The sequence below is a fragment of the Gavia stellata genome, chromosome 3 (assembly GCF_030936135.1).
Source record: "Gavia stellata isolate bGavSte3 chromosome 3, bGavSte3.hap2, whole genome shotgun sequence".
Classification (NCBI taxonomy): Eukaryota; Metazoa; Chordata; class Aves; order Gaviiformes; family Gaviidae; genus Gavia; species Gavia stellata.
Window position 1 is genome coordinate 47,169,801 of NC_082596.1, and position 288,358 is coordinate 47,458,158.

The window sequence follows — 288,358 nt, forward strand, 5'->3', positions numbered from 1 at the left end:
TGTCAGGGGTCAGCTTTCCTACTGCTTTTAGATGACAAATAGATGTTGAAGTTTAATTTTCAGAATATGAAAATGATAGAGATAATATATTTTGACACACAAGATGTGTAAAGAATAATACAACTGAAGCTGTCTCAACTTTAACCAAACGATACAGTGTTAGACTGGGAAGTGCACTATTTTTAATCCCAGAAACACTCCTGCTTTCCTTAGTCAGTAGAGATGCTTGCAACCTTTTCTTGTTCGAAGTGCTGTGTTCTTTTCCCTACTATTCCACACAGGAAAACAGGACGTGCAAGCCAGTGTAACAGTTTTCTGACACTAAGAACTCAAATTCAGGAACACAAGTGGCTGCTTCCTTTACAGTCGGTTTATTAATTTGGAGTAAAGCCACATGTTTTGGAAGTCCACATCCCAGAAGAGGTGGGCCTGCCTCTGCTTGATACCAATGGAAAGGCATCTGGTAGCACGGCGAGAGGATCCAACTCAAAGAGTTTTTATGTTTATACACACACAGAGCTATTTATGTGACTGTTTTGGGGCTTAGCTGTGGGTGCATGCCATGGGGTGAGCTGGGAGTGAAACCCCTCCATGGACAACGGGAGATGCCCGAGCAAAATCCTGGGCTCATGCCAGGGACCTGAACCAAAAGGCAAGCTGAGCAAGAAGTGAAGATAAACTTTTCTGGGGACAGCACAGAATTTCTTCAACTTCAGAAGCCAAAAAATTAGAGAACTAGAAAAGATAGGAGGGAAGGACCCTACTGCACAGGATATATCAGGCATGGAGGGTATATATTAAAGAGCCTTAATCTCACCTACCAGATCTCTCTCCTGTTGGTAAGTGCTTTTTCTTCTAGCATGTATTTTTATGTTCTAATAAAATCAGCTTTGTGCGCTGGAAGCCTCTAACACCTCACTTATGCTCACATAATAGAAAAGAGTGGGTGGTTCCCCCATAAAACTCAGGCCAGCTCCAGGCCCCACTGCAGCACTCTGCAAGCACACGGGCTGATACCCAGCTCCCATCGATTACTCCTGAGCGGGCATATAAAGGACATATAAAGGAAGTAACTCAGAGGTCCTAGACCCTGTTCCACCAATCTTAGTGGATTTAAATGGATGCATTTAAGCTACTGCATAACATACACTTTTTATTTATGTCTTATTGTGTATCACTGAATTCAGTAAAACCTGGAATAAGATCTTCATGGTCAAAGAGCGGAAGGCAGAACTTCAAATTTCTTGCAGCAGCGCACAGTGAAGGCTGTAACAAAGCAGCATCAACTCCTCTGTGCCACATTGTTTTAATGGACAGAAACTGTACCAGTAGCTACGCGTTCCTTTCAGATGAAAACAAGAGATATCACTGCCATCGGTCAGACAAATGTTTCTTGTTGATCCATTCCACAGCTACATAATAAGTTCCCTGTCATTTGACAAGACCATCGCAGGATTTCACTATCTGATTTTCTAACATGATCCCACATCATCTGTAGTCCCTGCATCCCAATGAATTATTATTGCTGCAGAAGAGATGATACATCATCCTAAAATCATACACGGGATGCTAATCACATCCTTTACCTGATGCGGCCTTTGAGCATCTTACAAACACACCTCAAAAATGTCGTCTTAGGCCAAGTGACATCTGACTGGCAGTTATATTTCTTTCTCAGTTTGTTATTTAGATCTCAGTTATCTAAGGAGAGTTCTCATTGTATACTGTATCCTTTGCAACTCCCCTTCCAGCTTGCACAAAGGAGCTGAACTTCAGGCTTCTTCCTTGTGATTGAAATTGTTGTTATTTGCATGACTGTCAGGTGGACAACTGCAAAAATTCAAGTCGACAAGACTTACTGTTTAAACTCAGCAGCTTGGTTTGACTTGGACTAAAACAGGGCAGCAGAGGCCAGCTGACTCTTTCCTCTGACAGCACTGCTCTGGAAAAAAAAGTATTATTTAAGGAAATCCAGTCATGATAAGGAAACTGCAGTGATTTTTAGGATCTGTAAAACACCTGATGTCAGGATCCCACAGCCTAAACAAATCACAGCTGTGCGGGAGAATCCATAGAGGTATGCTGATTCATAAAGCAGTAAGGCACCCAGCTAAGCAGGGTCAGCTCAGGTCTTCTCAGGGGTACAGGTACAACTGAGTCTGGCTGACTCAGGAATGTAGAGAAAATGCATTTCTGTCCTCATCCAGGAGTCAGAAAACTTTTTTTTGGTGGCAGCAGAAGAGATAATGGGAAACAAGGAGATACACTGCAGACTGTGCAGGGCCAGCAAGGTTTGAAGGATGGGCATATAGACTCAGAAGCTGCTGTTGTGACAGGACTTCTCTCCATCCACTCTGCCCTCCTCATACTCCTGGGAACCTCCCTCCTCCACTTGGACCCTCGTAGGCCACCCACACCAGCCCCTTCCCCGCGACCACCCCTGCACCCACCCCAGCTGAACCTGCACGCCACCCCACATCCCTTCCCCAGCTCGGCTCTGAACACACTGGTGTTGCCATACATGAATTAAGGAGGGAGAACCCAGAGCAAGACTTAATTTTAGCATCCACCGACATATGCTGAAGTTTTGTGCTTGAATCCTCTGATAGCAGAAGTATTTAGATGTGAAGGGACTAACAGAATACCATGTCAGAGTAATCCAGCTGTCAGTGTCAGTCTTCATACATCACCTCTTCTTCATACATCACCTCAAAGATGAGTGACTCATTCCTTGACTCATTTGTGTTGAATAGCAGATTAGTGTCCGAATTACACTAGATAAGTATTTTATTCCATGAATATTGCTTTTCACATCACAAAATGACAGAAGTCCCTTTAATCCCTGCTTAGAGGAGTGGCCAAAATTACAAACACACATTAAGATATGCAGTCATGTCAAAAAGTAAGTAATTCTACATTACCCACTTGAAAAAGCTCAAGTTTTCTCCCCGATTCAGAAAACCCATCTAGATGTATCCAAGAGTAGAAACATCTAAGATTGTCTGCCAGTATTGAAAGTATTTTCTTCTTCCTTTCTCACATTTACTGTACTAATACAACAAAAGATAACAGCAAATATTTTTTAACAGTTCGTTCTACATCAGGCACTTAAAATAAATGCAATGCACTTAAAAATACCTATGAACCATCTGACTGCAGTATGCCAAGCTCCCGGAAGAATGGCAGCAGATAAAGTCAAGGGGACTCCCTTGCAGAAAACAGCCGCGCTGTCAAACAAGACTCCTCTCACCACAACCCAGCAGAGCCACAATTTGTTACATATCAGTAAAAACACATGGTTAAAAACCAGAAATGACCACACTGCTCAAGTTAAGCATCCTACAAGTTTAATACTGACAGCAAAAGCGCCCAAGAAAAACCACAGCATTATCAAGGTGGAAAATGTGTCCATTCAAACACAAGATACATTTATTTTCTCGTGTCTACTAATGACACAAAGTCAAAATGCTCTGACAGCCTCCCCAACTTATGTCGTACCATTTTGCCCAAGAGGCCATCAGTCAGCTTTTTGCCAGCTACATTAATTCACAGTTTTGCTTACAGCTTGAAAAAGAGACCCCATCAACACCACCAGTTTTGTGGAAACCATTGCTTTGGTTATTTTTGTAGCACATGGTAGTTATACTAGTATACTCTGGAGAACAACTAGTAGACTAGTGACCCTCAAATACCTCCCATGTTTTGGGTGCCATGAATAAAAAAAAAAATATAGTGACTTCTACTCCTTCTAAATTGAAGGCTCACAAGAGAGAACTTATTATTCTTCTCCAATGTACAGATAAAGTAATTGGAGGAAAAAGTTAACTTTTAAGATACTTGTCTCTGGTTGCTTATTAAGTTTTCAAAGAAGTCCAGACTTTCTTCCATTTTCCCAGAGGCCTGAAAGGAGCTCCTAAGAAGTATTTTCAAGGTTCATTGCCCTCTTTCCAATTCCTTACAATTCTGCTTTACCATCACACCAGCAACAAGCCCAGAGGTAGGTAACCAGTGTAATGAGATAGGTATTTTTTATGCTGACCAGCATTCTTGACACATCCATGCTACACACCCTACATTGTTGTGATCACTTTTTGATACAATGCATTTGATTTCAGTTGATGATTATGAAAGATTTCACCCAGTCATCTCGTAAAGTGATACAGACCTGTCTACAGAATTATTGTGCCAACATGAACACCTGTGTTCAATAGCAAACAAACTTTCATAGCACCTAATCTCATTGAGGGACATCCACAGTATCTCACGAGACCTCTGCTGAACAGAGTAAGTTATAAGCAATCGTGTGCATGTATTCGTAAGGAAACTGTGATACAGTACAAACCAAAAATTATGGCAGGATTCCTGGGTGTATCAAAAAGTCATGACTAAGTCACAGCAATTGTGCAATAAAGCATAGCATATCTTTTATTTGTATGCTTGAGAAAGTAATACTGGTGTGACTTACAAACAGCAGCACAATTACAACAGCACCATTAACCTTAGTGTTGTGGACAGGTGGTGCAAATTAGCCCTCAAAGTCATCAATCTTGAAAGCCTGACCACCCTATGACAAATAGCAACCTCTCCAAGCTCTAGTAAGTTTGGAGATGTTTTTTTAAGGTTGTTTTAAGGTAGTGTTACAGGTCTACAAAACTACAGAGAACAAAACTCCAATTATACAAGGCAGAGAAAACACAGACCTTTGAAATGACAGTAATACCCAGCTCTCTGCCACAGAAGTATTATGTATAAAAATGAACTAAAGTAGTAAAGCAAACTCCATGACTTACCGCACCTCGCTGCTTCGAAGATGTATTTAGATGAGCATCCCCACTATGGAAACCTGTATGAGGCCTTGACATAGTAGCAATTTTTTTTTTTTTTAAAGATAAAACCCTGTAAAATAAAACTACCAGTTGTCATAGACTGGTAGAAAAGCACTTCCCCTAGAAAACTTCCTTTAATAAACCTCACCATGGGTGTGGCTAAACGACTAGCTCCACCCTTCATTCCACTCAGAAACTCAGAGAGCCTATAAAAAACTTCTCTGGAGCAAGATAATAATTTGGTCAACTTGTCATGTGCTCTGTTTAAAAAAAATAGATAACTAGTTGACAGTTTCACAAGCTAATGGGAAAAATGTAGATAAACAAAATTAAAGTTGTCTCTAATATTTGCAGTTCCTGCAACATAGTTTACAAACATTTAGTGGGTGAGCTTGCTTGGTTGTTTTTTTAAAAGCACCACTGTAACAACCTGATGGAGGTCTAAAAGCCTTTAGTGTTTATTTGTATTAGAGATGCATTATATTGAAAACCAACGCATCTATGGACTTGCAGCAATTGCCACTTACATCACTGCAATCTCTCAAGAATGTCCACCACCAGTGAAGGCTCCTGTTTTCATCACTTACATCATGAAGATGATGCAAGATCAAAGCCCTTTGCATGCCTCATTAAATCACACGCATGCCTGTGCTGTGGAGAGACCACCATCACCAAAAACTGGACTCTGTTCTTTTGTCCTCTAACTACTCTACATCTCAAAAAAAAAAAAAAAAGAGGCAACTTGCTTTTTTCTTGAGAGCTAATTCAAGAGGATGGGGAGGTGGACTAGGATGTTGCCACTAAGGCAGTATTGCCTGCAGAGTTATATATTGCTTTGGTGTGTAATACAAACACATCTAGATGTCTGCACTCTTGTTTCTTACTCAAGTTTTTGTACTATCCCAACTGATAGTTTTTGTATTTAAAAATATAAGGAACTATAAACATACTGCTTAAGGTTTTTTTTTCACTGAATAGTTGAGGTTCTCCTGGCACTCCTGCAGGAGCTTGGGTGTGAAATTGGAGTTCCTGAGGTGTTTGGCAGGACCTCAACTATGCTTCTATCATCTGGGTTTGCTTTCAAGGGAGTGATTAGGAAATTATGTTCTTGTTAACAAGATCTGTGCAAGTAATGGTTATTATGCCCAACATTTCCTGTATTTAAGCTGAAGTGATCGTTCCATCTTGATATGAAGAGTTGAGGTATTTTCTTGAGAATTAGTGATTTGGGCCAAATCTTAACTTTAAAAAGTATTACAAGAAGAACATTCATCCTTTTGCACAGTACAAGGCCATTTCTGTCTGAAAATGCTAACTGGTTTTTAAAATATATGTATCCATGTGGAACTTTTACTACAAAATTAGAATATAAGCTTAATACTGCCTGTGCTCCTCTTCCCCCACCTCCCAGAGTGTTAGAAGGAGGAAAAGAGGTACCTGCGTTGCAACAAGATATTTTGCTTAATAGACTACAGCATTCACTTTTCATTGCTCCTGTACCTCTGCAGGCAAGATAAAGCATCTTTTACTTTAAAATCCATATTTAAAGGACAGATACCCCTGTCCCTTTCTGCGGCTGAAAGTCTGTAATCTCATGTTCTATTGCACGTGAACGCAAAAATTCTGCAGTGTTCTCCAAGGGCAATAAAACTATTTCACCTTTTACAGAAAGTCTGATGAGTCTGGGAAAAAGATAACATCTTGGCGAGTTCACAAATTAAACATAGCATGCAAGAGTAAAGAAAGCAGTTCTATTAAATGCAGAGTTGGGAGAAATACAGACGAGATCATTTTCTTTCCTACCACTGTGAGGTCCTCTGGCAGAGGTGCGCACAGCATCCACTTCAGCAATGACTGACAAAACAGATCAGCTCTGACATCCTTGGTTGAGTTCTCACTTACTTTGAAATGATGTTCCCCATAGTGGGGGAATCCAGAGGTCTGGGAGAGGGAAGGAGGAATATCACAGGAGACTGGCAAAACCAGAAATCAAGATATGAGTACTAGCATGTTGTGCTCAGTGCAGCCAACTCTGTATGGACGCACTTCCTAGGCTGGAGCTTTAAAACACGCTCTGTTTAGAAATACAGGACTAGGAAGATACCAGAAATAATGCTTTAACTTTCCAGGCACAAAAACAACAACCCCAAAGACGCTGAAAGCCCAGACCTTTTGTTTTCTTAACAGAGTTTTTTGTCATCATCTGGAATTATTTAATCTGCATTTCAGAAGTCTTCCAAGAGACAGCCAACCTAGAGCTGCTGTTCAGAACCTCAGCAAACGCAGTTTTCCTCTGACATTCTCCTGTTTTCAGCTGCACTTTGCAACCCTACTTCCCCTACAGAAATGTCTATTCCTAGCAGATTTCCTGTGGCTTGCTAAAGAGGCGTAAAGATGTTCACAACCAATTGCCAATGTCTACTCTCTCGTATCTCTAAATCTCCTGCTTTTTTTGTAAATATTTCTCACGATTATGATTGACACCAAAGCTCATGAGGGAGTTAAAGTGTTAATGGGGTTGAAAGAAGTAGAATAGAACTGACTATAAGCAGTTACTGCAACTAGTAATGGCTGGGAACTCGAGCTTCAGGAAAAAGATGTAGAAGTTTGCAGAAAAAACCCAAATGAACAGTTGTAAGGCTTAGTCTGTGTATGCTGCACACTTTATTTATGTCAGGGTTTTTAAATATCCGATTGTTTGGTAATAACTGAATTATTTAGCTTTACAGCAGACCTGCAGACTAATCTGTTGAAGTGGAAGAGAGCTGCATGAGTGGGACATCCTTCCCTGGCTACTAACCATGCCAGGGAAACCCCAAAGCACATGATGCTGTATGAGCATCAAATGCCAGGGCAAGTATTTCTCTGTTGGTGCAGTCTAGTAGTTGAGTTTAAGCAGGCAGTTCTTGCAGGTGTTTGGTAATGTATTTGTTTGGCCATCAAAGCCACAAGACCAAAACATTGCCAAACAATATTTGCATTTGCAGGTACTCCTGCAAGACAATGTCTTCTGAACTAGTATCAGACATTAAGAACTCAATACTCTGATGGAAATCAAGAGAGGTACTCATCTATTGCTTTAGTTTTGCCTCTTAGTCTGGGTCTTTGGCTCTCACTTGCAAATTCCTTTGGATTCAGAACTGTAAGCTCATCAAAGGATGCCGCATTCCCAGCAGAGATGAGTCATGATATCCAACGTTCGTTTCAAGTGCCATATTGCAATGAAGCTTCAAGAATGAGTTTACTCACAGCGTTTCTACTTAGCCTGAATATTGTAAAGCCAAACAAAACATATTGTTTTCCTTTGATAAAATTTGACATGCTTCACTTGAAGCGTGACTCAAACTGTCTGAAGAGATTGTTACTACTATATATTCAACCCAGTATTAATTGGGTCATAAAATGGTTACCAGACCAAAGCCTATTTTAATAAAATTCCTCTGGAAGGAGTAGCCTGAGAAGATATTCGGCCATTTCACGTTAGATGTTGCACAACCAAACCATGCAGTGGAATGAGAGACAGATTTTTCCTTGCTGGCTTCAACAATTCTATCAAGATTTACTAGACTAGAGCAACTTATGCGTCTGAAGCTTATAGCTGATAGACCTGCATGTTACATCCTTCTTCCCTTCTCACTTGTCAAGTCTATGCAGGATTTGTATTTTCTGGCAACTTGTTATTTTTATGTGGTTTGGCATTGGTAATTAGATCAACCTGAAAGCTTGTCATTTATGTGTATGGTAGATTACCCAGTGTTAGGACCCTAATAATTTTATCCCTTCAAGAAAAAAGAGTAAATTTGAGTAAATGATACACTCAATATCTGAAGTTGCCTTGCTGAAGGCTTCTTCATAGAAGGTGGAAAAGTAACATAGTGAGCCATTATCAGAGGAGGCCGGGTTAAAGATTAGGTTCCTGTAAAGCATTAGAACTGTTCCTAAACTTTAAATAGGATAAATCTGGGGTCATTCAAAGATTCAGCGTAATGAAGCTGGATGAATGCAAAACTCTTCAGCACAAGACGCAGGAGCTTCTGGGACTGAGGAGGCATTCAACCAGGATCACCAGTGCTCTCCCCACAAACTTTGCCATGTTTTCATCTTCTCTACCACCACCCCTCCTCCTCCTTTTCACCACCATCAGGCATCTTTACCAGACCACTGTGGAGCATTGTCCCCTGGTTAGGACAACAGACCTGATCTGCTGATCAGATTTGAGTATACTTTCCCTACCTGAAGCCCTGCTCTTGCTACAGGGGCTCTGTTAGACAGCAGGGTTGCTTTTCTTCAGCCTTTTTAAAACACTTTTTGGACACGGCCATAATAAAAATAGCGCGGGGCAGCCCTGCTGCTGGCTGCCGATGCTGGGCACTGCTCCCAGAACGGGCCCGCACCTTAATCCTGTCTGTCCTGCGACTGCGCGCCGGGGCTACGGTTCAGCTCATCAGGGACACATGCCACGTGAAACCATTCTGAGATCCAGCTGCATCTTTAGATAACAGTATGATAAATGCTTGTCCAGACAGCTTTCCTGGAGCATTCTTGTTTTCTGGATCCTTTCCCTGCAGTTCAGGTTTTGCATTCTCCTCTCCCCTCTCTTTAGCCCTGCTGCCAGTCCCTTTTCCCCCTCACTTGACTTTCCCAAATGCAAGTCACTGCTTCTTCCTTACAGTCCATGAAGTGTCTTTTCAAACCCTTTGAAAAAAACACCTTGCTTGAGGCTCTTTCCCCACCCACCTTTCCTGCAGACAGACTAAACCCCATAGTTTGTCTTGCTGCCCTCGGAGCACCCGTCGCTCTGTCAGAGTTCAGTCTTTAAGTTCACTGCTCCTAGAGACGGGCATCGTAGAGACCATCAGCGGGGAAGGTCTGCAGCCGCCCCATGAGAAAAAGGACGCAAAAGCCGTACATGGATTTTCCCAAATCACCTCACCTTTTCATCAGTGAGAAATCAAGCCCTGCTGAAGCTGCAAGGATGTCACATTGGCAGTTGCAGCCATCCTCAAAGGAGCTAAGTCAGAACACTGACTTTCATATACATACACACTTACATATATATGCATAAAAATAAATAAATAATATATATAAAGGTGCTGAAAGGCTCAGGATCTCATTTAAACCTCACCCAACAACAACACATGTGCCATCATGCAACGGTTGGTCTTAGGGCCCCCAGTGACTCAGAGCGAAGCTGACACGCGCCCCACCGGGGCTTTCTGCACCAGCGGCACTTCTCCCCCCCCGTGTCTCATGCAAACACCGGCCCAGCCCAACTCTGCCCAAGACACCAGCTTATGGTTTTTAACATGATATAGTATCACTCTCCAGAGGTGCCTGAGGGAAAAACACATTCCACCCACCTAATTGTGTTAGTCTAATGTTTCTCCCTCTTCTGTAATTCAGCTATTTTTTAAAAACTTGACTGTATTAAGGTTTCAGTGTTGCAAGGTTTAAGAGAAGAAGGGCCAGGACAAAAGCTATTTTAAGGTGAATTGAATGACATGTTTTGGCAAAAGTTTTACTAGTTTTGAAGGCCCCCAAATGTTTTTTCAAAGATTAACTGATGATGAATTCTTGTGATTATCCACTTAGGAGTGGGGTGGAGTGGAGCGGGGTGGAGTGGGTGTCATTTGTTTTTTAACTCCTCCAAATATTTCACTGGCATTTGGAGGAATGGTCAAAAAATAACACAGAAAAATGCCAAATTAGCCAGAAGAGACAAAGATAAGTAGTTGAGAACACTTGGACTTGTAAGAGCTGAAAGAAACCTGATTCTAGGGTTTTATTGTCAGAGAGAGGACTTAGATTTAGAATATCAGACAACTAAAGCTAAATCAGGCCATTACAAATGAAATCACAGGGCTGAAATAACTATTCCAGCCCCAGACTACCAGTCAGCATCGTCAATGCCTAGGTTATTTCCAACACACTTTAGAAAGACTCCGTATCATTCCCAGTAAGCTGTCCCCACGGCCCTTGTGGACAGGAAGCTTCTCCTGCCTGAGGAGCAAAAACGATGGCACAAGGCTCCTTCTCAGGGGAGGAGACACGCTACAGGAAGACTGAACCTTGAAGAACAGGTACCTGGTAAGCGGCCTATTGCCAAAAGTTTTAAATAAGCAGAAGACACCCCAAATGACCAAACCATATTCAGTACCAGATGTTCTGATACAGGCTGATGGGGCAACTGGCCAACTTATACCAACCTACCATGACACACCCCACGAAGTGAGATCATAGAAAAATATCTGTATTTTCCTGTCTCTGAAACTTCTCCAAAAGGCGCAGATATCTCATAGACACCAAGCCCACAAGATATGAACTGCCCTGTGTGCTGCTGTCCCCAACTCCCTGCCTCTCTTACTAAGCTAATCCTTTTCTCCTTATGAAACTGAGGCAGCTCATGGATTTTGTAGGCTGAATTTGAGGCAAACTGAAAGAAACCACACTTGCCCTCAGGAAAAGTCAAATTTATCAACTGCTAGTAATTTCGGAAGTCCTTGGTTGTATTTAAATAGATTATATAGCATTTCAGTCAGCTTTCTCTACTAGGGACAGTATGAAACTTCACTCAGCCAACAGCAGTACCATAAATCTTGAGTGTTTTAGGAAGATACAAAGATACTCAAACACTGCACACAGAGGATATGGCAGTAGGTGAGTTAAGGGGTCATAACCCTCCCGTCCTCCGCTTTGGGGATGATTTTCACTACAAGGGCTTTACTAACAAGCAGCCATTGAATCTCAGCAGTGGTTGCGGACAACCCCTGTGTGAGACAAAGACATTCTGTGCTCTTTCTATCTCCTCAGTGGTTGGGTGAAGGCCCGCCCCACACAACCAGTTATGTGAGTAAAGACATAAACAAGGATTGAAGCAGGAGTCCCTGTATCTCAGGGAAAAGAGACAGAGCGAGTAGGCGTACACCAAGGATTTGGCGAGCATTCAGCCTGTGACCTGGGCGTCTTGACATGACAGTGCGTACAGTTGCTCATAGAGCCGTTAAATAATAAATAGCTCAAGATGCCCTTGAGATGGTTCTTCTAAATACTTAGCACTTTGTTGAAGCGATCAGAACCCTGACTACAAGATTTACCCTGTGACACTGTTCCTGTAGAAGTTTTTACACAGTTCGCTTGACTTCAAAAGACAGTATCTTTTAAAAGAGCAAGTGCATCTTGCAAAATAACCTTTAAGCTGTACGATGCCTTGTTTGAAATACTGTCTCAGTGTTTATCTTCTCTTAAAACACAGCAAAATTGCTACAGTATTTCTTGTAAAAAGTTTTCAGCTTCTTTACTGCTTTAGATTTCTTGCTATGTTATAAGCTTATACTGTTAGCCTCATTTCATTTGCTCCACGGTTTGGGGCAACAGATAAAAAGCAAATATCCCTTTGGTAAGGAAGTAAAGTACAAAAAGGACTATAACTCACTCACCATAGAAAGCACCAGAGGGTTGTTTGAATTATGAGAAGCAGGTGTTTAAATTGTAAAACTAGTGGCAATTTTTTTCTTTTTCTTTTTTTTCACAACCTCACATGTGCCACTACGGCATAGGAAGCCTTCAGCTTCAGGTAGCGTTAATATCTGCCCGTAGTGCTGCATACTTCCTCGCAGAAGCTGCCACGCTCGGTCAGTGAATGCAGCATGCTGATTCATCAGGCTTTTAGGTGCATTCTCTGGAATGGGATGTATTCATCACGGAGCTTCCCTACCACACAGCACGCCCAGCAAAAGCTCCTTTCAAGCCTCTGTTAGCAGAAGCCGTTTTGGACGCTCGCAACTCAGCGGCGACGTGCAAACTGGATATATATCGAAGGATTTTAAATTCATGCGGTAGTAAGTGCCTTCCTGCTTTTGACACAACGCATTGCAGAGCCAGCCAACAACTCTTCTGTTTCTCAACTGTTCACGTCGACGAAACAAACACATAAACATGCTTCTCAGTCCTTAAGCCCCCTGATTACTAATTACTCTCTGGTGATGCTACTCATTGTAATACTCCTGAGATTTTCCTGGCTTAAGCGCCACAGGATAGCGGACTCAGTTCGAGTCAAGAGATTGTTTTAGCACCGTCACAGTGCTCAATTCCAGTTCCTTTTTCACAAAGAGTAGTAACCGCTTCGCTCCCTTCCCCAACTACTTTCAGACCCACAGGCAGAGGCGATGGCTGCATCAGGCAGCGCCGTCCGTCCCCCGCTGGCTGCGGCCCCCGAGCTGCCCACGGGCGACCGGATCGCCCCCCGGGGGACGGGTCGGGGGCTGCGTGGGGCGCCCCGCCCCGTCCCCCGCGGGACCATCCGTTCGCCCGCGGCGCACAAAGCCGCCCCCGCCCCGCAAGGCCGCCCACGCGTGGCACGGCACGACCTCCGCCCGCGGTGCCGCCCGCCGGGCACCGGAGCCCCGCGGCCGCTGCCGGTGCCAGCCTGGCACGACCCCCGCTGCTGGCCTCACCTGCTCCGCTCCCCGCGGCCGCCGCTTTTCCTTTCTCCCGCCCGCCCGCTGACAGCCCGGCTTTGTCCGCCCGCCCCGCTCCGCTCCGCTCCGCTCCGCCCCACGCGGGAGGCGCCACGTGAACCGCTCCGGGCACGGCACGGCACGGCACGGCACGGCACTGGCGCCCCGAGACAGTGTCCCTCCCTGCCCCGGTGAGAGCATCCCGCCCGGCGGCGTTTCCACGCGCGGGGCAGCGAGTGCACCAACCCACGCCTGGCTGCATTTTTATTATTATTATTATTATTATTATTATTATTATTATTATTATTATTATTATTATTATTATTACTACTACTACTACTACTATTATTTTATTTTTTATTTATTTATTTCTGTATTTTCCTTTTTTTTTTTTTGTATTATTCCTCTCCCTCTCCTCTCCTGCCTCTCCCTTCGTCGTTGGCGTAAAGTTAAGCACCGCGCCCGCCTTCCCCCCGCTGCGCCGGGCAAGGGAGCGCAGGCGGCCCCGGTCGCGGCGAGGCCGGGCGTCCGAGAGCTGCCGTGCCGGCGGGCGCGGCCGGGAAGCGGCTCCCGCATCGCCCCCCTGGGCCGGCTGCCTCCCCGAACCCCCGCGCCTCGGCTCCGCAGCCCTGTCGGACCCGCCGGAGGGGCCCAGCGCAAGAGCCCGCTCTGCAGAAGGAGGTGCTGATTTCCACAGGCTCCCAGAAATCGCCCCCTGCGTCAGAATCTCCCCACCTGCTCTCGGAAACGGAGCTACCGAGGAAGCTGTCAGGGCCCTATCTTTAGTTCTTCGCTCCGCAGGTGGACTGGTAGTCAAGTCCTGCCCACGTGGAGTCTAGTGTTTTATGTTTTTAAGCTCTGTGTCACGCAGATCTCTGCGTAGGATGGTTTTTCCTATTTTTGTAATGGTAACTATCAACTAGGGCTTGGAGGAAAAGAGAAACGGTGCAGAGCCTTCCCTCCCTTTTAATGCAACCTGATATTTCCCCCCGGGCATTATGTTAGGACACGTTTAAACAAAGACAACATTAAAAAGGGGGGGGGGGGGGAAGCCCCACAGCTATGAAATAAGTAACTTGAATTTTCTGTAACGCTGTTATTTTAGACATGGGAAAGCATTATGCATGTTAGAGGTGCCATTCCTTTCTGAGCAGCTCTGTGTGAAGGAGCAGGGCTGAGACCCAGCTTCTTTTCCAATGTGGGACCTGCTGCATAGATTATGGGATCCCATGTCCCTAGGGATGCACAGACCCCCTACAGACCTGGCACAGCAGCCCTGCTGTCCCAATTAACTGATGGAAAGGGCAGCCTGGAAGTGGCGATGGGGGATACCCGTGGGGTCTCCAACCCTTCTCATAGCTAGGAAGAGAGACCACCCCCTGCCTTGGGAGCGGGTTAGGGCTGAAGCTGAGGCGCAGAGGGGTTCACCACCACTGAGTGCTGTCGGGGCCGTCTGCTCTGAAGGGTGCAGAGAAGGGCTCATGGCAGTTGGACGTTTTCATGGTAGAAGAGGGATGACAGTGCCATGCCGCTGGCACCGCTCTGCACCGCTGATGCGAAGCTGGGCTTGGAGGTCAAGTACGCTCATGAGCCCTGCTGCTTTCCACAGGTCACAGACACCTCTCGATGGGGGGAAAAAAATCCCAACTATAAGCGTTCTCAGGTAGTGCAGAATGGTCAACCCCCCAAAAACCTGCCACTCAAAGCCAAAGAAAATTTCTGGCTTTTTTGGTACTGTCTGAAAACTTGTGAATTTCGTCCTAATCCTGTCTCTTCGTGTCATAGTGACAAGAAACTTATTTTTGTGCCCACAGAACAACTCGAGGATTTTACTGCATCTGCAGGCTGCATTTAACTGAGTTGGAAGATCAAAAGATATGCTATTTTTGTATGGTCTTCTCTGGAACTCTGCACAGCAGTGTTTGAGGTGCTGGTGGATGATTTTGTCATCAGTGTGTGCCTGAGCGGTGCAGGAATTGTTATCTTCATTGTGCAGCAGGGAGGCTGCAGAGCAGAGAGACGGAGTCAAGCTAAAAAACATCCCCTCATTTTTGAGCACATCCAGTCTAAATGCCCACGAGGAGACCAGCTGACTCAGCAGCAAGACCTGTGGTCTGGAGATGCAGCTGCAGGTCACCACTGGCTGGTCCCTCTCTCCTGCTTGAGGCTCCCAGCATCACAGGTGAGCGGTGTGTTGGGTCTCAGCTATGGCCAGGTGCTTCCATGTCCATCACCACCGGTCACGGTGGGCAGAGTGGCTCGCCCTGCGTACCTGGGATTTCCTAAGCTGAAACGGCCCAATCTGATGGATATCACCTTCCAGAGCCTTCAGGTACTGAATGCCCAGAAACGAGGACTTTAAAAACTACAGACACTCATCCTGAGGTCCATGGAAGGTCTGGGCTGGGGATTTACTGATCATCTACAGTAACACGGAGGCTGTCCTCTCTATAGACAGCCTGATACGCATTTCCTTCCCTCAGACACTTCCTGTGTTTCCATTCTGCACCACCACCAGCACCAGTGTAAGGTCCATTGCTGCAAGAACAGCCGCTTCTTGCTATAGTCCCTCTGCAGTGGATTTTGTTTCTCCTGGCGAAGAGGAGTTTGGGTCACACACGTTCCCTAGCGTCACGGGGTGCCTGGATCAGGCTAGCAATATATTTGTGGCCAGTTTGGTTTTGTGTAACTCATTTGCCATGTTCCACCAACAGTGCTGGAGGTAGCAGCTGGCGGTGGGGTGGGCTGGCAAACTGGCTTTACTTACCCAAACTGTTTCAAAACCAACATTTGTCTCATCTCTAAACCTGGATGCTTGCTGGTTATTTCTTAACAAAACTCACTCTGCAGCTCAAGTGTGGAGTGCTGTTTAGCAAGTGAAAAAACAGAAGATGACTCCAAGTTGACAAAGGGAAGGGCAAAGCAGCACACTTGGATCCTAAGTTTCCCTCAAGCACAGTAAAAGAAGCACCTACAGATGCAGCTGTGACCCGGTCACGGCTGCCCTGGTACTGAAAAGGCTGCCGAAAAATCTGCCCTGCAGAGCCTTAGGAAAGCGCATCCATCTTCAGCCACACTTTCCTTGCAGGGAGAAATGATGACTTTTTTAAGAGCTCTTTACGCTTGATCTTTAATCGCTGATGGAAGGTTACAGGACATAATCTCAGTATAATTTATTACCAAAGGCTTTTTCCTGAACTCCTTCGACCCTGCAACCTCCTTGATGTTAATCCAGTGCAGGGGCATGGTTGAGGAGGGAATATGTCCCTTTCACTTTCATTCTTCATAGCCGTAATTAATTATCTGCATGATCTTCATCAGTGAGTGCTGTTAAAGAGAAGAGGAACAAAAGGGACATCAATCTCTCTAATGCATAACTGATTTAGATGCTCTTCTGTCAGAATTTGGATCTTACCCATGACACAAACCCATAGCAGAAGCAAAATGTGTGGCTGCCTCTTCTAGCAGAGGCATACACTAAAGCATCCATATAAATACATCTATCTGAAGAGAAAACTTGGCATTCCTGCTTGCAGGTGCTTCTCTGCTTCTTCATTTACTACTACATTGGCTATGGGAAGGGATTCCTGAGTAGCGACTTCTTTTTACAGTAGCCAAAAATGTGCAATATATTTCCCATTAAAACAAATGGAAAGAGTTCAAATTAACAGACCCTTTTATAATATATAGCAGCAGCCTTTGTTTATGGAACATATAAAAAACAAATTTGTCTCAGGATAAGTAATAGCAATTCCTAAATGTCACAATTAGACTGGTTAAATTGTTGATTTGTAGAACCAGTTGGAAGAAAGTGGGTTTTTTCCCTTGTGCAAAATTTCCGTCTTAGCTGAAATAAAGCTTTTCAGTCTTTTTTTTTTTTTTTTTCTTCCCTGACCAACTGTCCTCCCAAACCACAAGTTTCCCACAAAATATTGCATTTGGTCAAACCTTAACAATTTGTTATCCAGAAACATTTGAGGAAATCCTCAGAAAACCGTCATCTCTTACTATTATTAATGTCTCTACTCGCTTTGTTGGTATATTTATTTATTTTTTACCTTTTAACCCAAGTGCCCCCAAAGTGCCTGGAGCTCCGACCTCAGACCTCTTCCCACCGAGGAGGCACTACGCAGTCAACAGGAGGTGACTATGCCCGGCACCCACAAAAGTTACTCTGGAACCCAATAATGAGGTAAATTACCAACTCCAGCTTAACATACAGTCCACCATCACGCTATGAGTGTGCAGCCTTACACACAGCTGTGTCCCACAGGGCATAGTAGGTTGAAGACCATGGGGTCTCATTTTTGTACGCAGTGCCTCTGCTACCTCTCTCTTACAGCAGCTGCGGTGAGCAGAGCAGAGCATGGGGATGGAAGGCGGCTTGAGAAAGCTGTACTTTGTGTTGTGTTGACACACGGTAATCTGATAGATATGTTGTATGGTATTTTTACGGAAGGTCTTTTCCCCGCTGAAGCCTTGAGAAAACAAACCCCAAATTCATTAGTGGGTTATTAAATTGTTTGGTTGGATACACGCAGCCTATTTTACATGGTTTGTGTGGAACGGAATTGATATAATGTATCAGCTGTCATTCTTAATATTTTATGATGAAGTATATAAATCGTCAGGAGGGTAAGTCTGAAAAGTCTTACTCAAAGGCATCACCTTGTGTGTTCTGTTGCTCAAAGGCAGGCTTGAATAGAGCAATTCCTGGCTCATACAAGATACGATCATTTGCTTCTGTTGCTCTCCTAATACATTATTTCTAGCTGGACAAAAAGCAAGACTTTTTGGCACAGTCCTCCCCTCGCTCATTTTACCTAACTTGCTTGCCTCAGGGAAGGGCAGTGTTAAGTGGTTGCCTCAGCCCAGTCCCAGCATTAAAAATTAAGTTCTTAGCTGTATTTACATATTTGCCCACTCTACCGGCATCCCTGGAGAGCAATCCCTCTTATCTAACCTCGCTGTGGCCCTGATACACCCCATTACTGGAATGAATGAATGAGTTTTAAGAGTGCATTTAATTTAAGGGGTACTATCATGAGGTTAGACCCAAGTATGGCCTTTTAAAATGGTTCTCTCCAGGGGGGAGTTTTTCTAACTCTGAAGTAGTCAGATAGTGGTGAGAAATATATTCATTTAAAGGGAATCAGCAGCATTTTTAAAAAATAGATGCTACACCCAAGTGTACCTCAAGTTCTTTGCCAGGGGTTATGCAATGGTACCTGTTAACGGAGGTCCTTTACAGGAAAGCTCTTAAGTATGCACCTTGTAACAGGCCCACATCTAAGTGTTTTCCTGACTAGGATGCTTTCTTGAATGTATGCCAAATCCCTAATTTCCAAAGGGATGCCCAAGTCCATCTTGGACAATCTCTTCTGATTCGCCTCTGACCTTCAAGTTTCAGGATCTGGGAGTATTTTCTTGCATTAAATGGAAGAAATTTTCATCAGTGAGAGGCTGGCTAATTAAGTCGCTCTTCTGCTGAAACTGTGATGTTAAATCTTTCAGGGTCTGTGAAATGTGAAAGCTCCTTGCGAGGCCAGTGGCTGCTTTCCCGATGCCAGAGGGATTTCTGGATGGGACAAGTAGGGAAAGAAGCAAACCCCTCAAGATTAATTTAACCTTTGCCATCAACAGCAGAGAAATATTAGCTAGCAGTCCAAACGAGCTGGCAGCAGCCTGCTGTTCGGAAGGTAGTTATAGGAAGTAGATCTCCTTTTTGAGTGAAAGGAGACTGTAGCCCCACTGAGGATGGGGACAGTCCCCCGCTGCTGGGACCTGCCAGATGATTATCAGGGGGAATACACTGAGAAAGTGAAGAGCAGTGAGGCTGAAGATTTCCTTTCCTTGGAAACTTCGCCCACGTGCAGGTGGGAACTTAGTGATGTCTGTGGGACAGAAGCAGATGGCTGAGCAGACACCGTCTGTGACACCTAGCAGAGCAGACGGATAGTACCTAACCAAGTGTGAAGCTTGTCCCCGTACCCCTACGCACCATGGGAAGCGCCACTCCTGAATAGCCTCAGGGAAAGCAGCAAAGGTCTGACAAAACAGTTGCTAATGGCAATGTGCCATTGAACAAGGTCTCCTCACCCTCTACAGGTGGCCCCCAAACCATGTAAAATTCAGGAAATCTTCTGCTTTGAAGGGCCAGCATTATCCTGATTACGGCTGGAAGAAATTCTGCTCCCTGAGGGAATAATTAGGAAGCTGAGCTGAAACCCACGTTGAACACACTTTCCCTTTACAGTGGTTTTCCTTTGCAACTTGGAGGGTAATCCTTCTTTGAAAACATTGTGCACATCTCACTGGAACAGATGCTGGAGACAGCCATGCCTTTCTTCCCATGACTGTCAGGAATGGAAGCAATGAAATAAGGGGTAAAGCGAGGAACTCTCTCATCTGAAAAAAACATTTTTTTTTCTTCCTGTAAAGCTGAGGTCACTGGGTAATCATAGCAGCAAGAAGCATTGCCGTACCCAGACGCAAAGTAATGCACTTACCTAGTATCATGGGTTAAAATGGTTCAGTTCATGGCATCTGACATTGTTTTTTCTAAATAAGGAAGCATGAGTAATTAGAAATCTCCTGTTTTAGTATTACCATAGAAACAAGCCATGTAAGAAGTAAATGAACTGTGTGTACAGAACTGTGTGTACAGATCAGGTCTTATTGAATCTATGGGAATAAAATGAAAAATGGTGGAAGAGTCCAGGGGACTGAATATCCCAGTCAGCAGAGCATTGAAAACCCCTAACATTGTTCACCCTGCCACCATGTGTTTCTTTGTTCTCGATGAAATTAATTCTGCGCTCTATCCATGTACGCACATTTGGCTTTGTCTCATAGTAGTGACTAACAGTAAGAGAGTAAAAATTAACACATTTTTCCTGTCAGGCTGTAGATTTTCTATGAGTGGTTCACAAATGATTTTGCTGTATAAAAGGTGAGTTTTTATTAAATATTACATGTGGAAATGTATATTCAAACAAGTAACTGTTCATCCATTGCAGAGGGTAATAAGGAAACTAATGACAAGTGACTAAACCTTTTCCCAGAGGACCGAACAATTTGCATAAGCAGTGCCTACCTCCACAAGCCACTTTCTCTCCCACAAAAGACAGTAAATTTTTAAGTTAAAAGTCATATGTGGGGAACACTCGTAAAAGAAAATAAGGAAGAAATACCAGACTCCTGAGCAAATACAGTCGTTGTTGAACTTAAAAAGCTCTCCAGTTCTCATTTACATAAAAGTATAAATATTCATACCACCCTAATAGCACAAGAAAGACATGAAATAGCTGTCTATATAGTGACACTGATAGGAGTTATAGCTTCAGAGTTTGATTGAAAATCCAGGCATGCAGTTGATATAGGATGGAAACTCATGTAGAAGTACTGACAACACACATACCAGTGCAGTTAAGGTGATTTCAGTGAGGAAGTGATCCTATTTAAACAGGTAGTAGAGCTCTCTGAAGAAAGACGGATTAGTACGAAATGGTAAATGCACTTTGGTTCATATGGGATGTAAAGGAGTTCTTTTGAAATGCTGTCACAAATGCAGAAAGGCACAAGTCTTACAAAGGGCAGATTCTAGCGGTTCTGGCCTTGCAGTGCCCCGCTGATGCTGAAAGAGCAGCTTTCGCTATCAGTCATGATAAGAAAATATATTCTGTATCCTTGCCCTGCCCTGTCGTCTCCTTTCTCTTCTGCACACCATGTGCACTTCCCTAGAAGTGCTGTGGGTAGCACAGGACTTCAGTAACTCTGGCAACAACACATTTAAATTGTCAGGCACTGTATTTTGCAATGGGCTGAATATTTTGGCAGCAGTTTAGCAAAGGGCATTATCCTTGGCACGGGTTTGGCTCTGCTTGCAGGAGCAGGCAGTGGCTTTGCAGAGAGAAGTGCTATGAATCTGAAGGCCACACGACGTATGTGCTGGGGAGGGTTACGCTGGGTGAGCTCTGGGCTGGTCCTGTGGACTGAAGGGCTTTAGCACCTGACATTCACTAAATGCATTTGTATTTGTAAACGCGTTGCATCATCTGGTTTGGTTTCTTCCAAAATGAATCCATTTGGTGGCTTCTGCACCTGCTGCACAGTGTGAAACAAAGCCCAGTGGGGACAATCAGGTGAGTCCCTGTGAAAAAACACCTCTGCTGTGAACTAAAATCTTCATGTCAAACATACTTGGGGCTGGAGTTCCCAACTTCTATCGACAGCAAAAGATGAGCAGAGCTTTTCAAATGAGCCGAGGAGAATCACTATGCCCCACACCTCTGGAGTTTCAATAAGAACTAAGTTCCCACAACTAAGAACTTAATTCCCAAAGACTTGTTTAAGCTTACTTCAAAAATAATCAGTTGTCTAACATCCTGGAATCAAAGGAGACACCTAAATAATTCCAGAATTTTGTTAGTATTTGGCAGACATAAATATATTGGCCTGTATTCTCAAACAGCCTTCTATTTCTGATGATGGTAATGAGAAAAGTCAGATTATTCTTGTCTCTTAGAACCATCATTCTGGTTTTAATTATTTATTTGCAGGCAAAGAAATACGACTTTTTTTGTGGTACTGCTTGTTGGGCTGGAAGTTTGAAAGCTAGCATTGCTGTAGTGGACACAGAATACACAATGTAGACTCAAACTAGGCAGGAACAAAAAAAAAAATTACCATAGCGAACGTTTTTAAATTAGAGGAGAATTTTCTGGGAGCAAACCCAGGAGTGGCAGTGGTAGGAGGAAGAAAGAAGAGAACCACACAGATATTTTTGTTACAAATTGTCCAGAAAGTGGCTGCTTGTAATGATTTAGTTAAACAAATAGTACTCACAATTCTTTGCACTGCAGATGCCCTGATACTAATGAGGCTCCACGGAAAGACACACAATAATGATAGCTATTGCTTTTTACTGCGCCATGTGCTTTGGGGGAAGTACACAGAAAAACAAAATAAAAACCTCTCAAATACTCCTCCCCCTCCAACAGTATTACGTTTTAAAAATTAGCTGTCCACAAAAGTAAGCTTCTTTCAGACTCATGAATTGCAGAGTAAATATTGTAAGGAAGATAAGATTTGTCCTGGCCCAAGTTGCTGTGTTTGGCTGGAGCAGGCTATCTGACCATTGCACACACACAATCATGCTCCCTTTGCCCTCCAGCTCTCTACGTGTTTCAAACAGACAACAACCCAAGAGAGAAGTATAGGTCACGTACATGTCTGTCATCATCAGGCTGCTCAATGCACCCATGATTAAGAAGTGTTGCTGATGCAGCAGCAAGACCCTGAAGGCAAAAGAGGGCTGGGATTGCATTGTGGGGCTGGGGTCCTACCCTCTGCAGTCCTGATGGCCCCATGTCCCAAGGACAGTCGCTTGCCAGCCCTGCCAGCTTGCTGCCTCTGCGGTCCAGCAAGGACACAGGGGAGCAATGTGAGCTTGCAGCACATCACACTCTGCAACGTCGAGCTCTGGGTGCCTCTCTTTTGGTGCATGCAACGCCGTTCTCCACCCATCCCACAAACACCCACCCAGAACTGGAAACCAGCTGAAGGGAAGTTGGCACCTATGCCAACAGGAATTGGTGAGGAAGAAGGAAACATTGTGTGCAGTTTCAGGGGTTTGTGGCTTGCTTTCCATGGGGAGCACCTCAGGCATAGTGATCTGAGGATTGATTGGCTACTCCTGGATATGTGGAGCATAACTCACGGAGTGTATGTCCCACATCAGCCGTGAGTTACAAAGCAGGTAGCAGTTCTGGATAATGCCCGCACGCATTTGACCTGGACATCCAAACAAAAATTTCTGCAAGGCCCTCTTCTTTGTAACTTCAACGCACTCCTCTCTGTGGTGCTAAATTAACCCCAACTTTGCTACTGCCTGTACAGAATGAACACTCCTGTGCAGTGATAAGTCTCTAAGTTGATTTAAATCAGTCACACAATCAGTTCTACCGAAACACTCAAAGCCCTTTTCCCTAACTGGAGCTATTCCATGATAAATTTCAGCTTATGGCATGGAAGAACTTCAGCCGTACAGAGATGCTGAAAAGTTATTGAAAACAGTCTGAAAAAGAATCTCTATTTTTCATTTTTCCTAGTTCATAGAATCACAGAATCATAGAATGGTTTGGGTTGGAAGGCACCTTAAACATCATCTAGTTCCAACCCCCCTGCCATGTGCAGGGACACATTCCACTAGACCAGGCTGCTCAAAGCCCTGTCCAACCTGGTCTTGAACACTTCCAGGGTTGGGGCATTCACAACTTCTCAGTTCTAGTGCCTCACCACCCTCATAGTGAAAAATTTGTTCCTAATAGCTAATCTAAAGCTACGCTCTTTCAGTTTAAAGCCATTACCCTTTGTCCTATCACTACATGCCCTTGTAAAAAGCCCCTCTCCAGCTTTCTTATAGGACTCCTTCAGGTACTGGAAGGCTGCTAGAAGGTCTCTCCGGAGCCTTCTCTCCTCCAGGCTAAACAACCCCAACTCCCTCAGCCTGTCCTCATAGGAGAGGTGCTCCAGCCCTCTGATCATCTTTCTGGCCCTCTGGACTCGCTCCAACAGGTCTATGTCCTTCTTATGTTGGGGCCCCCAAAGCTGGACACAGTACTCCAGGTGGGGTCTCACGAGAGCGGAGTAGAGGGGGAGAATCACCTCCCTCGACCTGCTGGTCATACTTCTTTTCATGCAGCCCGTGGTACAGTTGGCTCTTTGGCTGCAAGCGCGCACTGCTGGCTCATGCTGAGCTTCTTGTCAACCAACACCCCCAAGTCCTTCTCCTCAGGGCTGGTCTCAATCCATTCTCTGCTCAGCTTGTATTTGTCCTTGGGATTGCCCTGACCCAGGTGCAGAACCTTGCACTTGGCCTTGTTGAACCTCATGAGGTTTGCATGGGCCCACCTCTCAAGCCTGTCCAGGTCCCTCTGGATGTCATCCCTTCCTTCCAGTGTGTCGACCACACCACACAGCTTGGTGTCCTTGGCAAACTTGCTGAGGGTGCACTCAATCCCACTGTCCATGTCACCGACAAAGATGTTAAACAGTGCCAGTCCCAATATTGATCCCTGAGGAACGCCACTCGTCACTCATCGCCACTTGGATATCGAGCCGCTGACGACAACTCTTTGAGTGTGACCATCCAGCCAATTCCTTACCCACCCAGTGGTCCATCCATCAAATCCACATCTCTCCAATTTAGAGACAAGGATGTTGTGCCAGACAGTTCCAAATGCTTTGCACAAGTCCAGGTAGATGATGTCAGTTGCTCTTCCCATATCCACCAATGCTGTAACCCCATCATAGAAGGCCACCAAACTTGTCAGGCATGATTTGCCCTTAGTAAAGCCATGTTGGCTGTCACCAATCACCTCCTTGTTTTCCATGTGCTCTAGCATAGTTTCCAGGAGGATCTGCTCCATGATCTTGCTGGGCAGAGGTGAGACTGACTGGCCTGTAGTTCCCCAGGTCTTCCTTTGTTCCCTTTTTAAGAATGGGGGTTATGTTTCCCCTTTCCCTGTCAGTGGGAACTTCACCAGACTGCCACGACTTCTCAAATATGATGGATAGTGGCTTAGTAACAGTTCTTACATTTGCATGGAAATGATCTAGGCCAAGGTTGAACCAGAAATATTTCATTTAGAAGCTTGAAAATATTACCAAAGTTTGAGGACTTGAAAGCAAAACTTGAGCCTGAAACCCTAGCTGGGCAATGAGTACAGGTTGACCTAAAATTGACGTGTCAGATTGGATTTTATAATATTTTTTGTCATTTCCAGACCTGAAATTTCTAAAACAGGTGTAATTATCCAATAACAAGGGCATCTTCTTTAATTCATGGAAGTGAAGTTGCAAACGTGATTAAAATGCTCGTACAGCACCATGTGCTTCTTCCTCATTATTATGTTATTTATCATTATGCCATAATATTTATAAATCCATGGTGCATCTGGATCTGGTTTCTCCCCTCACTTGCTGCTAAAAAAATATAATAGCAGAGGAAGAGCTACACAGAAAGGCAACCAGGCAGACCAAAGACGTGCGTGGCACCACTTCTGTTCAAGGAGTGACAAATAGACGAGTGCTCTACAGCCAGGAGAAAGGGCAATGAGGGGATATGACAGTGTCCTCTATTAAGTCCTGAGCAGCACTGAAACGTTCATTTGGGAGTGATTGTTTTCTCTTTTCCAGAACAAAGGAATTTGGGGTAAAACAGCCAGGTTCTAGGTGGCAGATTGAGAAGAGATGGAAGAACAAATGTGTTCTTTGCTCAACAGGTATCTAAGTTGGGGATCTCATTGCCACAGGATGTTATGGACCTAAAGGGCATAAAAGGGTTAAAATTAATTCAATACATTAATGGAAGAAAAATCCTCAGGGGCTGTTGAACACCAAGATGCCATCTCCGGTGCAGGCATTTTCTGAGCTGCAGTCACAGAAGGCTGGTAACTATATTAAGAGAATGTCACTACATTACTGCCTATTTTTATATTCTTCCCAAAGTAGGTAATATTTGTTACTGCCAGAGACAGGATCCTGGGCTGGCTGGACCTTGAATCTGATCCAATGTATCTGTTCTTGTGATCTTATGTTAACTTTCAGTAAGAGGAAAAAAAGGGGGGACATTTTAGTACTCAGGGCTTTTGAACTTTGAAGCCTCTATGTTCAGTTCCCAGAGTTGAGTAAAGAGAACTTAAATCTTATGGCTATCAAATCAAGATAATGATTTTTGAGTGATTTGAGATTCATGAATACCTGGGCTATATTGCATAGTAAACCATAACTTTGAAATGCCAAAAGAGTCCAAAATAGAGCATAGATAATAAACATATTCACAGCTGTTTTCTGATAATCTTGAAGTACAATGGTTGCACCATTGTTTTGGTGCAATCTCTGATTTTCAGATAAGACTCTGGCAGCTTTATAATACAGTAGTTTTTTCTCCACATGTATTTTTCTTCAAAAATACCAATAATCAACTGAAGCGCCTTGGCAGTTTTTTGCAAATTGTTCAGGACCTCCCTCTGATAAGTGTCACATTTGTGTTTATATATTATGAAGTGCAACTTCACGTGACTCAAATTAAAAAATTCTAATTAAAAGATTAAAAATGTGATTAGTTCTACTGAGTTCTGAATCCAAGATTGAATCACTGAATGAAGTTGTTAATTTCAGCCACAGTATGGTACTGTATGTAGTTTTATTTTTTCCCTCCTCTTTCATTTGAAGTTCTGATTAATAAGTCATATTCACAGGGGTTAGAAGGGAGAGGGAGAAAAAAAAAGAGATTATTGCTCAAAATTATCAGACTGTGTAGGAAGCAGATTTAACCATCTCTTTGATTATCTCCCCTGGCCAGGATGAGATATGGTCTACAGTTCATGGCTCATTCCTCACGACCAGTGAGGCAGAAATGGAATGTAATGAAAATTGATCTATAGAACATATTCGATTAGCAAAATATGAGCAAAGAAATTACTTCTGAAGAAAGTGAAAATTTAAAGCTTATACCAGCACAAGCAGACAGATAGACAGACAGGCAGGCATCATCTTTTCCTCAAGAAAAGCAGATAGTGTAAGTACTGGATGGTTTCACAAAGCAAAGAGATCATTGCTTCACCTACCTCTAAATCTCGCTATAGATATGCAACTGTAGCAACAGAAAAACAAAAATGAAAATCCCTAATTTATGATTGTGTTCTTTCACTAGTTATCAGATGATGGCATTTGGGAAAAATGAAGAGTGGCTTCACTGCTAAAAGAGACCTTGTTGCAGGAAAAACGTCTTCAGTTCTTTGTTTTTCTGTCTGTGTAAGCCAAGACACATCACTGATGTCCTCTTTCTTCCGTGGTTTTCATTTGTAAAATGTGAGTAGTAGCACACCAGAGTTCTGTGAGAATTGATTTAACACAGGCAGTGCTTTGATTTCCTTGGGCAACAGGTTTATAACAGCGTAAAAATATGTTGGGGGAATAAATGCATTCCCTTTTATCTGAAACTTGGATCTCTTACGTGGTCACTTGTACGTTCTCAGCAAAGTAATAACAAATGATCTTCCCATCTGTGCAGGCTCACTCTTATAGTACGGAAGAAAAATAACTTCTGTTGTTTAGATGAGCAATGAGAGAACATGGAGCAAATCAGGATAAGCAAACACTCAAGGCTAAAGCCATATAACATTCAAGAGCATGCATAGACTGAAATGTGTTCATATAAAACATTTATGGACAAATTTAAGAGGGAAATCATAAACAATTGAGTGTAGTTGTAGAGAAATCATGGAGAGAAAAGGGATAAATGTTTAGAATAAATTTTTCATTCCAAGTAGCTCAAGGTATTCCTATGCATTATTTTGCAAGGAAAATACTCATTGTTCCCTTTGGGTCTGCTAAGCCATCTCCGGGATTTCCATTTTCCATGCTACCCCCTATTTCAGCACCTACATATGCTTACAGATTTTTGCTATGAGTGGTTTCTATGACTGTATTTTTCTGACAGACTTCTAATTGAAAGCAGCATGATAAACTGTAGGAAGCCCTATCTCCACAGATCCACTATCGCTGCTGCAGAAAGTCAGTCTGTCTGCACAACCTATTTTTGTGCTGTCCCTGAGCCACAACTGTGCTCTGCACAGTCGTAAATCAGAAACGAAGGCTGCCGAGAAGCATCCGGTGGTGTCTCTGCCAGGGCCGCGGCTGGCTCAGCAGCGTGGCCGCACTCCTGCACCGCTGTGCCCCAGGGCTGTGCAGCATTGGCACTGTGGCTGCTCCTCCATGGCACTGCCCGTGGCACAGACCCACCAGCCTCGGCGCTGGAGGCTGCTGAGCATGAGACACGGGCCAGAGGGCACGTGGCAATGCGGGGCGCGGTACCATCTTCACCCCTTTCTGTGACCTGCAGGCGTACGTTTGGTCATTTTGCTCCTTTATTCTGAAGATCAGAAGATTTCTTGTTCCCCAGTCCCAGAAGTGATGCCAAAAGAGCAGACAAGCAGCACACAGCAGAATGTGTGAACAAATCCTCCAGGATGGGAAGGCTTCAGACAACGAGTAGGCAGGTACAGCTTTTGAAGGGAGCTGCTCCTGCTTTGTGTCAGGGTGAATTTGATCCAAAGATCTCAGCCTTGGGCAGATCCTTCCCTTTGTTTCCGTGTTCCTGTCCAACGAAAATCAGCTAGCAGCCAAAGGACTAAAAGGCAGGCTTAGCCTCTTCATTTTCATGTTGTGTGTCCCCCCCCCCTGCCAAAAAAAGAGGAGAGCCTGCCAACAACACACAGCAAGCGGGTTTGTCTGTAGCCGTGCTTGTGCTGGACGGCCCCGTGCGTGATCTCGCAGCCGCTCTGCAGCTAGAAGACCAGACACCATGTGATTTACGTTTTTTGGCAGTGAGATGGCAATGCCTCTTGATACGCAGTTTGGTGGGAGGGAGTGAAGAGCTACTGAGAAACAGAAATCCACTGAAAAACAGGTGTAAAATTGTGCATATTTTCAGTCCCAGGATGCTGAAGGAGCATCCAAGGGCATATTTTTTAAACCAAAGCACAGACTTGCGTTAATGCAACACCTGCCTGTACACAGCTAATGAAGTCTGTTTGACACTTCTGCCACCTCCCTGCTTTTGAGGTGACAGATGTTTGTTGTTTTCTGTTTCATGTGCCCATAGGTCTTGAGCTAACATTGGTGGAAGCCAGTGGAGGACCCTCCTCTGTCTTCAGTCATCCGTGAACCAGGCCTGGAGAGACACCGGGGCTCAGATTACCTCACGGCATCTCGCCTTTGGAAACACATGGATGACTGACAGGTTGTAATTGCTTCTTGCTGAAACAGCGATGGCTGAAAGTATGCCAGTGTATTAATATACTGTATTATTTACAGACTTGCTCGCTGGGCCAAGGTAAACTCTGAGCAACTGGGTAACCTTGATCTGAACTTTTCTCTCTTGCTTTGAAATTTCACTTTACATTTTCACAACATCTACCACCACTGTCATATTTATTCAGTTTGCTGTGTGCCTCAGATTAACCTGTGTGCCTCAGATTAACCTACACTTCTGATTTTTCGCAGTCAGTGCAGCCTCACTGACAAATGGGAGTTTCCATGCCCAGCGTTACTCATTCTCAGAAGAATGACTAGAAGCGCTCTCCGAGGCCAAAGGAAGAAATGCCAGGCCTATTTTCTGATTTGCTTTTATTCAAGGCACTTCCATTGGGTCTATTCTACTTACATAACTATTGTTGTCTGGAAATTTTGCATGAACTAAAAATAAAAGGAGCAGAACCACCCCCAGTTTCTGAAGGAAAGATGCTCTAGGTTGGATCCCAGCACAAGGCCATATTCAAAGTGCAGTGATGTGCTCTCCTTTGCCACCAACGGGTTGTGGAGGGCAACTGGGGACAGTGTGGCTTTCTCATCAAAATCCCCCAAATTCACGCTGTGACTTAACCCCAATTTTCATTCGGGCTTGGATTCCCGCAAAGTACCTTGCAGGTACTTTGCAAGTACGCATGTGGGAATCTTCTGGTTTACCCACCATTTTTGATCTGAGAGTCTTCCCTGATAAGACCTGCTGGATTTGTTTAGCTGTATTTCTGTTGCAGAACCCAGAACTTCTAAAAGTGTGCGAATGGACACCACATTTGTAATGTGCAAAAATCATGTAGGTTTTGAGTTTGTTTCTAAAACCTAGTTTGAGCACGATGGCATGAAGACTAAAGTGTAGGACGGTTGACAAAAGGACAAGGAACAAGATTAAAAGAGGAAAGGAGGAAAAGAAAGATGACAGAGGCCCTTTAGATAATACATTGCATTAATTATACTTGAATTACATTGTAAAAAGAGAAAACAAAGCAAAATGTTCCATCCCAGCAGTGGGCAGTTGATGCACATGGAGATTTGGTGACATACCCATAACCACCCAGGAAACCTGCAGCAAATGTAGGAATAACCCTTGCCTGTGAGTACCTTGACTGTTCAAATGCTTTTAACTTGCTTAATACATCTTTTCAACGGGGATATGACTGTGGGTGAGGATCAGCCCCTCCAGGGCTGTAGAGTCCATCAGTATGGCTGAGATTCTAAAAACTATTAAAAAGTCTAAATGTCTTTGAGGATCTTGGCTAAGTTAGTAGTGGAAAGAAGAGTAAGCAAAGAGGACTAGCTATGGTAATATTTGTGTTAAGTGTTTGAGCCTAGATGTGCTTGCAGATGTTTGACAAGGTAGAGATAAATACTTATGTAGCCCCTATGTCCTGGGCCACCGCTCCTGACCAGTTAGGTCCCAGGGTACCCTGTAACCAGCCGCAGGACCAGTAGTGCAGCTTGGGGCAAGCTGGCAAACGTCTCATCTTGTACAAGTCAATAGCAAAACTCATTCGGCAGAGCTAAGATTTTTCCCAGGATGTTTCTGAAGGTTTTTCTTGAGTGCTTTGCTTTCACATGTATATGTTTCTTCTGCTTTCAGTCTGGTACACAACTGGGGTAGGAAAGTAAAGTTTTAGCTTCAAAAACTTTTATCTCCTTGCGTATTTCCATCACTATTGGCAGTCTCTCACCAAATAGAAGGAATACTCCTTTGTACTGTATAACCTGGATAGACTTTTCCTTACTGCTTATATTCTAATATAGTACTTGAAAAAAAAGAAGCATTCCAAAAACAGCGCACTATTTTTTTTAAAAATACAGAAAACTGACATTAACACCATCTTTCAAAAGAAGATATGTATTTGTCTGTCAACTTCATGGGCCAAAAATTCCATCTTTTTTACCAAAAACTTTACACCTTCTACAAGCTCAGAATGTTACCAGACCTAGAAATGCACAATGAAGCCATCCTCCCCACCACAGATGACATTGTTCTGTGCATCGTATGCAGCAGTTAGGACTGTATATTAAAGACGGGTATAGTAAGCTGAACAAAAAGTAATTTAAGCTGAAATGGGTAAAACTGAGAAGTTGAGGTTCAGTGAGATAATATCTTCTCTGAAAATCAGGGCCATAATTTCCTTGAATCGAGTATCTAGAATTAGTGAAAGTTTTGCACTCCTCCTTCTTTACCTGTCAAACAGAGCTAATGCTGCTGGTTCACCACTGTAGAGCACACTATGCAATAATAAGCGCCAAGGATTAGCTCAGATATAACAATTCCTAAAGACTAATCCATGCATTCATTTAAAGACATACTAGCCTTTCCAGAGGCAGCCTCTGGTATGAGAAGTGCTTTTACTAGGAATCGACATTAGTAATGAAAACAGTAACAACAAAAAACACCCCAAAAAAGGGGACACCCTTCTTAATTTATGAATTAATAGTGTTTTGTTGTATCATTTGAACGCAAAGCTGTCAGCACTCAGGGAACATGACCTCAAAACCAAAAGGAAGAAATAACTCCCAGGTCTTGACAAACCCACTTCTCACAAAAGGCAGGCTAGGGGGGCCAGGAGGAGGTCTCTTAAAAAAGAATAAATCACTATTCCCAAACTGATCTGCCTTTTGTTTCTCAAGGAATAGATCTGGAAAGTCCAGCAGCAAGGAAAAGCTCTGCTCTGTTTCCATCTCCTGCTCGTTGAAAGTCCCATTTACACACAGTTCAGACTAACGCTGGGGGAGGGGGTGGATGGTTTTCTTTGCTAATTTTCCTCCCTAGGGTGGGTAATGATTTCTCAGAGCTAATACGTCCTGACAGATGCAGTCATACTAGCGCTTGCACCCTGCATCTTTGTTGGCCAATTGGGGTCATGGTTTGGAAAGCTGATCTCTTAATCATTTTATCTGATGGATGTCACCTACTGTAAATTGACAGTTGTTTGAGGTACCGGTATTGACCTCTGTTGTTCTCGCTGATGCAGGAGACAGACTTTCTGTGGGGCTGAGTCAGCCAGACACAAGGGTGTATGAAGCAGCGTAGCTGTTTGACAATTGTCTTGCAGATATAAAACTGCATTTGAATTTTTTTGGCACATCCGTAATTGGCAGACACCAAAGCTCTGCATGGCACGGGTCCCATGTAGTACTTTATGTCACACCTTCTGTATGACTTTGAACTTAATGAACTGCAAATCATAGGTAAGGGTTTACCATTCAATACTCTCAGCAGACATTGAATTCTGATAGACCGGAGCAGCTAAAAAGCAGTAAAAAGCCAACATTTTCCCAGAATCCAAGTGTTCCCTTTAAGTGAAATTATTCCCTATAGTTATGAACTACATTAGTCTCTAAATTTATGTACTAATGTTATTAAAAACAACCTAGAGCATGTACTAGGTACAAGTCAGTAGCTAGAAAACTTCTCTCTTGGCTCTTTCCCTTTTCCATACCATGTTTAGTTTTCCAATTGACTGTTCAAAACTGAGTATATATTTGCTGACCAAAAGACAGAAAGCAGAAGAAGGGGAATGACCGGAATGTAAAAGCACATGTCAGAAACTGGCAGATGTCGAAACGCCAGCTGTACTCTGCAGAAATCATACCTCCCCTTTTTCCCTCCTTGCCAGTTCAGTTCTACTACAAGAGTCTCGTCCTGAAGCAAGTTTGCACAAGGTGAGATAGCTGTGGCCTTCCACTTAGCTGGCCTGGTAGGTAGCGGAGCCGCGGCAATGTGCTGTCGCAGGGAGCTGTGCCGGTCGGTCCCTCCTCTGAGACGCGCTGGGCAGGGGCTTGCTGCGGCAGGGTGCCAGGGCAGCTGCCGAGTGTCTGGGTGGTCCCTCCAAAAGTGCCTTCACCCACAGCCTCTGCAAAGCTCCCCACTGGTGCTCCCTCCATCTGGGAGGTCCTTCCCGCTGCTTGGGGCACGGCAGAGCTCCCTTGCGGTCTGGGACGCTGGCGTGGGGCAGGGCCAGGAGCTATGCAACAGCTCTGAAGGCAGAAGAAGTGTCCTGGGGGAGGACGTGCAGCAGGGCTGCAGTTGCTGCCTTGGTTATCCCGCTGCAGCACAAGTAGCCGTAGAAAGAAGATCCACAGAGAAGGAGGATCTCAAAAGACGTGTGGGTACGGCAGCATTTTTATGATGTATTAGCCTGAATGGCTCCACAATGTGAAATTTTACCTGGCATTGGTGGACTTCTATATAAAACTTAAAGTAGTACTTAGTGCAGATAGGAAAGGATCAGAGTGTAGATCTGAGCTGTAGCAGCGAGGTCAATGATGCAGCAGGAGCTCCTAGGCTAAACCCGGTCTGTTTGCTGCACTGTATGCTCCCTTTTTAGGAGTGTGAAAATAGTGGCAACAGTGCCTGAGAAGAGGAGCCAGAAATACATCATTTACATTACTGAAGCAAATTAATACCGGGAGGTATTTTTCCCTTACAAATAGGCCTCAAGAGATTGATCTAATTAATTAGCCTTTGGTTGTACAAAACCGACCCTTCTGCCTCCAAGTCACCACAGCAGAGAGATGACTGAGTGCAAAGGGCGAAATAAATGGAGCTGCGTCAAGAGAGCAAAGCTGGAGTACACACCGAGCCTGGGATCCAGGCTGAGGGCATCTCTTAGGACCCGTAATGATGGGGCGCAGGTGGTAACTAGGCTCCCTTGTGAGCACTTGGAGGAATGAAACCTTAAAACAGTCGTAAAGGCAGCAGATACAGCAAGGTGTGGCACGGTGCTCTCATTTGATAAAAATCACTGTTCAAAGCATACAAGTGGCTAAAGCATTTCTACTGTAATGCTACAAGAAATACAGAAACTATTGCTTTGAACAGTTAAAATTGTAGGCTGGCTGAGAAAATTGCTAATCCTTAAAATAGTCAAAAGCGAGCGGCTGGCCTTTGCTGCAATGGTTGTGCCTGTTACTCCTTATTCTGGGGAAACAGGATCTGAGGTGGTGACAAATTATTAGTAGGTGCAGGGCAACCACATTACCCTTGCTAAAAATACACTGGGAGCATGTCTCAAGAGACTGTAGAGAGGAAAAAAACATCAGGTTTTGGGGCTGTTTGGCTAAATTCAACCTGATGTGAGACCTGAAGGCTTTTCTGCTTGACTTATCCACTGAGAGCCCCAGGTCTGTGGGGGATAGGGAGAGGTCTCGCAGCAGGGCTGGTGCATGCCTGGCTACAGGTACCTTAAGGCAGCAACGCTCAACCCCACGGTTGAATTAAAAATCTCTTACTCTTTGTGATGGAGAGTAAGGATGAACTTACTTTATTTTGTGTATTATGAAAGACTATCATGACACCACCAGGAAAGGGCCACTCAAAGTGGGGCACAAGTCTGTTTTCGTGGTATGGTGGTAACACATATTGATTTTGGTATCACCGGCTACCCCATGCATTTATACCTATTACTAAGCAGTTTTAATATTTTCCATCATTGGTACAAAGCATGATCTAGCTACTACTGAAATCAATCTTTTGCAGTAGAGATGTCACCATCTTTGTCTCATTCTTTGGCTGAGCCTCAGTGAGACCAGAATGATCTATGGTTCCTGGAGCTCTTAATCAACTAATGAACAAGAAATTCCCTTAATAATGCCTTCCCATCCCATTAATCAAGTTTTGCTTGTTGTTGTTAATTGTTGTTATTAAAAAGATGCTTTATTGCCTCCTGGAGGTATCAGGGCCATAGTCCTTAATTCATCAACATGTTTTATGGCTATTTCTGCTAGGAAGCATTGTGCAAGGACGTTGCACAGGGGAAGGGATGAGGAATATCTGTGGCAAAGGACTAAGTGAAGAGTGCAATGGGATTTAGCTGTTGGGGCTATGAAGTACCCTGGCTTCTGACTGTACAGGCAGAGCCAGGAGGCACATGGATAATTCGGGCATGTTCTGCTCAGCATGGTACAGACGTTGCTGACTGAACCAATTTCTGGAAACTGAATTTGGATTAAAGGGAGATTTATTGGGGTTTCTTTATGAGCTAAGCAAGGAGAAATGTGACCAGAGCAGATGTATAAAAGCAATTTTGCTGAGAAAGTAAGAGGATGGCATAGCTGCCCAGGGAGTTGCACTGTGATCTTTGGCTGAGCTTTGCAAAGTGTGACGGCAGCACATTACCTCCTGCGCAGAGGAGCCGTGGCAGAAATGAAACCATTTACTTATGCATAACTTAAAGTTTTACTCGCTTATTCACAGATTGGTATGTTATTCCAAAACAGTGGATAAAGTAACTTTGAAAGTCCTGATGGATGCCCAAACAAAATAAGCAGGTTTAGCAAGTGTGCTGCAACAGCTTCACCAGGGCTAATACAGCTATTAGCAGACTGGAATAATGCTATCAGCATGTTACCTTGCGTCTGTTAACATCCTCCAGCACTGCCCAGTCTCCTGAAATCCTCCTATCCAGCAGCAATGTATTCTTAGAACAACATTCAACAGATTGGCATTTGCTCAACTTGGACAGTCCCCCAGGAATTAGAAAATCTTTGCAATAACATTGCTCCAGGTCATGGTGCATAGCATATGTACAGCTCCACACCCTGCTTTCCAAGCAACCGAAAGCCAGGAGAAGGATGGATGTAAGAGCAGAGGGAGGAGGCATCCACCCTGCCTCCTCACACAGGTTCTTCAGTGGAGCAGCCAGAGCTGCTAGAATTAATATATTCCGACTGTTACAGTCTTCAGTTTGTGTTTCGGCTTAATTTCTGTCCTGTGGTAATTATAAATATAAACTGACAGAAGAGAACACATTTGACAGCAACTCAATTTTGCTAATTAAAGTTTTCTCTTTAAAGCTGAAATAGATCTGGAACGTAGCAGGCACGTGAGTGTCCCCCCGTCGTACCCCCAGCCATGTGCGAATGTGCACATGCACCCTCTCCCCCTTCCCTGCCTGTGTCTGATGTCTGTGGAGTTTTGGACTGATTGCATGTATTCGAATTCAGTTTATTAAAAAAAAGTAATATATAATGTAATTGTAAAGCTCACGCTTTAGAACTAGTTAATGCTACTTCCTTCAACATTGTGTGTGTGTTCTTTTTTCCCTTTTAGCAATGCCAACGTCTCTCTGAAAAGGAAATTTTCTCTTACAACTGTTTTCCATCTGAATCCATTTTTAATCTATAAAGTAATTAAATTAAATAAATAATGAAAAATAATTTTTAAAAAGCCATGATTTTTTCATACTGAAACTGTGTACAAAATTGGACAGAGTTAGTATATGTGACATTCAAATAGATTTTAATGGTGACCATCCATGACAAATATTTTAAAGAGGTGTTGTGGCTCTTTGTAATCATTCCTTCTGGTGCATTTTAAAAGCTCAAATGCATCTTTTCTGAAAAAGAGAAAACTCCCTTCAAATCTTTTTCTCTGTGAAGCCAGATCTGTTCTCCTTTGCTTTTGAAGGTGCTGATCAGCTGGGAACCTCAGCTGTCGCAGGTGCTAGTAGGTGCTGTGGTCTATAAACTTACACAGAGGCACCATAAAACATTAATTTATCACTGCATTAAAGCAGGTATTTGAGAAAATAAACAAATGACCAAAGGGCTTTTTCACATTTGCACCTATGTTCTCTTTCACCAGTTTTGTGCTGGAAGGGACTGTAGCTTGGACAAGTTTACGTTCTCAGCCCCAAGAATTTACAGGCTGCCAGGAAGCTCCTCTCCTTCTTCACTGCTTAGTCTCGAGGCTCCTCTGAAGTTGTAATTTCTCCAACTTTCCAGACCCCCAAATTTTTGAGGCGAGACAAGAGGTAAATGTCTCATGCAGAAAACAAAGACTCTTGAGGAAGAAAAGCTTTGAAGCCATGGAAGTCAAGGCCTTCACTGCACCACAGAAAGAGCAAAAGGCATGGGGAAAACCAATCCGTCCTTTCTCTTTCAGAGGTCCCAGTCCATGTCTTGCAAGTCTCGCTGAACTTCAAAGTTAAGTTAAACTGTGGGACGGAGAAGGCAGTAGACCCTGCTGCGGGGAGGAAAGTCATGACTCAGGACCAGGTTTCTTAGAGCCAGGGAGGAGAATGTCCTCCCGGAGAGCTCATCGGGGTGCGCTGCAGGCAGATGTTTAGCCTCTAGCCAAAGACAGCACACTGGCACGAGCACACCATGCCTCCTGGTAGCTGGGAGGAAGCGGGACCCAACACACGGGATGGGGTTGCTGTCCCTGGGGGGTGAGGAGGCGGCTCCAACCCCACCGATGTCCCACTGGTGGGATGAGCCAGGCTGGAGTGCAGGTCATGTGGATTGACCGGGGCCGGCAGCAGGGATGGGCCTGTGCTTGGAGATGTTGGAAAAGGAAGAGCTCGTTAGGTTAGGAGAATAAAGGAGGAGAGGAAATGCAGCAATGGCAGCAAGAATGTTGACTTTGGGCCATAAATTGAAAATACAAGCCAACAGTGGAGTCTTAGGCATGACTTTATGCTTAAGGACAATATTTTAAATATCCTTTATGTCTCGATTTATTGTTTGCCCATGAAAACTCAGGGAAATGCTTAAAATTAGTTCCAAAGTGATATTTATTCTTTCCTGGTCTCATTCACCACCGCTCTTATTTCCCCTGTTTCCGCTGAAGACCTGAAGGGACACAGAGCAACTCACAGGACCGAGATTGCACAGCAAGCCGTACGGTATCTGGGGCTGCGGGGTGGAAGGAGAGGATGGCTGAAAATGGTGCTGCATGCTAGCAGCTTGGCTCACATCATGCCAGGATTATTGTATCTGCATGCAGAGAAAAGGGCTGTTCAAAATCGCAAGCCTAATGTTATGCCAAAAATCTGTGCTGCTTGGGTTTTTTGTTTGTCATGAAAAACGTGACATGACTCTTCCATTCCTACAATTACTTTCTGTGGGAAAGTCCTTATCTGCAATAAATAAACCCCAGCCTTTTGAGTTGACTTTACTGCATATTTATTTTTCTTGAATTCTTCTAGTTTTACAACTTCGTTACTTAATTTCTGCTTTGCTACAAGAAAAAGCCAGGTTACAGCTGTTATTGGAAATGCAGCAGACTTTTTTAGAAGACAGATGTGCCAATGACTACCGTAAAGAAATACATACGCATTCCTATCTTTCTGCATTTTCTATAGTTATTTGAATGGGTTTTGCATTTGCTTTCTCTAACTTCCATGGCTGCGGGTTTGCACTTTTTAAAAATCAACTGTTTTTTTTCCTGTTTCACATCTGTTGGATGTTACTCTTTAGATTCTTTAGAAATGTAAGGAAAAGCTGAAAATTTCTCCATATTCTATGACCCAACAGACTGTCATATTGGCCTTGATCCCATGCTTCCAAAAATAAGAGCTTTACCTTTTAGATCAGTGGATAATGGATCAGGCCAATATTCTATGAGGACTGGACTTGTATAGATTTATTTTTCCAAGCCTTACTATGTCACATGTAAACAAGTATAAATAATGTCAGTAGAGTATAAACAGTGTTAATTTCAACTAAGATAGAAACTTTAACCCCTATTGGTAGATACAACAACTAATGCAAAGAAGACTTACATCCCCAGTAGGTCCCTGCCCTGGTTTCCAAGACACTTAGCTATGCTTCTGTAGTTTGAAGGTATATCGATTGTTGTAACTGTGAAAGACAGGCATAAGGCATACAAATGAAGTCTCAACTTTGACAGAGATTACTTCTTGCATGATTATGTTGTATCACCCCTATTGAGCAACAGATCTTCATGGATTGTAGGTTTTATGAGATTCCAGACCTTGCCTGACTTTATAGTAGAAAAGGCATTGGAGGGAGCAAGGTAGGGACTAGGACTGGCTGGGGTGGGTATCTTTAATTTTCACAATGTGACTTCATTTATGAACACTGCCAACTTTCTGCTGAAAATAAGTGCTTCCAGAACAACTATTTTGCAGCTTTACAGGGGAAAGAAATCCCACTTTCAGTCAATGCTGGATTTTTAAGAATACTTAAGACCTCTTTTAGGACTGCATTGCATGAGAAAGACTTCATTTTCAAAAACCTGTCTACTCTACCAAAAATACTTCATATATCTGCAATTAGCTCTTGCTAATAATTTCCAAATTAAATTCACATAACAATCTTTCTTTTAAGACTGCTGGTCCAACAAATGAAGCTGAAACACTTCTGGTTAAGCTTTGTTCTGCAAGTATTCTGGAACAGTAATTTAGTTGTCAGTTTTGGGGCTTTGGGAGCATAATTAGATTGATGCAGCTAAAGACATGTCCACATGCCTCTGTGGGAAATTAGACGAGAGGAAGTGCTGGGTTGGGCTAAACTTGCCAGAATTCACCCCAGAAATTCCGGAGCAAGCTTGAATATCTCTGTAGATATACAGTATATTGAAAATAGGTTTTCCTGGAGTTACAGCTATGATATCGCTAAATGGTAATGAAATGCATTCATAGGCCATAAAGAATAAATATTTTCATTACTACTGTGCCTTTCAAGAAAATTTCTTTCTTGATCAGGGGAGCTGCACTAGTGCTGCTTCAATCGGATGAGGCTATGGGCAAGCACATCAGCACATCTTCTGATACTCCAAATAGCTACTGCTGATTCAGATTTTAAAAGTAAATTGGCCTGAAGCCCACCAGTTACATCTACTGATACTTCATGTTAGTAGGTGAAAATCCCTGTCACCTCGTCTTTTTGTACTTTCTTCATGTGTTTTTCCTCTTAGTCTAGAGCATCCCTCCTCTGGGGGAGGAGAGACGCCCGCCCGTGTTTGGTGTGGTGGGTCCCTGACTTCCACCGCAGCAGCTGTATGCTCCAGAAATACAAAACCGAGGCCAGAGGGCTTGGTGGCTGCTGTGCAGTAAAATCAGGGCGCTCACACCAATGGGATCTCACAAGAGCAGAGCTGGTGCCTGAGCCGTGAGCCAAGGAAAGGCAATTCCTGGGGCACAGAGGGGTACCACCTCTGTCAGGGTATGGCCAGCATTGCCTTGTGGGGCTGGCATGAGGACACATGCAACACAGTTCTTGCCTTTGCCTGGTGGGGACTGTTCATCCTATTGTACAGTGAAAATGCAAAAAACCTGACCCGCACAAACTGGATAGGATAACCTCTTACCGCACTTGACTCACTCTGTGCAGTCTGGAATGTCGCTTCTTATTTAATGTAACAAGAACAGACTTACTGACATACATGTGCATATGACTGTCATGTCTGTGCTGGGGATTATACAGAGCGAGACATATAAAGCTGGCTGAAGCAAGTGAGGGAAATGCTTCTGCAGGGTATCTACGTTTCTAGGCCACCGTTAGACAATGAATGTCCAAATGAGCACAACAAAGTAAATATAGCAAACTAAATTTGAGTCGTCTTCTCTTCCGCATCGTTAAAAGAGCTTGTTCATTTCTCTAGCTCATAACTCCTAGAAACAAGCCCCTGAATTTTAAACATAGATACCTAGGCAACAGGGCATGATGCAGATAGCCAACAAAATTCAAGCCTTGCCTTTCCCAGTTTTTTTAATGTGTCGGCTTAAGTTGTGTTGGCCAAGTTCTATATTCAGAAGTGAGAGAATAAATATTATTACTGTACATACAGTCTATAGCGTAGGATAGGGGAAGGGCCTCATACAAGCGTTCTTGCTCTTTGAATTATCACACAGCCCAGTGTGAAACCTCACCCCAGAATTAGGCTGGCTCGTGCTTTCTGGACAAGGCCGCTAGGTTTTCTGTCTCCTCTGTTAGGTGGCTGAAGACATGGACATTATCTCCATTCTGGAAAAGGTTTCAACTGCCAGGGAAAACACTCCATGGTTATTCATCAAGCTTTATTAAAGGGTTGACCAGATGCAGTCCTGCTATCCACTCGAGAGAGCTATTAGGGCAAACTTCTGCCTGCTGAACCTCAGCTGTACCTAATGGCCCAGCCACGGCAGGAGCGAGCCCGCTGCATCCTCGTGGCAGGAAAACCACTTGCAGCTCCCCAGCATTAGCCGAGCAGATGAGATGTATCGCTATATCGCTACCGGCAGCGCAACACGTAAGGGGAATAACGAATTGCTTCCCAAGGAAAGCAATAGCTGGCCACTGAATAGCTACTAAAACAGTGATCTGGTTTTCATTTGTTTTTAGTCCTCTGGTTTTGCTCCCTTTAGGTTAAGTGATGGATCCCCAGCTAAACATAAGACAGTTTAATTTTTCTGCTTCCAGACACCATCAGCCTCGGTAATCCCCACTTGCAGCCAAACCCAGTTAGTTTTCTGTTGATTATCACTTTGCCAGACAAAAAAACAATGCTAGAGCTGTGCAGACTTTGTATAACCTCTATAAAAAACCAGTTTTTAATTGGTGAACAGGTGTCTTTCTGCATACATTTCTCACAATTGCGACCTTAGAAGAGTGTTCTGCATTCTTTCTTCTTGCATTTATACATGAACTCGATCAATTTGTGAGAGCTTAGATCCAAAACATAGCAGAAACTGTGTTTCTGCTGAAGTGTCCTCCAACAAGCGCCTGACTCAGAGTGAGTGATGAGAGGATTCCCTGGAAGCAGCGCTCCCTCGAGTACTAATTACCATCTGCAATAGCTCCAAAGCAGCCTTTCAGCTGAAACAAACAGGGCTCGAACCCTTCGGTCTGCCAAGGGACTGGGGACTGCGAGGGGCTCTGGGTAAATGAGCTGAGAGTGAGCACGCATTTATCGGTAACAAATGTAAAACCAGCTCTGGAGAGCACGCAATGCCATTGAAAAATACTAAAGTACTACTTTGCGACTTTGTAGTGAGGGCAATAGGGTGTCTTTTCAGAGCTGAGGTCTGTCGGGGGGGTTCTGAGTTCCATTGCACCCACTTAATAAATATGGGGATGAAAGCTGCTTCTTACAGCGCCTGTAAGCTCTTGTTTTTTCACATGAAGACAGCCCTAAAAGAAGTGTGGAGACAAAATTGTAGATCCTCAAGGCTTGCTAAGCACCTGATTCCTAGTGACAGCAGCAGTGTTATGTGCATAACATTGCTGGGGGTTTATGGCTGCTGTCAGTGGCCTTAAAAAACAACAAAGCAAAAAGGAAAAAAAATTGAGTGTAATTGGACTAGGCAACAACGAGGGGTGCAGGGGGAGAGGTAAGCCTGCCTGGTGGGGGGGTACAAATGTCTTCTGTGAAACCAGGGAAGAGTTTTGGGTGTCCAAAAGAAACTTTTTGACCTGACTGAGGGACTGCACGCAGGAGAAACTGCAGTCTGGGCCCCACGGTGGGGTGGAAAGTGGGACAGGAGGGCAGAGAGCGATGCGTGCTCACCGAGAGTGAGAAAGGTGCTTCCCGGGAGCTGCTCCGCGAGGTGGTGCCGCACGGCTCCCCACTTTTGGAGAGGTTTCGGGCAAATCCTGTTTCACCGTGGTGTGAGACTGGAACAACAGCAGAAGTATAAGGACAAGCGTTTGTGCAGGTGAGGTCCTGCAGTCATGCCGAGGTGCACGTGGCGGAGGCAGGAGGAGCAGGGAGGCTTTGGTCCCAGGGCTGGGGTTAGGGGAGGCTTTCTGAGATCCGGGGGGTGCTCAGAGCAAAGGCTGAGAAACGTAGGTGCACACTCACATCCCCGGGTTAGAAACCACTTTGCCCCATATTTTTTTTAGTCAGGAATGTACTGAGAGGGCCTAAACCCAAACCCAACAGTAGTAAGGAAACCACTCAAAACACGTACTCGCAGGGTGCCTCTTTTCTCAGAGAACGTGCAGGCTGCACGCAATGCTGGGCTATAACAACAGGGCGGAAGAAACGTTAACTGGAGGCCTTTACAGCTGACAATTAGCATAACAAGCGGCGGGCCTGACACATCTGGCATCTGGCCACTGCTGAGTGTTATGTAAAAAGCATAAGTCTTGAGGAAATTAACTTGCTAGTGGTAAATTATGTTGTATTGAATAGCAAACTACATGCTACAACGACGCGTACCAATGACAAAATGCATCGTGGCCTCCTCCATTTCCTTCCAAGACATGGAAGAACAACTACTCTTTCACATTGCCTATCTTTTTAGTCTTTATTATCGTCAAGCTGCATTAACCATCTCATCTCGGAGTTTTCATGACATGGCTGCACCATTCCCCTGCTCCCCTGTGCATGTCCCCCAGTCTTGTCCTGGGAGGTCGCTTCGCCAAAACAGCCTTTTTACAAAGCTCCAGACTTGTGGGCCATCAGAAAGGCTTATTCCAGTCTGGGACCTGTTCATCATTGGCTCGAACCTCTCTCAGGGGAACGGGAAGCCCGTGAGAGGCTCAGCCTGATTCTGCTGCTTTGCCTTTTGCAGCCAAAGGTGTGTTGGTGCTGCGCTGGCAGTGTGGGATAGCTGTCCTGATCCACAGACAGCTCAACTGGTGGCAATCACTCAGGAGAAAGCAAGGGGGAATCCTTAATGTGTGGATTATCTGGAGTATTAGACAGGACGATCCTGAAGCACATGAAATTCTTCAATGCATTTTTCCATTGTGGAACAGTAGAGGAGATTTCTCTTCCCACACTACCTAACCTATTTCTGCAATAGACTCAGCTTCGTATTCCTGCGACACTCTCCTAAAAGGTTTCACCCGGAACTAAGGGCTGCTTGCAAGGGAATATGCAACTGCTGAGCAACAGGCCTCCCAAGGAAACTTTGGAAGAGCGGCCATAGGTCCGTGTGCTGCTGAATTAAACTCCCAGGTGCTTTTAGAAAGTTCCAGATGCTTTCAGTCACCTAGTTCAGCACTGATGCAGCCAAGGTGCCAGCTTCGCAGATCTAAAGACCACTTATTTATTACGTTATATTTTATTTTTTTAATCTTATTACTTTTATTTTGATATTTTTATTTCCTTTTGCAAATGAAGCTAATTTATTTCTTCCCATATGAGTCTATTTTCTTTGTGGGGAGCAGAAAGTAGCTAGAGTAACCAAGAAGCAAAGAGGAAAACAGCCTTTGCCTATAAATTAGTTTTCACTGGCTCCATTGTTCCCCAAAGGCCATAGGCTGACTGTGGTTTAGGAAGAAATACAGCAATTTGGGATTATGCATGGATAAAACCGAGTTATCCTCATCAGCTGATGATATGTCATCATATATTACAACCCTGCGGATATGAATTTGGACTGGGATTGTGGAGGCAAAGTTCAGCGGATCTGACAAATAATTTACAGTGTAACATGATCGTCTTTATTGAAGAACGTCACCATGTAGATAGGGGAATTAGGGCAAATAAACCCTGCTGATTTATAGGTTACCACAGCAGTCAATGCTGAAGGAGGAGGCAGTAGACTGGGTTTTGTCTGCTTCCCGAGATACTGGGACATGTGGTATGTAGATAGGGGATATTTTTGGTGTGCTGCTACTGCTTTCCTTCTAACAGACCCCACCTCCAGTGTAATTAATTGGCCAGTTAGCAACGTCCTGTGAGCAGCCGGGGACGTTTCGGCTGCGCTGAGCTGCCAGGGACGTGCTCTGCGATGGCCGGCTGGAAAGGGCTGCCACCCCGGGGCAGCAGCACACCCTCAGCAAGCTGCCCTGCGGAGGGCCACCAGCACCACCCGCACAAAAAGCGCAGCTGGGCATTGCCTCCCGGCTGTCTTTGCCATGCCTGGAGGTACTTCACCAGAACACAAACCTGTTGCTTTAAGTAAGAGCTCTTGCTTTGCAGCTCCCTGCTCTTTTAGGTCAGCAACCAGTCGTAATTACAAACACCTGATAATGGAAAGACATCTTAAAAGTGTAATTGGAAAAACAAAGCCTTCATGTGCTTCTGCAATAAAAGGTAACGTGTGACTGTGTATGGCAAAGCCATTAAAATGCACCTCCACCTTTTGCTCCTTCTAAGGACACAGAGAGAGAGAGAGGAAGACAGTAGATAAGCGAAATTATAGTATTGCAGATAGGGCTTTAGCTAAGGTTCCTGAGCACCAGGGTCCCCTCATAGGTCTGTACCAGGCACCCTGTCAGGCCCCTGATGTCTCTGCTCATGGTGATTTTCATTGCTGCCAAGTGGAAGCAGGGAGAGATGTTTTACAGAGCGGGGAACTGCATTTTCAGGTTGTGAAGCTGCTAAGGATACAGAGACTTGAGAAAAGAAGAAAGAAGAAACTGCTTGGGCCACCGACAGCAGGCGCTGCTGGGTGCCATGCTCAAAGCGCTGGGGAAAGCGGTGGAAGGAGCTCTCTCGTACAGGGGTGGAGGAGACCGTGGGGTGAAGCAAAGACTGCTTGCTGCACCACAGGGACACATTTTCCTTTCCTACTGAAAAGACCCTGTGTTTGGGCTCCATGGAACAGGACTTCCAAAACCAAAATAAGCCACAAAACATGATGCTCCATAAATTACTTTTAAAAATCTTTTTAATGAAGAAATAATTCCATTCCAAAATATAGACACACAATTAAATAGTTTAATCACTTCAAAATATAACATGTCCCCAGTAGGTTCCAACACACACACACAAAACAATACTTAACAGCAATACAAAAAACCCATACAATAGCAGTTCTGTTACAATAGCAATGAATATTGTGACATCTTTAGTGTCTCTGTATCTGTCTCAAGTGGTGTCAAGTACAGTAGTTTTAAAAATGTCTTACAGTTAGTAGCCTCAAGATGTAACTCTTCATACATTTTTTTTTTTGGTTCAAAGGTAAAAATGCCCTTTTGTCTTCAGGACACAGTGGAGTGCTTGTTGTCCACAGCTCCGTCTGCTGAATTGAACCAATGTGATCACAGCAACCCGAAGTTGCAATATTTACACGGTCTATCTACATTAATTGCCAAGAACCAATAAGGATGGGAGAAGATGACTGAAAGTAAAGGCAGACACACTCATGATAAATTATGATGCAACAATTTGGCTCATGCATATAAGAAAATACGTATTATATCACAACAAAGGCCACACACCTTTTTATGCAGTTTAGTTACCATTACTACTTACAGACAACCCATTCTCCACCTTCGCTTTGGACATTCAAGGACCCTATACATCTTCACATCCCTGTCTCCTGATTCCAAACCACTGGTTTCCCTCCCGTGACAGTAAAACCACCCGGAGTTTTGACTGCTGTGGTGGGCCATTGGCAGTTAAGAAAAGGCCCATGCCGGGGACCTCTTCTGTAACTCTGTTTGTTTTAATGACCACAAACCACAACCAAAATAATATTCAACAAGCAGACAAAGACCAGCTGGGCGAAAACGCAGCCAGCTTAACAGTTGGAAAATGCTTAAAATAGGTATTTGGAGAGCCAAGTAAGAGGTGCTTCATCTCAGAGCTCCAGGGTGTAAGGGACCCAGAGCTCTGCTGGGGATGACCTTGTTGACACCAACCTGAGAGAAAGGTGCTTGATCTGTCAATTTTTTTCCTTACTCCTAGTCCGGAAGCCCTTGCAATGGATTTATTCTGTTGCATCTATTTTAAGCATAGCAATAATGAGCACGCAGACATTAAGATGATGGGAGGGATCTATTACTCTGGGTACAGTTAAACGTGACATGGGTTGAATTAGTCAGCCATTGCACGTAGCTGTGTTCTAGCTTGTTTTATCTCTGTTCAGGAAATGCTTGTCTGGAATCCTGCGCTGACAACAACATCTACAGCTTCACTGGAGTAGCTTTAAATGTGGAGTGCGAGGCACTAGTGGAGGCTCACCCATTCCTGAGAGGAGGTTGGAGGAGGGGGCATTGGAGGATATTGTGCCTGCCTTGCCAGGACGGCACATACCCCAGGAGCAAAGACCAGTGACTGCAAAAATGAAAAGCATATATGAAGATATCTGGATGCCTTGGTATGCATTTGGATGTCTGAGACCAAGCCCAGGTATGCAAGAGGATGCGGACAAGACATCTGCATATGCAATAATACAATATGAAAGTGAAAAATGGCAGCAGCTCTTTCATACAGATACTCATTCCCTAACACATAGTGCCCAGGGAAACAGCCACGAGCCTAGAGAACGCATGCAAACAAGTGGACTTACTGGGTCGAGCTACGTAGCAATCTCACGTAAATACGGCAGTGCACATCCACGTCACCATGAAAGCGAGGACAGACAAACCATGTTAACCTGCTTTAGATGGGTATCTCATCACTTGCTGTAGGCAAACCGTGCTGGTGTGAAATATCTGTATGAAACGCCGCTGTTTTCAGGGCTGTTGGACAGTGTGACTTCAGGTCAGCCAGACGCTGGAAGCCGTAATGTTGTATTAGGGCAGTAAAATTACGTTAGTGCAGAGGTCACCCTGAGCTAACACACCGCGCTTCTCAGGAGGGCTGTGCGGCCAGCATGTAACATTGCACTGTGTTACTGCCCGGCTTCTGCTCTAGCTGTTCCTGGCCTGGCTCTGATTTCCCTGCACGGCAGTGCTATCTGCCACACAGGTGTCACCTTTATTTCCAAGCAATATGCTGTGGGGAGGACATTCCAGCTAGTTTGTGTCAATCCCTGTTCAGGAGTATCTGTAGGTTTGCAGTCACAGCAGAGCAAACACTTTTTAGCTAGCAGTCTCACTGCCTAATCCAAAATGGCCAGGGAAGTCCCCTTTCTCCTGAAATAACTTTATACTCGAAAAATACTAAATCGGACAAAACTCCAATTCTGTAACTGTATGCCTGTCCTTTCGAAAAAATCCACCGCTTCTCTTGTGCTTTTCACTGACAGCTACTTCTCCATCCAGCTCCGAAAGAGTCTCACTACACATTTCCAAGAGTGCATGCAGAACATCTGGTGGCTGGCTAAGGCAATACACATTCGGAAGTAAAAAGAAAACAGTTGCAAGCGCACTTTAAGCCTGTACATTTAAAGCTGAAGGCCTCGAAAATAACATAATGGAGGGGGGGGAGGAGGAGGGGCAGAGAGATGGAAAGAGCTGGTTTGTTGAACACATGCTTACTAAAGCTAAAACATCAATGAAACAATACCATGGAGGATTATACATAACATCAGTCAGTTCAGGGATCTTATGGCACCTGTGGTTTATAAACAGCTTTAGCAACGAGTATTTCAAAACATAGTTCACAGTTTTAAGAAGATCTGTGCTGATTTAAAAACTAGATTCTATATCATTTGAATGTCACCTTTTGTATATGATATCTATTTGGAAAAAAAATATTTACACTAACTTCTATGGCTGATTTGTTAGATTATTTTGAAAGAAACATTCCTAAGTTACACATTAGCCCTAAATTAGAGAGGTTTTTTATTACTATTATTATTAATTATATTATTATTTTAGTACATTTTGTATAAGTCTTAATTTAAAGACTTGCAAACAAATTGCAAATATAGTCTGGTACTTTGTTTTCTGGGCTACTAGATATATACACTCAGGAGTATAATCATTCAGTGTTAAATGCGTAATTGTAGCTTTTTATTTCTTCTGTGGAAAAAATGTACAGTGTATAGTAAACCGATCTACTAAAATCTCAAAGTATTCAGAAATCAAATTTCTATCTATAAACAGTATTGTCATTGTAAACTGAACAGGTTCAATATCATGTGCAAAGGGTTTACGTGAGTTATTAATACCGCCATCCTTTGTAACAGCAGTACGTACGTCAGTCTGTTTTCTTCACCGGTAATGAGCCATGTTACAGAAGATGTAGCTAATATAAGTTAGCTTTAAACAAAAGTCTTGTTGTCAAAAACACACATCTACAAACTACAACTCTTAGAACAAAAGTACTGTGCTACAGTCCTCAGAACTTAGTTATGTGATTTTTTTGTCAAGAGACGCTGCACCTCTTGGTTCCACTCTTCTGTGAAGTTCGCAGCCGAGTTTTCTTCATCGTCTGTCCGAAAGCAGCTCTCCTCATCATCAGTTCTTACGTAGCTTTCGTTGTCTGTCTGACTGCAGCTTGCCTGTTGAGAAATGTTTAGGGAAGGTTTTTAAAAGGAGTGCTGCTTTAAGATGCTGCACCCACACAGGCGGAGCAAGTAAAGCCTCTTCTCCTTTGTTTGAGAGAGAAAAGGAGGAGCTGGCCAGTTCCTGTGGCTATCCCTGAAAAAGTTAAAAAAGTGAAAAAGCCATTCTACCCAGGTGAGCCATAGGTATTTGAGCTGTAAACGGAAACTTACAGGGCACTTGGGAAGTTGGAAACTTCTTAACCACAGGTTAGAAGACCGTTGCCTGCTCTGCTGTGGGACCCTGGGGTAACTGGGTCCGCACTGACACAGGTTTGCAGATGTTCCCATCTTCCCTTCCATTTTACCCTTCCAGGTTGCTCTATAAATAGATTATTGGTAGCGAAACCACAGATTATTCCCCTTGTGCACAGTGTTCAGTCAGCCAGTTAAGAGTCACTCACCATCAGGAGCCTCTCCTCATGCGTAAACGTCTCACCCTTAATTTACACACTCAAGTATATTTCCCCATGTCTAAAAAGAAATTAAGTTACTTCAGAGGATGGTTCTGGGTGCTATAGCTTGTGAACAGCCTAATCTGCTGGTGCACCAATTTCTCCTTGGTGCTCCTCTATATCCTGAAGCATCAATAAGTATCTTAAATTCCTATACTAGAGGCATCAAAGTTTTAGTTGTTGGTAATAGAAAATGCTTGATAGACGACTGCTGCTCTTCCTCAGAACTATGTCAGGATCTACAGCCAGGTAATACTGCAAACAACTTCTTTGGCATATTTATCGTAAAGGCACTGTTTACACGCTTGGCTCTTTCAAAGTTAAGGAGCTTGTCCTTTTTCTCTTGAACTACGTCAGACAGAAAAATAATTTGCATTACATGAGATCTGATAATAACAGCATAAAAGACCAAACCCTACTGACATGAAATCTTTGCTGCTCATTTCAGTCATGAGGCTGGTCTACAACATGAGAGATGAAACAAATCACTTCAGTAAAAAAGAGTTAAATTAAAGCTGATAAATGAAGAAAGGTCAGGTAGTTTAGCTTGCTTCTTCGCCTTCCTGACACCATTTGATTGTATTAATTATTCAAGCACAAATGCTTCCATCCGATTCCTTAATATCTAAACATGCCGAATGGTATGATGATCTTAATTTAGTATCTCCTTGTGTCAGGCAGTTACAAAAGACCTAGCATTAACATTTTATTGATAAATGGAAAGGAAACCTGCACTGCAAGTCTAATGAGAGGTTCACAAAAAATCTCTGAGGTACATTTTAAACGAGTATTTTTAAAAAATCAGACATGCATCTGCACTGCTTAAGTCTGCAAACTAATTTGGAAATAGTAGTAAAGTGACATTTTGCTCTTCACAATTCAGCCAAAAAATGCAAACGAAAGGCATAGAAGAGGTCAGTTCTCAGCTGCCTGAGACTAATTCTTATTGAACCAATTTCAGGGTCATGTAATTATAGGTACACCTCAGATTTCTTGATTATAAATAAAATCACGAGAGCAAAACAAGAGTGGTTTGTGAAACACTGGATGCATTAAGATGCATTGATAGTACTGCTAAGTATTTGGGTTTGCTTTGAATTTTCTGGGTAAATTACTTCTCTTTGGTGGAGTGTGGAGAGGTTATTCTAAATTCTCTCAAGACTTCTTTCTGTTCCACAGCCAGCATTGGGGTAGAGAGATTTTCACACAAGAAATAATAAGTATTAATAAACCTCAGAGCTCTAAATTCATTGCAGCATTTTGGAAATGCCAGGATTAATTCCAAGTTAAGACTCATATGACTTGTCATGTTATAAAACTGTTTCTCAACCTTTTTTGTAACTTTATCCACGGGTTCTTTTCCGTTGTTTATCATTCAGCGATTTTCAAAACCCATCCCTATCACTTGTGTAATTTTAGAATTAAATTCACAAAACTAAAGCTGCTTCTTCCCAGTTAACTTGGTCACAGTTCTTTTACAGCTTTTTTACGCCTACATGCTAAGAAGAGGAGGACTTAAGGAGAAAAATAAAGAAGAAAGCCAAAATATAGCTGTGTGAATGTAGCAGACATTTTTGAAAATTACTGTGCTGTCAGCCTGCTGTTATTTTCAAATGGAATGGTGCACATAATGCTGTTTTTTATGTATTTGTTCAGAAAAAAACAAAAAGAGACGCTGAATCATTTAGTTGTGCTAGTAGAGTATGACTTATGGATGTGTGCAGTTTACCTACTGCCTGTATCCTGCTTCTTCACCACTGCATCGCTGACTGAGGAGGAAGAGGCTGAAGAAACTGGGCTTGCTGAGGCTGGGGCTGAGGTGGCAAGGGAGGATCAGTTAGCAGCTAGTTGAGGAGTAGTTACAAGGATAACAAAGCCAAAATCCTCTTGGCAGTGCTGAAGCACACAAAAAAAAACCAAACTGCATTTTGGGAGGTTCAGGCTGGACATTAGGAAAAAATAACACCATGAGGAGGGTGGCACTGCACTGGAGGGAGATGCCCAGAGAGGTGGTGAAATTTCCATCCGTGGAGGTTTTAAAGTCTTTGCTAGACAAAGCCAAGGCTGACACGGTCTCCTTGTTGGAGCTAGACCTGCGTCTGATGGGAGACTGGACCAGATGACCTCCTGAGGGTCCAACCAACCAATGCACCTACACCTCTGTGATCTCCTGAGCTCCTGGCATGAAGCCCACGCGTGGAATGAACCACAGTGCGTGAGCTTTAAATGCAGCTAGTCACCTCTGACTAGCAGTGTTTGGGGCCCTACAGCCGAAGAGAGGCCAGGCCGGGGCACCGCTAGGAAACTTGACCTCGGGCAGTGGGCACAGCAAATCTGAAACCCACATATCCATTAACTGTGGGCTAGTAACCTGACTTGGGCCCCAGGCTAAGGATCCTGCGTCTCATCTGTCCCAAACAGTAAATGGCCAGGTCTGCGTCGCAAAGGGCTGAAAATGTCAATGGCCAGCGAAATGCACCCTAGCTCTAAAAACTTATTTCCTTCCCAGAAAAAAAACAGAGATGCAGGGCAGCTGTGTCTTCACAGCACTTAAACGAATCGCCTGTGCCCTTCAGCTTAACCAACCGCCCTTCTCACAGCGGCACACCAGGCGGGCTGGACTGACCACACCATCTCTCTTGGCCCATGGGTTTTATCACCTGACATTTGGCAATATTCCTAATCTCTGCTGGTAACCATGAAAACAGAGTTTGGAGAAAAAGAGAAAAGGCGAGAAAAACATGAAAGTGTTGACTCAGTAAGACTTCTGTCCTGGAAACCGGTCAAGTTGAATAAATAATAATTTTTTAACAATGCATTCATATAAAAAAGTTGAAGCGATTTGGGGTTTTTGTGTTTGAAAAATTTCCACCTGTTTCAATACAAACCATTCAGTCACTTTTGCAATGGAAAACATCGCCCCTGGCCACCCAAAGCCCCAGACCCCACAATTTGTGTGATAAGGTTTAGAGCAAGTGAAAGGGTTTGGAGGGGGAATGGAACTGAGTCTTCACCTTAAATTATTACATGTTTTTGTCAACAGAGAGAAAATGTGATCATAGTTAAAAATTGAGAACAAAACCTCTAATAAAGACTCCTCCCTGTACTCCCTCTCAAGTGGATGCTTTAGGTCTGGTTTTTATCAGCTTTTCACACCTCCTTTTCTGTTATAATAATGCATATAAATGAATTGGACATGACCAACTAAAATGTTGCCATGCCAGCACTAAGAAAGCATTGCTTTAGAAAATCTAGGAAATTGTAGGTCTCATGGGAACATGTCCACTGCACAAGTCGACAGCTCTTAATTGAAAATGACAACTTTTTAACCACTTTCAGAGATGGAGGCTTTCTGCTCCCATTGGCCATCCTTGGCAAAAAAGCAACTGCTGTCAGGGGGGTAAAGGCAAAATAACGTCAAAGTTGCACGTTCACCTAATTTCAAGATCTGCCTAGAGTGTGCTGAAAACAAGTTCAAATTCACTCTGTTACTCTACTAAAAATAAAACAAGTAGTATTAAATACATTTAACATAAAAAGTAAACTGAAAACATGATTAAATTATGTTTTATACGTTACTGGAACCACTTGCTCTCTTGGGAATTTGCTATACTAGATGTTATTTCAAAATCAATTCTAGAGAATTGTACATAGCACTTTTAAAAATGCAAATGCAAATAGAATGCAAAAAGCCTTAATCAAAGGATATCAATACAAGTGTCAGCAAGTGTGTCCAGAGAAGGGCAATGAAGCTGGTGAGAGGTCTGGAGCACAAGTCTTATGAGGTGCGGCTGAGGGAACTGGGGTTGTTCAGTCCGGAGAAGAGGAGGCTGAGGGGAGACCTTATCGCTCTCTACAATTACCTGAAAGGGGGTTGCAGAGAGGTGGGTGTTGGTCTCTTCTCCCAAGTGACTAGCAATAGAACGAGAGGAAATGGCCTCAAGTTGCGCCACGGAAGGTTTAGACTGGATATTAGGAAATATTTCTTTACTGAGAGAGTGGTGAAGCACTGGAACAGGCTGCCCAGGGAGGTGGTGGAGTCACCATCCCTGGAGGTGTTCAAAAAACATGTAGACGTGGCACTGCGGGACAGGGTTTAGTGGCCATGGTGGTGTTGGGTTGATGGTTGGACTTGATGATCTTGCAGGTCTTTTCCAACTTTAATGATTCTGTGATTCCGTGAACACCACTCGTCCATGATTGATGAATGAGGAAATGAACAAAACTCAGTGGCTGGCCATCAGTGGCAATATCACTCATAAGAAGCTATAATAAACTGATCCTTTGTTTCCCACCATTTTTTAAATAATCACAGATGTAGTACTGTTGTGAGATAAGAAAGTATGTTGGCTTTCTACCTCATATGGCCATCTAGGCAATACAATACTGACTGTATTTGTATCATCATTGATTGAGTAATATTATCTTAGAAGTAAAAGTCTTGATGCAGTTAGTAAGCTTCAAGCAAGAACCCAACGTAAACAGCAAAAGCACTTTAGACGTTGCAACTGCTATGAACAATTTTGGATTTAATTTTCCAAGGCTATGAAATATTAGTACCAAATGAAATGCACAAGATACTTTAGCCATCCATATTCACAAAAGAGTGAATCTTGAGAAGACTAAGCCAGGTGTATCATGTGCAGATAAATCACAATGTAGCATAATACAGAATTTGTTCTTGCAGATATAGGTGGAGTGCCAAGTTCACCAATTTTTGTTGCTAATTTCTATAGGGCCAGGCTTTTACAACTGGTGGGAATGTTTCAGTCTTGGGTACTGGCTGAAGTGCTCTCCTGGGAGACAGAAAGAGTTTCATTATGGAATTAACCAGAGCACAATGCTTTAAAAAATTTTTTTGGACAGGATTTCAAAAGGTTTCAAAAGCATCCAGGAGATGAGATAGTAGCTCAGTCTCAGATCTCTGCTAATTTGAGACAGGATACATATTTTCAAGAAAGCTAGGCTGTATGGCAGTATGTGTTTCCCCACATCACCATGTTAACACTGGTTCCTAACAAAAAAGGAAACCTTAAATGGGATTGCCTGAGCTTTATAGTTCTAATGAAAAGGATTTTCTTCCACTTAATATTGCAAATGGTTTGTCTGAATGCTACTACCCTTTAAAGTCATAGTGATTCATAATTGTAATTAAACTCAGTTATACGTAACATTTCCACTATATACATAGTTATACACACATACATTGTTGTTGGAAGATCTATTTTCCTTTTCATGTGACCTGATCTATAACTGATAACTGCAACAAAATAGAAGAAGAAAACTTATTTTTCTGGCTGTCAATGTTTAGGAAACTCTACACAGCTCATCTTTTTAACAGGGCTACTAAGAAAATGAATGTAACCTGAGGGGCCACGTTAGGAGAATTTTTATGAGCGGTTATTTGGTGTTTATAGTACTCTGGGTATTGCCATTTATTTGCTTTTCACATCCATTTATTCTGCTTTAGCTGCCAGAGACACTGAGACAGATGCTTCAGAAATACCTAACAGCTTTTAACACTGAAGACTGGCAGCTGCTTTCACAAGGTCCACACTTTAACAGCCAAATTCTACTGTCATCGGAAGTTGCAAACACCTTGAACCAGGGTCAAATTTTGCCATCAAAATTGCCACATAAATAAGGAGGTCTAGCATAAAACATGGCATAAAAGAATCTAGCAACATGAATCCCTGCTAAAGTTGGCATAGGCTGGTTTACTGGTTTTGGTTATCTGAACATGACCCTGCTCTGCACTTGGAGTGCCCATTTGATAGTTGACCTTTGGTTGCCTTTAGTTCTGGCTCTGAGGAAGAGACTCAGTTTGCAGACCAGAGTCAGACCCCTATTTTGATTGCTCCTCTCTTTCTGGCCCTGTTACCCATGGTTCAGTGTCGCAGTAGGATGGACAGCATCGTCTCACTGCCATCTTCACCGCAGGGCAGTGCACTCTCCTAGGAAGTCAGAAATGCAGAGTCTGTAGCTTCAGATGAGGCAAGAAGGAAATGTGTGGTCTCCCATTTCCTGGGCAAATGTTCAGAATAACAGGCTACAACATAAAAATAGCCATTGTCTGTGTTCCTGAAGAAAAACACAACTGCTGAACTTGGCATTATATTCAGTGCTGCAACTGTGAGGTTGGCACGTAAGGAACATAACCTGAATATGGGCCAGCACGGAATTTATAGACCTTCTTGCCTTATCTCTGAATTGCCAGACTTTAGCTAGTAGCTGAGTAACTTGCACTTTGGATTGGGGCTTTTTAAACTTCCACAACACATCTGAGGACACGTCTATGGTTAAGCAGCTGGTGGATTGCTTTCTTTAATGTTTGCCTAACTCTTGTTTCACACACTGGAGTAGACGTTCCAGAAATGGTCTCACCAGAAATGATTTATTTCAGTTATCCTAGGAAGATTAAAGCATTGTAAGGAATTGAAGTCAGGTCTCCTGAAGTGTAATCTGATTCCTTATCTTCTGGATAAGGTTTCTCTGTACTGGCTAATGTATTTGTCATCATCCCCAGGGATGAAAAGCTTACGTTCTCACTCTTACGGTCAACAAAGGAAGAAGATAAAAAGGGTGGTAGCTTAACAGGAATCTTCAGGACTAGGACCACATTTCAAAAAATTAGAAATGATTTAAAGAGATTCCTAGGCATCCTAACACAGGTTAAAAGAAGAAAGAAACAGCATCGTCACATACACTCAGGCAGCACAAGGTGCATTGCAACTGAAATACACATTATGGGGATTAACTACAAACATTTTTCTAAATTATAATGATACTTACTTGAGAGGAGAGAGAGAAGGATATTGCACTCAACTTTGCAAACTGACCTGTAGATAAGAAAGGATAGAAAACAAGAAGATGACCAATTAAGCCAGTGAGCAGCCAGGCAGTGTATTATTCTGAAGAAAGCCATGCACAAGCCTAGAAACAAAGGGAGCAATTATGGATCCAGAAAATAAACCCAATCGAAAGTGTCTTACGCAACATATCCAGCAAAAGACTGTAACAAGAATACAACTGGTAGCAGATGTGGGAGGATAAGAACTGTTAGCATTTACTTGTGCACTAAATCCGTTTTTTTCTGGTAGAGATACTTGTTATTTACAACATGCTTCAAAAAAAGAGAGAGAAAGAAGCCTCCTTTGAGGTTCCCTGTCCCAGATTTCCTTGTGTATCTTGGGTTTTCTCTCATATTTTAATACTAATTTAGAGTTTAGCTTGAAAATCTTGCTTGGAGACAAGGTGACACAAAATTACAAGAGTGGATTTTGACCAGCCATCTTCTATGCTACACTACATCTACATGTTTTTCTAAATGTGCTGCTTTTACACAAGGTGAGACATTTAGTAACATAAAAATGGTTACCATATTGTTACTGAGGTTACCATTCTGTAACCTTAGTAGGAGTTCCTCCTCGCAGATTTTTTTCAGCTGACAATTGCATCACGATAGCTACAGCCACCAGCTTTTTTTGGCTATCCAGATGAATGCAGTGTACATGTGAGTACGAATAGTAAAATAGCCTGTAATAAATTCCAATGGTTTGATGCAAAATGAGAATAGTTGACCTGGCCACATCATTTTTTGCAAGTAGAAAGTTGTGTCTTTATCTTTAGAGACTACTCAGTGATGCTAGTAGAAAAAGGAACAGAACAGCAAAATACCACGAATTAACTGCAAAGTGCAGAGAAAAAGCCAAAGCACATATCTCAGGATCAATACATGACACTATCCAACCAACTCCTAACTACCTTAGTGGTCCCTACTAACTTAATACCTTTTCTTGCTTCCTTTAAACCTGTTCCCTAATTGAAAGGGCATCAGCCATACTGGGAAGGACTTCTCACACATTGCATGCTTTGGGTCTGTGGTTATCAACTAAAAATAAATTTCTACTTACAAGTCACTACTGTCAAATCATTGCCTGACAGGAGCTGACAATCTCAAAGACGGTAAAGTACATCATGAAATTTCATTTGGAAAAATGCTATTAAACAGACCTTGTCTAGAATGAGGACTTTGTGTTCCCACAGTGAATACATTTTTGAAAGAAAAAAGCCTTTCTCTTTTTCTGGTTTGCCCCCCGCCCAGTGGAAACAAATTGTGTAAAACAATGGGGAACAAAGTTCACCTGGGCGTAGTCTTGGCTGACCTAAATTCAAAAGGAGTTTTATTCTGACATCGATAGGGAGAAGATTTCCTCCCCTTCTTCTAGGAATGTTGTTTGACAGTAAAAAAGCTCTATTTTGACTGAAGCAAGAGTAACACCCAGTCCTATTGAGCAACATATAGTATAACTTCTACTGCACAATGAATGCCCTTATTTTGCAGTGCACATGCATACTCAATTTTGTGCATGTACAAAATCCCGTTGTAACTTGTGAAGCTCATGTAACAGTGTTGCCATATATTGCACTTCCATACTGTAATCAAAGTACAGTCAAATTAGTCTATCGTTCTTTCTGGAGAAAATGGAATTTTTACCAGGAATAATAACATTTATTATTTGATGCTTGACAGCTGTCACTATTGAGGTACTCCTCCCTTATAACTAACAATTACTTTCCATTATATCAGCAGTAGCTGCTCATCCTGTTCAGAAGTTTAAAGGCTGTCATTTTTGCCATTTCCTATCTTGGATAAAAAATTGTAACCAAAAAACCCATGTCACCCACTGTTGTCTTAGTAGATAGTCTACAACAATTCTGCTCCTGTTGTCCTGTCTTTAAAGACCTTTGCAATGAAATGACTTTTGGCAGGCTACCATGGGCATGTAGCGGACCTAAGTAAACGACAAAAAAAAAGATGCTCACATTAACCTCAAAACTACCTGAAATTTTGATATGAGTCAATGAACTTTTGCAAGACTAACTTATCCTAGCAGCTTTACAGAAAAGAAGACCAAAAGAGCAGCCATTCTTCATTAGATCACGAGCCTGTCAGTCCCAGATTCTTGTCTCCAAAGTGACTGGCAGTGGACATCAGAGAAAAACTATCAGAAAAAAAGTCTAGATTTTGTTAGCTCCCAGCAGTCAGTAGTCTGAAGAATTCCTGCCCAGAAGGTACTTTTGAACCTCAGTTCCATACACCTGATCTCTCAGTACCTGCTTAATCCTTTTTTTTAGCCCATTTATACTTTTGGTCTCTGTTATATTCTGTAGTGGTGAGTTCCAAATCTTAATCAATCACCATGTGGGAAAATAGTTATTTTTGCTTGCTTCAGCTCTGCTCCCAAATAACTGAACTGGGTGTGCCCTCCTACTGACATTACTACCAATATTATGAGAAGTAATGAATTTTATATTAGGATGGTCCAAGTCAGAATAACTTAAAAACTGGTGATAGTCCAGGTAGAAGTGGAGACCATTATGCAGACAGGACAGGATATCTACAGAATTCCAGCTCCCCCTAGCAAATTTGCTTTACTCGGACTCTTAATGCCCTTTGGAAACTTCCTCAGGGGGTGTTTAATGACAAATCCCCAGGCTTCTCTATACGAGGTGCTTGTTGAATACTTGGTCCTCTGGGATACAATTAATTTCAGACCCTGTCCTCTCCTTCCAGATTCTGACAATGACAATAACACACAGATGCACTTGAGCTTCAGTTCACACTGGAGAACCATCATAAATGTTTTTCACTACTGGAGAAAAAAAATAAATCTAAATATAGCAAGAATTCAGCTTGACACCACCAACCAGCCTCTATGGTACAGGGGAATGAGGTCTAAGTGACTTGGTAGGCACCAGCAGAGAACAAGCTCAGAGGCAATTCTGTCCCACCTGATGCCCTTGCAAGCTTAAGGACTACTGTTGTGTGCCTCAGGCTGTGTGGTCTTCCTGGGTATGCACAGAGGCTTGATGCATGCGTGTCGCTGGAAGAGAACAACAGCAGTTTTTTGAATGCGGCTGCTCTAGTAACTGAGAGGAGATCACGCCCCAGGGCCCAGGACGGGTTAAGAAGGGCACTGGGCAGCTATGGCGCTTTATTGTTTCTCACTTATGGAGACCTATGGGCAGCTGGTGTCCTTCTCCCACCTGGTACGCCTCATCCTGCAGCTTCTGCTTCAGGTACTCCTCCATTTTCAGTTCATTCTCCAGCTGGCGGACAGAGTCATTCTCATAATTTTCATCATCTGCTCTGACATAGGGGTCTCCATCTTCTGTAACCCTAAAGACAATTATTAATAAATAGCCTCCTGAGATGAATGACATTCAGAGTCAATAAAACTTCCCTTTATTTTAAGCTATAATGAGAGCAGGATACTTTAAGTCCAACCACATGCTCCACCAGTTAGTATTTTCTTGGCAGTGGGAAACGCTCCTGTTATTTCCCCTCTCCAGTGGTCTGGTATTGATGAAGTAGACCAAAGGACATATTCTGCTGAAGGCATTTTGGGGGTACAGCCCTATGCAAGTGAGTAACAAAAGTTCTCAATAACTTGATACAAAGAGGTTGAAGAAAAATAACTGGAAAGATACCTATTGTCTTTGATAGGAAGATTCAGGTTCTAAAAATAAATCAGTTTGTTGATCAATTGAGTTGGTCAATAAAAAGCATTCTGTCCTCTCCATCTAAAAACTTCCCTTTTTCCAGTGGGCTCCAACAGGCCCCTCAGTCTGGATAAGCAGGGAATAGGACTGCAGGGCACATTAGGGAGCACATCTGTCCCACAGCCTCCATGCTGCCCGAGTGTACCAGACTGGATGTGAGATGGCTCACTCCTGAGGGCATCCTAAGTTATGGCCTTTATTGTTTACAGAGCTCACTACTATCTAACCATGAAGCTGTTCTCACCCGGATTTAGGCATTTTTTTTGGTAATCAAATAGTTGAGAGGGAGAGAAAATATCACATGCTGCATATTGTTTTCAACAGAAAAAGAATGAGATTAAGAAGGTGAATCAAGCAGGTACTCACATGTCACTGCGGATGGAGCCGGTGGCAGCGGCGCTGTGGAGGTACCCTGGCTTCCGGGCATGGATCTGTGCGAGGAAAGCCTTCTCAGATGTTGGGGATGGAACAAGGTCATCAAAGTGAGTCCGTCCAAATTCAGAATCCACATTGCTTTCTGTCTCGCTGCCCACTTCTGTGAAGCAAAAGGTGACACATGGTTCCATTTAACTTTCACAAGAGTGAGTACACTTGCCTGTTTCTCTAAGCCTTTCTCTGCCTTTCCAACTTTGAATGCCACCTCCTCAGAGCAAATAACAGTATATTGTTCTACATATATCTGCAGAGCTAATAATTTTCTTCTTGTGGTGGGACAGAATACTGAAGCTTTTGCTTATCTGGGTTATCAGGTAGGATATTTTTATGAGAATACTACAGACTGCATTTTACAAGAGGTCCTACGTGTTCTACACTGAATGAAATTTCTAAAGAGTGAAATCCCACTCCATGTGGAATCACAAACAAACTTCTCAAAGCTTTCACTGTATCCAGCTGCACCTCTACGTCCATGGCTTTCAGAACTGCTGTATTCCTGAAGCTGTTATTTAGGGATTTTTTCTTCTAAAAGCATAAAAAGCTTTGAAGACACACTACACTGCTTTTTTGTTGGCTTTTATTTTCCTATCTCCCATTTTTTCAAATATATGTGAAATGCCAATGTGGTGATTATCCACCCTCTTTAGCCTCACTCACCAGAATTTAGTTCTTTTACCAAAGAAGACATGGTGTTGGTGATTGAATCTGCTGCCACCAGCAAATCATTTCTTAAGTTTCGTCTTGCACCTGAAGCGAGAGACAGACAAAACACAGTGTTAATATTCTTCACAAGACGTATGCTTTCCTGTTGAAAGCAGTTTTAACCCTGCTGAAAGCTGCCAGTGTGATAATTCAGGGTATCAAAGTCCTTACGAGGGACACGTGCAGAAGAGTTCTCTGCAGAATGGCCTCATTTACTTATGCTGTGTGCAAGAGCAGAAGCCTACCCTCATGCTTCATTTAATCACAATGCCAGATATGTGGAGATTATTCATTGCCATCAAGCTTGCATTTCTGCGGTGACACCAGCAGACCAGGCCTGGAAGATTAAATCCAGCATGAACTCATTTACAGTGTCTGTGGGGGAGGACGGAAGAAATGAAGTGTTTTCTCTAAGTTCCCACAGCTCTGTTTAATGACACCATTATTGCCAGGTATTTGCCAGATAATTATGGCAAATGTTGAAGAAACATACTTGACCTTATCAAGACTGATATGGATTTTTCTTCTCTGCTCCCTCTCAGCCTCTCCTGTAGCTCAAGGACTTTCTTGTATATTCCATAATTTACTTTCTTGCCATTTTTTTTTTTTTAATAAAGGAAGCACTATTGCCTCTCTAAACAGCCCCAGGCTGCTTTTAAACTCTTTGTAATAATGGATCTAGAAGTGCTTCCCTGCTGAACCTGGCAATATTCCCTTAACCATCAATCATGAAAGATTCTTGTGAGCTGCATGAAATACTCCTTCCCTGGGAGCAGGCTGTGGGTAATGTGTGCTTAACTCCCCGAAATTCCGAACATAGGTCCTATTGTAGCTGAATAATCAATATATCCCACAGAATCTCTAATCTTCCAGACTGGATTATTCACAGGAATTGGCAGAGTTTGACAGCTGTAGATTCTTTAAAACTGGCTGATTGTAAAACAATACATTTAAAAAAGTTCCGCAAGTCCTGAAGAGGTTTTTTTAATATATGCATTAGTAAATGGTTACTGGAATGTAAATTGAAGTAGTTAATCTATACAAACACAAACACTCAGACAGCCATTCCCTCTCTAAAGTCTTCTCAATTTTGTATCTCTGAACTATTGCAAACACGATGGAAAAAAAAACCAAACCAAGAGAAACCATGCTTTAACTATGGCTTGTCTGCATTATGTAGATATAGTCAGATCTCTGTTGGTGCAGCAGAGAATGGAGCCGCAAAATCTCAGCCCACCCGCCCCCCATCACAAAGTTGTATGTCAAGATGTGACAGAGTGGCTGGCTTCAAGTTCTTTGGGTTTGACCTTCCCATCTAGACAATATGGTAGATAATGACATAAAGCTAGATATTTATCAAATGCAGCAGTTTTTAAATGTGATCGCTTACCTTTTTATATTGCTTTTTCTCTTGAACAGAACACATTTATATACTTAAAAAGCACTTGCCTGAGGCAGCCTTAGTATTATTTATGGATATTTTATTGTGGCCACTACATTATTTCTCTTACTCTCAGCTCTGGAAGAAACTGTCCTATAACAGCACAGGGGTTAGTGGTCTGCCTGTCTTGATTTTTTTCACAGCAGAAAGAAGAAAAATATATCTTCCCTGTTTCTATTGCCACAGAAAATGAGATATCCAGCAACCTGTTACGTTGGGACTAGGAACTATGCATATGTTCAATACATGAATTGATTAGCACTTTAGTAGAAAGTTCTTGATTGCATTATAGCTTCAATCTTAAGATACACACACAGACACAATTCCCATGAAAATCAAGGGGAAGGGTGCATGAGAGGGCTGAACACGCTTCCACGGTAGCACAGGAACTCCAGAGCTCCACTTACATTTGATTTGTACTAGGGAAACAGGGAAAAAAAATATTCAAATAAAAGAACTGCACTGATGTAAATATTTTAGGAGAGAGCAGATTAGAAAAAGAAGGAATATTTCTTCATTTAAATTGCAGAGACTATTTACTTTCTTTAGTATTCAACATAGTAATTTAATCTGTGGCCTTAGAAATTCAAAACAGTTTAAAATTTATTGTTACTTGACAAAAGAGTGGAAAGAGGAGTGAGAAACACAGTGCAGCCTACGGCAGTTTTCTGGAAATGTAAAGGAAGTGTTCACCTAGACTTCCAGACTCGATTCCTGTCTAGTCTGGCTGGACCCTTCTCAGAGGCCCAAAGCAAAAGGACAAGGGACAACAGTCACAAGTTGCATCAAGGGATGTTCCAATCAGATAAAAGGACAAAAAATCTACACAGTAAGCACGGTCAAACACTGGAACAGAGGTTGTGGAAAATGCGTACCAGGAGCCATCCAGAACTCAACTGGTTTAGGTCCTGAACCGTCTGATGTCACTTTGAAGCCTTCTTTCTTGGAGCAGGAGGACATGGTGACTTACAAGAGCCCTTTCCACCTGAACTAATTCTATGATTGTATCATCTATTCCTAGCAAAGTCTTTATTTAAAACCAAACACACTGACAATGCTTTGCTGAGGTCAACAGCAATTCTTCTTCTGGTTAACAGAGCACTGATAACTGGTCTGACCATCTTGCATCAAAATCCCCTCTTACCACAAAATCCATTAATTGGCATCATTGTCCAGTTTCTGCTTACCTGCTCGCTTTGACAGCAAAGTCTGATGGCTGACAAAGTTGATTTTCAACGGCAAAACACAGTTGTTGCAGATTTTTTTTTGTTTTGTTTCATTGTATGTAACTCAGAAGCTCAAGTTCATTTAGTCATTAGCCACAAGAAATAATGATTCTTCAAATAGTCTCCGAGTACCTCACACAAGCTACTAATAAGACTTACTTTGTGCGAAGGCTTCCTGCACATCTCCTCCCACGCCGGTCAGGGAGTCCTGAGGTGCATGGGTTGGAGTGGAGCAGGCAGAGGCAGACCTGATGGGCATTGGAATCGGTCGACTGATAGTGTGGCTGGGTGAGGAACGCGGGGAGCCTGCCCCTTGGGTCTGCAAAACAATCACGAGGGATTAAACAGGTCTTTGAAAGAGCCCTCGCCTCCTGTCCTTGCCACCCATCCCTCAGCTTAAGGGCATCATGCTGTTTGTGTATCAGTTGGGTAATGTTAATTTTGCTAAAAGAAATACACTGAAGTCAGTTGTTAGCGGACAGCAAGGCTTCTGTGTAGAAAAACAGTAAGTAGGAAAATATGAGTCAAGACCTGACTTCCTTTAAGCATGGGAAAATGTCAGGCAGCTAAATTAAAAAAAATCCAAGTTAATAAGCACCAAAGTATAGGCCTTCTCTCTGCCCTCTTCCCTCTCCCACTCCCCCAGTTCGCATGCGTGTTTGATAAAACATAACCCATTCAGGCTGTGAGAAGGGGAGAGATGCTGGCACTGACGTGGCTTCCAGCCTGGGCAAGGGACTGAAACAGCCCCTTTCATCAGAGCGCTGCCATGAGAGCTGATCGCAGCCCTGCCCTCCGCCTCCCTGCAGGAGAAGTTCATGGTACATGCAACCTCTCAGTCACATAAAGTCTGACACTCACAATAAATAATAGAGCTTTATGCTTTTTATTCGGAGCTAGAGAGCTATTTTAAGCCGCTATTAAATCATACACTATTAAATTGTTTGCTCTGCAGGATATACTCAGGCACTCCCAAAACACTGTGGGGATAGGGCAATATAAATTTCTGCTATGGTTCAGCTGCTGGAAGTGAAAATGTTTTAACACCAGTCATATAAAATCTCATGCTGTTAGCACCTCACAGTTAGTATCACTTAGCTGAAATTCAAACAGACTTTACAAAATAGTAATTTTTACAAATGCAGCTGGGTGAGTGATACCAAGAGACATAGTGCACTTTTCCATGACTGTTTCAAACCCCCTGGGAACGTGTATTCACCTAAGGGAAAACAAATGCTGGAGCCCACACCAAACCGCACATGGCTTTTGACTGAAAACCTGTGTTTGGTAGATGCCAAGGATGGAGATGGCTTGAGTGCTGTTAAAGGGGAACTGCAGCACATGCACCTGGTTGTTTACAGTGAAAAGTAACCTGAGGGCTGGCTTTATTTTGAGAATTCAGGAGGATTTCTTAACTCTTCCCATGGCATTTATTTTGACTCCTGTAGTGGCCGCCACTGCAGCCTGATACGGTTTGGCAAATATGTTCTAACAAAGACAATAGCAGCCTATTGCAGGAGGAGTGCAGCATTGCCCTTGAGATTTTTTTTATAAATTCCTGCCCTGGACCATAAATAATGTATCAGAATACTAAGCTATTTGTTCTTTTCTCCTATTACCCCTTTCTATGAGACATTATCACCAGAGAGACATCAAGGGCAAATTAAGTTTATGAGGAATAAGCACATTACTGATGGGAGAACGGAGGATTTAATACTTATAATTTCTTTAATGATCGGTTTTAGAACATTTAAATGATGGATGAAAGGGAAGTCGAATATATAAAGGCCAGATGCTCTCCTGTTTCTGGAATCGTCTGTACCCACTCCAGCAGGAATGCAGATCTCTAGTCCTGCAGAGGCAGGGCACAGAGCAACCTGCAGATGCTCCAAGGTCCTTGGAGGTCGCACCCCCTGCACATCAGGTGGGGGATCTGGGATCTACAGCCATCTCCTTTCATGCCTCGACAGGGCATGTTTCATCCTCTGTGAAATAAATTTGTGAAAGAATTTCTGGTTCCCAGCTCCCTCTTTCACTTGCCCTCTTTCCTCAGCTCCCCTTTGCCTTTGATCTCGGTTCTGGGGAACACCAAATACAGTGGGAACTTTCAGAGAAGATGAGAAAAAAATAGACAAAATTTGCTTCCTATAGTCAAGTCACATTCAAAGACTGAACTTCAGAGTAGGCATTTGATTTACTAAAAATAACAGATGCCTGCCAGTACTACTTCGCTGGAATTTTCCCACAAGAGAAATGTAAAAGCTGCTGCACACCAGTGCTTACCCTTGTGGCTGCTTTGCAGCTATGACTGAGATCTCGCGTTTATGATAAACAGCGCTCTCTTATCTGTAGCTTTCAGTGTTGGAACAAACTGTTTGGGAAGCACAGGGAGATGAAGCATTTGGAGTCCCCTGTCCAGTAAAAAACTTCTCTCTTTTTATACTCTTTGGGCAGTATCAGACACAGTTGATGAACAGCAAGTTGAAATAGGAGGATATTAGGGAATGCCTGATTTCAGGGGGGGTGAACACTTTAATTATATTTTACTGATCTAGATCCACCTCAGCCCAAGTTTGTGGGAATGGGGTGCTATTAGGATGGGATTACTGCTTAGTGGTTGTCAGGAGAAACGTGGCTTTCACAGGCTGGAGCTAACAGCCTGAAACCTGCTAAGATAGTCAGTAGCGACTTCTTGGTAATCTCAGCAGAGAAATCAACCGCCGAATTGCTCCCAAACCTTGGTGGCCCCACCAGCTGAGGACTGAGGACTAAGGCGTGCTGAAAGGGGAGCTACCACAGCCACCACAGATATCTGGACGGCTTCAGCTTTTATGTTGTACTGGGTTGCAGCTATCAACGTATTTTATTTAATTCACCATCCCTAGTCAACCTGCTGTGGATTTTAAGTTAACCCTTGCTAGACAGGAAAAGATTTCCCACTATCAACTGTCATGCATGCTTACGATAAAATGCTTGAAATGAAAACTGGCTTTACAGGAGCTTTAGCCCATTGCTCCCTCTGCCGGAACCGAACTGGGATGACATATGGGGAAAGCCTGTCTCACAGCCTCATCGAATGACACGGATGTGAAGAACTCATTATCCTTTATCAAGGAAGGGCAGGAGAGAAATAGAAAGTTCATACGCATTAGACGAACTGCCAGGCTGCTCATTCCAGTTGAATTCCTCCAGAAATAAATTTAATCCTGTTTCTCTCAACAGATCATGAAATGGCATAGTGTAATGGGGATCATTTCATGGAAACTGTGAGAATAATTCCTTACCGTCATCACCTGGCATTCAGCAAGGCTATTACTTTCAGAAGAAAAAAATCCTATCTCATAATAGCCTGAAAATGTGCTTTCACTTACACTGTCCAGTGAACATTTTATATGGTAGGGAAACTCTTGTCATGTTGGAAACCTCTCTTTTGCGAATGGAAGATCTTTTAATACTGTTATGCAGAATCAGAAAGATGGCCCTTACACAGAGGTGATGTTTGGTCAGGTATTTTTTTTTTGGTGCAACAGATTCATGGTCTACAAAAATTAGCCAAAATGTTACTTTTATGAAGCATGACTCTGCATGCTCTACCATAGACAGAACACATGAGACTTGTGAGTATTTCTGCTGATGAAAGCAAGAGGAAGTGTGCTTTGTGAAAATGAAACATTTTTATTGGACTCATAAATCAGACTGCTGTCTGAAAAGTGCCTTTTTTTAGCCTAATATCTTTCCAAGATCCATTTCAATACTAAAAAGCTCCAAAACAAGTAAATCTTCTAAAATTTACCATTAGTAATAGAAATACTTGCCCTTTTTGATCTAGGTTGCAGAATCCTTTTAGAAACTACATTATTTTCCTGAAGACTCATGGGACTGTTAGTATCAGTGCCCACTTTAAAAGATGCCTTGACTTTTTCTGGATAAAGCAGGATTTCAAAATCACTGTCCTGGTCTAATTTAAACTCAGTTATATTTTTCTTAAAGTTCCAAAATTCTCATTATGTTTTCAAAATGTTGTCTATGGTAGAAGTGTTCTTTAATTTCTATTCTAGGTTGGTTTCACTACATTTGGGTGGTGGTTTCCATATCTTATGTGTTCTTATTTAGAGGAGTGAGAAAAAGATCAAGACTCCTTGTAGCCATGACTCACTTCCTAGAGGGCTAAGATGTTTAATTGTGAAAATTGTTCCAAGATACTTGAAAATAATGTGTGAAAGAACTGCAAAATATTAATTTTGGTCAAAGGAACACGCACACATTTCAAGCAAAGGAAGTAAAATAAATCACAGGAACACAATCACATTTAGGAGTTAGTGAGGCCTCCAATAAGGAGGTAACTTACTACCTGTTTCAATTCTTCTTCCTAAAGAAAAAGAGGATCAGCACATGAGATTAGCCCGGATGTAAGTGAAGAACAGAAAACAAAGCCAAATTTGGAGTACAGGGTTAAAGCCACAGTCAAGATAGTTGAAGGTATGTGACCAGGTTATGGTCTCACCTCTGCACACTTTGAAACACCAGAACAGTGCAAAGCGTGCAGAAAGCTACTATCATTTCCTACCCCAAATTCTCTTTGTCCAGGCAGTACAACGACAGCAGGCAGCCCTGACTGCTAGTTGTAGCACTGCAACATTTCATAGGTAGAGCAAAAAGTATCCTGTCTACTTCCAGCTCCCAAAAATCTGCTGGCTACTCGGTAGGCTCTGCTGCTCAGGTGCCACCAATTCCTGCATTGTGGCTGCAGAAGCCTGTGCCTGAGGAGATGCAAATGACATAAGGGGTCAAACTCATCCTCTGATGCAAATTCACGTTACTAAATAGATTTCTGCTTTTATCAGAGCCATATTTGACCCAAGTTGCACTGAATTTCCATGCACTCATTTTATCTGGCATGGCCAACAACAAAACAGACTCTTATGCTATTCAAAACACTTTCTTCCAGTGTGAATTTCTGGCATCATCTGTCCTGAGGCACATCAGGTAAAATAGGGCTGGACTCTGCAAATAAAGACACGTTTTCCATCTTACCCTAGTCTGTCTTAAAAATGCACATGCTTTTTGGTATCTCCATTTTTAACTGAGATCCTTTGTTGAGGCATGTTTCATCTGTTTAACAAGGGCTTGTTTCTGTGTTTATGAAAATGACCAAGTGTTGTTGGGAAAGCACCTCTAAGATCAGAGAGTTAGATGTGGTTGTCAAATGGCACGTCTGACAGAACTAGCAACTGAACAGGCAAGGTTAAAGGAACTAGTAAAAACGATTCTGTATGCTGTCAGCTGGAGTAGATAATAGTATACAGTGCTGAGTTGTTTTTCTCACAGTTATTAGTTATCTCGTTTTACTTGTCATTTTGTTTCTTTTCTCATTCTTCTGTTTTGTATTTGATACCCTCAACAGAGAAAACTCTAAAACCACCTGAAACTGGACCACAAAATATTTTGTGTTTGGACATTGTCGAATGGCTGATCCAAAGATTGCTAGCCTGAAATCCAGAGATGCGGCCAAAGCCTTCTGCAAAAGAGCAAAACACGACTGTATTGCATCATGCTGCAATATTATTTAAAGGATTGTATTAATTCTTCAATAGTTAGAATCATAGAATAGTTTGGGTTGGAAGGGACCTTTAAAGGTCATCTAGTCCAACCCACCTGCAATGAGCAGGGACATCTTCAACTAGATCAGGTTGCTCAGAGCCCCATCCAACCTGACCTTGAATGTTTCCAGGGATGGGGCATCTACCACCTCTCCGGGCAACCTGTTTCAAGTCTGTCTCTAATGTTCCATCCACTTAGCAGTAGATGACAACGATGATGCAGTGTTACTGCAGGAACAACATCATCTGAGCATCATTTGAAACCTCTGAATTGAAAGACCAAGGCAAAAAACAGAAAGGGAAGGAAACAAAGCCAAATTTTATGTGTGGGAATAGCCAAGTTCAGCAGAATTCTGCGGTCATATCTCCTCCCTCTCCCCTCTTGCTTCACTCTGCCTGTTGTCCTTGGTAGTATCAGGTGGAGCTCCTTACCTTCAGCAGTTTCATGAGGCCTTCTAACTGAACCATAAGCTCTCTCCGGCTTTCCTGGAGAGCAGACATCCTCTGTTCCAGCTCATCCTTCCGCTGTCTGAGAAACAAGCAGATCCGATCAGAGCTTACCCCTCACAGCATCAGCAGCTTTTAACTGCATCGTTTCCCCAGCCCGACTATGAGGTATATGGCTATAGACCGCAGGAAAGCAAACACGCTGTATGAATTCAGCATAGTGCTTAGAAACGGGGCTACGTGAAAGCTAGGCTGTTCACTCACACTGAGAATATTCATCGGACTGAATATAGTGATTAGGAAAAAGACACACTGACACAGACCCTACTCCAAAGAACAAATGAGGTTCAAACAAATTTGTGATATATTCCCTTGTGGGAATGCCTGGCAGTTTTTGTCTTTGGATCTCTCTGGTCAATAACCTCACTAGCTGTCAGGAGAAAGTAAAGCCATGCCCTGAAGGACAGAAAGTTACAGCAGGGGCACTGAACAGAGCAAGATATGAGAGAAGCAAAGAGAGTTCAGAAATTCAGCCAGAAAACCACAGCGATCTGCTTTTGTTTTGATTTTTTTCTGAAAGCAAGAGTAAGATTATCACATAGTGGAGCTATAACTGCTTGAAAATAGCTCTTTGGACTTGGAGTCCAATGCTGATCCTACAACAGTGTGAAGACTGAGCCACTCCAAGTGTGACAACCAGTTTTTACCCACATAAATGGCAACAGCTTTGATTCTGCACAGCTCCACTGCACAGGACGGGCGTTCAGCACTCGCACATGTTCCATCACTAAATTGTGTGAGAGGTCCCCACATAAATACAAAATAAAATTGTTGCCTCCTGGAAGCTATGACATAATTAACAACATTACTGTTGAAAAATATACATATTAGGTATATTTTATACACTAGTGTGTTACAGATAACATAAAACCACTATGCCGTTAGCCTTGTACTACCTGTAAAATACGACAATTTAATCCTAAATGGAAAAGCACCAAAGCCAACAAGACTAAGTATATAACAAGACTATATTTAGGGAAATATGAAACCCTGACTTTGAGCCTTCTCTGTAAGTGAGCAGTTACTGATATAAACAACACTGGTTTCTACAGGATTGCTCATGTGCGCTCTCTCTCACCTATATAATAGGATCATATAGTAATGCTGCCAGGTTGTATTTACTCTTCTGGAGGATTAATCTATTTTCTGCTACAAATTGCCTGTGCTGGCTTTTCTTTCCCAGGCATGTAATAGTTGGGAATGCTATGAACTGTACAAAGTCAACTGAGTTTAAGAAAACTGCTAACAAAAATAAGATACCCTATCCATGTAATTCAACGTAGCAGGTTCTAGCACAGACCTCTGCTGGGTTTTAGATTAATTTTATGGAGAGGGAACACCTAAGCAGCGTGCAATGTGCAGACCGCTCCTCTGACTTGTTTCTCCAGCTACACTCCAGAGCAAGTTCTTGGAATTAATGGGCTTTCCAACCTGTCTCCAAGACAGCACTGGTAATGTGAAGGAACGTTGTGTTCAGAACCTCATTTCAGTGAGTCTGCAACACTACAGCAGCTAGTGAAAGATTCTGGGACAGGCACCCACAACATAATTTACAGATTCCAGCATTTCTTAATATAATAAGAACTAAATTGCCCCACTGCCTTAATTGCTTCAAGCCCCAAGAATCTGTGGGGTAACAGATGTAAATCAGTGCTGCTCTTCTGAGTCCTGCTGTTTTACATATGGTAAGAACAGCCTCGTGACATCTTAAGTGTATAGGAATTTGAGGTGGTGTTGAAATTCCACAGTAAATCAAAAGCCAATCTTTTGGCTTTCAAATGGTGAACATTTTAGAAGGTATGCAAAGCAGTACAGACCCACAGATTAAAAGTTATTTGCTGACTCTGACACTGCATATTAAATCAGAAAAGATATCGTAATTGAGGAACTCAGCGTCACTGCCCTAGGGACATCCCGTGTCAGGAAATTCAAATAAGGTTATTATGCTTTTAATATGGGTAGCAAAATTGAAAAGAGGGAAAAATTAAGTAGTCAGTCTGCTAACACTGCACGATCTTTTTTTTTTTTTTTTAAGGATAATGAATTTTATTTGTCATCTACATAGAAAGCTAATCTCCTAAACCTGCTTAAAACAGACTGAGGCTTGATGCACAGGAGCTACATTATTGGTATATTTTATGCAGTGTACACATTTTCATCACAGTCAGTTTTATATGTCTTACAGAATGTCACTTGCCTGTAGATATCTAGAAGTAATTACATACTAAAATCACTCACAGAAATGAAGAAACTAATTTGTCTTCAGATTGGAAAGCAAATGTAATTGTTTGTGACATAGAAAAATACTCTAGTGTGGAAAACTCAATAATAAAACTACACAGCATTTGTAAAGAAAAAATTTAGCACAATTTCTTACAGTAATTTCCTTTGGTTATGCATTAGACCACGGAAATACTACTTGGGTGAGGGGCGGCTAAGTGGCCAAAAATGTTCTTTAGTCTTCTCATGAGAGAACTGCTCTATGCAGGGGGATAAACTTTAATCTAGCATTGTTTCACTGGAAAGAAAGTCTTTACACTCTATTCTCTATTCACATGAAGTGTTTTGAATAGTTCTTATTGGAGTCTCCATCTGGCTCTCACAACATGAACTTCAGGACTTGCAGGGAGCCTACAGATCTGGGCCAATGAATGACAATCGTTCTTCAACATTATATACATGGCAATTAGTAAATCCATGTAGAGTACCCTAATTAACATGCAGACACATCCATATCAATGTTTTTAGCTTGGTGGGATAATTGGAGAAATGATCCTCTAAATCTTCAGCTGCTGCCGATGACATTACTCCTCACTTCCCCTGTGACAAGGAGGATCATTCTGCTGCCTCATTTCGCACCGTGAAGACAACTGACCTCCCCCTAGAATTCAACACATGGGGGAATTTTCCAAAAATTAAAGTCTAATTCTGGCTGTTTTTTCATGTAGTTCTGTATTTACTTTAGAATAAATGAGAAGTCTTTGTAGAAGCATTTGCTCTGACAGAACGACATTTTTTTCCCATAAAATTAATGGCATTTGGACAAGGCTGTGGGGACCTATTCCAAATGACCTAAGGGCTTAGCTCTGCAAACACTAATGCACTTGCTTAATTTAATGTAGATGACTAATATGTAAGATTCCTCATGCATGCTGTTTAAAACATAAGCTTAATTACTTTTAGACTACAACCTGCACCGAAAATGGAGAAAAAATACACACTGTGCTATTTACTTAAAAAAGCCCCCAAAACTGTACGCCAGGCTTATCTCTTATTCCTTCTTGTATTGAGAATGCCTGGCTGACCCCAGGCATGGCCGAAGGTTTTACCGCTGCAGACTTACCTCAGGAGCCGGAGCTCTGCAAGGAGAGTGGGATTTTGTTGTGCCTTCTCTGGTGTGGGCTGAGACGCTTGCTCATGTTCAAGTCGCAGCCTCTGGATCTCCTGCAGGATTTCTCTTGGGAAGGAAAATAAGCAGAAGACTACAAGTCAGTAATTTTCCACAAAACCAGCTCACTGGACATTGCAAAAGGAGAAAAAGTGTGACTGTATGTAGCTCTTCATCAACACGGATATAATGACTGGGCTCCAACCAACGAAAGAAGCCCTCAGCATTGTGACAGGTGTCTGGAGATTTTTTAAATAAACTTTTAGGATTTCACTATAAAGGGAAATCCTTCTTCAAGACCCCCCAAAATCAGGGGTAGACGTGAAATAGCAATATGCTTAATTAAATTTCTCCCTTCTACTTCCCCATGAACATGTCAAGCATCACATGAACTTCACAAAAACTAAAATAATATCTGGCCCCTCTCAAGTGTCAGAGAAAATATTTTGCACTTAAAAAAATACTTTTAGTGTAAGTAGAGATCTGAGAGCGGTCAACAATCAGTGAAGAAGCCCTTTAATAGGACTTGTTACGACTGGCTTGCCAGCCCTGGAGCACTGTTAAAAGGCTAATACAAAGCTTTGCAGCAGAAGGTTGAAACCTTTGAGGATTTTTTCTCTTCTTCACAACGTGCTGGATAGCAGACGGTCAGGAGGCAGCCTCGAACTATGAAAGACAAATAGAGACTGGACCTGGTGGCTCATTACACGGTGACAGAAGGCAATGCAGTTTGGAATAGGAAACCATCTGGTCTGGGCTGGCCTCTATTTTACAGTCCAGCAGTAAAAGCAGGGCTCTGCTGCCATACATTTCATGGCATCAGGCAGTCTGATACCCAGGGCCAGATCCTCTGCTGCTAACAAATGGGCGTCTCTCCCTTTTGGGGCCGGCTGGCCTACTTCTCCTGGACACTCTCTCTCAGTCTCAGTCACATTCATACCCAGTGTCTCATTTGATCAGCAGCCTAACTTGCTGCTAACCTTTCTGCAAACCTTTCCCAGGCAGACTGTGTTCTAGAGAGCTTTAATTGTCTTTTTCACAAATAGAAGCAGAGGAGCATAACATAACCAGTGTGACTGATTCTTTTATCATTTCATGTTACAGTGCTACAGAGGATCCAACTCAATCTAGTTTTGAAACAGGACAGGCTTTTTGTTTACCTCTTAATAAACAGCAGCTGCAAACAGTAAAGTATCAATGATTATATCATGCCATTGAACAGTACACTCATTGAAACACAGGGTGGCTATGGATTTCAGAGCCTTTGTCATATTCTGCAGACCTTTTTGTGCCCTATGCTTTTTGTAGGGAGAGGTGTATGTGCATGTATAAGGACATTGCACGGAAGTAGGTGGTAAAAAATGTTAGGAACCAACCAACCAAACACAATATATGGGACTGAACAAAACCAGGTACTTTGTAGATGCTTACCGGTTTTTATTTTCAAGCTCTGCAATCAGCTGCCTTTGTTGCTTGTTTGCATCAATGGTGAAGGAGATATCTGACGCCCCTCTCTGCTGACCCTGCTGCTGTTGTAAAACAGAAGGCTGCATTGAAGGAACAGTCAACATGCACCCATGAGTACAACACAGATCCTATGAAATCTGCTTACAGAAAATGCAGTACCAGGCTTGCCTACACTAAAAAAAGAGCATCCATGTTGTGTCCATACCAGTATGGCTCCACTGATAGTAAAAGCAGGGTAAGTGCTAGAGTAAATAAGACTCAGTGTTTACCATCCTGTCATTCATTGCTTCTTCAAGGAGCTTCCTCTGAACCATCGTAAAAGGCAATGGCACTGCTGCAGCCAATTGCTGTAATATGGCTCTTAATTTTGATACTACAGACAAGAGGAATACACTGAAGCAAAAAAACAGCATCCCTCTCCAAAAAGAATGGGATGTGTTTCCAGGGCAGTGATGCTTCCTTCTCTTGAAAGTACAGTTTTACTTTCAATTTGAAAACTGTACTCAGTTTTCAGTCTGGCTGTGTGGCCCATTTGGCCAAGCTTTCCTATACACTCTGATGATATTTCCAAAAAGCTCTTTCCCCAGTCCTTCAGGTACAGCAGAACCTTTTTTCCCCAATAAAATGAAGTGGGAATTAAATTATTTACCAATCTAGGCAGTGCTCACTACAGCTTCATTGGACTATGTTCTTTTTTCATGTTCATCAGCAATAACCAAATACTGGTTTGCTTGTTCACACTCCTGTATTTCAGTACTGTATCAATGACAATGCGGAGTAAGACATTTAACGTTTCACAGCTATCCAAGACATCCATTTATTTCTAACTCCAACCTGAAAGAACCAGACACTGAAAAATACCCTGCTCAGTTACTGCTGTGATCTGAGTGTTTCTCACCGTAAGGGCCCTGTGAAGTGTAACTTGGGAGCGCAATTTTATGTGATGCTGGGCACCTCCTCCTCCAGGAGGTGGCACCTTGCAGGAATGGACCCTCAGAAAGGATGAAGGTACATCTCAGTGATAACGTCTGTTAGCACTGTCTGTTGGGGAAAGGATGTGTGCCTGTAACCACTTACTATTTTTTGTGCTGTGGGTACATTTTCCCGTCAACACTCCAACCATAGGGAAGCAGAGCAGTGCATAAAGAAGAACTGATACACACTGGTGGATGTCACGACTGATACAAAGGGAACCAGGATCTTTATCCTGAATGCCCAATGTTATTAATCTATTTGGTTCCTCAAAAAACAGAATGACCATCAGCAAAGCTTTAAAAATTTCCACTGTGCTCCTAATGTGGTGCCACATTTCTGCATACAGAAACCTTCTCTTTTCCTTCTGTTTCTTGTTCAGAGAGCAACTCAGTATTTTCCCTCGAACCAGCTCTATTCAAAATCTACTTAAATAGTTTCCTAAGTTTTCACCCATATCACAGACACATGTTATATACAACTGATTTCTACCAGTTTCTACCCAGAGACGTTACTAATTCTCTCTTGTTTCCATAGAGAATTACCGTCCTTCAGGAACAGGACTATCACCTACAGGTTGCCTTAAATTTGAAACACTCTGCGTCGTGCCTCTGGAAGGGATTGATTTGGGCTGGGCTGGCAGACCAGGAGTACCTGTGTACCACTCTCTTCCCCTGCAGCTGCAGGCAGTGTGAAATCTTCCATGACAGACGGCTGCATGGGGTAGCAGATTCATCTTTACTACCTTCACTTGGGATGAACACGACTCAATGTTTTTACACGAAGAGCGGTGCCTGATTTCACCCTTTCAATTGACACCACAGTGTAAATTTCAGTGTGAAAATATGCTTCCTGGCACTCTGGACCGGCTGCTTTTCACTTAACCATCATTTATGGTCCCTTGGCCTATCAAATGTGCTGAGATGGGAAAAAAGTAACTAGGCTGACCTTATTTGTGCCATTTAAGATTTTATCTACTTCGATTAGGTTCCTGCTTCATTCTCTCTTATTCCTGAATATAGTTAGTGAGGTTTTAGTCTGTCATCACCTTCTATCTTGGGATACATAGCGCAGAATAATAATTGCTCTGAAATGAAAATGGGAGCCGGGGCTAATGCAGGGGGTCATTACAGTCATCCTGCTGAAGATCATTCTTTAAAATCTTCATCACTTAGGGCCCCAGTGGCCGTGATATTTGAACTAAAGAGTAAAATGGATTCACCACCCCATTTTTCCACTGCAGTAAATCATTAACCTTTAACCAAAGCTAGTCCAGACAATATTTTCTAGTCTTTCCTGAGTTCAAGATGCCAGATTCCCTTTGCTGTAATTGTTTAAATACCATTACTTTAGTACATAGATTATATGCATTAGTATGTGGATTCTTCGGTTTAAATGAACTGCAGAAACGTGTTATTACTAAAGCATAACAGCGTCTGATGAAAAGGACAGGGAAAAGTAATCCATTAATCATTAAGACTGTCACATGTAATTTCCCTGATCCTGCCAAGCCCCTGGAACATGACAGAAGGGAAGTACCTTCCTTTAATTAAAACACTTACTGATGAAGAAGTTTCTGCTGCCAGCCTTGCTGCATACCTGGCGATCAGCTTATGCTCTTCATCCAGGCGACTTGCGCTGTCAAGCACGCTGCTCAGGGTTGGATGGGAAGGAGGGAAGACATGTTAATACAGGGTAAAAAAGACCATTGCTCTGTCACACTGTCCACTCATTACACAATTTAGAAGCAAAATGTTGCCAAATTAACAACGGCAGATGTTAATCGAGCAAAGGGGAGAACTGGAAGGGTAATCTCCTCGGAAGGATCAGCTCTAGGGGCCAGGCAGCACTTTCTCTTGGGGGAAACAGCAGTGGTCTGCAACCCCTGGCCAAGGCCGTGCAAGATGCAACTCGCAGACTACTCTGCCCAAAGTGGGGTGGGAGGTGCTTAGGGCCACCAGACAGCATTTGGTTTTACTTCTCAGCTTTGTCATATCACCCAGAAGAGTGATTACCTTTTGGACAGTGGATTAGTGGGAACCTCAGCGTTTGTTGAGAAAAACTTCAGAAGCTTTGTCAGATTTGCAACAGAAAACAATATTTAGGACAGTTTTGCAGGGCACTTACAGGGCCTCATGGACCACCGTTTGGAACTGCTGATCTGGGAATTTATAATCTGACTTTCTCTTTTATTCTTGGTTTCTTGATATTTGGGAGTAAGATTTCAGAGAATCACATAATGGTGATCAGAAAGGTAAGAACTAAACAGCAAAAGTGCTGAATTCCTTTAAAATATTGCATCTTCTTATTACCTTTTTCCCCCTGAGAATATCAAAGGCAAATATTTCTCTCAGGTTAATCCCTTGCCAGCGGTTCTTATTTTAAATGGAGGCTATTATTTAGTCAGATGAGCAGGAAAAAGGTAATACAGTGAGAACTTTTACTATTTCTAAACATTTAGAAGTTTGCAGAGAACCATCAAAACTAATAAACCAACAAAAAATGAAATCTGAAGAGGACTTAGTTGACCCTGGATAATCCTGGGATTTAGAATCCTATATTGCATCACCTTTAGTATATACAAGGGAAAAAAAATGAAGCCCCTAAGAAGAGGTGAGAAGAATGCTTTGCTGTATGGAATACAAGACAGCCTGGAGACCGTCACAGACAGAGCTAAGTCCGACCTCTTTTCTTATCCCTTGGCAACTGTCTGATGTTTTGGCTGAAGGGAGGCAGGCACACGCCTCCCTACCCATGGGCTCTTCAAGGCATGCCCCTGGTTGCTGGTGAATGAGCTTCACATTTCAAAAGAGTGCGCAAAACAAGGGTTATTTTGGGCGTGGGAATCTTACTCTGATTTTTGCTAGAAATCATATCTTGAACTTGAAAAGCCTTCCAAACGAAAATGGCACTTATGCAAAAAGTTCTGCCTTTGAAGAATCAGCATCTTTAAAAGGAAAAGGAAATATTTCTCCAAAATTTCTCAGTGAGCTCATATCCCCAGGTACCTCGGGGAACTACCATGTGCATCTTTTGGTTGGCTTGATTATGTCCACTGGGATTTAGAAGTTATGTTTGAAAGATGAGTAGTGGTTCATATCCATTGATCACTAAACTAAAGCTGGGAGTCATGTGGATTTGTTATGGCTTGCTAAGGTAAGGGAAAAGAGACAAACATCATTCTTCTCTCATTCTGACAACAACCTGTGAGCCCACAAACATGAAGTTTAGAAAAACAGTAAAGCTAGGAAAAGTCAGACCCAGAGGGGTTCTGTGTAAGCTAAGCTTGTGTGGCAGACCACATATAAGACTTCTGGTGGTAGATGAACCCTGATTTTTTGTTTTTGGTTATGTTTAATTTATTTTATTACATATATAGCTTAATTCTATGCTTACTGAGATTTTTGTGGGATAACTGATTTACTTTCTGAAAAGACCCAAGCTAAAGGTATTTTTCTAAATTTATGCAGTTCTGCTTCTTACATACTCATGCTTACTGTCCTGATATGTCATCCAGAGAAAGAAAGGGGGAAGCAACTCTTACAGACACATAAAATTATGCAAACCAGGTAATAAGGGTTACTTTCATGACAGTATAATTCATTTTTAATTTTTCCATAATGACTAAAACATCACATTCTACCAGATGGCTGTGAATTCAGCAAGCATTCAGCATCAATTCTCCTTTTTACAGCAACGTGCAACCATATTATCCATCCTGGAAAAATAATGGATTATGATTCCACTCGTTGGCATAACACAATCTGCAACATAATGCTGAGATGTGAGTTAACCCCTGAGACAATGACTTTATTGAATGAACCAAGCCACTGCAGCTTTTTGATTCTTACTTGCTATTTAATGTCTTTGATATATATTTATGTGTAGGTGGATGTCATAAAATAGATGTAGCAGAACGTCAAATCTGGTCTATGAATGCCACAAATAACTGTCCCCAAAGCTTTGTAAATTTCAATGTCTGAGATAAATTTAATTCTGGAATGTACCTATTCCATGTGATCATTAAGCACAGAGGTATGCACAGCAGCATTAGCCTCGACTGCCAAGACTTTTATGTCTCAGAGTTCTGATTTGCCATAATTCACTTCTGTTTTACTTGAGCAACTTTGTGGACAATGATGCAGTGAAATACACACAAGCTTTAAAATATTATGAATATGTGTGCAGAATTTGGGACCCTTGAGAGAATGATTCAGGCATCCTTTTGAAAGAAAATGAACATTTTGCATACAAATATCCTGCTGCTGATCCTTCTCTTCTAAAGAAGTTAAACAATGGTTTTAATACTGCTTCTCCACTAGTGACCCTTTCTTTAAAAACTTTATTAGCAACAATTGGTCTGGCAGAATTATCATCATTCAGACGTAGAGTGAATATCCAATCTCACTGCTTGTAAACAAAACTTCTTTTTTAGGCTTTAGTTGATCTGTGTAATATTCCACAGTCTAAAGGAGATCCATAAAAAAAAGGATCTCAAAACTCCAGGCAAAGGATGAAAACTACGATAGCCTGTGAACAGAGGAGTGACACCGGAGGATCTTTGCTATTTCTCACGCTTTAGAAGTGTCAAATCAGCCTGTTCTGCGTAGGCACCCTGCAATAGTTGATATGGATGTCCCCTGATAGTCTTACAATTACGTCACCACTGGTTGGAAAAGTCTCAGAAATGCCAGTCTCTCATGAAATTTTTGCAGTAGAGGTATCAGTGTGGTCTTCATGACATGTTCTTTTTCTACAAACCTTCACTTAATAAATAATTTACTACAGAAAATACTGACAAATTAAAGGGTACGTTTTTAAGCCTCAGGGCTATAAGAACAATGTCCAAACAGCAACCCACCAAATGTATTCTGAGGAATGTTTATCTCTGACACTTTCAAAATTGTCCTAGTTTTCAGGCACTTTAAACTGAGACACATCATCTGAGCCCTCTGCTATTGTCAATTTGCCATTTACTTTAGAATCACCAAGATTTTACCACCAAATTGTTAATAACACTCAGGTATGTGGGTATAATCACAAAAACTAACTCAATTCAAGGGAGCCAAGTGTCTATAAATTTCCTCTGTAATCAGTGGGTTTATGAATATTTTTTCCTCTTTCAAGGGAAGATTCGACCAGCCTTCCTAGCTAGAGTTAGTTGTTGTGCACACCCCCTTAATAAGCATTTTTAAAAATACCATAGAATAGCATGGCACTTTTATAGCACAGAAATATGACTCACCACAGTACTATACAGTACACATAAAAAAATCAGAAAGTAACTTTCTATGGAACAAAAATAACCTCCTACTTATAACATACTTTATCTTATTTTCTTCTGCATCTGAAAAGAAAAAGACTGAAATATGTGGAATTAATATTCAAAACTAGGTGAAGTCTCTAACTTATATGAACAAAAAGGAAAACTATTTGCAGTTAAAAGTTCTTTTTTAGAATCAGACACTAAAGATGAACTAAATTAAATATCAAGCATTGGTTTTACATGCTAAAATGCACTTTGCGATTAAACTAACCAAAATGTCCGGCTAAGGGATACTTTTTCTACACATACAGTTACTATAAATAATGAATAAAGTCTTTCTCTTGTTTCTTAATTTGCCCTGGAGTACTGGGGTCTAAAAAAACCTCAAGTAGCTTATTAGCCTGTGAGGGATGGAAAGGAAAACTTGTACTTCTACTTGTGGTATCAAATAACTGCAGATGAAAAATAAAGATAAGTGGTGAAAATTAATTAAAAAACCCCAAATATAAATACTAGCTACCCTTAAAACAGAAAAAAAGGTATACCGGGCTATACTGGACTGATCATTAGCTACGGTAAATTAGCATGACTCAATCTCTTAAAAAACCCCTTCGTTTTGTTTTGAAATGCTTTCTGTAGGTTTTTCTTTCAGGTGAAGGTCCAGCTACAGTCATACCTCTTTTAATCTTTGGCTGCCAGCAGCACTTGAAAATATGTGATGGCATGTATGGGTTGGTACCCGTGGTATTTTGCGGGCAGACACAACAGCTGAGCTGGCTAGCTGCAGCCTCCCCTGAATCAGAAGCTACCTGATTATGGTTGACTACATGCTTTACTCAAGTTACCAAATCTTGTTGAGCTGCAGGGTGAAATAACTTGAACTCAGCACCATCCTAACACAGCTGAGTGGGTTTTGAGCAAACTGCATCCGGCCACTTTGGGGCATGGGCAGGAGGAGTTCACCTTTGCCTGAAGATGCCTCCCCAGGCTCTATGAGATGCAGCAGCTGAGCCTCCTGCAGAAGACTCACCTGCCTCTTCCTAGAAACCGGCTTCACACAGGAGCTTCAGGATGGCAACACTTTGTTCTTCTTGTCTTTACCAAAATATAACCATTCGCTTTCTCTACTACGAGTCTCATTGCAACAAAGCAGAAAATGGCAATGCAGCACAGTTTGATGCATGATGAAGACTGCTGTCTCTCTCGGTTACATCTAATCTAATAAATAACTGAGACGATTGTTTCTCGTTGAGGATGCTGTGACTGCATTGATTTAATGTCAGTAATCAGATGTTCTGTAATACACTTTGCATTGGTTATTTAAATAATTAAGGCCATTATCAGTCACTCTCCATTCATCCCTTAAAAAAATTCAATTTGAAGGATATTATGGCACATAATTTGTATGTGTGTATTTGGATACAAATATACTATGAGGTTGGCTCAAAAGCTTGAAGGAACAGGTTGTAATATCCTGGATAATATACTGGATAAAATTTAGAGGGTGAAGATGGTAAAGATGAGGCTAAGCACTCACAAGGGGATCTACCTGGTGGTCCTCACTGAAGCTAAATTAATTACAGACACAGCATTAATAGCCTAGCACCCAAAATGACTCTCAACCAGGTCCAGTCTTTGCTGGTCTCTTGAACAATGCTATTAAGTCACTTATGGTAGGCAGGGCCACATTTCCTTCTCCCTGGCAAACTAGACTGAGCGGTAGTGTACTACTGTCCTCTTTAATTACGGGTGGGCAATGACTGGTCTAAACACATGCCCCCAACAGCTTGTTTTCACAGCCATGGTGTAAATATTAGTCAATAAGCCTCCTTTCTGGAAGTGCTGCTCCAGGAATGAAATGCCCCTTCAAAATGTTTTGGTTTTGAAGAAATGGTTTTCATTTTCCTCACTAAAAACCCATTTGCCCTTTTTTTCCCCACTGGCACATTCCAGTGGGATGCAGAGTAGAGAAGCAGATCCAGACCACTCTTTTCTCCACTGGGCACAGCTACATGGCAAATTACCCCCATTTTCAACTGGAGCTACACACAGAAGTGAATTTTGTAAGACTGCAGAGAACCATTGCATCCACCCTCCCAAAAGAAGTTGCTTGTTGCCTTATCTACGTATAGGAGTAAACGGAGAGTTTCTCCTAACGTGGGAAATGCTCTGCAATAACAGTATGGGAAAGCAAAGGGTTCGTTATGAGCAAAAGAAACCTCATGAGCATAGTTTTGCTAGAAACACTGTACAGTTTTCTGTTGAGCGCCACATTTTCTAGGGCCATATACCACACTGCTCACCACCTTGCTGGTACCGGGCTGCAACGTCTAGAGTTTTGTTGCACTTGGAGAGGTGAGCCAGCGTTTCCCCTCCCGGGGTGCCCTGCTGCGATGCCACCATCTGCAAGTGCTCGGACAGCAGGTGGGTTTAGTAGACAAAGCTCCATATTCACTCCAGTAGAAATAATGAACTATGTTCAAGACACACATTTAAAAACCTGTCATACTTGAGCATGAATGAAAGATAAGGGCAAAATTATATACAAGATTCAAACAATGCAGAAATCAGGCAGATTTAAAAACAATGCCTGATGTCTGTAGAAGTTGAAATGAACTCCTTCCTTCACTAGGCTAATAAGCAAATTCCTACTATTACTATTATCATTGTTTGCATACTATTACCACTTCTGACTTTCAAGGTAAGGTGAAGCTACAAATTATGTATCACCTCAGAAATTGCTACCTTGAAAACACAGACTTGGTAGTCATCGTTGTGTGAAGATTTCTGTACCATCACCAGGTCCTGCGCTGACTAGAGCACAGTATCCCAAATCAATTTGTACAGCCATTCTTAACTGAGCAGTTATTTGCAATACCTTGCTGCTTAACATCACTAGAGAGAATAACAGCAATTGCCACAATCCACCAACTTTGGGAGGACATACCCCGTATTCATATGCATTCCCTTTAGGTTAGTGCTCATAAAGAGCTGCTTCAGCTTGTAGCCAGGAGGAAACAGTGAGAGCATTTGGCCGACCAACGTCCCTTTCCTGGGTTCCCCAAAGGTGCCAAACCTGCACTAACCGTGCGGGGTTGCTCTGCAGCATGTTGACATACAACCCGATGAGTACATGTTCATCGGCCAGCCTGTCTGCAACATCGAGGCTGTACTGTAACCTGAAACGGGGTCGGGGGGGAGAGAGGGTGCGGTCCGGACAGACAGAGGGAAATAAACAGAGAAAGCAGGAGCAAGTAAGATCGTGACATGGGAATTTAGGAACGAATACTTAAGTGTTCTTAGAAAATAATAAAAAAAACCCCAAGTGCAGAAATTATTTTGTTATTATTGTAATTCATATGTTAAGTATTCAGTGGCTTAGGATGGTAGAATCCCACTCGATTACAGAGCCAGCCTCAGAAACCAGTGAGATGCCAGATGAGGCCAGGGACTGGAGCTGTACAGTACCATTTATTTCAAAGTACAGCAGATTGTGAGGTCGGCACTATTTGCTTTAATATACTATGCATTGCATATATACATTAAATATACATATGTTACACACATGATTAACATACTGAAATCACAGGTTGGATTTGCTTGGAAGTGTCTGATCAAGACCTCATGCACCCAGGTGTACATAAATATATTTAAACATGCCCTACTTAGCTCACTGGGTTAATTGGTTATCACAATTTTCTCAGGAAAGATGTTTATAGAATACATTATAAGCATGAGGAATAGAGGAAAAGGTTTTGGTTTAGCTGTGTTAGTGCAAGCTACAAACATACTCTCTCTTTAACTTACCCTTTGCCTTTCAAGAAAGCTGGAGCAGCCCTAGCCAGCAGTTTGCTCTGCTCTACTTCAGTATTCTTGGAAGGAGAGCTAGTTAATAAGACAGGAAAACTAAGGAGAGGGTAAACAGTGATGTCTGAAATTCGTTACAGAACAGAGTATGGAGAAACTCATTCAAGCGCCCTGGACTAAATAAAAATAACAATAGAAGCTTTAAAGAAATTTTAGAAAACTTCAGGAAATGCAAAGTCAGGAATTAGAGTTTTCCCTCCTGTTCTCCAAAAGCAAACTATAAAGCCTTCACTACAGAAAAGACAAACAAAATGTGCTTCTCTCACAAATGGAGCTCTCAAGTCTTATGTAGTTTCCAGGTGGAGTCCAAGATAAACATCATCTTAAATGCAGCTTTCAAGATGGGAAAGCTTCACCATAACAGCTAAACTGATTTTCTCCACATTTGCTGTAAGATAGTTTCAATAATCTATGTAAATGTGCTTATTTAGATCCAGTGATGGGATACACCAGTTTAATTTTTGGAAATACTGTTCTGTTGATTTAAAAAAAGAAATAGTTCATCAAACCAACTTTTTTTTTTCTCCTAATGACAGTATTTAATGGATTGCAGTAACTGCATCTTTCCCAATGCTAAAATATCTGTGTTAATAAGGTAACATTGGCTAAAAATGGAGAGATCGAAATGTTAGCTTTTCTTTTGGTTTAAAAACCAACAAAGCAAAAAAAACATTCTACTTTCTTCTTTTTAAAAATTATTCACCTTTATTTTTTGGTTTGGCTACTGACACTGTAGATGTCTGATCAAAAGATGGGTGTGTGAGCATCCAGGTAGGGGGGTGTGTGTGTAGGCAGATGATGTTGCACAAATGTGATGCATGATAAATCTGCGCAGACGTGGCTCTGATGGACTGAAGATCAAACCCGTTAATATTAGGACAAAGAAGGAATTCATTAAGATGAGGTGCGTGCCATTCCCCTCCTTTTGGGAGGTCAAGGTTGGCAGCGGGGTTCTGAAAAGTATGGTACCGAAGGGTGTCCTAAGAACCCAAGCCCTATTGATTTATAATAAATCTGGAAGATAGCTGAATGAAATGATGTACTGCACAGCAAGAAAAAATGCTTGCTTCACATTTCTATGCCCGTCAGCATGCTGCTTATGTGTGTCGTGCTTCCACTGAAGCAATATCCGCACAGATAAACATGCTCCATGCCATCTAGAAGGATACATTTTCCACCCATGTTTTCTTCCCAGTTACAGAAGGAAAATGCATTCAAGGGGTACGGGGTGTGCCGTTTCAGCCAAAACTGCAGCTGCTATTGGTTCCTAAACTAAAGATGAATATGCTGCCACAAGGGGAGACCAAAGATCCCAGCGCAGATTTTGTGCTTTGCTTTCTAACAGTGCAGTGTGATGCCCCCTCCACCAACCATAAGTTCTCCTCTCCTATGCTCCAGAAGCAACATAGTTAGGGTGGAGGGACAGGCAAGCAAACGTTACTCATTGAGCAATGGATATCATGTCTATCAATGTCCATTTCCTTCTTAGCTGATTAAGCAAACTTGTATCTTCCAATCTCTTCTTATGAGTTATGTTTTCTGAGCTTTTCTGATGGTTGGGTGTCTCCTCTGGACTCTGTCATGCTGATTAGTATATTTGTCCCCGTGCTGCTGCCTTACACTGGGTGCAAACCTCCATCCAGGCAGATGTCTCCTCCCCCTGCAGGGAATGAGTTTTAATGGCTTTCCACATGATGTCCCAGGGTCAGATGCAATCTAACAATCGTATTGCTGACTTCAATTAGTTTGTGGTTCACTGCAACTGCTAGGTCCTCTGCTAAAATATTTCTGTCCATCCAATTATGCTCCATATTTTACTCGATTATTTACTTCCTTGCTACAGCACTTTTCATTTATAAATATTGAGTTTCCTCTAACTGATTTCAGATCATTTGGATGTCAATTACTACTATTGCAACTGAGCCTATTTTTTAATTTAGAAACTGCCCTCCAAGCACTCCTTTCCATAACTATTTCAAACTTTGTATCATCTACAATTTGCATACACTCATTCTATTGCTCCCACTAGGTCATTAGAAGAAACAGCGCATAGTGTCTGACTTAGGATAGCCTTCAAGAATCCCAGCTATGTCCTCCTCCTAGTACCACAGCAAACTTTTGAAAATGTAATTACTGATTTTCAGTGCTGCTCTTATACTAATTTCCCCTAGTCCATATTTCCTTTGAGTACTTCTGTGTCACCTGGGACTATGTCATAAGTCCTTTTAAGGTCACCCTGTATCATATCTGCTGCTTCTTTTTTACCCACTGGACCAGTTATCCTGTCAATGAAATAAATTAGTTTGGTTTGACATAATTTGTTCTTGACAAATCCATGCTGGTTATTTCTCTTTGGTTTATTATCCTCCAGGTGCTTACTAATTCTTTAATAATTTCAGTATCTTTGGATACCAAGGTTAGACTGTCTTTTGTATAATCTCTTCGATCTTTGTGCCTGTTTCCACCTTCAACCTTCCTTCATTTGGAAGAGCTGACATTTGTCCTTCTTGTTCTTCCACATCTTCCTACATCCTCCACATATTCCCCAAAATACAGCTAATACTTCAGAGACTGTTTTGGCCACAGTGAGTTTCTCTGGGTCCTACCAACTGGAATGTATATTTTAAAGACATATTCCTGTTAAAATGGAACATTTTGTAGGATGCCAAAGAATGCTTCCCCATCCAAACTAAGAGACAAAACCTCCAACTCTGAGCAGATGTCTACAAAGATATAGACCTAACAATATTGGTGTAAATGTTATACCCTCTTTAGTGTCTACCTAGCTACTAAACAATCAGACATATAAACCTTTCCTTTAGCAGGTAGAATATTGCTGATGAAATAAGGAGGACTCTCATCTTGTTCTGAAAACAACATATGAAGGCAACATGCAGTTGAAGTCTACAACACTCCTTAGAGATAGAAACATGGACAACAGCAGCAATCAGTATGTTTTGCTCCAAAGTTAGCTGTTGTCCAGAAATTTGGCCTAATCTCTTGCTATGCCCAGGCAGAATATCCAATTCTTTTTAGCTTTTATGTGGAGTTCAAACAAGACACCAGCTACTCTGACTCAGCATTAAATAAGACTCAATTTCTCCTTGGCTATGGGCATTTGATAGCATAGTGCATTCTTTCTATCTACCACAGAATTGCCAAGTATTTTTGAGTTTGGCAGAATGTGCTGTGTAACTCCATTTATTCCAGTTTATTACTCCTTCAGAAGAACTAAATGTATTAGCTGTGAGGGGGGGCTGAGAAAAATGCAAGAAAAAACGTTCTGTTTCATCGTATCCCGCCTTAGCCCTATAATTCGACAGTTTAAAGAAGTCATTTATTAAGAAAGAGAAAGACATTGTATCCATTACTATAGTACCTATGCACTTTGAGGCAGCACTGTCAGACTGCAGCTGGGGAACAAAAGAATCCTAATAAGGAAGAAAACATTAATTCAGGGTATGGAGTTATCCTCTTGACTGGACAGAAGTTTCTGTAAGGCTCAATTTACCCAAATTCATTGGGTTTGCAAGTGCATTACCAACTCTGCAGCAATATTATCACAGAATCACTAAGGTTGGAAAAGACCTATAAGATCATCAAGTCCAACCATCAACTAACACCACCATGCCCATTAAACCATGTCCCATGTTCCCTTGTTCTGCTGTCCTCTAGGTAATTTGAGACCACAAAAACAAATGTGAGAATAAAAACTGAATATTAGCTACAGTATAAAAACTACAGGACTTGTGGTTTTAATCACATATTAGCTGTCATCACAGTAAATGACTGTGATTTGGTATTTGGGAGAAGATCACAGATTTTGTGTTTGTTCTTTTCTAATGTAAGTGCTTTAAAGTTGTTCTTGAGCTGTACAGAGCATATTGTTGATACCAATTTCCACGCTGCATATATTTAGAAGAAAGGTGCTTGTAATTGTTATGCCAACCTGCTCATTAAAGCTCTCTTATGGACTTGCTGGCTCAAACTAAGCAAAACAGGCAGAGAAATTCTAAGCAGACTTTGATTCTGAAGTGGCTTGAAGAAACTAAGAAGCATCTCAGGGAAAACCTGAATCTGACCTCCTTTGAGCTTTGGTATAATTGCATACCCATCCAAAACGGGTGCTTCAGATGCAACTAAACTGCAAATAACATATGATGTTCAATCTCCTTTCAGCTGTTCCCCACAATTTGTCGTTGTATTTACTAGTTATCAAAGATCTTTCCTCCAATAAGGTTATTATTCTTCCCAGTTCATTTCCCTTTTTCACCCATGAATCCAGAAATGAAGTTGATATTGTGCAGAACTTATGAGACCGTATCCATTTCCAGCAGCAGAATGAGTCGGTGTGCTGAATTCAGCATTTGCTGCTACAGGCAGAAACTGGTTGCGAATGGTTCTGTTCTTATGTGAACACAACTAGCCGAAATAAATACCATGGGTATGCTACAAATGACAGTATGTGCCAATTCTCCTTTGAATAAACATTCTAATTACATAAAAACTTTCTTTAAAGCTATCTGAAACCTCTGGACTAGATTGCAGCACAAATTAAAGTAACCATAAGTTATGTGCAGTGAAAACACAGCCAGCAGAGCTTTTAGCGTTGATTACGTTCACTAGAAATTTTACCCTGAGTTTGTACAATTTTTATTATAGTATGAATCATGGAGCATTTAATACAAACCCAGCACAACTGCAAACAGAGCTGTCAAAGTCTGTTTCTCTGATGTACGAGAGGATGAGCTTCCACTAATGAGGCCTGATTTTCCCAGGGCAATAATAATAATAGTAAAACCTTAAAGAATGAATGAAGACACTGTTATTAGTCTAATACAGATTGAAGAACTTGGCATTTAACAGAAAAGTACCTTGGTCTCAGTACTTTCTTACTGAATTAAAGCTAAAGCTCATGGATTAATCAAAAAAGAAAAAAAGAAAGGTCATTACACTCCCCAGTAAAAAAAAAAATGGGGAAACTGTTCTTATCCAACTGCATATTTCTTTTATGCAGAATGAAATAGGCTCTTCCTTTAGGTCACTAAGATGAGAGGAAATGCTGGAAAAAAGGTGCAGCAATCAGAGGCATCGGTCCAAATCCAACGCTCGCTACGTAAATGGGAAGTTTTCATTGGCCTCAGTAGGATTTAGATCCACCTCTTCTGTGGCCATTTTGAAAAGCAAAGCAAAGGGGTCCGGGGAAGGCTATTGGCAAGTGGCGCTAACTGCAGAACAGTAACCACCAGCAGCAAGAGCTGTGGAAGAGGAAGAGGAGGCTGGCTGTGAGACCTGGAGTCGTTTCCAGGCTCTCGTGCAAGCCTCTTTCGTTCCTCAGTCAAGAATGCAACAGGCAAGTCACACTGGCGATGCAACCATAAAGGTGTCGTTTCTTTGGTTTTCAAAACCAATGTTTCCAACTTCCACTAGATATATTAATAGTAATCCTACCGGAAAGGGTAAAATGAAAGATTTGTGCTGTGCAGAAGCAAGAGAAGTTGGCAAAGCCCACAGCCAGCAGGAAGTCTATTCAAAAGACTAATTGGAGCCACAGAAACCCTCTAGCCCACCAGAGCCTTCCTTAAAGAATATCTTTAGTAGTTTAGCAGAATTGCTAATCATTTAGTGCATGAGCTACAGAACTACGGCGATTAGTGGGTTAGTGCTCTCATACTGACCGTGAATTGTTGTGAAGCTGATTTACATACAGCTTTATAAGAGAATGCTCATCAGCCACAGGACTGGCTGCATTTATACCCCCAAGTAACCTGAATGATTCAAACAATGAAACCTTGTTAATAAAGCAAAAAGTATACACAGAGAGCAGTGTGTTCAGAGTGGGTTCATTACAATAAATGCAATTTGCAACCATTTAGAAATGATACTGACTTGACAATTTGTAGGGTGCTTTTTCTTTCAAATAAAAAGATGCAAATTAAATTTATAAAAGATGAAAATAAAACTAATGAGAATAAGCTGTCAAACACTTAACATTCTGCTAGGTCAATCAAACTAAAGTTACAAAACTTTTAATAAACAAGCAATGTAATTGCTTTACATATCAGGGTACTGTTAACTCCAAAAAAGCCGGAACTGACTGCTGCATCATGGAAACTGTTTGCTGTATAAGGATGTCATACTACCCACTTATAAGGAAGTCTGAGTACCTATGGTTGGGGGGTGTTTATTGCCTCCTGCCTTCAGGGAATTCTCCATCAAGGAGTTCTTCCTCTAGGAGAAAAGGAATTCTAATGGCTCAGGAATCATGTATGTTTACTCCTGATAGTTATAGACAGTCAGCTAAATTACTCAAGACGACAAAAGTAAAATAATCAGCGATTTTTCCTACGTAAAGAAAAACAAGCAGCACAGTAGATAGTGCTGTGATTATTACTGCAGGTCCCTGGCCTAAATGGCAAAGAACACTTTTGTTGAACAAGCACAGGGACTTCTTGGGGATAAACAGAAGAAACAGCTACACTCTTAAAGAGCATTGCTCTTAATGACCTGTCCTGAAAAGGTCACAGATAGATTATCGTGCCTTGCACATAAAATCTCATACATTCTAACAACAGAAATGAATTTGCATTTGCAGTCTCACTGTCTGTATAGGCAGCAGATCTGCTCTTGGGGGCTGCTTTGGGACTGGCTTTCAAAAAGCATCTCAGTCACATCCAGCAGCTACTTGCACTAAGATAACACTGAGAGTTTACAGTTTATAGCTCCTGGTAACAAAGTTCATAAATTGAAGTAGTAGTAAACCGTCTTTACTCTGACATTGCAGTGTGGTACACTGCAGGTTTGGTTTTGGCGTTAAGATATGTAGCCATGCATACCCAGAGATTGTGTTTGGTTATTTGGGAACACTGAAGCACTGACACGTACAGCAGGAACCAAGCAATAAAATGCACCCAAGGAAGACGTATTGCTCATCTTCCCCAATACAGCAGGAAGTTACTTTCCTGTCACCTTCTCATCTATGTACATTGGTAGGCTTACATAGATTGGGTGAGACAGCTAGCAAATGCTACACACGTATTTTGGCTGCAGGAACCAAAATACTGAGCCAAAATGTACATAGTCAGCTGCAAGCACCTTCTCTTTGGGATTAATGTTTCTGACGACTCTTCTCTGGTTTGATTGCTGAAGGGTCACCATATTCCAAGACTACTCCTTTTCTCTCGCAGCCTTTAATGAAAATCTGAATGGTTTACCAGGAGTAAGGATGTCTTGCTACATCTTGCAAGTATGAACACATTTTCTCTTTGTTCATATCATATCTTGCAGTACGATGCAGGCATTCCCAGTAGGCAATGGCATGTCCCAGTTCCTATTCCCACAGTGCTGCTACAAAACGGCTTCTCACCAACAGCCATTTTCAGCCCCTGTGGGAGGGTGCCTAGGTCGCATGTGAGCGCATTGTAGCAGGACGTAATGGTTCAAATGAGAACCAAAGTTCTGTGCTCTGCTATGAGGAGCCTGGGGTGCCCGAACTCCAGCTCTCCATCCAGATATCTGGATACCAGTCCAAAATAACCAAGGCATTTCTCTGCTCATGTCTGTTAATTTTACTTTGTGGGTGGTTTTTTGGTTTTGTTTTGTTTTGTTTTTTTTTCTGGGAGGGCATGGAAAATTGAAACCTCCACTACTGTCATATAATGGTTTAACATAAATAAGGATAAGAACTCACCTTCTGTTTGCAAAAGGACTTCCTGAGGGAACGGAGTGGGAGAAGAGTGTGTCGTTCATGCTGGTTACAGGTCGGGGGGGCCTAGAAGGCAGCAAAATATCCAGTTGCATTAATTTTGCACAAAGAAACCTCCCAGAGCAACAGTATTTACAGAGAATTGAATGAGCTTCTTGTTTAAAGTAACATTACTTCTGGCATCTTCTGCTTTAAGTAGCAATAGTTTCAAATTAAAGATGCTGTGTTTTTAAGCAGAAGTTGATAAAAACACACTGTTACTTAGGCCTGGAGGGAAATAATGCTTTTGTGTGTTCTGAGTTGAGTTTTAAGCAACTTGCTTGATTCTTTCCCCTGCTTTGGCAAAATAACCACTATGCCCTTCTTCCTTTCCAGAGCCTGTAGTCCAGGGTGCACGCACTGCTTTCACCCAGCTAGGCTGAGCACAGGCAGCAGGTTCGCTGCGGCAGCATGGAGGTCTACAGGGGGTAACTGCTAATAAATTACACATCTTTTCATGAGGTTATCCCCGGCGCTAAGCTCCATTCTACCATATCCACATAGTGACCACAGTGCACCTATAACCCTCAGTATCCCATAAAATACACGCAGATCTAAACTGGTTTAACTGCAAAGCTTTTCAACTGGTATATCAACCCCCCAAATAAAAATTTAAAATAAGTATCTAGTTTAAGAGGACCCATTAATAATGATGGGTTTATTATTACATTCTTTATTTCTTGCTCTTACTAAAAATGAAATGAGAAGGAGTATTTCCTCTGCTTTCTTTTATCGTCTACTCTTAAAAAGTATTTTGTGCATAATTTTTCCTTCTGTATACATTAAGGAGAAATTTCCCCTTCCTAATGGGCTTCTTATGCAATATTGGGCAAAAGATATAGACACTCTGGAAAAATTAAAAAATACGTTATTAAAATCACAGGGTTTTCAATCAGATATGAGCAGAACCTGAAGCCATATGTAACTTCAAATTGCCTAGATTTCAAGTTGGTTAATATCCCTTTTATAAGCTCTGTGAAAGATCTGTCTTGCTTTCTGAATTCTGCAGATGTGCAAATCAAAATATAGTAGCCATCTGCAAAATAGTCACTGGGCTCCAACGGTGCAAGAAAACCGGTCATCCAAACTATTTGTAAGAAATGAAGAAAGCCAGTTCTGCACATAAGTGAACTATTACTATATGTTTTCTTTCTTATTTTGTAACTATTAGAAAACAAGCATAAATGTGGTCTTTGACAAGTCCAAATGGATTTCTCAGCATGACAATACCACACCGATTTTAAGAAGTTTAAAACTGGGAATAGAAAGATGTAGGATTTGGCATGTTATTTATTTAGATGAAAATATAGTTTTAGCCTAACCCTGTGTCTGCAGTCTCACAAGAAAAACTCCAGTTCTAGTCAGTCATGAATTTGAGAAGCAGCACTTTGTGCTCTGTGTACTTATGGAGAAGCGTTTAATTTTTTCATGGACTCCTTCCTCAGAGCCAGGAAGAGCTCAGGTGAGGCCATGATCAGAGCCAATCCACTGGAAAGGTCATTGTGGTATGGGTCTTGAAATACAGAGATTTGAAAATAAACTTTGAGAGAATACTTAGAAACTCATTTTATTTAACGGGTAAACAACCGGTACTTTGTTGCCTGGGAATTGTAAACTGGTAACTGATGTAAAAGAAATAGTTCACACCAACTGCATGTGACTGCTGCGTTTTTCCTTTTCTCAGTGCAAACACATTCAAAAACTAATTGGGCACAGGCTGGGGTTTCTGAAAGATGGTCCAACACTGGGCTGTGGAGTCCTAAACAGCAGAGAAGGGAGAAGAGGCTGGTTCTCAACAGTGCCGCAGAGAAGGAGGCAGGAGGAGTGCTCCCTTGGCAGAGGTTGGGCTCTGCTTTGCCTTGCACCTCGTCCACCTCCGCTGACTGAGTAGGAAGTGGGTATGTGGCACCCATGGACTTCAGCAGATTACCACATACACACTTCAGGTTAACGTCTTCTCTAAGCTTTACCTCAATATAGGGGTGGAAGGGAAAGTTTCTAATCCCCAAAAGAGCTCTTCCCTTTCACTGTCTCAGTATTCAAAGACAATTATTTTTTTGGCTCTGGACTCTGATAAAATGTTAAAGATTGGTAAGAATGAGATTATCGCATTTTTTCTAAGCTTCTTCCTCTGTTAAGTGTACTAAAGAAAAAAAAATACTCACCAAGTATCTCTTTTGCAGCCAAAATGAAATGGAAAAGAGATCATTAATTAAATTGTCAGTTTAGTATGTATGTGGTCTAAGTAGTGCATTAGACATACTCCATTCTTATGACCCTGATTCTGCAAAAAGCATGACAGCCTCTATGCATAAAAGATCATTGATCCGTTTACATATGCAGGGTTACTCTTGTGTACAAATGTCTATAAACTCCAAGGCTTTGCTAAGGTTTTGTGATTAGCATTAGTTTGTCAATTCTTGTATGAAGAAAAATATATTAAACTAATCTGAGCTTTCCCAAGGCAGGTTTCTTAAAGGCTGATGCTCACTATCACATTCCTCAGGTTCAGGCTGAATATCAAGTGGATGTTCAAACACACATATGCGGTTGTGTGATGTGATAAGACAAGAACAGCAGACTTTATGGTAAAGCAAAGGAAAACTCATTCATTATTCACTATAAATGTATATCCTTCTGAGGTTATTTCTAAACTTCTGGAAGTGAGTGATTAAGCTTTCTGATAAAAGTGAGCTGATGATACTCAATCAACTTTCCTCAAGGAGGCAGAAAACACTTAATACTATTGAAATATGCTATGTAATAAATGCATGTTATGGCATAACACACACCTACAGTAATAAACCGAATTAAATAAGAGGAATTTTCCATGCTGTCCTTGCTGGTCTAAACTCTTCACACTGATGTCAAAAATAATACTCCCACAGGCTTAGATGGAAATGAAGTCAGGTCAGCGCAGAACGCATTTGAAAAATCCCTCCGTGATGCACTGGACATGCCATTTGTCATCTCTGCAGTCTGGTGTTTCTTCTTTGTTGCCAATCTTATGTATAGAAAGGAAAAATGACCCCTCCATCGGTGGAGGGAGTTCCTCCATCAGGTTAATGACACCTCGGTAACTACTTCTCTAGATGAGCCTTAGTTGCTTAACTGAAAGTTTTGTGTGGCACCAGTAAAACAAAAAAAATCATGCAGTCTTTCTGTCTGGTACCATTCAAAGGTGGAAGAACGATGAAAAGGAAAGGCTGTATAGTAATGCAGGGAGTACTTGTCCCCATTTAAGCTACAAGCTAAGAAAGGGATACTGTTCTGTTGCCAAAGTTCTTCCATTTAATGCACATATAAAACCCTTTTTGCCTGGATTCCTGCCCAGAGCTGTTTCTTTCAACTTCCATTATGTTTAAAAATAAAAATCACATCAGTGAGAAGATATTCTCAATGAGGTACTGTAGCGTATCTCTCCCCTCAGTTAATTTATGTGAATTATGCTGTAGATCATGCTACCTCCACAACTTACAGGTTTTTCACTCATGTGTCATTATAGCCAATATATATTGCCTTCAATCTATGAACAAAGAGAAACTCTATCATAAAACAAAATAGACGGTGGTTTGTTCTCACATCCCATCACTCTAAATTATGTCTGTATAGTTAGGAAGAAGGGAAGGTGTTAATTTCACAGCAAAGACTTGGAACAGATCCTACTCAATTATAGTACCTTCCCGTTGCCTTGCCTAAATGCATTTAATCCATTCACGGTAGCCCAGTTTTCACGACCCGTTATCTTCTGACATACCCCCAGGCCTTTGAGGGCCTCCAGCCAACAGGGAATAAAGGCTTCTCTTTCAGTTTCATGCTCTGTGTCTCTTTCCATTTCTCTTAAGGATGGCCAAAATCTGCCCTGTGAAATTATCACTGACTCGCCAGCAGAGCCAGGCTTTTATACCACACACAGCAGTGGGGTAGCTCAGCAAATCCACCTCCGTGTGACTTCTTCCAAAGAACAACATTCTCCCATTACACCTCCATAAAGAGGTGCACAGGTTTTTAACTGACAGCTGAGTGTAACAGGGATTTGGCACTATCTATCTGTCAGAGGCACCTCGTGTCTGAAGAGCAGAACACTCTTTTACGCCTTGAAAAAGTTCTGCTGTAACCACATGAGGAGGACCATCAGCGTGATTTATCCTTAAAATGTCAGGTAGGTTAGGTGAACTTTCCACATGTCGCACAGCCCACAACAGCCAGTGTGCACTTTCCCTTAAAGATGCTACATACAAACATTTGGTACTGACAAAAGTAAGTATGTGTAATATTACAGACTGGAATAGTTCCAGCAGCCAGTAACACAGATATGCAGCACGCAAATACAATTTTAATGGCTGCTGCTTGAAGTGCTTCAGTCAGGGCCCTGGGAAGATGGTTAAGGAAGATATTTTCTTAAGACATATATCAGAATAAGAGAAATACTTTAAAGACAGTATTTTTGGAGTAACTTTTCCAAGTTAATTTCTTTGTAACTTTCTTCCAACGAATGTCTTGATTTTTCCTGAACTCTATGGAAAATGTAACTTTTTTTTTCCTAAGGACCCCAGAAGCAAAGGTAAACCAAACTGATAAATGAGAAAATCTGAGCAACTGCCACTATGGATGGTGGACACGCTTCAGAAAAAAAAAATAATCCAAAGTGATAATTTCCCCACCCTACACAAACACATTTTCTCTCTGCTTTGAGTTTCTTGACTCCTGCAGAAAAACAGTGACACAAAAAAGCGCATCAAAAATTATTTTTCTTTCCCAAAATATCAAAATGTAAAGGTAACAGACCCCTTTCAAGTGACTTAGCAATTAAAGACACAACTCTTATGCAGAATCACATAGCTAGTCTTCAGGGCTGGATAAACCTACAGCTCCACTAAAGTCTGTGAGAACTCCGACACTGATTTCAACAACATTGGTAGGGCTTCAGTTATCTCTGGTGCCTTGTGTCAAGACATACCTGTGAAACACTGAAGTTGAGAGTCTCTAGATGACAAAACAAACGTTCTCTGCATGAATATATCCCAACATGCTGAAACTCTATGAAAATGCATGGATATCTCTTGAGGGGAATGGGGACATACCAACATGGTGTCCCAGTATTTGGCTGTATGTACATATCCCACTGACTTTTCAAGTGAAGCCACCCCTGAAGAACATTTTTATACTAAATACCCGTATCAGCAAATTTGCACTTGCGATGCATTGAGCTTGATATGCCACGGCTGCCTCCCATTTTGGTCAGAGCTATAGTGTCTACAACTGCTACAACGAAGCTTACTTTCTCTACAGCACACAGATACTTACACAATATGAGCCAGGTTTAGAGGTTTTTCAGGCTGGTCAGGGAACATTGGGTGCAAAGGTTCACGGCTGGAAGCACAGCTTAAAGACTTGCTAAGTGCATTAGTTAGCTTCTTAGCAGGTGATTTCTGGGAGGAACAAGGAAGGTAGAGGTAATCTGGACAAGTAAGGTGCATACTGTTTCTGCTACAGGAATCACAAAACAACAGGAAGCTCTACGGCTTACATATGTACTGACATCCCCCCTGCCCCCCTCCCACCCCGAGAGTCTGGTGAGGCAAAGACCACTCAGTTTGGAAGAAAGATTACTCTTACCTTCAGGGGCCTTTATAGTAGGGTCAGGGGGGTATATCTATACGGACAGATGCAGTTGCCATGGTTTCTTTGCAATGCTGCACTCAGGTAGTATTGAATGAAGGACAGCACAAAGTTAGTATTGCCTGGACTGGAGCTGGCTTGTATCTCACCAGCTTGGAGTGCAAGCAGAACAAAACTGTGCATGTCGGTCCATATAGGTACACTGTACAGGACACCGTTTACTTCCCAGTTGTGGGCCAGGCACAAGACTGCTATATTAATATACTTTCTCCTCGCTAGTATTTGTCTCCTCAGCTCCAGCATCCCGTACTCTTTAGCTGCTGTTATAAAGCCCCTTTTCTACCTCCTGTGGCCGTTGCAGCCCCTGCCACACTTGGGAACGGGGAATTTCAGACACATGAATGGCGGGAATTGCCCCACCGTGGCAACAGCGCGCCAGAATAGGTTGACGTACCGTCACTGTCACCAAAAGATGGGGAGGCTCTGTGCAAGAAGCATGCTTTTCACCTTGAAATCCTATCAGTGAGTCTACAAAACACCCCAGTATTTTCTGCTTTCTCGTTTTGTTTGGACATTCTTTGCAGTTGAATGCTTTTCTAAGGAAGGGCTCAGAGATCTAGTGTGTCTTTTAGGCTGTGTGAGAGATTCTCAGGGAATCCAACCCACCTCTCTACGATTCAGCTTCTCTGCCAGTAAAACAGGGGTAGTGATCCTTACACTGTTTCCTCCTCCCAAAACAGCTCTACATGCTGAAATTTAAAAATCTTTTTGGAACTCAACAGGAGTGGTATAGTATATGTGCACACACATCAAGTTATGACCGTAATCAAGATAATGGTGAAATATTTCTATCACAGAATTCCAACCTAAATATGTTAAGTTCAGGCTTTTTCTCTTTCATTATAAATGCTATTTCACTCTGAACTCAGATCAGTGGAGTTCCACTGTGCCCATAAACACCTTTAATCTGCATGTGGAGCTCGATATAGATGAATTATGGAGAATGCTAACCTGGTTTGAACAAATGCTAATGAACGCTACAGAAAGGCAATTTCAAACTTGAAGCAAAACATTGGTTTCTGACAAGGAAACATCTGAAACCACTAGGTATGTAGTCATGTTTTTGTCTTCTGCAGAGCAGAAATCTTAAGTTCTCCAATTACTTCCTACCTATAATTACAGCTCCCTGGCTACAGCAAAATATGATTTTATAGTACAAATTGCTATTAGGAGTCGAGTCAGACCTACATAGTGGGCACTATCCTCCTATTCAGAGACTAAACTCAAGCCATTTGTGTCTATGCAACAAGCAGCAATTAGGACCCACGAAAACAATTACAGACCCAGATCTGCTGGGATGCAGCACAGGGTCCTGTGACTGGCATACAGAGCAAACCACGTCAAATTTAACCCTTGCCTGTTCCATCAACAGAAAACCAGACATTTTAGAAGCCTTAAGCCTCAGAACTTTGTTAAAAAATACATGCAAAGTGCTATACAAATGTGAGTTGTTGCTACATGCATAATTTTTTGTAACAATATACTTTTGTAATATTTGAGATTAGTTAGGATTTTTCTGCTGGTCTCTGGATTTGAACTCTGAAGGACTGGGATGCTCTGGGACCAAGGGCTTCTGTAGGGGCTTTGCTCCAGTCCGTGGAGAGCTTAGCCCCCAGGTCTGATGCCCTTCAGAGAAGGTTAATGTAGCTGTTGATACTTCTCTGTCAGCTTAGAAAAAGCATTGAATTATTTTGTTTAACAACAGAAAGATTGAAGTGTGTTTTTCTCTACAGTAAACACTACTGTAGATCTAAGTCTGTGACCACGCTCACATCTACAGTGCCAGGACCATCCCAAATGCTACGCATATGCTGCAGCCACTCAACTGAAAATATTGATGAATGAGCATTAAGTATTCATCATTTCATTTACGCTTAGCCAAACAGAGCAAGCCAATGACGATTTTACCGCGACTCCTGTGGGAACGGGAGAATCTGCTGTGCGCCTGCTGCCAGCCCCTCCTGCGCTGCCCTCCCTGCGGCATGCACCGTCACAGGTGCCCCAGATCCTCACCCAGAAAAGACCATTCCCACCTCCGCGCTCTCTCGGCAGCTCCCAAGGCCGAAGCCTTCCTGATGGGGTCGCCGATCCAAACCGGCAGCCCGGCTTCTGGCCTCCCTGTGCCGGACGGCTGCCTGCAGCTGTGGCTGGGGGCTTCTCCGCCGGCTGGAGGGCAAAGCAGTCTGCAATGAGGCGCGAGCCTTCCCTTACCCATGACGTGTACTCTTTCATTTGGTGCTGGTTGCTGTGGGAACCGCTGGCATGGCCCCTCCAGAAGCAGTCCTGACAGAGCTGGTAATTGTGACACTGCTGGCAGCGGTAGCGAAACCCCATCATGCTCTCGCTGTGGCAGTAGGAACACTCAACGGGGTGGAAGACTGTGCAGGAGACAGAAATGCCGAGCCATAAACCAAAGCAGAGCAACCCCCAGCAAAAGTTTACAGACAAAGCCCCGAACTGAAGGGTGAATCCCTTCTTTGTTTCTAGCGATCTGCAGCGCTGGATGCTGCCTGCAGCTTTGACCCGTGAAAACTCAAGGCACAGGCAACGCTTCCTACACTGAACCCCAAACCCTTCATCACTTCTGAGCTGATGCCTGCACCTCCTGCTTGCAGCAGCGAAAAATGTGTTCAGTGACTAACAGAATACATGACAGAAGAAATTCATACGTGGGAAAATCCACTGCACCCTTCAGCTGTGTTATTGGGGGAAGCTGAATGTTCTGCTGTGCTGTGAGGAGCTAAAGCGATGTGCCTCGGAGGAAAAATCGGACTCGGCTGTCTGATTACTGGAAGCACAAAAATGTACTTAGGCATGTCGTCTCTTAATTACTGCCGTCGCATCTGTACAACTGGCATCATTTAGGTACCTATATATGGAGTTGAACTCTTAGCTTTGGATGCCCAGATTTGGAAATCTGGCCATTAAACAGACCCGTGTGGTCCTGTTCTCTGCTCCACTCAGAAGCAGATAGTAACAAGGATTCAAGTCACTCAGCATGCTGAGGCACCAATCACGACATTTTGAAGCCCCTTCTGCCAATAGCGCTATTTCTGTTCCTCTCTCCTCACTACAGCATGTATCCAATTTACTACGGGGTGCTGTACATCTCCTTGTTCCCAGACACCTTCTGCTGTTCTGTCATAAGGTTCAGTCTGGGAGGATTTGGATCAGTGCTGAGTGTGTCAGGGTTTTAATTCCTTGCCAGAATTTTGCAGCAGGAAGGGTTAGTGCTCTAGTCTCGGAAACAGTGTGAAGCTGGTGTGGGACAGGGATGGATGACATCCATGAAGGTGAGGAAGGTGAGGTAGATAGGTGGCTCTGTAGCCAAGAAGGACTTCGGAACATCACCTTACCCACCCTGGGGCCTTTCAGTGGAAGAGGAATTTATTTAGTACGAGAACACGTACAAATTCCTCCTTTTCCTTGTATCACCAAAAAATGCCTGCACACCTCCCCTTCCACCAGCCCCATTTTCTTGTTGGAAATACGGTATAAATACTTCTATTGCCCAACAGGATGAGTATATCTGATCTTGCCTTCCTCCTGCCCCCCCACTTCTTTTTCCCTGGGAGGTCCCAAAGCTTCAGTTATGCTAGAGGTAAACATTTAAGGGAGCAACAACATTGGAACGTTCAACAAGCCCCTTACACAACAACCTCTGAGGCAAAATATTGAGCTGGAAAATTGTTTACAAGAAATCTATTTATCTTGCTAAATCAATATTTTTAAAATTTTGTATAAACTTCCTCCATTTTTAAATCTTCCTTTTTCTAGATTTAAAGTGTTGGAATAATGACTGTCAGAATCATTGCCTCCTGATGATCACGAGCAAGAAATGCCACATCAGGAATAAGTACACCCAGATAAACAAGACAGTAAAAAGGCATTTCTCACGGTCTCATGGTTTTTTTTTATATTTAATATTGGCAATGCTGGTCCCTCTGGACAGCAGAAGCCGGCTGCATTGCAGCTGGGGAACTCCTCCAGAACTACACGAGGAACTGCACAGAGTTTGTGGGCTGCAATTTGGTGGTGCACCCAGTGAGATGAGATGCACCTTCTACAGAAACAATATATGAAGGGGCTGGCTGGAGGACTACATATGTGAGTCTGTGAATTTTTCCCCAGGTGCTCGAGAAGCTGGAAGGCTGAGGAAGATGTTACTGTCTAGGGACATGCAACGTGTACTGTGCAATAATCAAATGAGTTGATCTTCATGGTCCCTTCCTGTCTTAAAACCTGTGATCTACTAATTTTGGGGAAAGACAACCCTTGAGGAGAAAGAGGCATCTCACAGTTAAATCCTCATCTTCCACACAAGCAAAGGATAAGGACCAATCTGGAACCTCCTTTTCAGAGTATATTGTCTGGCAGTGAAGGCTTAGGAGGAGATCCTTCATAAGGACCTTTTGGCTGGTATTATGCACTGCACTGGACATCTCCTGCCAAGAATATTGCATGAACGGAAACTGCCAAGCTGTTCCTTCTCTGCTGCCATATGTCATAGCTAATAAAAGTTGTGGCCCTGATAGTTTACCAAACGTGTGTGAATGGATCAAGTCCTATCGCTCTTTGCTTATCCAGAGCACATGAGGAGAGGACATGATCAGGATAATTTCCTGAGCACAGCAAAAATTAAGCCACGTTCCTGGCTATATGACCAACAGGATTCTTTAAATATTTTACCAGTGACTGTAAAAATAGCACATGGAGTCAATGAACCCAGTACAGTAGCTCCTACAAAACCATCTACAGAGTGAGAAAATCATCACACGCAAGTTTACTCTTGTAACTGTTTTTTTGGCAGCAGCTCTTACTTACCATTTTCAACATTTGCCAGTCGATGCAGAAGTGGTAACCACACTAGACACTGTGGCGGGGGATCAGACATGAGAGTATCCAAGAAAGTGTTTAATGTGACTTTTTTCTGCTCAAACAAGCAAACAAACATGCACAAAGAATCAGTAATTAGACATATCAAAATGATTTTATCTTGTCCTTACAGAAACGCTTGGGAACTAGTTTCAAACACTGTTTACTTGTAGCCCTGGTTTACTTTAAAGAACAAGTGATACTAGCATAGATTTTCTGGACTATTTTTAGTAGTTACAATGCATACTACTGATGACTAGCAGTCCTTTTCACAAGGCGGGGTTGGAGACACCTAGCTCCCACTCGCTTCCAGACTCTCTTCTAAAGTCATTGCCTGAAGATGCTTTGTGAGTAAGGCTGGCATTCAAGTCTTCAGGTGTTCATGTGTTTTGAGTACCCCATAATGAGTACAAGTGCATGTAGGGTATCGCTATGTATTACCCATTTTCACATGGAAAGTCACTGCAGAGAATGACTGATGGTACTGTTACAAAGAAAATGAAAGCAAATAATGACAAGGGAGTATAATTTCAAAACAAATATAGGGTAAGGACAGAGCATCACAGGCAATTGGGTTACTGCAACTCAAGAAACTATGCTTGTCTGTTGAGTGATGGCAACTACTATGGGTGAGCTCTGATTGTGGGATGTTGTGTTTGCATACACTCAGGGACTGCAACTGTTTCTAAACTCTCCACACCTGTAAGCAGTTAAAGATCTATGCCCCATTATCTTTCAAAGAGATTTAAACTCTAAAATATCCCTGTTGATTTTAAAAATGTAATCTAGGGCCTTAAGGTTCTTAGGTGTCTGGAAAAAGTCATCACAAATCTTAGTTCATTTGTTTTTTCAGACCTATAGGTGATATTTCAGCCTGAGATATGTCCACCATAAATACTTGCTCTTTCCTACGTAGTATACTGGCTACATAGTGTGTACTGAAGTACACAGCTACTGGGTGGTCAAGGACAGAGAGTCCTTAAGAAATCAGCAACTGAGCCTTCCTTTAAAATAAAATTAAGATGCAAAAATATTGCGCCCTGTTGAGAATGTGTGCAGATAGAATTTGTAGACATACATATTTAAGTAGCATCTCCATATCCAAAGGGATTGCTAAATTTTCATATCTGATTGCATAAGCTACTGCTTTAACTTGCTAAAGAACTGTGGTTACTCCAGGAGGAAGCAAAACAGCAGCTATGCAGTGACACGTATCATCACCGTGTGTTGTGGAGTGCTTTTACGAGCTGAGATTTCCAGATGGAGTGTCTGTGCTGCATTTATATACAATTGCCACCAGATGTAAAGAACATCATTATTTCTCTTATACACTGAGTGATCAATGGAAAACATCTCACTCTGTAACAGTCTCAGGGCTAAAAGATTGCAAGATATTGGGATATTTGTCCCTAGGAGAAGAGAAAATACTTAAGGCTAGTTGCGAAAATGGTCTTGATTCTTTAACGAACAGAAATAGCAAGAATATGAGCTCTAAATCTCATTGAAATACTATCTTTTCCCACAATACCTTCACTATGAAAGTCCAGTCAAACAGCTACCACCTTCTTGTTGTATGAATGTTCTTCCCACTTCCCAAATAGGCATCCTATGCTATAAGCATCAGCTCACAGAAAAGGGTCTTTCTTTTGGAGATCTGATGTGGATGTTTGGCATGGCTTTGCTGACCAATGCCACCAGCAAGTGTCTGTGCTGTCTGCAGCAGAACTAAGAAACAGAGGAGAAAAGGCAGAACTAAGTCTAGGAAAAGAAGGGTCCTCCAGTGCCCCATACTGCAGAGCTGAGTAGCCTTAAGCCTTCCCTCTGCTCTTGAAGGCAGATAAGTTGGCAGCAAACACACAACTGATCTAAACAAGCAAATAGATGGGGAGACAAGAACAGCTCTTCCACAATGCAGTAGGCTTGAATGCAGCTCTAATTTAAAACTTGATTTGCACCAAATAAAGCAACTTAGCTTCACTGACAGCTTTCCGGCCGAACTCCTCTGGTAGTCACTGATTTTATGGATTAGAGAGAGCAGTGTCCCTTAAAAGGACACCAGCAGAGCAATTTCCATACATTCTAAAAGGTATATTTTCCTCCTGCAGTTTTTTTTCAGTTGCTGGGAGAGTTGAAACTGAAAGCTGCTTTCTAAATATAAGCTACATGCAGATGGAGTCTAGGTTTGTGGAATAACACTTAGCAAAGTGCTAAGAAAATGAAGTGAGTGTCTATCTTTTTAGTTTGGGATAAAAAAAGAGAAGAAAAAACTGTTTATAATAATAACAACAACAATTTTTAATACAAATACAGTATGACATGACATCACGTTAATCCTACCTATGGGGGAAAGAAACTCCTTTTTGAGCCACAGATTTGTATTCTGAAACATTAAGTGACTTGCTCTGGCATTTATGTTCCATAAATTTGCTGAGGAAACACTGTTGATTCTATTTTGAATAGCCATTCAACCTAGCAGTGGTTCACAGGCAGAGGAAAATACATGGTTTGATCAACTAAACCAGTACAATGGGGAATAATAAAACATTTCTGCAATAGGAAAAATCCTTTCATATGCGAACTGAAATGGATTTGACACTGTGAGCAGAAGATCATGCCCAGAATCTTTTCTTTCCCTGAAGTTGAGGTATCTATGTATCAAGGGGCTGAAAGGCAGAAGTGATCTGTACTGAGAAGAACAGAGAGAGTACCAAACTTATCCCAAGGTATCAACTTCTGCACTAAGTGCAATATGAGAGAGTGAAAGAACGGTGTGACTAAGACTAAATATAATTTATCACAGTGTCATAGGGATACATTGTTTCGAGTCTCATTTCAAAACTCTGGTTCATTCCCAGTGAGGATGTAATGAAGAATTACATAAAGTGAATTTAAGTGAAATATTAGACTAGATTTACAAGAGTACTTGGCTGCCTACTGATGCAAAACAGCAGCTTTGTAAATCTGCTGTGTACCTACATCAGTCAGAGACCTAACTCTCGTTAGCTTTAAGTGGAGATTGTGAACTAAACCATCTAATGCCTGTTGGGAGACTTTGTTTCTTAAGGTACCTTAGTATATCTGGTCCACTCATTTGGATGCAATGTCAATGAAAGTGCCATTTCTGATGGCTGCTTAGATAGATAGAAAATGAGGCCTGAATCAATTTTTTCAAGAAAATAAATTGCTTTTTTCATCCTTAGTAATAGCATGTCCAACATGCAAAGCTTGAATGCCCTGTTGGCATGCAAGACCACTCTTTTATTATTTTAACACAAAACTACCAAAAGTCACTTCACTATGTAAATTCTTCAACATAAGATGAAGTGCTGTCTTACCTCCCTCTGTGAAACGAGACTAGTTTCACATATGCAAACATTAGCATTTAAAATGATTTGAGAGATGATTCAGTAAATGAATTTCAACAATGCTTTTCAGTTGACTGGGGTGCCTACTGATTAGTGATGAAACTGAGGGAAAACAAAAAATGAGACTATTTTGCATGAAAATGACACTATTCCTGCTCCATGCAACTCACTTGTTCAACAGTATTCAGTTAGCGAATGGGAGTATAACAAGAAGGAAAAGACCACTTTATTTCTAACATTTTCCCAGTTTCAGCATCTTCCCTTACTTTGTATTTATGGACTTATACAGTGTGATGTGTGGCAAGAGCCAGAGGAATGCTCTCTTTCTCCAATGGAGAAGTGGACAACCAGCCCCAGTTATGGTATCTTTTGAAATGAAAGGTATTAGCTGCAGTCAACGGACTGTACTCAGTGCATCTACAGAATCTGGTGACCTGTGGAAAAATCTCGTATTTTCTTCAGGATAAATTCATTGTTTTCCTGACCCTTTCTCATTGATGTTATCTGTAAGAGTCTAGGGATTTTCTAATACCTACTGACTCCCATTTTCAATAAAGGTTTAAGGCAATTTTCTTCTCACTCGTAAACTTCGCGTGTGTGTACACCACCACTTGGAAAACATGCAGTTTGATTTTTCGGTGGGAGCTGAGCTTTGTATGGAGAAGTTAAAGTCTCATATATGCTTATAGCAACAACAACTAACTGGAGTGGAGGATTTCATGTCTTGGGGTATTTATATCACCTAAATGTAAGTATCTAACTGAGGTGCTTAAATTAGGAAGTTGGTCTCCTCAGGCTCCCTAATTTAGGAACATGTAAGTTAAGATCCTGCTCTGACTCATAAGCTTCTCTCTCCTCTGTGGTTATATGCAGACTAGCTTCCTACTGAAGGCACCTAACCTACATGCCAGAAATTAGCCAAGTGGACCTCCCCTCCACCCAGCCATGCGTTTCCTGGGTGAATATGCATATAAGTAAGAAAGGAAGAAAGTCTTGGCCTGCTCAGAGGGGTGATTGAGATCTAGGAGTCTAGGATGCTCACTCTTCATTTACCTGTTGTGAGAAACAGGATTTTGCTGATTGCTCAGTATAACCAAATGAAGGACCTTCGAAAACAGCTGTGGGCAGCTTGAGAACCTCCCGCAGAAACATGTCATATCTGCCATAAACCATCACTCCACTGGAGTCAGAGATCATTGAGAAAATATCTGAGGGGGGAAAAGACAAGAAAAGGACACAGCAACTTCAGTGAGAGCTACAGATTTGCTCTGAATGCAGTATCATCTGATTTAAACCAGAAGAGCTAAACAACATGTTCTGCTTATGGAAACCTCCACTATTACTGCATCTTTAATTACAACCCCTCTCAACAGAAAACAAAGAGAATGATTTACATATTAAAAAGTAGCTGATTTTGATATTAAAATACTCCTGCTTTTGTTTCATTGTGTGTGGTCATTTTTTTAAGCAGAGTGATGCATGGCATAAGGCAGTAATTTAATCACATAAGAAGGATCTAATTTGACAAGATACGCAACATCAGCTTTTTGCCTACTGCCAGCTTACCGTGTCAAATCTAAATCTTGACAATGAATTCATTAAGTCAGTTATTATTGTTTTGGCCACACAAAGTACTGAAGGTCTTTCAAATGCATTACTTTTCACTCTTCTCCACTTTTTTCCTTTTTTGTTCATGTATAAACAATTGGCAGTTTTATTATTCCAGAGATGCATGTTTCTCAGCCTTTACTTCTCCCTTTGTCTAAAATTATCTGAAGCTTAGCAGGGGATCATAGACTAAGGAACATTTATCATTTTTCAGGCTGTCATGTCAGCTGCTTCATTTCCAGGAACCTGGAAGGGCAATTCTGACAACAGGACTCTGGGACTGCTGACTCGAAAAATCAGCATCGTACTCTAGCCTTCCACTGGATGGAGCCTGCTCCTATTCTCAAAGCAGCCTAAGGAACAAACAGTGTTCAATTTATAATTTATAATTTAAAATTTAAGTTCAGTCTGTATTTGAATTTCTACATAGAAATAACATATTAAAAAATGGCACCAAAACTGGAAGACTAAATTAGCACCTGGGACTTCTACTTGTCTACTCTAATCAACAACAATTTGTAAACTCAATTTTGTTTGGCTATGGTAGAAGGCTCAGAGGAAACTGAAGGCTGACATTAAACCTTTGGTCAAAAAGTCTGGAAAATGGTGTTCTGGACCTGAGCTACAGACATCATAGCACTAAACAGAAAGTCTTTCATTGCAGCTACAGCCTTGGCTATTGGAAAACTTGGAATAAATCCTGTGAAATGAGAATCTGTCCTCCAAAATAGATGGAATTAGTATGTGCCCTATGGGAAGAAATATAAATATTGCATAAATATATTGTACTTCTAAGTGTGAAATGAGAGAGATGTAATCAAAAAAAAGTCTGAAGAAATTGCTAAATGATGTTTCATGATGTTGAACACTTGAGGCACTTACCTGTACTACAAATTCAATCATCTCAAAGGAAAAAAAAATAAAATCCACCAATCAGAACTCAATATATGCAATTTGGCTTCAAAAATATGAAGTCTGGTGTGAAGTTCAGCCTAACATTTAGCAGGATTTACTTTGAGTTATATACAGTGCAAATCCCAAACACAGCCATGAAAATGTAACTTATCCTAATTCCCTCTTTTCCTACCTGTACTGTTATCTCTCCAAGTACAACAATGATTAACAGGTAAAAATGTCACCCAAAAGACTTACATCTTAATTTGTCCATGATTTTTCCTCCACATAGAGTTGCTAAGGCCATTTTGACAGCAAAAACGGAAATTTTACCATGTCCTTCCCTGTTCAAAAGTAGAAAGTAGACATATTTTATATGTCCATTTTAAAATAAGGACCTCTTTCCATTTAAAATTTTTATCATTGACATGATGTATTGTAATGCACACTATACGTGGATTGACATACAAAGAAATAAGACCTTTAAAATCAAAGGTTTTGTTGTGGGAACATGCATCAGTACATTGTTCTGTAAAGGTCTCAGAACAGATTTATTATGTATACGAAGCTCAGTATTAAACTGTTTATCTCATGATACACTAAGGTGATGATTATTACTGCTATTTGTGCTACAGCAGCACTGGAAGACACCTATCACACTCACGGTCTCCCTATCCTAAGAGCACTGTGTATCTTCTGTCCCTAGAATATTGCAAATAAGTGCAAAAATCAACACTGGGAACAAAAGAGAAAAAAGCAGAAAGGGCTCACACGATTGCACAAGCTGCGCATTGTACCTGTTAGTAAGTCCTGACAATTGCCTTTTAAATGATACACCTGACCCCCATGAACCTTTAAGAAGGACTTTGCTGAAAAATGGGGAATATACCTGCATCCAGAATAAGCAAAGGACATTTGTTGTGATATGTAGAAGCGTCTTGTGCCTTGTTTGTTCAAGTTGAGGCTATGCCTCGCTCTCCATTTTCAACTTAAAAAGAATAATGCTATTAAACCCCAAATGCACATGGGAGTATGCCTTGGGTCAAAAAGACAGGTTTTTCTGTAAATCCAGTCACTTTCAGGTAAAAATAAAAGGCCTTTTTTTTTTCCTTCCTGGAAGAATCAGACCATGTACTGCACTTTCAGGATGCTGTGTTCACCTTTAGCACATTGCCAACTCTTCCTTCAACTGTGTTGAAGCACGCAATGGCTTAACTTTATTGCTCCTCTTGCTACCCTCATTCTCCCTGTACAGTCATGATGATCCCCAATGATTATCTGCTATTATAAAAACCTTGGTATATTTGAGCTGCATGAATAATATATGACTTCACACACTGCAAGGCACTCTTAGCTCCTAAAAGACCTATCTCCCCAGTTTAGGCAAAACTAAGTCCAGCGTTGACGGGAATGGCAGAAGAAAAATGCTGTAATGTTCAGTTCCTTTCCAAAGATGAGAATGAACATGTTTTCAAATAAGTTAATCTGCTTTTTAATGTTCATAATTCTAATGAAGAAAATTGTGTCCAATCAGAACTAAGAGAAAACTGATTCTGGAAAGACACAGAGCCTGTGACTGTGTCTCTCTGCTAACCCCAAACCAGACTAATACAATAACATGTACATATATAGTAGACATGAATGGTATACTCATATCAGTACATTAAAGCATGCTACATGCTTCACTGCTACGTTCATTAAGTCACTCAGACTTTAGAAAATGAGTCAGTTCCCTAAGCTTGACTAGCTAATAATCTTTAAAGTTCAGTGAATTGGATTTAGTTCTACATCAGTGCAATCCATGATTCTAAATATTAATTCTAAATATTCCTTACACTCATTTAAAATTCTGCTTTTTGTCCTAAAATCAACTAGAGATACAGACAAAAAGAAATAAATTCACTACTTCGATATTTAAGAAACAAATCTTTACTATGTTTTTAATGCTGGCTTTGGTGCACATTTTCTTTTTGATTACATAGTGTTCTCTTTGACTGGCTTCATAAGATCAAAATTACAGTATAGGAATTTCCAGTCTTCTGTATTTCCACCCTTCATTGACTGGATTCCAATTTGTGTAAACCAGGACCTAGCACTGCTATGGCTGAGAATTTGGCGGTTTTGTATTCTTTTTGTGTGTGCTACCCTTCAGACCTCTGGGAATTTTTCTGCACTGTTCGTTGTGAGGTTTTCACCTGCCTTTAAAAGAGTTGTTATACTTAAGAAAAATAAATGCTAAGTGGAAGCAATGGCATTATTAAGAAGCAATGGAAGAACTGGGAGGAAAAAATAAAGCCCATGTGGAAGTGCTTCAGATTTAGATTATTTTTCCCAGTAGGTTTAGTTACATTTACTAATAGGATTATATTCTTGAATGGCAGACACATATCAACTCGCCTTCAGCTTTCCACCCCAGAGTCATCAGCTCTTCCCATACTCAAACGATTATGGAACAGAGGAACAGAAAAAGAAAATATTTCATTTATCTCTTCAATCTCTCAATTTGAATTGATTAGTTTTGACACTGTATTTTGTATCGGTCATTTGTATTCATAAAATCATCAGTAAAGCCAGTAGAAATTCAATTTGTCCTCCAAATATATGTGTGTGTGTGCGCACACATATACACACATGCATATATAAATACATATGACTGATGAATGGACAGGATAATGGGGCCTAAGACTCACCAATATAATTTGGATCCAGAAGTGCCCTAAGCACTACAGATGCCCTTGACTGGCAGCACTGGGGCCTCACAGTGTTTGTTGTGTAAAAGCAAATGCTGAAGCAGTGGCTCACAGCAGCATGAAGATCTCTGTTGAAGTCAGTGCTCCCTGAAAGAAGCTTTAGGCTGGCTAATGCAAAGACATTTAAATTTCACTAGTCGAAATAGGAGAGGATAGAAAATATTTTGATTTTATGTAGCACCTCTCTTATTGAGGTTATTCTTCAAATCCCTACAGAAAAGCCCAAGAAGCATAAACGATGACAAAAGCAAACCTTGAAGCTGATGTGTACTTAGCAAAAACACAGGATGAAGTTCTTAGGAAAGTGAATGATGGCCAGGGCTTAAGGTTATCTCCTGCTGCTTGGGGAAAAAAAGGCAGAAAATAATACATACTTTTAGACAACAGAGCAGAGCATAAGGTTTCCTCTTCAAGTGTGTGGCTGAAGAGGGAGACAGCCTCTCCCCAGAGCAAGGAAGCCCCATGGACTGCCTGATAAAATCCACAGACCATACAAGGCTAAGTCCAGCTCCAGGGCCTGAATTTGCCTTTCGGGTCAGCAAGGAGAGCGGTACCAATTGGATGACACTGACATTTGTCAGGATCTCTAGCAATATTCATACTGAGACAGCCATATGGTGGGGAAAGCTATAAAGAAAGAATACCCCATCTTTAGAAATAGCAATGTGTCCCACGAAATGGACATCGAGAAAATACGATTTTTTTCAGTAACTAGGCATGAAGTGGTGCTCTCCCAATGCTTTAAGTTATCTTTTCCAAAAGTAACCAAATTTCTTCGGTTACTTGTGGGCTTCCTACTGCCCACCTTAATCAGGGAAGCCAATTCTGAAGTATCAGAGGCTGTAATTACAAATTCCCATTTTCACAAACAGTTTCAGAGAGGAAATTTTATTGGAATCAAGTAAAATTCTTTCATTTAGGAGAGCAAAATGCATAATGACCAAATCTCTGAAATGCATTTTTTTGCTGGACTTCCTTCATAAAAGCTAGCTGGCCTGTAGGGCTTTCAATGATTAGCAAAGTTGGAGAAGAGAGAGAATTAAACACTTCACAGCTCTGAATAGATGGATAAGCAAGAAGTTATACTTCCAAAACAAATACTGAACGTCTTTATGTATTGAACTCAGTATGATTCAAATGTGCATTTGATTAAACAAAGGCATGAATATTTCCTCTTTGCTTTGTAGAAGTCAAGCCCCCCTAGTTAGATTGGGTCTGTTCCATAGCCCAGAGCTCACAGCTCCATTCGTATGGCAGGTATGTCAAGGGACAGAGAAAAATCAGCTATGATCTTGTCAGTTAAGCTTTGCAGCAGGAATAGCTATATTACAATACTGAATCAGTGCTGAAGATGATCTAGCACAGAATATTTTACAGTCTGTTTAAAAAGAGTCTTTTTGGGAATGGCTCGATTTAATGAGGCTGACATTCCACCTAGCCGCCTGCGCAGGCTTTGACACCAGCCTGGGATGAATTTTTCAGAGAGGTTTGAACTTGTCATCATTTTATAAAGTACTGCGTGCCAGTGTAGGAAGTATGCTATTATTTCATAAAGCCAGTTAATCACCTTAGACCTTGAAGTAAAAGCTATTGCCCAATTTTCACGTGCAGTTTCAGGCATGTTTTTGTCCAGGTTCTTTAAAGTCTGACTGCCTCATTCTGCTCACTGGTTTTGGTCTGTTGGGGTCCTCTACCACATGATGCTGACTTTCACACGCTAACAGCAAATTAATTTGAATGGCATTTCTGTTTGTGGATTTTGAATTTGTTGACTTGCAGTTTTATAAGGTTGCACTTTGGTTCTGGCTTAGCATGAAGGAGCACTGGAGTCAGTGTCATGTGAAATCTTATACATCACAATTTTTCCCCACTTTTTCCTCCCTTCAGGGTTGAGCAGCAGGGAAATATAATTATCTGTAGGCCTAATGAATCCCCAAGGACATGAAAAAATCATCAACAAATTGGGATAAATGTTCAGCACAGGCAGTGGGCAAGCTGGCCCATGGGCCACGGCATTGCACCATGGTTTCTCTTAAGTTTCTGGCTCCCAAGAAGACATCTGTATTGCAGGCCTAGGGAAATACTCCCTGCTAGAAGTCAGAGAGACCTGCCAGGTTTTCAGCAGGCTATAAATGAAAGACAAAGCTCTGTTTAAAGCTTGGAGAATCCTCAGCCAGCACAGTAGACACAGTATGTATTAACTAGAACTAAATAAATGAGACAGTGGTAGGCTAACTAGATTTTAAATCATACATTAACTTGTCCCTTGTGGTCCTTTCATATATGTTAAGTCGCAGATTCCATTTCTCCACTCTCTTTCTTTGCATTTCAAAAAGGGCACGAGAAACTGCACTACCTTTTCTGGACCCGCCCACCATACAGCAGGAGCAGCCATCACTCCGTGTAGCCACAAATACCAAAAAACATCCATGATCACTTAGAACAGCCTTCTCATTTATACTGAAGAGCTATTTGGTCTCAGTCTACTCTTTTGGTCTTAGAAAGCCATTCTGTGGTTTTTAGGGTTTTGCGGTTTTTTTGGTTGTCTGTGTTCATAGAATCAAATGTGATCCCATTAACATTCATTAACAAACATAAATAATTCCTCAGTAGCCATCTAGAAATTTGGATAGCATTTCTGCAGGTCAACTGTTTCCTTAAAACACAAGACTAAGAAACAGAGGAGTGAACACAGATCAAAGATAACAGGATTATTTTAGGGGTGACTGTTGGGATTTCAGTACGATTCATGCACCTAGTAAAACTCCTTTTTTCGTTGGAGAAGAATGGAGGCAATTTAGTTGAACTGTCCAGTTTCTATAAATGGGGAGAGAGTGAGAAAAAGACTTCCTCCCGCCTCACAGTTCCCCTCCTTTTCCCCCTACGTGCAATGTATTGCCTCTCTGTGAGCATGGGACCATGAGAAAAGACCTGGCTCCTCCTTCTACAAACTTGTAGCCTTCGGCAGAGAAGGACCTGTCTGCTGCACTGCAGGGGAGGGGAGGGAAGGGAGCAACATTGGAAGCAGAGACATTAACTCTGGTTAGACCCCAGCAGCTCTCACACCGTCCCTGCAGCATGTAGAGCCACCTCCCTCCCTCTGTTTCCCAGAAACAGGGAAATCTGGACCACCAGTGGTTGCTAAACCAACACCTGACCCAAAACTTCAAAAATCTGAACCATGCTAAAGGGTAGGGCACATTTTGAGAATCAGACGCTTAACTTGTATGTCTGTATCTGTGATAGGTGTCCAAACTCTCATTACAGTAAAGAGAGATCTAGTTGGCACACATCTCCATGAAGCTTGAACTTCGGTATCTCAGATTGCACCTGAACCTCATCCCAGATGTTTGGTGCATGTAAAATGGGGTGATAGGCCCTATCTCAGACCCAAGAGCTGGGAGCCTCTTCCTAGGGAACCTTTGGGTGTCTGTCTTTCTGGGAAGTGCATTCTGTGCACCCTGCTCGGAGGCAACACGACAGACTGAGCTGCTGCTCGGTGAACGGAATGTGGGTCACAGCCTCCTCACCCCTGGGAGGTCCTTACCGGAGCCCAGAAACAGGTCACGACCCACAGCAAAAAGCTGTGGGAAAGGGAAAGCAAAACCTTACCCCTTTAAGCACATTCTCTGTTTCCCTACAGAGGAGTAAATTCCTCTCCTTCATTTTGCTGCAGGTAGTCTTGACATCTAGCTGAGAGCTTTACCCCGTTACAGTCAACTACAAAACAAGCATGTTATTGCAGGTCTTCCTTCCACAGTCCTAGGTCTTTCCCTGTGTTTACCAGCCAGGAAGCAGTTTGCTTGCAGCATGCAGCAATGCATGTGTCTGGCCATTTTCATCGTCCTTTATTGTTCTTGTCACAGCCACAACAGTATAAATTAAAATGCCTGTTCCTTCTTTTATTGCCCTTGAGAGGAGGAAAATAATCCTGAAGGCTATGATTTCACAACAGATTACTTTCGTTTTTTTCCTCTCGGAAGGGCCAGAGGGAAGGTTGGGTGCAGCCTTGTCACATGGAACATCTACTTTTTCTCCCCATTGTCAACGCAACTGAGCCGCCGGCTGGTCTGGCTCCAAAAGCTGCATGGTACCCAGAACTGGGACCCTCAAGTGGGAGGATGGGAAAGAGGGAGGGGGAAGGGGCAGCATCCTTATTTTAATGTGTCATGGCCAGTGTTTTCAGCAGGTGAATTTTCAAAATATAAGCCATAAAGAGGCAATAGGTCATCTGCGTCTGTCAGACTTAACCACTGTTATCCAATAATCCAGTTTTGAGGATTGCAAATATTGCAGTACAGGTTGATGACTATGTATTCAGAAACTGTAATATCTATATACAGTATACTCGTTAAGGTAAGTAAGTGGCTTGCTCTATCTCAAACTTGTCCTTTTTGTAATACGGATCCCATGCAGTAATAAACAACATGAATTTCAGCATCACATCCAGGTCTTTATCCTATTTCTGTCATGGTGTCAAAATCATGCTGCGCTGGCATGAACCAGAAAAAAAAATTGCTTACAGCTGCAAGAACTTGCAGGAAAATGAGCTCTTTCAAAATAATGAGCTATTAACCCATGTCATTGCTGCAGAGGCATTGCAGTGGTGTCAGCCACTGGTGTGTCAATAAATAACAAGGCAAATTAGAAGTGGATGTAAATCTGTTTCTGGAGATAATTCTTCTTTGATATAAACTGGAACAAGTCTGAGTAACTGGATGAAAACACAGTTGTGCCGAATTTGGCTCAACAGAAAGGAAAGCAGAGGTCCTTAATTTAGGTCCTTCCCCTAGTTAGCACTATTCACATACTCGTTATTTGGGTCAGAATTCAGCTTGTTCAATTGTTTTCCAAATATATTTCCGGAGCACGTAAAATCCTTTCACCAGTCAGGAGAGGAGGGAAGAAAGGCAGACTTACGGATCAAAGGCCGCTAGCAAGAAGTTGAGCAGTAAGCTGATGGATTGCTCCACGTTGATCTGGTGGGTCGTTGGCATCCGTTTGTTGAGCTGGTAGAAGATAGTTGAAATCACAGCTTCCAGTCGAGCCACGTTCAGTTCGATGTTGGGGTCCAGGTTGTTCAGCGCGTTTTCCCGCAAAGCTTCTATCACGTTCCAGATGTCCACCAGGTGCACTAGGGTACGGGACAGAAAGAGTCAGCAGGGACACGTGCTCCTGAAAGCAACTGGGAAAAAAGTCACCTCATCCCACAGGGTGTGGAGTAACACAATCACACAGGACACGCTTCATGAATAATTAAACAATGAATGTATTTTCCATCACTGAGAATTGAACTTGGTAGAGGAAAGAGCAAATAAAATTCGAATCCATTAATAAGTAAACAAAACATTGATATTATTAGTTGTAATAAGTACAACCGCAGCTTGGGAAATCACTCCTCTTGTATAAAGTATTTAAGCCAAAATCTGTATTTTACGGAAATCACTGGAAGGTAAACATATGCTAATTGTTTTTCTGAACCATTCCTCTGTGAATCCCCATTCAGAAATTACTGTTAGATATTAATTTGCATAGCAGATGGGCTTTTCAGAAGATCCCACAAATAATACGTGCTTAACACGTACTGACATTTTGAAAGTTCTTTTCAGCTATTTGTATGGAAAGCAAAATATTTTACAGAAACAGAATTGCATTTGAGTCAGGGTAGACAAGCTACATTTAAACAAAGCACACGTAATGAAGTGATCCCGAAGTCATATTTCGTCTCTTCTAAATATATTTGCCAAACAATTTGTTAAGTCCCTCTCTTTGATAAAGTCCCGGTCTAAGCTGTATTTCATGGGGGCTGTTTTTACCTACAAGGACAGCTTAAAGGACGGGACAGAAGGGTTAAGGAGCACTTCCCACTCTGGGTCACCATTGTAAGGCAGCCAAGGAAGAAATAGAGAGCAATACGCCAGAAGATGCAGCAACAGGCTGGACCATGTGCACGTATTTTGTGACCTTATTAAGAGGGGAAGGGCAGGCAGAAAGCAGAAAGTGAAGTGTGACGTTTCCCTCCAGGTCTAGCTGTCGCTGGCCATGAGGGCTGTCTCTGGTAATTCAGACCAAGGAGACGAAGGAGAAGGTGCTTCCACCACCAGTTTCACCAGGCTGGCTTCCGGGTGCGAGGGTATGTGTGCAAACTGTCGAACCTGAACTGTAGCTACACTGACAAGATAACAATGTGAGAAATTACGAGATATAACAAATGGCAAAAAGGGAGTAATGCATATGCAGATGGCTAACCTTGACTTGCGACTATACTAACACGATAGCAACCCAAGAAACAGCACAAACAAGGGTACTAACTTAACAGCACTGCTGACCAAGGCAGAAATTACTAGGGTAGCCCTATCACAAATACTGAATAAGGATGTAAAATCAGCAACACTGAAGCTAGTGGGAAAAGAATAAACAGGGACAGGCTGTTTATCTGGGAGTGCATGAGCACGGTAAAGCAAAAAGCATGGGTGTGAAACAGGGTAACAAATCACATCATCAGAGCTGCTCGTGGGTACCTCTCAAGCAGCCCTGCACCTGATCAGTGCAGAGGAACCAACACCGCAATAAGCTCGTTGTTTTGACCATATCTAGTTTACTTCTGCAGCTGTGGGAACCGTGATGTTTTCCCTAGCTTTGATAAAAGGACATCCAGGGAGGATGAACCAGACATCTGGACTCCGTAACACTGAGAATTTCACACAGCAATTTAACTTTAACTGCTACAGCCCAGTCGTGGAAAACTCTTTAATAAGAGAGCATGGAGGAAAACAGCTGGCACAATGAATGAGGCTGAAATGGGGGTTGGTGTCTTTATTCTTCGTGTAATCCAGTGCTGATACTATGTGGCTGTCAGGTTTTCATGGGTTTTTTTCTTCCCCCATTGATACTATATTTTTCATAACATAGTTATATCCAGAGTTAGTTTTGATGATGGTCAGGGGAAGGGAAATACCCAGAGGCTAGCAGACGTGGGACTAATAATACCAGGACACTAACACATCTGAGAGAAAAATATTGGTATTATTGTTAAGTCTAACCTGAAAGCCTCATAAGCTATCCTGATATTCATTGGTATGCCAGAAAGGTAGGGCACAAGACTAAGAAAATGACTTACTGGAAATTACACAGCAGTAACAGTCCCTCACCCACCATAAAATATTAGTCTCAAGGAACTGCTGTGCATTTGTACTATAAATAATTTTACTTGGGCTTTTTTTTTTTCCCCAGAAACACTTTGGTTCCACTTGAAGCTGAATAAACAACAGTCCTACTGCACTATTTTATTCTGCGTTTTATTAATGAATTTCAAATCTCTCTATAGAGGCTGGAAAGTAGTACTTCCTGGAGGAGGAAATGGAAGACGGACAAGAGCCAGGCATTTAACAAGATCTGCTAATTTTGAAAATATCTGCTGAAATGTCTAGCTCGGAATCACAAGGAGAGTTTGTTAGACTGCTGTACAGAGGACTGAAGTCTCTGGCCTTTACTCAAGTCAATTGTTATGGACAAAAATTTACCCACATAAATTTAAATGTCAAAAATCAGGTGTCTACTGTCAGCTGATGATCAAGGCTCCCTCTAATGTCAGTGAAAGAAGAAGGTACCTTACAGCAACTGTCTGGAGACAGGTGGGATGAACAGTGCTTTGAAGGTGCCCGTATTTCTTCACTGCCAAAGCCTAAAGCGACAAGTTTACATGAGACATGTAACCTCAGAGCTGGTAAAGTTAACTGAGATGAATCCCACACCTTGCTCCTTAAACATTAAGAAAAGATGTCTTTTCTGTTCTGACTACTACATGGCCTAGAATAATTCATGTTTTATATAAAATATGAATAATAAATACTTTAATCTGTATGAACAGCTATCAGATCCTGTCATAGTCACAGCCTCTTACACTGCATCGCTTGACCTTGCGCGGATTGCATCTGGGTGTAGTGCCCTACTAATCACTCTGAATCCTACTTTTTTAAAGTTTACTCACACAGTAAGCAGACTCTTACATGTTATATCCAGCTGCCAAGTCAAAGTATCAACATCGGGAAAAGGCAGAGAAAAACACAGGCCTCTGCGAGCTCAACTCTACTAATTTGTACTAATAGAGATTTATGCCTACAGCTAATATGATATCTGTAGCCTTTTCAACATAGTAACAGAATGTCAACCTTGCAAACTTTGCATAAGCTTACATTCCTCTCATTTTAATTTTCACCCTCTCTGCTACCCATTTTCTATAATACCCGCTATGCCCATTTATTTATTCATCCATCCCTGAGATTGTTTTAATCTCAATGAAGAAGGCATGTCTCTTTACTTTGTTTGCACAACATGTAGTGCAATAAACCCCGAATCTGATTTCTACATACTACTGTGATGCTAACAAGCAGAGCCTGCAGTGTAATGAACAGCTTACAGTTGCAGGAGAGCTTTTTCTCTCCTAAAATCTGCCTTAAATTCCCTCAACAAAGTCATACTCTACAAGTTTGTTTTTAACTTCTTGTTGCTGTTGCTGCTTTTGTTGCCTTAACCACATTTCCCTCTGAAAAGGGAATTATCCCTCAGCACGAGAATGATGCCCTTTCTCAAATGGATCTGTAAAGCTATAGAAACCTGTCAAGTTGTTTCTTCAGTGTCAGCAGATGATCACTAGGCAGTAAGAGTAGAAGCTGCTTGTATCTAGCACCTGTGTGGTGTAAGGCAATCCAAAATTGTGCAGCCCAGCCAATCTTCACAGACCCTTCAGAAAGTCCTCGCACTCTGTAAACAGCATAGCTATCCAGGTATTGAAGATCTCCCTTATTTGCCTGGTGTCTGAAAAAAATGTAGATTATTTCCACAAGCAATTGCTAAACAATACATTTCCCATTAGATTTTCTGTTAAGTGATTTCTAAAGTCACAGCTAAGCTAAACATCTGCATTATTAGATCTTCTATGGCAAACACTGTCTGCTAATTTAACTTTTATGAGATTACGTAATATTTAAACACTGTCATAGAGGGTTTCAGATTTGAGCACGTTCCGTAACAGGTAGTGATTCATGAATGTAAATAAAGTTCAGTATTCTGGACAGAAGTGGGATGATGCAGATGAGCAGCATTACAGATGGCTGCCATTCACTCCACAGCAATCGTTACCAAAAAATGCATACTTTGAGGACACCCTGGCTGAACTGCAGAGAATTAAGATTAATGCTTGAAAATATACTCCAAATAACAAATGTTATTTCCTTCAGTGGATTCCTTCACCTCTTAAAACAACATTTGGAGAGTGCCTGTTGCCAGCGTACTGTAACTGAATTGATCAGTCTCTCTCTGCAAGGATGTAAGGGTGAATGAAAGATGGGTGGCTCGGTTTGAAAGAAGTTTTATATTTTCCGCAAACTAAAAAGTTTTCAGACAACCTTGAAGTTTTACATCCTGCCCATCCTGCCCTTCTGCCTTTACCTGTGTTCAGAACATCTCCTCCTATTGCCTTTTACTCCCTTGATGATAAAAAAGAGTAATTAGTAGTTCCAGTGCAGAATTCCATCACCTACAACTCTGTCAACAGGTTCATTTGTGGAAGAGGTGTACTCTGGATACATTTGGAAAAAGCAGAATTTAGGACAAAATTATATTGCTTACTATAACTGCATATGTCAGTTTTATTGACTTGATCCTTCCTCTTCAAGCATTTTTTTAATCTCTTCATTAGCAGGAAACCAATGTATTTTTAATTTATTGTAACTAGTAACTTTAATTTACTTGCAACTAGTAATTTCCTGTTTGGTAGATAAAGGTATCTTAATAGCCAAAACGTGAGAGAAGAGATGGACTAAGCTCATTTTTTTTCAACTCAAAGCAGAGAAATTAAAGTTTATTTATGCAGTGAAAAAAGAAGTCTTCTTTCCATCATGCAGTTCATTTAGAATTATGGAAAGGCTGTGAGATATAAATAATCTTGGATATATAACCATCTCAAAGGAGGCAGATTCCTTCAAACATCAGTTGTCAAGAAATGATGTTGCCCTCAGTAAGCATAAAAAAGAAAACTGTAGTGGAAGTTTATCTTCAAAGTAGTAAAAAAAAAAATTAAAAACAGTCTGTGTGCTTAAGCTTTCTTACTATTAAACGGATCTACTTTTGCAAAAATCCTCATCTGTTCTACTGCATTTTTTTGTATTCTATCATCTGAACCATGAACTCTGCAATGCTATCTTCCATTTATTACTAAATGAACATGGAAGAGGAGATTACATTTAATCAAACAAGGAAAGTGAGTGAATTAGGGCTTTAATAATCAATGCAAATTTACTTAACATACAGTAGGTCTAACTAAATCTAGGTTAAACATGCCCAATTGATAGTTAGGATGGAATTCCTCCTTGATAGATTTTCCTTTGTTGGTGAATACAGGAAAAACTTTTAAAGAAGTATTAATTTAAAATATTTCCAAAATTTTGGTATACATTTCATGAAGATTTTATTAAGATCCAGCAAAGCTCTTAGAGACATGCTTGAGTTTAAACATACTAGTACTGTCATTTGAAATCAATGGCACTTGAATGTATGTCAGGTATGTCAGGTGGATTTCATTAAAAGGGAAAGATTTATGCTTCCTTGTTTAACAATCCGAAAAATATTATAAAATATGTCAGACGATTCTTCTTTTTTTGATTAGAATCTATGAACCCATCACAAATCAGGGTATTGGAACCATTTGTCATTGTCATTGCTATGAAGCCCGGGGAAGTTATTCACGCTTCCTGTTTGGCTCCCTCTCTCCTGCTGCCGGGCGGGTAACGGAGGACTGAACGAGGCGCGTTTTCCCTCTATACTACACCTGTTTGTGGCCAAGCTGCCCCTCAAATCAGTCAGCTGTAGCATGATCACCAAAAGCTTTATCTGCACATCCCACCACTACGCAGACTGATGTGCCAGCTACAATAGCTTGCAGTCTTTTATGCTCTCTGGGTGCCAAATTACATGAAAATGTACCAGGGTGTTGCTTCTGCTCAGGGTTAAAATGAGGTACCCAACTCTTTGGCTGGGTACATCTGTTGACAGCTGTCACCCCACACGGCCCGGCCCACCCAGGCTACTCATTGCCCAGGTATCTGAACCTCCACTCTGAACCTAGAAATGTCCTGCATGTTCCTATTCCGGCTCCCACGTCTCTCGGGCTCCTCGTCTACCTCCCCTGCCGACCTGTGCTGCCAGGCACAGTTCATACCGCCCAATGATTTCCAGCATAGCCAGGCACCTGCTAGGCAGCCGATCCAATGAGCTTGGTGTGCGTTGGGCCACTTCCGAATGCTCTGCAGGCCATCTGCAGGCTCTTGGGACAGTCACCACTGTTTTCCAAGAGCAAGAGTGGTGGATTTCTAAGTTGTCCGTACATATTTAAATGTGTTAATGTCAAAATGTATTTCATTGCATCTTCTTGCAATGAAATACACTTGATTTCTAGGTTTTGTAGATGCACTGATTGGTGAGTTAATACTACAAGCTTAAAGAATAAATTAACAAAATATTCAGAATATTTACTGCCATGTTATTCTGATCAAAAAATACTTTAATTTTTAGGGAAAAGTCAGGGCACTACATAAAAAGAAACCTAAGGTATTTAGAGATGTGTATATTAGCCCCATATAGTACTATGAAAAGTTGTAAGAGGATGATATATTAATAACCAAGAATAACCACAGACAACATTTACTTCTTTCTTTGCAAAAAAAAAAAAAGTCTTCTCAAAGACCGCCCACCTGGAATTGAATTTGTCAAGGCTTACGAGTAAGCTTCATCTTCAAGACGAAGGCCCCTGCAACAAGTGGGACAGTCTGGAGCAAGGAAGACAAACTTGGTGGCGGAGGATCCAGTTAGGGGATGTTTAAACAGACTGGCATAACCAAGTCCATAGGATCTGATGGCAATGCACCAATGAGTGCTGAGGGAGCTACTTGATGCCAGTGCAAGGCCACTCGATTGTCTTTGAAAGCTTGTGGCAATCAGGGGAGGTTCCTGAGGGCTGTGAGAAAGCCACTGTTGCTCCTATTCCCAAGAAGAGCCAGAAGAAGGATCCAGTGAACTAAAACCTCACCTCAGTCCCTGGAAAGGGGAAGGAGTGAATCCTCCTGGAATTTCCAAGCATATTAAGGACAGGAAGGTGATTGGGATCAGTCAGCATGGGTTTATGACAGGAAAATCATGCTTGATCAACCTCTTTGCCTTCCACAGTGAAATGACTAGCTCACGGGACAAAGGAAAGCAGTGGATGTTCTGTATTCTGACTTTAGCAATGCTTTCAACACTGTGTTCCATAATAACCTCATTGGCAAACTAATAAGTACAGGCTCGATAAGTGGACAGTGAGGTGGACTGAAAACTGGCTGAAAAGATTAGCTGAAAATCTTGTCATCAGTGGCACCAAGTCCAGCTGGAGTCCAGTCACTAGTGGTGTACCACCAGGCTTGATACTGGGGCCAATACTGTCTGACGCATTCATTAATGGCCTGGATGATGGGACAGAGTGTACCTTCAGCAAGTTTTCAGCTGATACAAAACGGGAAAGAGTGGCTGGTACACCAGAGGGCTGTGCTGCCATTCAGAGGGACCTCAACAAGCTCGAGAAATGGGCTGACAGGAACCTTATGAAGTGCAAGAGATGGAAATGTAAAGTCCTGAACGTGAAAAGGAATAATCCTATGTACCAGTACAGGCTGCGTGCCAACCAGCGATATGTTTTTTCAGCAAATGCAGCCAACATGCTCCCGGGCTGCATTGAGTAGTGTGTTGCCAGCAGGTGGAAGGAGGTGATCCTTCCCCTCTACTCAGCACTGGTGACACATCCGGAGTGCTGGGTCCAAGGTCCAGCAAAGAGCTATGAAGATGATGAAGGGACTGGAGCAACTGTCATATGGGGAGAGTCTGAGCGCTGGGACTGTTCAGCCTAGAGGAGGGAAGGCTTGGGGGGACTTTCTAAGTGTGTATAAATATCTGATGCAAGGGAGTAAGAAGATGGAGCCACACTCTTCTCACGGAAAGGATAGTGAAAGGACAGAAGGAAATGGGCGCAAATTAAAATAAAGGAAAGCATTTAAATGTAAGAAAAAAACTTTCCCTGTGAGGGTTGTCAAACACTGTGACAGGTTGCCCAGAGAGGCTGTGGAGTCTCCATCCTTGAAGATATTAAAACCTAAACTGGACACAGCCCTGAGCAATCTGCTCTAGCTGACCCTGCTCTCTCCAGAGGACCCTGCCAACCTCAGCGATTCTGTGATTCTGTGATGTCCTTGCCTAATCATGAACTTACACTGCAAAAACATACAATAACTTATTAGAGAAGAATCAGTGTTGCCCCACTGATTTTTCTCTAAAGCCATTGCTCAAGTAAGCTATGCTCCAAGTCCCTTTTCTGACTCACGAAATAAACAAAAACCACACAGCCTGCCTCAAGGCCCCTTGAATGCTTGGGAAAGAGTCCTCCACATCCTCAAGAGGTTTTGTGTGAGGTGTACAGAGGGCCTTCTCAGCACTCTGTGGACTCAGATATTCCCTCAAGCTTTCTTTTGTATGCCAAGGGATCTCAGAGCGAGGTCGTGGTTTTGTTTAGTCCCCTGTCAGCTGTATGCATTCCTCTTCCTCCTTACTTTTTTGCCTGTGCTGCGAGCATGTGCAGGTGTGTGGTATGCACTAGTCCAGCAAGAAGCTGGAGTAAGGCTATCCACTTCTACCTGCCCACCCCAATGATGGACAGCCAGAGGGAGGAGGAGTGCCTGGATAAGGAACTAAGCATTCAGACCAGCCAACGGAAACATCCCTCTTCCGAACTACTGTGCACATGGAGTAAGTCAGCTGCGTTTGAACTCCCTGAATTCATGCAGATCACCTGTCCATGTGGTAGACACCACATAGGACATGCTGGACTTTGTGCAAAATGGTGTGCGGAATCAGTCTGCACAAGCAACACCCTACCCAGCAGGAGCTGGGCTCTCTGAGCACGTGCCGGCCAGCTGCACACTGCATGCACAGGAGATGTCTCTGAGTGGCTGCCAAACCTGGCTGCTGGCTGTCTGGAAATCTGCAGGACGTGGTGTGTACATCTGAGGCACTGAACTTTTGGGGGAAAAGTTTTAAAGGCTCTCCTGTCCTCATACCCAAGCTTGCATCCTTGTATCCTCACCTACTGTTCTGCTCAGAAGGAAAAATGAGGTATTCTAAAACTTCCTGAGATTCACTACAGCACATTAAACAAATGTGGCCTGTTGGAAGTGTCTGTCAACCTGGCCAAGTGCTGCTAATGAGGAATAACCATTAGGATAACAATATACTGAAATGTGATCTTTTTACTTTTAATACAGCACCTGACAAACCCACCAAGATGTAAGAGTATGTAAAGCTCTCCAGTAAAATTCTTCTCTTTTACATTAATTCAGTTTACAGTAAAAGCTCCTTCTCCCCCGCTGTCAATTCCTGCCTGTTTTGTCTCACCTATATTTAGGAGAGCCTGAAGGGCTCTCTGTGGGTGGCAGAAGAGGCCATCAGTCTTCCCAAGCAGCAGCACTAACGACAGTCAATTCTGCAAAAGGGAACGGTGGGTGATGCACCCGGCAGTGCTGGGCTGGGAAACTGTTGTCATCTACTTGTCACCCAGATGCTGGGAAAGTGTTTCCTTTTTTTAAACACACTTTGAAATAATTTATTCGAAATGCTGAATGAAGTATGACATACATGTATAAAATAAAATAATAAAACAACTAACTCTAAGCTTCTTAATATTTTGATGACAACCACAAAAGACCACTCAATTAAAACTCTGCACTGTTGCTAACAAGTTGCACAACTTAAACACATTGATTATACATAATTTTCCTGTTTTAAGACTTAAGCATACTTAAGAATAAAAGACCAATGTGTAAATAGCAGACCTGTTGCTACCTGTATTCCACAGCCAGATACTTTATAAATCACATCCCCCCAAAGAAACAATGGTATTCATAGATTATGCATCTCTCTTATTCTTGCTATCCCACCATAATAGTATTTTAATGAAAAAGGCTTTATCTGAGGCATTGTGCGATCAGGCCTCAATCTGACCAAATAGTTCCTTCAAATGGGTTTTGCAAGAGTCAGCTTTAAATTAGCCAAAGAATTCATGGTGACGTGGGGTAACAAAACTTGGTCAGTGAATACGTATGACACACCACAGCTTTCTCATTTCTCTTAAAATAACAATTGGCCTTATATCTGAGTTCATTTTTCCATTAGTATAATTACAGCATTTCAAATTTTTAATGAAATATAGCTCTTCTGTACTACATTACAGGAAACCATATATTAGGAAAAAGCTTTTGCACTCCCAAAAGGTGGCAAAAAATATCTCCAAGGCTGGGTGATACTGTATCTGGAGTTGATTTTCCAAGTTTTCTCTGTCACAGATCTGGTGACAGTATCTGAATTAAGGAGACTTTCAACAGAGGTTTCCAGGGAAAAGAAAAAGCCATGTCCCAGCCCTCCTATTTAGGAGATTAAACTAGAAGTTCAGAAATGACTGAACATACGAGAAGAAAACCAGAATTTTAGAGCCTGGCACAACTCAGATGGTGTGTAACAACCCAAGACAAACCAGCTTTTAGAACACAGCTGGGACATGGTGCCAAGCCTCCTGGTAGCCGCCGTCCTGACCACAGGATGGCACTACTGGGTATATTTCAGTAAATGCAGCACACATTTCCTATAACATTTTAACTCTTCACTGCCACAACGTCAAGCGAGCTAACACAAATCGAAGGCTGTGCACCCCCACCGCTCTCTCCAGGAAACAGCCCTGTCTATGTATGTGGTTGAATAAAGACTATGTGCTTGGAGATTTGGCGGTGTGGATGTCCTATACAGGCAATCGCATGTGACAGGCAAATGGTAACAAAGGCAGGAGGTGGAAAGGGCAGGATGTCTTCATGTTGAATGTCCTTATTACAGTGATAAAATCTTCTCCAGAAATATGTTTCTTCAAATGCCAAGTCTGACTAATACTACTTCTTTCTCTCTTAATAACGTCACTTTTTTTCCTTTCGTACAACTGCTGCCAGCTCCCTCTATCCCCCCCAAAAACTCCCCATGCCACAAGACAACTACCTCTTACTTTGGCACTGTTACTAGCAAAAAGCAAGTTGAATATAAATGTTAACAAATGGAGTTATTTATATTTTGCATTAATTTTGAAGTAGTATGTGTTGCCAGCTCAAAGGATATTGGGTATTATCTCCAATCTCATATTAACTGCTGTTTTCTTTAAAAAATAGCTTGTGTTGACAAGAGAATACGCGATTTAATAGTTCTTTATAACAATTTCTTCCCTCATGGCTATAGAAGAAAGGTTGAGATTACAGTTTCAACCTTTAAGGTTCAGTCATATCACAAAGGTCAATGAAAAAGAATGAGCACCTATTATACATTTAAAACTGCTCGAAGACAAAAACCCTCCCTGGCCCATCTCCTGTTTTTCAGAGTTTGACCTGTGGTTATTTTTTTTTTTCTGTAATTTTTTTAATCGTTTAGGGTTGGCAAGACTGTAAACAGCATCACAAGGGACAGAATGTTGCTGAAACAGGACTTGTGTATTTTCTTGAATATAAAAGATGTAGTATTTTACACATACGAATATTCTTCAGCTGATCCTTATTCTATTAATTTAAATAATTTCTTATGTAATGCGGACTGAATTTGGCCCATACCGTTTTCATCTATTAAAAATAATTAGAGAAATACTTAAGCTGAACTTAATGCTTGGGTAAACTGCCTGATACCAGAATTGCATTTGTCACCCCCAGAACAGAAGAGACACACTAAAGAGTGATGGCATATGCTTCTCTCTTCTGAAGATTTTGGGTCAATCCAGAGGGTTTCTGGGACAAAATCCCAGTATCAACCTCAGCTGTTGAGAGTGAGAGCATTGCTATGAAATAGGACATCCATGTGACCCACAGGACTTTGGTGAAAAAGCATCTTATGCCCGAAGTCAGAAGGACAGTTCAGACTCTAATCTTATTTAGCCTTTTGCTGAGATTGGTAATGGAGGTGCTAGGTGCTAATTACTGCCATAGGTTCAAGCTTTCGTAGGTATTTAAAGACCTATTACATTGAAAACAACAGGATTTATTTGCCCAAAATCTTTTGGGATCTGAGCTATAATCAGCTTTGAGATAGGGAGAGATGGATCCTGGTATCTGGAAGATCCATTTTTTTGGTATCAAATTCATTTGAGTAGACAATACCTCATTCAGACAAACTGCAGAGAATATTTGACTAAACTCTGGCTTTGTGTTCACACAGTCTTTCCACATTTGCCCTCCTGCCATTACTCATATTCAAAGCAATGTCTTCTGCAACAGCCACACCGTGCTCCAGTTCCCTGGCTGATTTGCTCAGTAACCAGAACACCAGTACCAGGAGGCAACTGCTGTGGCTCCCATTACAGCAATTTGCAATATCACACACTAAAACTTCACATCTCTTAAGGAAACAGGTATGAGGAATAGGCCAAGAAAAGGAGAAAAGCTCCAGTTGACACAAACATAGCTCGACAATCAGCAACAATGAGAAAGGAAACAAGACTGCCGAATGTGAAATGACAGATAAATAGGATTTAGGTGAAGTCCCACACATCTATGCTTCCTCCTCTGTGTGACAGAAGCTCTTTAATGATGTTGTCAGGGCCCCTAGATGGAGTAAGAGTCTCGATGTACATGGCCACTTATCTGCCACCCTTTATTTTACACATGCAGTCTTTAAAAGATATCCTGCAAATCCAAGACAAAATAAGAGTTTCAAGGCAAATTATAGATGAAAGAAATGTGGAAAATTAAACTTGGGGAAGATCAGCACCTTTACAAGAGATGCAGTATGATACTAGTGTCAGCTTCATTTATCAGAAATTGAGTTCAACCTCCTCAAACAATATACACTGAGAGACTGATTCATTCCTTCCTTTGTGCCATAGTAACGTCAGTGAGCTAGCTCAACAGAGTTACTTTCAATTTACTTTCTGTCAGGAAAGGAGACAGCCATCTATCCATCCACATGGATCAAAGAAAAGGCTGAGCATACACAGAACTTCTGGAATCAGCCCACACTTTGCACCGTAAAGGGCCAAAGACTGCTTGCAAATACCCTGCTAGAAATCCATTGCGGCCAACAACAATATCACAGATATAATTCAGTTTGAATTCAGCCTAGAAATGTCTTAATTCAGCACAAGAACTGCCTCTGTAAAGCCACTGTATATCACAAACATTAACATCAGGAAGCTGAACATTCATTGTGTAGAGTCCCAGAACTGTATTAATAACAACGCACACTGAGGACATTATATTGTGTGGTCTCTTCACACTTATAAAAGCAGGAAATTATTTTTATGGCCAACATCTTCTGTTCTCACAATTTGTCCGAGCATACCAGATAGATGGTGCATGAAATCTTCCACCAAGACTTACATAAAATAATCCTAGGTGCAGCTGGCGGGTAAAAATATGAGATAACAGTTAAGCTAAAGCTTCTCTTTGGATATTCTGGGTGTTATGCAGTTGATTTATATTGTTAGAGGTACACAGACTGACTTTTGAAGTAACTCTGAAAACAAATTAACATGGGAAAAAACACTCTCTGGGAATTACAGAAGGAGAGAATTATACTAAAAATTATGTCAGGCCCCACACTCGGACTGTCCTTCTGTGGACTATTTCCTGTCTTCACTCTGAAGAAGCCCGTAATTGCTGAGAACATGGACAGCCTGCGTCCTTGCTGGCTCCGTAGCAGTTTTATTTGTAGAAGTTACTGGAGACAGATACTGAAAGGGAACAAGGAAAGGCTGGAGGCAGCTCGGACCATCTATGGGAGGCTGCAGTGCAGATCACTCTTTAGGCAGGAAGATGGTGCAGACTGTGCAGTTAAGGTGGAGGAAAGCTGCGTAGTGCCCACTCATTCTCCAGAGCTGAGTGACAGCATCAAAACCAGGAAAAGGCAAAAATCCCAACTCAGCAGATGCTATGGAGAAGGACACTTTGAATGCAATGCTACAGCACACAGATACGGCAAAGTGCTGCAGCTTATCTTCTTAGGAAAACAATTTTCTGCAAGGACATCAAAACAGTCCTTTACTCTCTACAGAAAGCACATATGGACTGAGCTCCTGTATAACTCCTCAAGACTTACTGTTTTGAGTCCAGAATGGAGGCAGGGCTGGTTCAAGACGATGGACTGAAGCTCCCGAGGAACAAAGAACCATGATCACCAAACTCAATGATATCTGCTCCAAGGAAGACTTCTTACCTTTTTTTCCCTTTTTCACATAAATACGTTGTCATACAGCAAAAACCAAAGAGAATGACCAACATGCGACAGGCATTAAGTCACATTGCTTAATGCACTCTGGCACATTATGGAGGTGCTCCCCTGACACCAGGGCAGGCCCAGCAAAATACCCAAACGGGACAGACCAGAACAGCCCAGGGGAAGGGAACAAAGGCTCAAGTGTAAGAGACGGTTTGCCTGAGGAAAGGTGCTTGAAGCCAAGAGGATAACAGGAAAAGAGAGAGCTGCCACGAGAATGGGGGTTGCAGAGAAGTCAGAGAGAAAGCAAATGCCACAGCTAATGACGTGAAGCTGAAGAAGGGACAGGGAAATTATGAAGGAGGAGACTTAAAAACACAGTTACAGTTTGAGGCGAAAAAACAAGAGGGTGAAAGAAGAAAAAGCTCTCATGTGAAGAAGCAGCATCCCTCAGAAGATAGGGTGATCCTGTTATCACCAAGGTATCAGTTTGTTTGCATGAGACTGCATGTCTGCACACATTTTGCAATTTTTAGACTGTCTAGAAGAGTACTAAGCTAATAATAATTTATTTTCTTTTGTTTGAAGTGTTCATTAGGAGGACTGATGTGAAATAAGATACACAAACTTCCTGGTTTTGGGTAACTAATCAAAAGCCTGCCAGACCAAAGGTGACTGACGCCTATTGCCAGTAGCAGATGTTCAGAGACATCAGTGGGGAACTGAACAGACTGTCCAACCTTACACCTGCATCAGAAAAGCCATCAGAAATAGCACAGTGAATGGCAGTTATAGCAGAGTTCAGGAAGTCAGTAAGAAGAGATTTTCAGCTATGATCCAATTACAAAAGCTGTCTGCATCAAGGCAGGGCTGAGCCACCTGTGTAGCAAAGGGCAGCGTGTAGGTATACTTGGGACGTGGCCTAGTCTACGTGCCTGTCAACTTCTGACTCAAGGGAAGCCAATTCAGTAATTTTCCTCTGTAAAGGGTAACATAATATTAGCTGACAAACTTCTGCAACTCATTTTTTAACAGGAGCCACTTGGAATCATGGGTATGTTTGAAAAATCAATCTCTAACCAAATGAAAATTGAGAGTTTAAGATATACAGCCTTGTTTGGCTCACTCTTTTTGACATTAAAATGAATTCCAAATGTCCACTGATAGTTCTTGTATCAATCTTGTATGAGACAGACTTGCAGTGGTATCCTTTAAGAGTAAATACTCAGAGACATCTTGAGATACCACAACCCCTTTACGTAATAACAGTCTACTTCGTGCTAACATGAAAGAAAAGGCTGAATAGTAGTCCCTCAATGAACATGCCAAATATACAGGTTATATGTCAGCTCTCTAACAGCCACTATGATCTGTCAAGCATATCAATAAACTTTTACAGTTAAAAGGAAAAGAAAAGAAAACCTGAACCCATTTTCAGGATATTGTGCTGTGAGTGAACACTTACAGACTGAAATCCTTATGAAGGATTTGTCTGCAGGGAATATGCTAAATCAAGCCCTTTTGAACTTTTGATTAAATAATTGATGCATAATGCAGAATGTATAATATATGCATCCTTTCCCCATAGTTGCCTGGAAACCCATATGGAACGGTACTAGCAGCTCCAGGAGCGTTTAGTCTCTAAGTCGCTGGTAAAGACAAAGGAACAAAAAAGTTTTTAAAATCATTAACTGTACAAATATTGCAGGATACCAGAATTAGTAACTTACACAATGGTATCATGACTTTTGTAATACAGAGTGCTTTTTCTTTTTTTAAAGCTGTATCTCTTAGAGCCATGTAAATAATGTCATTCATTATAAGTGAACTTAAGAGTCAGCTTCCGTTAAAATAGAAAACAAAGAACATAACTAGTATTTCCAGCTTCTATCTTTATGTAATAATAATAATCAGATCATAGAATATCCAAGATGGTCAACAGAGAAGAATAAAAATAAAAACTCAAAATGGTGGTGTTTTTTTCCACATTATAGGATTTTTAAGCAAATCTCATAGAGGACTGATCACTGAGGGTTTAGATGAATATGAGAATGCCACGATCACAAATTCAGGAGCCAGATTGTTTCAAATTGCAGCCAAGCAGACCTTTTGCACTTCTGGAGTAGGCAACATTGCTTGTCATTCAGTTTGATTGCTCTGTGACCCAGCCTGAATCTATCTTGTGCTTTATTGCTTCCAAGATGGAATGAAAAACATTATAAAAACCAACAATGAGAACAGAGCACTAACCATGGAAACAACCTTGGAAACAACAAATTAAGTTATTTAATCTAAACAATTCTGTAATCATGATAATTTGGTGGCTCTGTTTCTGATGGTCATCCTGAGAAAAAAAGAATGAGGGGCAAGCACAAAATTGCACAGGCTATACAGTCCTTGAGAAGTAAAAGGCAGGACATTGAGAATGAATGCCTCCTGCCACAGCAGGGATCTTCACGGGATTCTTGCACACCGAGGATACCACCATCAAGCATTTCTCGTGCACTCTGTTTCACTTTAGCGAAAGTAAATATTCGCTGAGTCAAGAAAAGAATGGCTTTATACTATGGTGGCAAGAGGTCTCATTTAAGAAAAGAGAAGCAGTTGTCAGTTCCTAAATCAATTAACATATAAAGATGAAAGATTTGGTAGTCAAGCATCAACAGGACAGACTGGAACACTTCTGAATATCCTCCAGCTTTGCATTTAGGGAACTTCATGCAGAAGAGAAAGTTGAACCTGGATCTCCTGTTGACTTCCTCAGCCACTGGATAACACAAAGGTCACAGCACCATTTCCAGTGTGGAATCAAGACTTTCATATCCTTTCCTTTTACTACAAGTACCAGATACTGTGACTTTTCATTTTGTGGTGAATGGCATGTTGAATGGGATGGGACAAAACAATATTTTAAGTGTCAGTCCAGTATAGGGAAAAAAAAAAACAACCAAACCCAAACCCTAGTAATTTTATTTAGGTTTAATCAAATAATTTTTGAAAAGTGCTTGCCATCCTGACAGGGGCCAGTACTTCATACAGGCTGATCTCATCGTTTGATACCCAAATTGTCAATTTCTAGGACAAAATGAGTTTCAGCAGCTTGCTGTAATGTTACAGGAGGTGTAAGAGTACAGACAGAAAAAAGCTTTAAGAAAAGCATCTAAAAATAGTGTGTTTACAATAACTGTCATTCATTCTCAGTGGGAAATTATTATATTTCAGGAGGGTAAGAAATTATTCTAACTTAAAACAAATGTAAAAAGGCAGATCAGATCAGGGAGGCACCCAAAAGCATGTATGGAAATTAAGCTGACATGCCTACATGCCTCAGCTGTGACTAGGTAAGCCCGGAGGAGGTAGGAAGAAGAGCAGGGTGGAGGTGGAGGAGACTGCCTTGGACATTCACAAGGTCTCCATCACAGTCATGGCAGCTGTGTTCCCTATGTGGAAACAGCTGTACTACAACTTGGATAAGACAAAGCAATGCAAAAAACCCCCATACAACTCACTCATGCAGAAGAATATTGAAGGGAGAAACAAAGACAATGAAACCCTAAGGTGCTGGGATTAAACTGCCAGAGGAACAAGCTCCCTTTTTGTCTGTATTAATTAAGCCCCATATTACTATCACTAGCATGGCTTTAGATTCAAGCTTTCAACTGCCAATGATTTATTCCGATCTAGGGAAATCAGCAAAATCTGCTTTTTGCAGCCAGAGTCGTAGAATAATCTCACAACACATTCAGGAAAAAGTTCATCAAGGACAGCCGTAGTTTTCCAGCTGTACTGTTCTGCATTAGTGAGTGATGTTTAATTGTATAATTGCTTTGATTGCGATACGTTGTTATGTTCTACTCCTGCTGCCACCATAGCCCAGAGGGAATTTGCATGCGAACATGCTATTTCATCTTGTTTTTCTGTATAAACAATTGGGTTTTAATAAATTCACCGAAAGCCAAATATTAAAATAAACCAACTGCACAATGATCACTGGGGATAACTACAAATTGTGCTTTTTGGTGGTTCCTGAATAGTGGTGAATGTTGAGAGATAAGTGCAACTGCTGTCGTTGGTCCTTTATGCCTTGTTTTAGGAAAGCCTATTACGCTTCTGTGTCTGAATGCTATGGATAAACAGCTGTAAATCAACCTTGTCAAGATGGCATTTTCCTGGCAGTAAGGGGAGCTGAGCACAAGTCTGTACAGTGAGAATGTATATTGGGTGCTCCCAAACCTGTTCCAGTGCACTGGAGGCAAAGTGAAGGACAATACCCTAATGTTTGACTTCGTCAGAGCAACATTGGTTCATAGGGTTTTCAAGTTCTGTGACTATTGCAGACCTCACGGTGCTCACCTGCAGTTTTTCCATCTCCCTCCTTGATTCTTGCAATGTGCACTATTTAGGGCCCCCTTTAAAGCACATTTAGAAAATTTAGATGATGAAGAAGTCAGCTACTCGCATTTTGTACATTTTGTACAGTACAGGCCGGAATAAACATGTAGCATGTTTGATCAGGTTTCTGCACCTGCTTCCTATCTGCTTTTATTTTTAATTTATTATTATTAACCTCAAATGATTAGGGTGCTGCTATTTCCAAGACTATATCCAACACCATGATCCCGTTGAGCAGCCACAGTCAGCTCATGCATTCCTGCTTTACTTTCTGATATCTGAAGATGATGTAACCACCAGCAGTGTTTTCTCTGGGGTCCGTCTATCCAAGACTCTTGGCATTCATTTGGAATTATTCATGCCCAAATCTCAAGATCTTCTCAAGACTTCTTTCGTATTTCTTTGATTTTTTTCTTTTTTTACAGAAAAGTTATCTACATCTTGTGTTAGTATTAATGACTAAGATAAGACTATTGCTATTGCAACAGGTCTATTGCTACAGGAGTTCTGCAAAGTAATAATAAGCAAGTAGGCTGCAATCATTTCTTTCTATACCCTCCATATCCTCAAAGCTACCTACATTACCTACAGAGTTTCTCTTTTCATTAATTCCAATTTTAGAAATTGTCAGCAGAAATGGAGAAGCATAAAATGGGTTTATATTCATGGTGCACTAACAAAGCTTCCCAGCCTTTAGGATTCCAGCATGTAGAACTTTGTGGGTCTCTTGCTTTGGGGACTTTTGTCACATATTGCACCCCACGTTTGGGCACTTTGCAGGTTCAGAGGTGTGCCAACAATACTTTGTAAATGTTATTGTTATTTATTTGTAGCAATAACATAGGCAAAGAGGAATGTTTAAATTTGAAGGAATTCTTCTTTGAAAGATAACATTACAGCTTTTTCAAATTTATCTACTTATCATTTTCTGAGGTCTTATAAAGAATTTCTTGCTTTCCTGAAGAATGAAGCTGGACTGGATGCAATTCTATCCTGTTTGACAAATAATTGCAATGACTGATACTGATTTTTCTCACTCTGCTGATTTTATTTAAACTGCCTGTTGGTTTAAATGCTCAGAGAAATTTTTATAAAAGAAATACTTTTCACGTGCATAGTAGCTTTCCTAAAGTTTTGTAGAATTATCAGAAAGACATATATTTGCAATTTTGAAGACTCTTTGCTAAATATCTTTGAAGTAGTCTTCCTCTTCTGTAGTTTAACTATCTTAATGAGAAATGCTGCAAGAGAGAATGGCTCTTAGAGTATGAAGGCACCTTTGCCCATTCCACACTGCCTACTTCACCAGTAAAACCCAGCCGGCTGCTGAAGGTTTCAGCAAAACACCCTTTTGTACTGAGAGAAGAATTCACAAAGGGAGGCCAGAAGATGAACCTGTGTCTGTGTCTGCATAAAAGGCAGCAGAAACAAACAGTGCACTGTTTGTGATAAGCGTAGCTGCCTGTTAAATGATATCCCATGACTGTCTATGCTAATGGGCACCTTCGGGTAAAAAAGATGGTGTTAATAAAACCTCTGCTCTGCTTTTCTTGGAACAGCTACGTCTGGCACTCAAAGGAGCTCTCTGCTTCCGTCTTCATATACCTTCAGCCTGCAGCCAGGAGCAGCTCCCTGCAATTTATTAAATTAGATCTTTAGAAGAACCCCTTAAATACACTCTTTCCAAGCAGTTTTCTCCTAGTAAGGCTGGGCTGGTGTGCCAGGGCAGAGCAGGAGAGCACAGCTGAAAGACGGCAAGGATGGCTTGAGTGACAGGAGGTGTCTGTCACTGTGCACCAGGAGTGGAGCAGAACTGCCTCTGAGCTTTTTCTTCTTATATTCTCCCCTAAATGAAACAACTGAGATGCAGCAGAAAGGTTTTTTACCCATGTCCCCTTTTTTTTTCCTCCTGAACTATTGGGTGGTGCATAATGGCAATTTCTGTAGGGGAAAAAAAAAAAAAAAAAGAGTAGCTGACATGAGCTGGAGGTCTGATATTAACCATTTCGCAGCGGTGCTTGGTTCAGTGGCTCTGTTTAGAAGCTCTGCCTCGGACAGCCATTGCTTGAAATCACATCAGGTGAATGACTGACTTCTTTTCCCACTAGTAAGAGAAAGCCATCTGGGAGAGCAGCAGTCTACCAGAAACAACCAGAAAAACACTGTACTCAATAGTGAAAAGAGACACACAATTCAGCCCATTCCAGAGCAACAAGCATTATCCCTTAAGTTGCACAGAACCTAATTCTTAGGATGACGTTTTTGTTTAAGTAAGTCCCCCCTTTTTTTTTTGCTTCAGAAGAGGTTGATACAGTATAACTCTTGATATAATATCAGCAAATCACTTCTAGGTTACCAATGACAACCAGAAGGCAAGCACTGTCCATGAGTGACTTCGCACAAGCTGGCAAACCGAAGGGCATGTGCATTGCTTCTCTATGAAGCGAAGCAAAAGTCCCACAAAAGCAGATCACAGCTGATAAATAAGAGGAACAAAGTTAAGATTAACAACCAATATTTTTAGCCAGCCAGCTACTCCCAACAATGAGGCTATTTAGTTTTTTTTCATTTGCTTGGTATACAGTTATCAAAGCAAACAACTTTGCTATCACTGTCAACTTAATTAAAATAAACAACTGAACTCAACATAATCGTGTCTTTCAACACATTTCCTTCTGAATGGGAGAAGCCAGCTGCTGGGCAGGTACTAAACCCCTCCTGGGTTTTGTGTCTGGCAGCCTGCTTATAATGTGATACTAATCCTTCAATTCATACTTCACATATTAAAACCATGAGAAATGTGCTGCAGAAGTGATTGAAAGACTGCCTCCATAGCTAATAACCCAAGAAATACTCTCCAAAGCCTTTTCCGCCACAACTTGGCCTCTCCAGTATGTTTGGACAGCATAAGCTAAACATTTCTGTAACGCAGATACATGTAGCCTCAAAACCAGGAACTCTCTCCTGGGCGGTTCATCCCTATCTGCAGTGATCACTTCTTAACGTCCTCACCACTGTGCGTAGCACAAGCGTAACCACGCTGTCATTCTAGTTTAGATATGAAGACTAAAAAACTTGCTTTCTCTGCATTAGTCCTCTCCCTACTGCTACTGCTGGCAAGAGTTCCCCTAGTTAGGATTTTTTTTTTAACTTAGTGTGGAAAGGTCTGGTAAAACACATAAACCAAACCCCACCCTTCTAAGTATTTTGGATGGAGAAGAAAGGATACAATCCATTACAGATTTTATAACTATTTCCCTTTTAAAGTTCACAGCTTTTCTCATGACTGTGCTAACAGAAACTGCATCTGTAAAGGAAGAAAGACTGAATCTCAAAAGAAACGTTAAAAAAGTCACTAATCAAGTGGGAAACATCTCAAGAATGAAGCCTCGATGGAGGAGGACAGACATGCAGAGATTACAAGCAGGTTCACCCTCTTAGAAGAGATGTCTCTAGCTGGCCTCCTGGAACAAAGGGCACTGATTGACATTGCACTTATTTTGCTGCACCCCAAACAGATGAGGACTGGAACCACCGTTTGTTCTCCATGGAGTTGCTATAAAAGCATTTCAATTGCAGGATCTTGCTGGAACCCCCAAATGTTATTTTTCAAGAAAACTGGAGAATGTAGTTAACGTACTTACTAAATAAAGCTGTGGCCTGCATCACGACCCATCCTTCTATGACTGAATCACTGGCATGTTTGAGACAAGTTCCTTATATAAACAGGTTAATATTGAAAAATCTGCCCAGGCACTCTGATTAGTGTCCTTCGCAATGCCGGATCAAACAGTCCCAGTTTGTGACTGATGTGAAGGACAGACTGAGGAGTGCAGTGGGAAGCTAGTAACAATGGTATATGAAAGAAGCGCTGACATACTTACAGTTGCATTTCTTCTGAACAAATCTAAGCTTGCATGCTGTTCGGTAGGTGGACAAACGAATGCGATCCAGATCTTGAGCCCCTAGTGGAAGAGAATAACAGTGACATTTGTATGGAATATGACCTGTGCGTGTCTTTGCTAGCAGGGAAGCCAGAGAACAAAGCGGACACATGAGCTGACTCTGTTTAATAATTTTCAAGGCTCTCTCCTTTGCAGGCAGAGTAGAGAGGGGTGAGGAGAAAGACAGGGAATGGCAGGAGCTACAGTGTTAGAAGACTTTTATAAAGCAAGGCAATGAATAGTCAGCCCGCTGTGTCTGTCACTTTGAAGAACAATCTGGTCAAGCTGCAGGCTAAAAGACACGCTGGCCAGGCTCCAACAGCAGGGAAAACCTCCATCTAATTTTAATATTTAACAACAAAGTTCGTAACAAGTATCTTTGGCTGACATGCCAGATCAGAACAAGGTATTGCCAGCAAACCAAATTAGAAACAATATCATGCCGTAATGAAAAGACTGATAGCAGGCTGCAGAAAGGGGCAAAAATAACGCAAAGGCTGTGAGGCCCTTCTCTGTTTTGCAGAGGTATGTTCTTTGCAACGGAGGCCTCATAGGGTCAGCTCTCTGCTTCACACATAGCTTGGCCCTGGCTGCTCCAACGTAAATATCTGGCAACATTTCCAAAGCAGCTGTCCAGGAGATGGGTATAAACTGACTGGTAGCTACTTCACATACAAGTGCAGCAGAGAGGGACCAGGATGGAGGCAGAACCTGGCAGAGTGTACCTGCTGCTGTGTACCACTCATAACACTTCCCAGAAACCTCAGAAAGTAGATGAGGAGACTATGATTTAAACCTTTCTCCTTCTCGGCTACCATGTCTTCCATAAAGAAGTGTTGCCTCATAGCTACAATATGGCCTATGAAATACACGGCCATTTTATTAATTTTACCACACATTTCACAGAAATACATTCAATTAAATTTTGGCATATTTGCTTTTTCACTGTAGTTGGCCTTGTAACAGGAGTAAAACCTGTCCTATTCAACTGAGCAAGGTACCAAGTTACAAAAACCAGAGTTGCTTAAGAAATTGTCTGCATGAAACACAGCCAAACAAGGTACAATCAGGCCGTAAGAGAAGTGGAGCGGAATATGGCCCTATTCTGCTTTTACACATGCTTCCTAAACGCTTTCTAAACGCCAGACATTATTAGACTGGCCGCTCAGCTGCACTGTCGTACATACAGCCATGTCGGCATTGTTCACCCACACTTTCTTAAACAATGTGCCATCCTTTGGACCCAAATATTTCAAATGTGCTCTGACCCACGAGATGAAAATGAGAATGATACTCTCCCCTCTCCCCAGACTCTGCTCTTTTCCTGACCGGATTCTCCCACACCATCTTCCCAGGGCTCCCAGCTACTTCCTTTTGCCAGTTGGCTGTCTTAACACCATCTGTTCCTGGGAGAAGCTGCCCTTAATTATTTAGTATCAGGTCTGGAAAGTTTTTTGGTTTTTTTCATCATATATTTTCTTGTTAAATTACACAGGTTTTTCTCTTCTCCATTAGTATCTCACTGACAACTTTTGGAAAACTTCTTACTGGTAAAGGGGAGGATAATGCTTGTAACATTAAGTCTTCCCTTTTTTAGTAGGACCGATGAGTAAAATGAATTTAACTTTTTCCCTCTTAACTTCAGTGAAAGCTACTAATAAAAGATTCCAGTCCTCCTTTATAAAACTTCAGCCTTTTAACAAGATGTAAAGATTCAAAGCAAAGTGAGACTCTGGCTCACTGAGCTTCCTAAGTTGCAGTATTAATCCTACATAAACAACTTTGTAGGCAATAATGTTGCTTTTTTTCTTTACTATTTACACACACAGTGGATGGTTTTATTTTGATATTATTTTGGGAGTAGGTGTTTTTGCTGATAAATCCCTGGAACAGACAATTTTATCATGATTCAGATTTTGCCGCAGTCAGAGATCTATTTGTCAAATAACTTTTTGTAGAAAAGTTACTTCACTTGCATGGAGAATCCTAAAAACAAGTGGAAAGATGTGTGGGACTGAGCACAGCAAATGAGACTGTGAATTTGTAACTTGCCTACAGGATTGCCAGTGGCCTCTCCTTCCTTTTGCCCGCTGGCAGCGTTTCACTCTGTTTTCTTTGAATATGCTTATCTCATGCAACACTGTTTGCAGTTTGCAAAAATAATAAAGGGATACGTTGCAAGCTTTGGCTGAGGTTCTTTTGCTGGATAATATGTGCTAGCAACACAACAGTGATGTACATTTTGAACTCTCTTCATCAATCTGGATATACCTGAGCATGTCAGGTAAGACTAAGGGTAGCCTAGTGATTTGACGTCCAGTGGTGGATTTTGAGATATAAGACACAATTTAAGCTTTAACCACAGGACTCTACAGACGATTATATTGATTATGATACTAACTCTAACTAACTAAGTTTGTAATTTGGAACTAGAAAGATGTCTCTTCTGAAGGAAAGGAAACAAAAAAGTCAAACTAAACTTCTTTAAATACAGGGAAAATCACATAGTGGTCCAAATCTAAAGTGAGAGTCAAATCCATCTATTCCTTGTTAAAAACAAATTTCCTACTTAAAAAGGCAGGAAAAGTCAGATTTTTATATTTTTTTTGCTATCTTGCATAGTCTGGACCATGACCCACTTTCTAAAAGTATTGTGGGGTTTTAGTCACAGAATTGCAGATATGACTGCAAGAACCTAAAACACTGGCAAAGTCCTCTGTAGTATGAATTTTCTTCCTCTAACATTGGCAGGTTGTGGAATGCAACTTTCTACCAGAAGCTTATGTTTGTTATAATGTTAAGAAGCTTTGCATGGCCTGCAGTACGTAGGGTGTGTGGAGCACATGGTTTTTGTTAAACATGGATTGTGTGGGCTTGCACAAAGACTTAATATTTTCCCCTCTTTTTACTTCACTGGAACCCCGGTCTCTGCGTCCATGTGTGGTAGGAGGAGGAAGGGAGACAGGCAAATAGAAAAGGGAAGCACATGTGAGATAAACTAGACTCCAGTAAATATGTCAAAATACTAAAAAGTGAAAGAAAAAATAGTAGACAATAACTATCTGTGTACAGTATGGGAAAATAGTCCCTCCTCCACCTCCAACTACTGACTGTAAACTTTCCCAACGCCTCCTTAACTCCTTCAAAACAACCCAAGAGCAAAACAGCCTTCAAAACTGTGGGAACAAACCATAAATCCTCACAGCGAAGTCTTAAGCAATTATCTGCCATTTTAGGAATATTTCAAACTAAATTAAGTTAATGGAAGTTGTGCTATTGACTTTAGCTGATACAAGCTCAAGTCCTCTCTATAATTCTAATTGAAAGTATAGGATGTGCTGATAATGGACAAGTCATCCTTTTTTCTTGATTTTCTTTTTTTGCTTCTGGCCAAAGAACAATCCGTCCCTCCACTGGTCCAAGATACTGTACACAAGGGACAAGAGAAATACCCATTTGAGCTACAACAGCAAGCCTTGTGTGATACCGAAATAATTACAGGGCACAACAGAGCACTGGACACAGTGGAATGGGCCAAGTCTGTTCTCAGTAGGCCATCTGAGTGAGAAGTCCTTAATTTGGAGAGCTCAGGAGCGCAGATGTAGGGCATTCAGTCACCCCTGGGCTCGCCCCTGGAGAACAGTCCCAAGCACATTTAATTCACCAGCACAGACCTGGCCTTTCAGCGTGCACAGCTGCTCAAGTCACAGTAATGCCCATCTTAGTCTCCCCCAGAAGATGGGGGAGATGTTCTGTCATTTTTTACTATGTTGCAGGGTACAAATCATAGGAAGCTTAGTAATTACAGACAGAATTTAGGTAAATCTAGTAACAGGGTGACAGCCTCAAACTTCATATGTAATAGAATTTCCTTGAGAAATGGTGGATTGTTTGTAAGAGAAATAAGAGATGGCTGTCAAGAGAACTGCAGGAACACTGTTAACATAGTGCATCCTTGACACACTATTCTGCAGGGAACACAAAGCTTCGCTAGAAACTATAAAAAATGTGCTGAAGTGGGCTATGTAGTACATGAGTCCCTGTACTCTGTCTGGCTGGGATGGAGTTAATTTTCTTTATAGCAGCCTGCATGGTGCTGTGTTTTAGATTTGTGGCTAAAAAAGTGTTGATAACACACCAATGTTTCAGCTGTTGCTGAACAGTGCTTGCACAGCACCCAGGCCTTTTTGTTTCCTACTCTGTCCCCTCCCCAGAGTCGGCTGGGGGTAGGCAAGAGGTTGGGAGGGGACACAGCCAGGACACATGACCCCACCTGGCCAAGAGGAGAGTCCATACCATATGTTGTCATGCTCAGCAATAAAACTGGGGTAGGGAAAGAAAGGGGTGGGGAGTTTTGTTTTCCAAGGTGGACATTGCTCGGAGACTGGCAGGGCATCGGTCTGCTTTTGGGAGGTGGTGAGTGACCACCTTTGCATCACTTGTTTTTTGTTGTAATTTTTTTCTCTCTTTCTGTCACCTAATCAACTGTCTTTATCTCAAGCCACGAGTTTTCTTGCTTTTTGCTCTCCCTATATTCTCTCCCATCCTGCTGGGGGCTGACTGAGGATTAAACAAGTGGTTGTGTGGGTGCTTAACAGCTGGCTGGGGTCAACCCACTACAGATATTCCCACTAAAAGATGTAGTCTTTTGGAGACCTTTATCCCTCTTCATTGGTACCTGTGTATTGGAGCATTTTTGCCTCAAGAAGCTACTGATTAAAATAATACAATCACAAAATCTGATGTAGAAAATCCCTCTCTCCTGCTAGTTGGTCAAATCAGTGCATTTTCCTGCAGTTTTGGTCTCACAACATTAAACCATTTGTGAAACGGAGATATCAGTTACTTGAGGTGGAAAGCTTGCATTCATTTTACTGACACTGCATTGCAACTGGCTTGGTCTATCACAGCGAAACATTTCTAGGAAGTACTTACGCATTTCTGCAAACAGCTGCCTTCTTTCTGCCATGGTATTTCCTCTTTTCCCACAATCTTCAATCATTCTGGAAGACAAAATCATGTGAAAATATTGAGTATTATTCCCAGACTGAACATACGTACATAAGCATCCATAATCGATCCCGGAGAACCTTTGAGGTTGACTGGTGCTCCACATGTACCCAATGCCTTTTGCCAGCCTCTCTGTGGCATGGTTTGCAGAGAACCTGGTTCCCAAATTGTCCTCCATTCCCTAGACTCTGCTTTCAAGCATTTGTTTTCCCCCTCTCTCTCTCTCTCCCAAAGGCAATGTTCAGATTTTCTGCTTGATGTAACTAACTGACTTACATAACACAAGCTCTGAAATTCATTTTAGGTTTTCTTAAATAAGGAATCTTCAGTTTGAATTATGTAAGAGAGAAGAAATCATAAAAGATTTGGATATTATTTTATAGGTTAGAAAATGCCTTTCTAGCCAATTCCTGGCGGAGGAGACAAAAAAAAAATAACACAACAGCAACTAAATCTCTACTCCACAACATAATACCCTCTATTTACTCAAGCAAATACACTCCAAATATTCATTCAAATTCAAGACAGTATGGCTCTGATTAAATGAGTTCCAGTAAAAGGCTCAGAAGTAAGAATATATGTTCCTTCATTTTTCAGATATAAAAATCTTCAGAATATTTCGAAGAGCACTACTGCTGGATAGAGCATAGAGAAGAGACAGCTTCCTTCACAGCCAGCATTTAAACCATAAAAGACTAAAGCCTTCAGAGTAAACATAAACATCTTTAGCAGCACTCAAAAAATGAAACCAGTGTCAGCATCACCTCTTCCTATGGGTAATTACTCTAGCAAACCAACATCCTTTCCTCCCTGCCAAGTCTGGTTAGGGCTTCTGATCTGCATTTTAATCTACATCCTCATCTCAACTAGACTGTGTAAAATAACATTGGAACACCTTGGATATAAAGGAGATGCTCTGTAGAGGCCTGCAATCCGAAATATTCCACCGTATCCCATAGCAAACCCACGTATGTATATAACAGGAAGCATAAAAGTACTGGATGCTGACGTCTACCATCACCAAAGGACTCAGGATAGAAAAACAGTTTCTTTTCATTTCTCGAAGAAAGGAAGGTAATCACATAAGAGGTGTTTTGCTGTGTGGAGTTTTTTTCCTTCCAAAATGCACTGTTCAAACGAGGTGGTGGTACATTATAACTGCCCCTTCCAAATAGCCTATTCAGTTTTCAGAGTATGGATAAAGGCTCTGCTAAAGTGCTATCTATGGTGGACATTCTGTGATGTGAGCAGCAGTCCCACTAGGAAGTGGACAAATGGTACGGCCGCAGCCTGTTTGCAGGGATATTCAAGTTCACCCTTATGCTCTAATTTGGCCGGGAGTGATACAGATGTGTGTAGCATGGCATTAAGTCTGAGCTAGTATATCCTGCCTTTCTGCAGAGATAACAGCTTTCCGTATAGTGCTTTACAGCAGTGGCCACACAGCCTCTGATCGGGAGGTAGCTGGTGTGTTGCTAGCTTAGAGCTGTCAGGGAAGACTCACACCTACATGCAAAACGAGGTAATACCTCAAGATATGCTGGACCCAACCTTCATCCTAATTAGACAGCAAGTAGTAGTATCTTTTGTACCTGGATTAGCCTTACATCTCTGCCCATAAAAGATGAAAAATGATGTAATCCCACTAACCCCAGCTTGAGTTCCCCACTCCTTTCTGTTTCGAATCGAACTCATAGCAGGAGACAAATTTGCCATGGTAAATGTCCAGACCTCGTAGGACAGATGGGTTAATAAAGCCCTGTGAAGAGATAGCATCTTTTACCAGGCAGGGCAGTTGAGTGAATACTTCAGAGCAAATACAATTTTAGATGAACTTTTATTATTTGTAGAGTGGGTCACAGGCCATCATAATTTTCTCTGACTTCTCCTGTATTCAAAATTATTCTACAAACAATGTGCAGCGGGTTTTCAGACTATATACTGTTCCTATTAATTGACTGAGATTGGGTTATTTTGATTTTGTCACAAGGATTACATCATCTTCTTTCAGTTTCTTGATACAATTTACACGTCAATCTTACAGATTTTTCTCCATTTATTAATTTGCTGTTTTCCTTCCACCAATGTTGTCTACCACTCGTGAAATAGTCACTGGTCTCACAGTGATTGCTGCAAACTTTATTGAAAACAAAAGGGGTGCAACTTTATTCTCCCTTCCCTCATACTGCCTCTTGGATAAAAATATTCCTTAGATATTGCTTTTAAATATCTACAGCGCATCCACTGGAACGCGGCTCACCTGTGACCTTATTCACCATGTGAAAGAATTTTCCCAGTCAAACTAAAGTAAAAAAGGTATTTTTCAAATAATGCAAATTGTACAGCAAGTTCCCCACTTCCTTTAGAGAGCCCATTCCTAAAGTGTCCTTTCAGTGGGGTAAAAATAACTAACTGGTTTTCCCTTTCGTGCAATTCATCCTCCCCTTACTTTTATTGACGTTTATATCTCCTTATATAAAACGTTAACCTGGACCTTATCATCGTTTTTCAGAATGTCCCATTGCCTATTGAAACTGAATCACCCTTTTCACTGCTGGGGCTTATGGGGATTACCAGGCCTGACAAATAACTTTATATTTATACACACACAACTCTGGCTTCCTTGGAGAGGGAAGAAACTTTGTATTCATACTTTTAAGACTCTCACTGCACTAGATATTTTGCAGATTTTAAAATAGCCTTCATCCCAAATGACAATCCTAAAACCCTCTGCAATGGGATATATGGCATTAAGCCAATAAGGACATTAGTGGTGGCAGTATTTTCAGATCAGTATCTTCTATCCCTTCTTCACATCTTTTCCTGACAGAAGAAAGATGATAGATGATGCTCATCAGTATCGTTATTTTTGAGTCGCCATTGACAGAAATTCACTCAACTGCGTCTTCCAAGCTTTTCGTATGCATTTTTAACTCTAGAATGTGCTACAGCCCAGGCTCAACTAATGCCATTGGTCATGGGTGTTGGGCATCTTCCTTTTCAGCCTTGTTCACCTCGATCCAGCTCACAGGTACACAGCTCAGCTCTTTTAACTCAGATTACAGAGACTCCCACTTTGAGCCTGGGATGTGCTCAACTCAGTCCCTGGGGCTGGCCGTGAGCATAACTGACTACAGTCATGTTCCAATATTTCTTATTTTGCTTATAAGTCAAGCAAAATATGTCAAGTCACAGAAAAAGAAGTATGATTTGTTTTACAAGGGAAAAGAGCATATCACAAAGTGAACTTTAAGGTACTTTACAAACAGAATAAAATATCAGAGACATAATTTTGAAAAATATTAATTAACATACATTCTTCACATAGCAGGGATTAGATTATATTTGTCTTCTATTGATCCCTTCCACTGTCTTTTTCCCTTCACTTTTCTCCCCAGGAAATAGCTTCTCCACCGCAGGTAGGGAGAACACCTACTGTGCAACTAATTAAAATTCTTGTCACAGGCTAATTAGTAAGGTACCAATTAGCAAGGTATTAAGGCTTCAATATATTACAGACATTCCAGAGCGGAAATCATTCCAAGCATAAGGTTTCCAGCCTCTGAAAAAGATACCATGAATGTTTCATTTCTACCAGTGTTTCAAGCTGAAAACTTTTATGACGTTAGTAGCGCTTGAAGGAAAATAATAAATAAAGAAATAATTTAGTTTGATTTGAACTCTTTTGATTACAATTTCATCTTCATGCTCATCATATATCAGAAGCATAGTTGGTCTATTTTTTTAATATACTTTATTTGTTTATAAAATCTGGGAGGGAATAGCATATATAATACATAAGGTGAGAACTAAATGCCTCATTTTTCTTTCCTTTGCTGTTGTGCTTCTTTGATTTATGAGTACCGTAATAACCTCTCTCACACATAAGTGTTTTTCCTGTTCTAGTATTGATAGGGTAAATAGCGTATTTTATTAACACCCATTTTAGGTCAACCTTCTTGTAATTAGTGTATTTCCATTTCTTGAGCACACTATGCATGGTAAAAGCAATGCCTGCCACAATTAGAGCTCCAAAAAACCATCAAAAGAAGTAATTGCCTGTATATCTGGAGAAGGAGCTCCCCTCTGGAGAGTTTCATGCAGTTCCCAGGGGACTGTCAAAAATTCCTGACCTGACACACACACGCGCGCACATGGTTTGATGGCTCTGAGAAAAGCCACCCCATTAACACTTCCACAAATCCCCATCCCATTCATCCATGACGGATGAAGTGCCCCGGGGAAGTGGGAAGCACGCCAGTGAGGAAAACAGTCTGCTGAAATTGATTAATTGTGGCATGAAAAATTTATCGAGTCCCATGTGATGGCTGTGACGCAGCCGTGCGTTTGACAAAAGAGGCTCCAAATCCTGACAAGTGACATTCCTGATGGTCTTTCAGGCTGGATAAAAGTTGTTTTTTCCATCGCAGCAGGCACAGAGGAAAAAGGGAACCACTTGTCTCTGCCCAAGTCTTGTCCAGTCGTGCTCGCTGCAGCTCTGAAGTGCTTGGGAGCATTCTGGGATGCAACTTCTAGCTGGAAGTTTTGCTCCAGAAGACTGGTAAAACCAACAGCGAGTACCTCGAGATCCCTTTTGGAAAGAGTACCATCGTTTGGCAGAAAATATCAACCAGGCTCAAGGATCCTTTATTCTGAGCAGTCTGTACTTCCCTAGCAAGGAAATCTTCAACTCCTGATATAAACAGCTATTTTTTTTCTTCCACAAAATGTCAGATGTTAAATACTCGCTTTGGTATCTCTGGGAATTGGAAGCATTAGGATGCAGAGAAATGTGCTGGTTTCTCAGTGGCTATTTTTCATGCTGTTGACAAATCAGATGCTATTTTCTATGCTGCTGGTCAATGTTTAAACCCAGCTCTGAGCAGACAACAGTAACATTTTTCAGCTGCACAGACTTCTTGTCTGCCATTGCTCAGGACAGTTTTATCAAAATGCCCTCCATACATAACCAACTGCTATTCCTTTTCAGGATTTACCAGCATCAGAAATTTTGATTTATAAAAATGAAAGAGCCTGCTAGGGTCTAGCTTACAGTGACTTTATGAGGACCTTAAAAGCTGCAGTCAACAGCTAGGTTTGGAGTGCTGTTCATGCAGGATTCATAGCAATATGAGAGAGAAGATCTTCCACAGATTTTTCCTCTCCTCTCATTTTCTCCAAATTCAGTCCTGGTAGGTGGATGCTGCTCACCTAAATAGAGCAGAGTTATGGCTGCTTATTGCAAAGTGAATTTGGACTGAAGAATAGAGAGTTAAAAGGGACAGTGAGTCCTAGCTAAAACCGTATTTGCAAAGTCACCAACCTCAGCAATCCTTGAAGTTAATAATGAGTATCATGAAAGGCCATTCCAGGGCTCTCTTCCCCTTAATGGATTTATTGGTGCCTTATGAATGTCTTGTTCCACATCTTTTAATGAAGCAGATCCCTAATACGTGTCTCTCAGCTTTACATTCCAGGACTAATCTTTGGCACCATAATAAAATTGCTCAATGCTCTTTCCTGAGGCTAGGTATAATTGCATTGCACTTACAGTACTTGTTTGTATTTTATCTAGATGAGCATTTACAGTGAAAGAGGAAAATAAAAGCTGTTGCTAAGCTCATCTCCACCACGAGCCTCAGCAAGTCTGCCTTTTCTTATTTTTGTCATATTTTGCAATTTTAATATCAGAAAAAATTTGAAATTCTCTCTGGATTTATTCCTTTAGCAAAATGTGTCTCCTGTTTTTAAGAAAGAATTTTCCAACAGATTTTTCATCAGTTCCCCTTTTGGGAGCTTTGTATCCTTAGTAGAAAACTGTCAAAAATGCCTAATAAGGCACCCCCTGCAACTCATTTTCATAACACTCAACCTTGAAGGAAGTCTGACTGCTATGCAAATCTTATCTGTGAGGTCTAAAAAACAAATTATGAAGAGGTTCATCACTAAAGAAAGAAAAGGCAATCTGATGATAGAAAACATCAGAGTCAAAATAGACTAATTTCATATTTAATACTGTGCAGAATCAGAACTTAAACAGAGGATGCTGTGACTATTTGGCTTCAGGGGACAAAGGAACCACCAGTCATATTCCATGTGCACTCGGCATTATCAAGTTTAGGAATTCAAACTGCTATTAACTAGGCCAAAATATATCCCCAAATCATTTTTTTTCTGCTTTTTACGGGTGCTTGTAGAGAATAATTTTCAGCTTTTCTCTGCAACACAAAGGAGGACTTCTCTTGTATAACAGAGAATCTTACTACTCCAGACATAAAAGACATTTAAGAAAACCAATACTTGAGACTTACTATATATATGTTAAACTTTACAAAACTGTCTTACAAGAGTTGCTTAGACATATTTTTCCAACTATGCTCTTTTAGAGTCAGCCCTCCTGGCACTACAAGAAACTACTCTATTGGATGAAACACAGAAAGAAAACTAAGTTATTCAGTGCTTCAAATATATTTTCACACTTCGAGAGTATAACATGATCCAATAAAATCATTTTGGTCAGCTGCAAAAAACTTTTCTCCAGTGCTCCATTGCCATCACTTCTGATAAACAGTTCTGATAAACAGTAGGGATTGATTTTAGCTAACTGGTACAGATTGAAATACAGCTTTTCAAAGTTCTATTCAAATGCTGTTTTAAAATTATATTTTGTCTAAGTTTTATTAAGTATTTTGAAACAAATGAAGTAGATATTGATTTCCTTTATACACATGCACGTTTCAGAGTCTTAGTTCAGCTGAGGGGTAGCTAGAAATAACCTCCGCTAATAGCAATTTCTTTTTTGTTGCATTCAAAACACAGTCCGGAAAAAGAAGAAAACCCCAAAACTCAGACACAAAAGTTGACGATATACAATGCCAAATCTGCTTGTCTGATGTGTTAATCTGTTGATAGAATTTTGCCATGCCCTCATCAGGGACCTGGATTTCACCCAAACTATAGTTTTTCCTTCAACATGCGTTGCTTTTTTTTTAACTCTTTTTCTAAAAAACATGATCAATAAATTATTGATCACCTTTAAACACCCAGATTTGCAATTCTCCTTCTTTCAGTTGGTTAGGCAAAGAATAATTCATAGGGAAAACTGTAATGAAACTCAAGAGATAGATAAAAAGTTATAAAGACTTTATCACAGGAAGCATGTAATTGATACTCTGACACTATGGCACTCTGGTCTTCTCTCAGGTCTTTTTATTTGCCATTGTAGAGACACAAAGGAGGCTGCAGGATTTCACATATAATTAAACTCCTACTTAGTCAAAGGGACCTTTCAGTTCTTCTTGTGCTGCCATAATTAAACCCAAATTCATTTGAGTAAGCTGTCACTGATACAATTGTGTTGGAAAGCACTTCCTGGCTTCTGCCAATTTTAATAATACAAGTTGTCAGTTTTTGTAAATAGGGATTTGGTGATTATTTGCTGTAGGACAGTTGGTACTTTCATTTCCTTAGAATTATAAAAACATCTAAACTAACCAAATGGTAGCTGTGGGAGAAGATATATTCCCAGGCAGTTGAAATTATTGAGCTCCTTTGCATGTACTGTGAAAATCTTTCACTAAAATTAAGTATTGTTGGGTAGTCAAACAAATTAGTTAACAGAGAGGCTGTTGGCTTTTGTCACCTTACCTGATCAAAAGTTTCAGCATCCAAACAATCAATTGAATAGCCATTGATTTAGAGAAGTTGAAAAAACCTTATCAGCTAAGAAGAGTTTTCCATTGTTCAACTGAGGACCAAGAAGAATTTAAACTTTTTCATCTTTATGCCTGAAACAGACCTCTTTGGCCTTTTTCCACTTTTTAATTTTCTGAAATATTGTAACAAATAGATTCATTAAAAAGTAGTCTGAATTATATCTAAACAGCTAAAAAACCAGAATCTTTAAAAACATTCCCTTGGAAATCCAAGTCTCTCCAGATCTAATCAGGGGAAAGGTGGAAAATAAATTACAAATGAAAGAATGATGAGACACTGATGAAATTGTTCACATATATTTTTTCATAGTGGTAGCTGTTAATTTATCTTAAAGTTCAGTGAGAGCAGGCACTAGGACAGAAGAATGGCACTAGGATGGGAATTAATGAATTTGTCAGCATATTTGGGTTAAGTGTACCTTCTGAGACAAAAAAAGCTTTGATTACTGAGTCTGTATGAATCTCATGCAGAGAGAAATCAGATCCTTAATGCAAGTAGGAGCAGCCTACAGGCTGATCTAATTAATATCTGAAGTAGGCATTTTTAGCAATTAGCTATTGTCAGGGAGTAAGGAAATGGGAGATTTTCTCTTTTTTACCTGGCCATACCCCTTCTGTGAGTGGCCTGATGGCTTGGGTAAAAGCGCTACAACTCAGTCATTTCAGTGGCTGCATTCAGCTGAAGATTCTTTTAAAGCAGATGCCAACTTGTTCCTTTTAATTCTGTTTTCAAGTACCAGATCACATCAAAGGACACATGCCTAAGTCTCTAAGTTTGTGGTGGGAAAACAAGTTCCACGTGCATTGTTAAAATGATTTCACTTGGCAGCCTTAGCTATAATAGTTCAGTCCTCAAGATATTCAGTTACAGTACTAACTACTCCAAAGTCAGAATGATTAAAATCAGTGTCTGCACATTCTCATTCCATAACTATCTGCCTGCATACCCATGAATAATCCCCTAAGCAGTACAGCAACACAATCATTATATCCAACAGAAACAGAACAGGTAGGCTGGCAGTACCATGTGGTAACAGAAGAAACAGCAGAAAAAATTTCAAGCAATGAGATGCCTAAATTTGTAAAAATTTAAGTGACAAGAAATTACAGGCCAATACAAACATTTCTGAGTCTTCTAATGGTGAACGCATAGGAAAGGCAAACACAGATGGGCTCCAGTTCAACAAAAGCTTTCTTTAATCTGTCCTTATTCTGCAAAGCCTTTCCACATACACTGGACTCAAAGCATATGCTTGAATTCCATTTTGCTGACCAAGTACTTAGCTGAAGAAGAATGGACTGCTGAACCGGGCTCAAAGGTTTTTTTATTTAGTCCTTAATAAATGTCTAGCGAAAAGGACAGCCTACAAACAGTGTATATAAAAGGTAATGTACTTGGAAATGGCACTTCAAGGAGGAGTCAGAATATCTCCCAACACACAATAAGCTTTAGTCACGTGCAGAGATGTATCTAACAGAGAACATATCTCCTCTGCCTGTGATGTGGAAGTTCACAGAGCACTGAGGTCACTTGGAAAGCAAAAGGAACTAAAGAATTAAAGAGAAAGGTGTAAGAAGCACAAGAATCTTTCCAAATTTCATCCTTCTCCTGTTCATTATTTGGATGTACGTTGAGATGCTATTCAGGACACTCTCATAAAAGTGAACTGTGAAGAGTACTACATTTTATGTCAGTTCATATATCACTGGTTATTCCTCAAGTATACCACCACAGAAGGTTAGCAGAAGCTTTTCTGTTACAGAACTGTCTTTGATGCAAATGTATTCTGTCTTTGCCTCCCAGCAAATTTAGGTCTCCCATTGCTGGACTACTTTCATACAATATTGCCACACCCTTTCACATTAGTCTAGTTAATTCATTTCAGTGATTAATAAGGTGCAGCTATTTATTAGGAGCAGAAATTTTTGCAAAACTATCCATTTAATGAATAGTAAGTCAGGCATCTTATTTCCTCACTACAACATCAATATGTTAGACACGAGGCTGTGAAGGGTGTAATAACTTAAAACGATTCAAGAAAAAACCTACCCTTATTTCAACAGGTGAAGGACAACAGGAAATGAAAGCAAATGCAAATGAAAAAAACGGACAGCTTGATACACACTATCGGCTAGTTTGTTTTCTCAAATAAAAAACCTAATATACTAAATTACTTTTAACCTCATTAAAATCTGACATTATTTTATTAGGCAATATCATTATTACAACAGCGTACAGAAGAAAATTAAATACAATATAATTATGTAGCAAATAGTATCATACACTAAGCCAGAACAGAAAGCTAATGCTTGAAATATTGAAAGCAAAGATAATGGCTGGTGATGCTTGGGAACGGACACAGCAGAAACAAGCTGCTACGTATGATTTACTGATCCTGTTCTTTCCTCTCAGATATGCACATTACCTCTAACACTGGTTGGACCCTGCTAAACTTAAGTTACTGTTGAATATGCAAAATATGCTTGAAGAGGAACATTTTTAATAAAACACTACTAATTATATTGTGAAAGAACGTTTAGGTTATAAACCCTCTCCAATGCAGTATAAACATTTCTTTCAGTTGGTAGAAACAAACTTGTAAGCAGACTTTCGTCTAGAGAAATTTCAGTGTCCTGAATTTACCTTTCCCATGGTGAGGAGAGAATGTGAAGAAATCCAAGGGGAGCACAGGAAAGCCCCAAAGAAGCACAGCTATTCAAACTGGCAGCTATGGCTGCAAAGATTCCTGATGTGCTTTGAAATCCCCAAGCAGCTGTTAACAGAGATTTTTCTTCATGTAAAATGAAGTAGATGATAGCTTCTTAGAAACAATCAACTAAGGGTAGTCAAGACAGAAAACAGGCTCCTACGCAAGCATTGCTCTAGGATGCACAGAATGCATCAACTTGTGTGGAAATATTTTTGTAACACTAATGACAGGTTATAAGAGGTGCCAAAACAGTCAAGACATGGTCACACAGCACTTTACGTCTGTATGGGCTTCTGTCATGTTCCACCAAAGACTAAACTTCTTCAAACCAATTTTTCAATACCTCCTTCCTTTTCAAAGATTTCATTTTCCTTCTGTTTCTGCTGTGGTCTATTATTCTACATACATTTAGTACAAAACCAAGAGTTTACATTTAAATGCACACATAAAGCCATAATGGAAGATGAATGCTTTACATGCTGTATGTCTCCCATTGCCAGGAAGAATTACTGGTCTCAAGCCAACATTTTCACCTGTGCAGGGTAGTTTTTTACCCTGGGAGAAGTGTTATGGACTTCAGTGAGGCTATTCAATGAACGAATAAGGACTTTCCTGTCCTTACAGTTGCATTCAGCAGGAGTTTTTTTCAAAGACCACACAACACAGCAGTTCTAGGAGAACCGCCTCAAAAACCTCTCCATGGAGCAACCCCAAACACTGAACTCCCCGCTGTGAAGGTGCCGCTTCCAAAATCCACCGCGCTTATACAGGTATTTCACAAAGACCGGTCACCAAAAATCAGCGGCCATCAACTATGAGAAAGCCTCACAGCTGGCGGAAGAAGGGGAACGGGTGGTCAGTGTGAAAACAAAGAGACACCCTGCAGAAATGCATGGGACATTAAGGCTTTCAGCAGCTTGCAAGGCATGATATATTCTGGGAGAGAGAGTACCAACGCAAAAAATTACAAGCTAATTTTTATGTGAACTGCTTTGGTTCTGAGCAGATAAAACACTGTACGGATACTTTCAGTATCAGGTACTGCCCACCTGTAATCAGGTACCACAGCAGCCCAGCCAGAGCTGCCGGGGCGTTAGTGGCTACTGCAGGGGCACTGCAAATTGGGCCACAAGAGCAAGAGGATTACATGAATCCTCTCAGAGAGCAGTAACCTCGCTAGGCCTGGATTTTGACAAGAAAATGTACTTGAATTGACTGTCACAGGTGAGAGGCACATTCATGCAGGTAATTACAACCAGCATGTAGCTACAGACCACTTCCAGCCTCAGCGGCACTGTGCATAACCAGCCCTCCGCTGAGCCAGCAGCCAGCTCGGCAGCGTGATGCTTAGACCACACACTGAACGACCGCTTTCAAAGCAGCAACCAGTTTACTTCAGCGAACAACAGAAGCTGAAACTGAGGAGAAGTCCGTGTCAGTTAGAAGTGCCACACCACCGCCTTGACAAAACCACGTCCAATTTGAACCCTGGTGGTAGACGGAGCCGATCCTTAAATTGGTCCAGAGGCACCCAAATTGAAGTAGTTTAAGTTGGTAATAAGCAGATTTGAACTAAGCTGCTTCATGATATTTGAAAACAAGAATAAGTGCATTCGCACCTCAGGTGTCATTTGCTTAATTCTGAGACCATGCCTAATATTCTTCTGAATATTTTTGGTCTGCCGTATCAAATGCATCACATCAGAGCAGGAAGCAAGAGACCTTTTCCCTTCCTTTGGCTCTGGTTCAATCACACTCAACTGTTACATTCTGGTTTAGGCACCAATTTGTCTGGAAGCTATTGACAGAGCCAAAGGAGCGAGGAGGAGGAGAGATGGGGAAATAGTCAGAGGGTGGAGACCAGAGGGTCTGATTTCTGGCAAGAGAATAACATCAAATCTATACAGTTTTGTTAAATGCTGATGAGCTGGGAATAAAATAGCTATGTGCTGTTTGTGTTGAGGAGAGAATTATTAGGTGTGACACACAGGGTTTAATTAGGAATAAAAGGAATGATACTTAAACACACAAAATGTCCGATCTCAACAGGGGAACTCTGAAGTGAAAGATATATTAGGCTGTGGACAGTCTCTAAAAGAGATGTGGTGAATGCCCTACAGTCTGTGGCTTTTAAAACTACCCTAAAGAATCTTTGAAATATATATTGTATGCCCAACACTGTATTTTCAATGAGGTGAAACAGAGACTCCAGAAGTGTTTCTGGACGAGACTCTCTACTGGTATAAAATAGCATGTAGTAGAGTTTTATCAGCAGAGGCTCATCTTCCATTCCCCAGTTGCATATATGTTTTTTCCTCTTACATATTTCATAATTTAGCTTATTAAACATGCAACCTGTAAAATAGACTAGTTCAGCAGCAACATCCTATTCCCCCATTGCTTTTTCTGCCTTCGCTATTACCTTTCTTTTGTCCCTTCTCTCCCAAATCATCCATTTGCCTCCATTGACTTTTGATTTCTCAAACTTCTCCTGTGTTGTATCACGAAGTTGTGATGCCCTACAGCAGACTGCTCAGCAACAGCTAACCACTGTGTTTCTTGCCTCAGCCTGCAGTGTAGAGAGCAAAGGAAGAGAGCAAACTGCACAGCTGTATTTTGGGCACTGGGCTCAGATCTCTTCCTTGTGTTGAACAGACACCAAAGGCTGAAACATGAAAAAGACGGAAGAATTGCCAAACGCCCCTGTCACCTGTGAGAAAGATGACAATAATGCAACACCCTATACATCAGTGAAGTGTATTAAAGACACAAGGTGACTAGGAGCAGGGTTAGTGTTGTGAAGAAGCTGCCTCTCCCTTAGAAAAGGGAGCAGGTAAAACCTTTTGGCATAAGTGCCTCCTTAGATGTTCTTCACCTTCTACTAAAAGAGGTTTTGGCAAGTGACTTTTTTGGACTGGGTTAAATTAACCGGTACTTTTTACAAGGCGCTTAAGCTACAGGCAGAACCCCAACATATGAGGTATCGGCTTGGAGGAGCTAGGAACCGAATTGCAGTCAGGTAGCCGAGTCAAAACCACTCAGGATCAGAAACCTGAGAAGCAAGAGTATAACAAGCCCAGGTCTAGGGGCAGATGTGGTCAGAGGTGGGGCTCCGCACCAGGAAACCATGCGAGCCCTGTGTAGTAGGATCCCATGAAAGAGCAAGACAGAGCTGCAGCAAAGTCAGCAGAAGACGCAAACGCATTTTGGCAGAGGAGAACCAGGACTATGAAGAAAAGGGGTAGGAATAACGGGTGAAGTGAGTTAACACAGCGCAATACACGGAGCCGCCCAAGAAAAACTGATGGGATTATCTGACATAGCTTCTGGTGGCGTGAGTGGCCAACCCTTATCTCCTCCCAACCTGCATCTGGCCTGTTCTGCCAAGGAGACTGAATACAACCTGCTGCAGGGCTGAGGGTCTTGGAGAGGCTGTCTGAGCTGACCAGGGCTTTTCCTTCTCACCTGACCAAGGCACTTCCAGAAGACAGTGTCTTTCATGATCCAGTTGTAGGTCCAGCCTAGAACTCCAGGGTCTCTCCAGGAGATCCAACTGGGGAAGGGCTGGAGCTGACCTGGAGCAGGCAGGAAGCCTGACAACACAACTGAAAATCCTTCTCAAGTACCACCTGAAGGACCTGAAATACCTCAGTCCAGCTTGGCTTTTCAGCTCAAAAATTTCCATTTCCAAACCCTGGAGAGACAAAGGATCATTCTGCCTTCTCAAACCATTGCCTATTGACTCAGGTTATCAGTTATCTCAACTCTATTTCAGCTCTTCTAATACCTGCATTTCACTACAGGTGCCCAGAGGCAAAGGGTACTTAGGAATTAGAGGTGTGAATTCATTTCCAGAGGCACTGAAACAGATTTAACAAAATCTATTGGGTAAATATTTAGCTGCAGGCCTGGTTCTAAGCAAGCCTGTGGAAGTGTGGTTTTACAACACAAATTAGTTGAAAAGAGGAATTGAAAGAGACAGAGAGAGGCTTTTTCTCCAGTTGCTTACAATTTTATTTTACTTATTTATTTTATTTACAGTTTTGCCACTCAATCCTATTTGTACAGCAGCCAGAGAGGACAAATACCTTTGCTTAGAACAGACTTACATGCTGTAAAGTGTTGAAATATTTGGCAAAGAAAGGCTTTTTGGTGGCATTCCTTGTGTACACCTCATTTTTCTGCAGCTGAGGAGAAACACTGAAAAGATATCCATTGGCAGTCTCCAACACCAGGAGATTTCTTTGTATCAAGTGCCAGTCATTCCTCACTGTATCAGCAACAGGCTATTTAAGGTTGTATCGTGTAACACAACATCACAGAGATTTGGGTGAGGTAGAAAAATACTACGGGGTAGCACTTCTGGACGTAAGCATTTGTATGTCAGTCATATGAGCTGGCTACATCAGCAGGGCTTCCCAGAGCAGAAGCCCCAAAGGGTCCATGCAAAGCCAGGGCAGAGCAGATCCTACTCTGAAGTAGCAACCCTGGAAGTCTTTCAAATATAGAGTTTCTGATAGAGTCAGTCTGCCTGAGAAGGTTTTAACACAGCAGTCATGGAGCTATAAATAACCTGCAGCACTAATAAGGTCAAAATAATGAGGGGAAAAAAAATGTAACAGGATCCCTTCAAACTTTCTTTTCATCTAAGATATGGCATTAGGAAGAAAACCAATACGTATTTTTGAAAATCATGTTAGCTCTGTAAGAAAAATACTCAAGGTTGAGACACAAATAGCTAAATTTCAGCAGATCATTTCAGAGTGATCTGCTGAAATTGTACTGGCTGAAATGTCTTGAGGGGGAGACTAGAAATTGTTAAAGAGCTTTAGAATTTTGTCAGATTATAAATTTGTAACACTGTAAAAATACATACACATAAAAATTATAAACTAATGCACTTAAAAAAGAAACAGTTGGAGAATCAACATTTTTAAGCAGCTGGAAGTTGCTGCATCTGCCAGCAACAGTTCATGACATCAGCTGAATTCTTGAACAGTGCCAAAAATTCAGATCCCGGAACATTTTTACATGAGCTACTCTGAAGAAGAAGAATACTGAGCACCAAATCCAATGCTTCATATGTGAATGCTTTCTGTTCACCTCTAAAATTTCAACAGAAAAGCTAGGTACAAACATTTAAAAAAAAAAAAGCACCTTATCAAACTTCAATAATATATTTGCTAGGATCAAAAAGACACATCATGTAATCCTTGTCTTGACTGCTCAGTTTTTGATATGGCAAAGAATTAGGAAAAAAACAAATAAAGTACTCTCTCAAATGTCAAAAAAACCTCCCAAATATAATACTCTCCCAAATGTCCAAAGAAAAGATGTTCCCATTCTCCTCACGCACACCAAACAAACAGAGATCACATCTGTACACATTTGGTTACATCAGGATAAAAACGAGTTTGTTTTATATTTGTTTCCTTAGTACTGCAAACACCGACTGCAAAACAGGTAACAACTGAACGTATATGGGAAAGAAAACCTTTTAAGCTTCCTATGGGCAACAGCTACTCACAATAATCTCTTCTGCTATATCCCTATCCAGGAAAAAGATTTCTACGCAGATTTCCCATCCTTCCAAGGAAGATACAGTGTCTGGACTGTCTCTGTCCTGGTACAAAGGTTTTTTACTTGTTCTTGAAGTCACGGATCTATCTGCAACAAATGCAAACTTCAGTATATGCATTAGTTTATGATAATATTTATGGGGGAAAAATACAGATTTGGAAAGAAATGGACCTTAGCTTACACTTCTCACCCTTTTTATAGGGTGACTTTAAAAAAGAAAAATGTCTTTTTTTTTTTTCCTCTCAGTAAAGAGTCCTCTTGTGTTCCAGGCAGGTAATCGTGTGGGAGAGTAAATGTTTGCTCTTTAAAATAAAGGATTTAGGTTTTTTCAGGGGCTGGGCCAAAGTTTGGCCCTGAACGATGAAGAGCAGAGACTTAGAGAGATTTGTGTTTGAGGGCTCCTGGCCAGAGTTACCGTGAGTACTGGAGGCAAATTTCTCTTGGCTGGAACAAATGCTGCAAATTTTATTTTGAAAACATGGCATCCTGGTACAAACCCTGCTTCTTCCTTAAGGAACTCCACCGTAAAATGCAATAGTAGCTGCCCAATGGCTTGCAGGCCCCCAGGCAGCCTCCCTCAGGATCCACACCTGGAACAAGGCAGACCTGACACTGGTCCCTGCTCCTCAGGTTTCTGCCACACAGAGAAAGGGCAGAACTACCGTCTGCCTGTGCAAACAAACACTTGTAAAAGTGAGAAGCCATTTATTCTGAGTACCACAATACACTTTCACAAATGCAGCCTGCAGATGGTCTTATGGAAAAATATCTTGCACTGAGCTTGAAAGCCTCAGTAAGTATGTCTGAAATTTCTCCTTTGTATTGGGTTTGCGTGGCAGCGCTTTGGTAGCAGGGGGGGCTACAGGGGTGGCTTCTGCGAGAAGCTGCTAGAAGCTTCTCCTATGTCTGATAGAGCCAATGCCAGCCGACTCCAAGACGGATCTGCCACTGGCTAAGGCTGAGCTAATCAGCAACAGTGGTAGCGCCTCTGTGATAACATATTTAAGAAGGGGGGAAAAACCGGGAAGCGGCAGCCGGAGCAGAGATTCCCCTGCAGCCCGTGGTGAAGACCATGGTGAAGCAGGTTGTCCCCCTGCAGCCCATGGAGGTCCACGGTGGAGCAGATATCCACCTGCAGCCCGTGGAGGACCCCACGCTGGAGCAGGTGGATGCCTGAAGGAGGCTGTGGTCCTGTGGGAAGCCCATGCTGGAGCAGGCTCCTGGCAGGACCTGTGGAGCCGTGAGAGCGGAGCCCACGCTGGAGCAGGTTTGCTGGCAGGACTTGCGATCCCGCGGGGGACCCACATTGGAGCAGTCTGTTCCTGAAGGACTGCACCCCGTGGAACAGACCCATGCTGGAGCAGTTCATGAAGAACTGCAGCCCGTGGGAAGAACCCACGTTGGAGAAGTTCGTGGAGAACTGTCTCCTGTGGGAGGGACCCCACGCTGGAGCAGGGGAAGAGTGTGAGGAGGAAGGAGCGGCAGAAACAACGTGTGATGAACTGACCACAACCCCCATTCCCCGTCCCCCTGCGCCGCTCGGGGGGGGAAGAGGTTCGGGAGTGAAGTCGAGCCCAGGAAGAAGGGAGGGGTGGGGGGAAGGTGTTGTTTTTTTAAGATTTGGTTTTACTTCTCATTATCCTACTCTGATTTTGATTGGTAATAAATTAAACTAATTTCCCCAAGTCAAGTCTGTTTTGCCCATGATGGTAATTGGTGAGTGATCTCCCTATGTCCTTATCTCGACCTACGAGCCTTTTCCTTATATTTTCTCTCTCCTGTCCAGCTGAGGAAGGGGAGTGAGTGAGCGGCTGTGTGGTGATTAGTCCGGCTGGGCTTAAACCACAACATCCTTTTAAAACGGGGAGTTGAAGTCTGTTGAAATCGACCTGGACTTTTTTGCTGCAGCCCTGTCAAGTGAAACACCCTCTGGTTTGGGAACAAAAGGCACTGGCTGATGCTCGGCCTGCACCGACTAATGCTTCTCCACTGCTGGCATGACATCTTCCCTAAAGGTTGTGAACTTTTAAGTGGCTCTTTTCCAGCACAGTACATTTACAGCAGAAAAGGGAATAGAAAGGGTGCATACGTCTGCATGTGAAAAAAGTAAAAGCTCTTCATCTTCTATATAAAATACAGAGTTTAATCCCAGTTCCACTTAAATCAATGGAAAGGCTTTCATTGACTTAAATGACAATGAAGTCAATTTTGACAGGATCTTACCTATGTTTAATTTTAGCCATAATGGCTTGTGTTTTCAAAAGTAACCTGTGATTTAGGATACCTCTATTTCTGGATATATTGTAAGGTGTCCATTAGGTGTCTGCCTTTCACAAAGGAAGAGTTCTCATTCTCCCCCCAAAAATCAAGCTGAGCAATGAAAATAAACATCATCTTTTGAAGACAGAGTCTAGTCTGTATGTTTGTCTATTTTGTAGTGTTGCAGTGTTAAAATTAGAATGCTGCAAGGTTAAATTGTAATGTGAACAGATTCACAATCAAGGGGGAGCCAAGACAACAGAACAGCAACATCAGAAATAACAATTGATAAGCAATGAATGACGGCAATGTGTGGATCCACAGTCACTTCTGTTCTTTAATTACTGTAAGATTCTCAATGAAAAAGGTGTCATTTGTTATAAATGACACAATCTTGTTCATTCTTAAGTGGCAGATGTGAAATACTTACTGCTGGGAGATTTTATGCATCTTTATATCAGCTCATTTTTTCCACATCTTTATCCACTTTAGATAACTTTGGGTTTAAAATTATATGCTGTTTTAAAAAGACAGGAAATTAACCTAATGACCTTGCTGTAATAATTTCAGTCACTGATTCCAATGAAAGTAATCTACCCCTTAGCTGTCTATCCTTAGCTGATACGAAAAGCGTATCTATGAAACAGTGAATATAGAAAAGAGGACGAAAAGGCACAGAGATTGCATGGGACACTCCCAAAAGAGAGAGGTTTAAAATATTGGCTATTTTTATGCAATAAATCATTGGGGGGTGGGGGGGAGTTATTTCAAAATCCAGGCTTAACCACTTACTTAAATTCTTCTTCCTGGCCTGCAGGTGTTTTCACATACCAATTTTTCATCTGATACAACAGGAATTTAAAGGGACAGGACTCTTAATTAGCAGTAGTTCACGTGGTCCTGCCCTTTGCAAGGAGCTGCAAAAGCCAGACGGAGTATGTTGAAGACAGCAGAGTCAGAGTCTGTTCTGACTCCAGCACATCAGTGGGACCTTTCTGTTCGCATCTGAACAGCTGTAGTAGAAGGCAAGATGGATCAGCATTTTCACAGGTAGAATGCACTTACAGCCCTGGTATTACTTCCATAAAAGATCAGAGTTTCAGAAACTGGAACAGGACTCCAGATTTTTACTATCCCCTTCCAACAGTTGCAATTGCACAATATTAATGTCCTGGGTTGACAGTTAACTCAAGATCAGAAATATTATTATGAAGACACATATTCTCTCTTGTGGTAGAATTCAATTTAAAATACACTGTGTAGAGTATTTTATTTCTATTAGAAATTGTAATTTACACATAAAACTTTGGGTTTATGGACAAGGGCAGGACATTTCAGGTAAACAGAAAATTTAATTTTTTTTTTTTTACAAACTGTTGAGATCATTGCAACGTTGTCTTTATTCTATTTACAACTTTGTATGATCCTGGGTTTTGGTCAGAATTCAAAACATATAGATGTGAGCTTAGCAAAGGGCAGCAAAAGCACTTTCTGCTCCTTCTCTCACTATTTTCAGATCTGTAACCGTTCTCTACATTGCCAAGTCACACCCCAAACTGAGGAAAATTTTCTGAGCCAATACTAATTGTACCGGTGGACTGTTGATTAAATTCCTTCTTATTTCCTAGGTTTTAGAGAGACAAATGGAACAGAATGGCCTGGCTGAATTCTGAATTGGCTTTCTGGAAGGATTTCTTTGAACTTCACTCAAAACTTAAGGGCCTGGGATGCTCTGCTATTCAAAACCTATTTCTGAACTGCAAGATCTATTTCTGCACCTACCTGATACATTCTTTGCCTTACAAAAAAAGACTCCTAGAATTTCAGTAGTTTTAAATCACTTCTCTTTCACCATGCAGCTCAGTTAAATGTGCTGAGACGTGTCCCTTGTTTAACTGAGAAGGAGCAGAAAGCAGGTTGGAAAAAGAGCCCTGCAAAGAATATGCTTCACTGTTGGCCATACACAGTCCGAGTGTGTGGAGCCACAATTTCTCCTGCAAGGAAGATCCCCTCTTCAGCTTTTGACTTTGAACTCTTATTTCTGTTGTAAAACATGGCAGTTTAGTGTATATTCATCATAAACCCAGGCATTTAAAGAAAATGGAGGTGAATAATCTTTTTCCTCCTGACAGCTGGAAGGCTGTTACACTTACCCAAGCCTGCAACCAGCCAGCCCCAGCGCAGGTCTGAGCTGGTGATGTTCCAGCTCATGGGACTCTCCCTCACCGCTTTGCCCAGCCCAGCGTGCTCGCTGCTTTGAAGGCACAAGTCTTCCCATTGCAGCCAGCTCTATTTGCTTTAAAACCACTAGAAGGTCCCTTGTGCCAGAAAAATTACACTTAGGCTCTTAAAAATCAAAACCTGATCCAAAATGAATAATTATTTCATTCTGCTTTTAGTCTTTTAAGTTATTTATGTGATTTACAGATTTTTACATTGTCAGCTGGGAGAAAAACTCCCTACTAATGGCTAGCTTAAAACATCCTCCTTCAGCTTCTAATCATGGCTCAGGATTACTCCATTTTCCTGCATTTAATATATCATTGTAATAAAATCACTCTGAAAAGGAGGCTCAACAGCGAGGTGCAGCAACAACATGAAAAAGAAGGCACAGCAGGAGCTGGTTTCATATCCTTACACATGGTGCAGCTGTAAGAGGTTTCTTCTTTTACAAGCTGGTAGTCCCCCATCGCTGTGCTCACGATCCCCCACTATCACCTTCTCTCATTCACCCACAGATTTTCCTTTCCGAAGATCACTGCTCAGTGTTCAAGGTGCAGAAACCGCACTTGTTTCCCTATTTCACATTATCTTAGCAGTTAGGGAAGGAGTTTCCAAGTCTCTAGTACACGAGCACATAGGGGTACTTGAGAAATAAGTATTACGCATTTTTAGGGTATGCCTCTAGCACCTTTTGACAGCCTTCCTGAGGCTGCCCTATAGACAAGAGCCCAGACCTGGTGCCGCAGCCCCCAGCACCTACAAAGGTCACCTTCCACATCAGGATGGAAGGTTAGCGATGCTGACAGCTCAAAATTCGCTTGGTGCCCAGCGGGCCGCCTGGAGAAGCTGTTTAGGCAGCCCAGCGGTGCACACAAGGCAACCATGTAAACTACAGGCAGGTGGATCAAGGCGCACACTTTGCTCACAGCCTCTCCTGAGAACAGCTTCTCTTCAGGAGTGACGTGGGCCTCATTATGGGAAAGGTTTAACAGGGGGAAAGCTCCTCGGTTTCAGTACTTTTCCCCTAACTGACAGCAAGTAGGTGCTGGGCTCCGGCAATGCCTCATTTCAACCAGATACGTAGGACACCAAATAGGTTGCTTTATCAGGAACAAAGCAACAATATGGAAGAGTGTGGGTGAAGTCCAATTAGTATCTCTGAATAACACCAGCAATTGGCCCTATGTGAAGTGTAAACATAACTGCAGCCACAATGCTGGTAGCAATCAACATTCACAGAGAATCATACAGGTAACCAGTGCTTCATGAACACAGGAAAAACTTGCCACCGAAGGCAGGACAAACAGAAGACAAGACATACGGAAACAAAGAGAATGAAAAGGCACAAGGATTATCGGTGATGAGAGCTAGAAAAAGAGATTCCTTGCATAAATGTTAAAGAACGGATTTGAAGGGAGAGCATCTGGTCATTAGAAAATGCGAGTCTGCTCCAAGGAACAGCGCAACAGGGGCAAAAAATTGCCCATACGCAGTGAGGATGGAGGAAGAATAGGACAGATGGGGGAGAGAAGGGAGTGGCAAGGCAGAGAGGGGAAGGCAGTAAGAATACTGGAGGAGTAGGGAAATACAATGAACGTACAGCCTGGAAGCTTAGGGGTACCTATCAGTGCCCTTCCTGCTAAGGTGTTGGAAGTGTTTTCAAATCCCACTGAAGACACTGCATTGTACTTTTGCACACAGAGTTTTCCGAGGTTGACAGTTACATTTCTAACATGGAACAAACACACTAGGCTCACAGAATAAAACCTGAACAACAGGTATTTTTGGCCAACCTACTGATGCACAACGCATCAGTTTGAAGCACTGCACCAGAGAAGCATTTGGGCACCTTGCATCTGCTGCGTGACTGCTGATGTGGGATCTGTGTGTGCACTGCGCGAGGAAAACAATGAACAGCTGACAAAAGATGATCAAAATCAAACAGTAACTCTTTTGATTATAGGCCAAAGGACTAGGCTTTGTTTCTCAAGCCACACAAGATAGTACATCCAAGTTGCACAGAACTGATGCATTTAGTTATAGGGTGGGATAATACTCTTTCTTTGAAGAGAGCTACAGCCACATTTCCAGTGAAACAGGAGACATCCTGAGCTTCGCATCCACCTCACTGCCAAAGACTACCTCTTCTGCAGTGCTGCTAAGATGCACAGTCTCACAAAATCATGTTGGGGTATAAAAGCGTCCTTCCCACTTGTCACAAACCGGTGGTTTTGGTATAATACTGTCCCAGAATATCCATCTGTATAACTGAGGCAGAAGCTATAACGGGCAAAATACCTAGTAAAATCTGAAGAGAGGTTTGAATGCCATAAAGCCAATGAGGTCTAACTGGTTACTTGCTAAAGATTAAAAATTACCATACTTTCAAGACCTCAGTGCTTAAGTGTATTCCCTAAAGCCTGATGACGGAAATCCTGTCAGAAAACTAATATAAGGGATAATGTAGAAAATTAAAATAGTCCATCTATTAGATATTGGAAAAAAAATAATCCATTTGTGTTGCTCTTTAGGGCCATAACATTTCTTTGATTAGGAAATTACACAGTATCATTTTTATTAAGCTTAGATGTTTTCAAACATAAACTTCTTTAAAATAATCCAATTAAAGCACATTTTTCATGTTTAAACATATTCCAAATAACATGTGTTACTCCTTACTTTGGAACATACTGCAAGCACTTTCTCTGTCAAAAAAAACCATTTGTGTTCATAGAGACATAATGTGATTAGTTTAATTTTGGTGTTACTATTGCTGTTGACTTTGCCCCCTAGATTGGGAATACAGTTCTTTCAAAGGAAAAAAAATCTTCATTTGATTGTGCTATTAAATTAAGCACCCTAGAAAAGCCAACTAACTGAAATCTAGTTTCTTCCCAAAAAGTCAGACTCAATCACTGTTTCCCTTTCCTGCCAGTAGACAGATTTCTCTAACAACTCTTCCTCACAAGGACCTTGCTGGTCAGTCTTAAAAAGTCCACAGAGAAGACAAGACAATCATGTATTTGGTCATTTCCTGTCCAGAGTTTGCTGGCCCAAGCATTTGTACAACATAAGCTATTTCTCTTGGCAAATTTGAAGACTTTAGTGTGCTCATAAATTCTAGAGAATCCTAAAGGAATGGTGACTGACAGGAAAGCAGAAAAAATTTGGCCTTTGGCTACAGAAAAAAGTTCCTTGTCTTGGAAATACACTCTTACAGACTATTGGTTTTAAGGGTTATTAGTGGATATTCACCTTTTGAATACGAGTACATTTACTTTTGTGTGTGTGTGTAAACACATGCACAACTTTTTTTGCCTTCGTTCTGTAAATATTCAATTAAGCTAATAAACATTTTAACTGAAACAAATCAACTGTGCCAGTGCAATATTTCAGTTTCAATTAACCTTTTAATTTAAATGTTCATCTGCCTACTTTCAATATAATTTAAAGCTGGTAAAAATCCAAGAAATCTTCAATATAAGTGAAAGATAGCCTGACTGGAATGCTAATAAATTCTTAGGTGAGATGTCAGCAGTGACTTCCCAAGCAAATTGACAATAAGGAAGTGTGATGCATTTATGAAGCCTAGGGGTTATGAAAAGGAAAAAAAACCCTTTTTTTTTCCTTTGCTCTGCTAACTTCAGCAGAATTAACAATCAAGATGTTCCTAGTTTTCCAGTATTAGCATTCCTCTGTGCACCCTCAGCTTTGCTGCCATTGTCAAAGGGTGCTTGAAAGTCTAATCTGCCACTTTTCATTCTAAGCAGCACTCCACACAAAAATACCCATAAGTGAAGGCAGCTATTGGGCTTTTAGTCTTCACCTTGTGACATAAATGTGTGAGAAATAACATTCTTAATTACAGTTAGTAGGTAGGTGGCACTGTGCCTCTCAGCCCTGCAAATCCAGTTGCTTTCAATCCAGTGTTCGGCTGCAACTTGCAATGAGTGTGGGATGGTCAGCCTCAGAGCCGGCCAGAGTTAATTCAGCATCTTAGGAGATCAGGACACAATTTGGCACAATTAGTAGGCTACCTGCTTGGTAAAAGAAAGGGGAGACTTGCAGTTTGCGCCTGTTTTACTCTCCTTGACCCAATGTGATAGCATTTCTTATCCCTTATCTTTAATAAAAGAGCTCGTGGCATATAACCTTTTCTCCAGTCATTTTTCTTTTTCGAAATCATGAAAACCAAAGTAATTCAACCCAAACTAAATGATTTGTGTCTAATGACATACAGCAAGCATATACGACTCACTTTAAGTGTGCCTGTGTGTGCATCTGTGTGTATATGCACACACAAAAGCATATATGTGAGGGTTAGGTTACGTGGGACAGGCAGGGAGGGAGAAGGAGTCTTGTCAGAGATTAATTAATTAGCATAGCCTGAAGCTGACGGAGGAGGTAGCAGAATCACAGAGAGGAGCTTCTCCTTAGTACAGGATCTGGAGAGGAGCTTTCGTCTTTGATGTTCAGAGCCAGAGACTATCTCAGTGCAGGTTTATTGGGGGACAAATCTGTAGGAAGAAGCTATGCTCTCTTTCCACTCAAAGACCTAATGACTCCAAGAGCCACCAGATGCCCTGAGCTGTTGGTTAAAGGAGCTGCTTTCTTCTTTCACATGATGGTAATTCCTCACTAAAAGTAATCATCTGCACATATTCCAAAAGAAGTCTCTAAGTTTTAGGGTCTCTGCACTATATGCCCACCTCTGAGAGATCTTCTTTTGGTTGTACCTCTACTGCTCCATCAGGAAAAGAGGATCTCTTCTCAGAGTGTCACAGCATTTGGCATTTTTTCCTAAAGAGACTGTGCTACTGGAAACAGGAGGCTGAACAGACTCCTTTGCTCTGCAGTGAACACATCTGAAATTCTCCACGGTTCACAGCTGCAGAAAAGAACATGCAATGAGCCGGAAAGTAGAGTAGCTCTAACATCTCATGACTGTTCTGTGGCATAGACTCATGATCTGTCAGCACTTGGGACTTGTCAGTATTGAAAGCAAGTTCCTCGGAGGAAGAATTACAGGAAGTTTGACCACAGGCAAATGTGGCCAGGTGGCAGCTTTACATCTCTCCCTGAGGCATTCATACACAAGCTTCCCTTCCTTGCACAGTCGCCATGGCAGTCTGGGAGCCAGAGCCTCATTTTCCGCAATTTGTTGTGTGTGTTTGACCTGTTTCAGTACACCATTAAAGCTGTGGGGCTAGCCCTACAGACATCCAAGATAAACACCCTGATGCCACAAGTTCTTGTGCTCTATGAAGAACTGAAACAACTTCTTCTGGGATGATTTCATAGCAGACTTCCTTCCAAAGAGAACAGATTTCTTTAATTCTCCATGTTGAATGCTTTAAGTGGCTGGACCTTTTGGAGATAACTGGCCCTGAGAAGACAGTTCCTGCATGTGAAGAAGACACCCTGGTCTCCTGTCAATACACCTACTCTTGATGCGAGATGTGGCCCTGGAGATGTTAGTGCTCCCTTTGGAAATGCTTTTGCCCATTTTGATTTGAGCCAGATGAACATTTGGATGTGGAGCCCAAGCTCCTAGAGTTAGCATCTGCTACTATAATCATCCTTGTACATATTTATCCCTAGAAAAATATCTCAGCCATCTGATAGCTGAGTGAGGGACTGGCCTGCTCCTACTAGTGCACATATTCGTACATCAATTAGTCACTGGAAGTTGTTCCATACTGGAATTTTGCCTACGTTATTATTTGCATACAAGGCATATACACATCATATTACATAGCCTTAAAATTTTGTGTCTGTTTTGATTCCTAGTAATCAAGATCCCAGATTTCTTTCTTCTCAGAGGCTGACTCACAATCATGTCAGTCCGATGGATTAATTTATTTCTTTCCAGTGGAGTCAGTTTGGCTTTTCTACTGTTTTCCATGAATCCAAAACTAGAAAAAAAAATATTATATTAATAAATTGTGTGATTTTAATCTGTAGGAGTGGCAGATGAGATCTCTCATAAATTTGTTGACATTATTAGTGAGTTACAGTTTTAATGCTGGGTAAAATCTGAATAGCAAAGTTGTGCAGTGAAATTATTCTGATGGTACAATAGTACATTTTAGCAGTCTTCCATGACTTTCTCAGTTGGTCCATGTACAAGAGGCACCCATATGTTATAAATAATTATTATTTGTTTTACTGCACCTCTCAGTTAGCACTGGGTAGTAATACATTGTGCAGTCTATAGACATATCAGACATTGTCCCTTGTTTTGAAGATTCAATGGGATTAATGAGAGAGTAGAAAGTGGAACAAAAGTCCAAGGGGGAAGGTTCATGTGTACTCACAGATCCTAACAATGGACAAAATGTGATACTTGAAAATACAGTATACTTCACCAAATCATGAGCAGGATTGTCATCTTTAAGAACATTTGTAAAGTCTAATATGATCCCAGAAAAACCATGCAAAGGAACACCCTTTGGTGAAGGAAACTACCTTTTGCTGACAGTGCTCACGTTCCTTCTGTTCACCAGGCTTCACTGAGAATATGATTTTCCATACCCATACTTCTATAACCTCTTACCTTTTTGCTACTCTAGCAAAGATGACTAGCTAGACACTCTTTTCTATCTTGTTTTGCTGTTGTTGCTTAATAATGAAGCTCCTAAGACTCTCGCTTCCTTTTCTCCCTTTCTTGCAATAAACTATCACAGCTCTGATTCCAAAGACAAATGAAACTCACGGAGAGAGAAGTACTTATTAGAGAGGGCTTTGTCTCCTTTTATCTAGATTCGTTAATTTTTGAATTCCCTGGACAAATTCACCCCTCGTGCATCTCTGTGACAGTCAGTCAGATGAGTGTGTTAGTGATACTATGCTATGAATCACTTGCATCCCTGGTGCCTTATGCTTTTGGGCCACAATGGATGTGCTGTATTAGCGATGAAGAGCTCTTGGGTGTTTGAATTAGATTTCTCATTCACCCAATTGAACAAGGTCCCTAAATATAGACAGATTAAGCTTCTTTGATTGCTTAGATAATTTGATCTGGATTCTCCTTGCTCTGCTTGAACTGGCAGAATCAGAGCTAAATCACAGTCCTACATTGCTTGACTTTTTACTTGCACAGCTAATCTTCCCCTTCAGAGATTTCCACCCTTTCGAAATCCTGATTTTCAAGAATCCCAACTCAACTCCTTGCAAACCTGTCTTGTTCTGGGATCCTTAACAGGCTGCTCATTTGTATACTTCTTTATTTCACAAATTCTCTCCTGGGAGCTGATAGGCAGGACGGCTGCTTCTTTCTTCACCTCTGTTAAAGTTGTCTCATTACAGCCTGAGGAGCCTCGTTTAAATCTGAGCTCTGACCACACAGTCCCTACATTGTCACATAAAGCACGCTTGCTCTTTGCTTGTTGCACAGTTGCCTACCACTCAGACTTGATTTAGTTATACCATAACTCAGGCTGTCGCTTCTTTCCACTAAAAGAGTTGAGTGGGGGGAAAGGCTGACCTTCACACCAGTCCTCAGCTTCCACAGCAATGCTTCCAATTTGCCTACAGTGGCAATGAGGGCTTTGAAACACTGGATCACCAGGGATATAAATGTATGTGGAGAAACAGAAAGGTCGCTTGAAGTCTTTTACTCAGAGCAGTGGAGAAAGACTGCACATTTGCACTCCCTTGCTATGCCCTGTATAAAAGTAGTGGGCCAGGCCACTTTTTCCTTATATTTTATATCTGTCTACCATGAACCACACTGGAGCCTTTCCCATGGACTGGCTTCGCACACACATCCATACTGTGTATCTTGAGCTTTCTGACAGAACCAGGGAGTGGATGAGTCTTTAACCTCACCACTATTCCTAAACTGGCATGAAAAGCGCTTGAATTTCTGCCTCTGATCCTTGTCATCCGTGTAAGCAGAATCATTTATGGAGCAAAAGTTTGAGGCTCTTAACCACCTCTTCCACTGGCTGGAGAGAAAAGCAACTATTTGATGACATAAACAGGAGCTCAGTGGTAAGTCAGAAACATGTTCTAAGTTGCAGACAATACAAAGTATTCAAAATGTTGGAAACGCCTCATGGGAAGCAGGAAAAGTACTGAACCATCTAACTTGAATTTCAGGCATGCTCTCTACCTTCTCCACTACCATTTTGGTCCCTCAGGTTTTCCCTTTCTAGAGTACTGTTGTCTTCCTCTACCTAATGGATGCTACCTGAAAGCCTGTCACATTTAACCTAGTGATGTGTAAAAACAAAAAAAAGGTGCATAGAGAACATGGGAGAGTAAATAGTTTTTTGAGTTCAATATGGGTCTGAATAAACAGATAAATTCAACGGTGACATTAATTATTTCTGTTTACATGTATGTGGATGAATGGTTAACAGGGTAAAAAACGTAATATCCTGTGGCCCTGTTTCCACTTTCATGTCCTTACAGGTGCACTGAAGTTTGCTTAACTGTATTAACAAAACTGCCAGACTTAGGAAGGCAGGATAAAATCCGAAGGAGGAAATTACATGAAAATTCGTTTCCAAGAAGACTCACACTGATGCAGCTAATTGGGAAGGAGGGAGGAAGAAATGTTAACAAATGCTAAAGACAGCAGATTGTTAAAAAGTACTGATAATAAAAATCACTAAGTAGGTAAAGCCCTGGATTCTGACTGACAAGAGAGATGTTCTGAACCACTGTGCAGATAGTAACAAAACCAAAACTTGTTCAACACTTTGAAGTAAAGCTGAAACAACAGCAAAAATCTACATACACTTTTGCATTGATTTGAGGGCAATCACCTCCTGATCCGTAAGAGGTCTCTCTGCAGTAAGAGAGTCTAACAGTTTAAACCACTGTCAATGTATACATACTGCCACATTAGCAAAGTAACTTTAAAAAAAAACACTTTGAAAAACTAAGAGAAAACTCTCTGGGAAGTTGTGCTGCTACACCGAGGAGCATAAATCTCAGGTTAATCGACGCAGTTGTACCTTACCTGGTTCTGCAGCTTAATACCGCCACACGCCCCTGCTCCTTTCCGCTGAGCACAACATGTACTGGGAACTGGAGCATTTGCCCTTCCCCAGCTCTCTGGCAGAAACTCTAGTGTAACCTTTACCTTCAGCAAGGAGCTGTGCTCGTTTCCCCCTCGTGCTCCACACAGAGCAATCTAATACACCTCATCATGTGGTGTGTTGCCATAGCAGCAATGAATCCAGCTGCTGCAACACAAAAGACTGACAAAAAGTTGTTGTTTTTTTTTTCTGTCCACCCACCCGGTAAAAGTCAGGCTTGTTTTCTTGTGCAGCAAATCTAATCCAGATAGACTCATGCCACCTGCGAGAGCTAAGCTGTGGCAAAGTCGAAAAAGAAAGACACAATTAAACTATATGCTTTGCTTTGGTGGACTTGGGGTTTATTTTTAAGAAAACAAATGAGTTAATAGTATGAAATCACCACTGATCCCTTAAACAGCTGATAATTATTTTTCTGCTCCTGCCATTGACTGGTTTCAAAATTTAGGTCCCTCTCTCCATAGGAATTGCAATCACAAAATCACGCTTGGCAGACAGAAATGCAACGGTGTAGCTGCAGAGCCCGTACAGATGACAAACACCAGATTTACTTCAGAAACAAAACAGTCATGCACTTCCACCCTCTTGGTCTAGAAAAAAACTTTTACAAAATTGCTTGTGGAACAGAATTGTATTTATCTGGAAAATGCTAAATAATCATTATTAACACCGCCCTACTGCGTTAAACAGGAGTACTAACCATAGTAGAGCCTTTTGAGTCAAACATTGATGCTTTACAGCTTCAAATGAATTCTTGCACTGCTGAGACATCTTAGTAATACCATTCAAAGTCTGCCTTGGGAAGTGTAAAAGAATACATGAATTACCACCTCTAAGGTCCCAGTCTTGCAACTGTGTCTTTGAGAACAAATTCTTCCTGTGAAGCAGGGCCATAGTCTTCCTCCAGCAGTTTCAGCAGACAGAAAAGGACTGAACGTGCAACGGAGCCAGGCCTTTCACCTGTAGGAAGTTTCTTCAAGAGCAGGGACTGAACTGGCAGCAACCTGATACATGCCATATGAACTATGCCAGGCTTTTCTGAGGTGGTCCTAATGGGGTTTTCCCAGCAACCAGCCTTCCCCAAAACCTGCTAGGCGTTTTGAGTCTGAATAACTGCTTCTTGTTTCCAAGATAAAAAGTCTGTTCAAGGTGTGAAAGATACTGTTGCTCCAGGAGCATCTTAAGTAAGAATGTAGTCCTGCAACCGCATCATCAAAAGGCCAACTTTTCTACTCAGTTTTCCATTTGTCTGAATGTGATGGAAGATGCAGAAAAAACAGCCTCTACTATCATGGACCTTGACCCACCCTGTTAGAGAGTCCAAAATAAAAATAAAAATAAAACTGTAACTACTAGTTAATTCTCTCTTACTGCTTTATGAGCAGAGTTAAACTCTGTCCAAGTTAATTAATAATATTTTTACCCTATTTTCATACAGCACCTGCAAAGCTGTTTGTGGAATCTGTATCCCACTGTAACCGCCAGCAAAGGCTGGCTTTGGAGTTCACAGATCTCCAGTTTTGTAGATGTTCACAGCTGCAGCTGTTCTAAGAGACCTCTGAAGATGGAAAACAGCAATGCAGGCTCCTGGAAGAGTCACCTTACTTTGCCTTGAAGCAGATTATTTATTTATTTATTCCCTTTTAAAATTCTGTCTGGCATTCTGAATACAGGGACAAAACACACGGTGCAAGAAGATTCTCCTCAGAACAATTTCTACAATTACCCAACATGTATCCTCTTAATTATTACCACACGGTGAATTTTCTTCCCGGAATACTGACCATCAGGAGAACAGATAGGCCATAAAGCACATCCTGAAGTTGTATAACGTGATTGATTTTCAGTTGTTACACAGTCATTTGGAAACTCTGTGATAAGTACCTTACACACAAACAATTGCAAAAAACCCCAAAAGCTGAAAGGCAAGCAAACCTTCCATGCACTCTTAATGTTACTGTCTGTCTTGTATACTTTTAGTGACTTCACTCTAATTGCATGTAGAGTAAACAAGAAAAAAAGAAAACATATTGAGGGAGCCTAATGGACTATTAAAGGACGTCACCTGTTTTAAAAGAAACAAACACAGGCTTTTGAAGAGCAATATCCCTCTGTCTGAATCAACAAATGCTCCAGGTCACACAGCTGAAGCTGCAGGTTGGAGCCCCAGCAGAAGCCCCCCTGCTCCCTGACCAGAGGGCTTTCCCACTCAACAGGACTTGCGGACATACAGCACCTGCTCACTGTTTATAGAAGCAACACAAAGATTAACAGAACCATAATTTCAATAATTCATGTCCGCTCTGGTGTCCCAAGGCTAAAAGCAGACTCCTCTGTCACTCACGATTTCACGCTTTCACAGTCTTTATTTCTTCTGCTGTGTTCCCCCCCAAACCCAGTTCTCCTTCACTCCTATGGGTTTGTAGCGAACTTCAGGGGACCTGCAGGAAAAGCATGCCAATTTTAGAAGTTGTGCTTGTCAGTAATAGGGAACAGCCCTGAACTCTTCGGTAACACAAGTAGGTAGCTAGAACACACTCCTAAGGAAGGTGGGAACCAGCTTCCAGGTGGCACTTACTTTCGTACGGAAAGGGTCAGGCATGGCTTGAAGCATCGTCACATACTTACTGTTCTGGAACAGAGTCAGTTAATACACTACTTGCAAAATGCAACAGGAGATCGAGCCAATGTCAAATGTACTCAAAGGAAGGTTACTCTGCCTTTCTTTAAACACTTGTTGGCCAGAGGCTGCCTTACACAGATGGCATCAAGTCCATTTGGACTTGTAAGACAAATGGCCACTTTTCCATCAAAATATTTTCTCATCAGAAATGCTACAGAGCCTTCTAGAAAGCTCTCCTACTGGTGTGGGATAACTGATCCTCTCACACAATACTCAAGCCACGTAAAATAAAGGTAAAGCTTGGCTCCTATGAGAACTGACTCCCTCTGGAGAAACTCAGCCTGCAGCAGCCGTCAAGACTTGACTCTCCCTTTAAAACACGGTGTGAGCACAAGAGACGGAGTAGCGGCACTGCTCCAGCACTGCTCCAGCACTTCCGAAGCGAAGCAGGAACCGGCACAGGGAGTCACTTCTCTTCTCACCGTCCCTACTTGCCTGACAGACAGCATGACTTCCTTCGTGCTGCCTTAGCAGCACCCCTGCGCCATGCCCTGGGCAGCTGCTCAGGCCGATGAATAGAAAAGACCTCCTTAGTGCTGCCCACATGGCCAAAGGTCAGGCTGCAGACCCCAGGAGACTGTGAGACATTAAAAGCAAACACCTGTGGTTGGGTCTGTTCACTGTCTGATTTCCGAGCCACAAATGATCACAGTTTTAGGCTTTCCTTTATATAGAGGTCAGCGCTCACTTCTTTTTCCTTGTTTAATTGCTGTCACAAGTGGCCAGAATTATTAAGCCCCATTGACCAAACCTGCATCCTGGCTAAGCCAGCCTCTGTGTCTTGGCAGGGCTGGTAGGCACGGTGCAGGGGCACCCAGCTGGCTCCCGAGGGTGTCAGCAAGATGCTGTGCCACCTCTGGCTCCTGGCCTGCCATGCAGGACCCAAGCAAGTCCTCATACAGCTGCTTGGACGTCACCACCAGGTGCTCCTCAGAGATCCGGGTCCTGCAAGCCCAAACAGCATGGGTCCAGCACAGCTTCGGAGAACCCATGAGCTCCCCGCAAACCGGCGCACAGGAGGGCAGAGACAGCCAGAAGGCTCCGCAGAGCCCAGCCTCCGCCTGGTATGGCTGCAGCTGCACCGGCAGTAACAAGCCCATCTGGACTCAAGCTGACCTGGGTGCCCGTCTCAAATTAATAATGTTTCAGGCTGGAGCAATGGAAATACAATGTAGAGACATCTCCATGGATGAGCCACTTCACGGCACCGCAGATACTTTGTTCCGGCAGTGCCAGGGAGGCGGCGTGCAGACACAGGAGCGAGCAGCCTCGGCGTTGGTGTGGGGGGAGACCTTGCACTGAGGCAGGCGGTCAGAGAGTTTGTGTTATGAAACTGCGGCCTTAAGCTCCTAATAGATGAAAGAGTTGTGACAACTGAAGTCTTTACAGCCCCTCCTTCCCCCTACTTCCTCCTCCCTGACAACCCGACTGTCCCGTAGCTGGCAGCGCACACCACTGGCAGTTAAAAGCCCAGGGAAGTCCTACAGTGAAAGAACCCACAGTGCCCCAAAAAATTATTTTGATTATTTGATGAGCGGGATTTCTCGCTTGGCTTATGCCCTTGGTTGCAATTAAACTCTGAATGCAAAATAAAGCACTTTAACCGAAACAGGTCAGAATGAACAAAAACTCTTCCATCTGAAGACGGGGCTCAGCCTCGACTTTCACCTACCAATGATGAGCCCACAGCGTGGTCGAGAGGACAGGCGTGCCACTCAGGTAAGCCCTCACACCAAGCCAAACAAGGGACTGTACCTTGGCAGAGAGCAAGTACAGCAACCCTGCCTGCACGCACGCACCTCCGCGGCTGCATGTTGGAAGCCTGCCAGCTTCTCAGCTGGTTTCTACAGGCTTGCTGAGTGAGTGGGGAAAACCAGATATACGGACAGGGGAAGAGAAGAAGAAGAAAGCAAGCAAGCGAGGAGGATATACATCATTTCCAGCCTCTTCCCCATCATTCCCACCTCTTCCCCAAGATGAATGCGCTGGCTGTGAATGACCTAGGAACTGGGAGGTTAAACCTGTATTCCCCATGCTGCCACAAGCATCCTTTTCCACATAGGACTGGTCTGTGCAATCCCTTGGTAAATACTGGTGAGCTGCTCATAATTTTTTGCTCACTATTCTGAATTGCCTGTTTCTCCTTTCCTTAAGGACAACTCACTGGCTGCCACAAAGCGTCGTCAAGTATTTGCCATCCATGTCAAGACTTTGTCAGGTCTGGCTTTGCATTTTCTCTCCCTCTCTGATGCTTGACATGTTCCTCACCTCATCCTGCTGCCCTTCCAGGGAGCGGTTACTACGGCAGTGAACACAAGGCCAGCGATTGCCATATGAAGCAGCACTACAATGCTGGGGAGAACAAATGTTTGAAGACTGGACCACGACTATGCAGCAGAGTGACAGCTCAAGCACTTCCAAAGCATGGGAACAAACATGCAAGCACAAGGGGCCAGGGAGTGGTTTAATGAAACGGCCTTTTTCTAATGGTTCTCAAAAGGACACATTTAAAAGAACATCTACAAATAAAGTAGCATGTAGGTTCCCTACCACTACGGTCACTTCTATGCTCCTGCAGAGAGGGTTTTATTCGAAACACATGCCTTCATTTATATTTTAACATGTTTCTACAAAGGCAGTAGCTCAAACTGCCTCAAAACCCATCTGGGCTAAATCAGCCCATCCACTGGCCTCTCGCCACTCACCCAAAAGCAACGTGGCTGCTGCTGGTCCTGCCCCGCAGCCTCCTGCTCTCTCACTCCCCCCCACTGGCTACCCAGCAATCCGGCTGTACCACCTCCCAGGCAACTTAGGTGTGAAGCGTGTGTGTGTGCTGGCGGCACATGTGTTGTAATGGGCACACAGTCATGATGTAATGTAGAAGCTTTTTTTTTTTTACATTGGGCAGGCAGTTTTAAAAGAGTGCAAGGTTTCTTTGAGTGGCTCGATGATAAATCCCATTTAAGACATAAATAGATGCAAGCAACGGACTGGGTGAAGAGAGCAGACGATCTGAATTTGCCTATCTTCTATTTTAAGCATCTAACATGAATGACCTGAATTGCCCGCATAGAGACACCTGCCTCTCTACAATGAAGTTACAGGGAATTGATGCTCCTAACGCTGTCCTCTGAATTGCATCCAAGTTGGATGCTTAAAGCAGATGGTATCAGTACATTTCCTAAGGCTCTGCTCTGAGTAGACAAACCCTAATCTCTTTAAAAATGAACAAAATCAGTTACAGGAGTGCAGACAAAAAAATCAGTTACAGGGGTGTAGGTGATCCAGGGGCTGGAGAGACCCTCTGCAGAATCCCCTTGTGCCAGAGTGCTCCAAAGAGGAGCCTGAAGAGGACCTAAAGAGGGTCAAGCCAGTACAGAAAATCAAACCTCAGGGAAAAACGGAGGCCAGCCGAGGAGGAGGGTGGAAGTCAGGAGGTGGCACCCTTCCCCTTGAGCCAGGGGCAGATGGCGAGTGCCAGTGGATGTTCTCAAAATCTTTTATGCAAGAAGCCAAACAGTATTTCTGATCACCTATCATTATGGATCACGCAGTTCTTCTCCATAATATTCTGGCCTGCAGCACTGGCCAGATTATGCTATCAGTAGGTAATTCTGGTTGCTACAGTTTCCCTGCCAGTTTCAGTCGGACACAGCAGCCTTCCTCACTTTCTGACCCTAGATCCAGGTTCCTCTATTTCTGTAAACTCAATATTCCTGTAAATACAAAGCTTTATACAATCTCTCAGAATGCTTAATTCCTGCGATTATTAGGGATATATTTATGTATCGTTGTTATCAAATCTTGTGTGGCTTTGTTATCATTTGAGATTTTTTTTGGCTACATCTGTCACAAAATATAAAAATTCTGCCTTGTAAGAGATCTAAGGATTTTCTGTCCTCAGCTCAGCATAAACTATACATGGTGATGTTTGCCTCTGTAGATACGTGGTAGCAATCCTGTTGGCATTTATAAATGCCTCCCTAGATACTTACTCCATGCTTTACTTAACCCTAGGATTTGAGTCCTTCATGAGAAAATTATCAAGTAGGGCCACTGTAGTGTGATTTAACCACTCAGCCAGAGAGAGACAAGGATATTTTATTTTCAAAATTACAAAGGACATGCCAACAACCTTTCAACTACAGTAGTTCACCGGCAGTAATGGCACCATGATAAAACCAAAGTCACTGAAACTAGTACCATGACATTAGTAGTTGAAAAGCTAAAATTGATATGAATGTCTGGTCCGTTTTGTTCCAGTTAGTTTAAGGATATCAAGGGAAGTGTGCCGTATATATCAGAGTGCTTTTATAACCAGAACCTGGCATTTTATATTCACAGCTTGGCACAAACTACAAGCAAAACTGATGTGGAGAGCTCATCCCACCCCTTATCTGAGATAATCATTAAGCTGCCACAAATTTTAGAAGAGGTCAGCGTCTCTATTAGAGAGCAATTCTGTGAGCTGGCAGAGTGGGACTGGGGCAAAGAGGCCACCAGCTAGGTGAGACTCCAGGACCAGCCCCGATCTCCCCCAAACCCTCTTCCCACCGACCTGCAGGAGCCGAGAATCTCATTACGGGGCGGAGCAGCTCCACCAACTCTCCCAGGCCCTGGGGACAGAGGAAGCAGCAGTGGCACCATCGTCCCTGGCGGCTGTCAGGACCAAGGAGGGAGCAGCACCCATCTCTGTGGGGCTCCTGCTGCTAACCTGGGGCTGGGAGCCCCAGCAGTCGGCTGACAGTGTGCTTAGGCAGGGTTTAGGCTATGTGGAGCACCACTGAAGAGATAATGCACACTTCACTGTCTGGAGTTTTCCTGCTCAGCCACAAATGCCAGAAACCTTATTTAAAAAAAAAAAAGTCAGTAAAATTTTTGTCCATAGGCTACTGGGACCTGACTGCCTAGGGCTGAACCTAGCTACAGGTTAGGGCTGCAGATTTCCAGAAGAGAGGGAAAGAACGAGACTCGGCTGACAGGTGAAGTAAACAGTGTCCAAACACCATGGCAACGAGAACAAATTCTTACCTATCTGCTTTTATACGTGTCCTCTCAAGCTTGCTGCCGTGTTACCGTGCTGCCAGGCTGCATGTGTATTCTGCTGTGGGGCTGCAACAGCATGCCTCTCTGAATGCTATGAAAGTTATTTTGCCCTCAAGCAACAGTAATCTGCACAGGATTTTGCTTGACTGCTATAAAGCTTCTTACTATAAAGAACCACAGTATTTATATGAACAGTCCTTAAAAAAGATACAATCAACATTTTTTTAAAAAAATCACTTCTCTGACTTTCAAATACACTATTATTACGCGATACTTAGAATGACTTAAAATAAAACAATTCTATAAATAAATAATTTTTTATTTCTTTTGTTTGCTTTATGGTTTGAGCGGCAGTTTGTACTTCTGTTTGTGCAGCTTTTCAATATAATAGCAGAGGAGAGAGAAAGTAATAATAGAATAAAAGCAATCTTGAAATAAAAACATGGCCAAGAGATTAAAGGAAGTGCACTAAGTGAAACTATTTTTAACTCTAATATTTGATTACACTTCATGGCCCATCTACATTTTTGAAGAGAGAAAAAGAGCAAGATTTTGCTGCAATTTTACATATTGCTTTATTGTCTTAACCCGAATGCTTTTACTTATAGTGCTTTGCCAATACCTGCCTTCTGTTCTTTTTAGCAACTTGCCTTATTAAGTTTGGAAAGTCAGTAGGAGGCAGTAACATGTCTGAGATACTTCCATCTCCTCACTGCTTTTGCAGAGCCAACTGTTTCCCTGTATGTTTGCCCTAACACAGGGAGAAGAGCCCTGCTGACTATGGGGCTCACAGGATCTCATTGCTCCCAGCATTACAGAGTGGATCCAGACCCACACTTAGGTGTGGACTTCAGAGAAACACAGATTGGACCTTGCCTTACCTGGTCCACCACCCTGCTGCTCGTGCTGGCCCAAGGCAGTCTCCACCTGCATCACGGACAAGCCAGGTGCATGTAAGGCCGTGTGTACCAGCCTAAATCTTCTGCCATTTAACTCATCGTATTTTGCAGAGTACATCTCCATCATCTGGTTGACTTCAAGCAGGCAAATCAGATGTCAAGTCCATCTTTAAAAGGCCCAGCATCACATCTAGCAAAGCAAGTATCTCTGAACAGACACACTGCCGGAGGTCGCCATGCCCCCCACGCAGGGGAAGTCAAAGCTGGTGATGTGAACACAACTGAGGCTCACAGGATGGGCCGAAACGTAGCCAACTCCTGCGCCCCTGCTCCGCATGGTGGAAGAAACCCTGCTTTTGACTCCAATGAGTCCAGTTAAGCACATTCATAAGCCTTGGGAGGACTGGAAACCAATAAATCTCACATTGACAGAGATGCAACTATTAAATAAAAACAACTCTTGGTTTTCATTTATGGGCCTATTTGCATTTTTTTCTAATTCATGCACTGGGAATGAAACAGTGGTTTCCCCTTCCCTAAATCTCTTTGAAAGCATGTTAATGTGCCTTTTTTTTTTAATTTAACAAAAGTAAAAACGAACAGATTCAGCAAATTTAATACTACTCAGAAAGAAGTGACATTAACTAAATAGGGCACCATCAGCAACAATTACAATAATGTGTAAGTATAACTGCATCTGTCTGCTATTAGCACAAAAGGTAAGTATGAGGACTAGCACTGTGATGAATGCGAAAGACTTTCTAGAGAAACCTTTAATGAAAATGTGTTTACAAACAGTGGGTAAACCACAGTGCTGGTTTAACATGACTTTAACCAAAGCAAGCCTGACTTTCCTGTTGGGAGTATGGTAAAATACATAGTTATATAGGGAACAAAAGGAAAGATGGAAGAAGACAGAATGACACAGGTGATCTGAAATTGTTAACTGTTGTAAACTAACGATGTAAACTAACGATGATGTTTCAGTGAACTTTGTCATTGTACAGTACATGAAGCACTCTCCAGCGTCCAACTAAGGGCACTGCAATAGGACATCTCAATACCTTCATCTGGCCATATGATCAATTACTACATACACCGTTGTCTAAAGAGCTCCAAGTTTGCAAGCTGGGACCTCATTCGTAATATCCACACTTTCTCTCACTTAGACTCGTTTACGTGCGAAATGTTGCGCGGGAAATGGAAGTGCATCCTGGCTAAAATTAGCTCAGATGGTTGAACGGGCTGCCAGCTTCCTCGGGGAACAAGTTTGTTGCAATCTTCAGGCATGAAGCCTGAAACAGACTTCAGAATAGCTGCAGCAACCCTATTCCCAAATCTAAAATGGGCAAGTGGTCTCACACGTGTCTCTTCAACCAGTATGCAGCGGGCACACCCGGAAGACCCTTTCCTGTGCCCACCCCCTGTCCCTGCAGGGGAGGGAGGTCCCCGCAAAGGCTGCAAGAGGCAGCACCCCCAGCTGCCCCCCTGCCAGTGCATGGAAAGACTGTCAACCCCAGCTGACAGCAGCTTGAAAACAGAGCGGCAAGAGGATGAGAGAGAGTAAGAACTGAAGCACCCAGAAGAGATACCAGCCCTGAACTGGGTCACTGGTGAATCCGTCTGGACTTGTTGGATGGAGTCAAGGCTGTGGGGAACACAAGTACCACTGAAGCCAGTCATCTGGTTTGCCTTCTCCTGACATTTATCCAACTGATCTCCCTCAAAAACAACCCCTAAGGAGTTTTGGCATAAGGGGTTCTGGCAGGAAAGTTAATACATTTGGTTGTAAAGAGTTAATACATTTGGTTTCCAGCTCTGGCAGGCTGGATTCATTTCCTACTTACATTGCAAATGAAAATAAATTCGATCTTCTCTCTATGCTCTACCACAAAAAAGAAGTTCCCACTCCATTTGAGTAGATAAGCAGCCTTTTGCCCTGGAGAGGCCAATGCGGGAAAGCAAAGGAGTGATGCTGATTAAAAAATGAGGCAAAACAGTCCCTTCCTTCCTGAGGAGACCTGAACAAGTCTCACAACAACCATACTGAGACTGCCTGGTGCTTCAGATAGAAGTGACTCTTAGGTGACAATCCTTTGGATTGTGTTTCATATAGCATCAACCCAAACTGCATTCATGCTAAGTGAAACAGTAGTTTTAACTAATTTTCACTGAACAAGGACATTTCTTCATTAAATTTTAAAGGATGTGGTCAAATAATTTTTAGCAATTTCACTGTTGTTAATTTAAGCTTTACTTTTAATAGCAGCTGAAAGTTTGAAAAGTATTCTCGTAAAATCGATTTATCATCTCTGTTTATCATCTTTTATTTCTTTCATTTTTACCTAAATTTAACTACAGATGTTTTTCTTTCAATAGCAATATTTGGTATTTGTACCAGACAATCACCATAGCAAGGAGGTATCTGTAACTGTGAACCCAACAGAACTGAGTGTTACCAAAATAGTTCTACAAACAATGTTTGACAATTTATAAAATTTTGGGCTCAGAAGCATATACAGGACTGCCATCCATAGTACAAAACGTGAAACAGGACAAAAATTATAAAATAGGGTTTTGATTTGACTGCATATGAAAGATGAGCAAAGACATATGGGAAGCCAGATCTCCTGGTGCCAGGACACATTTCACCTATAGCTGTCCTAAAACATATCACTGAACTCATGGATGCTACTATCTTCTTTCACAGACTGTCAATTGTCTGGTAAATGAGCTATATCTAATCATGTCTCACGTCATCTGCATCCTCAAATTTCCCACTCTAATTCCACCAAAAGATGGATGCCACTACGAACCTGTGGAAAAGACAAGAACTCCACAATATTGTGTGCTCTACCAACACCCAACACCCATGCAACTTCTTTCCACCTCCGCTCTGAGAGATCATCCTTTATTTCATGTGTGCCTTGCATGTGGGAAGAGAGGCTAGCACACTGGTACTCACTTCCTCACACCTGAGAGACACTGAAAGTCCTGGACTGTGGATGGGAGCTTGAGGACATGTGGACCTATTCCCTTTCAGATCCAGCCCTTTCTGAAGACAGGGGAGCTTCCAGTCCCTAGGCTAACGCCGTGAAAGCCAGCAGCTTGACTCCTGCTTCCCTGGCACACAGGTGTAAAAAGCATGGTGGCATTTCTGCCCATGGGGCATTGATGCATTCCAAAATTCCTCCCCATGTTCATGTGAGAACCCCTAACCTCACCTTTCTTCTGCATGTAAACCAACAAAGCATGAAGCATGACAGGAATGATGTCTCTCTGCTACTACTCACCTGCAATGGAAGCTCTAAAGTGCCCCTAAAATACCCTCTAAATCCCATACTTATCCCGAGCTTTGTGGGATATATTTCTCCTTAGCCAGCTTTGAATGTCTTAAAAGCAGCATCTGTCCTCATCCCACTGTGGAACTGCACTGCATTCTTTGCTCTAAAGCACCTCTTCAGCAATTTTGGACAAAAGAAAACCTGCGTCATTGGATGCTTGTATAAGGGGAGAGGATGTTTATGATGCACAAGAACCCTGTTGTATATTGACCTGCAAGCAGAAAGGACGGAGCCTTTCAGGTGACTAACAGCTACCCATTCTCAGGGATGATTCTCCACGTCGAGCACTGCAGTAGAAAACCCTCTATGACCTGATGAGTTAAAAGTGCCCTGTGGCCCAGGAGACAGAGGTAACTTTGCCCTCATGGGATTCAAGTACATAGAAATGACTGATGAATTTACACTGTGGAAGCACTTGCGTAAATATAGATAATTTTGACATTACCCTTATCTATCTTTACATATAATATTAATATATCTAAGGATAAATGTTGGGGGAAGATAGCTAGGAATTTGTATTCAAAGCAATCAAGCCAAATACAGCTGCAGCTGATTAAAACAGTTTTAATTTAACTAGTACTGAGAGAGCCAGTCAGCACTTGGGAGCAAGAATGCAAATGAAGTGTTTGCTTGTCCTGTAAGACTGACAGCTGGGACTACTGGGCATCCCAGGTCTCCTGGGCATCCTGGGTCTCCTGGCCATGCCGCCTGTGCAGCCAGCGCAGCAGTCGCTACAGAAGCAGCAGCCCTGCTGAAATGCATGCAGATCATAAAGCTACCTCAGCTAACATAGGTGTGACAGGTCATTCAACTGTGGTAAAAAGATGCATAATGAAACAGATCGAGACTCCTGCATTTTAAAATCAATGCTTTCTGGGCTGGGGTGAGCAACGTCCAAAATGCAGACCACAGAGAACAATGTATTTATCTCATTATACTGTAGGAGAAGGGACAAATATAAAGGGTACCAAGTTGCTCTTACCCACAGTCTAAGTAACGTCAACCTATGTGCATCCTGATTGTCCTCAGGCAGCACCAGCCCAACAGACCTGTTTTCTTTGCCTACGATGGGTTCTTACTGTGACAAACTATGACAAACTTTTCAGAGATGCAATAATCTAAAATTAGTTTTCAAAAGATCTGTGTGTGAGCAGGGTCCACATCTACCTTGAAAATACTGTACTCACCTAATTAGTCAAAAATCAAAGCTACTGATGTTCAGGAAAAGCAGTGGTTATCTCTTTTTTTTACTTTCTCTTTTGAACATTTTGCTCCTGAACTTGCCTCACCTGACACCAAGCCTGTTGTTCATCTTCAGTTCAGTAGCAAAGAGGTTGGTCTTCGTATGGAAATTCTTTTAATAGTAAAACGTACTGGACCCTTTGCATAAATACTTCAAAATGAAATGTGGCTTTTAAATTAAAGCCAACTATTATTTATATTTTAATATCACTGAAAACATTTTATTTTAAAAACTGTTCCAGAGAGGGATAAGAGGCAAGCTGTAAAGTCTTAAGGAATACAATAAAAGCAGCATCATTCGTAACTGGGTACATTACTTTTGGCTTACAGCAAGAAATTGGTTTTAGAAAAAAAAATTGCAAAAGGACACTTATGTTAGAAATCACTTGTATTCAACAGTATTTGCAATAAATACTTAAAACTAGTAGCTGAGTGTCGAGGGAACTTTACAGATCTGCTGCCATTCTTTATTTCTGCTGGCCTACAATTTTACCAGAAAAACAGGGGGATCCTGGGTTCAAATTCTCTTGAGCCTGGAGGAATGAGTGGGGAGGTGCACCTAGGACTTGTTTCCAGCCTCCTGATTCTCACCAGATAGACACAAAATAAGGGCAAGTTTCAGAGAATATGCTAGGCACCTGGATACATTACCTAGTCTACAGAGGTTAAATGCCTCACAGAGAGTGCATCAGAAAGCCCACGTAGGTCTGATTTTCCAAATGAGAAACTCTACTAGGAGTTATTCTGTTTGGTCCATGTTTTTTGCTTAGTATAGTTGGGAGGAAGGAGAATGAATCAAATGAGAGAAGGGGAATCAGGACTATTCTCTCCATTGTGTAGTCAGCCCACTCCTGGCACTATTTGGAGCTCAGTACTGCAACCTGTTTCCCTTGAGAACATTTAAAAATCTTTGTTCAGTTCCTAATTTATTCTCCTGTGAGGTCAGAGTTTAGACCTCTATTCTCCCCAGCAGTGATTAACTACACTTACTTTTATTACAGCTAAATCCAGTACTGGTACCTTAAGTAAATGTTGGTGGGTTTGTTTTTTTTTTTAATGACACTGAGCTGAAAACAAATAGAAAGTAATCAAATGAAAGATAATTGAAATCAGCTAATCTGCTCAGACACTGCAGCAAGCATTGCTAACAGAGTTCAAAACTTGCACACGAGAGATGAGAACATTTCTTATAATCTAGTGTGAAAAGCCAAGCTGGCTGGGACTTTTTCCAACAGGAATTTGTAAGAAGAAAATGCTGATTTATCAAACACAACACCCATCATCTGCATACCCTAGTTTTGATAACCATTTTGTTGGAAAGCTTTCTCAAGTCTAAGGTAGAATTTTTATTCAAAGCCCAAAAGAGGCTCACACGCATCCAGCAGTCAGGACTCCATTGACAATTGAGAAGACAGATGCTTGGGTCCCTATCTCTGTCACCATAGCTCAGTACTCTTGAAACTTGAATGCACCAGGAAAAGCCATCCTCCTAACTTCTGGGTTGTTATGATGTATGTGTGTAGGAATCCATCTCCATATGATATTTTGAAAATAACTTAGCTTTAAACCAATGGTTAATGAAAAAAACCCTCAATACTATCAACACTGACAGATTTCGACATGAACAGGACAATACTGTGTACATTTCTGACAACAACATAATTCCCCAACTCCTTCCTCCTTCCTGCTATAGTCACCCTCTCCAAACTGGAACAGCCTTGTAACTATGCTGGTTCCCTCCACTTTTCACATTCTTTTGCAATCATACTTAAAAAAATTGTCCAGGCAAATTGAAACAAACAGCATATTCATAAAGATGGCATTATCATACTAATTTGTAATTCAGGACACCCTGGCTTAATTCCGTATTCGTTCTGATCTCAGTCCCCTGTCTATAAAACAGGATTAATAGCACATCCTACCTCACAGCATTTTTCTGGGGATGCAGATATTTATGAGCCTGATTTGATAAGACGATCACATAGCCAAGGAGCTTAGAAATATCCAGGCCAGACCTTTGCCAGACCACTCCTGCCAGCACTCTTTGGACTATAACCAAAGAGGCCCAGCACCAGGTTGATACCGAAGAGAAGGACTACCTACCTGTCCCTTTGAGCCCCGGGTCAGTGTTTGTTACACTGGGGAGGAGAGCGAGCAAGCCAGACCAGATGGCAGTGGTCAGGAGAAAGGGGGGATCCCAGGGAGGAGGGTGGCATGGGAAGCCAGAATAGACTGGGGAGAAGGAGGAGGGGGGAAGAAGAGGGCAGAGTAACAGGTAAAGACTTGATGAAAGACAGGATCAGAGCAGGACAGAGGGGCCACACCAGAGGCAAATGATGGTGAAAATACAGAGGCGAAGGTGTTAAGCAGCTATAAAGGAAACTTTCTTGCTCAAGGCACGTGTGCCTCACCAATCACAGAATCACTAAGATTGGAAAAGACCTGTGAGATCATCAAGTCCAACCATCAACCCAACACCACCATGCCCACTAAACCATGTCCCGCAGTGCCACATCCACATGTTCCTTGAACACCTCCAGTGATGGTGACTCCACCACCTGCCTGGGCAGCCTGTTCCAGTGCTTCACCACTCTCTCAGTAAAGAAATTTTTCTTAATATCCAGGATAAACCTCCTCTGGCACAACTTGAGGCCATACAATGAATCGTAATTGTATTAATAATCATTGATGCTCATATGAACTTAACAGTAGTTTCTGGAGCTGCTCAGGAAACCCAGCTGGAGTCGGTTCAGGTTTTAACACAAGTTTTCTCAGAAGTTTCAGTTCATCTGTTCCTTGTGCCTTGTAACAACATCTGCAGCGTCAGCTCCGAGCAGCCTGAGTATGTCACATTTCTCACACCATGCAAACATGCAAAATATTGCAATTAACTTGCCCCACATAACACACACTCTACATCCCCCTGCAGTGTAGCTGCACAGTGTCAAATACCTTTCCTTCTTAACCAAGGGCATCACTCCCTCCACCAGGATCAACATAAAGATTAGCTGTGAAGAGCATAAGTGAGGGAAAACGATTGATCAGTTGACTTTCACCCATCACTCAGGTGATACACCACACGTCCTGAACACTCAGCCCTTAATATTTCGTCAGTTACATGCCCGTTAGCCTCTCTCTAAACTGCCGCATAAATAAGGAGATAAGAAAATAGCAACCAGTGTTGCAACATGCCTTGGATTTCACTGCTCATTGTGAAAACATAAATGACCGGACATAAAGGTTGAGCTGGAGACGAGGGCACCTTCTTTCTCTCCCGAACTCACTCAGACAGTATAAAAGCTTTCAAACATTTCTTCCCCGGACATGAAAAGGAAAAAGCAGCTGCTAACACAGACTGTTATTTGGGAGGCTGTTAATAGAAATCAGGCAGAAATGTATAGCTCTCCCTGCCTCTTACACACCATTGTTACGACACAGCCTAATAATTGAGCAATAAATCAAGTGAGCCAAAAGCCTAAACATCCCTCCAGCTCCCTAAAGCAACTGCACTGGCTTTCATCCTCCTGGTTAATAGCGCTTTATCCTCACCCAAGTGACATGAAAGGCATCATCTTCCGATGAAGGCAAGGATTTCCCAAGGAATTCACCCAGGTATGTGCTACAACCACTAGTTACAGATACAATGGGGGGGAACCTCTTTCTTGTTTATTTTGACAGCTTGAAAAAAATTATTTACTAGAACAATAAATACAGTTCTGACATTGTTGTATAGGACCTTTAAACAGTACAGGATATTGTAGTAATTTCCAGCATCTTATCGCAATTTCCACCCACCTCAAGAACAAAATGGCAAGATACGAATCGACAGCCCGCTTCACCAGTCAGAGCCCTTCAGATACCATTTCTAAACTGAGGAGCTGCAAAAGCCCTTGGGAAAATCTTTGCTTACTGTCACTAGTTTTATTTGGTTCTTCGTGGATGCTGTATTTTTCACTAGCTACTGAATACCTCAGTACTTCAAACATACAGCAAGTAGCACTCGCTTATGTTTTTATAGACCAGGCTACCCCTTGCCCCAGCCCCAAGAGTTTCAAAGAAATACTGTTCAGAGACCTGTTATTATGTCCTTATTTCCACTAAGGCCTTAAAATTACCTAAGGTCTGTCCACAGAGTGAAACCAAAACTACGATTCTTCTCCAAAACTCAGAGGGCACTTGGCTGCAGGACCTACTGAGCCAATGTACACCCAGAGCCACGTGGACCCAGAACTTTATTCACAGCAGTGTGAACATGGTGATTTTACTGATTTTGCTGCTGGAAGTTTCTGGACCAGCAGGACTGAGCCAACTGGCTGCTAACTTCCAAAGTGAGGTTTTTCTCAAGGTAAAGTAAGTCAGATTAAAAATGTCTGTGCTCATTAGAATGGACAATTAACTTTTTTGGGGAAACCCTTATAAATGAGGGATTGAGAGAAACAAACCACTGATACACTGTAAAATTGTGTACCATCAGGACAGCAGCACTGAGACACACTGAATTATGCGTCATGCTGAAGATTAGGATTCTTACATCAGAATAAAAATATCTTTAATCGGAGGTCATGCATTTCTGTGCTGGTTGAAAGATGCAGGACAAGACAAAGGGAAAGCCTTTCTCTTGGGGTGTTTTTTTTTTATCCTGAAGTCCATTTGATACTCCTGTTGTATGTACACACAGTGCTCAAACCAATCCCTCCGCTCCTGAGCTGAAGCTACGATGCCATGACCATTAAAGCAGCCTGTGACTGACAGGTCACTCAGCAGCACAAACCTGACCTGCAGCCGAGACTGTCACACAAGCATATTGGTGTCAAATCTGCCTCAGCACACAACACACAGCTTATGTTGGCTTGACACCATGCACGGGAGGTTACCCTGTCAGTGCTTTTTGAGCAGCTCTGAGCCTGCAGAGCAGGGATCAGTGTTTTGTCACCTCCTCCCCTGGTACTAGGTGTTAGATGCCCCAAGGCTGGCTCTGGGAGCCGAAAGTCTGATGTGCTGACTGTCAAAACAGCAGCCAGGGAGAAAGTGGCCAACCTGCAGAAGGACGCTGTCGATGCTGCTTGCTTTCTTTACAGCTCTGACTTTTTGCTTTTTATTCTTGATCCAATATGTGTTTCTGGGCAACAGAAATTGTCTGTGGCCAGTAACGGGAGGAGGCTTTTCTGTTACTTGTTTCCCAATTACTGGAAATGGCAGAGGACAAGTCTCCCTGACAGAGGTGCTCCCTCACATGTCAATATTTGCGCAGCTGCAGTGTGCTCTGATGCCATCTGGCTAAAGCCTGGGCAACATTATGGGTACAGATACATCCAACATGCATTTTAAGGTCCAACTTTGCTCAGACAGGCCTAGGCAGTCCTGGGTGCAGTGTGAGTACAAGGTAGATATCAAACTCCATCAGTGTTTTTGCATTTTGCCAGGGAGAGAAAATGGAGAGGAAAAGCGCTACTTACAACACAGACCAGCAGGCCTGGCTCAGGGCACGAAGCCTGGGGACATTCACACCACCATCTGACCATACCTTAATGCTGTTAAACATGGAGACCTCACCTCTGGCTCAGGAAGTCCTCAAGCCACAGATATCTATATGCTGGCAAAATATTTTGGATGACCACCAGTGTTTTCTCCCTACTACTGGTACCCGATGGATACACGTGCAACACCCCAGGGCTGTTTGCAAGCATTTACATCCACAAAGGGCGCAGCTGTATGTTACTGCTGCTCCTCCGGCAGCAGATCTGGTGTGGCAGCATCCTGGCAACCAGGATAAAGGAGCTGATGCAGCTATGAAGATAGTGACCCCGGCACGAGGAGAAGGGATGAAAAGCGTGGGGTGGAGAAGGGATCTCCCACCGATGGCGCAGGAACACGAACCCACAGCCTCCAAAGCTGTGCTGCCAGTGCAGGGCAGCTTTTCTCCCTGCTTATCAAATGGAGAACATGACACCTGTCTTGGGACGTTCCCTCCACTGTTAGCGACCATCACACACCCTGAGCAGGCATTTCAGGTTGTGTAGCCTGACGAATTTCCCCATCAACTAGAAAAACACATCCTTTCTTCCCCCCCTGCCAAGTGACTCCTTGTTTTCTTTGTTTTAAATAAAAAAAGGAATTCTTGTTCTTCTGCTGAGTAAGATACCTGGTATTCAGCAGCAATTTGTTTGTTCTGGGGGAAGCAGAAAGGGCTCGGGATAAGCTTACTACGATTTAGCACAATTCAATATACAAAGGATGCCTCTTCAAAAGCTGTGTACAACCTCTCTTAGACAGTGGAGCCAATGCTTTTACATATTACTGCATGTTTTCCAGGGAGGCTGTGTCTATTGTGGCTGCTAGGAGGTCCATCAGCTAAGGTATGAAATCAGGATTATTTTTAGAAAAGTACAGGCTGGTGGAGGAGGCAGCATGCGATCAGAGATGCAAAAGCCTTTCTTGGCAATAGATCTTGTCTCCTCGGGGCTTAAAGGATATGGCTGTAACAAGACCTTTTTGTGCACAAAACCAGGAAAAAATCTGGCTCAGCCTACTGCCTTATTTTCCATGACACTCTTCTCCTTCTATGGTCCAGTTTGATATTCTGCTCAGTAAGCAGCTAATGCACGGCTCCCTTGGTTTCAGAAGCAAAGACTCAAGCAATATTCATTTTTTAAAGTAATTTGCATTTTTTAGGCACCAGTTGGTGGACATCCTAGCAGTTCTGTCTTTGATGGTCTCAAAACAGCTTTCTCAAAAGGAACAATTTCTCATATGTCCTCTGATAGAAAAATCTTCCTTACTTATTATTGAAAGTTGCATGCTGAGAGGGTGTCTGCTGTGTGATCCCACTCACAACAAACAGGAAAAAAACTAGAATAAGCTAATAAATCCATTAGCTAAAATTATGTACTGCCAGTAAAAGCTCACACTCCCCTGGAAAGTTGTTCTGAAAGTCTTTGCCATCCACCCAGGAGAAGCCAAGCCTATAAGAAGCAAGCTTCTGCTGTACAGTGAGTTAACATTTAACTTGAAAACAATGCACCAAAAATTAGTCCCTGCTTCTTGTATAAAGCTAAACAAATTATAAACTGTGTGGCTTGTGAACCAATTTCAGGCACTAAAGGACTGAATTTTCTCACTGTCAGAAAAAATGGGTATTTGCATCGCACAGACAACTGAGCTTTCAGGACTATATCAGGAGGCTAATTTGCGCCAAATTTCTGTTATAAGCTTGGTTTGGGCCTACCCAAATAGCTCCTAAGCCTTCCCAAATCTGAACCTGTATGGTGGCCACGTTTAAAAAGATTTGGTCACTGCCTGTCCACCATAGCTTGGAGACCATTCAGATTTCCCTTCCTAGCTATGCCACTGGTTAAGGCAACAAAACCTCTTTTTTGAAGGCACAAATGCTCCTTTCAAAGCTAAACTTGAACATCCCAGCTAGATGACATACAACAGGCCCAGCAACTTCAAGCACCCCTTTTTGCAGTTTGGGATGCCACACCATTCAGAAGTCCTGAAGAGTAACAGACTCAGCCTTCCTCACTGCAAAGGGGCTACCGGTTTGAAAACAGGTCCCATGGCACATCATCTTCAAACTGAAAATCCTGTTTTTAGTCTTTTTCTGTTTGTCAGTTTGGCCCAACAATTCAGTTGCTAGTAACGCAGGGAGAAAGGCAATCCCCAAAGAAAATGCAGCCCAAACAGAAACTTGCAGGTTATAATCCAGCATTGAATTGCAAAAAAACCAAGCTGGAAAACAATGCAAAGTCAAGATAATATGTTTGCTGTTTCTCTCAAATATGTTTTTCTGCAGTAGCTGAGGTTTTGCTGGCCATATATAAACTATACATAAATGCAAAGTAATACATTGATACACACTAGCCAAATCCCACTTAAGCTTAAAGCTCCTCCAAGTGTCAGAAGGAGCTGAAGTCAGAGTGCTTTATCTGTCGGAGGCTTTTTAAGTAGGTAAGTTAGAAAGTGGGCAAACAATACAATTTTTATCCTCGACTAGGCAAAATCAAGAGTAACTTTTACTTCTACATACAGAAGTAAAAGTGGACCTTCAGGTATATAAAATACTCACCCGACTTTAACAAATGTAAGAGATTGCACTTCGAGAAGGATCCAGGGGAAACATCTTGGTATAGTGTTCTCCTTTCTAGCAACACCTGAAAATTGAGGGGGAGTTAAAACTGGGGTGTCTCATGAAGATTTTGCCTCCAGACTCTTGTTATCTACATCTTTCATTCTGGTCTTAACCTACAGAGTCCTAGGTTTAATCTAACTGCATTTTCCAATCCCATATCTAAAATTAAAACTGCTGTTACCTAACCATATGTATGATTTTTGTGCACTGCATAGAAGCTTTTAAGGGAAGTCTGTCATGCATCCACTATATGGTCTCTGATCTCACAAAAACTTTCCATGAAATGTCATTTGGGAAACCAGTAATTGCTTTATTCATTTCGTTTAGTAAGGACAGCAAGAAGAAAAGAATCTCTAACAGCATTTCACTACCACTGGTCCCCATGGTCAAAGTGGTAGCAAGTGTGGGGTGAGTCCTGTATCAGGTTTGTTCTGCTTCCTTTGTAAGCTGGGTCCCAGAAACCATACTGGATACACAGAGGGCATGTGACGTTTGGTACACATATGTGGGCAGTGGGAATACAAAGTGCTCAGGTAATCCCCCACGACTGGGGAACACTTGAACGTGTCAGGTCACCCAATATAGAGTAGCCTAAACTGAGGGCCAAGAAGATGATTGGTATATTCAGGTACTGGCAATGCTTTTACTACACCTGCTAAGCCAAGCCTCTATCATTTCTCCATAACAAATGTCTAGACGGAAAGTCTCAATCTGTATTTTAGATGGTAATTTCTTCCTGCCTGCATGAAGAAAGACACACAACAGTATATAACAAGCATTAAATCAAGAGGTTTACTTGCTTTTGGCCCTTGTGTGTTCTTCGTGGTTTCTGCTCACTTGTCCTTGCTTTGTTCGTGACCTTGAGAAACAATTTGGTTTACAATGGAACAGCGCAAGGAGTCAGTAAGTTGCCACTTTACCGTTAACTTCTGATTTTGTGAAGGTTACTTTTGATTCCCATCGTTCCTGTCCACGGAGAGCCTCTCACTTTATCTGAAGAGCCACGTCCTCCCTACCTATTCCTTTGCTTTGCCCTTTGGCAGGCAAAGACACCCTAAAATAATCTGATGGACGGAAACACAATTGCTTTTACAAGCACAATACTTCATTATATATTTGTTTTGAAAACAGTTTCCAGAGCCTAGAGTATGTCAGCAAAAGCCAAAGAAAGTGTTGATGTTGTTACAAGGTCAGCTCTTCAGAGACAGTAGGCAGCAATGTTGGCACGCTGTCAAATTATCACCATGGCAAAGATGGCAGATCACAGGCAGTGATTCAGCTGCTTTGACAATAGCAAGGCTCCAGCTAAATGTGAAGGTAAGTTACTCATACTCCTTCGCACACACACACACACACGCATGCACTCTACCCTGGGAGTTTCTTAATGTCTTTTTTTTTTTTTTTTTAAATGAAGTCATGGGCTTTAAGAAGGAATAGATGCAATGTGCTTAAAGCTGACAGACCACAGTGAAAGCTCCTTCTCCTCATACACATCTGTTGTGTGCATATATACACATACCTTCCTGTGGACAGTACATTATTATAAACAAGTTTTTCCTTAAGTAGTTGAAACAGTGAAACCTGATTCTCAAAAGACCTCCTTCCTTTGCATCTCATTTCCAGCTTCCTCTCTTGTTAATGTAATGACTCTTGCACCTTCAGTTGCAGCGAGACAGGCTGCAACAACCTTCCCAGGCATGAGTGAGCAGGCGCAGGGGCTTGTCAGGGGCTACGCGTGTGCGGATTGTTCAGCTCACACAGCCAACAATATGTAACTGCTCAGTCCTGCTCCCTTTTTGCTCTCTGGGGCACATATTTTCACTTCTCCCCTCTGCTCAGCTGCCAACATTTTAATGACAGTTGTAGGAGTTAAATAATTCTGGAAATCTCTTTTACACATGCCTTGTCCTCTTGCTCGTATACAATGAGCGTTTGCATCTGTAATGTTAACAATGCCATTTACAATACCTCGAATATATCCCTGTACTCCACACAACATCAGAAAACTCTTATTGATGGGTGGAGATGCTTAGAGGCTATGCATAAACTGCAAATCCTCTTAAACCTACAACGACTGGCAGGCTTTTGGGAGCTGCTCTGTAAAAATGTGAGAATTTCACTTGAGGTTTTTTATTGGGATGTTTCATTATGAAGTCACTGCTTTTGTTTAATATTGAGGGTCTGGAAGGACAATTTAAAATACGCAGGAATGAAAAACCAGCTTGAGATAAACTACCTCTAGTAAACACTGCAGGGTTGTTAGGAGACAATGCCAGCACTGTTTGCTCTGAAAAAGTCTTTTTACAGGCCGAAGCAAGCTATAAACTTCGTTTTGCTATACAAGGTGCTTTGTTCTTAGTTTTGATACTAAAAAAAAATCTTTTGTATCTCTGTGAGCCCTGCAGCCATGTCCTCACTCCATGTTAGGGCAAGAATGGGGTGTGCATTAGCTGCCTCCTCTCTCTGCCTTGGCCTGTACCCAGTAGCTTGTAGCTCTTCCAGAGGAAAGGAAACCCGGCGTGGGGAGCTCCCATGCACGCTCACCAGGCCCCGGCTGGGACACATGGGGAGGACTCAAGCCTCAGTTTCCCATCCAAGATGTGCTCCTAAAGGGAAAACAATTCAGCATTCCTGTGTGATCAGGTTTTTCCCCAGGAAAGGTACAGGGGTGGCTGCTCACCTGTAGGGTGGTGTGTGTGCAAGGGCCAGGACCAGGACAGCCCTGCAACTACCAGGGTGATGGGCAAGCTCACACCAGCCAAGCACACAGGGTGAAGTGGAGGCTGTGCTGCCTCCTTGCCCAGAGGACTCTACCCAAGGAAGGATTTTTCTCTTTGAAGCAGAATCATGACCTGACTGACTAGCCCCTGGAGGAGTGCAGGTCCGCCCTGCTCTCTCCCCACTGCGGCCCTTAGACTCTGCAGTGTGAAGCAGGAGGATGCAGACGTCTGGCTGCTTATAAAACAGCAGCATTAATAGGGCTTTCCTAGCAGTCACTAATTCCAGGACGTCTCCTCATTTTCCTAAGAGCTGTTAAGAAGGGAACATCAAAAAATACTCCAAGTCTTTTGAAACATAAGGATTTCTTTCTGGAAGTACTGGTGTCTTTGAATACTTCAGGAATAAATCACTGTCTAATAATGATAAGCACCTCCGTGTGGTTATCCAACTGACAGGATGCAGAAAGTTGACATTTTGCACAAAGTCTTCCTTCACCAACAGTTTTGCATGGCTCACTGCAAGTCTCCATCCTTCGCAATCAGTCATCATGCAGCCATGCCCTTGCTGCCTTATTGTTTCTCTGTCCTTTTGGTGCTTGTGAACAGAACAGGCTGCAGACAAGCACATGATAGCCGAGTGCTGTGCCTGTCTGCCTACCTTCCTCCTCGGGATGCCCTTCCAGCTGGACCTGGACCTCTCTGGATCAGTGAGTGCGGGTTGCAGGAAGGTCTCGGTTTGCTTAGGCAGAAGCACAGGAGGAGAGGCAGAAAGCCAAGTCCACTTCCACACATGGCTGTTTTTCCAAAGGAGAGATTATCACTTTTGTTCCCTTTCAAAAAGATACTTGTCAAGGGAATATTAGTGGAAAATGAAAGACAGAAGCTGTGTTCCTGTGCCTGTGATCAGGTATGATTACAGAGAAGAAAGATAAATGTACTTTCAGCGAGTACAAGGGCCACTGTCAGAGCTACAGGGAAGGGGGAAGCATTTGCCCATTAGGGGACTACATAAAAGGCAGGAGAGAAAAGAAGTAAGCCAAGCAGTGTTTTCAAAATGAGAACGTACATATGGATGCAGGAGTCTAATTTTAATCATCTACGTATGAAATGTTTGGCCCGGCTCCCAATCTCTTCTGAGCGGGAGCTGTTGTTTAGGATTCCCTTTCCTGGCAGGTGTGTAGGCTGTTCCCTCTCCTCCGCAGCAGGGTCCAAATAAACACTTGCGGTTCTTCTCAAGGGGAAAAGAGATGCACAAAGGAGAAGCTCGCCGTGCAGCAGAGCGGCCGGCAGTGAAAACAGACATCAATCAACACTCTCGGCTTGCTGGCGGGTGGATTTCCCTCCCACAACCATTGCTGCTCCTCAAGCAGGTGGCCAGGTCTGGAGGAAGCCTTATTTCCCGTCACCCACACGCACGCTGATCGGCACGGGGATGCCAGCAATTTTCTTTTATGAGGGTGGGAAGCAATTACTAACTCCTTAAACTAGGAAAGAGTCTCTGAGAAGTATGACTTCTTCCTTTTGCCATATGCTGCCTTTTACTTCAACAAACTGTAAATGCACAAAAAAATGACGTTCCTTTTTTTTTAACCCAATACCTATTTATCCCAGCCACGCTGTTCCACACGTGCTGTTCACAAGCAACAACACTAGGCCTCTATTATAATTCTTACAGCTCTTAGGCCTTAAAAGAAAAACAGCCCATGCCTTAATGAGGGGAAAAGATACTACAAATAACTAGAAATTACATTGCCCAGATGCAGAGCTTCTCCTTTTGTTATCATTAGGCATCAGTCTGAAGATTGGTAGAAATGCGTTTGCTAAAAATTGATAATCACTGACTTCCTGTTTTATTTGTAATACATGCTTTGCAGATTGTCTTACCCATTCAGGAAGATGATAGCTCTCATTTCATTGCTGCTGACACTGTTCTGCTACCTCACAGGAAAGAAAAGCAAGGAAAAAAAGAGTCTCACAAGGAGGTTGTTAAAAGATGCATCGGAGATGTTTGTTGACCCAAAAGTGCTGGACAAGAGATGCGAGTATTGACCAGCAACATCTTGCAACCCCATTCATTACCCAACTGCTGGAAAATGAAGTATCATAAACATTTCATTGATTCAGGCACCTAAAGAATGAGCCGTGGTACTGAAGTTCATAGACCAGGCAGGAGGTGAGAGGGAAATGAGAGAGGTTTTTTTCAGAACTAACTATAAATGAGTAGCTTATCCCATCTCTGCTTAGAGATGAAAGGCCCAGTCACAGCAATACTATTAAAATCCTGGATGAAAATATTTCTTTAGAAAAATTTAAGTAAACAAACTACATATAATTTAATGGGACCCAAAATCATAAAATCATAGAATCATAGAATACCAGGTTGGAAGGGACCTCAAGGATCATCTGGTCCAATCTTTCTTGGCAAAAGCATGGTCTAGACAAGATGGCCCAGCACCCTGTCCAGCTGAATCTTGAAAGTGACCAGTGTTGGGGAATCCTCCCCTTCCCTGGGGAGATTATTCCAATGGCCGACTGTCCTCATTGTGAAAAATTTTCCTCCTGTGTCCAATTGGAATCTCCCCAGGAGTAACTTGTGCCCATTACACCTGTCTTTTCCATGTGACTCCTTGTAAAAAGGGAGTCTCCATCTTTTTTGTAGCCACTCCTTAAATACTGGAACATGGTGATAAGGTCTCCCCTAAGCCTTCTTTTCTCAAGGCTGAACAAACCCAGTTCTCTCAGCCTAATCAAAGCAAATGGCAACAAAAGCAATTCTGCAATAAAAATCTGAAAATGCTTATGATTTCCTGAAAGCAAAACGCACCCAACTATATACTGTGAATCACAAATCACTGCCAGCAGCAGAAAATATTTTAACACTCTACTGATTTTGGAGTTTGGAATCAGTTCTACTTAAAATTTTAGAGGGGAAAAACAATTCCAGTAATTCCCCTTTGTAAAAATAAATTTTCACAGGCAGGCAGGTCTTGGGTTAACTAGCTCCAAGACTGCAGATCCTGCCTCAGTGAGAACATTTTCAGAGATGATATATAAAGGAACATTAAATAACTCTTCCCTTGCAAGCTAAAAATAAAACACGTGAATTCCTGCTTCCTTTCAAGATGCTAAAACAAGCCTTCAAACAGTTACTTGAGACAGTGTTTCACTGGTTCGTGCTACAACCCATCCTTCCCTTCAATTTATTTTCTGTCTGTCCTTGGCAATTGTTACAGAAAGTTCAAAAAAAGCCTGGCCTGGGTATCGGTCCCCTATGGAAAATATGATCCCTCTCAACAAATAACTCTTGCTACACTTGTTATATTACTGGACACAGAAAGGACACCCAGCTCCTGGTCTCAGGCGCACACTTTGCTGGTGCCCCAGCATCTTACGCAGGCAAGGCTTTCCTTCCTCCACACCATGCCCACCCTGCTCTCCATGCACATCCAGGACAGAAGTTGCTAAGTGATCCAACACATCCTTCATCCAAAAAGGGGGCAGGGGCAGGTCCCCATGATACATTTTGCAGTGGCCAGAGCTGGATACTGCCCTGTGTGACCAGCCCCGACAACTCCGTACCACAATCAGCCTACACCAGGTACGTCTTTCCCCACCAGTAAAGTCTTACTTGTGTGCAAAATGGTATTTTGAAGCTGTTTCCAGCCTGGCAACGTAGCTGAGGGTGGATCCTTTGGGCAGAAATACTGCAGGGCAGTCTCCTGACCACTTGCACTGATTCAAGGAGCATCTGCCTGCCTGCCTGCCTGCCTAGAGGGCCTGGGGCGGTGAGGAGAGCTGGAGACAGCTGTGAGTTTGCCCTGGCTTATCGCTACCAAACGAGAAGGATCCGGCCCGAAAGGAAGTCAATAAACCAGGCCATGACCAAAGTGTTTTGAAATCTCAGCTAGGAGATCTCCTCCGTTCACGGCGGGAGGGGAGAACGGCGTCAAGGCAAGATAAGAGCAGCGGCATATCTACCCAGGAGTGGGACGGAGGAACAGCCACGCCACCGCGCAGCCCTGCCAGCCCCACGGGGACGGATCCAGCTCCCAGGGGCGCCCGGGGAGCCGACGTGCCAGGCAGCAGATTTATGAGGAGGTGGAGGCGGTGGCGTGTGTGTGCTCCAAGCAGATAAACCCCCATACCTTCCTGATTCGTAGGCAAGGTAGTAAGAAGCTTTCCAGGGCTGAATGTGGGTCGGAGATGATTTTCCTTCGTCGCCTATTTTGTCTTTTAAAAGTACTCTGTCAAGAGAAAAGCCTGAATTACAAAGAAACCTTATCTGTGTTTTTCAAAGGTGTCAGATTACTTATGGGACTGGTTAATTCAGCTTCACTCTGAATATGCAACCCTGTCCATTTCACCCCTAAGACCACTTAAGCACATATAAGGCTTTGCTAGAGCCCCAAACCCAAAGCTTGTGTACTAGCCTGTAAAAATCCTTTCAACTTGATGTCAAAAATGAATAAATTATTTTCATTTCCAACTAGTTAAGAATTAAAGAAAAGATATTTATTAGACCTTAACGCTAAGCTTTACTGCATAACAGTAACAACATCAACAATAATAATAAACAAAACAATAAACCTTTGGGCTTACTTGCCATAACTTGAAAGCTACTTGCAAGATTTGGCAAACTAAACTGTACCAAGAGTCAAAATCATGACAGGAGGTACAGAATATCCACTTCTCCTGTCTTCTCAGTAATTACTTACTTTGTAGCCAACCTTTGGCTCTTTCCTGCATTGGAACAACTATGAATTTAATCACCTATAAAAGTAGTCTTCTACCGAATTTCCTCATTAATAACTTCTGTTAGATGAAAATGATAGTTCTGGCATTCTTATATTTAGTTATTGGGTACCAAATCTTTGCATTGAGAAATAGTGAAGAATGGGATCTGTGGATGAATATTTCTGATCGATTGCTTTGTTACCTTGCAAGAGCTATAAGGGACCATGTACCGGGGTATTAGTGAATGAGGGTACCTAATAAATATCTTCTAATTCAAGGAACCTGAGGAGGACACATGATGTTTAGCAAATGCTTTTGAACACTTCTTTACTAGGCAGAGTTAATTACCTGCACAGAGTAAAGTCCATGCCTACATCTTTACAAGACCGCTGGTGAGAAAAAGAGAAAAATTAAATACTACCGCAATGCCATGGGTACCCCCGGTGTTACAGAAAAACTCAGTAATGGTTGCACAAAATGAAGAACTACATTGCCATTTTCAAGGACTACACAGACAAACACATTTTACCACCTTTTTCTTTAACTCCATCTCCCCCTTTTTTTTCCAACTCCACCTCCCCCTTTTTTTTCCCTGCTAGTTTTCTCGAGTGTCTCACAGTCTTCACAGCAAACTAGGTCTCTCTCCAAAGTATTTATCTGCTAGTAATGTGGTATGTTCAGTGCTGTCCAGCCTGGGGCTAAAGGTACACCAGAAAAAGAATGAAAGGGAAGTAGTCTAAGTTAGATCCATCTAAGTTCCATTAAGTTTCACAAAAATCCTAAATGCAGCGCATTCCCACAAATAATTTACTCTTCAAGGGTTAATTAACTACCTTCTTAAAGAAGAAGATGAAGTTTCATATAAAAAACTACATTCCCACATCTCCAAAACAACTAACTTCGGGAATTCTGTTGGGGATAGCAGCAGAAGTAACACATTTTCTATCTCAATCATAACAATGTACATATATTTTTCCAGTCTGAGCTCTTACTCTTGTGGGGGTTTGGTGGTGGTGGTGGTGAGTGCCCCCCCCCCCCCCATTTGGCAATTACTAGCAGTTAGGCAGACTTGGCAATGATCCCAATGCTGTTACAAATGAAATGCTGAGGGCACCAACAGGGCTTGGTGGTCAGTAATTCCATGACAGGGGGCAACAGCGGAAAGCAACTACAACGGTTAAACATATGACTAGCAGTGGTCAGAGATCACCCACACGAAATTATGGAAGAGTGTCTTACTATCTGGGAAGGTCTGGCAATTCTCTGGAGGTAATTCAGCCCTCCAGAAAAAAGCAGCTTGTGTAATTCTCTGGTGACTCCCTGGAGCAGAACAGGGGAGACCTGGTGAGCTGGTTACCAACTCTGGTTGTTAGAGACAAAACTTAGCAAGAGAACCCCTCCTACCGAAGGGCATTGGGTGAAATGGAGAAACCAGACTCTTCCCTCTAGACCTTCCATTTAAAAGAAACAAACAAGGGCCAGAAATAACATTCCAGAGGGAATGCCTTTGTTTTTCTTTCTGAACTACATTTTTATAGAAAGTAGAAAGCACTACTTCATTTCCTAGGACCCACAGGACTTTTCCTACATACAGTATTACTTCTTAAGACCACTAAGGCAGGCTGTTGTGTAATGTCCAGATGTCCCACTACCAGCTAACCCATATGGTTACACACCGTGGTCGGAGAATGCAGATCTAAGGCTTCCTGAGGAGACCAATGCCACCACGCATGCCTGGAGTGGCACCGAACAGAGATTTTGATTTTTAATCAACTTTCTTGGCAACTATAAACAACGGAAAAATGAAGTAGTCAGATTCTGGTGGCTAACATCTGTGTTCAGGTGGCTGCTCTCACAGGATGGGAGCAGCCTCACGGAGACAGCAACTGAACTGTGTCATAGACTCACAGAGTGGTTGGGGTTGGAAGGGACCTCTGGAGGTCATCTGCTTCAACGCCCCCGCTCAAGCAGGGCCGCTTGCCCAGGACTACAGATGTCCTACCAAGGAACTGCTCAGCTCTTTCTAGCATGATAGTACTACATATACAAAATCATTCTCAGGGTAAACTTTAAAAACAGGGAATTTGTAAATGCTAGGAAAAAGAGCAACATTGAAAAAGAGTTAAATCAATCTTCAAAGTTTAGGTTTTAAGTAAAAAAGCAGTTTCACAATGCCACAGTTCTGCTATATGGCTCTGCATGGACACAACAAAAAGCTGAAACGCTAATTCTCTGTTTTGAAAAAATCTTGTTATTGAGGTTAAATAACAGTTGAACCACAGAGAACCCGGGAAACAGGGCAGTCTATTTAGAGCATTAACCACATTTTGTTTACTGCTTAGGATGAATTCATCATGCAAACGGTCTGAAGTGAGATCCTGGCAGGCTCAGAACGTGCTTGGAGAGGCTGAGGCCAGAGACATTCTACATCCATATTAGGCTGTGGATCAAGTCCTGAGCTGGATTCAACAGTTCTGCTTTGCCTGAGACTTCAAAAACCCAATGATGGCAATTTACATGCAGAATCGCCACTATCAGAACATCTCAAAACGCATTTGATCACGCTATGGAAGTACTAGCTATAGAAGCATGAAAGTACAAACACTGCACTGGAAACCAAAGCCCCCGTATTAAAAGACTCAAGGAGAATAAGCGGAAGGACTCTCGTCCCTATAGAAAATGAAAATATTTGCAAATGAAACTAGAAACTTCAGCCCAAAGCATGGATCTAATATATATGTCAAATCAAATTTTTGATTTATACTAAGGGAACTACAGAACTAGCCTGCTTACTCAGCACAGAATTTATTTCTAAGAAAAGAATGTCACCATGTTTATTGTTATTATTAAACTGCAGAATGCTCAGCAGTTTCAGCTGGCTACACAGAAGTGGTTTTTTTACCTCATGCCTTTGGATATTGTGGATAATGTCAATGAATCAGGTAGAAACAAAATGATGGGCAGTTCTACTACATTTAAGCTTTCCCATGATGCCCATTATTATGGTATTTGAATACAGCTACTTTAACAAGCTGGGCAACCAGCAAACAGATCTTCACATAACAGTTAGAAATGGATACAAACTTTACGCACTTCATTTTAAGAGTTTGTGTGGAATGAATAGTCTGCTTAGTATTGTGCACATGAACAAATGTTTCCTTTATAGCCATGACTCAGGAAAACTTTCCTCTGAAAAGGAATCAGAGCTGTGTAGTACCAGTCCTTTAATTCACTTCCTGGTTGTGATTCCTCTCACACCTATGTACGAGCAAATCCCGACACAATTTGGATAAATTTGAACTGAAGCTGAAAGTCCCTGGGAGCCCAGTATCATTCTGAAACCAAATTTTCCCATCCAGATTGTCTAGCTATTTGCACACACGCACCAGTAATATCTGGCATCTCCAGGACAGCAAAGCTACACGTTGCTACTTAAACCATAGTAACATCATCATACTGTGTGCACTGAGGTACCAATAAAAGGTACCGATACAAGAACTTCTTTGTAAACAGAACAAAACACAATGCCAGATACAGAGGAATTCAGAAAAACATTAATGCCAGAAATTAGGGCATCAGTGACTTACTGCAGCACACTGACTATAGTGCTGGGTCAAGGAGACAAACTTTTTTGTACCCAATGGCAAGAATTCCCCACAAATATTTTTGCTTTTGAAAGCAAATGCGTAATGTCTCTTGAAAAACCCTGCTGATAGCAAGATCTTGCCCAGCAAAAGACAAGCAGTCAAGCTGGGATCCAGCGTTTCCCAGGGCAGATTTGTTCCAACTTAACTCGGGAGCTGTTAGGGAGGCAGCTTACCCAGAGTTATTGAATAATCTATTACAGCGTGCAACAGGGTTCATAACCGATGTCTTGCAGCACGACAGCGAGTGACGGCAACCAAGCCACTGCTTCTTCTTTATTTGGTTCCACCTCCCTGATAAGACTATGTCTATATCAGTAAGTGAAACTGGGCAAGGGAACGCTCCTGGGAGCTGGAGCTGTTGCCTACACCACTACAGCTTTCCAGCAGTCCCTGGCATGGTTTTGGCCCTAAACAGTCCTCCTACCTCCAAAGGGCTCCTGGGCACAGTTTGGGAGTTTGCAGGGGCCAGAGATATTTCCAGCAGGCTATTTGCTTGTGGCCACCCCACCCTAGAGACCAAGTTCAGTGGTACAGACACCAAGTTCAGTGGTACAGACACATGCTGTGCCATGCTAGTTTGTCTCAGTGCCCGAGACATCACTGCGGCATGTTTACTAGAACAGACATAGCTTCAGTGTCTCAGTCAGTGAGCTATTTAGTATGTTGAGGTTTCTGCCTCTTCAGCTAGATATATATCTGGATGCCAGAGCTCTTTCCAAAATGATGTAAAACTGACACATTGCTTAGAAAAGCTCATGTTTAAAAATCAGCCTTTTCCCTTTAAAATAATAATAAATTCCAAAAAACGAGTTGCCACTTTCCTTACGGTCTTGAATACATGCCCTCCACAGCCATAAGTGAGAATCTGGACAGAGGTTGCTCAGACCTAAAACTACTTTGATAAAGATCATATCCTTACTTACTGTTTCTGTACTACTTTTTTAAAAATTAAATACACACTAAGGTGCTCTCAACAGCCAGCATCTGACTCTATTACAGCAAACTCTGGCCTTCTTGTCTAGCAATGACCATATGCTAGGACCAAAAAATAAAGATAAAAACCATCCCTCCAAGAAATTGCCATGCTCTGGGTTATGTACAAACAAAGTCTTTGGTAAGCCTTCACAATGTGTAAACAGAACTCATAAAAAGCTGCTGTGCCTCTTAAAAGGTGCTTCAGTTTTAATAGTTTCTCTAAGAATCAGTATTTTACGTTCAAGTATCCTTAATTCCAAATAGAGGTTATTAAATGAATAGAGGTGGTACTAAGGTAGGAAAAATCCTTGGTGAGTATGAAAACAAAGATGGTCTCAAAAATATTAGCGTCTGTTCCAGAGTGTAGAAGGACTGACAGCACCACATCTTTCTAGCTAGAAAGAAAAACCTCAAACAACACAGTATTTTTCAAAGTAGTAATTTTGGTATATGTTCTGCTGCCTACTAACTGATGATATTAGCAATGGCACTTTTTGTGAATGAGCCGTATCTATTTCTTCATTCAGTGCCTACAATGTTTTTTTCTGTTCTGCTGTGTAAGGTGCGAATTCCTGGGCCGAGAAGCACATCTCATGGCATCACATATCCTGTGAACTACATATTTTATCTGAAAGCAGGAGTTTTACTTCCTTTAGCACCCAGCCAGAGGCAAAGTTTCATCTCCAAAGCTATGTCTACTGTCAGTAGAGTGAGCCCACTTGAGCTGACACCCTAAATCCACTTCCCAGCTGATCATCTGAACGGTTTTGTTGTTTAAAGGCCACTTGATTCATATGACTAGAGAGTAACTGTCACAGATTTTTACTTGCAATTATGCAGCCAAGATTTTAAATCTTTTTGGAATCTACAACTTTTTCTTTCTTTCTTTTAAGCCTTTGTTTCTAACCCCATTTGTACATAGAAACCTGAATTTTGTTAGCAAACAAAATGCTGTGGCAGGGCTCTGGTCAGAGCACCTGGTATGTGGCAGGACAGCAACTGGAAAATAGCGCTTGTGCTCTGCACTCCCAGTCCCCTCTCCAGCCTCCAGCAAACACAGTGTCTTCCTCTCCTCTCCCATCTGTTACTTCTCATTATGGACACAGAGGGATTCATATCTCTGCTGCTCTTTTTGTAAAGAAGTCACCTGTACGCTGTAATATATTTCAGACATCAAAGCTATCAATCACTGCTAGTCTAAGCTTATGCCAACAGCTACGTCAGTTTTGGGGTAAGCACTGGCAACCATACAAGCACAGAAGATGACTTTGGCACCCAGCCTGGCCTGTGCAGCAGTCATTTCTGTACACACGAAACCACTTGCAACAGCAATATAAGCTCACAATTGCTTTTATCTGCACATCAGTTCGTTCAGTCAGCATCTTACCTTTTTGTAACATGCAGTTCACAATTTTCCTGCATTATCTAAAACCTGGGAAATATGTTTGTCCATGGAACTTACTAGCTACTCTCCTGTCTTAATTAAAGTATTTTTGTCTGAGCAGCTGGTAATCCATTTATTCAGGTAGGAAAGCCCAAAGCGTATTTAAATAATGACTGCGTTCAGTATAGCTTTCTGAACCACTTAATATGTCACTGTACCAAGGCCTGTGGTTTAATACACAAATTACAGTACGTGAAATGGACTGTTTCCCTGAAGAAGTCGGGAAGGCAACCTTTGTCTGGAGTAAATTGCTGGGACATGGGATTTCTTCTTTTTATTTGTTTCCAAACATGTATTTCCCCACAGTGAGAAAATCTGCCTTGTATTAATAAAAGGCCATGCCTTTAATAAACCACTTAACTATGGATTTTTTATTTTTTTTTTGAGTTGACCAGCTGATGAATTATTTTATAATTTTGGAAACCGTTTGTAGAGGTGGAATCACTGAGATATATTCATACTCTCTCCATGTTCTTCATGCCTTGGCCAGAACATTTCTCATCAAGCAGTCAAGAGACATGAGGTCCAGTGTGGTAAAAGGCAGGAAAAGCGATCACAGAAATTCTTGTGAAAGAGATCAGAAAAAATCCCAAAGCCTTTTTATTACAGATAACTGGGGGGAGGACTTGAAGATTTGTGTATCTCTTCAAGATGCCAGCACTCCCATTTGCCAGAATTTTGTTTGTGTTTTCAAGGGATACAAATTGGCTTTGTAAAAAACACTATTTCTTGCAAACCTTGCCTATTATTTATCCTTAAAACATTACTACCAGAGAGAAAACTGGAGCAGGAGCAGTGAGTCTGAAAGCAAGAAAGGACTATATAAGTAAGATCTTTTGGGGGGAAAGTGATCTCACAGCATTATAAATTGCAAAGTTATTTTCCATGATAAAGAATTTATTTAGGCAGGCATAAGAGGATTGGGTGATCAATAGAAAAATGTATCCAAAAGTATTATGTAGCTCAGTAAAAAATATTAACTCTTTGCTCCCCCCATCATTCAACTTTCACATTGTTCTCAAGCAAACCTATTCACGTGGACAAAATACAGTAAGCATGGGGCATTTAATAAGCAGGAAGTAACATTCATCTGACCACACTGAATAAAGCAGAAATTGAATTAAAAGGCTCTTCCTGAAGAAAAGGGAGATTGCTAAAAGAGAACAGCAACAACAAAAAAATGCAGAGCTAAAGAGAGGTGTAATCCTAACAGAGAGGTGTAATCCTAACATCAGACACACATTTTCTACTCAACACTGGCCAATGCTCCATAACCAAGGTTTCAAACCGTTCATGTATTTATTTTCCTCCTGTTTGTTTTTTTCCCTCTGAGATCTGTTTAGCTAAGGGTTGGACATATGGTAGAAACTTAGAAGTTTTGAAAAGCATTTCTTCATAAACCAAAATGGAAATGAACTTTGAATGTAAGCCACTTTCTATCCCCTGAGACGGTGCTGCCCGAGAACAAGAAGGGTCCCTCTCCCTCTCCCCCTCCCCTCCCCACCTGTCCTGCCGGAGAGCTGCCAGAAGTGTATATGCTATGTGTACCTCATGTGGGTAATACGTGGAAGCCCCAAAGTACTTTGGGATCCTCGATCAAGGTTTTGAATGCTAAGCAGTGTAACTACTACAAAACACTGGAGGTTCTGTCACCTTTATTCAACAAAATTAGGAGCAATGCCACATTATATGCAGAATTATTCCAGAGGAATTAGGTAGCAAGACTGTTACATTGTTTGTTTGCTTTAGCAGCCTTAGCTGTTAAGTGACAGGAGATGCCAAAGTGCAGGCTGCCCGTGCAACTGCAGCATTGCCCTTGTTGTGTGTAAGACTTATGGGTCCAGTCTTTGACTCCTTGGTACACATTTCTTTTCACAACTGCTTCCTCACTCAGTGCACCACTCTGTTGGAAACCAGACACCGGAGCTCTGTGTCTCCTGAAGCCATGTGAAGACAAATACAGCAGAAAGCTTGCCAGGTGCTCCAGGACTAAGGAACAACTCAGGTGCCAGCAGCAGGCACAGAGGCTCTCCAGCACCTGCAGAGGGGCTGGATCCATCAAAGATCTTCACCCGCAGCCGGTTCTCAGCATGGGTAAGCTGCTCTGGATTTATTTTCCCCTGAGGGCTACTGTATAGGCCAAATGTGGGGAGATTTGTACAGGGACAAATACCAGCAGTGCTCCTCACACAAAGGTCATGTGCTTTGCTGAAGTTTACATCCTTGCTCCAAAGTACGAGAATAGTAAAGCATATATAAATACCAAAGAAAGTATCTGAGGTTTTCTTTTAAGGTGAAGAAAACTTATTTTTATGCTAGCCTTGCTCTCAGTCTTACTGAATCACTTGAGCTGAAATATTCCAAAAATACTCAGGCTGAGGAAAACAGCTGGCCTGAAAAATTTCAGCTCAAATGTTAAAAGCTTCACAAATACCCTGAAAACCAGGGTACAATAATGGGAACTGCTGGGCAACTTTCCTAATTGGCGGTGCTACCAACCTATTACATAGTCAGGACTTTACATGTTTTGTTTATTGCAGACTACATTATCAACTACTCTCCAGTAAGCTGAAAATAAACAGAAAAATAAGGTGAGGAGGGAAGCAGAAAGGAGGCAGAGCTGTCAGCTGAACTTGGACAAGCCCAGAAAAACCGTTCTGCGGCCAGTCTGGACAGTGAGAGACACCAAAGGACAGTTTCTTGTGTCTGCCGTGGCCTTACAAAGCTATAAAAGACACATGCACACGCACATCGCTCTGATATAGAAGGCTTTCACAATATGAATAGTCTGTACCTCTCCCAAGGTCACGTGCCTGAAACCCACAGCCAGTCAGACTGCTGCTTAAATGCGAGTGGAGCCATACAGGCTGTCGAGATAAAATTATCACAGTCATATTTCCGCAGATGAAAAAGAAACCTGAGATGTGTGCTTGGATTAGATGCGAGAAAGAGGATACCTGGACAAGCAACAGGCAATTCTATTTGTGTGCCGAAAGGAAAACTGGAGCAGGTTTCACACAAACCGACCTTTAGAGAAAGACAAGCAAAACAATTCCTTCTTCCGAGGCAGTAAACGAGCATTTCCAGCACCACACGATGACAGTGTGGTCAGGACTGTACTTCAGATCTATCTGTGGGACTATGAGGAGCTCTCGGCACTGAAGTCTCCTTTCCTAATTCATTGGATGAATTTAAAATGTTTCTGCAATGACACATGTAGGGCACAAAAGGTCACGTCTAGCAGCCAATCTCTGAATGTATGGTTTGCAGTTCTCAGAACAACTCCAATGAAGTGAAACCTGGTGGAGGTTTAACAGCTTGACTTTTTATTGTCTGCTAACTCCAAAATTAAAAACGACAAACAAGTAGCTTGGAACATGTTCTTAGCCGCTTCAATGCGGTTGTGTGTGTGTGAGCTATAAATAAAAGGCAAAGTTTTAGAATTTTTAAGTGTCCATTGTGTAATAAATAGTGGGTATTACAGAAATTTTAGTATCTTCAGGCAGGGAAAGACTAGGTTTAGAATTGCAGTAATGTACTTAATTTCCTGGGGTCATAAAGTTAAGCTATAAAGTTCTCGCATCAGGTCAAGAGAACTCCTGGCACACCAGAAACTCTTTACTTCACAATAAATTACAGTCAGATAGAGCTGTCATTTGGAAGATTGTAATACCAATGTCTTATTCAATAATCATACTTGTACAGGATGTTGCTTTTAAATTTGTAAGTGGGTTTTCGCACCTCTTACCTTTAGTAATGTGTGATCCTATCTTTGGACTGCCTGTTACACTAATATGAAGTGACACTTCTTTGCCAAGGGTTCAAATTTTAGTTGACCTTCCATTCTGCCCTGGACAGATGAATGAATTGGAGTGTCAATTTTGTAATAACAAGTTGAATTTTACTTTTAATGAGATTTCCAGGGGAGATTATTTTCCAAGCAGTTCTACCCATCAGTTTTCTATAGGGTCAGAAGAACTGTTGGATCATGAATTGCATATGACAGCATAAAAAAAAGGATAAAATGTAAATACAGTATTTGGTAAATAGGAGACGAAAGATAAGGAGTTCACTTTTAATAAACGGTTGAATTGTGATTACTAAGGTCTGGCGTTGAAAGCAAAATGGGAGAAACTTGGTAAAGAGAGCTACAATTTAATAGTGTGACTTCCACGTATGTTTTCCATGGATTTCATTCAGAGTTACAGCTGCTCAGCATCTCTGAAAATCAGTCACAAATGGTAATACTGCATTTAAAGCTATGGAAAGTGTATGTGTCCAATGCAGTGTCCACTATCACCAATATTTCTAGACCATGAAACAGGGTTATTTTATGAATGAAAAATGAATGAATTTATGAATGAATGGATATCTTTTCCTAAAAAGCCATTAGGGCAGAGGGCAGTAGGGTGTCAGAAAGGTGGCGTTTTCTTTACCTAACCCTCAGACAGTCTGATCTCCTTTGGGGTTTGACCGCACAAAGCGCTCTTGGGATACCTTCACTTTGGTCTCCATCAAAGACCATCTCCCGTCCCTGCCCCACAACCACACGCATCCAATTTATTCAAGATTGCTGCTGGCCAGGTGAAGAGAGAGGGAATGCCATTCCTCTCATCACTCCTCAATCAGAGAGGCTGTGAAGGGCACATATGTGCAGCATCTTGTTCTACAGAGGGGTCATGGAAAAGGGAGAAACAGATGAAAGGCTACAGGTCGATCTGGAAGCACAGAGCATGAACCACCTGGGTCTTTCACCACAACAGGGCTCAGAATGGCATCAGAGCCAAAAAAGATTTGGTTTAAATCGTAATGCTCTCATGGTATCGTCATGCTGGTGTGATAGTTTCAGCAAAGTTTCACTGGACCAACTCAGATTTAAATATGCCTATCATTTTAAATACTGCTACACGAATCACAACTGCTGTATTTTCCAGTACGAAGAGTGGAAGGGATTTAGGTGGGAACCAACTATTCATTACACAGACTTTTCTTCCTAGGATAACTGCAATCTCTTTTGCCCAAACTTTAGCGCTTAAAAAGGAAGGTAATTCACAAGCATTAAATGTGTTCTCTCCTGGTGCTTTTGCTATTTCCTGCAATATTTGGAAAATCCTGCTTTTTATTTAAAAGCTAAGTTATCAGGCGTGGCTATTAATTGCCCAAACCACCTCTCCTTTCTGATTTGTTGCCTACATCAACAAGGGAATTTAAAGTGATCCAGACTGTACCTCCATTCTACTGATGTGCTGCGAAGTTGCTTCAAAACAACTGCAATTCTGCAGCAGGTCCTCTCCCTTGCCCAGTTATCACCCCAAAGCAAGGGAGCTGCGGGAGTGATGCCCAGGGAAGCAGAACAGTGCTCTGCATCACTGCCCAGTGGTGAAAGGCCTCTTAATAACAAAAATCCTGCTCCAAAAGCAGAAGTCAAGACCAGACCCTGCTAGCCTCAAATTCCAAGAAGTGCTTCAAACATCTCCTGCCCTGCCACCTCCACCATGAACAAGCACCATCCAGGGAACGTCTCCACAGGCCACCACAGACAGACCCCAACTTCTGTGCTTCCTCCCTGAGCTGCCCAGGTACAAGGCAGCTCTAAGCTGGTGCAGTCTCAGCAGTTGCTAATATGCTGTGCATCGTCACTGGGCACAGTGTGGTGCTAAGTGAGCTCTGCAGCTTGTGACTGACATTGGAGCACATCCCACCAGCCTGGGGAAGGGACAGAGGGGAGCTCGTGTTGCCATCTGCAGACACATGGCCTATGTCCGAATGGGGATGTGGGGACACTACACCTTCACAGAGGCAATTCAAAACAAGATTGCTTGAAGCTTTCTTCATTCCTTTCTTTCCTTTTTTTTTTTTCCCTGTTATTGGTGACATTTAGAAATGTGTAAGTCTGAAGCCAACCCAGGGATACAGCCTTGTGAAGAAAGGATAGCTTAGCTAGGTTTAGCAGAGTTACATTCATTTGAGAAATCTGTTTACAATGACCACAGATCCTGACTGTGAAAGTGTCTAAGCAGGCAAACCCCTTGCCCATGAGTTTTGTTGAAATGAAGAATCACCAAGCACACTGTGGACTTCCCTTAAAGACAAAAGCTTGTAGAAATGGGGCCAAAATATACACTCCCATATGTGTACAGATACATATATGTACGCATGTGTATATACTCACGCTCTAGAGGTACCTTAACCTGGAGTCACCCAAACTAGTACATTTGAACTTTTCCTTTTCCTTTTCAAATCTGTGACAAGAGTGTGATGATGGAAACCTAAGAAAGTTTCAAAAGCCCACAAACACCTTCAGTGAAAAGGCTTTTCACATTATCTTTGTACTCAATGTACAGTATTAAAAAAAAATCATTTTAATAGCTGACTCCTTATAAATGATTAATGTATTGTATTGCATGTAAGTGCTCTCCTGTTTCTAGTTGGGTAATATTCTCATTTGTGATTCATATGCATGCTCTTTTATAATTACAGTGAAATAACAGTTTCTGGGGAAGTGGTTTTTAAAAGTATGTCGGGTGCTAGAGGAGAAGATCAAAGTATAATAAAACTTACATGGAAGCAAAAATCATGCATGAATAACGGCACCAGCTTTAACAATGGACTGAATAAACACATGTAATTCTAAACAGGATGGACTGAATTCTTCATCCTAGCAATTAACTGCGGAAGGCTACATTCAAATGAACAGGCTGAGCAGATAAGCTTGCACTTATTATCACCACGGCCATTTGCTTCAAAAATATATACATATATGTGCCTGGGTTCCCATGAACAGGGAGACTCTCACTACAAGATGTCAACACAGATCTTTACACATAGTGTTTGGGATCCTATAAACAGAGTAAACGCATATGTAAAAGCAGCCTCAGCAAACAGTAATGACTAAACCAGGCAGTCTTTATTTCAGTGAGCAGAGAGGCAGCCAAAGCAGCTGTAATGACCTCAAGATCATACCCGGCATTATCAAGAAGCAGAAAGCAACTGCAAAATGGGCCAGATATGGCACATCAGGATCTAGTCACCTGTTGTTTCACTTTAGTGAAGGAAGACATTGAGGCAGGGGCTGGGAATGATGTTTTGCTTGGCTGTTTGAAATAAAAGGAAATACTTTCTGTAAGCATGCAGTAAGCAGAGAGCTGGACAACTCTAACAGCAGCTCACCCGCAAGTTCAAGCAAAATTCCTCATAGCGACTGCAGCACTTCTACTACTGCCCGTGCAACCCTGGTGGGGACTCTGAATCTCGCCTGTCAGTGCTGAAAACTACAAAATAAATGGGTTTCTAGCTTAGCCATACGCATTTGGAACCAAACTGTTCAGCTGCGGGGCTTTGGCATTTATCTTAGTAAAAGCAAATTGCAAATGCAGTGATCAGCCAGTGAGCAGTAGTCTTTGTGGAATTCCTTGGTCATCCAGACTGATCACAGAACACACAGGTTAGCTTACTGCTTCCCAAATATCAAATAAAAATAAAAACTGAAGAGGACAGCCTAAGTCTGACTTAAACAATTGAGGCAATGAGTACAGAACAAAACATGTCAGAAGTAAAGGGGTTTTTTCCAGAAAATTATACAGCTAGAATAAAAATTATAGATTTGTTCAGAATAAAAGAAATGCAGCAAATAACATATTTTACCTATACAAAGTTTATTTTTGAGTAATTGCATTGAAATGCAATGCTTTGAAGGTGATATCCAAATATCACAATGATCCTTTAATCCAAACCCATATGGATCTTATTTTGCCAAAATAAACTAGAGAACAGAGAAATCTTTGCAGCTTAAATTGCTCTGAGATTTCTGTATAGCCTCTTTGCAGAAATACTAACCTGCAATGTAATCTGAGAAAAGAAAAGTAGCAACTAAGGAGATTTAGACTGAATGTCTGTCTTTATTCCCAGGTGAACAGAAATGACTTGTGTCCAAATATTTCGAAAGCGTCAGTGCAAGGGAGTAACAGGTATTAAAGACACCCCCTACCTTCCCCAATTACACGAACTATCAGATTGACGAAAGAAAACTTTTTTCTCCCCCTGCTATGATATTTATTTTCATTCCCCTCAACAGCAATCTAGTTTTCTATGGGATGTAATGTCACTTTAAAATCTGAACTGTGAAGGTCATGAACTCAAAGGCTACAAAATAATTTTTAAAATTTAGTACCAATATTAATACAACAGTTTAAAAGGACATAATCATTATGAAGTCTGTGTAATTGTTTGTGTATATGAAGGGCTTCAGGGAGATGGAAAATGTGAAAGATTTTCTCTGATGCTGACTGCAGTAAAATTTGAAGTGCCTTGTAATCCTTGGATGTCCTGCAAGGCCCTGCCTGCGGGAGCAGCTCCCGCACTAGGAAACGCTATTCTGTCACTGGGAGAGATAGGCAGGCGAAACTCTCCAGCTCCATCTCAGCTATGGATGCCAGGAGCCCTGCCAGGAGCCCTGCCAGGTTCCTCTATGTGTGCGGAGCTGCCACCCGATGGTGTGCCAGGGGCAGAACCAGGTGGGACCATCCCCACACCCTGCTCTTGGGCTGCACTGGGGGAAAATGCAGAAACACCAGCAAAAAGAGAAGCACGGTGCATTCAACAGGCTCCCCGGTCTGGACAGCGGAGAGACCAGGATTGTTGGCAGCACTGCAAAAAGTACCTGTGGTGCTGCTAGCACCCAGGCTGGGAGATGCGGGGCCTGTTCTCACCACTGCTGTGGGATCGCAGGTAAAGGGCGGCATGTTCCTGTATTTCTGTCTGCCCTCTCGGACACGCACTCTCACCCATCCTGAGTGCAATCAGCAGGATCACTCTTACTGTGTCTGTATGCTATGTGACTCCAGTATTGCCTGGGCTTCCATGCTCTACTGTTATACAGTAAAAACAGTAAAGGTTTTCTGCTGAGATGACAGTCAGTACAAAGCACTACCAGAAAACCCCCAAGCAAAAGCCACCCCAACAACAAGAGAATTCAGGGTGCACAAAACAGGTCTACGCTGTTAACAGCATTGTGTGAATAACTTAACAGCCCTTTTCTACCTCTACCCTCCATGCAGTAGTACCAAAAGGTTTTAAGAAGCACTCCGAACACCTGAGCCTGAACCTAAGAGGCTAAAAATCTTAACAGAAATTGCACATGGAATTCCTTTTCTTTCATAAGCTTCAGAAACACATTCTTTGAAATCCCCAACGCTCTTCCATCAAACAATGTGGAGGTGAATAAATGTAGCAAAGAGCAAAGGTACTATGGGGCAGATTCTTCTCTGCCTTTCACTGCATCATACAGCCACTCACATCTGTACCATGAGTTCAAAGCTTGAGTAGAAACTCTGTCACTGTCTGACAAAGACTTTGCACTCTGTATCAAAAAGCACCCATTCACATTTTCAACAGTATTTTTTTCTCTCCAAGAAGAAAGTTTTCAAACATAAATCATATTTCTCAAAGTCACTGCAAGTACCCAAGCGCTCCCCACAAAGACAGTTAACCACACCCTACCCGTAGAAATGATGCTCCTCCGATCGCTTGCTCTGTTCCCTGCTTCTTCTGCCTCAGAGTGCTCAGATCAGATCCTGCCCCAGAGAAAAAGCAGAGTCAAAGGCTTGGGATACTCAGAGCCGAGTCCTGGAGTCAGGCTGCAGGAGGATCAAGGGCTGAAGCAGCATGGAAGGGAGACATATCAAAGTGTACTATCACTCAACCATCACGCACAGGTAATGGAGAGCATCTTAATTTGAAACCGCAGGTCACCATCTGGTGATAAAATAAGGAGACACAAAGTGAGTTAAAGCAAGCTTGTGCCTACCAGGATATTTTACTTACACTACATAATGAAACCCATCGTCACCTCCATTAATACTGTTCTGTCCTTCCCAGTTTAGCAGTTTAATACAATTTGTGTTACTTTGTCTTTCCTTTGCTTCAATTACAAGCTGATTTTCATCTTTCCAACAGATTGCATCACACACGCACGTGCACATAACCGTCCAATTCAAGACACTTCTAACATGAAAGGAAGTTAAGTGCAAAAGAGAGCAGCTGAGTTCTACAAAGTTGTGACACTCCTAAAAACAGGCAAAGACGACAGCCATTGGGATGACTACGTTAAACCAGGCAGAACTAAAAGATTAAAAAAAAGACAGGACTCTGTCTCTCTCCCTACTTCACAACTCTTACATGCGCATTTATGAATCCTGGGACAGTGGCAAAATTAGGCCTAGCTGACCTTTAAAAGAGTGAATAATTCCGTAACACGGCGAGATGCTTTAAATACACGTCATGGCTTTAAACACCCAAAGTGTTCTGCTTCTAAATATTTTTGCTACATATGCAGTATTTGAGGAAAATGTAAACGGTATCTTTAATTTGTTAATTACCAGCTGGCTGCTACCGTGCATTATTAAGCTACTATGGCAGTAACTAATGCCTCTGACAATACTAAATTACCAACAACACCTTGTGGATTAATGTGACCTGAGTGGCCTAGAAACGACTAGCTGCAGGTGTTTATTTTCAGATAAAGATGGTTTATTAACCCAGGCATAAGACAACAAACATTAAATATCACAGGCATAAGTCCTGAGGAGGAGGGCTGCACCCCAAGCCCCATGTGCTGCCTACGCTGTGGGCACCGCCATGCCCCTTGGCCAGAGTAATCCGGACACCTGCGTCCCATGCTGTTTGCTCACAGGACAGATGTGGAGAAGCCCTCGTGATTTCCCTCCGGTGATTAAAATCCCTCCGATTTTAAGCCCCGTGGGTTCTGCAGCCTTGGCCCCCTGCTCGGTGACTTCAGTAGGAGCGCTGGATGTGCAGAGGTGGTGCCGTACCATGCACTGATGTTCAGGACGCTTCCACTTCCAGCTCGGCGAAGGCTGCATGCCCACACTCGCACAGTTTCAGAGGCTTGGTGTCAGTGCGAGTTTGTGCACCCCAATAGGCCCTGGCCCTACGCCATCCCTTCATGTATTTCAGTAATTCTCTGACGTGAAGCACGCGAGGGAACTCCTGCTGAAGTGAAAGCAGGCTGCAGCCATTCCCTTCAGCATGTGAAGGGCAGGGCTGCTCAGCTGCAAGGGACACCAGGCAGGGAGTCTGGGGGTCTCGGGCATGGCAAGGACTTTGCATCAGGGAAGATGAAGATGAAGGAAACATTATTGCCCATAAAAGGTTCCTCTGCCCAGCTGCAGCCCAGGCACAGCCCTTTTCCTCTCACCTCTGAATACACGTCTTTTTTTTCCCTTTTTTTCAGTCAAAGCACTTTCTGACAAATTGATCAGATTAATAACATTATAGCTTGGACAGGAACTTACAGGTCTTAGTAGTAAGCATGCGAAATAACGTTACTCTCCTTTCCAAATCCTCCTGGAGTGGTTAGGAAAGCCAGTCTTCTCTTACACAGTTGCATTACAAAATTGCTGAACAAACCTTTTCTGCTGTAACAGGAAGGGACACATTTTCTTCCCTACTGTAAGTAGGTCAATGAAAACATGATGTTGTGAGGATGAAACTGTTTTCCTCCATCCTCTTCCCCCTAATGGCAGTTTCAAATCATTCCAATTTAATTATATTCCTAGTGTTAGCTATAATAACATTGTAAGGTTATTAACAATTGATATATCGGTGGTCCTGAAGTCTGGGGTTTGTGCTTCCTTGTGGGCTTATTCTAGCCTCAGGTATCTGCATGCAATTCCTACACAAGGCATGTCATTGCACAGTTAAGAAAAGTCTGCAAAAAAATCTGGATGTGAAATGCAACAATACATTATGAGGCACAAAATTTTAACTCTCAGCTCTGAGATTCACATTGAGCTTTTACAACAATGGGATCTCTTTTTGAGGATGAAATTCTGCCTATCATCTACTCTAAATCTAAAGTAGCTACACTGTGAACAATGAACTTGCTCTGAATTAATAGTGGCATAAACAATACCAGAGTATTTTCAGTGGAACTATTCCAATTCATAGCACCTGGAGACTTCTCTGCATGCATTTCATCAGAAGGGATTAACCAGTAGCTGGAGAAACATTTAACTTGAAGTTACAGTTATCTGAATACTAAATGCAATAAAAAATACCTTTTGGGGGAGAACTGCCCCCCCCCCCAAAAAAAAACAGAAAAAGGAAAAAAATTACATTACACTAAAGAGAATACAGAATGCCTAAAGTCTTATCAAATGAAATTTTAAAAACCAAAATAGGTGTTGCTTTTTTACTGACTGCCTCTCTCTCTATTTTAGAACATATGGTATAAATTAGTTTTGCTGACATTATCTGAAAAAAGGAAAGAGTAATTAATTCACCTCATGTAATGCCTGTTGTAAACTCTCACTCACCCACACAAGCACTCCAAAGGCCCTCTTCTGCAAACAAATGTTTGCCATAGCAAAGGTTACACGCTCTTTCAACCCACTCCTTACATCCTCATCCTGAAAACAACAGGCCTGCCTAGGACAGTAAAGCTAAGCACATACAAGTGGACGCCGCTTTGTCCTCAGTGTGAAATTTTTACCCTCTAAAAACCCATGACTTCAAAGGGGATTCGGATTTCATCCTAAGAATCCAATTACGTGTTTCAAATTTAGGATGGACTGTCAAGTGCCAGCTGACAGAGTGATGTCCCCAAGTATTTCAGGACAACGATATCTGAGCTGAAATGCAAAGCCAGCTGTTTATGCCTTAACCACTTACCTAAGGAACATTTCAAAATGAGGAAATTATATGATGATTAAGTAAATGCCACTGCACCCCAGCAAAATGCATCCCACTCTGCAGAAAGATCTTACCAACCGGAATTTAGAAAGCATGTCTTTCATTAAGAAAATAATTCCATGTGCAGTATTATCACCAGTATCACCAAATCATAAGGATGGCAGAAAAGATATGTAATCCACCTCCCACTGTGAGATAAAGTCAGATACACTTCACCTGTGTTTATTAAAGCCATTCCTAACACCTCCAGTGATGGAAACTCCACAAGATCCACTGGCAGTGTATTTCAGGGATAACATTTTCCTAGGGTTTACCTAATCTTTCTTGCTTCACTTTAGACCTGTTTCTCTTTGTCTACAGCACAGAAAAGAGGTTACTGGCCTCCTCTTCACAACAGCCTGTTCCGTGCTATCTGTGTTTGAAAAACTGCCTGTCTCCTACTCACTCCCCGGAAGGCTGCTCTTCTTTAGGCACAGCAAATGTAAACCTTTCAGGTCTTTCCCCTGGGGCATGTCCTCTGGATCTCTGGTCATTTTTACTGCCCTCCTCTCCATTTCCAAAGTGGCCAGTGTTTTCTTGAAGAGCAGTGCTCCAAAGTGAACACAGACTCCAGCTGAGCGCTCACCAAGATGGAGATTCCTCCCTGCAGGCTGTACTCCCGTATGCATCCCGATATTGTGCTTTTCTTTGTTTCCTTTCTATCATGCAACAGCTCGACATTGCCAATTCACGTTCAACTGGAGATCCACAGTAACCCCTATCCTCTCCTGAAGAGCTGCTGTCTCACCAGTTGTTCCCCAGCCTGTACCGGTGTCAAGAGCTACCAGCATACAGCTCAGTGAACCCTCTGGAACTACGTACCATCACTGCTCACCTCTGTGTGCCTGGTGAGCCAAGCATGCCCTTGCGATGCTGCCTCACGAAAGGCATCAAGAATGTGTAGTTCTTAATACTGCAAATCCAGCAAGGACTGGGCCAATGTTTGCATAACCTTCCTCTCTTTTTATTTGCCTACTCTATCTGCCAGGGGCAGAGTGGAAAAACAATTAGGACTATTTCTTCCAAGGCTGAGATATCCAATTTTATTTCCTTGCTCTATATTATGTCTGTCAGTACATGTAGTCATGCCTAACACAAGCCCCAGCAAGTCATGTGCGATGCTGTACAACAGAAAAAGGATAGGGCTAATGACCTGTGAAATAGGTACAGCCTGACCTGGCTGGGCTGAGGTTGCTTTCTGGCAAAGCTTGGTTTCTCTTGGACGTAACACAGTGGATGACTTATTTAGTACTTTACAGGCAAGTTACAAAATCTGAGGCTTTGTGCACAAGGAATTTATTTCCACTTTCAGGAAGAGTGAGTGGCCTGAAAAATTATCAGTGTATTTACTTACTTTACGTCTTTTTCATAGAGAATACACTGTTTCAGTGTGGGTGGATATTAAACAGTGCAACAGCAAAGATTAGGCCCATTTAGTCCAAGTCACCACTGAGTTATGAGTAACTGTGCGTGACTCTCAGCAGACACCTATTCACCTTTCAGTGAAAATGCACCATCCTGCGAAGAGTTCACCTAAGCCTAGAAACTATTTTTTAAAAAAGGGCTTTAAACTCTAGCACTTTTAATTCCATTTAGGACTACATCACCAGATTTAATGTAGATGAATGCTTGGATTCTTTTCAACCATCAGATACCTAATTTCTTTATTTTAGCTGTATGATTTCTGAAATTGTATTTACTATCTCCTAGACTCACATAATTGCTTCTTGCCTCATCATTTTAGCAAGTTTCCTCTGCTTACACCCACTTCCTGATATAAAACTTTTTTCAGTTACTTTCTAAATTTTATGCTTGACCTGAAATTTTACATACCAGGTATTAGAGTCAAGCTGAATGTATTATTTATATATTTTCAGCAATTTTCAAAGCTAAAGTTATTGAAAAGAAATAGTTTTACCTCTGCTAAAAAAAAAAAATCCTTTATAAATCCTTTGCTGAGAAGCATTCATTCCTTCATGCTTTCACAGAAAAACTTGAAGTCTGGCAGGCAGGTACAACTGTTATCTTTCTGCCGCTATCAGCAAACAGCCATTGAACTTACTAACAAAAGGCATATTTCATCCCCCTCCAAGGATGGTTCACAGGGAGCTTTAGAGCTTATGAGTGCAAGCGATTGCTCTACTAGTTGAAGGTCTGAACCTTGCTGATGACTTCTGTTTTGAACTGACAAGGGTCTGTGGGAGACGTGCTCAGTGGCCTTCTTGCAAGCCACATACAACTTCTTGTGTTTGAAAATGTGTCACCTCCAGAAATTTCCTCCTTAACTGAGACTCTGAGGAGATGGAGCAAGGACTTTCACTGAATCACCACTTTTGGATGTGCTGCCAGCCTGCCCTGGTTGCTGTACTACATGTTCAATGGGTCAGCCAAAAATTCATCCAACTCTACAGCTAGAATCTGAGGGAAGACGACTTAGAGGTTGAGATGAAGCACATCACCAGTGGCCTGGCAGGTGGCAGAGAGAGGTGGGAAGCCAGGATGCAGGATAGATTGTAAGAGAAGTAACGTGATAGTTGGCATTTTCAGAAGTGGGGGGGTTTTTTAAAGAAAAACGTGACCTGTTTACAGAATCACCTGGCAGAGTACATGGCTTGACTCTCAGCTCTGTTAAGCTCTCCTTGCATTCCTGTACCAGCATAACAGAATTTGTACCTGCATCAAACTGATGTGATTTTTTTTTTCCTAATAAGACATGCAAATTGATCAAACTTTTAAGGACAAAAATAAAACCATAAAACACTTGGCATTTTGTTTGATACTTTTGGAAATCTGTTTGATCTGTTTGGAAACACATTTTGTTTGTGCATATTCAAAGAAAAGTGAAATAGTTGTAATTGTAATAGCAATTAAAAATACACATCAATTAAAAATACACATCGAATAGCAAGATAAATGCTTTCAAACTTGGATCTGTGATGTGCCTTTTTTCCTGGGTTCTAGTCTGCAAAAGACTGGCCAGCTCTCCTAGATTAAGCTTAATTTCTCACATAGGTGAGGAAGCTTTCAGTTACACAAATTAGTTAGGACTCCATGTTAAAAGAGTAACAAGGTTTCAGAATTATCAACTCAAAAGTTAGAAAATGTGGAAATCAATGTGTTGCCTTTGTAATCTAATGCATTTTTTGGATGTAAAGTTATTCATTCTGAAGTCAATTTTTAGGAAAAAAGAATGATCTAAAACCAGGGAATAGATTATGTTTCCATATCAAACAAATGATACAGTAGCTCTCTTGATCCAATATAAATAAGTTGTGTATTAAAAAAAAAGGGGGGGGGGGGGCAGAAACACATGATAGCCAAACTATCATTGCTGTATAAATCTGGAAAGAATCAAAAGCATTTCCTGACCTTGTTCCAAGGACAATGTCACATTAAGAATGAACACGGACTGAAAAGGTAGTTATTACTAGAAAGCATATACTCTCATTAAATTGTATATTTAAAAAACGTAGCAGGAAAGGATAAGATTACTAACTAATTCTATTTGCAGCTGTTATTTGCTAATGAGTACTCAAGGACAACTTCACTCCAAGCATGTTCTTCCAGGCTTTGCCTGTGCTTACTTTCATTGCGTTCAAAAAAACTAGTCACTAGTTGTCAATAAACTGTTTTTAAAGGCTACTTGCTCACAGACTTCTCTGTCGCTGCTTCATTTTTCTCTCTTTTTTTGTTTGTTTGAGGTTCCATTGAGAGCAAATGTTCTTACAAATTTACAAGGAGGTATTTTATACCAGAGTAGTCTTATCCTTACAAAAGATATAAAAGAAAATAAGAATGCAGCACTTAGGTACCACTTTTCATCCCTTGATCTCAGAGCACTTAAGAGAACTGGGCAAGTATTACTGTCACCGCTCTCAGAAAAGGATACGCCAGGCTCCCTACATGACTTGTCAAATATCACAGGCACAGAAGCCAACTTGTTCCCTCCATTGCCCTAGAGAAGGTTATGTTCAGCAAACAGCTACCACCATGTCAAAAATAAATTAATAAATAAAGAGTCATTATTTCCACTGCTTTCCTATCTCTTCTTTATTACTCAGGGTATACTCCACAATTCAGGTTTTAGAGTCAAATGCAGCAAGAGGCCATACAATTGTTTCAGATACAGGAAAGATACAGTAAAACTTGGCTTCCTGTAACACCCCCCTGGCAGGAGGATGGTTTTCTCGAGACTATTAGGTATTAGGCACTCTCTCAACTACCACAGCTGCAATTAGATGCATTTTTAAGCATCCTGTTAGTGGAAAGTATCACTGTGTTTCCAGGTAAAGTCACTTCATACAGTAATAATTAGCTCAGGAAATACTTTGTTCCTTCATACACCAGGAGCCGGAATCAATAGTAAGTACAGGAGGTCCAACACCGCTCAGACTCGTGACTTCCCTGAATTTCCTCTCATGGACTCGGAGGTGATAACATGGCTGCATAGGACATCATACTTTCATTAGTTTTGGTTGTGGGCGTTCTGGGGGTTCTTTTTTTACAGAATTACAAAATTACAGAATTGAGGCTTTCTACAGCATGGTGCATTGTATAAGCCATTGCCTGTCATACTCTGCCAAAACAAATTAGTTGCTGTTGCTGGGAGCAGATTCTTTAGGACCCAAAGGAAATTACATCACTGTGAGCTGCTTCTAGGTACTTTTGAGCTCAGAAAAATGCCAGCATATTCTCAGGGAACCTTGGGGAAACAGTCCTTAAACGCTTTACCAAGTGGTTCCTGATGACACCTCTATTTCTATTTTCAAGCAAAAAGCTTGGAGATGAGGCTAGAAACAAAGATTTACAAGGGAGAAAAAGATCATGACAGAAAGAAAGAAAATGGGAACCACATACAATAATTGTAAAGTCTAGCAAGGAACAATCTTAACACCCATATGCATGTCGCTGTCACTGGTTTTATCAGGGTTTACGAAGAAATAAACATAGGATTTACTAAAGAAAAAAATGTTGCAAACACATTTTCACCTCAGAAAGCATGACTTTTCTGAACTCTTGTGACAGAGTCACTTAACTTATCTGCCTGCTCCGAGAGCAGACATGTTAGTAACTGTGACGAAGCAGGGCTTGTCCCTAAGCGACACTGAACAGTCAGCTCCTTGAGGCAGGAAAGTGTGGCACACACTAGTGATGAACACCGTACCAGCATCAGAACAGCACCTCAACCACTCACACAGTACCCAAAACCAGGAGCCACCAATGCTTCAGCTGTAGGCCTGTGCTCCCCTCACCAGTCATCTGTCCCCTGCTTGATCTCCCTGAAGACCAGGGCCTCCATGATCTCTCCTCTCTCTGCAGTAGCAAGAGGCAGGGGCTGGAGGCAGGCACCCTTTCACCCTTCCATCCCCTCTGTCCCAGCAGCACTTCCCCATCTCCCCCTGTGTGGGGTTAGTGGGGGTCCTGGGAAGACGAGGGAGGGAAGGGAAGGCTGCAGTGAGGCAAGAAGTCCAGGAGATCAAGGAGAAGAGGGTGTCACCACACCCAGCAACACCTCCTTACAAAAGCCTTTAAGAAGAAGATGTCTCCCACTCTCTCCTTCTTCCCTCCCCACTTTCCAACAAATCTCAATCACGTGAGGAGCACAAGGCTAGTGGGGGAGAAGGAGAGAGGAAAGGAGAGAGGAGAGGAGAGAGGAGAGGAGAGAGGAGAGAGGAGAGGAGAGAGGAGAGGAGAGAGGAGAGGAGAGAGGAGAGGAGAGAGGAGAGGAGAGAGGAGAGGAGAGAGGAGAGAGAGAAAGAGAGAAGAGAAAGAGAGGAGAGAAAGAGAGGAGAGAAAGAGAGGAGAGAAAGAGAGAAGAGAAAGAGAGAAGAGAAAGAGAGAAGAGAAAGAGAGAAGAGAAAGAGAGAAGAGAAAGAGAGAAGAGAAAGAGAGAAGAGAAAGAGAGAAGAGAAAGAGAGAAGAGAAAGAGAGAAGAGAAAGAGAGAAGAGAAAGAGAGAAGAGAAAGAGAAGAGAGAGAGGAGAGAGGTCCCAGCCCCTATCTCCTGCCCTGATAAAGCTACCACACCCTTACCCAAAGGCCTTAGCAATATTGCGCTGCTGTGTGGTACCATCATCACTGAACACATGCGACACCATATTCACCCTAACTGTGCAAAATTCACCCTAACAGCTGGCCAAGGATTTTCCGTTTCAGAAAATATGCCAACATTATAATAATATGCAAACTATATCAAATACAACAACATTTTCTACGGGAAAATATCAGTTTATTGAAGAATTTCCATTTACTGCTAGGACAACTGGAAGATGTTATTTCAGGTGGATTAGGTACACCAGAATATATTTTTTAAAGTCAATCCAACACCGCACTGTAGACCTTACCCTGGGAACTCCCTGTTCCTGGGCCAGATGCTCATTCCCTTCCAGGAACAAGGTTTTTCAGGTAGCTTCACTTCCCAGAATACAAAGCAGGTTTCCTTCTGACAAAGCTCTCCAGTGCCTCTTGGACATTTAATTATGGGAGAAGGGTCTCAGATAATGAAATGGGAACACCATGCTCCTGAACTATAACTTCTGAAAAGCAATACACTGTGGTAGGGAAATGCAATTTAATTTTGAACTGACTCAGGAATTTCCCATGGAACATTAATTCTATTTTCTGCTCACCTCTGAATGTCAGTCTATTTTTCTCTTTCAGTTTAGGAAGCTTGTAAAAGGTGCAGCGAACCTCTACTTCCAAATCTGTGGATTCTTCCTCCCTCACGGCTTTTGCCATAGCCCTGGGGAGGGTGTGTGTCAACTGAAAACAGACGCCTATTGTGCCCAGCCTTATCAGAGGCGATGCCTAGCCCGAGGAACTACTATCTAGATACCTAACACAGAAAAGTAATAAAGGTATTTCCACCCCCTTCAGGTTTGCAGGGGCTCTGAGAGCTCAACCGTCTGGCCTGAAGCTGCACAGGATCCTGTGCAAGAGTCAGAAACTAACCACAGCTTTACTAAGCTCCACTGAAAGTTTTTACTCATCTTGACACATTTTGACTCAAAGTTCTTCCACTTCAATACCAAAACAGATTATTACAGTGATACCTTAATGTAAGTAACTGTTGGCCTGGAAATTTAGCATGGGACAGAAGTGTTTAGCTAGTCTGAGGTACTTAAAAGAACACTCAACCAGTACAAACTATAAGAGAACTGGCTTCAATGCCATTTCTCACCCCCGTAGTTGTTTTTTTTCCAGATTTACCCTAAAGGTTACATATTTCCTTCTTCTCCATCCCCTACATTTAACCATGCAGAAAACACTTCACAGCAGATTTGCTCACCCAAATATACCCAGATGTTTTGCAAAATTTGGGTAAGCTGATCAATAGGGATGAACTCAATCAAATGGAAGAAAGATAGCAAAACATACCAGATGTATCATCTTCAAACAGAGGAAACATTTCTATTTTAGTTCACCCAGTTCCACATATTTTGCAAGACACAGACTGACATTACGTGAGTCTCTTCGGTACTGATATCTATAACCAAAAATGTTAAGCGTTTCAGTTATCCGCAGACAGCACCTACTTCCTACAGTTATTATGGGCAGTACTAACACGTCAGGAATTCTGAGTATGTTTGGGTGTACTGCCACCAAATCCAAACTTAGGAGCTCCTCTACTACGAGCGTAAAACACGTGTGTCCAGAATAAATGGTAAAAACGATGCTGGCATTTAGGCGGTTCTCATTCAAAGCACAGATTCAGATGAAACTCTCAGAATACATGTTCTTGCTATATAACAAATATTACATCTAATTTTCCACTCAGTTTCTGATATTTCAAAATCTTTTTGGACATAGGAACACCACAACTTCACCAGAAGTATTTGAGAAAGAGTCTGAAAATACCATTGACCAATGAAGTGATGTATCTGCTAGATACTGAAATTACTTCTGATAAGTTCTAGAAAGAACATGACAGCCTGAATCTTATTTTTACTCACAAACTCGCTATTTAAGCGAGGACTCAGGGGAATGTGCACATTTTTTTTATGACTGCTAGAAGGACTTAGTTTAGAGAAAACAAAAGGGTCAAAATGTTAAAAAAACCAATCAAAACAAAACGCCAAGTAAAAGCATTATTTGGGAACAAACAAACAGAAAGGTTAAATGTAATTAATTAACCTTGTGTTGTGATCAAATTCACACGTGAGGAAATAGCAGGTAAGTGAAACCATGGCCAAACAAGCATGCAAAAACATTGATTACATCCTCTCTAACGTGGAAAACAACTTGCTTTTCAACTTTGTAATACTAAGCAGCATTTCAAACAGCATATCCCGCTAATGAAGAGCAAAAGTATGTAACAAAATTCAGCCGATAGGAAAACAGCACTTAAAATTGTAATGGTAAGATTATTAAAGCTCAAGACTCCCTAGGTACGCCAAGACAAGTAACCTTGTGAGATAACACTTCACTGAGGAATAAAGTTCAAATAATCCCTATGGGGAAAACAGGGGGGACTAAATCACACGGGGAAAGCACTACGTGAATATCTACCTCACCCTACAGGAGCTGCTCTGAAAGCAGAAGCAAAGCCCAGAGGAACCACCCTAGCAAATAAACGTCCCCAAAGGCAAGCTTCCTACTTACCCTACGGTCTGCACCATGATCTCTTTTGCCACCTTAGCAATTCCAAAGAATCCAGAATGCTGTTATTTTTAAGGGAATATTAGAGTCGTTAGAGGAGACAGAGGCAAGCTGACAAGTAGAGCTTTGTGAGAAGCCAGCCGGAGAGGGATGGATTTAAACCCTGGCTCAAGATGCTGTGTATTCTGCGTCTATCTTTAACTTGTAAATGATTTGGTTTCACATTCCTCTGAAGTCCTGCTGGCAGATGCCTTTGCGGAGCTTTACCAATCGCAGGCACGCGGGCCCCCTCCGCTCCTCTCTCCCTCCCTCTCCCCCAAGTCTGCCACTCCACCCCCATCTCCCCCATCCCCACCTCTCCTCTCTGCCACACACACAGCGGGTTTGGCAGGCAGGATTTCACCGACTTCCAACCGCGGCTGCCCGCAGCAGGGGGGCTGCCAGCGCCGCCCCGCCAGCCCGCGGCAGCGCCGGAGCCGCCGCCGGGCACCAGCGGCTGCAGGCCGGCTCCCGGGAGGCCCCGCTCCGCGCCAGCAGCCCCGCGAGCGGCTCGACACGCTGCCCTCGGAAAACTGCTGTGTCTCGGCCTGCTTACGTTCGGTGCGGAGGTACCTGAAATTACTGCTTGTGCCCGACCAGGCAAAGTCGCTGCGTTTGAGTCCCGGAGTCACCGACGGAATCGCGGTCAGAAACAGGCTCGCAAGAAAGCCTTTTCCTCCGGGGACTCCAAACCCACCCGCTCGAGGGGCGTGAGGGCTGGGGGAGGAAGGGGCAAAGAAGCATTTTGCCCTCTGCCGTATCACGTTTCCACAGAGACTCCTATTTGGATGTTTACAGCACTTCTGCCCGTGCAGAGCGCTTTACTGAGGAGTGGCATAAAAAAAGAAAGAAACCCAAAATAAAAAAGATTTTACCAGATCTTAAACACAGGGCTTCTAAACGTCCGCTCTTAGTAAATTTGTGGCTCCTTACAACAACAATGCATTGCAATGCTGTTCAGAAGTCAGACTCCGAAATAACCAGGCTACTGATTAATGGCAGCATTCGTGGAGATTGAAGTTGGGAAAAATGTCCTTCCACATAACCCAGAAAGGCAGTATCCCTGCCAGAGACTTCAGGAGTCATGAGTGTTGACACAAACCCCTGGCTCTTAACATCAGCCTTTTAAAGCAGCACGTTTTTAATTTGTAAATGCGCATTCAGTTGAATACTGCTTGCCATCAAGACTGCCTTATCTCAGACACGGGTGGGAATGGAACAAGCCACAAGACTCTATGTAAAACATATGAATTACTGAACACTTTCAGTTGAAACTGGAAAATATCAATCGACAGTCACACCAATTCAAACAGAATAACATGGTAAATGTCTGTGGTTCACAGTCTTCAGCCTTTGTCTGAGCTGCTGCAGAGAGGGGTTCCTACCCAGGGACGCAGCCAAGCGAGCAGCGAGCGCAGGTCGGGGCGGGAGCACAAGGTCAAGCTGCGCCCAGAGTCACTTAGCTAAAACATGGTTTATAAATGCCTTGCCAATGCCCTGTTTGATGAGGCATTACACTTTTCAGAGCACCGGTGTTGAGAGGCTGGACTGATTTAGTAGTAAAAGTAATCATCTGTTTACTTCAGGCTAACGAAGAAAACGGCTCAAAATTGGAAAGGCCTAAAGGGGGGTAAAAGAATCCCCCAAAGGGCTGTATCTTAGTGCGCATGAAGTAAGCCTGCACTTCATTTCCTGCCAGCTACTCTTCATGATGCCGTTTGATAACATATATATAAATACATACGTTTGATAACATAAATATAACATCATACAAAGTTTGATAAAGCAGTAACTCCACAGCCATTTTCATGGTCAGTCCCACAGGCAGGAAGGCAAGAGCTCCTCTTAACCCGGTGCCAGCTTGCCTTCATGGGCCTGGAAAAGTTGCCAGCAACATACAAACAGTGAAGAATAACTAGCTGACGACTCCTGTAAAGTCCAAAGATTTATTTTGAATCACTAACCTTTATTACTATTAGCAAAGCCAGACCTCAGTATGTTTAATGCCTGCCTTGCAGAGAGTACTTTAAAAACTCCGGCAAGAGCAAAATATGCCACAGACCTCCTGCCAGACAGGGAAGAAGTCACTTCACTTCTCCTTTGCCTCAGGTCCTAAAACTCTGTATTGCTGATACAACAGATCAGTGAATGTGGCTACTATTCAGGTTTAGGAGCTGCAGTGAATTGCAGGAAGGCTGCCTGGCACCGCTTTCCCATGGAGACACCTCTACCATTGCAGGCTTACAAATCTCTCAGAGTAGAGAAAGTCACTGACCCCCAGTGTCTCCCATTCAAATGGAGCAACTTCATATAAAGCAATGAGAATATCATACCTCAAATCAGGTTTTTTTCAATGTAAGGATGTCAGACTGGAAGGGCAGATAATCACTAGAAGCAGAGACCAAGTGTTAACATTAGGTCTTAAAAAGGGCAGTGCTTCAGATGCTCAGAGAGACAAAACAGAAAGAACAAAGAACAGTCATGCTTTTGTGGCCAAGGGCTCCTTTTTAATTAGGGCAACAAGGAAGGAAGAAAGAAGCTCCCCATGGAAGAAGGTGTGATGGACAGATGTGGTGATTCAGAAGTGAAGTCATGAGCAGGAAGCATTAAGACTGAGCTGTTTCTAGGACTCCAGTGTACCTCTAGAGAGTGCTTAAGTGGGCAAAAACAAAGGCAGGGAAATGCACAGAAGCACTTCCACACTTTTATCTAAACTTGCGTATTTCCCTTATTGGATATGGAAAACAAGAGATTGGGTTTTGGATCCTCTAAAAGAACACTTAAAAGTGCTTGCTTCCCATGTCTCTTAAGAGGTTATTTATAAACTGAGGAGTATGTGGGGGTGGAGCTCTGGGAAATGGGATGCTGGAAATTACTGGGAAACTTTGGATGTCAACATGGGCAGCGTGACCCCATTCCCATGCACAGGACAGTCAGAGATCATATGCCCAAAAACTGTATCACATAATCCAAAAGAGAAGACAGGTGTCCAGTTTCCTCAGATGAAGAGATGGGCTATAATACCACTGTCTAATGTGCAATGTAAAGTGTACAGCTGGGAGAGATTTACCAAAGCTGTGAGGGGGAATACTACTCTTTCTCCCTCAGCAGGGTCTGTTGCTTAAAACCATCACCAAATGTAATAGATCAGGGACCTCTATGGCATTAGATTTGAGATACATGAATACATATCAATAGCAAGTCCTAATGGAGGAGCGGGAGCTGGAACAGGAGCTGGCATGGGAGCGGAGAGGAGAAGGGGGCAGTGGGTAGGGGAGACTAATTTGGTACCAGTGACAAGTGTAAGTACGTAACATGTTTGGAGCCATGTGACTTCCTACCCATTCCAAATTTAGCCCAGTGCCCAAGAGGCATGGTCTATCCCTTCACTTTTAGCTATTTTCAATACGGACATAATTTGCTCTTTGTCTTCCCTTGTCCGTCAGTGTCTTGAATTCGTTTGTTTTGGCAGTCTTAAGATTTGGGCTTACTGGGACAAGCAACGTCTTCTACCCTACGGGCTCAGTCCTTTGAGGTCTTACTCAAGAGTACTTCCTTCTCTTAGGAACGATCTCATTAACCTCTGCAGATGATTTCAGCACAGATTTGTTCGAGAGTAAGAGCTTTGAGTAGGGACTACCACTGCACGGACAGGAGTGCAGTTGCCACCTGTCACAGTGGATCCAGCACACTGACTTTATTCCGTATTACTCAATCTACACACTCGTCACCCCCCCAGCCTACCTCCAGCCTTGGCTACTCAGCTACATGGTTACACCATGAGCCCTCTCCAGCATGATCCAACAGACAGGGTTTGGTCAAGCTTTGACCCACGAGCTGCTTCTCTCCCTCTTACCACTTTTTTACTGGAAGAAACGGGAAAGCTATTGAAGCTGGTGGGGACAGGGAGCCCTTGGTAGCACCCCCCAGCACCTGCTGCTCTGCCGTCCCCACAACACAGACTCCAACACGGCGGGGTACCTTTGCGCTGGATGGCAACCCAGAGGACTGAGACGGGCTCATGGGGCAAAACACTGCCCTGGCCCCCCAACACCAAGTCCGACTGCTCCAAAGAAATTTATTCCAACACCCTCCTCACTGAGTCTAATCCTTCTGCCGTTTTCAGGAGGCCCACTGGATAACGGGAGGAAGCTCAGTCACTAAAAATGTTCAGATGGGTTAGCTCCACTAATTGCAACACATATTCAAATTGCTTGAATTCTCGGTAAGTATTAATAAAGTAAATGGGGAATGCACTTGGTACACACTCTCTGAGCAGTTTTGCAGCAACAGAGGATTTTCTGTGCTGGCTTGTCTGATTTTATTTTCTATATTTCTGTGATTCAAGCTATGTGGGAAGAAGGGAGAATGTCCGTGGTCATACATCTAAGCTTCAGAAACAAATCATATTTTCAGTCAAACCATTTCACAGAATAAAGAAAAAAAATCCGTTATTAACTTTTAAACATTTCTTTCCTTTTTCCTATGTCTTGTATTTATAGTTTGCTAGAGTTTTTTGGACAAACCCATAGTTTAAACCAGTGTTTATCATCGTATATAAGCACGTCACATCTACAAGGGCCAGGATATAAAGGCCTTGGCTTTATTTTTCTACATGTGAACAAAGTATGATCATTAATTATGAACAATTAAGCAATTTAAAAAAAAAATAAATCCGTGCACTTGCCTTGTTCTCTGCAAAATCAAACCATTATTTACCAGATGCATACTTGAAAAATACCTAAGAGGAGAACTAGAATAACTCTGCTACCATTCATCTTTAATCCAAACTCTAAATACAGGAAAAAGACTGCTGTCCTTGTTAGATGTCCAAATTGATCAGCAAAATGAAGACCTCTGAGATATAATAAAATAAAGAGGACTTTAAAAAACATGAGTTTTTGTAGGTAAATGGTTTAATTTTACCACACTAAACAGAAAAATATTTTTCTAAAAATAATTAGACAGGTAAACCTAATCCCACACAGTGCTGAGCCCTGGAAAAGTCTTTCCTGGCCTGATGGTGCTCACGGATAAATAAAAAGGCGGTATCATCCATTATTGGCCCTCTACCTGAAAACGCTGACCTTGAAAGGTTTGAAGCGACAGCTATAGTTGCTTGGTGAGCAGTGCATCTAATGACGATTGTTTTCCTAAGGATTTATGATCCTTTGTTATTTATTGCTTCAAATGCCAGTTAATCCCCGTTTCCTCTAAACTCTCAGGACCACTCCTACCCCTCAGGCCATGAGTGTTGCCCACCTGCGCACTCAGATTCTTTTGATGTATCATGCAACCAACCTGCACCACCATCTCCACAATAATCCTTTTAATTGCCCCAGGCCTCCACGGTTGTCCTTCTTCCAGGTGCTGTCCTAATCAGTACTCCTGCTCCATTCCACTTGCCCTTGTGTACTTTCTCCCTACCTGGGGAAACAGCAGCCAGCAGGTCGTGCAGCTGGTTCAGAGCTGTGTGTGCTCAGACCATCCATCCAGCACATGTTGGAACTGCTTCAAGAGGGGAATGTTGCCTGTCCTGTTCTTATTGGGGTGCTATCTTGAATCCCACTTCACGAGAGTCAAGGAGAATCAGTATAGCTGAGATTTCTTCCCATGTGTTAAATTTCGCAGAAGGTGTCAGATGAGTTCAAAACTACTGGCTGTGGCCAGAAGTGTGAGACAAACAAACATAGCATGATTGTGTTCCCTTAGAAAGCCAAATTCAGAAGGAAAATAAAATAAACAAACACCCCACATGCCACCTACAAAGATTCATGACACAGCCTTTGCTCCAGCACGAGATGCTCTTTGTCTTCTCAATGGTAAGAACCCTCTACTGCTTTGAAGGCTTCATGTCTGCTCTAACCTGAGTATACAAAGGTAGTGAAGACTGCTAATTAAGAGAGCTCATTGCAGCCTGTTCCTGAAAAGAATAACTGAAACGTTTGTGAAAGTAAAGACTGCAACACCAAAATTTGTCTTGTCGCAACTTCTCCTGAAATTTATGTCCTTATTCCTGAAATTATGAAATGAATTGAATATTTTTGTTATGGAAATGGCTCTGTTACCCGTTTCACTCCAGCACCTTGGTTTCATTGCAACGCTACATTCTGCACTGAAAAAGGTTTCCACTAAGTTATTTCATAAAAATGCCACAAACATTATGTATTTATATTTGCCTGGATAGACAACCACAGGCCTTTCGAGGAAATTTGGCCAGTGCCTAAAGTGTGCGTGCAGGCAGACATGTATGTGGATGGAGTGACACACACTTTTTTCAGAACTGGAAGAGGATAATCTATGAAACAGATTCTCTGTTCAGTTGAGCCAAAAGTAGGAACAATCCCCTTTCATTCATCCCACATACCACTGAAAAACCCTCCTGCTCTAAAATAAAACTCACTTTATTCCGTCCTCCAGATGAAAAACTTAGGAAAAAGAGGAAATTACTTCTTCTTCTTTTTTTTTTTTTTTAAGAAAAATATATGTAGCAAGAACACAGAAGGAGGCCTGGAAGTCTCAGAAACTGCTAATGAGAGCTGGAGCATTAATATGTAGGCCAACAACACGAATCCCATCAGATCAGTTATGTAAAAGCAAGCAGCCTCTGACTTGCTCTCTGAAATGCATCAGTGCTCTGCAGGGGCTGGGGGCATGTCTCTGCCACACAGCCCTCTCCTTCCTTTCCGTCCGGGCCCCAAGGTGCACACAGACCTCTCAGGCCTGGGGGGGTCTCGGTGCTGCTGGGTGTATATAGACAGAAGGGGAGGTTAGATCAGCCGGAGGGTCTGGGCTGGGGCAGGAGCACGCAGGGTGAGACAGCCTGTGAGATGCTTGTCCTACTGCTCCCTCTGCTGTACCCATCCTGTGGAGAAATCCCAAATGTCAGCATGAGAAGCTGGGATAAGGGATGGCAGCTTTCAGCAAGCGATCTGCAGGTAGCACAGACCCAAACAGACTTGGGAAAGGGATGAAGTCGCAGCTGATGAGGAAGAAACCACCACCACACTCAGGAGATGGCACGACGCAGACCTTTGTGCGTTTAACATTTCAAATCTCTTTTGCGCTGTACCTGCCGGGGTTATCCTTACGCTTCCAGAACAGTGCAGGAAAATAATGCCTCTCCTTGGGCACGATCGTCTCACTTTGTAACACATGTTTAGATCTCATCTTACGAGACGGATGGGTGTCAGGATCAGCTGCAGAGAAAGGCCCACGAAGCTCCCCAAGCAGGGCTGCCGCAAGCAGCCGAGCATTAGGCAGTGCAGGCAGCAAACGCCTCCCGCACCCTGGTGTGCTGCAGGCAGCAAAGGGGGAGAAACACCCCACCTGTGAGTCACGTTAGTGCCACACTGAATTTAAACAACATGAAGCATAGGCAAAAAAAGGGGAAAGGGGAAAAATGGCTTATGGAAATGGAGTCAATTAGTCATGTGGGAATTGCCAATCTGATTGTTTTAGAGAATGCTTTTTTTAACCTGCGACCACCTGAACACAAGTCCAGTCAATAATCCCACCCTGTACACTTATTTCTGAGGGCTGAGAAATTGGCAGCACTGGATACCACCTAGAAAAGACATTTGCAGCTGCCAGGAACATAGGGAAAACCTGTACCCCAAGAAAAATACGTATTTTCAAACGCCCAAACATTACAATGTGCTTTTTGCGATCTTCAGAGCAGTATTTCAGTTACTCCACACTTTCCTTTTAGCACTGTTTTATGGAAATCCAAACTAGAGTAGAAACCATCTCAAAGGAAGAAATCCCTCTCAAGCACTTTTCCCTGAGAAGGTGCACACTCATCAGAATAGGGAGGAATGATGAGAAGCATCAGCACCTTCAGGAAAAGTGGACACTTTCCATAAGAAAAGAGGTGATGAAAGTCTGAAAGGCTGGAATGCAACATCTAGGACTTGGTGACCGATCATACACTCATCTTAGACCTTCTGGAGAATTTCAGGAACTTTACACAACTTTTACTAGAAACAAAACAAAAAAACCTCCTAATAGAATATGAGATTAAAAAAATTAATCAGTGAACTCGAGAAAGGCAATGTTAACAGATTAACTGTATTCCCTTTTTCTCCATGCCCTAAGTTCAATATAAAAGTATCTTTTTATATTATAGAACATTTACCAGCTAATGAAAATACTGGAAACCAGACTTTATGATGTAACACGGTGATAAAGCGAATTACATTTAAATGCCAATGGGATCTATGGAACAGAGCAAATGTGGAAGAGACTCATTCAGTAATTTTAAAGTTGTGAATAATTAGCATCGCATTTTCAAATGCACTTGGTCATGACCCAATTCTGCTCTAAATTCTTCCATTTTAGTTTTTGCAAAGCTATACGAGCCATGCAATACTATAGCAGTATAAGAACGAGTGCTGCAGCAGTATTGAGTCCTCCTGAAAAATCCCACCCCTAAATGAGTGGCTCCAGCAAAGGAATGGCGCATGACAATTTGGAGCAGAATCCAGCCCATTCTTTTTGAAGGCAATACTCCAGATTTACACAAATGCAAACAAATGCAGTTTGGCCTCAGGACTGACACAATGTACCTAATTCACACTTGCCCAGTTTACATGGAAGAAGCTGGAATGGAGCTGAAAATACAAACTAACAACTTCCACAGGAAAACTGAGATTTTGAAAAATATTTTATCTGTAGCAATCCAGTAATAATTACAAATTATTTTGACATTGTCCTGTGAAGTGTCATGACAAACAGCCCACAAATATACAACATGTATGGCACAGAGACCGAGCACAGGTCTGGACATAACCTACTCGCTGTCAGATACCACAAAGCTGCTTTGAATAAACATGCTCCTTATTATAGCACCTCCTCCCATCTCTCTGAATTCATCATGTTTATCCCCAAATAAAAGAAATTATTTTTTTGCTTTGTTCAGAGTAGTGTATGCTTTATCTAAGAGCCTCAGACATTACAGCGTAAATTATTTGTACTTCTTGCTGCAGAAAATCTTGCTCCAGGACTTTGTGACTGAACAGTGACTACCTGAGGGAAATCAAATTAACAGCAGCTGAGACAGAACTATTAAAGGCATGTTTTCCCCTATGTACAGTAGTCTGTTAATGTATCCACAGGCACCAAGAGAGTGAGGATAAAGCAAGGACATTTCTCTGAACCATCCCTATCTTTCACATTACTGTCTATTTTTGTGAAGGAGCCGTGGATGTAGTGATATTGATAGGTACTGGGGTTCCTCAAGCCTCAACTCAAGCATGCAGATTTTACAGCCACATACACTACAAAGACACTAGCTTCCAAAATATATCAAGCAAGCTTTTTGCTTGAGACTACAGAGGTAACTGCAAGGTTGTTTCTGGTTGTAAGCATAATGATGCAAGAAAGTGGCGCACCAAAAGCCCCTCCCCTGCCCTCTCTCCTCCTGCCCGGAGCTCATGCCCTCGGGGGGCACCATCCAGCCTCCAGAGAAGGGGAAGGGTTTGGGATGGCACCCAGCCTCCTTCTGCACAACCTGCCAGGGCAAGATGCTCGCAAAGGAGCTGTACTCACCCCCTGCGTTAACTCCTCCAGCACAACGAGGGAGATGACATCTCTACTGTTTCCAGAGGAGGGCAAAGACACATTAGGAAAATGCTGCAGATGATGGGAACTGCTTTTGTACCTGGGAATACCGCTCTGAAATGCAGGCAGTCACCAGGTATTTATGTTACGGAGACCACCACACCATGACAGTGCTGCTCAGCCGTTACCCGAGGGGTGAATACGGCAGGGGCGGTGTGGGCTCGTAGCTAATCACCACGCTAGCAGAGGTAGGAGACCTGATCATGTCTCAGCTCTGCCACAGATGTGTTTTGTGAATTTGGGAATTTACAAATTTACTTCCTCCCTCCCACTTTTTATCTGTTTTGTCTACTTAGCCTTCAGTGGTTTTATGTTTTGAGGTGCTTCACAGAATCACAGAATCATTAAGGTTGGAAAAGACCTGTAAGATCATCAAGCCCAACCATCAACCCAACACCACCATGCCCACTAAACCATGTCCCACAATGCCACGTCCACACGTTCCTTGAACACCTCCAGTGAGGGTGACTCCACCACCTCCCTGGGCAGCCTGTTCCAATGCTTCACCACTCTCTCAGTAAAGAAATTTTTCCTAATATCCAGCCTAAACCTCCCCTGGCACAACTTGAGGCCATTTCCTCCTGTCCTATCACTTGTCTCTTGGGAGAAGAGACCAACACCCACCTCTCTGCAACCCCCTTTCAGGTAACTGTAGAGAGCGATAAGGTCTCCCCTCAGCCTCCTCTTCTCCAGGCTAAACCACCCCAGTTCCCTCAGCCACTCCTCATAAGACTTGTGCTCCAGACCCCTCAACAGCTTCGTCGCCCTTCTCTGGACACACTTCAACAACTCAATGTCCTTCTTGTAGTGAGGGGCCCAAAACTGGACACAGTATTCGAGGTGCGGCCTCACCAGCGCCGAGTACAGGGGCACGATCACCTCCCTGGTCCTGCTGGCCACACTGTTTCTGATACAGGCCAGGATGCTGTTGGCCTTCTTGGCCACCTGGGCACACTGCTGGCTCATCTTCAGCCGGCTGTCGATCAACACCCCCAGGTCCTTTTCCACCAGGCAGCTTTCCAGCCACTCTTCCCCAAGCCTGTAGCGTTGCATGGGGTTGTGACCCAAGTGCAGGACCCGGCACTTGGCCTTGTTGAGACTCATACAATTGGCCTGGGCCCGTCGATCCAGCCTGTCCAGATCCCTCTGCAGAGCCTTCCTGTCCTCGAACAGATCAACACACCCGCCCAACTTGGTGTCAACTGCAACCCTCAAGCAGATCAACACTGCAACTGCCCAACTTGTTGTTGACTGCTTAGAGCAACTAGAACTTTGAACTGGGACCTCCTAGCACTACTGTGGCTAAAATATTGAAAATTGTTTAGGGAGCATTTTTATTCCATTCAGTAAATGGAAAAAATAACTAAGTCAAAGAAGAAAAAACACATCTTCCTTCAAAAGCCTCTGTAATCAGCCCCAGAATCTGAATCAATGCTGAGCACAAAGATTTAAATTTGGCTTAATGAAAACAGAATAGACCAAAAAACAACAAAAGAAGCCTCTTTACAAAAGGTATGGATTCGACCTAGCCAGTAAATAATTAAAGCTCCTCTCTGTTCCCTTCCATTTTCTATTTTAAGGCTTTTCATTATATGCGATCAAAGTCAGCTCGAGTTGGAGAGAGTTAGACAAATCCATCACAGAGACAGAATGAATGTATGATCTCATCCCCTGTGACAGCAGCCCGACGGTACCACCTGTTTGAACTCCAGCTCGTACCACTTCTGATGACACGGGCAATGTCAAGCCTACAGCTTGAAATTCAAAGGGGTGTGTGGAAACTCTCTCCACCTAAGCAAACAAAACAAAACTACTGTAAATCTGGCATCAGGAATGCTATGGGCAGTAGTACTAGCCACGTGGCTGCAAAAAGAGCAGCCACAGAAAGGGTTCCGACCCCGGGAACATAAACCACCAAGAATCTCAGGAAATCATCTGTATGAATAAAGACCAATTTTTGTTTGGAGAGGAGGCAAATGAGGAGAGAGATAATGAATGCAGGATAGTTGTATAAAAATTATAATTAGTAAAAAGAAGGGAAATGAAACAGTCTTATTTATTTTCTCATAATAGAAGAAAAAGAATACGTTGCAGCCAAAAGACAAAATAATTAACAGGATATGGAAGAAAAGTTAAACAGGGAGTTTAAAACTGACAGGCAAATTTAAGAGAGATTAAGGAAAATTCTGTTCTACCTTTTTAAACTTAAAGCATAGTTTACCCTGTGGAGCTGTCTGCAGCATAATATAATTGGGACCAAAAAGGACTATAAAAAAGATATTCATTAGATTGTTAATGAATTCCTGCATGTTCCCATTAGAAACTCACTTGTTTTAAAAAGAAAGAATATAATACTTAATGAACATCACTTTTTCTAAGCAATAGAAGACAAACATTTCTACTTCCTGACACAAGCAATGATTAAATGTCAGGGATTAAGACATTCCCCTTAAGGGGAATCCCCAAGGATTAAGAAAATCCCCCTTTTGTCACATTATTCTGTAACTGTCGACTGGCCAGTTCCTGAGCACTGTCAGGAACAACCTACTGGGTCAGATCCAACACACCAATGTTTGGTTAACACTAAAGTTCAATCAAGAGGTTTCTGTCTAAAACTTTTGTTTAAGACAAAAGATTACAGCCTTGGGAGTGTACCATAAAACTTTGCTTTCCAAACCATTTTTTGCTCTGACTGCCAGTAGCTAGCAGCACTTGAAGATGAAGGCAGCAAGCATACATCAACTCTACTTGCTTTGGTGTATAAAAACACTTTGGCTTAGATTTGGGTCAAGATATATTATTTCACTTCTTTGAACTGCTTGACATGTTCAATGCAAACTTGACTTCTAGTCTGCCACTGCATTAAGAGTATTCGCAGTTCTAGGAGTTGGAGGGTCTTCTGGCTGATGAAACTTGCCGCTACACTGCGATATGAGAGTCAAATTGTACAATTATTACAGATATCAAAAAAATCTCACTGCTGTGAAATTTATGCAATTCATTTCTTGGAGACTACTAAGATGAAAACAAAGAAGCAGTTTAGCACATCACTAGCTGAAAGAGCTATTTCAAAACATGCTCTAGATTAAGACTGCATAGCAGGACCTTTTCGCAGTGAGAAAATGCACCCTGGGGACGAGTAGAGGCCCCAAACAGCAATGTTCTCCTGGGTGACCTCATTAGCACCTGATGTGTGGGAACATCTTCTTTAAATGTGTGAGTCTCCTGTTTACTTTGAGATGGTTCTCTAATCGAATTCATAAAATTACTTTCATTTGGTACCAGACAGATAAATAAACCCACATTATTCAGGCCCAACAGCTCTTCAAATGAAAAAAAAAAAAAAGCCTGCAAGAAAAAATTAGATTGGAAAGGTTTTGATGCTTTATGTGGGAGTTAGCTGTATGCAGAACTGAACTGTATTTTCTTGGTTTAGCTGAAATAAGCTGTACTGACAAGAGCATGCTGAATTAGATCCAGTTGTAACCTGAGGTGAACCTGCAGGATAAACCTTACGTCACTGTATTGCTGCAGTTCTTTCCTTTTTCCATGAGCCAATGTGGCTCACTTCCCTCAGTCTCTGAAATGCCATATCGGGTGTGCTGGCCATGGGGTAGAAGTCTAAATACAGCATGTTTGGATTTATTAATTTCAGGCCTCTGGGAATGAACTGAGCTACTAGGAGAGACTGAAGTGAGACTACAAAGGCATGAGGGAGGCAAAAGTGAAGATCTTTTAAACATAACGGGGAGTATTAAAATGTACCCTGTGTTGAAAGACATTCACCCACATTTCTGATTTGGACTTTTGTATTTTTGCCTATGCAGGGCAAAACCAGCCCCAGGCTTCCCCTCGCCACAGGGGTGTAGGGACATCTTGCCTTGCATCATCAGGTAACTGAAACTAACTGGTGATGATGCCAAGCCCTTTGTGGCTACAATATGTTAAAAAGACTTCATTTCTACAGCACTGTTCACGGTGCTGTAGGCATCACCAAGGTAAATGGGCGCATAACCCTGTATCATCTCAGTACCTGACAGCTCCTTTCTCTGTTAGGATTATCACTGACTTTCTGTGGCATGGCTGAGCACACAGGAGCCCTCCCTGGATTAATCTGTATACTTACAAGAAAAACAACTCTGTTTGCAGTTGCACTAGCTAGATAATAGATAGACCCCTGCTCCACCACACAAACTCTTTGCCTGCGGAGCCCTGGAAGGAGTCCTCTCCCTGCTCAGTGGAATGGTAGGACAGTATAAAATTGATTCAGTACATAGGTTTGGAAAGGAGAGGAAGACAATCATTCAGTGCACACCGTTGCTGACTGCAAAACCTGGATCGTAATCCATGGGCTGATACACTTTCTGCCTTCATCATAAAACAAGTCAGCTGGTGAACAGGGGTGGTGCAGCAAGGACAAGGGGTGCAGCCAGTCTGGGCCAACGCTGTGGCCACTAAGCACATGTAGAAATAATGACCGTCCCGCAGAACTAGACATTCTCTTGCTCCAAATTGTTAAGGATGATATCCCAGGCGTTTTCTTTACTTGAGAAATGTTTTTCTTTTCCCTTTACACTGGCAGCGGACAACATAGAGTCTGCTTTGAGGACCTTCTGCATTACCTTGCTACTATAGGTTTCTCCCTCCTAAGAGCTACAGTGCTAAATGTTATTTTCCAACCCTGTACAACCATTTTTTAAAAAATAAATTCAGGTACATAACCTTGATAATGATTTTTCTCATGTATATTCAAGCTCATATGCAATGGAGATGTTCTGGAGACACCATGATTTTGCTTAATAAAAATATAAATCTTTGTATAATTGCATCACTTCAGGCCTTGAATAACTGGAAATGCTCCTCCTACATAACTTGTCATGATTTCCTCTGTATGAGTTCACTGTAAGAAGTACACAGATAAATTATGCAGGACCATAAAGTTACGTAACTGTTTGTAAGACAGAAGAACATAAAAAATAAAGCAGCTTTAATAGCTAGGAATATAGAGAAGTCCAACATAGATCTGAGGAAAACAAGATTTATAATTTGTCCTTTAGGTGGACAGGTTTACTAGTATTTAATTAGTATAAATAGAAGTAAATCTGAGAAGATACTGTCATTCCTTAAGACATATGGAAACCAAGAGCTGGCAGAACTAATTACAAAGCAGCTATATGAACAAACACAAACATAATATGTAGAAAGGTCAATTTACATCAAGAAATCACCTATCTGTTGCCTTAGCTTCCCCTCTTGGAACAGTGGTGGATGCACCCACATGGCTCACTGATATCAGTCACACACAATCTGGAGTATTAGGCACCCACAGCAAGCATACGTAATTTCTTTCATTGCCTATCAGGAGGTTCATCAATAGTCCACCCTTTATACCTTTTGGTAGTTTGCATTCTCCTTCTTCTCTTGGAGTAGAGTCTCACATTACCCATGCTGCCTTCTTCTACTCTCAGTGCAAAAATCATAAGGGAAATAAAATCCATCAATCCTCTACACCGGCTTATTAAATCTCTCTCACACTGTTCATCATTTCCTGTGGCCCTGCAACCCAAGCTCTTAGCTCCCTACTTGCAGGGCTCTTTAATCCTTTAGCTTTCTGTCTGGATGGCTATGGGCAGATCCCACCACAATTTGCCCAACCCCTGGTCTTTTTTTCTAGCCCCTGATAAGATTCTTTGCTCTCACTTGTGGTCTCTCCTACCTCTGCTGAAACAGCAAAAAGCCTTTTACAAGGTCACATATATACCCTTAGTCAGGTGTTCTTTGACTTTCAATGAAAACCATGGGATAGCACAAATGAACCTAGGGTTCATGATGTAAGGCACTGTTGTTATAAAATTATAATTAGATGCAACCAGAAATGGGGATGAAAGTGGGTTCATTAGCGAATGTCAGCTTTTCAGCACACTCTAAGCATGTGCATTTGGAAATTCTTGTTGCTGTACCTCATGCGAATTACAGTTTGCAGCTCCCTTGCACTGTTCTCCCATTAGGTGTGTGAGTGAAGCATAGAAACCATTCGTTTTATCACCTCCACTCTCACAAAAGAATTAAATTAAAAATAGCAATAAGGCATCACGTTTAACAGGGCAATAAAATAGAACCATAATGACCACAGGCTTGCTCCTTCCCTCCTACAGCAAATCCTGCAAGAGGAGGGAGGCTACAGCTCTGCTTGGGATCCTTCTATCAGATTTTGCCCTGGGAAGAGGTTTACTGAGAGGGAAGTCACTGTGGCATAAGTGCCAAAACCCATGCCTGTCCTCTCAGTCCTCAGGCTGTTTGGGTGGAGGAGCTAATAATACGCTTTACTGTTCCATCTTGCTGGCAGCCCTTTTCCATGGTGATGCTCTTCTAGAACCACCTGCCAGCCAAGCATCATGGGGGTCCATTTTCTTGAGAAGGCTCCCCAATTTACAGAAGCTTTACTGTAAACCTAGTACAGGTTGTTGTTTTTTAATTTTGACTCTCCCATGGGTGTACAGTGGTACCAATATCACCGTTTGCCCGCTCCTTCCCTGCCATACGAGATATTGTGAAACCTGCACCTCAGGACACTGAGGGACTAGAAAAACAGCACGAGATGACTTGTACTGCTGACATCCATTTGATACAACTAAAATTTTTCAAAACCAATGGGCATGAATCAGGTCCCTGCAAAACTGCAAACATTAATCTGAGCTTAAAGAACCCAAGGACTAAAGATGGCATGCTAACATCTCTGTGCAGCAACTCCTTTTAAGCAAATATTGCAGTAATACTAGCAGAAGAAAAAGTTTTGTCTGTAGTATGCAAGTAATACCCAGCTAATAGGACTCCTCAGCTGGTCCCTAAGACGCATAAACCTGCACTCACTGTTGAATTTCCAAAATGCACAAAAATACTTACCTGCATATCTTAAATCACTGTCAGATCTAAGGTGCAGGCAACTGGGAATAAAAAAAAGGGATGATGACAATCTGGATAGGAACTTGGTGTTTTGGCTTATTGAATTTGAACACTTTATACTTAATAATATATTTGGCCCCTGGTATTTAAGGGGTTTCTCTATAGAACACTCATATAACAACAGCAGTATATCCTACAAGAAATGTATGTGCACCATTTCCATCAGTGTTACTGGATTTATAGGTGAAATGAGATTCACCCTTGGTTCACAAATCTGGCACAAAGTCCCTTTGCTTCACGGAAGACAATGAATGTGCAAAGGAAGATCAAGGACAGAGCAGCTACCCAGGGGGACTTCTCTGCAGTCTTTCACACAGCACTCAGAGGAGATGTTTGCCAGCTGCAAAGAGGCTGTCATAGAGGAAGATTTAGGAGCAGGCTAGGGGAAAGGATCATACGAGCCAGCAGTTCACAGATCCTGAGCGCACAGCATGCACACAACAGCGGCTGACCCCAACCGTGAAAAGCAGCGGTAGGAGAGCCAACTTGAAGTGTTAAATCTCTTCCAGCCCTTGGTCAGTGATCTGCTCAGTCTTACTATGCATGCATTTGTCACACAGGAGTGGTGACCCTCTCTGAAAATTTCATGCTAAGGGTGGGAAAAGCAGTTAACAAACTTCCTATAGTTTTATGCATAAATGCCTAGAGCTTTTCCATCTAATGCATACATAAATTAAACTTCAGTAACCGTGAATTTTGTTAACGGAAAAAAACATGAAACAACACAAGTTTTCCTAATGCTTCTGTCACATGCAGAGTAAGCACTGTTGTGAAATCTGTGTGCTCAGGATGTGTTAATTGCCAGGTCCCAGGAGCACTTCCTTTAGCCTACTCCACATCTTCCTATATGACAGCCTTTACTACAGCCTGATGAGAGTCACTGACCCGTATTTTGAAGGTAGATTATGGCAGTTTAAGTTTATAACATAATCATTAAGTATAAGGTAATTTCTTAATAAAATTCTGCTGTGGCTTACTACAATTCTGCACCAGTAATAAATATTTACTTACCCTTAAATTACTCTGAAAATACTTTTTATAAGATTAAGCCAGGTCCTTTTCACTAGAACACGAGTATTTTTCACTCAAAAGATAATGAAGATGGCAAATAGAGATTTATCAGTATCTTATATCTTAAAACCTTCTTAGCTGCCATTTATTAAAAAATACTTTGAACAAGCCAAAGAACACTGCAAATCCAGCCCTTTAGTGCTCTGTTTTACATCTCTGTTGGCAAATGGCATCAGGACACAAAAGCCATTAATCTCTTTTGTTGAGGGTCACTGCATTTATGACATGACAGAAGTACCAACAGAAGGAGTCACATACACTTAATTGTATAGGCTGTTTGCACATAAAATAACCAAATGGTCAAACTAAAATAACTTGCCAAACTCTGTATCTGTAGTCTATACACACTGCCACACAACTATCAAGAACTTGCATGTTAACTTCCTAGTAAGAGTTCAGAATAGTTTTCAAACTCATAGAAGTTTAGAAGAGGCAGATGAGTAGGTAACAAAATTGTTTTTTCTACCTGAAAAAGTGACACTTTATTAGTATGTGACAGAATGAATATCTCCCTTTACTAAAAAAGGCTTGGTTTTATGTAAACACTTAGGTTGGCAATTGCTTTTATTGTTCCATTAAGCTGTTCTACAATATCTTAAGAAGAATTTTCCTGGGGCAAACTAAGAGAGCAAATTACTTAACAAGCAATTTTTCCTTGAACCATTTTGTACTTTAGATTGTAGATAAACATGCCTTCACAACTGCTGTTCTCAGCTTGAACCTCACCCTTACACCTCCAGTGATGTCATTGTCCTACATCTTAATTTCTTACTGCTGGGAGGTCATAAATTTTTTATCACCTGACTTCACCACAGGATCTACCTGAGGATCACAACATGACATCAGTTACATTCCATAGTTAGAAATCTCAGCCCTGTACAGTCCTACAGACATATTTCTGCTGCCTTTGTTGAATCCCCTGTTTTCTCCCTTCTATTAAATTGGACTCCCAAAAAATCATTCATCTGCCAACATAGAGTTCATCATATGAATCTGCGAAATCACTGTTTTCAGAGCATACATTCAAAGAAAAATTCATATAAACACTTTATATAGCCAATTAAACCTGCATACCATAAGGGTGGTAGAATATGGTAGAACTTAAGTTGAATGTAAACGCGGAGAAGGGCAGTAGTCCAGCCTACTCTCTGCTAGGTTACTTTTTACTGTATGGCTATAATTTTGATTCACAAAGCCAATTCCTGCTTCTTGACTTCATTGATACAATTCCAAAAGTGAGGTCTCAACAAATTTATCCATTATAGTGCCTTAGAAAACTTACTTGCTCTGTACTAATCTTTACTTTCCATGCAGCTACATCGCACCTGGTATTTTCAAAGGCAATTAACTGGACCTATCTCTTGGCAAGAAGTCTACAGATCTGAATGAGACAATACTGAGGTAGAACTAAATACTCTCAAAACACCCAATGAGTATTTTTATTTTTTCAGCATGGATCCTGTTAAGACTCTTAAATATATGGGATTTCCATATGTTCTGCTCACCCAGACTTCAATGAGAATAAAGCGGACAAAAGACTCATTCGCCAGGGTTTAATTTACTACATGAATTTTATGCATGGTCAGTTATACTACATAAAATATCTCTATTGCTGTTTCATGCATTTTGCACGGTCAACTTTATCAGATAAAGCTGAAGATCCACTTAAAATTTAAAAAGAACAATTACCTTTTAAAAAACAGTTCTAGTTAACAAAAGGGACAGTCTGATCATTCAGTGACAATAAGATCATATTCTAGGTAAAGACAGCCTGAGCAGCTAAGCTATGGAAAAGCCTGTTCAAACACTGAACATTTGGTTGTAGTTTTTGTAATATATTCACAGTAACTTTAGCAATGCCAATTAAAACAAATGTGCTGGTTTTGGCTGGGTTAGAGTTAATTTTCTTCATAGTAGCTAGTATGGGGCTATGTTTTGGACTTGTGCTGAAAACAGTGTTGATACACAGGGATGTTTTAGTTACTGCTGAGCAGTGCTTACATAGAGTCAAGGCCTTTTCTGCTTCTCACACCACCCCACCAGCGAGTAAGCTGGGGGTGCACAAGAAGTTGGGAGGGGACACAGCCGGGACAGCTGACCCCAACTGACCAAAGGGATATTCCATACCATATGATGTCATGCTCAGTATATAAACTAGGGGGAAAGCTGGCCGGGGGACCACTGCTTGGGCTGGGCATTGGTCGGAGGGTGGTGAGCAATTGTTTTCATTTGCATCACTTGCCTTTCTTGTTTGTTGTTGTTATTTTCCTTTTCATTACAATTTTTATTATTTTTTTTTTATTTCATTTCACTTATTAAACTGTTCTTATCTCAACCCATGAGCTTTCTCACTTTTACCTTTCCGATTCTCTCCCCCATTCCGCTGGGGCAGGGCGGGGAGTGAGCAAGCGGCTGTGTGGTGCTTAGTTGCCAGCTGGGCTTAAACCATGACAGCAAATATCAGGACAAAACCCAAAAGACTGATTCAGTTTTTACTTTCATTTTATTCCATTTTACAGAACAAAATGGCACACTGGCTCTTGAAAAGGAGCTAAGAAAGTACATTAAGAGTTGTTATCTCAGAAGACAGTGTCTCCCCTTTATTACCTAGCTTTCGCAAGTAACCTGGCAAAGACTGAAGTTAGGATGTCCAGTTTTTCTTAACTGTATAATCCATATAATCTTCTTTTGTCTTGTTGCCCTCGTATGGCTCCCCTGGATATTTAGACAGGAACTCTGAATACACCGAAACAACAGGAGATTTCATCTGCAGTCTTCTCATTGACTTCAAAGGACTGATAAGCTGGCTATTTAAGATTCGAATATTTCCAAGAAGTGGGAGATACTGTTGAGCAAAAGGCAAAGTCATGTTTGCCATCTTATTCTCTGCATGGCAGGCATTTATTTCATCCTCCATAAAGCAGACACCATTACTACAGAACATATTCTGTAAAATCAAGTTCTATTTATGTTCTTGCCCACATTTAGCCTCAGTAAAAAAACATTTCCTTTTCAAAATCCTTGAGTTCTACTGTAAGTGTTTCCTATAGAAATACTATCACATAAAACATAGTCACTTCCTGGGAAAAGAATGACAGATCCTTAACAAAACTGACAAACTCTAAAGCTTTTAGAACAAGGTGTCTATTCTAACCTGCTATACCAGCTCCCATCCAGGGTAAGACATCATGGCTGAATCTTTGTCCAAAGTAGAAGAGGGAGTGTTGTAAACTGGAATTATATAGGAAATTCAGCAGAAAGAAGGCTGGCAGTTAGGACAAGGTTGGTGCAAAACAGACTTGTCCAAGACCAGGAGAGAAGGAAAAGAGAGATGGATGCTAAAAGCATGCAAGCCGCCTGAAAGTTGTTCACGCGATCTAAAGTTTGCAAGGAAATTCATGATGGCAAATCTCAAAGCAGGAGGAGGGAAATGAGACTTGCTCAGTGTTCGGTTGAGTAGAGCCACTTAAGTGCATACGTATTTACAACAAGACATTGTAAAGTTGCAGTTTAACTCATTTTATTCCTGCACACAGGATCCAGCTATGGCAAACCTGATGCAAGTTATTTCCACTTAAGAATATTCAACCGGTACCCACTGAAAACAGATTTGAAGTGTAGTCAGGTGAGTGAGTGTCTGATTAATTTTGACATATTTTGTGCTAAACTACTGTCCTTTATTTAAGGTAACAAAGTTTATCTGAATGCAAAGCAGAAAGGCGTATCTTAAACACCATCTTGTACCATGCATTTGTCATGAGTAGTGAGCGCTCTTCATCCATTTCAGGGCAGAAATGACAGGTAGCACAAGCCAACACTGACTTTGGTTTAAAGTACAGTTTGCACTGAAACAGCCTAGGGAAGCTCACATAGGAGTGTACCTCTGTTGGGAAACTGTAAGTTCTTCAGCTGTATCCTACCAATTCTCTAAGTAAACTGGAAAACTCAAATCAAAATCAATGTCTACACAAGATTTTACCTTAATTTAACTCTGCCTGCTTACATTGAGATAGTGCAACCATCCTTTGTAAAAAGTGGCCTAGGAAATCAACTTTCAGCTCACATGAAGTTTTTAGCTGTTGTTTGTAATTACTTCTGGAGCTCTTGCAAAGACGTGTTGCTCTAAAATGAACGAATTAAATTTAGCAGTTTTATTGCTTTACTCCTCCTAAACACAGGCCAAATTTATAAGCCTGTAGAGGTTAATTTTTACCCGTTCATATGCACATATAGTAGCTGAAAATAAACAAGACCTATTTGCAGGGTGCAAAGCCTAAGTTTTGAAGTAAGATCATGGGAAAACACACAGAAGACAGTAGTTGGCGTAATGAAATGAAGTTAATAAAGGAAAAATTAATATCAGGAAATCAGTATATTTCTTGACAGTAGCTCTCTTATGTGCTGGAACATTTTCCCAAGGGAAGTGGTGGGAGCTCTATTACTTCGATAATTTAAAATTAGACCAACAAAAAAGTAGTACATGTACAGCACAATATAGAATAACTCTATATAGGAAAGGTAATGAAGTAGATGACTAATCAGTCTTTCTTTCTAACAGCTATGAATCATATAAGCGCAGTTACAGCTTGACTTTGGAGTTTCTGTGCATGGATGGTAATGCAGACCAATAGGATCTCACATGGTACTAGTTGATAATTGTTAGAGGAACCAATTCTTCATATGCAATAAACCACAAATACACGTTATTAGAGTGTCTGCCTAAACTCTGCAGAGACTTCATGTGGTGATGCTTTACTTACAATCCCCTCTCCGCCCAAAAACAAAAGCAATGCTGGTTTCATTATCCTATGCACACTCATTTTGCTGGGACAGAATATCCTTAGCTGAGGAGAATATATTGGAACTAATTTATGAGTTGAGTGTTTTATGGGTAACCAGAGGTAAGACTTTTTGGTCACAGGTTACACCATGTTTTACTTTAGTTTAATTCATTCTCTGTTCAGAGGCATATTTAAGACAAACGTTTGATCTTTTGAGTACGAGTTCAGTATTTTCACATAGAAGTTGAGGGAAAGAAAGGAACACAGACTTTTTATTTGATTCTTCTGTTTTCCAGCATTTTCTCTACTACTGTAGATAGGCAAGTGTTATTCGAGCTAATCCGGCCAGGCCAAGCTGTTTGACCCAAGCATTTTGTTGCAGCTACGTGACATTGAGCCATTAGAACAGCTGTGCCACAACAGCAATGTGCTACTCAGACTACAGACCAGGGGTTAAACATTGACTGCTACAGCAGTAGTTTGCAAATCAAAAGAGGGCAGAAGTAAGAGTTTATATACAGGATGCTATCTCGGATAAATCTGAACATGATGTGACTTAATTTTGTTGAAGAGCAAGATTGGCCAAAACAAAGGCTACTGTAAAGCACTTTTTGTCAAGGACCGTAGACAGTGAAACTTACTGTGGTGCATATTTTGCTTTTTTATAAAATAATCACCTCGAACTACAAATTCACAAATGCCATATCAAAGAACAAAGCCAGTAATTTTCATCAAACTGTCTAGGAATTAGGTAGAGTAGGACAATACATTAAAATATTTTTAACTCTTGCATTTCACCATTTTTGGAAAAAGTATGCTAATGGCAGAAAAACTTCCATGCTTTTTCAAAGATACTGTCATTGGGGCAGGCTGAGGATGGTCCATCACACCTGATGTCTTGATAGAAAGTAGCTTAACACTCAGGAGAAGAGGAGCAACAAGTGCTGCTTGTTGCACTTTGGGAACAATCAATTTCCTTTGCAGGCAGATTATTTTGTCTTTCAAGTGTCTTCCCACAGAGTCTAAGTTCTCTCAGGGATATTATTTTTCAGCCACCTTGACTGGCTATGTCTGGGTGTCACCATTCAAACAATTTCATGAATAGAAAATGATTCAAGTCTGGTACTGAATTCAGCTAAATAGCGATGCACAAGACATCGCTGTGGATGCAATACAGGATAAACCACAAAACTTTGGTTTTCTTTCTCGCAGGAAAACACATACCAGCATATAGTAACTAAATAATAGTCTTTTCCTTCTTGTGTTCTCACAGTATCACAAGAAAACTGAAATAACATGAAAATGACTACTATGCCAAGGATATTTACCCACTTTTATTTTTCTTAAGACTCTGGTGGAAATCCACCTCAATGCAAATGGGTATAGTAGTATAGCCAGGTAGGTCTGCAAAAGTAATTTTACCTTGATCTGGACCCCACCTGGCTCTTTTTTAACATACTTGGTTTTTTTTAATCAATCCATACTGCCACCAGGAAAGCAAAAGGAAGATAGAATGGCTATTGATTTATTTTGGGATTAACAGAAAACCGACACATCATTAGAGTTAGGACAGCACTGACATGGGACTATAATTATGTCTCAAAAAATTTAGGTTTATTAGCATTTAGAAATAAAATCCATTAGAGGACCTTCAAATCATTTTGGTCAGTGGACCTAGACTCATAATTCAAACACTTCCAGTCACAGAACACAATGACTTCTCACTTATGGCGCTGGCCAAAGTGGAGCTGGTTCTTTCATCTAATTACAACAAAAAGTCATGGACTAGAGAATTTAGGTTTGATGCCAACTACCTACCTTGGGAGATACTCAGTTGAAGGCCTATTTTTAAAATGTGTGCATAGCACAGTCAATGAAACTATAAATATTACTACTGTCTGAAAATACTCTTATTTTCAGTGAAGGCTGTATGAATTGTTCCTATTTTTTCCATTTTTCAAAATATTTACCTTCAAAATATATGTCATGTTTTTTCTCATTTTCTCTTTAACTACTGTGACTGAAGAAGGGGTAGAGTTAAAATAAAGGGGGACAGAAGGCAAAACAAAAGGAAAACAATCTGGAAAGACACAAACTGAAAAAAAACAAACTAATTTCTTAATGTCCTATCCCCCCAAGCGGGGACTGCTAAACTCTCAGAAAAACCCCCATCACAGAAGAAAAGCTATGTCTGACTGGCAGTAACCGCTGAAGAGAGTGGTTTGTTGTTTTCCTGCAGCACAGGGAGCCAGGGCCCTGGGATGCTGAGCTGGTGACCAAATCCATAGGGTAGTCCTGAAGGGGAAATGAGGGGGTAGGCACAGTGGGGTAGGTTGGGTGAAAAGGAGGGTGAAGATGAGGAGGTGTGATCATTGGAGTCCTTAAAGGCCCACCTTCATTTGAGCTGTGATTTCCGCTGTACTCACAAGTGTATCAGGACAACTTTACCCCTGCAAGATGCTGAGTACCTCTACGAGATCTAAACACCCCTTTAATTCCTTTGCCACAGCAGGACCTGAAGATGCCTCAGCATTTCTTAGTACTGTGTCCGATGTCACTACCATGCTAAAGAAGATAAGGAAACGTCACATGTATCAACAATGTTGCTTAAAAATATCAGGCCTGCACAAAGCAAAGTACAGAATGGGTGAAAATGAGTGAAATCTCAGCCTGACCTAAGCGGTATAATCCACTGACTTCGGCCAGCCACGTAAGCTGGTCACAAAACTGGCAAAACACTTTTTAGTGATTAACACCACAAACTGTATTGCTTCTACATTATTAACCTTGCATATTTCGCTATTGTGAGCGGAAAAGCACAGGGAAACTGTTAGCATCACGAGTGTGGGTACCTTTCTCATACTTGCATTGCTGATTTTGATTATCTGATCATAGCTTTTTCCTACGTGAACAGCTTCCAAGGTACTGATTCCGGAATCACTTGAACTCGCTTTGTTTTATTGATGTGAGTAATCCCATGGTGTTCAGTGCAGTTACTTACATTAATAAGAACACACAACTCTTAAGTGATTGTAGGATCAGGGCCTTCAGGTTGCGAATAGTCATTGGCTTCTCTGACATTAACAGGTCATTGATAAACTGCAGTTTCCTTCACATCTGACAGAGGGCTACTAAGGTACACATATATCACTGTCATTTTTCTGTTATAACTTTTTAAAATTCAGGATCAGATTTAAAAGGCAATCAATAGCAATCCAGTTGCAAGCCCTCTAACTAAGTGCAGCAGAAACAATTTGGTATTAGATTTTCACCTAAAGGTCTCAGAAAAAAGATTTCTCACTGCCACTGTATCTGCCCAAAAAGAAGATCAAGTTGTTTATCCCAGGCTCTGAGCCATGAGAACATACACATGCACTGAACCTCACACACAGCAAGAAACTCCACTGGGTTGCATAGTACGTCTCTTTGCATAAAGTTATTGCTGCCACAGATTGTTTGTGCTACTCACATCTATTCAAGTATGTATTTCTACTATTCCAATTATCATAATTAATTATAGTTGAAAGGACAATGATAACTATCAATTCTTAGAAGTATTTCCAAAAGGAATTAAAAAACGTTTTTGAAACTCAAAAGCCTCTGCTAGGATATCCTGGCAATGTATCTGTTGTATTTTTAACTCATATTTGTGAATAATGATAGATTGGTAGCAGTGATATGGGTCAAGTTTATTGCAAATTCTTCCACACCGCTCTGACCATGCACAGCAGCTCTCCCTGTTCCCTGACTCCTAATCCATCCTCAGCAAAGCCTGGAAGTCACAGTAGACTTGTATTTTGTCAGATACTGAAGAACATCATTAATTAGAAATACTCTTCCTCCTGCTGTGGGAGCTAAAGATAAAGGCAGAATGAAACCTAGCACATCAGTTGACTGAGCCTGTTTTCAGCTTTTCTTTCTTGAATAAATTTTCCAAACACACTTATATTATAATTCTCTGCAATGCAAACCATCCTATTCACAACACAACTCAGAAGGAAGAGTTAGCAGCAATTTTCACTTGCCTTCTAAAATATGATTACTACTTTTTGGTTTTAGATGCTCAGTGAACACCCAGTGATCCCTGAAAACTAACGTGATTCCCATTTTCAGATACACAAGCTAGAAGACGAGGAAGGAATAAAATCACACAATAATTTCCTCCACAAAAGTATGAAAAATACCAATATGCTATGCTGATGTAAATTGGCTCATATCTCCTACACCCCAACTGAAAATCCATTATTTTTGCTTATAAAGCAGATTCGTGCACTTGACTTTCACTTCCTAGAATCAATTAACTCAGATTAAGGGATACTGCTACATGTGCAACTCTAATCCAAACTGCTATTCCTAACTGGTGAAAATTACTTTATTAAGCCCGAGATTTCAAATAGGTCTGTCGTATAGCAGTACTGAAATGCTCCAGATGGGCTACTTGCTTGGTGCCTGATCTAATTCCACATAAAAAATGTGTTTGATACTAATTTTATTTTCAAAAGAAAATGGAGAATATCAACACAAATCACCCTGAAATCATAGTACTGGCTCAAAAACTGTGTCTTTCAATTTTTATGTCTTTGAATAAATTTTATTTCCAAGGTTTTCTGTAATAAAGGATAACATTGTTTTAGCTGAAAATCTTGTACCATCTAGAAGCTGTATGTTAAAAGAAAGTCCAGTACTCTGGGTGTTGGTAGTGCTGTAACAGTGCCTTAGAACTCCATCTCCCTTGTGGAGAAGCCAGCAAGAGACTAAAGCCCAAAACTTCGGTATTTATACCCCCAATTCACCACTACAATTTTCAGAGGAACTATTTATTTACACAGCAGCAATGCAAGGACCATTTTATCCCAGCTGGTCAACCTAGATGCTGAAAAGCCTCACAATCACCCCCAAACCATACCTCAGCAGGCTGGGAACTATTACCAGGACTGCCATGGAGCTTCTTTCCTTGATTTTAAGGTCAAAGGCTTTTGGATCTGGCCACTCAACAGAACAGAACCCTCACCAGCAACTCATACGCCTCTGGCGCCCGGAACATCAAGTCAGGTGCGTGGTTGCTGTCTTGTTCTGAACATTCCTCTGAGGTGATAGTCAGTGAATGTCTGTCTTCAAAGGGCACAAAGCAGTATGTTTTCTTACAGCTGACATTGGGAATGAAAAGGGGAACAGAGCCATGCATAAAAGAAGCCCATCTGCTTGGCAATGCTTGTGTTGAAATCAGGATCACCGTTCTTCTTACAAATTAAGACCAGCAACAGCATCTGGGTTCACAGAAACCATAAGATGGTAGGAATAACTGTAAGCAAGAAAGGCTTGCTAAAGCCTGCAAACACATCAGAGTTTTGTCAAAAAACAAACATGTTTCCAAATATGCAATAGTAGACTGAGCAACTCTGAGAAGCATCTGCCAGGTCAAGCATCCACAAGAAGAACCACAGAGAGGCAACTCTCAGAAAGGTTCACATACCTGCCATTCAGAGAGACGAGTAGCTTGTAGCAGTGGGAGAGTGGGTGCAATCAAACAGCAAGCTCTTACCCTGGCTCTACTGCAAGGCAGCACAAGGCTTAAAAAGACAGCAGCACTCATGAATAGGTTTCCAAATGGAAAGTGCCAGGATTCTTACGAAAACAGATTATTTTTAATACATGGGCTTGTACTGGCCCAGAAGAAGGCAGAACAGTAGCAAACTGGAAAAGCAAAATACAGAAAAAAGAATGATAGATCTCAATTCAAAAAGGAAAATCAATTAAATCTATATTTAATAAAAACACTGAGAGAACTCACATTCATATGGCAAATCTTTCAAATTTATTTTGGAGATCACAGTCAGGAGCAGAAGAAAAGCCATTCCCTAAAATGTTCTTTAGAATGAAAACAAAAACTCAGTTGTAGTAAACTGACAGTAAAAAGCAAAAGCCAAAATGAAATGAGCTGCCCTTCTATATATTTTGCAGCCATCAAAAGCTTTCAGTATATTTATCAGTCTTTTCTTCTTCAGCTGAAATTTCGCTTTTCAGCTTTCTTTAATCCTAGCTTTCTACACGCCCTTTCTTGGATCTTAATTGCTCTCATCCCACTTTCAACTCACATTTTATGTTGCCTTGGAAGAAACATTGCTTGGTTAACAAGAAGAGCCACAAAAAGATTTTTAGGCTATTCTAAAACAACACTGCACTATTTCTACCTTTTTTTCATGAATTGCCTTTACAAAGGTCATTAAAAAATATATGATGTCCTACGTCAAAGGAAAGCTAGTCCATCAAAGAAAACGCTAATAGGCATATAGCCAGAACATTAAGATTGTACAAATTACCACATTCTCTGTGGTTTACATTTATTTGCATGCATTCACTCATTCAGCATGATTATCTGCTGCAGCTTCATGACTGAACGGTAAATTCAGCGCTACAACAATTACTGGGGGTTGGGAGATTTCTTTGCACAGGAGGTGAGGCCAGGGAAAGCATGTGGGTGGGTCACGACACGCATGGGGCAGGGAACAGATTTTTTCTGGGACTCTCTGCATAGGCTCCTCAGCTAGAAGATGAGGGCCAAGTTTGAAAGCCTGTCAGAGACCATCAGCTCCAAGGAGTACTGATGAGACGTTCCTGGCATCTGGGGGACGTCTGTAGCTCATTCTGCCTTGCAGGAAGGTTCAGCAGCTGTGGTGTGGGTAGGGTCATTAGTAATGCTGCATTCATGACTCATCTGCGAGTTATTCCCTTAAATACACACACAGAGACAGGAATTTTTGTTTCTCTGGGCTCCAAGTTGGTCAGGACCTTCAACATAAACATGTGTATCAGTCTGCAAGAAAATTTATCATCTGACCTTGACATGTTTCTTCCACTTTGAGAAAGGGTACTGGTTCCATAGCTCCCTACTTGTAAGAACAGGGAATGCATCTCAGAAGAAAATAAGCCTTCACAACAAGGGTATTTCCCAGTTACAACCCATGCAAACGAAGAATAAGAGAATCTCAGAAGAGAGCTGGTCAGCAGAACAAAACCGAACAGCGGGAGTTTTAGCACAAAAGTGCTTTAACTTGAGCTGAAAACTGAAATCTTCCATCAGCAAAACCCAAATGAACTACTTCATTAAAAGCCAACTTTAATTCACACAGAAAAAATGTATCACTTTCAAAGCAGACTGAGTGTTTTTGTTTTGGGATAAGCTGCATCTCTCAGGTCTGCTGGAATACCTCCCTAGACTTCTAATTTTGGTGCCTTGTGGACTGGACTATGGGGCTACTTTTGGACAAAGCACCATCTCAGCAGTAAATACAACCTCCCCACTGGGCACCGAAGCTGCATATTGGTGACATGCCATGAAAGACGTATTTCCAGGCTGGACAGCCTGACTTACTGGGAGACAGGGGGGAGGGGATGAAGTGCTGCAGTAGCTCAGGAAGAAAAAAATTGAAGTTCAGACTGAGGTGAAAGAAAACAAAGAATTTGGCGATGTCAAAATGTTTCATTTCAATCATGAATTTTTAAATGAAATGTTATGAAATTTCTGAATGGGAAGTTTCAGTTTCAGCTACAGTTTCTTGTTGATCAGTTGTTTCCACAGAAAGCAAATACTTTTTGCAAAACATTACACAGCACAGAAAATTAATTTTTTCAGTCACGCCAGTTTTCTGCTTTTTGAATCAAATTCTGTATAAACTCTGCTAGAATAAAGAGAAGCAATGAAGTCCATCTTCGTATTCAATGATACGACAGAGTAAAATTTGGACTGGTCGGTTCTGATGCTTCTTACACTTAAAAAGCAGTGTGTTTATTTCAGTATCAGTATGACATGCCTAAAATTCTCTAGTGCTGAATATAAAAGCATGTCTTTTCACAACAGGGAAAAATTCCCTGTTTTATTCTCTATGAAACCCCACAAAAGTAAGAAATGCAAGTCACGACTGAATTCAAATCATATGTTCTTAGACTCACAAGTGTCGCTGTTAATTGTCTAAAATATGAATAGTACCTCAAAAATATAATCCTATTTCTGATCTTTTTCAAAGATAAGACGCGGCAAATTGTTGGTTTTTTCCTACCCTAACAATGTGGCTTGGGTTCTTTAAAGCTCTGTGTTTTGTATGTGTGAGTTTTTCTTCCTCTCGTTTCATAACAGCTGCTTTTTCCTTTGCCTTGCTTTTGAGAACAGGCTATGCAATTTTTAGAAAATAAGCACTGCAAATGAATCATCAAATGATAGTAGTTAAGCTCCAGCCATTGTGGATGCTCCTACTGAGGGGGAGCACACGGGTTTACTCAGGCACTCATACCGTATGGGAGGGGTGACCTTTGGCTGTACAGGGCTCAGGAGGTGCCTCTTCTACAGTTACTGCAGGTTAAGAGCGTTGTGCAGCAGCGTGGAAAGCGCAGGTGAGCATTGCTCGTCGAGTTCGTATACTTTTGGTCAATACAAGCTTCGACAGAGCAATGAAAACCAAGGAACACGCAGGGAAAGGACACCACCATCTGGAAGAGGCACAGTGAAGTTACCCCCAGCTCCTCAGGAGCCTTGCAGGGGTGTGAACAGCAAGGTCACCGTTACTTTAGCTAGGATTGCATGAAAGCACTACGCAAAGAATTCCTTTCAACCCCACTAATATCTTCTCATGGAAAGGGGATTGTAGAGACTTTCTGCAGCCACAAACCTCTCCTTGTGTATTTTACTACCAAATCCCGCATCTGGATTTAGCTCAGTGTAAGCTAACATAATCTTAAAGTCCTGGTGTATGCAGCAAAGCAAAAAAATCTTATTATGACAGTAAAATCATGACTGAGGTAAATATATTCAGCGTCTCTACTTTCAGACATTTGCAGCCTACTGAAAAATACTGTCCTTTGGTCTAAGGATTTCATATCTTGTCAGTTCAAAAGATCACTTAAAAACAAACAAGCAAAAAATGTTTGCCAGTTATTTTTGATCATCTGAAGTGCTCAGATAGGAAAATAAAAGAGGAAATAAGCGTACGAAACATGGAAAGTCATAACTTATTATCATTCAGCCTTGAGAAGCCTTCCCTTTGCAATCAGGTGCTAACTTGGCACTTGGATCATGCTAAACCACCTGGGATTGCACACAGAGATTGCCATGGGAAGTCAGCTCTGATATCAGCTCCCAAAGTTTTTGTGATGTCATTTTTTCCTACTTATGTTGAAAAAGTTATAAAGGAAGTGCACTGACAGAAACAGAAGCATTTGTTATTTTACAATGTTATTAAATACATCTAAATCTGACAAAACCAAATCATTGCTTTTAGCAGTGGCCCGTGTTATCAGGGATGCAGTCATTAAATACCAAAGGAGACAAATTCACTTGGCTGGTAAATAAAACAATGGATGAATGCCCACCTATTTGGGACTTGAAGCCCTGCAGTGAGAAATGGGCTGACTTAATACCGCTCCAATTACAGTGGGAAATGTGTTCATCCTCGGTCAGGTCACTGAGGAAAACAGAACAATTCTTGGTCTTCAAAATATTCCCTCTTCCTGAAACAAGTCACTCTGGGATTAATGCAGGCATGGACTCCACGCCATTTGAAAGGGCCTCTGACCATTTCAATCCATGTTCTTAGGACTCTGACCTTCTCTTTGTTGTTGTGTTTTTGTGATACACTGTACAAATAATTAAAAAAGCCTCCTGCATGTTGATTACTTACCTTTTTTTTTTTTTGGATTATCATTGTCATTGTCTCCTTCCCCCTGCCCCCAATATGCTAAGAAATTCAGTCACCCCACCTTTGCAGATATGCATGTATGTATATATTCAGGCATTTATTTCTCTCCTCTGATGCATGTGTAGTTTGATCCTGCCCCAGTGTAAGTGCTGGATGCTTCACCATTAATAGCTTGACAGGGAACACACTCAAGAGTCAGAGCAGATCCTCTCAGAATTGACTTCAGTGGAGCTGTACGAATTTGTGGAGCTAAGAATCTACTGCCTAGACTGTGTGTTACACACTCCTTTTGTACAAGAAGGCACAGATTAGCTGTACTGCTTTGTATTTTGCTCTAAAGCCTTCTGGACTGGGTAGTTTTTTGCTGCATTTCTTGATAACTGTTCCATGTATTTTCTTTTTAAAAGGGAGATTTAAAAATGCTGCAGTTTTAGAAGCCACTGCTGTAGGTGCTTCTGCTGAGAATATTTGCCAAATAGAAAAACGCAATGGTTAAGAAGCCAGTTAATACAGATGCATAGACAACATGGAGCAGAGCCTTATATATCAAAATCCAGCTGAACACCTTAATACCTAATGACATTGATGATTCACAAATAGTATGCAAGTGGGTGCTACCACTTTCCAAAACAAAGTCACATCAAACACTCAGCTCTTGCAAGGTAGAGGAGGACTGTCTTATTTAAAAACAAAAAAAGGAAAAAAAGGAATAAACTGTGAAAAATAAGCTGTGGGGAAAAAAAAAAGTAAAGGCCCTCTAAAGGTCTGAGCTTCCAGCCTAAATGCTCACATAACATAAGCTAACAAATGTTTTGATACTCAAGGACTGTGTATGAGTGTATGCTGGAGCTTCAATTTAAACGTGTTAACAACATTTAATAACATTTCATAAATTACGTTCCAATTGCTGGTATGTTCTACCCAAACATAAGTAGAAGTATGAGGTAAAGCATAAAGAGCAAAAATATGCTTAGTGAATTTTTAACCCCTTGTTAACAAAAGTTTCATTGGACTTAGCGAAGCAGACAGCAAGAGGCCCCGGAATTTTCACTGCTGTGAGGCTGCCAAAGCCAAGGAAGTGATAAAAGAAACACCTCTCCTTTTGGTTGAGGGCTTTGCTAGCAAAGCAATAAATTGTTCTTAATTACTGCATTTGAAGACTACTAGAAAAATGTGTATTGGCCCAGTATCTTGTAGTTCTTAAATGAAAATAGATGCAGAAAGAGCTAACTACAACAACATGCAAGCTTTGCTCTCATTGCAGTGGAAAGAAGCTGATACAAAGAAAATCAAGGTAAGGAAAAATATCGCATGAAAAACCAAATATCCTTTTCCCCCCTCCCGAACCCCCATGAGAGTCATCCAACTGGATGCTGGTAATTCTGGATAACTGGATTTGATGAAACAAGTTTGTAGCTAAGCAAAGATAAGCATGTTGGTATCAACAAATTGGGATGTAAATCGTAATACCAATGGGACGACCATCGCTTTCTTCTCTCTGTTAGGCAGCGCCATAGAGAGTCCTCCGGAAAAAACAGTATCAAATTCAAGTGCCCTGGGCTTCGTTGCTTGCAGAATAGCTAACGCAGCAGTGCTAAAATCAGGTCCTATATCCCCACTCTCCTCCTCTGCATTCAGAGTGAGGCAGCGTGCCACAGGACCCACAGCGCCAGTCGATACCTTCCCCTCTCAAGCAGTATCACTGCTTGAGAAAAAGTGAAATGTTCTGGGCAAACAAAACAGGAGGAAAGCAACAGCCCACCTGCTGTTGTCAAAGGAACAATACACCCGCATCCTGCCCTCTGTGGTAAATCTGCATTTCCCCACTTGGCCAAAGGAGCAGCCACCCGCACGGTGCCCACTACCTGCCAGCACACCGCAGCTCCGTGGTTTCAATCTGCAGTACTGTAGTGCATGAAATTAAAGCTTCTGGTCACCTCTGGGTAACTGTGACCATTTAGTAGATTTGGCAGCAGTTTTCAGCTCTCCTTCCATTGTGTAATTTCAAGGTCTTGCAAAACACATGTCAGTGTATGTAAGGAAAATTTGGGTTTCAAGGACAAATCTTCTCGACAGCTGAGTAGTAAGATGAGATTGACTCATAGGCGTAAAGTCTGCTGAGAAAGACAACTTCATTTTTAAGTATTTTTCCTCAGTTTTAAGCAGCAAATGGCATAGGGATATGGGACTACTAAGGTTTCTGCTAGTGTTATTTTATTTCTTTTTTTTTTTTTCCCAAACTCCCATATTTTCCTAAACCATGTCCTTAATGGGATGTTCAGACTAATGTGAGAGATGTATTAAAAATATATAAACGGTAGGATCATCAAACAGAGTATACGCAAAATGGCAGATTTTAGAAATATGCCCTGCCAAAATTTCAACTGTTAAATGTGTTTTGTTAGGCAAAGAAGACTCTGCATCTTTTTTAAACATGAGGAAATCCAAAGGATTACATCAACTCATGTTACAGACACTGACAGATACAGGCTTTCAAGCAAAACAGCTGTCATTAAAGCTCCTGTGACTGCTTAGAATACATTGCTGCAGTCTCCTAAAAAACAAAACAGTGGGGGAAAAAAGAGTACCTTTAATCTATACTTTAGCTTCGGAACAGAGATGCAGCTCCATGTTTCTTCCTTTTCCTACAAATAAACAAAAGCAACATGAACCATTTCTATGGCTGTGGTCATCAGCAAGGGCCAAAAAGCCACAATAAGGCCTCCAACAAGCATACCCCTCTTAGCAGTGACCGCAATCTCACACATACTTTCCTAGGACTGCATTTACTGCTATGTGTCCATATTAATTTTATTGAACATTAAGGTGTTCCGGATACAGCATAACTTCCTACTTCCCAAATGTTCGCACTACTTGAAATGAAGACTGTGAACACTGGGTAGGGTGCCTGAAACAGCATCCTGTATCAATACAGCTGCTAAAATGCTGTTGTGTCATTCCTTTCCTCTGGCACTCATAAAAGCTGTCCCTACACATCTCCTACAGTAACAGCAGCCTGCCACAGCCACCAAGGTTTGCACTGTTCTGTGTGACAACTAGTGCAGATTATTTAGTGAGATAATTTGCATGCTCATATGCCAGGCGTGGTCAACATGCAGGAGTGGCTGAGATAAGACAGAGCTACTTAAATCCAAGTGCCACTGGCAGAAGGGGAGAGAAGATGATTCGGCTTATAGAGGAGAGTGCACACAAGAGCAGCTCTGTGCTGGGGAGGGAGGCCAGCATGAGGCATGGCTGGGCTGACTGTTCTATGGGATGTTTCTGTGGGGAGCTGGCAAGACAAGAAAACATTGGGGTTGAGGACACATATAGAGATGATTGAAGGTCACAGACAACTACCTAGAAGGAAGTGTCACCTTTAAACCAGCCTTTTTGCTGAATTCTTTATTACCCTCATGGCCTGAAGGTAATCAACTTTGATCCAATGTTGATGTCATTATATAGCACAGGAAGGAGAACCTAGGTAATGATTTTTGTAAGTCTCAGCTCTAAAAAGCATCATTCAGGCTTGGTGTAATCTATCCCTATGTTCGAATAACAGGGTTGCCAACTTGCATAGTTCCCAATTTTATTTATGGCATAATACTTGTACAGGAATACAGACAAATACATATTAATGCCTTTAAAAGTAGTTTTCATAGGAAATGCAAGACAGATCTAGCTGTACATATATTAAACCCTCCCTGTTCATATCCTGCCCAGAGAATCAGAGTCATTTATTGGGAAGCGCATGCCTTTTCTCTCTGCCCCCCCAAGGTCAGTATTCTCAAAGCCTTTCTTCTAGTCCTTCCATCTGGCTCCTTGGTGAACTCCAGAGGCATTTGCATTGATGGCGCAAGACTTAGCACTAGATCTGTCATATATGGTTAAGCTGCTGCTGGGCTAAGCTCCCTTTTTTATCCTGAGTGGTATTTTCTCTTTGAACTTCAGGAATTTATACAGTGTTTTATCCTTTCAAGTATCTCTACAAATTCTTCACAGGATCTACAGCACAAGCAGGGCCTTTTTATGACAGAAAGACACAGTAGGTTTCCATGCTTTTCAGCCACTGTAATATAGCCCACTGCTTCACTAAACCCACCAGCATTACATTAATTATTTGGAACAGAGCTTATGGTAAAGAAGCCGTGGTCATTTGTTCTGATAGTCAAGCACACCAACAAAAATCTGATTGTTTATAACAAATCTAGAGAGTTTTATACTGCCCTACAACATGCTTTCATGGGTTGAAAGGAAAAAAAAAAACAAACACCACAAATTGCACAGGAATAATTATCTTTCTGATAGCTTGTTTTTAAAAGTAAGATGGCAACACTTAAGTGTAAATGCAAATAGCAATGATAATATGGGGCTCCTACCCTATCAGAAATGTAGCATTCCCTGTGCAAATACAGACGAGCATTACAATGGGACGAATGAAATATACCCTTCACCAAAACATGAAGGTATTCTACCTATTCTTCTACCTAAGAAGGATGACTGGCTAATCCATGGTGCGGAGACATGTACTAAGTAGCTGCATTTTAAGTTACTGATCTTATACAACAGTTATTGTTTATCTCTTCTGTGCAAACAAGTTTCATGCAGTTGTCCACAATAATGTCAGTCCTGGTATGACTAGATTAAACAGGGGTCAGGAAGGAAAAATTAGTGAAGTGCCTTTTACGGTAGACTGATGCAATGTTCACAAACACTGATTGCTTTTAAATCTCTTGTATCTGTCTAGAGAAACAAGGACTACAAAAGTAATACCTCTAATATTACAGTATTTGACAGTATGTATCACCTTTCTTAGCAAGAAGGTTATATAGAGCACGGCATGATGCAGTGCAACTTCCAATGTGCCTGTCTGCAGGCTTAAAACATACAGCGACTTACTTTCTTTCCTCTTTTCAGTGCCAGCACTTAGTTGAGAACAAATATATTCCTACCTCAGCAGACTCAGTAATAAAAAGGAAATCAGCATGCTGTCTGTTGGCATAAACAGATACAGCTTGACCCGGCTACTGCTAACATTGGTCTTCACCCCATAAAGGTCTTCTCTAGCGAGTTCCTCATGTAAGCAGCCCCATAAGGTCAAATGAGACCTTTTTCCCAAAGAAGCCTTTGCAAGATGAGTCCTGCTCTGTCATGTTATGAGAAAAGGAACTTAGCTGGAGCACGTACTAATTTTCATTAACACAGTACAGTCCTCATCTCATAATCTGTGAGGTTTTTTCTCTTTTCCTCTCCCTCTTTCTTTTCTACTGGTTTCAGGTTTTTTCCTTCTTCTTTCTTACTACCCTTCCCTTTTGCCTTGCTTTCCTTCTCCTTTTGCAGCTCATTTTTCTCCATCCCACTTTCCCATTTTAACAACCCTCCTCCTCCATTCTGTTTTTCTTTCACTTTGCCCTCTTCCAGTCCTTTGGAGGACTGCACCTGTGTTTTTCTAACAGTCCCACCAGAAGCAGCTGAATGCAGGTGATAAGAAAAACGATAAAAATCACTTGAGACTTCAGGGCTATGTTCCCCCTAGCCTGCACAAAGGGGAATGGTAGATGTGGGCTAAGGAGATGGGGATTAAATGAGTCAAAACTTGCAGAATTCCCACACAGGGGATTTAAATTTCTGTAGTTCCCATTAACTAGTGCACACCACCATTAAACTGCTTGTTCTGGTTCTTATTTAAGAAGGGAAAAAATGAGCAGAGTCACATGGTAACCATGCCTGAAAGACTAAAAGAAGAATAAAAAGTTAATAAAAGTGTATGCATGTCAGACATTGTGCTCAGACCAGAATACATCCTTCCATTCGATACTCAGAATGCACCAGGTATACTCTTGTCATTTCCATTACAGGAGCAAATACTCACCTCTGAAATCTACAGTAGTTTTTAATTGTTTTTTGAAATCTGGGCCCTAAGAAATTACCTCATTATTCCCGCTCTTCAAAACAGTCCCTTTGTTGTACTCATTTTGGATGCCTTGCCAGGTAGGTCAGCCCCTACCAAAAGCCTGGTCCCCTCCTTTAAGCCAAAATGTACTCCCTAGGCCTGCTGGCCTATTTAGCGCTGGCTTGCAGAATTTCTCTATGCACTGTGTGCACTTAGGAAGCCAACAGCTGCAGTACTTGATTTGGGAGTCACACAGATAGCTGCCATGTCTTCAGGTTAAGCATAAAGGGATTACATTAGATCGGGTAAATATAATTTATTTCCAAGATTTGAGAAAAGATTTTTCTTATCCCAATAATGCCTGCTAATCTAACTTAAGGATCCTAGAAACATAAAGCTGAATCTCTACTTTTATACTGAGGGTATCCAGAGCTCATTACAGATTTTGCCAGAAATCACAGATCCTTGGTTTGCCCCATCAGCTCAAGGAAAACTGCATCCACAGACCTTCCAGAATTTTAAGAGGAGCCCAAGGCAGTTTCCAGCTGGGTGTGTGATGCTATTTATCCTGCAATCCACTAGTGCTCTCTCCTAGTAAGGAGAGCTGGACCTTCAAGCAAGATAGCTGTGTGCCCTGAGACAGCAAGGCCAGGCAACTCTACAACATCACATTGACAAAATTAGGGAAAGGGGCTCAAGGGGAATGGGCTTCTGCAATCAAATCCCTCTTCAGACAAGTTCAAGTCACCTAGCTTTTCTGTGTCCCTTCTGTAGAGATAGAACTAATGTTTAGGTCTTCAAAAGACTTATGAGTATCAATTATTATATGGCCTGCATGCATGTGTCAGCTGACTGCCATCCATGGAAGGGGCTTAACAGTTACTTGCTAACTAAGCACACACGAAGATTTTATTACGTTCTGTACTGGTAACTCACTTCCATGCAACTCTTGCTCAATGAAGTATTTCATACTTCAGAATGTAATTCAAAACAAAAAGCATGGCATGCACAGATATCCACTGATCTCAAGCTGTACTCGTAAACGTGTTGGTAGAATCTGCACTGGTAGCAAGCTTCAAGAGGTTTGTAAGGGGATTCACTGCAGTGAAGTGTCATTTTCCACATTCCCAGTTGTAGTAACAAGAGTGCCTGGATTCAAAAGACTAAATAGCTTCCTTTGTTTATTATATAATCGCAAAACTGCAAGCAGAGAGCAACAAGGAAAGCACAGATCCTTCCTCTGAGCACTCTGACATGCCCCCTCCCCAAAAGAAGCCTCTCTTCAGGCTCATCGCTTTAGTATTCAGCCTTTTGCTTTGGCAACTTTTTTCAAATTGCAAAGATCGCTATTTATTATGCCCGTACATACAATTATCTACATCTACACGTATGTATGTGCTTTGCTGGCTGCCCACATTCAGGCCCATCTGTTAGGCTGGCACTCTGCCCACCAAGAAGTTGGTCGGTCCATTTCACTAAAGCGTAACTGTCAAGCTGTGATGGGCTTTGGTGGGCAGCCAAGAGCCCTTCTTTCTCCAGGGAGGCAAGTCTCCCAGCGCAACTCAAGTTTGTGTTGCGCACCACATGACCACGCTCATTGACATGTGTGCCAAAGCAAAGAAGATTTCAAAGAGGAAAGAAAAGAGGAGAGCTGACTGGTACTTCAGACTGTGATCAAGACCTACTTTGTGGCGGTGATTACCATGAACAATGCTGCTGTGGCTAAGCACAGGCCAACCACCATTTAACTTTAACTCTGGCACCAATCAAATACAACAGCTCAATTGTGAGAAAACTCAATACACGTAAATAGTGACTATACGGGGCAATTCTGTGAGGCATAAGGGCATATACAAATGGCCTACAAAAGGCAGCTCCTTTCACACATGTGCAGACTTGGTGAGTAACTATAATTGCCCAGGACCTGGGATCAAGATCAGAACAACGTGCATCAGATCTTCAATTCAGACGAAATCTTTCCAAGAAGATCCCACTACCATCTTGTGCACACTGCTCTCTCTTACGTTTCTGATTAAAGCTGATCTTTACGTTTCTACTTGCACTATGTTTCATCTTTATCACTTGAGGACACAGGCGGGTTGTGGTTTACTTTTGGGTTTTAATTTTTTAATGGTAATAATTACATTCCAGAAAATGTTGCATTATCTTCTACTTTTCTTTCCCTCCAGTCACCTGTGGGCTCAGCCACTAGAAGGCTGTTTTGGGACCACTCAACGTGGCTCTTCCTCCTGGTGCCAAGCATGGTACACAGTTCCACCTTCCTGCACAAGCCAAGATGAACAGTTCAATGTGGTCTCAGTGTTCAACAGATCTATTCACCCGAAAGTATGACAAGCAAATTCTGGCACTAAACCAGCAGCTCCTCTGTTCCCCAGGAAGGCCCAAGGGCAAAATTCTACCAGGCTTTTATTTAAACCAACATGGTCAAACTTCACTATAGAGGAATTTTACCAGTTAAACGAGCCTCCACTCACACCTGCTGTGTGAGGAGTGATCAGGAGGAAGTTCCAGCTGAACTTTTGAAAAGCCACAGATAAAGCTGAAAAGATTTCCTTTTGCCTGTGAATTTTCATCATGGCAGAAAAATCTTACGTTACTATTCTTACATCACAAAACAGTTTATAGAAGTTGCTGTCACATCACATTTTAATTGCTGTTACCTTTTTAGACAACAAAGCCAAGACAGAGCTTGTCAGCACCAAGAGAAAAGAAAATCAAGTGTGCTTCTGAAGTTTGAATTTCATTTTAAGCAAAATAAGCAGAGGCATCCAGACCACTACATGAGGAAATTCCACATGAATCTTGTACTTCATTTTTTTAGATCTCCACCCCTGGCTCTTCTGACATCTCTTCCAGCTAAGAAGATTAGAAAAGCCCAAATCATTTGAGATACTGCATCGCTTCTTGGCATCAATCTGGTAGAGGATTTAACTGAAAAGAGCCTTTATTTTTGCACTTTGTACATGATAGGATGGAATTCTGTTAAGTTCTAATCTCTTTTGAACAATTATAAAAATCTCTGTGTTGCCCTTTACAGGCGGTTCTGGTTATACAGAGCGCCCTTATACAAATGCAGCCTCTGTACAATAGAAGATACAGGCCAGGATTTCCCTCTGGATCCTTGTGGCATATGCACAGGTATGTGAACTGTCAGTGGTACTTCTCACATAATCAGTGTAAATATAGCGGATACAGGAGGAGAAGATGATGTCACACATTTAATGGTAAAGGTTTTGCATAGCGTACAGGAACAGCATGAAATAATTATATGCCCTAGCAGCAGTTGTGGATATGCCGTGGATAGGTAGTACAGTGGTGATCTCTTTCTCTCATCCCTGTGAGGAAGAAAATATACTAGGACTGGATTTATGTCATCATAAGTGAGAGAACGATTTAGCCCCACACATGTCAGTCCTGGCTATCTTAAGTAGCAGGGCAAAACCTTGGCTCTACTGAAGTCAATAGCAAAATGCTATTGATTTCCAGGGAGCTTATCACCTCATGACTTCATGGTGTTCCAATTCTATGGTAACTAAATCCAAACAAGAGGTATTTGAAGGCTTTTCTTAGATGTCTATCCTTCTGAGTTGAGATGGGTTTCTCTGAAGATTTCCAGTTCTGGTATCACTTTCTTCATAAGTGCAACTACTCTCAGGTTTGTTGATCTCCACAACAGGACACAAAGACCACTGATAGTTGCAAGTTCTTGCAAGTGTCTTGGCATTTCATCTCAGTTGCTGAGACTGCTACACCCTTCCTGTGACAGCCTAGATATCTATACATCTAAAGAATACAATAGGTCTACCTGATAACTTAAAAAAAATAAAGCACTTACGCTTTAATTGGAATTGGTATGATTTAGACCTAAATGGGCACATCTTTCCTGCATGTTTTCCAGTGTGTCTTTGTTGCAACAGTTTCCCAATTTAAGGCAATGCGAGAAGACAGAAGCTTTTTTTGCAAGATCATTAACGCACACACACAGCCCACCCCAAAACCAGTGCTAACATCTGTGGTGATCACAAAATGGTGACTAGTTACATTCACAAGATTTAAAAATATACAGATCAATAATGTTCTGCTACGACTTTCAAATAAAAACCTCATGTATTTTTTTTCAAAACACAGGTCCTCTAGTAGCTTTTGTAATGAAGTAGAAGAGGGAGCCGTTGCATTACGCTCTTCCAGGCCATTCCAATTGCCCCACACACAACTGCCCCCCTGCCCGTGCCTCCCTATTTTCAGCAAAAGTGTCATTCTTGTGCTATTTGTGTAAGTGGACATAACTTCGAGCATCTGCTCCCAAATGATTATAAATCAAGGAACTTTCATGCTCTGTTAGCTTGAGAAGATGGTGTTATTAATGATCACTATTCAAGGAAGTTCAGAATAAGTGTCTAAGTGAAAACATCTCTGATATAAGGCTTTGTTTTGTTTCTGAAAACAGCTGAGTGAGCAGTCTTCACTCTCACCCTTTAACATATTTCTGAGTCTAAACAACTCTAAGAAATTTCAATTATTTTCATTAGTTTAGCAATAACATCAGCTTCCTCTGGAATCAGAAACAACACTGTCATTCCACAGCAACACTTGTAAAAGTCATTTAGCTTAAACAAATATTGGGGTCTATGAAGATGCAACACGGCTCTTACTCCTCTACTCTTTATCTGGTTTCAGAAGTCTGAAAAAGCTGGTGCAAATCTACAACGCAGAAATTGAAAATTTAAGTATTAGTTCATACTACTATTGGATTTGAAACAATGTAAGAAATTAATGCATATGGCCTGGCAGACCTGATTTGCTCAGCAAGTTAATGCACCGTGATTTCCCACATGATCCTAACCAACAGCCTTTCATTTCAATAGAAGCAGGACCAACTCTGCAAAGAAAAGGCATCCCAGAGTCAAAGGACTGATGAAGTGAGTTTTTCGCACGCTAGTTACTTGCCTAGGTGCACAATGAATGCAATGCACCCCGTACGTGAATACCACATAATGCCAAATTTAAAGAGAAGAGGTCTGACTCATCATTCCATTGCATCAGTTTTGTGCCTACAGGGCTCCATGTTCTTCCATGGTGACTCAGTCCCAAGACTCCCCTCTCTCCAGGAAAAACATGACAAGTCATGCAGTACATGTCAGACTTACCCATCAACTATAATCCCCATTTGCACGGCAAAACTAATTGGAATGTAATATTCTATACCACTTACATTTTGCTGTTATGCCTAGAGATAGGAACATATATAAGTAATGCAAAGAGCAGCAGTTTAAAACACAGTTATTAGAATTAACCCTGTGACACCTGGCAACACACTTAAGGAGCCCTGTTTAAGAAAACAGTCCTTGCCAAATGTTAATAGAGTGGGTATATGCACACTAAGATTAACAGCACAGAATTAAGGAGAAGCAGATTAATCACTGGAACAAAAAGTTTCTCCAGAACAGTTCTCATTCCAAGATTGCTGTGTTCACTTTCCCAACCCAAAGCTGCTGAAACAGAAGCAACTTTCTGGACAACTGTAAGATAGGCATTGACTATTTCTTCTGAAAGGACACGCTGTGTTTATGACAGCTATTTTTGGCTTTCAGCTATACAAATATACACCATAAGGCCAATTTTGTCCTCATGGTTTCATGTCAGTATATATTAATTGATTTCAGTGCAATTATATCTGATTATTTGCCTGGCATGGAAGTTAGACAGATCAGTGCTGACCCTTATAGGCAATTTTGAATAGACTTACGCTGGGTAAAATGGATAGGAGGAGATAATCTATTCTACAGTGTACAACTGTAGAAATCAAGGAAATCATTAATAAAGGACTAAACTGTCAAAAGCCAAACAAAACAAAAAAAGTCCACCCTTCACCTCTAAACCTTAATAGATTGCTATCCAGCAGCTTACCATAAAGTACTTTGTGCTTTTTTCTGCTTTTTAGTTGTGGGACTGGTAGGTTACCCTAGCCCACAAAGATCACAGCCACACACTTGTTTTCAGGATCAGGTCCTGAGGTACTTCCCAGAGCAAGCTGAATCTACGGTGGTTGAGCCTGCATGCTATAGCCATCCTGGGCATCGGTGCACACAACTAGTAACTGCTTGTGGAAATGATTACACATTGGGGAGCCACATATGCTGAGTCTTACATGCATGAATTATCCGCTTGCCAGTGATCACAGTGTGCACACATATGTAATTTTGTATTTACTACTACCACTGCAAGACTACATCACCGTATTCTGATTACAGTTATATCTCATTGAGAGGTCATGTCAGGAGCTGATATTTTATGTGTGACTTTTTATAGGAAGGAAAGATTTATTTTTAGGCATTCAGTTATTTGAATTTTAACTTTGTCTTGTGATAAAGAAAAAATAAAATCCACGTAAAACCACAAAAACATCTAGTGTATTAAATGCCGACTTTGAATAAATACAGGAACTTGACTGGTGACTGCAACAGGAGAGTGAAACCCAAAAATGTGTCAGTAGGATCATTCTCTTTTGAGGAGCAATATAAAGGCATGAACTTAAAATAGACATGGCGTTGGCTTTTTTCTCATGCTCACTTACCCTTTGACGACCAGAAACCAGCACAACTTAAAAAGCTAGCACTCATGACTCTCTAGTTGCCATCATTTTATTAGTGAATAGGTGTCCAGTTGTGTGCACGTTCATAGGTGTGAAAGACAACCTGGCACTCAGGTAAAAGTTACAGAAACAGCTCCATAGCTATGATAGGGTTAAACCACAGAATCCGTGCCTTTACCCCTCATTATTACTAAGCTACTTCTATAGCCCAACAACAAGGGGAGGAACAGAGGTACAGCATTCAGAAGCGAACAGTAAGTTACAAAACTTTCTAACACGACACAATATATTGAAAGTCTACAAGCACTAAGTTTGTAATACTGCTTCTTACTTGGTGAACCTCTCATTTGGACACCTTCTGGGTCACCAGTAGCTATTGAGGATTATCAGATAACATTGATTCCCACCAACGTTTAAAGTACTACCTAAAACATTGCCCATGCTGGGAAGCGGATCCAGTGAGTAAGTACCAGATTCAGCTGACCAGTGCAGTTGCCAGCAATATTTAATTTTAGGTGGTACTACTCTTCAACATGGGAGTGTAGTACGAGCCAGTTTGGCTGCAATGACTAAGATTTTGACTGCCAATCATCAAAGTTTGCCAACGAGTTGGTGAATGTACAGGTAAAGGCAGTGCTGCTGTGTTATGGGGTACCATCCTTTTGTCCCTTTTACCTCAGCCGGCCGTAAGACGTGACAGCAGCCCAGCAGGGACAGCCCACCAGGTCCCCTCTCCCTGCCGAGGAGCCCAAGGACCTGCTGCATGGAGCGGCTGGGTGGGTCACTGGGAGACAGCCCGGCCGTGCCACATACCTGTGCACACACACACCTGCCAGGGCCGGGAGCGCCTCAGCAGGCAGCGCGAACCCGCCCTAAGGACAAGCGGCAGCGCGGAACCCCACCGGGGGCGGCCTCGGCGGGGAGGGGAGGAGGGCGGGGGGGCCCGGGCCAGCGCCCCCCGCCCCCCATGCCCGCCCTCCCCACCCCGCCGAGGCCGCCCCCCACCCCCGGACACGGGCGCTCCCGCGGCGCTGAGGGGGGAAACCCCGGGCGCCCCCCGCCCCACACAGGTAACCGGCAACAGGCGGCACCCCCCACCCGGCACCACGCACCCGCTGCCCCGGCCGGGACCGCTACCTCAGGAAGGCTCTGTGGGCTCCCGCCGCCGCCTGCTCCCGCCGCCGCCGCCGGGGCGGATCAGCTGATATTTACCTGTGAGGTAATGCACGCTCCGTAAGGTCACCGTGCACCCGCCGGCACACGGTGCCAGGCGGGAGGGACGCCGGGAGCGGGAGTCGCTCCTCCGCCGCCGCCGCCGCGCACGGCGCCGGAGCGGGGCGGCCGCGCCGCGCAGAGGCAGAGGCGGCCGCTGCCGCTGCAGCTCCTGGCACATGCTGCAGGTGTCAGCGCAGGAGCTGCCCCGCCGCCCGCCCGCCGCGCCCGCCCCCCCCGCTGCGCATGCGCGCCCGCCCCACCGCGCCGGCGCGGCGCTTCTGCGCCGGCGCCCTGCGGTGGCTGAAGCCGCCGCGAAGCCGTTGCCAGTCCCCGGCGCTCCCCTCGGGGGACGCTTCCCCGCCAGCACCGCCGCGCGCGCGGGGGGGAGGGGGCGGCGGGAGGGATGACGTAGTGGGGTGTGGGGCAGGGGCGAGGCCGGGCGGCGGGCCGGAGCCGCGGGGCGGCAGTCCCCCCCACACCCCCGGCCCCGCGCTGGGGCGCGGCTCCGTGAGGGGGGGTGCGGGCGCGACCCCCGCCCCCTCCCCGGGGTGGCGGGCGGGCGGGGGGAGCGGCGGGCCGGGCGGGCGGGAGGGATGATGTCATCCTCTTCTCCCGGGGAGTGGAGGGGCGGGGTGGGGACGGGGCTTCTCCCTGGGCGGGGCGGGCGGTAGCGGGGGGGCGCGACGCAGCGCCCACAGGGGCCGGCACGTCTGAAACCTCTCGGGGTGTAAAACCCGCAGGGTTTGAAACGCGCTGCCCCGGGCGGGGGGCGATCGCGCCGTGCCGTGCCGTGCCGTGCCGTGCCGCAGCAGCGGGGCGCGGCGGGCGCGTTCGGCTGGGCAGCCGCTGGGCGAACGCATCCCGAACGCGGGCGGTGCTCTCCCGAGCCGCGTTTCCCCACGCGAAGGCGGCCCCCCACGCTCGGTCCCCGCCGGCCCGGCGGCAGGACGCAGGGCTGACCGCGAGTTTCGCACCGTCACATACAGCGCGGTGACGTACTGGGGAAAGAACCTTTTATTTAAGCCACGGTGAAAGCCTCTCGCCTGGGTTTGGCTTCTGCAGGTGCAGGTGGCTGCGTACGTGCTCAGGTCGCTGCTGAAGAGCAGAGGTTAGCGCCGGGTGCGGAGCAGCCTTCCGTGCACGGTCGGTAGCCCGGCTACAGAACGTCATCGACAGCAAAAGCGGCTGCGGGTCCGGCGGTTGTCACAATTGGCACGTCTGGGTTTGGGGAAGGGATTTAATTGTCTCTAGTGCCAAAGTTCTGTGACCCACTTTTTACCCAGCCCTGGTCAGATAAACCATAGGGGTTAACCGTGTAGGCTTAACGCACAGGTACCTGAGAGGAAAACTCAGCACTCTTCAGAGAAGCCGCCTCATGTTTCCTTCCATCCAACATGTATTACCTGAAAATAAGACATCTTTTTTGCATTAGAAATGCAATGCACGGACTTTAAAACAACAATTTGGAAGTTGGGTGGGGTTTTTTCTGTTTAGCTTTCATGGATTTCCCCATATGCTCATGAAAGCAATTATCAGTATGTACAACTTCAGCTACAATACTTCACCTTGAGCTTGGATAACACTTAAGGGTCTGGATCCTGCTCATCACATGGTTTCAGGACTGAAGGCTTTTGCGGTGCTGCTACATTGGTCTTGTGTCAGGACTGATGCTTTGACTAATCTGAAAACAACATGAGGTGACCCCAGCTCTTACTGGAGAAAAGCAGCAAAGGGAAAAGGGGGGAGATTCGATCATGCTGGAGGCTCAAATATGCCTTGTTAGATAGCTAGGGCGTTACACTATCCAACTGCATGCAAATATTAAAAAATCTAATAATCCTCATTAAAAAAGCAGTCTGCGGGGTTGAGCACAGCACAAATGTATTGGACAGACAATGCTGGATTCTCACACCAATGCCCTGTTACACCCTTTTGCAGTTGCTGACTTCTACATGCTGCTGAAGTAGTGGGAAAGAGAGGTGAGAAGAGGTTGAGAATGCAATTCCGGCATAGTAGATACCACAGAGAGTGGCCTCTGGCATGGCAAGATGCACTGGGAACGTGGGAGGGATGGAGTGTGTAAGAGGTGGCAAAACAGCTGAAGTAAGGTGTGAGGTCGTGGAGGACACAGAGGTTGAAATGAGAGCTTGACATTAGGTGCAGTGGGTGATGGAAAGCCAGCAGGGAAGTCTGTGTGTCTGCAGATTATATCAGTTATGGAAGTTGATTATTATTACCAGAGTGTAGTAAAAAAACACGGCGGAAAGGCAGCGTCGCAGAGGATGAAATGAGTGAGGATGCACCAAGGGATTCTGTCACTGTAATGGTGAGGTAAGGGAAGATTGTGTTTAAACAGGGGCATTTAAGTGACAGTAACAGTACTGAAAGGGAAGAGTGACACAAAGGAGGTCAGACCACAGGAGAACCTGTCCTTAACATCTGTTTCTAGCTCACAAGAAAATATACCAGGTGATGATGCTAAGTAGGGGTCCAGTTAAGACATTAACGGGGCTGAGGATGTTCATAGCTCTCTGGGCTGCTAACTGGGCAGGGCTGCTATAAAGTATAGCTTCTGAGGCTTTTTCAGGGAGTGTTGCTTCATTTCTTGAAATTATGGGCTAAATTCATCACTGTTCTAACACGGCACTAAATTATTTGCACTTATAGGCAGTCTCACACAGATAAACCATAATCTTTCATTCTCTAGAACATGCCCTTCCAAGACTAAGTGGCCAAAGGACTGAGGACTGCCCTCTCTATGGGTCACAGACCTGGCTGTGATGGTCTTTGCATGGCAGGAGAGGTAATGTTTTCAAGGTGGATTGAGACTAGAGTTAGCAGGCTGCTTTTCAACAAACTATTGTCACATGGAAGGTGGCAGAATTCCCATAGAAAAGTGCTTTGATTCCTGGCAGAGCACCACAGGAACAGGACGTCGGGGCTTCATGCTGCTCTAGTTGTTGTTAGCAGTCTGGGACAGACAAGCATGCACGCCTGACTGTGCTGTTGCCGCCTCAGGAAGGTTATTTTGTTTAGGGTACACCGTACATCAATGTATTCTAAGTGAAGTTTTCCTCAAATGTCTAGTTTGCAGAAAGACAATGTGTTTGCTGGGTTTGCTTGAAATGGGTGAAAACGAAATGAAAACCAAACCAAAAGTGGAAGCCTCTGCTAAGTGAAAATCCCCCTTTTTGGCCCGTCTCATGGACATGCTGATGGTACAAATTCAAATGCTGTGTTGTTATGGGGTGGTCTTGAGTGTTGCCTGCAACTGTGAGATAATGATGTTTCAGACATCTGTTCCTTGCAGGAGAGGCATTGGCCTGTGCCTGCCAGAGCAGGCTTCTTTCTGCAATCAAACACCTGAAAACTCTTGTCCCCTCATTAATTCTTGTACCTGCAAAGCAACACACTCCATTTGCTGATTCTTTATACATACCTTGGGGAACAGTTCCTCCAGAAGCTGATTCTTCATGCCCCTTTATGTGGATGCATTTGGATCATCTCACAAGACAAAATACTCTGAAGTTTGTTAGCTTCACCTGGGCTTGTCATCAACACTAGCCAAGTGCAAACATTAATCAAATTAAAGGTTCAGCCCAGCCAAGTGTAAGGTCAAGCTCCTAATTACAAGGCTGGAAAACAAGAATGACCGGCAGTCATTTAAACTTAAAATGTAATTCTAGGGCAAACTTAACAACAGGTTCTTCCTTAGCTGCCCTATTATCTGTCACCTTGAGTTTTTAAGATGTCTCATACATAAAAAAGCAGGAGTCTAATTTGCACCTATACTGCGTGGCTTGTCTTGTTCCCTTCCAGCACAAGGGAAGTGTCTCAGGTGTGGCCAGCTGTGGTTTTGTTTGAAGCTCAAAGTAGTTCCTGCACTCCTGACCCTTCTTTCTGTCGTACCTTCTAAGCAACCTGTCCTATCACACATTGACGAGCTCTTCTTTCCGGCCAGCAATTCATGAAGCAGTTTACAAACCCTTTACTGGCTTTCCTGCATTGTACATTCAATAACATTAAAAACTATAAGCTCTGTAACAGTCCTCCCAAGTTTTCCATACATAGCCGATTTCCTCTTGGGTAACATAAATGGCTCTCTAACAAGGAAGATGACAGACATGGTAATGACAGATTTTGACCAAGCAGCCCTCCCACCATTTGGTGTCAGCTTCTGAGGTCCCTAATCTGATGTCCCCTGGTTGCTGAAGAATGAGAGAAGATCACACGTCAAACATCTAAGAGAGTGTGAGGAGAGTAGGAATGACACTATACAGTGCTGATCTTAATGTCACTGTTAACAAATCTAATCTTTCCCTAGTTCATCTATCACTGTGCCAACTAGGCATCGTTTTGTATGATTAAGTGCCTGTGAAATCAAATAATAAACTGAATGTGTTCCATTTGGGTACATCGTCCAAACTGGACTTTTGCAAACATTATCATTACTATGATCTTAACTTCTCAGAAATACCAGAATACAGATAAGAACAGTAAAAATACTGACACTGTATGTTGGTGGCTTGCTTGACTCATTACAGGACAGAGAATAAAGTCCATACTTCACTCTGGAAAAATGCAGTGCTTAACACTGAGTTGTCACAGAAAGAAATAGGATTTCTGCTACATAGAAATAAAAGATTTTAGTGGGTAATGCCCTGGCAGAGAACTACAAAATACTTTGTGTACTGTGTTATTGTAATTTTTTCATTAATAATTTTATTTATTCACTCCTTAGAAGAAGGAAACAGTGTCGACTGTTTAGCACCAGATTACATGTATAACTCTGGGCTTTCTCAGTGACCTGGAAGTTAGAATTGTGATTAAGTCTGCTACTAAATTAGTAGCTTTGTGGTAGCTGCCTGAGTTTTATTTGGAATACGATGGCAATCCCAGAGAGGTCATGCTGTACCGGAAATACATTGCTACAGACATTAAAAGCACCTTCTGACAGTGTCGCCTATTCTACTCCAAGAGGAGTTTAAAACCTTTTTAGCAGGGAGTGTTACTAGCCATTACTTGTAATTGCTGAAACCAGGAGACGCCTGCCTTCCCTCTGTTTAATGCTGCCGTTGTCTGACTGCTTCTCAGCTGAGCTCCGATGGGCTCCCACCCTCGCCACACGAGTCCAGGCTGACTACCAGCGAAAATAATGGGCTTGAAAGGAATCTGAGAGGAGCACAACTGTTTTAGGGAGAAAGATGGACAAATGCATACTATGGGAGGCTGTGAGGAAGAAGAGTGATTTTTCGCCAGATGATACTCTTTCAAACAATCGGATTTCAGGTTGTCTGAGAGGATGAAACTGTAAAGGTCACCAGTTACAATAGTAAAATATTGAATTCCCTTTTAGTTTTTATCTTCAATAAATAATACACTCTCACACTGGCAGTCGTCTTTTGAGAGAGTGAAAAGATTGTGCTACACAATTATTGTCAGCTGATATATGCAAGTTTATGACTGTTATTTGCATTAATGTAGTGTATGGTGTATTACTGTGCTGTTGTGGTCTACATCTTGCAAATGCAAAAGCTTTAACTTTAAAGAGTTTGGAAGCTGGATATTGTAATGATACTTTGGAGCAATATAGGGCTTTACAGAGACTTTAATTTCATTAGCACGTTGCTGCTGTCTGTGCCAAACAGCTGAACAGTATGCAGCATTTTAAAATGGAAAGTGAAGTTAAACATATGTATCATCAAGACCTCTACGCATACTGAGGGAAGTCAGTGGTTCATCTGTGGAGATAATGTGATGCTGCTGCAGGAATATGGGGATTCGGCAACCCGGTTTCACTTCCTAACCCAGCCTGAGCTGAGTGTTGCCCTTGGCACAGCCCTTTCCTTTCTGTTCCTCCACCTGCAAAAGGAAAGAGTGGGGTCCCTTGTAAATGCTTTAAGATCTGCAAAGGAACAATGGGAGCTACCCTTATGGTAACTAGGTGTATCCCTACCCACCATCTAAAATAGTTACAAGGAAAGTTCTTTATGGGAGCGGACTCTTGAAACAACGGTGTTCCGCACTTCAAACATGGGCACACGCAGGACGTGAATATGAAGCTGTACGATCCTGAGAGGATAACATGTCTATGAATTAATCTACTGTTGGCTCTAAAGAAGCCAAAGCTGCTTTGTCCGTTGTGTACATGCTATGTTGTGTGACAGGGAGCTACGGTGTGACTGCACAGCCTCCCTTCTGTCCTCGTGACTGCAACGAGCCCTGGCACCGTAGAAATACCCTACTGTACTGCCAGGTTCACCTTGTAAAGTAAATAACACTGGGATCACACAAAAGCAATCGTACAGAAAGGGATACAGGGACAAAGGGTGCCTGAATAGGAAGGATGCAGAATGGCACAAAATGAGTCACAAGGGACAAATTGTAATGACAAGTTTGAAAGGATGTTAGAAACGGGGGAAGGCTGAAGGAAGGTCAGCTGCTTAGTGGGGAACGAGAAGAAAAGCAGGTGACACCAAGATTGACATAGTCAGTGGTTTTCAGTCACAAACAAGGTGCTGGTACCCAGAAACTTAGCAAGCTTCATTTTAACAGGTATATAGAAAAGTCCAAAATCAAGGACAGAATAGATTTTAAACGTTTAAGAAATGTAAATGCATTGAAATCAGCCAGGCCTGCTGAGCTCTATGCTGGCAAATTTAAAGCACTGGAGCAGTCTTAGAAGCACTAACAATAATCTTTGACAGCTGCTAGAAGAAAAATCCCAGTGGATAAACATAGTACCTGTCATTAAAAAGGAGAAAATGAAGAAAATAGGGACTTTCAGGGGAGTCAGGCTAGGACTGTCACTGAGAAACATTTTAAAACAAATACAGTTTGTTCCTAAACATGTAGAATACAGTCAGGCAACAAAGACTTTTGAAGAACAGATCCTGTTAAATGGATCTAATATCTTCTTTAGGACAAACAGCCTAGAGCCATAGGCACCTACCCCTATTGCTGCTGACATGATGTCTCTGTGAGGCACGCAGGAGGTGCCTTAATTTCCCCTTCTGTTATGGAAACTTTGTACTCACCAAACGCTTCATGTCTGCAGAAGTCCATCCCTTTCTGTGGGTGCTGGATTTACTGGGCAAGTGCTACAAAGATCCTGCACGCAGGTGAATCGCTCCCTACCCTCTGACCGTGTCTGGGGTAGGTGGTCAGCTGAAGCCCTGCTGCTGTGCTGTTAGGACAAGGTAATTTGCTGCCTACATAGGTAAGGCCGATGCCTGGCAGTTGGGTATGGGCTACACGAACTAACTTGGAGGATACGATCCATAAGCTGTGTACATTGGGCATCCCTGACCTAGCTGGGCTTTTGATGTAGTCCCACATGATGTTACGTGCTGAACTAAAAAAAAAAATGAGGTCAGGCTAAAATCATTCAGCAGTCTGGTAGGTGCAGAAGTGGTTGAAATACCACTTGTCCAGAGTAATTATCAATGATCACTGTCAAACCAGGGGAACGTTGTAAGTGAGGTCCCACAAGGGTCTGTCTGGGGTCAGTTTTGCTCAGTGCTTTTGTTAATGACTTGGATGAGAGTAATGATTTGTACAGAGAGTAAAATTTGTGGATGACATCAAGACAGAGGGGTTTGTGAGCACTTCGGTGAACAGGATTAGAATTTAAAATAATCATGCTACACTGGTGAAATAAATGCTCTTAGATCAATAAGATCAAATTCAATAAAGAACACAAAGGACTCTTCTTCGGGGGGAGAAGTCAAATGCAGAGGCGCAAAGTGGAGAATAGCTGGCTAGGCAGAGGTACTGGAGGCAAGGCTCTGGGCCATACAGTCAATCATGAACTGAGGATGAGTCAACAGTATAATGCTGCCGAAAAAGCGTTCGCTCGCCTCCGCGACAACTTTACTGTCCCATGAGCTGAACAAATGTAATCAGTAATTTAGTGCTACTCAGCACTGATTACTAGGGTTGTGTGCCCAGTCTGAAATACTATAAGAAAAAAATAAAGCAAGAATGACTAGAGAAGAGGAAAAGGAGTGATAAAATTTATTTAACCTAGGAAAAAAGGAAACTGAGTGATGACCTGGTAGCATTCTTCACCTGTGTAAAAGACTTGCAGAGAAAATCAAGTCTCCATGCCAACAAAAAGTAAGATGAGAACTATTTGCAGCAAAAGAGATATGTGTTAGATCACCATTTTCTCAGTATATCTCAGCATTTGAAGAAGTTTCTTAAAGAATTCCCATTGTCAAAGTTTTAGAAGAAAAGACAGACAAACTTCTTTCAGGAATATGCTACACAGAGTTGATTCTTTCTCAAAAGAGATAGGACCTTTATATTTCTTCCAACCTTATGTAGCTGTGATTTTTGTCTAACAGCTTAAATCACAAGAGATAACATAACTCTTAATAATCTAATCCTGCAATTCAGTATTAAAGTGTGTAGTCAATACCAATTATGTTACCTTTACTCAGGCAAAAAAAAAGCTACTCAGGTCTGTATAAAATTGAAGGATTGGGCTTCCTTATGTATTACTGGTGTGCGCAGCGCAAAAACATTTATCAGCCTGGTGATGTATGTCATTGGCTTTTATTCACTGGTATTTGTGGACTGAGTCCATCTAAAACTATATCTTGATCCAGCTCCATGTGTGAAAAGAAATACTATGAATACTTGCTTCTGCACTTGTATAATGCGTGCTGGCTGCTGCCATGCAGAATGACACCGTGCTGACTGCGCGCGAGAAGGGCAGGCTGGGTGGGCAGCTCACCGCGGTCTGCACGACTCTGCTGGATACAGGACTCGCTCAGGTTGCAGCAGCTGAGGATCTGGCCTGCAGCGTTTCTAGAGTACTGTTTTGCAGCTCCAATAATAGCATCATGAAAGGACACGATTTATTTTTGCCATGTACACTCTATTCTAGTATTTTGCCTCTTTCTCCCCTATTCCCAGAATCCTTGACTTTAGAGTAGAAGAAATGCTGTAAAATCAAGCAAGCTGCAACAAGATGATGCTTATTCATTCACTGGTTGGTTTCTCCTTTTTCTATTACCAGCTGTTTGGCTTTGGAGACCAGGTAAGCGTACCAAGAGACATTTGAGGTCTCCGGAGACCTCTGCAGAGATTTGAGATTTCCATTCGGTTATGCAGGGTATTGGGCTAGGGACAAGTCCAGAGTATCTGCACTGTTAGGTCAGTATGAAGCCTTATTCTTACCCTAAGTTTAATTTTTACCCTTTATTTTCTTTGGAGGAAGTTTCAGATGGGAAAGAGCTGGGAAGCTTGCATGAGGGTAAGTACAAGGAATGAGAAAGGCTTTAATTTAGGGACAGAAACTGAGAGCTGCAAAATCAATTCTCCTTTGAGGTAGTCTGGGCCATGGATAGGTGCCTGGCTGAAGGGTCACTCTAGGGTTAGGGTTAGGGTTTTTAGGTTCCAGGTTCAGGTAGAGAAAAGCACGGAGCTACCTACTGCTGTGGGGGGAGCTAGGCAGCGGCTGTGACAGTTAGGGTTAGAGTTCGGGTTAGGGTAAGAGAAGAAGAGGAGGAACAGTGTGATAGTTGAGGTGGGGCTGGCAGGCAGCAGCACCCAGCTTCTCAGGACAAAGCTGACTGGGAAGAAGTAGTAACATGAGGTTGGCTGAAAAGAGCCCAGAGCTCAGGCTTGAGTTTCTCCTAGCCTCATGGAGCAGGGGTTGGGGTTGGAGTAAGGTGGCCAGCGGGGCTCTGAGAAGGAGAAATGACCGGTCCCTTCAGAGCAGAAGCCTGCAATTAGCTCCACAGGTTACTCAACATCCTGCAGAAACCTGGGCTCTGCCCCACACACTTTCTCTAAACCTGACAAGAGGGGCTGGCAGGGAGAGCTGTGTGGACATGAGCAAAAAGGACAGACAAGGCGCTGACCCTTTTGGAGCCCAGATCTCATCTTAGCTTCCTCTTCTCATGTCTTTCCTTATATCCCCACAGCAAACCTCCACCCCAATCCGTTCTGCAGCCTGGGGGTGGTACCTTGGAGCTACCTTCAACCCTGCCTCTGCCTCTTAAGTCTGCTTCCCTTCCTTCATCCTGACCTTCTTGCTTACTGTAGTCTTGAAAGTCAAGTCTGGCTAAGTGCAGGTGGTAAGTGCTGCTGTAGATCTACTTATCCAGTCTTCTGACCAACCCTTATGTCCATTACAATCTTACAGTACTTAAGAGAAAAATCATCTGAACTTTGACTCTGAGACTAAAAGAAAGAGAACAGCAGTAAGACGTCGGAGTCTAGTATCGACATCTATTTGGCTTTGGAGAGCAGTTGGCCCAGTGACTGAACAAAGTGGATTTAATTTTATGAAGAGATTGCTTTTGATGGAGACGCAGAACTGTTCACCGGGGGAAAGACTGGAGAGTTATATCTGCTCTGAGATGTGGTTAGAGTATTCCCCATCCAATGCTAGCGCCAGGTGTGAGGTACAGGTAGGTAGTGGAAAGAAGGCTCTATTTTCTCTAACAAATTGCATTAAGATTACAACAGAATGGGGTGAACGGCACAAGGATACATTCAGTATTTCACAAAGCTAAGGTCAGCTGAAGTGCACAGCATTTTATATTTCCTCTTGTGAAAACAGAAACAGAAACAGAAAAATGGAACTCCAGGGGCTAGGTATTGTTAATGTCTGGCAGCAGAAGGAACAAGCACAGAGGTTAACACCTAATCACACAGGAGCTGGTTAGTGTTATTACCCCAGTGAATATCTCCCCCTGGCCTCCACAGCTTTGGCTGAGAGCAGCAATCCCAGCCTCTCCTGGTTTATGCTGTGTGATACTGAATGAGCACCTACTTGGCTACAGAAGAGAACTGGTCTTTGGGCTCATATCAAAGAGCAACTTTTTCATGGATAATACTGTTGACTTTAGTCATAACACTCAGACAAGTAGAGACTCCATCATATGGCTGTACGTGGAAGAAAAGTAATAGGATTGCTTCACTTCCCTGATTTATGGAGGAAATGGGAAAGCCCTGATTTATTAAAACAAAATAAGTATTTCTCCAAAATAAAGAACCATAGAACTTCACTCAGCCAAGCATTTATCAAGCTACAAGAAGACAAAGAAGTAGGAAGAGACTATGAATCAAATAAATTATTTTTAATATCTCTTCTGTAGCTCTATCTGTGCCTTCCATCTGCAAGACTCTCTTTCCTGTTCAGCTATTCAGTTTGTGGAACAGAAACATTTGAAAAGCTCACTAAATTGAAGAACGTTAGAATTCTGTTTAAAAAATGCCTATAATATCCCCATTTTTTGAATTACCCAGCAACTAGTTCAAATGCTCAGTATACATTGCGTTTATTTTCTTGAACCCTGTATCAGTCCAGTGACAAATTACGGTGAATATTTTCATTCTGTGGGGAAGAATTTTCGCCAAAGGCAGATTTTGTTCAAATTATAATCTAGGCCAGAAAGTTGTGTAACATTCAACTGCCAGTCATAGACTACTTTTCTGAGAATTGAACAAAATGACAAAGTACAAAATAAAGTCAAATAATAATTACACTTGAAGGAATTAGCGACAACATCTCAAATAGGGTATTTGATATCAGGGGAGCAGGATGAGAAGCAAGTGCACAAAATGTTTTTTCCTTGATGGCAGCACTTTTACCTTTTCATATCTTCTGGCAGGAACAGAGAAGATCTAAAACTGATACGAGAAGAGAGGCCCCTGTGTACTCTTCTCACACTCTCCCCTTTGTATTTTTTACAGGTCAATACATCTACTTCCATTCCCTTTTTTTTCTCCTTTCAAACGATATTTTTCTCTTCAGTGAAATCACACCTGAAATTTTGGACTTTCACTATCACCCAATGAACTGCCCTCGACATGTTGCACGTTGAAGCTCTTCATTTACTGCCAACTCCCAAATTTCCCTTGCTACATTACCCTGTTTTCCAAGTTCTGTGTTCCAAGACCCCTCTATTTTTTCTTTGCTATTCTTATAGTGTTCATTAGTGGAAAAGTAGGTATAAATATACACATGACTAGAATGCATCCGGCGCCAGCTTCTCTCTAGAGTGACAATAGCTATATTTATGCAGTGCTGGGGCCAAGCAAACAAACTTTGCTAGAATCTAGCTGCATCTTCCGCAGCCACTCAAGCGTTCGTGCCTTGCGCTGCTGGCTGCTACGGGGCTCATTGGCTCTGCTGGAGGCCCATGCAAGGATGGTTATCCTTGTTTAGAGCTGAGCCGGATTCATCCATTTGCCCTGCCATGGGACCTAATACGTTACTCTGGAAAAAGGAG

At 42.1% G+C, this 288,358-nt stretch overlaps 1 protein-coding gene across 5 annotated transcripts; it reads right to left on the bottom strand.

Moving 5' to 3' along the window:
• Positions 1-45,444: 45,444 nt before the first annotated feature.
• DTNA (dystrobrevin alpha) lies at positions 45,445-195,325 on the bottom strand. 5 transcript variants are annotated; one of them, XM_059836102.1, is made up of 23 exons: positions 144,398-144,482; positions 139,403-139,483; positions 116,736-116,949; positions 109,324-109,409; positions 107,617-107,771; positions 103,148-103,253; positions 100,535-100,701; positions 97,949-98,073; positions 94,807-94,815; positions 92,588-92,668; positions 90,576-90,665; positions 84,838-84,915; positions 84,117-84,209; positions 77,321-77,414; positions 74,757-74,851; positions 73,281-73,394; positions 69,863-69,959; positions 68,179-68,199; positions 63,990-64,149; positions 61,119-61,208; positions 60,393-60,561; positions 59,511-59,643; positions 45,445-48,963 (listed from the first exon to the last, which is right to left on the bottom strand). In XM_059836102.1, the coding sequence occupies exons 1-23, from the start codon at positions 144,480-144,482 to the stop codon at positions 48,808-48,810; spliced, it is 2,499 nt and encodes an 832-aa protein (XP_059692085.1). In that variant the 3' UTR covers positions 45,445-48,807. The 5 variants fall into 5 exon arrangements, with proteins under 5 accessions (XP_059692085.1, XP_059692086.1, XP_059692087.1 ...); XM_059836104.1 differs by lacking the exons at positions 90,576-90,665; positions 94,807-94,815 and adding exons at positions 56,253-56,299; positions 195,293-195,325 and having other exon boundaries at positions 48,923-48,963; positions 68,182-68,199; positions 74,757-74,854; positions 77,327-77,414; positions 144,398-144,465; XM_059836103.1 differs by lacking the exons at positions 68,179-68,199; positions 84,117-84,209 and having other exon boundaries at positions 74,757-74,854; positions 77,327-77,414.
• Positions 195,326-288,358: the final 93,033 nt, after the last annotated feature.

Excerpts from the sequence above, each read along its gene's own strand:
- DTNA (XM_059836102.1), bottom strand. The coding sequence starts at position 144,482 with ATGATTTTGTCTTCCAGAATGATTGAAGATTGTGGGAAAAGAGGAAAT. Across the intron at positions 64,150-68,178 it reads AAGAAGAATTGAAACAGGTA|ACCCAAGGGGCAGGCTCCCC; the intron begins GTAAGTTACCTC and ends ATTGTTTTGCAG. Across the intron at positions 61,209-63,989 it reads GCAGGAAGCCTTCGCACAAA|GTGCAAGACGAAACTTAAGA; the intron begins GTAAGTCTTATT and ends CTCTCGCTTCAG.